Below are 261,934 nucleotides of genomic sequence, written 5' to 3'. Positions count from 1 at the left end.
CAGGCCCCTCTGCCCCTCTGGTTCACTCCCCCCGTGCTTTGGTGTTCTTGTCCACCTCTGTCCTCCCAGACGCTGAAACCCCAACCAATGTGGTCTCAGAATGGTGTCTGGCTCGCTGGGAAGCAGGGCAGCGATGCAGCATGAAATCCCAGGCAAGGCCGCGGTTTGACTAAGCTTCAGCCACAGACGCAGCGCGTAGACGGCATCTCTGCAGCCTGCCGTGGGCCTTTGCTGAGCGCTAGGCGTCTGCCCTGAGCACTCTGTGCAGCTGTCCAGGAATAACAGGCAAGGCCCCATACCGCGGATTATCCTTCCCTGTAAGAGTCCAAACAGCCCAGAAATCCAGGAGCTTTCCTTGAGTCCATACTTACAGCTTCTTCTCCCAGAAAACAAGCTGACAGGTCCCCACCCGCGTGGGCTCTTTCTTTGATTGGTGGAGAGATAGGAACGCATTTAGAGTCTTTGATCTCTGATCATCGCACACAATGACCACTTGCATTCAAATGCGCAAGAATTAGCACTTCCCTGCTGAAGTTCTTCATTTGCATTCCACAAGGCTTCTTGCTCGTTTGATGGGTTATTTAGTTACTGGGGTACACATGTCAATGTTTATTACATCGTAACAGGATACGGATAAGTGAAAATGCATGTAACAGCCCATTCGTTTTCATGAAGCTTAAACACCAAATACACTCTGATACAATTAACAACTGCTTTAATCTACACTAATACACACATGAATTGGCCGGGGGCTTTGGCACGAGCTGGCACCTGGTCTGCCAGCATCACAATGATCATTATTTCCATTGCACACATGGAGAAACTGAGGTCCAGAAGAGAAGTGACTCTCCCAAGGCCCTAGAGGATGTCACTAGAAGAGAACAGAGACCACATCTTGACTCCCAGGGCAGTGCCTTGGCACCAGGACTATGCAACCTCAGAGGTCAATAATCTTGCGCCATCCATGATGAGTTTTGAGCTCTAAGGTGTTAAGGTTACAAGTGTGTGCAACTATGCCTATGTGGGCCACAACTGAGGATGCCAAATTCAGGACAAACTGCTGAGAAATAGGGCAGATACACCGCAAAACAGTTAGCTAATCCCACATAGGATATACCAAACCAGCAACAAAAGTAAACTTCTGTTTCACCACACTGGCAACAAGAAGTCATAAAAGCAGTTTCCTTAGGCATTCCAGTTCTTTTATCACCACCAAAAACACTGGATTTAAAGGAGAGTAGTTTTTTACAACCACTCTCATCAAATAGAAGGTTCTCCTGATCCCAAAGGACCAGCCACACACCCAGGTCAATATATAACTTAGATCTTACCCACAAATCACGCTGATGCCAATCCTTTAGTATCTAAAATCTAAAGGTTTAAGCAGAAAAAAAAGGTGAGAGTTAAAATTGGTTAAAGGAATCAGTTACATCGAGTAATGGCAAAGTTCTTGGTTCAGGCTTGTAGCAGTGATGGAATAAACTGCTGGCTTAAGTCAAGGCTCTGGCTGCTTCCAAATCATTGGAAGGTCCTCAGTCCATTGGTTAGAATGCTCCCATTAGCATAGTCCAGAGGTTTGGGTAGGAAAGAGGCAAAATGGAGATGTTTCCAGCGCCTTTTGTAGCTTCTGCCATGTGGAGAGAATCCCATTGTCCTTACTGTGGAAAAGTACAGTAACAAGATGGTGGTTGGATCACATGGACAAGTCACATGTCCATGCATTTTGCCTAGTCACGGCAGGAAATTCCATTAAGTGTAATAGGCATCACCCATGGTTCATTGTCAGTTAAATGGTCTTTTGATGGGCCACTCAGTTTGAATAGTCCCTCCAAGATGTGCTGGCCAACTACCTTGTGGGTGTTACCCCAGGAGCAAACATTTGAAATCCAGTTATGGAGCCAATATTCATAATTTCAAATACAAAAATGATTACATGCATACAGATAGAAAAATCATAACCTTTTCATAGACATCTTACATGCCAGATTTTGTAAATATATAACAGTGGTTGCAACAATTATCTATATGGTCATATTTTAATCAGATAACGTCACAGTGTGTTTCAGTGGAGTTCAGCAAACACCCGCACACTGGCTTTCACCTTTACAACAGTTATACATCCTGAAGTGCTAAGGAGACTGGGAAGGATTCCAGGCCAAATGCAAATGACGCCTTCATCACTCACCCTTGTCCTTCCAGCTCACTGCTTTCCCACCTTAATTCTGACTCTTACAATTTGCAAAAATACACACGGATGTCAAAATACATTCTTAGGAAATGATCAGCTCCGCTTCTTCCTAGAGATCAGATAATGCATGCATCGTACGGCTGGAAAAACAGATCTGGGCCAGAAACCTGGAGAGTACGAGGGGGCCTTGTGGGGACACCTTAAATAAACATTAACCAGCAACTTTCCTCCTCACTGATAGATCAGATCACCAAATAAAGTCCTGGCCACAGCTGTGGCAAGATTTCAAATAAACAGAGCACTCAGGCAGGCAGGAAGCTCTGATGGGGACCAGACCAGACGCTCAGAAGCAAGAGCCTGTTCTCTGAAAGTGCACAGGAAAAAATATTACAGGGCTCAGCAATCTGGCATCCTTCCTACTGCAGCTCTCACTGCACAAGCACAAAGAAGGGGACCTAGGACAGGCCTGCTGCTCTGAGCACAGCTCCAAGGAGCCTGTGAGGGCGAGCCCCACATAGGGGGCGACAGACGGAGCTCTGAGTTGGCTGGAGAAAATCTCAGTGGAGGTTCTGGTCCAGCTCCGCATAGGGACTTTGGTGTCCAAATCCTGGGTGGTGGCTGCGAGCCACACAGCCCCCACTTGGTTGCTCAGAGCATGCCTGCCAAATCCAGCCAGAGGAGGAGGAGAATAAATAAATAACCATTGGAGCAGGGGACTGGACGCTGGGTCCGCTGTCTCCTAGGTGGGTGTCCCAACCACTAGCCCTAGTGGTGTTCTTACACTGTCGGCGGTATCTCCCATCGGCTGGCATAGGCAGCTCCCCACCAAGTGTACTGGCTGTGTGGATCCCATTCATAGGTGCCCGTCTCTCTCCATGCATTGTATAGGGAACCTGGGTGTCTCTAGCAGGGTCCTGGCCCTTTAAGGGAGGGTGAGAGCCCAGTTCCAGGGGTTGGGAAGAACTGAAGCAGGCACTGGGAGAGAGAAAGATGGTCCGGGGGAGCAGTCCGTGCCTGGGAAAAGGAAGGCACGGGGCCATCCCAGGCCGCTGTTCCTTTAAGGGCCAGGACTTGGTGCCTTGTAGGGATAGGAGGGGGGGTGGAAGGCTTGGTTCGGCTCTGCTCTGCTCTCAGCTAGTGCACACAGTGGGTTGGGGTTATTAGACCCACCTGGGGAGGATCAAGTACGTGGTTAGGTGGCTGACTCAAAAGGAGACTCCAAAGCTAGTGATTATAGTTGCTGGGATAAAGAAATCCCCCAGCACACAGACTCAGCAGGAGGGCTGTGAAACTCTGGCTTTGAGGGGTGAGTTACAGGTGTGGGACCCCAGAAATTAGAGCCATTGTCCCTGGAAGGAGGGCTGTGAAACTCTGAATTTAAGGGGAAAGGGCAAAGAGGCTCTTCTGGGAGCCAGGTGGTGTTTAAAAAAACCAGATCCCAAGAGAGGGGGAATATTACTTTAAAGACATTTTGCTGTAAGTTATTTCTGGGAACTCAGAGAGAAACTGAGGCAGGGTGTGTGTAGGGCACGAAGGGATGCCCTGGGATGGCACCAGTGTACAGTGCCTAACTCAGGCTTTGTGGATCCCAGTGATTTTCAAGGTGCCTAAAGTTGGCATTGTGATGCTCCGTGCTGCCTGGTATGGCTCACAACCAAGACTGTTGACCTCAGATGGTGTGTTCTAGCATTAGATTTCACCAAGCCAGCAATAAATGTGAATTCCTTAAGGGTTAATACTTACTAACATATGCACCCCGTTGCTATTGTTGACTAATCATAGCAACACCTGCCTGTCACTCAGGCCCATAACATGGGTGTCATCTTTGGCTTAGGCCTCTCTCTAGGTGCTCCCATCCAGGCTACAGCTAAGTCATGCAGATTCTCTCTGCACAAACGTCTCTAAGATACGGCCTTTGCTGGCCATCCACACAGCAAAAGCTCTCATTCAGGCAACACCCTTTTCTTAGGCCTTAACAAATGCAGTCTACCTCAGGAACATGTTATGTATGTTAAACACACCTTAGCACCGAGTGGCGACAGCAATACATAATGTTTAAATATGTGACTAACTGTCCGTCTTAGGCTGCCCAGGATTAGGTAACCTGTTCTAAATACTGCAGTCATTGGTCACAGAGGGTCAAATGGGGTTTCACATCATACTTGTCATTCGTATTACTTACCAAGATTTTGTGCACACCTTTTCTAACAGGATAAGTTTTTCCAGTGTAGACATGGCCTAAGGTGACATAGTTTACTCCTAAATGACATCAGAACCATTTAGATCTACTTCCTGGGTCACTCCCCTCTTACATATCATCCCTGCATTTGTCCCGGGAGCGCTCAAATCTTTATGATCCTTTATAATACAGTAACACCTAGAGACCCCACCAGAGATCAAGGCCCCATTGTGATCAGGGCTGTTACAGACAACCAAGTCAGCGTCAACACAGGTTAATAGATTCCAAGGCCAGAAGGGACCACTGTGATCACCTACTCATTTGAACTTGAGCAGAGCTTTTAGAAAAACTTCCAATCTTGATTTTAAAATGGCCAGTGATGGAGAATCCACTGTGACCCTTGGTAAATTGTTCCAGTGGTTAATTACTCTCCCCGTTAAAGTGAATCTTATTTCTCATCTATATTTGTCTGGCTTCAACTTCCAGCAATTGGACTGTTAGACCTTTCTCTACTAGATTTAGAGCCTGTTACCAAATACTTGTTCCCGTATAGGTACTTACAGATTGAGCTTCTTGAGTCTAACAAAAAGAAGTCTATAGGGTGACTTGATCACAATCTAATGTAATTTATCACCAGAAGGCATGTTTTTTACTCCTTTAATCAATCTCATGGCTCTTCTCTGAACCTCTCTCCAGTTTATCAACACTCTTCTTGAATTTCAGAGTAGCAGCTGTGTTAGTCTGAATCCGCAAAAAGAACAGGAGTACTTGTGGCACCTTAGAGACTAACAAATTTATAGGAGCATAAGCTTTCATGGGCTACAGCCCACTTCATCGGATGCATTAAATGGAATTGTGGGCACCAGAACTGGACACACTATTCCAGCAGCAGTCTCACCAGTGCCAAATACAGAGGCAATATAATCTCTTTACTCCTATTTGTTATTCCCATTTATGCATCCAAGGTTTGGCCACAGAGTTTCACGGGGAGTCCATGTTCGGCTGATTATTTGCTGTGACCCTCAAATCTTTTTCTGAGTCGCTGCTTCCCAGAAGAGAGTCCCCCATCCTGTAAGTATCGCTGACGTTCTTTGTTCCTAGATATATACACTAACTGTTAGCCATATTAAAATGCATATTGTTTGCTTGCGCCCAGCGTACTAAGACATCCAGATTGCTCCATATGATTGACCTGTCCTTGTCATCATTTCACTCCCCCAATCTTTATATCATTTGCAAACTCTATCAGTGATGAGCTTGTTTTCTTCCAGGCCATTGACAAAAAAGTTAACATAGGATAGGGCCAAGAACAGGGCTCTATGAGACCTCACAAGAAACATACCCACCTGATTCCCCATTTAGAGTTATATTTTGAGACCGAGCAGTTAGACAGTCTTTAACCCACTTAATGTGTGTCATGTTGATTCTGTATTACTTATTTTTTTAAATTAAAATGTCTTACCATCCAAGTCAAATGCTTTACAGAAGTCTAAGCACATTACATCAATACTATTACCTTTATCAACCAAACTTGTAATCTCATCAAAAAGTTAGTTTGACAGCATCTATTTTTCATAAACCCATATTGATTGGCATTATATTAGCCTCCTTTAATTCTTTATTTATTGATTCTTGTATCAGCCACTCCATTATATTGCCCAGGATCTATGTCAGAGTGACAGACCTATAGTTACCCAGGTCATCCTGTTTACAATTTTTTAAATATTGGCCCAACTTTAGTTCTCCTCCAGTTTTCTAGAACTTCTTTAGTGTTCCAAAAGTTATTAAAATCAACCTTAATAATCCAGCAAGCTCCTTGGCTAGCTCTTTTAAAACTCATATGGAAATTATCGGGACCTGACAAGACAAACTCGGGCTGGGGAAAAACAGAGGCACAGAGAAGCAAAGTGATTTGCCCAAGCAGAGCTAGGAATAGACCCCGTCTCCAGACTTGCCCTGTACATTACTGCTCAGGGCTATTTGCTGTCAGAGTTCATTGGGGAGGAAAATAGGTGGAGATAAGCAAAGCTAGATCATCATTCCACTTACTCTCATCACCCAATTCCTAAGACAGGTAGAATAGATTGGCCTGAGGAGAAAGGTCAGTGCATTAATCCCCATACACCATTCAACCCCATGGCACAAAGGACTCCTCTTTGAAAATTGTTCCTAAACCAGATGGAAAAATGCCACTGCCTTTTGAACACAGTGCATGCCATAGTAAGAGTTTTGTCAAATTCTGCAGAGCACTGGGCAATTTCATTAAAGTACAGCATTCTGCACAGTAAGGCCCTTCTGGGCTTCCAGTATCCCATGCACACATGCCCCAATTCAGCAGTATCATCTGCCAAAGCAGCTGAGCAGTAAGCCGCACAGAGCAGTGAGCTGGAAAGGGGTGGGTGACACTGGCTTGCTGGAAAGTTTTTATTGCAGAGCTGTGGACTTTCTTTTTTGAAAAGAACCATTAACACTAGGCTCCACAGAACAGGCAATTATATATTTATGAACAGCAGTAATTAGAAAAGAGAATTTAATCTTTTTGGCTACTTAGAGAATTACAAAAAAGACAATAGCGTCATTTTATGGCTCAGGAGCTCTGACCCGTAGCTATTTCGGACTCCCCTAGTGCTGGGAGAGAAATAACAGAACTAATTTCAGTTGCATAGATTACAGGACAGTTGTGAAGTAGATTGAGAAATGCTGTTCAGCTCTGCAGGAAAAAGCACAGAAAAAAAGGAAATGAGGGATTGGAGCCTTTGGAATGGACCCTGAGAACAGAGTGCAGGAGTGTGGACTAAAGACCTAGATCCTTGAAGGCATTTAGGGGCCTAACCTCCACTGAAATCAATGGGAATTGGGCCTCTAAATACCTTTTGAGGATCTGGACCTAAATTAGCAAAGTCAAATGCTATTCTCCTATTCAAAGCCCAGGTTAATGGGCCATGTGCAAGGGACCTCCCAACGCTGGGCATCAGAATCCTCCCCTGAGGCCTGGCAATGACAGGGAAGGACATCCGTGCTACATCTCCTGTGGTAACGTCTGGCCAGTGGAACAATGCAGTATGTAGACCCCCAACCCTGCTGTGGAGAGGGGCACTGAGGAGCAGAGTGGTATTAGTGAAGCCCGCACTGCAGGTGTTGTGCTAGTCTGTAATCAATTCAGCATTCAGCGCCCTGCGCTGTGTATCCCACAGAGTGGGTACCCATGTGGCACCAGGGCTGACATCGCACTTGGAAGAACATATGTTTATATTAAGTCAGCCCCTCACTCCATTGGGTGGCATCCCTGGCACAATGTAGAAGAACACAACTGCTGCCTTGAGCTCTGTGTTAGAGGAGACGAAGAGCCTCAGCTTTTTTCCAGCCAGACAATTAGAGTGAGTTGCAGCACTTGGTTTTAAAGCAGGATTCTCTGCTCCAACCCTGAGAACGGATCAAAGCAGCTCAGCACTATAAAGATGTAATAGGTGCATGCGATATTTGCAACAACAGGGTTAGCTATTTATATAGTCAAGTTAATAGGGCAGAGCTGAAGCTGCCTGGATCCTCTCCCCTTCACAGGTGCAGAGTGAGGTTAGTATGTGTGATGCTTAACAGAATCACTTTGATCACCTCTATTCCAAGTACCCTTAATAGCACCAGACATGATTTGACAGACTCCATCTAATAGGGACAGCATTTTATTTAGCATTTAACAGTTCTGTACACTTTTAAGAAGTTCAGTCTTGTCAGTAAAGAACAATTCCACCCTCCTATCTAAGCAGATCTCCCAGCAAACATCCCCAGCTTGTTTCTGTCTCAATTGCTACCACCTGGGCTATCTTTCTCTGCACTAGTTGTAAATTTTTCTTAGCTGCTTTGAAGACTGAAGGAGTGAGTGGTGATGGAAAGCAGAGAAATTTCAGCATACAGGAGAGAGTCATTTACCACCCGGAATCTTGAATTTAGGCTCAGTTGCAACAAGATAATATTTGGAGTTACCCCTTTGACTGGGTAAGAAGCTGCTGACTAAGAAATGGTTGGAGTTGAAAATAAACTAACACTTTGACACTGAGCTTCAAAAACTGCACCAAAAATTTAAGAGTTAGTGATTCTTTTTAGCACGTCTGTTCAGAAGTCTGTTTTTGTGAAACCTCATCTTTATTGGCAGAAGTTGCCTTCAAGAGTGGGAGGAGACAGAAAGCATGGCATAAACGCTTGCTGCGATACTACACTCCCAGAGAGGCAGAGGAAAGGAACTATAGGGCTTTGCCCAAGCATTACTCTGATTAAAGCCACTCTTGGAACAAACCTAATAGCAATGGTATTTGTAGCTGCTGGGCAGGTCTCTCCTCCACTCCATTTCATCAGCACAAGCAGAGTTATCTTTCTCCTCCCTTCTTCACCGGTTGCTTTACCCCCGCTCACCTTTGTTTTCTGACTCCCTTGTGAGTCCTAGGGGAGCACCGAGTTAGACTGCATGGATTCAGCTATGTGAGTTATGAGCATAATAGAACCTGTCGTGTGGGATGAAAGCATGCTGCAAGATTTGCTTGGCAGCTCCCAACACAGGCCTGGCATGCACAGCCAAGGGGGATGTCATGTGTTGCAAGAGTTAGTTTCTTCCTATGGTCAGTACTGCCCGCTCCCAGTCCACCCCAGGTAAAGTGCGCAGGCTATAGAGAGGATTTTACTGTCGCCTGAAGTGCGTGTGGGCAGAACTGGTGCTGCCAGTCTGGTTCCATTTCTGTGAGCCCAGAAAGTGGCTGCTTTGGAGAATTCTGCAATGGGCACTATCGCTCTTCCAGAAGCTCCTTCTTCTGTAAGGCTTGGAGTCTCTTCCCCACTGTTTGGTGGATGATTTCCAGGCCCTCTGTGTCCAGCTCTTTCATGAGCAGCAGGATAGCGTTGAGGATGTTGTTCTGTCAAGACATGACAGACGTTATTTCTACTATAGATGTACGGACTCTGACCCAGCAAGGTGATGGGTCATTTAGGGGCTGGTTTTCAAAGGTTACTAGATAGTGTTTTTCACCCTTCTAGATTCTCTACTCCTCTGCCTGATTATAGGAAGACAGTGCCCTTCTACTGAGAAGGCCACTCCCTATGGGTGCCGAATCCAAGGCCTGCGGAATAGACACCTGCAGCTCTGTGGACAAGTACCGCAGCTGGCTGCAGGGGGAGAAACAAAATAGACCAAGACTGGTCTAGACCACATTCTGACCTTCCTTTATTTACTGAGGTGATGGCGGTGGGCCCAAGCCACACTCCAAGTCCCATCCAGGCCAGATACACGTTCTGTGAAACTTACTCCCATAGAGTAGCATTGCCACACACTGGCCACAGCTGCTGAGAGGAGAATCAAGACCATATTTTCTATAGGAAAGATGGCTATTAAATTGGTAGTAGAGATTAACCTATGATTATCTGATGGGATCAATCCTGACCCCTTTTCTTATTAAAGGCAATACAGTATCATAGATTCACAGGCTAATCTCCACTGTATGCTCCCCAACACCTAAGGATGGATCTCAGGGACTAACTAGCCACTTAGCTCAACAGTGCTTCTGCCACAAATAAACAGCCTGCAAGACACTTACCCCAAAGGCACGTAACCAGCACCCACTTCCCACCTGGAAAGTTCTATGCAGCTTTGGGTGCACCCAAATCTGGTAGTATAAAGTTGTACATTTTCTGGATCCAGAGATTTATTCTTTAAACTTGCCTGACACATTAGAAGGTAGCAACTTTAGCCTTTAAATACACTCACCCTCTTCTTCCTGCTGCCATCAGTCTCCCTGGGCAAAAAGGAGGAAAATTTATCTCTGGGAACAGGCTTCATGCCAAGTTGCTCTCGAATCTTGCTGTGGGGGGGTGGGGGGGGGAGAAAGGCAGTACACAAAATGAGAGCACCCAACGCCAGAAGGAGCCTGCTCCCAGCACTGTCTGAAATGACAGAATCCAATTCTCAGTGCTGGAACTACAGGAGTGATGCTAACTGGGACCACAGAGCTGAGTCTACATCGCACATTTGGATAACAGGTGGCACATTTAAAAAGGATAAGTGAGAAGAACCATAATTCAATACGAAGATCCCTTCCCTTTCACGCACACACATAGCTGTTGTACTGCAAAATAGGAAGCAACCTATGGAAGGACCTACTCTGTATGCACAAGGCCAGGTTCTCAGCTGGTGTAAAATCAGCATAGCTCCATTGTCTTCAGTGGTGCTATGTGGATTTGATCAGCTGCGGCTGTGGCCCATGGTATGTTGGGGTTGGTTGTCAGGAGTATTTTTGGTAGGATCCCCCCATGTGACATACAAGTTTAGCAAAGGAATCCCAACAATTAATAACCGAGCCCTCACTTTGTCTCCTCCAGGGTGAAATTCAGATGTTCACTCTTTGGCTCCATTGTGCACTCAGTGGTACTCGATTCATTGGCCTCTGGACAGCCGTTCTCCAGATTTCGCTTAGCTGGAGGTGCAGTGATCTCTTCCCCATCTACCAGGGCCTGTGACAATTCTTCTTCTGTCACAGCTTCCAAAAACATACAAACACATGTTAGGAGCCCAGTCTGATGCTCTAGGGAATTCTGTCAACATGGAATACAGACCATCGTTCTAATTTGGAATATATTACTGCAACAAGTAGTGTAACAAACTACAGACGAGACAGCAGGTACAGTCAGCTTGTACGAGAGCAGGGACATAAGGGATACCCCCTAACTATCAGCGGTCCTCATATCCCACTTTGTTCTGCAGCAAAGCCTAAGGGGGAAGTCTCTGGCAGCCCTACCTCCTCCAAATAAAGAGGGATACTAAAGGAGAGGTTTCACAGAGGTCTCTTGGAGCCCTCCTCCTTTTTCCCAGCAGCAGGATCTGCAGATACTGTGGGATACATAAGCTCTTGTTTTGACAGCAGAAAATCCTTTTACCAAACAGAACGACATGTCCTACTTTCTTTGACAGTAGGAGCAGAGCCAGTTACAGCATCTGCGTTTTGCAAGAACAAACGAGAGTCCCGTAACAAACTAACTGGTGGCACAGTATCTGAGATAATGACTGTGAAGATATTGGTCATACATTCCCTGTGTGGTATTGTTAACTACTGCTGTACGGAGAGGGTAAAGGATAGGACAGTTTGAAAACACTGGCTGACAACATAGGCAGATCTACCTGCACCATTCTGCACAGAGCACTGCTGAGTGGGTTACTGTTGTGCTGTCTTAGCCCACACAAGAGCCAAGAGAGAGAGTTTTATTACGTAAAGTATTCAGCTGTTCTAGGGTGTGTACGTTGAATTTCCAACAAACCCAAACAAGACTCCCTAAGGGTCGGGGTAGTTCAGAACCCTGGTTTTTCTGAAGCTTTCTGCCACTGACTCTATTCTCAGATTCCCACCTTGGTTGTCAAGCTTCTGAAGGTTGGGGAGGTTGCGCAGCACAGTCATTCTGTACCGGTGGGGGTCTGGACCACAACAGGGATTCTCAGACAACCACAGGACCCTCAGCCGGGGCAGGTTTTTCAGATGAAAGAGCTCGTTCAGACTCGGGATGCTGTTCTTCCTCAGATAGAGCTCACTCAGGTTCTGGCACTGACTCATTGGCTCCAGGCTGGAGATACTGTTCACACTGGACAGAGATTACACGGACATCAGAAATGAGTCTCTGGCCCTAAAAATTACCAGCTCCACCCTCAATATGACTTTCAGGCAGAAGCAGGACCCCTGCAACACTGCAGCTCTTCAGTCCCAGTTTCTGTATCGTTCCTATAGTGGGAGCCTGAAAGCCTCCTCCAAGATGGTGCAGTGCATTCTGGGTGCCCAGCTGCCAAACACAAATAGGTTGAGATAGCATTTGGTAACAAAAAACACTGACCAGAGAGAGGCCAATTGTGCTACTTTTAGGGCCCTAAAAATACTATCCAGCAGTCAGCTGGCAGAAACAGGTTTACATAAACACAGCCAGCTTGCTTTGCCCTTCTGAATGCTCCACTTCATCACACTGCCTCTGGAACTCCTCCCCTCCTCTCCATCCAGTATTTTTCTTTTAATTTTAGCACTGTCACTCACATCTCTTGGTCTTGAAAAGACATTTTTGCTGAGACAGCACTCCTGGGCATGGAGGCTCAGATGGGCCCCACAGGCTCCTGCTGCCAAGGGACAGCTCAGTGGGAAAGAGAAAAGCAGTTTCCAAGAAGGATCTATATTCATCCTGCTCTTATTTCTCTTTATAACTTCTCCCCTGAGCCATGGCAGCAGGCATCTTCAATGCATGGAATGCTTCAGGACCCAAGCACTAACTGGGGTGGCTATGGAGCTATGCAGACACTCCAAGGCAGTAGTGGGCACCGTGTGGCCCTTCAGGGTAATCCACTGGTGGGCTGTGAGACAGTGTGTTTACACTGACTGTCTACAGGCATGGCCACCCGCAGCTCCCAGTGGCCATGGTTTGCCGTTCCCAGCCAATGGGAGCTGCAGGAAGCAGCATGGGCCACAGGGACATGCTGGCCGCCGCCGCTTCCCGCAGCTCCCATTGGCCGGGAACGGCAAACCATGGCCACTGGGAGCTGCGGGCAGCCGTGCCTGCGGATGGTCAGTGTAAATAAACGGTCTTGCCGCCCACCAGTGAATTACCCTGATGGGCCACGTGCGGCCCATGGGCTACAGGTTGCCCACCACTGCTCCAAGGTATGGCTGAGACCCAAAGGCAGGGGCTAATTTGGCAGGAGCCAGAGACCTGTTTTGCAGGAGAAGGCAGGTATGTCAGTGGGAGAGGGGGAAAGCAACAATAAGCAGCTAATGTTAATGACACACTTTAAATTAAAATGCCAAGAGGTTTTTCTTTTTTAAATAGCGAAAGGGGCTCAGGGTTACAGAGATGAGCAGATTCCTGGCTCTTTGCTAATTCTGTAAACAGCTCTTGCTCACTACAACCATTTATTGGCTGTTATATCCTCTTTCTGCAGATGCTCCTCATAGACACCCAAGAGCAGGTCTTGCATGCTCCACAAACCAAATGGCTTTAAGGTTAAGATTTTAGAAGCTTCACAGATTTTTCAGTATAGTTTGCAAGATCTATATTCCAAGATGCCATAAGAAGCTAAGAAAGAATCCAGAAGAACTTCAACACAAACATTCTCCAACCTGATACAAGTTTCATGACACTGTGTGGGGCCAGCAGACCTACAGAACCCAGTCAGGAACATGGAATAGCATTTATGTATAAGGGAGAATGTGACGTTGCACTCCATATGTTTATGGAAATATCCTTATGAATGTGAATATAACGTAACTGGAATATGCTTTATGCAAAAGGTCTCTTGTAAGGTATCATTACAAAGCTTATAATCTACTGAGTGTGTTCAACCTATTTGTATGAATGTATCATTCCTGTATCTGAAGCTAGAAATATGAAGTATTACTCTGAAGTCCTATTGTAATTATGCAAAGTGTGGGCCATTAATGGTGGCTTGGAATCTTGATGGCTCCCATGGACTAGGACAATTGGTTGTGAATGGCTCTGTTTACTCGCAAACCTTCCTGGGGACTTGCAGGCCAGTCCTGGAAGAATGATGGCTAGGGTCTCACAGGACATGTGACCATGTCACATGCTACTGGATTCCATCTTAAATCTGGTGCTTTTTCATTTAGGAGGGGTGGGGACCCAGAGAGAGACAAAAGATTCCTGCCTTGGGCCAAAGATATAAAACGGGGTGGAACAGAACAAAAGTGGCTGCCAGTCATGAGAAATCCCCTAGTTACCACCAGAGCTGGAAATAACAAGGACTGTACCGGGAAAAGGACTGGGCCCAGACTAGGAAGGAGTCTAGCCTGTGAAAGAAGCTTATTGGAATATCTCTGAAGGTGAGATATTACTTGTATCAGTTTCTTAATGTATTAGGCTTAGACTTGCATGTTTTTGCTTTGTTTTACTTGGTGACTTACTTTGTTCTGTCTGTTATTACTTGAAACCACTTAAATCCTACTTTTTATACTTAATAAAATCATTTTTGTTTATTAATTAACCCAGAGTAAGTGATTAATACCTGGGGGAGCAAACAGCTGGTCATATCTTTCTATCAGTGTTATAGGGGGCGGACAATTTGAGTTTACCCTGTATAAGCTTTATACTGAATAAAACGGATTTATTTGGGGTTTAGAACCCATTGGGAGCTGGGTGTCTGGGTGCTGGAGATAGGTGACTTGCTAAGCAGTTTTTGGTTAAAGTCTCCAGCTTTGGGGCGTGGACCAGACCTGGGTGTGTGTTGCAGAAGGCTAGCGTGTCGGGCTCAACAAGGTAGGGTTCTGAAGTCCCAAGTTGGCAGGGAAAACTGGCTCAAAGGTAATCTCAGCACATCAGGTGACAGTCCAAGGGGGTCTCTGTGACCAAACCCGTCACAGAGAATATGAAGTTTTACACTGCACCTCAGAGTTATTTCTCCCCCAAAATGAACACCCCCCATTCCCCACCAATACAGAATGCAGGTTTACATAATGCCAGGAGAGACTCAGATAGCCTTGGAAATAAATGCACTCTGCATCTCTGTCCCCAAGGGAACACAGCCTGACTCAGTACTGGAGATCAGGCAGACAGAGGCACGGTGACAAGGTCAGTAAGGAGTAAAGTACCAAAAGCATAGTGCTAGATTGTAGTCATCTGCCCGACACAGGATTTCCTCTGTTCTATCAGCTGCTGCTCTCAGGCTGCTAGTTTGACACCCACCTGAATGTGATCACTTCAATGTTTGGTAGTTCACGGCATATTGAAATCTAGACAGAGAAAGATGCAATAAAGAACTGTACTTTTTCTAAAGATATCTGTCTATAATCAGGTGCTTATTCAGATAAACCCATTAGAATATCAAATCAACTAGCACGTTAGTGGGGCTAAGTCAATGTCAGTCTAACCTGACTGTACACAGGGGGAGTTTCCTGGACCCAGCCACTCCCCTTTTTCAGTCCCCAAGCACAGTGTAGCCAGTATCTATTCCATTTTCTTCCACCATGCCCAGAAACACAGATAATCAGACACTCATTGTGCATGGAAAATAAGACCTGGTTCTGTTCCTCTCCTCCAAATGCTCAGAACATGTGACAAGTGCTCACTGTACTGGTACACTTTTGGTGCTGTAAGATCCCCAACCAATACACATACAAAGGGCTCAGCTCTCCTCACACATGACCTTCCCAACTAAGAAGAGGATCTGTACTCTCAGAGTATGTCAGGTGGGAGGTTCTCCTGTAGACAGACACGCACTAGCTCTGCTCAAGCTAGCATGCTAAAAATAGCAATGTGGCTCTGCTGGCCTGGGCTAGCCACCCAAAGGCAACCCAGCACATTGGATGGGTTTGTACTCGGGCTGCTAGCTTGAGTCACTGTGGCCACACTGCTATTTTTAGTGAGCTAGCTCAAGCAGAGCTAACACATGTGTGTCTACCCATGCTAGGAAGCATGCTCCCAGCTGCAGTGTAGATGTACCCTAAATCAGTCCCCAAGATCTCACAGCCGCAGAGAGGTGTAAGACTAGCGAGCTTTCTTACTCCCAAGCACTCCAAAGGGATACTTGGCTCCCTCTATTCCCAAGTGAGGCAGCAATTTGCTATGCACTGTATCAATGGCCAGTGCTCTACCGTTGGGACTAACTGCCAACAAAAGGGGCCTAGATCTCAAGGAACGTGTCTTAATCATACCTGGCTTTAGGGAAACGTTAGATATTTGTTTGGGAAAGGGGTCCTGGAAAAGGCTGATTTTAAGAATTGCAAGAATAGTACTTACATCTGTGAGGCAGCTGCCCCTGCAAGAGAAAAATAAACCACTTTGAATAGTGACAAGAAAGCAGAGAATTAATTTAGAAATATTTTAAAAAGAGGACTTACACCGAGTGAAAAGATGCAATGTATGGAAAAAGCCATGGCTGAGGTCAATAGTGTGTTTTTAAAAATCTACGTTATCTTAAAGAACTGGATTCTCAGAAGTGTCTTTTCATTTTTTTGAGCGACAGGGGTTGCCAGGTATCAGAGCATGTCCTGTCCCTCCTCCCAACTCTGACCCTTAAGGAACCTTTGCCACCCCAACTGCCCTTCAACCACATAGGATGTAAGCTCAAATGGTGCTTTCTTCCATAAGGCACTAATTAAAGATTCTGCAACAGCCCAAATGGGGCATGACAGTTTTATGCAGCTGAGACTACAGGGGAAAGTGGAAGCAATAAAACTATGATTTCCCACACTCAGTAGATACTCCATCTCCTTATGAGCATACCACGTGGCTGGAAGGTAAATGCACTCCTTCTCAACTGCTAAGACAATTCAGAACCATCTGTCATGTCAGCAAGTGTGAACCCTGCCTGCTCTGACCATACAGCCATGTTTAAACTGTTTTCTGTAGATCATTTTGTAATACAGTTTGATCAGCTGATGTGGATAGGACCAAGCTGCATTCATCATGATTTGGTCCTATCCTCAGCAGCTGGCCAGAGTTCAGTGGGGACTGTGTTTAATTACTGTTAGGAGATCAATGTAGGAGGCACTTTTCCCCTCCTCCCCCACATACAATAACAACTGGGCAGCATGCATTGAACCGAGTATGAGTTTCATTTCATGTGTGGGATAATTGCACCAGCTAAGGCAACACTAAATACAGACATAGAAACCCAAGAATTCTAAATGCAAAACTCCATGTTTAACTCTTAATCTTTAAAAATTGTATTAAATACCCAAAGTCAGGAAAATTTAAAGTTAAGGTTTAATTCTCTCAGCAATGTTGATTCAGCCACATTGTCAGCCAAAGGTAGCATTTCTTGATTACTCACTGTGCTGTTATGCTGGGAATTTAATACATTTAAAAAACCTCAAAGGCAATTTGTCCAAGGAAAATCTGGGTCTCAGATTTGAGAGTCTGACAAACTATGATTGTCCCAAATAAGACCTGCCCTCATATGTAATTCTGCACTTTCAGGAGAACACATGCACTCTCTCCACAGTACAGAATAGGATGCAATTGGTCTAGTAGAGCCAGAGGAGAATTTTCACTGCCCTGCTCACATTTTGCTAAAGATTAATTTTTCTGTCATTGGTTGAATTTAAACAAAAATAAGCAACACACACCTCATCCTCTGTTTTAACTTACCAGGCGGTCAATGCACCCAGGATTATCTAATTACAGAACAGCAGTTAGTTTCAGTGACAGTAAATCCTTTCATTTCACATATTTGATTTGAGCTTTTGCTCATCCGGCACTGGTAAGCAACAGTTTCCCTAGACTGACCATTGTGTGTCTCTTTAGACAGCATGGGAACATGGCTAACATTGCTATGGAATTTTTTTTAATTCACATCTTCCTAATTCCAAGGCCAGAAGTGACCAGTGTGATCCGCTACTCTGACCTCCTGTATAACACAGGTCACTGAACTTCACCCCAAAAATTCCTAAACCACAATTCTTTTACTCGCAAGCAATGACATACTCAAGCTTAAGACTGAATATATATAATCTATGGTGACAGAAGAGTATGATGCATTTATTGAACTATTCTATTGAAGATAAATAAGAATGCCAGTGTGAGCGAACGAAATGTGTATATCCTCCTGGGTCTGTACCCTATGAGGAAATAAATGCCAAACTGGGCTCAGTAACTACTGGTAGCCAGCCAAGCAAGCATGATCATTCCCATAATACCGATTGTATTACACATGTTTATCTTCAACATGTTTTACAAACATTGCCGGGTAAATGTTAGCCTCTTGGGTGCAAGGTCGCCCTGGGGAGAGAGGCTGGCTGGTGCATGGGAGGGGTTTGACAGCACTGGCAAGCGCGGGTTCTGAATGAGACCCCATTTGGTCAGGACACCGAATCACCCGCACCCCGGCAGAGAGCGCGCGTGGGGGGCTGGGGTTGCTGCGGGGCCTCTCCAATGCCCCACAGTAACCAGCCAGAGACACCCAGCTAATGGAGTCCGCTGGCTTCAGGGTCAGCCAACACACCACGAGGGGCAACGAACGGCCCTCGGGCCCGGGCCCGGGCCCTCCCGCAGCCTGGTACCCCACCCCCCGCTCAGTCTATTGTCCCCATCCCATGGGCCCCTTCCCGAGTTACCCCGCTCCCCACAGCGGGGCCGAGCCGCCCGGCCCCTCACCAGCAGTTGAGCTTGCGGACGTTGTCCAGCTCGGCGGCCTTGGCGCGGGCCAGCACCGCCTTGCGCGTCAGCTTCATGGCCCCGGCCCGGCCGCGCCGCGTCTCCAGGGGCGGGGGCAACGCGGCGGACGCGTCTCCAGGGGCGGGGCCCGGCGCGGCCGCCATCCCAACACCTCCCCGCTTCCGGCTCCAGGACGAGCGGCCGCCGTGCGGCCTGTGGTGCCCCGCCCCTGACGGGGGCCGCAGAGGATCATACGGAACGCGGGCCAGAACCAGCGTCTCCAGGGGCGGGGCCAACGCTGCTAATCTCTAGGGGCGGGGCTACGGCTGCCTCCAAGGGGGGGCTGCTGCGAGGCAGGGGTAGCAGTGTATGGGGTGCCCCCTCGTATAGCGGGGAGGGGCTGCCCGGTGCAGGGGGTGTTGGGGTGCCCCCTGTGAAGTTCCCCTGGTGTTATGAGTGATCTGCTAGGTCTCTCCAGTCCTCCACTCTGGGAGCCAGCCTTACCCTGCTGTGCTGTGAGAGCCCCCACTCCCGGGCTGCTCACGCACAGCCTCTGGCATGTAAGCTGCTCCCAGGTATGTGGATGAGCACTTTTGGCCAGCCGCTGCTTGGATCGTGCAACTGAATGACACTAGCCAATATCTCTGGTACCAGACTCAACCCTAGGAACCTCCATCTTGCCATGGTCAGTGATCCCCTCTGGATGCTGCAAGCTTATATGAGTTCGTCAATTTAACAAAGAAATTGATACGTTCTAGGCTTGTTATCCCAAGGGGAGTCTCTGACACACTTCAAACCAAACACACTGCTTCAGGTAGAATAAACAGACAGATTTATTAACTCCAAAAGATAGATTTTAAGTCAAAACACAAGTCTGATTTGGTCAAATGAAATAAAAGCAAAACGCATTCTAAGCTGATCTTAATACTTTTAGTGCCCTTACAAATTTAGATGCTTCTCACCACAGGCTGGCTGGTTGCCCTTCAGCCAGGCTCTCCCCTTAGATCAGCGCTTCAGTTGCTTGGTGGTGGTGTCTGTAGATGCAGGTGGAAGAGAGAGAGCATGGAAAACGTCTCTCCCTTTTATCATGTTCTTTCTTCCCTCTTTGCTTTGCCCCCTAACCCTTTCTGAGTCATGTGAGCATTACCTCATTGTAGTCCTAAACTGACCAAGGGAAGGGGGGTGACTCACTTGAGAGTCCAACAGATCCTTTGTTGCTACCTTGGCCTTTGTTCCTGTGAGGCTGAGCTGGGTTTCATAGAATCATAGAATATCAGGGTTGGAAGAGACCTCTGGAGGTCATCTCGTCCAACCCCCTGCTCAAAGCAGGACCAATCCCCAGTTTTTGCCCCAGATCCCTAAATGGCCCCCTCAAGGATTGAACTCACAACCCTGGGTTTAGCAGGCCAATGCTCAAACCACTGAGCTATCCCTCCCCCCACACATACATGCCCTGATGAGATGTGAACTGCCCCTCTGCTTCTGGAGAGTTTTGCCTGTGCTTGTTTTAAGCCATGAGGAGGCAGTTTCAGCCTCATACCTATATACATGAAATTACAACCTATAACATTACTATAACAGCAATGCTCAGTGCACCATGAGCCTTCCGAAGACATCCAACATGACAAACTTTTGCATGGATACCACAGAACCATTTTATAAAGATGAACAAGGGGGTGCAGGGTGTTTCCCCGAGGTACAGAATGTCACACTCCCATTATGGGGGGAGGGATTGCCTGGTGCAGGGGATGGAGGTGTTGGGGTGCCCCCATTATAGGGGAAAGGGGTGGCCCCAGTGCAGGGGATGGGGGTGTTTGGGTGCCCCTAGTACAGCGGGGAGGGGCTGCCCAGTGCAAAGGTGGTGGTGTATGGGATGCCCCCAGTACAGTGTGGAGGGGCTGCCTGGTTCAGGGTATGGAGGACCCCCACTATGTCCCTCCCCCCACTGTAGGGGGTGCTCCCCAGAAGCCTCGAGTTTGGAAAAATGAAGGTCACTGCTCAGTTCTGTATGAGAGTTTAGCAAAAGCAATTGTCAAACATCAGTGCAATTCTCACTGCTGTCAGCTGGCGTAAACAATGTTTACTGCAGGGCCTCACATCATATCTAAGCACTTAGCTAACTTCTATTCTGCTTCGTTTAACAGGGTGCAAGTGGACATCACAATTAACTGTAGCAGCAGTAGATGAATCTAATTATCTGGGATCATATATCTCCAGCCAAGGAGGCTGTTTGAAGGAAATCAGAAGACTAGGGATTGCTCACTCAGCTGTGACCTTCCTTAACAAATGTGGGGAAACTGTGGCATCTTATAATATGTGAAGGTGTGACTGATGCAAAGCCTAGTTTTTTCCATAGCTATTTATGGATGTGAATCACCAGAAGTTAGTGCTGCTGGCAAAAAGAAAATTGAAGCTTTTGAAATATGGTGCTGGTGAAGACTCTTGCATATTTCCTGGATGGAAGAAAAGACCAATGCCTATGTTGGAAATATTACTGGAGAGAAGCAGCTCCTGATGTCAGAAATCAAAAGATGCAAACTTACATACTTTAGTCATATTAGGCATAAAGCTGGAAATAATTTTAAGAAAGTTATTATTGAAGGAATGGTGAAGCAACATAGTAGAGGACAACCGGCAAGGAGATGATGGATGGTGTGCAGCAAGGTCATTGCAAAGTTAGCTGTTGAGCGTTTGAAGTTAGCGATGGCTTGCAAAGGCTTCAGAAAATTGTGTTATGGTGTCACTGATATTCAGCCATGAATAAATGGATTTCACTTTGTTTCTCCCTGCTTGCCTAGTATATGATGTGTAAACTATAAAATAGCTATATTTCTCATATCTTAACTGCAATTCTTATTTTAGTGTCCCGTGCAAATGTAATAATTTGTACATATTGTATTTGTTTATAAAGCATTGATCAATATAATTTAAAATACCACTCCCAGCAGAGAGCGCCAAGACACTCCACTCGCTAGCTGCCATGAATAGCACCTACCCTAATTCTAACCCTCTTCTTTCTACCTACGAGCCCTTTTATTTGTCCAGGTTTTTAAGGTCAGGCTTGACAAAGCCCTGGCTGGGATGATTTAGTTGAGGATTGGTCCTGCTTTGAGCAGGGGATTGGACTAGATGACCTCCTGAGGTCCCTTCCAACCCTGATATTCTATGATTCTATTATCTCAATTTACTACCTAAAACATGTTGAGGGAGTTTGTCGTAACTCCATGAAGCTGTAAGCTTCACACAGAATGGGGGGGCTGGCTTGACAGCCCTGTAGGCTGAAGTTTTCTGTTGATCTATAGAACAACGACAGCACAAGCAGCAGCAGTGTTGCAAGCTTCGCACAGAATGGGAAGGGAAAGCTGATCAGAGGAAAGTCCTGCTGGTAGCAGCGTACAGAGAGTTCTGATGGGTGGGAGAGGGTTTCTTTGGGAGCACAGGAAAAGCCAGCAAATTCAATTCCACTTTTCCCTTCAAAAAATGCAAGAACTTTTGAAATCTGCATATTCCTGTTTATTGAAGCAGTGCAGTCGCATGACCTTACAGCTCAGCCTGGAGGAGATGACTAGACCAGACACTCACTGCTAGCCCTGATAAAAGAAGATAATTAATATAAGACTCAGGCAGAAATAAGATTTGCCAAAGTGATCGTTTTCCAAATGCACTCTACAGATTCTGAGCTGAGCTGAGGGCTGTTCCTCCCAACTTTGTGCTTGATACCAAACTCTTCGTGTTGCTTTCTTTCGTTAGGACCCTGGATAACGCCCTTTCGGTTCTGGTATCTCTCATAATAGCCAACAGAGGCAGATTACTGATCACTTTGACCTTGGCTTTGCGTGACTTGGGTGTTTAGGAATAATGTACTTTCCATTTTTTCTAAAGTATGTTAAAAATAATTACACTTACATTTTCCTGTCCCTGAGCTGTAACGACTTCTCAAAACAATCTTATTGATGTTCACGTAGGGTCTGACCCAAAGTTAATTAAAGTCAGTGGAAAAACTCCTATGGGTATCAGTGATGTTTGGCTCAAACCTGTGGTGTTTCTGTTGTAGCTATTTTCTACATTTGAGGAGTGTGTTGATAACATGAGCAGACAAGTTCCTAGTTGTTCCTATTCTCTGCTAGTTTTTTCTTCAGGAACATATCAGGACTTCACTTCCCTAGGGTGAAGGAGACCTGTAGGCTAGTTTAGGACTGGGTTGCCTCTTGTCAGAGCGCGCGAGATTTTGGTGGGAGAGTTTGGGCTGAGCACTCTCAGACTCAGTTGTTCCCTTTAGATTAGGTCTGTGGTTTTAATGGGCACCCTTGTAAGGTCTGCCCAGCTTGCATGTGGCTGTTAATTGCACTGTTCTTCTGTTACTGTTAATCTTATAAAATATTTACATGATGCAATATACCAGAACTTCAGTCAGAGACGACTCCCATGCCATCAGTGACCACACAGAACAGAGTGCTGCCAGGGAAGGGCCTTTAAATGGAAGAATGCGAAGGAGCGCTGTGGGGGACAGAGTCCATTCTAAGCATATTGAAATCTTTCAAGAAATTAAATCCTAGCCTGTAGCTCTCAGCCACTGAGAAGAATGGAAAAACACAGAAAAGAATGGAAAGCTTTCTATCCTGTGGGAAAGTATGACAGAGTCTACAAGTGGGTAGGGTCTGCTCTCCCTCTGATACTGGACTCCTACTGTCACAAACCAGGGAGTGGGCGGTCAGGCCTGGAGTCAGGTTCCCTCCCCACTCTGAACTCTAGGGTACAGATGTGGGGACCCGCATGAAAGACCCCCTAAGCTTATTTTTACCAGCTTAGGTTAAAAACTTTCCCAAGGTACAAAATTTCGCCTTGTCCAGGAACAGTATGCTACCATCACCAAGCGATTTAGACAAAGAACAGGGAAAGGACCACTTGGAGTTCCTATTTCCCCAAAATATCCCCCCAAGCCCTTACTCCCCCTTTCCTGGGGAGGCTTGAGAATAAACAAGATGAGCAAAAACCAGCCTTGGATTTTTAAGACCCAAAAAATCCAATCAGATTCTTAAAAAAACAGAACTTTATTAGAAGAACAAAAAAAGATAAGAGAACAACTCTGTAAAATCAGAATGGAAGATAATCTTACGGGCAGTCAGATTAAAAAAATAGAGAATCCCTGTAGGCAAAACCTTAAGTTACAAAAAGACACAGAACCAGGAATACACATTTCCTCCAGCACAGCAACTTTCACAAGCCAAAACGAAGAAACCTAACACATTTTCTAGCTAGATTACTTACTAACTTTCCAGGAGTTGGAGGGCTTGCATCCTTGATCTGTTCCCGGCAAAGGTATCACACAGACAGACAAAAGCCTTTCCCCCCCTCCAGATTTGAAAGTATCTTGTCCCCTCATTGGTCATTTTGGGTCAGGTGCCAGCCAGGTTACCTGAGTTTCTTCACCCTTTACAGGTAAAAGGACTTTGCCTCTGGCCATGAGGGATTTTACAGCACTATATACAGAAAGGTGGTTACCCTTCCCTTTATATTTATGACACCTGGTGACTGGGACAGGAGGAAGTCAAAGCCAGAGTCAGGAACCAGGAGTCAGGCCAAGGATCAGGCAAGGGAACAGGACAGGAACAAGGAAGGTACAGGAGCAATCACAGCTAGGGGAAATAAGCATTGAACAGCCACTGACCTAGTGCTGAGGCTGGGTTTAAAAGCACATGAGGTGATGCCTCTCAGTCAGTCAGGGAGTCTGGTTGATCAGGGTGTTGAGCTGCAGCTCACCGAGCAGGTCCCAGGATCACCTGCAGGCCCTGATTCCACCCTGGCTTCCAGCTCCTCAGAAGCCATACTAAACATGCTGCACAGTGTGGTGTAATGACAGCTGTGTAAAAATTGTGATCTATCTCGTTAAATTCAATGGGGATTTCCTCGTCCTGCTAGTAGGCAGGGGACTTAGCAGGGACCTGTGAAACTGGAGTCAGTTTGCAGCCAGCCTAGGGTAAGCTGGGGAGAGTTGTGCCTCTGTTTTAGGGAGCAGCCTTTGTTTCTATTTTTGGGTCTTTTGTGTTATCTGAATTCAATGTAACAAAATAGTGTTATGGTGCAACCTTCCAGCGAGAGTATTTATGTTTCTATCTAACTTCTCCGTGTGTGTGCTGTGAACATAGCACAGTGCTCTCCTCTCACTCTACTCTGAACTCATATGTGTCCTCACACCTCTCCCCAGGCTTCCTTTGAATTAGTTTATTGACACAGGAATAAGAACAGCCACACTGGGTCAGACCTGTGGTCCATCTAGCCCAGTATCTTGTCTTCTGACAATGGCCAGTGCAAATGCTTCAGAGAGAATGAACAGAATAGGGCAATTATTGAGTGATCCATCCCTGCCATCCAGTCCCAGCTTCTGGCATTTCGAAGTTCAGGAACACTAGAGCATGGGTTTTCATCCCTTGACCATCTTAGCTGACAGCCATTGATATCCACCATGAACTTATCTAACTCTTTTTTGAACTCAGTTATACTTTTGGCCATCACAACATGCCCTGGCAACGAGTTGCAAAGGTTAATCGTTGCATTGTATGAAAAATATTTCCTTTTGTTTTTATTAAACCTGCTGCCTATTAATTTCATTGGGTGACCCCTGGTTCTTGTATTGTGGGAAAAGGTAAATAACACTTTTTTTCTACACCATTCATGATTTTACAGATCTTTAGCATATCCCTCTTAATCATCTCTTTTCTAAGCTCAACAGCCCTAATCTTTTTAGTCTCTCCTTGTATGGAAGCCATTCCATCCCCTTGATCATGTTTGTTGCCCTTCTCTGAACCTTTTTGAGATGGGGCAATTAGACCCGTATGAAGTATTCCAGATGTGGGCGTGTCATGGATTTATATAGTGGCATTATGATATTTTCTGTCTTATTATCTATCACTTTTCTAACGGTTCCTAACATTCTGTTAGCTTTTTTGACTGCCGCTGCGCATTGAGCTGAAGTTTTCAGAGAACTATTAATGGTGACTCCAAGATCTCTTCCTTGAGTGGTAACAGCTAATTTAAACCCCATCATTTTGTATGTATTATTTAGTGAGATCTCTTTGTAACTCTTCATGGTCAGCTTTGGATTTAACTATCTTGAATAATTTTGTATCATCTGCAGACTTTGTCACTTCAATATTCACCTGCTTTTCCAGGTCATTAATGAACAGCACAGGTCCCAGTTCAGATTTTTGGAGGACCCCATTGTTTACCTCTCTCCATTGTGAAAACTAACCATTTATTCCTACTCTTTGTTTCCTATCTTTTAATCCATTACTGATCCATGAGAATTCAACCACTCTATATCATCTGAAACACCCTTGTCCACATGCTTGTCGACCCTCTGAAAGAAATTGACTAGACTGGTGAGGCATGACTTCCTTTTATAAAAGCTGTGCTGATGCTTCCCCAACAATAGGTTCATCTATGTGTCTGATCATTCTGTTCTTTTCTATAATTTCAACCGATTTGCCAGGTACTGAATTTAGGGTCATTGGTCTATAATTGCCAGGATCATATCTAGAGCCCTTTTTAAAAATCGGTGTTACATTAGCTATCCTCCAGTCATCTGGTACAGAGTATAGTTTCAGTAATAGCTTACATACAACACGTAGTAGTTTTGCAATTTCATATCTGAATTCCTTCAGAACTCTTGAGTGAATATCATCTGGTCCTGGTGACTTATTACTGTTTAATTTATCAATTTGTTCTAAAACCTCCTCTATTGGCACATCAATGTAGGAAAATACTTGGGATTTGTCACCGGAAGAGAATAGCTTTGATGTGGGGACCTCCCCCACATCCTCTGCAGTGAAGACTGATGCAAATAATTAATTTAGTTTCTCAGCAATGGCCTTCCCTTCCCTAAGTGCTCCTTTAGCACCTTTGTTGTCTAGTGCCCCCACTGTCTGTCTGGCAGGCTTCCTGCTTCTGATGTACTTAAAAAATTCTTACAGTTAGTTTTTGCATCTTTAGCAAGTTGCTTCTTAAATTCTTTCTTATTGTTATTTCTTATTCTTCCTTATTTCACTTTAACACTTCACCTGCCAGAGTTTGTGCTCCTTGCTATTAGCCTTACTAGGTTTTGAATTCCAGTTTCTTTCTGGTAATGATTATTATTGATATTATTGTTTTATTAAGTCAGGGGTCTCACATTTCATAGCTTGTGTAGCTGAGCCCATTGCATATACCAGGGCTCCTTGTATCCCCGCCCCGCAACTCCCCCCAACATTCCTCTTGCCTGGGGATCTAGGGTTGCCAACTTTCTAATTTCTGAAAACTGGACACTGCAGCACGAGTGCTGGAACCTCCCCCTTCCCAGCCTCTTCCCCTGAGGCCCTGCCCCCAGCTCGGTCCTCTCCACCCCTCCCCTGACACTTGCTGCTCTCCCCTCTCCTCCTTCTTTGTTGCTCCCTGTCTCCACCTCTCTCCCACCACCAGCTGGCCTCCCTCTGCTCTGGGGCTGGGATGGGAACTGCAGCCACTGACATGGAGCCTCCCTGCCCATGAGATGCAGGTAGGAGGTGGTCCCGGCTGAGCAGGGGCTGGTGCGGGTTGATGACTCACATCTTCTCCTCCCCACACACACAACAGTAACCAGACTTTTGGTGTCCGGTCAGTACATCTGTACAGGTTCCTGTTTGACTGGACTTTCTGGTCAAAAACTGGACACCTGGCAATCCTAGTCTGTGTGTCTCCTCATTCCCTCCTCTCCCGCCCACACTGAGGTCCTTCATTCTCCCTCCCTGCCTAGGCCAGGGGCTGTGTGCATTCACCCTTTGCTCCCCAACCTGGGTGATAAATCATTCAGAGTATTAATGTAATAAATGCTACTAGGAGGATGAAACTCTATTCGGAATATTGTTATGCTGGAAGGTGTCAATTGGTGCCATTAGTTTATCTATAGACAATTGCAGAGGTGTTTGTAGCTGTGACTATGCTAATCAGATGGCAGGGGCCCCATTTCCCCCCCCTTTTGTTTTTCTGATTTCCCCCCAGATCAGTTGGATTCTGCCCAGTTATGCCTAGAACATTCTCTGAAATTTTGGCATTGATTGGATGTGGTGTTCCAAAGTTACCACATTATAGATGGACGCCCAGATAGAGAAATGCCGTCAAGTTGTGAGTAAGGCCTTCACCAGATCGGCCAGAGAGATGCACAGAACCATGATAACAATAAACTCTCAGTTCTTATGCTTCATGAGAGCTAAGAAAGGAACCGAATATTCCCAATGCAATTGCACCAGAACCGTTTACAGCCGGAGCCAATGTTTATTGGACTCAGTGGAAAGATTCCTCATAGAAGAACTATTACTCCCCTGCTCTATGATGTGACGCTTCTCCACAGACACAGCTCTTAACTATTGGCTGTACATACTGTATTGCCAACACATGGCCATTTTGTTGTCCACTGCTATCCATGGCCCAACTTGATGATCACTTTAGATAAGCTATTACCAGCAGGACAGTGGGGTGGGAGGAGGTATTGTTTCATATTCTCTGTGTGTATATAAAGTCTGCTGCAGTTTCCACGGTATGCATCTGATGAAGTGAGCTGTAGCTCACGAAAGCTCATGCTCAAATAAATTGGTTAGTCTCTAAGGTGCCACAAGTACTCCTTTTCTTTTTGCCATCCATTGGTCTCCTTTAGCAGTACTGGCTCAGCTTTCTCCCTTGTGGTGAGTAGCTGTGTTTTGGAGTTTGCAGGTGTCCAAGATGAATTGCTCTGCATTATGTCTCTGCTCTCTCTGGTCAGGAGGAGGAATGGGCAGGCTGGGGAGGGGCCATGATGCCAGGGCCAGCGTAGAGGCAAAGGTGGTTCTAACTTCCAAGGGAACCTCCAGGTTTGGGCCAAGGCCTTGTGGCCAAGTCCATGCTAGGGCGACGGGTGAGAAACCTCACCCATGGACAAAATAATCCATTGCTGGTGGAGGCTGTCAATACCTCCCGCCAGAGGAGGGGAGCAGCTGTCCTAAGGAACTGCTGGGATCCACTGCCTAAGAACCACCTCCGTGCTGATGAAGCTGATCTCCTTGCCCTGCTGCTCCCTGTCCTGGCACACTGCCATGGGTTGCGGTATCGTGGGATAGGGAGGGAGGCAGTACATTTGATACGTCTGAACCACACTCTGGCACCCCAAGCCCTAACCCTGCTCTGCCCCAAATGCCCCTGAAAGGAGGCAGACTCTGAAACCTGCCAGGAAGGGTAGCTATCGAGGGGGCTATGATGGGCCAAGGGAAACGAGTTCTGGGGTCACAGATGCAGGTATGACTCTGCCTCAATAACTCTTTCCCACAACCCACACGTCCCCCCATTCCTCTAGAGTGAGGGCCATAAACCACTCGCTTGCACCAATGCCCCAGCTTTGTACCGTCCCTGGCTAATTACTGCCCCAGCACTGGCTGGGTCTGACATGAGCAGGATGTCACGATGCTGAGGACCCTGCAGCCTGCGACTCGGCACTAGCTCTCAAAGCCATAGATTCCCATGAAATAGGAAGGGTGAAGGCAGAGATCTCTGCAGGATTCCCCAAGAGGGCCCCAGGGTAGGAGAGCAACTGCTTCAAACTCCCCTTTGCTACGAAGGATTGGACACACTTATGAGTAGTTCAGTGTCCCCTGCTAATGATGACTGAACTCCTGCCCACAAAACTCTGTGCTAACTGTGTTGGATGCAGCTGATGAATCTAAAAAAAAACCAGCATGGATGCTTTGTGGGAGAAAATCGGGCCAGCAAGACCAGCACAGTGTCTGCCCCGCGCCCATGTTTACAGCCTCGCTGACAGGCTGAAGGAAATCCATGTCTGAGGTTACAAAGGTGACAGAGGAGCTGCCAGATGATCTTGTCTGCCTTGTTGAGGGGTACCTTCACCACGGCGGAACCCCTTAGAACGAACAAGATGCGGGGGATCAGGAAGGTGTTCAAGGCATTTATCTTCTGCCACGGTGCTAGCAGGGAGGCGTTGATCTTGGCGGCATCCTGCAAGATCTCCTGGATGGTGTCCTCGGGTGTCTGCCGGACATGGAAACCCGTCGGTGTGCCGAGGTGCCGGTACGCCTGCCCCTCTGCCAGGGGGATGATGAGCTCGCCCTGGATCTGGAACCCTGTCGTCTACACCGAGTCCCTTTTGCTGCCTTCGATGTGGAGAGATGCGCACTTCTTTGCATTGAAGCGGAGCCCCATCCAATCGGAAGCTCGACTGGTGGCATCTAGCATACATTGGAGGTTCTCTGGGTCATCCGCAGTCAGGCCCAGGTCATCCGCGTAAGCCAGGACGCTCACCCTCTTACTGTGGAGGTTGAAGCCATCTGATCGCTCGCAGCAACGGCTCCATGGCGAGGTTAAAGATGATGGGGTTGAGGGGACAGCCCTGCTTAACTCCGCTCTGGATTGGGATCTCGGCGGTCTCCCCTTCGACCGAGCGAATGGTGGTGCTGCATCCCTCGTACACCTCTCAGATCACACAGAGGAAGTTCTCTGGCATCCCAAACTCTTGGAGCATGGCAAAGATGTGGTGGTGGGGCATGGACCCAAAGGTGTTAGCCAGGTCGAGCCATGCTACCGTGCACTGCCTCCATGCCCTTCTGGCCGTTTCGATGATGGTTTGGAGGACAAAGTTGTGTTCATAGTAGCCCTCGCAGGACATGAAGCCTTATCGGTCAGCAGCACCGAATGTCTTTTAGGGCTAACCTAGTTTGACCGTGGAAATCTCTGCTTTCTGTTTTCTAGCTCTAGCCCTGAGAGTCTGAACAGCAAAAGAGATGAACAATTTTCTTGTCAACTATTTTTATATCTGTCTTTCAGAATTCAAGCTGATGGGTCGAGCCCGTTTGCACACAGCCTCTTCCTGGGTGTGAAGGAGCAATTAACAAAGTCTTTGTATTGTGATGTCCCACAATGGCCCATTTAGTTTTGATAACTGTCCTGATGAGGAGCAGACAATCCCTCCTGACAGGTTCATGGTTCCAGACCAAACATTTGTTACAGTTGCAAAGCAAAAACTTAACTATAAAGATATTATAAGTGAGATTAATGCTTGCAGCAATTTAGAAGCATTTTGTAAAGGCGAAACCCATTGTTATACGTCCAATACCCATCTTAGCCATACTGCAGAGGTGAGCTGGTCCGGTTTCCAGCAATGAATTTCTCAGTGCTCAGCTGAGGCCTAAAGCTTTGGCAAGAGCTGGCCCCTTGTTTGCCAGCATCATGCATGGGAGTACTGGGGGGGTTTAGGGAGGGGAGTGGTGAGAAAAGAACAGGTTGGGCTGCTACATTATGCATGAGAGGACTTGTCTACACTACCAAGTTTTGTTGACAAAACTTACGTCGACACCCAAAAGGCGACAAAACAAAAATCGCCAAAGGGTGTTCACACTTGCTCCCTCTGTTGACAGATGACGTCCACATTGGGGACACCATCATCGACAGGCTGAGCAATGCACAGTGGGTATGTATCCCACAGTGCAATGTTGTGGGAAGGAAGAGCTGATTGCTGCACATAGAATCATAGAATATAGGGTTGGAAGGGACCTCAGGAGGTCATCTAGTCCAACCCCCTGCTCAAAGCAGGACCAATCCCCAAATTTTGCCCCTAAGTGGCCCCCTTAAGGATTGAACTCACAACACTGGGTTTATCAGGCCAAAGCTCAAACCACTGAGCTAGCCCTCCCCCCCCCCAACATCTTGGGATTCTCTCCGAGTTCTCCCACAGCCCCCTCAGCTGCCGAGCGCAACATCATGAGTAGCTCTGTGAGCTCTCCCTGCTGGGGAACTGCTGTGTTCCTAGTGCAGGGCAGAACAGGAGCATTCCAATGATTTGCTCTTTGTTTGTTCCCCAATACTTCCCGGAGTTGTTCACAGATACTTCCGGGGAGCTTTGGAAGGGGAGGGGCGCATGCCTGCAGGGCAGCATATCTATGAATCTATGAATCTATGAATCACCGAGCAGAGCAATCAGGGCAGGCATTGTGGGATACTGGCAGAAGCCAGTGCTGTCGACAAAACAATCAGCAGCGTCTATACTGGCTCTTTGCCCACAATCAAGGGAGGGGAAAAGACAAAAGTCTCTCATAGGGGTGGAAGTTTTTTGTTGCCAAAAGTGGGCGTTTTTCGCGACAAAAGTCACATTGTAGTGTGTACGCTCTTGCTGTTTTGTTGCCAAAAGGCTGTTTTTGGTGACAAAACTTGCCAGTGTAGACAAGCCCGGAGGGTGGGGAAGAAGGGACAGCAGGCTCTAAGCTGTGGGTCTCTTTGCGTTGGGGGGCTCCACTCCCTGCTCCCTGCTGTAGAACATGGACTGGCCCAGCCCCAGGATCTACCCACTGCCCATGTGTTAATGTGCTCCCTCCCTCTCCCCCTGGCGTGGGAGAGAAGTGCTATTGCATCCATGGTACAGAGGTGCAGAGGGCCTGATCCTCCACTGAGGGCCTATCCCCAACAGCAAGGTAAACGGTCGCTCTGCAACGAGATGTTTCTCTTCCCAGCTCTGTTCTGTAGGGACACATGAGCTTTCACCAGCCACCTTCGCTAGGGTTGCCAGGTGTCCGGTTTTCGACTGAAAAGCCCGGTCGAAAAGGGACCCTGGCGGCTCCGGTCAGTACTGCTGACTGGGCCGCTAAAAGTCCAGGTGGCGGTGCTGCAGGGCTAAGGCGGGCTAGTCCCTACCTGGCCTGGCACCGCGCTGCACCCCAGAAGTCGCCAGCAGGTCGGACTCCAAGGGGGGTGTCACGGGGCTCCGCGTGCTGCCCCTGCCCCACGCACTGGCTCTGCACTCCCATGGGAGCTGGGGGGGGCGGTGCCCGTGGGCGAGAGCAGCGTGTGGAGCCTCCTTGCCCCCCCGACTAGGAGCCGGACCTGCCGGATGCTTCTGGGGCGCAATGCTGTGCCAGGCCAGCCAGGGAGCCTGCCTTAGACCAGCAGCACTGCCAACCGGGAGCCGCCCAAGGTAAGCCTGCACCCCAACCATGAGCCCCAACCCTCTGCGCCAGCCCTAAGGCCCCCCAAACCCGGACCCCCTCCTACACCCCAAACCCCTCATCCTCAGCCTCACCCCAGAGCCCACAACCCTAGCCCAGAGCCCTCACCCCTCTTCACCCCAAATCCCAGCCCAGAGCCCCCTCCCACACCCTGAACCCCTCGTCCCCACCCCCCAGCCTGGAGCCCCCTCCTGCACTCCAAACCCCTCATCCCTGGCTGCACCCCAGAGCCCTCACCCCCAGCCCAGAGCCCATACCCTCTCCTGCACCCCAATCCCCTGCCTCAACCTGCAGCCCCCTCCCGCACTCTAAATCCCTCAGCCCCACCCCCCAGACTGGAGTCCCCTCCTGCACCTCAACTGCATAATAGGAGAGAGAATGTATGTGAAATGTGACTTTATTTCCATGAACAGTAATTTAAGGTTTAGAGTGTTTACTGCATATAATGCTAAGTATAGTGAGATTTGTTATCTACTCTGGACTTGACAGGCTTGGAAATAAATGGACCCAAGTTTCCATCTAAGCAGTGGATATGCTATTCTTTTCAGCAAGTATTCTTGCAAATGGGGCCCTCATGCATAACAAAGCAGCCACTGATTAAGAGTTGTGAAGAGTGGTTCAGATTTTGGACTATCATTTGCATTGTTAAGATGAAGCTACTCAGGAGAAAGAAAGTGCCTTGTCAGGCTGTGGAATGGAAAGGGTTCCTCTGCAGTTTACAAAGGGTATGTGACTCACCAAGGTCTAGCAAACTCTGGATTGTCCTTATGCCTAAAGCTCCCTAGCAGGTCTAGGGACTGCTTCTGCAGTCTGATTTGCTGGAAGGCTGCCAGCAGCAGCCCCGTCTCCTCCTCCTAACTGCAGTCAGTCAGTTCAGAGATGCCTCAGCTGATTCTTCTCTCATCACCTGGGTCTCAGCTAGTCAACTGACCTGCCTGGAGGGGGAGTCGAAGGGACATTCCCCATGTCTGGCACCGAACGTCTGAGCAGGAGATGCAGGAGGAGGCTGCACAGCAGGTGCAGGCAGGTACATTGTTTGGAATGTACAGTTTCTGTGTCGGGTCTTAGCAGATTTTCAGGAACTTCAGTCAGGGCCTGGAAGCTGCAAAGCCTGGGAATGGCTGTCCCAGACAATGTCAGTAGCAACCAGTGCCCTGCAGAAGGACAGAATCTGACAGAAATGCCCCTGAGGGCTGTCCAAAATTGCTCAGGAATCAGGCTATCTGCAACTATGCTGTAGGGCAGGGCTGCAAGAACCCTTTAATCCATTTAAAACCACTTTGGGGTCCTCACCACGCCATGCACATGTATGCATGTGACATGTGAGAGCTCCTGTGTGCATGTGCTCCCTGTAAGATAGGCTGTGTGCGTGTCCACCTTGGAAGATGTGCGTGTGTCCCCCTTGTGGAATCCTTTGTGCCTCTGCTTTCTCTTAGAGGGTTCCTGTGTATGCAGTGCCCAGCGGAGGGCCCTGTGTGAACGCCCGTCAGCGAGCGCTGTGCGTGCTAGGCACTGCTGGCTAGTTTAGAGTGTACCACAGGCCTGAGTTTTATCCTGGTCTCTATATAAGCAGATACCAGAGAGGGTGAGATGGGATTGCCTTCTGCAGTTTGATGGAGGTATTGAGCAAAATACAATATTAAATAACTGTGATTTTGTTCAGCCATCTCTAGTGCATGTTGAGGATTTCTTTGGTGTAGGCCAAGGCCCTCTTTAGCCAAGATACTGTTTTTCCCCCCAAAAAAAGTCCCTGCCTCATTCCATGCAGAGGGTGGCTACATGGGCACCAGGTTTGTATAATTTTTGGTGGTGCCCAGAATGGGTCCAAGCAGAGCCATCCCATCCATAGGACAGACCAGGGCAACCGCCCCCCAGCCCTGCACTTTGGAGGGCCCTGTGCTTCAGGGGGACACGGGATCCAGGGCAGCCTGGAGGGGTTAGCAGTGGGCCTGGTGCCAGCAGCAGCAAGTGATGCCGCCCCAGCCCTCTCTGCTCTGCCCCGCTGGCTCCTGGCGACGCTCATGGGGAAGCTGGAAAGAGGCAGGTGGGGACTGGGGCTTGGGGTGGAATGGGGGCAGGGAGGGGGCAGAGCAGGGGCGGGAAGAGGCAGGATGGGGGCTTGGAGGAAGGGGTGGAGTGTGGGCAGAGTGGGAAGAGGAGGTGTGGGGTGGAGCGGAGCAGAGGGGGCTGGGGCCGGGTCGCTCACGGCTGCCAAGTCAGGCCCCTTGCTAACCCCCCAGGCCACCGTGGACCCCATGTCCCCCTGAAGCGCAGGACCTCCCAAAGCATGGGGCCTGGGGCAATTGCCCCGGTCCATCCCATGGACAGGACAGCTCTGAAAATATAAGCCCAAATATTGGTGGAGCCGGGCCCCAGTTCTTGAATATTGGTGGAGCATGGGCACCCCAGGCCCATATAACTCGCTGCCTATGGGTGGCTAGTACTCTGGGAACGTGGAAGCTTCTCAGTATTTCTCTCTCTCCACTCATCATTCAGTGTGTAACCCCCCGAGGCCTTATTTACTGCAAACCATCCCAAATAGCCACTAAAATACAGAATTATCAGACTCTGGGCTTGCTTATCACTATGAGGCACTTGCTCATCATGAGTGCCTCATTCCCAAATATTAGTGATTTTGTCTTTATGACTCCCTTGTGAGATAGCAGTTTTTGAAAATTTTACCCATGGGGGCCCAGCTTGAGACACCAATCAGTGAGGTCCCCAAAAGGTAGTGTACATTTTTTCCAGCTTTTGATCTTGGCAGCCCCCTTGGACACATGGAGATAATAATATGCAGCTAAATGATTTAGGAGCCTTTGTTCCATTTTCTAAAGAATGCTAGCAGGGCCGTCCTTAGGATTTATGGGGCCCTACGCAGTATTATTAAACTGGTGCCCCTATGCCCGACGGCAGCCCAGCAAGGGGGCGAGGGGGAAGGGATGAGGAAGCAAAGGATAGCGAGACGCCTGGCCCACCTCACGGCAGTGGAGAGTCACAGTTCCCCACAGACACCCCCGTATGCGCTCCCTCACCGCAGAATGGGCATGCAGAAGGTACCTAATTAAAAGCTCTAAGCTTGGGAATAAAAAAAAATGTCAGTCACAGGTTTTTTGAGCTGCCCTGAAGTTTGTCAGACATTTATTTGCAAAAACTTCGTAGTAAGGGCAAGTCAGCTGTCTTGCTGAATACAACATTAAATATTATCGGATGCATCATCACAAAAGCTTATGCTCAAATAAATTGGTTAGTCGCTAAGGTGCCACAAGTACTCCTTTTCTTTTTGCGAATACAGACTAACACGGCTGCTACTCTGAAACCTGTCATTAAATATTATGGAATACACGATGCAGCTCTTCTCTGTTTTACATTTTCTTAATTGGCATTTCTAAGCTGATTTTATATTTTAAATGTACTCTTAAGCCTTCATAAAAGTAATAAGAACATAAGAATGACCCTACTGGGTCAGACCAAAGGTCCATCTAGCCCAGTATCCTGTCTTCTGACAGTGGCCAGTGCCAGGTGCCCCAGAGGGAACGAACAGAACAGGTAATCATCAAGTGATCCATCCCCTGTCGCTCATTCCCAGCTTCTGGCAAACAGAGGCTAGGGACACCATCCCTGCCCACCCAGGCTAATAGCCATTGATGGACCTACGCTCCATGAATTTATCTAGTTCTTTTTTGAACCCTCTTATGGTCTTGGCCTTCACAACATTCTCTGGCAAGGAGTTCCACAGGTTGACTGTGCACAGTGTGAAGAAATACTTCCTTTTATTTGTTTTAAACCTGCTGCCTATTAATTTCATTTGGTGACCCCTAGTTCTTGTGTTATGAGAAGTAGTAAACAACACTTCATCTACTTTCTCTACAGCAGTCATGATTTTATAGACTTCAAATGATATCTCCCCTTAGCCGTCTCTTTTCCAAGCTGAAAAGTCTCAGTCTTATCAATCTCTCCTCATACGGAAGCCATTCCATACCTCTATGAAAAGAGAGATTAATAAGACTGAGACTTTTCATCTTGGAAAAGAGATGGGTAGGGGGAGACATGATTCCTGATCAATCATTCCAGATTACTACATATTTAACTCAGTGAAACAAAGACATTATTTTAAATTAATCAGTCACAGAGGTTTAGTGTGTTCATAACATGTTCATTGCTTTTAGAAAAAGGGAACACTAATTTACTTTGTGTGATCTCCATAACAATAAATATGTTGAACAATAGGCAATGAAATTTGTTATCTCCATAACAGACAATGACATTTCACCAACTTTAAAAAAAAAAAAATGTTTCCAAAGATTTTAGGCACAACAAAGGATTTTATATTTTACTAAGGTACTGATTTTGCTGGAGGGTTCTCTTAAAACTAGTTCATCAGATAGTCAGAAGAAAAGAAAGGGAAACTCTTTGTCCAGCTATCTGGAAGGAAAGGGGTGTTTTCCCTTTAAGGGCTCTCTTTGGGATGGGGGTGAGGGGGTTGTGTGTGTGAAAGGAGAAAGGGATGGACAGAAAGGACAGGAAGACTTTGGAAGCAAGGTTTTTTTTTTTACTATAGTAATTAAAATGTGTATTTTAGATAAGGGTGGTCTTTTGAAGGAGTTATTTAAAAAACTATGTCTGAAGATCCAAGCATTTAAGGCTAAAGATCATTGTACATCTAAAAATCTATGCAAGGATTTTTTAGAGATGTGATTTTATAATCTTCAACTGACTAATGAAATATTTTTAAAGCAAATTTTAAACTAAGGTCCTGTAGACTAACATGTTCTGAGTAAATATTACAGTGATACACAATGTTTTTGTCAGTAAATTCAGAAACTGACAGTATAATACCTGGGGCTTGGCAAATGACTGTTAAATGGAATCATTACCACTTGAATGGCTCTAACAGTTTCAATGTTGTGCTAATAGGTCTGGCAGGCTAGAAGCTTTTTCACTTTTAACTATTCAATCCCCTCCCGAGGAAGACTCACCAGGCTGCAGCAGCCAGCTGTGGGAGTCTGCAGGAAGTGTCAGAACAGGGATAGGAAGAGCCGGGAGGGTGGACACTAACACCCACTGGTGCCCCAAATTTTCAGGGGCCCTACGCAGCCCTGTTGTCTGCGTATGACAAAGGACGGCAATGAATGCTAGGCACACAGGGCTAAGATGCTCAAAGGCACTTAGGTACCTAGCTCCCATTGACATCCACGGGAGCAATGGGAGTTAGGTACCTAAAAGCCTTTGAGGCTCTGGGCCGAAGAAGCCCATGTCTCCCTGCAAGTCAATGGGATTTCAGCTCCTGCATGCCCCTGAGTCACTTTTGAAAGTGGGATGTAAGTTGCTAAATTATTTCAATGGTTTTGAAATTTTTCATAGGGGCCGAGCACCCACACAACCTATTGACTTCAGTCCCATGTGTGGATATTCAGCCCTTAAATGAGGTATCTCAAGTTAGACTCACAGAAAATGAGAAGTACAGAACTGGAGGCCACCTGTGGAAACATTTGGTGTGATGATCTAGCCAACATCTGCATGTAGGAGAGCAAAGGCCAGAACCTAGGTCTCCTTGGTTGCAGTCAGCTGCCTTAACCACATGCCCATTCTTGTTCCTCCTGTAGTTTTCTGCCTCATTCCTGACACACTTTCCAACCTTTGCAGTGAAAAAGCTAGGGATTCTACCAACAGTAGCTTCATTTCCTGTTTAACTCCAATGCATTCAGGGAGCACCATCCAGCCTGTGCACTGAATGAGGCAGTGGTTCTGTTGGGTGGGGAGATACAGTGTGTGATCGTTAAATTAAAGACAGCATCATAATGCATGAGAGAGCTGAAGTAAGGTTGCATAGGTTTGTCTTCATTTTGGTGTTTCCTAACTTTTCAGTGCTTGACTTTGCAAGCTGATTAAAAGAATGTTAATCTAGTTTATTGTATGTAATTTCCCAGGTTATTTTAAAAGAAAGATACACAATCTATCCATTTCAACAGTGAGATAACCAACCAGGCATCAACAGGGCCATCAGTCCATGGTCTTCACCCCCATAGCACAGCCCTCCACCATTTGAGCAAAGGGCTAACTCCATTAGCTACCAGTGGCAGAAGGGTGTGAGCTCTTCTGTAGACCAGCCACTAAAGGGGGATGCAAGACATATGTGCCTAGATCCTAAATACCTTTTAAAATCTGGGCTATAGAAACTGTGGGCAACCTATGCAGGAGTAGCCCCATTTCACAGGCACATAGCTAAGTACATAGAGTAGTTCCCTTTCCCTTCCTTCTTCCGCCTGAGAAGTGTGGGGCTAAGCAGCTGAGAACTGGGGGTAAGATAATGGAGACTTGGATTCTATTCCCAGCTGTGACAGAAATGACTGAACTCTTCCCAAAGATCATTCAGCCTGAGGCAGAGAGCAAACATAGACAATTGCAGCCTGAACAACTGGCAAAGCAATTCAACCTGGGGTTATAATTAGCCATGCTGGGCAAGCTTAGTCGTAGGAGTTGCTACTATCAAGGTAGAATACCATCAAGGATTAGCGGTCTTTGCCTCTCGATGTCCAGCCTGTTTCCTTTGAGATCATCAGACACATAACCACAGAGGACACACTTCTCCCGGGGTGAATTGCAGCTACCTCTGGGATGGAATACTGCACCTGTACAACTGTTCATAGCAAGGCTATGCACCACTTTAGGATACAAGGTGCAGTTTGAAAATGCATGGGGAGCGTAAGTACAATAGGCAGAATGCAGTGTGATCAGGACTCTGAGGTTAATAAGGTAGCTACTTCTACTCAAAGACTGGGGGAGTGGTAAATAGAGAGGGCAGGTCCCTGGTACAGAGCAACCTAGGCACAAGCGAACATGCATTTTAATACGATCAAATACAAAGCCATACATTTAGGTCCAAAGAATGGAGAACATGCAGGATGAGGGACTATCCTGGGAAGCAGTGAGTCTGAGAAAGACTAGGCAGTCATGGTATATAGTCAGCTGAATCCAAGCTCCCAGTGCAACTCTCTGACCGAAAGGGCTAAAGCAACCCTTCATGAACAGGGGAATCCCGAGTGGGAGTTGAGAAGTTATTTTACTTCTGTATTTGGCACTGGTGCAACTGTTACCAGAACATGTCCAGTTCTGGTGCCCACAATTCAAGAAGGATGTTGTTAAGTTGGAGAGGGTTCAATGAAGAACCACGAGAATGATTAAAGGATTAAAAAACCTGCCTTATAGTGATAGGCTGTCAGGATCCTATCCAGGGTAGTCAGGACCAAAGGTCAGAGCTGGGTCAAACCTGAGGCTGAGAGCAGCAGAGGAGTCTATAGTCAGGTTCCAGGCTAGGGTCAATACCAAAGGTCAGGAGGTAAGGTCCAAATCAAGCCCAGTAATAGTAGCTACTGGAGATCCACACTGTTGCCTGGAGACTTCCTGGAGTACCCCTGGGGTTTATATATGGCAGGGAGCCAATCAGGAGCCATGAGGTTGCTGCCTGTCTGTCCCCTTGAGGCGGGACTTCCTAGGGGCTGTGTCCACAGCTGGTTGTAGGTAGTGGAGCTGGAGCTGGTTACAGCTGCTGCTTGGTGGTAGCATGGTGCTGTTTGCTGCCTAGCAGCTCTGCAGGGCTAGGTTTAAGACCCACTGGGCTTTACATAGACTTAAGGAACTCAATATGTTTAGCTTAACCAAGAGAAGGTTGTGGGGCAACTTTTCAAGTGCCTCCATGAGGAACAGAAATTGGAAGCTCTTGAGTCTAGCAGACAAAGGTGTAACAAGCTTCCAAGGGCTGGAAGCTAGGTAAATTCAGGCTAGAAATAAGGTGTGCATTTGTAACCGTGAAAGTAAGTAACCATTAGCACAATTTCCCCACAGCTGTGGTAGATGCTCCATCACTGGCCATTTTAAAATCAAGATTGGATGGTTGGTTGTTTTTCTAGAAGATCCGCTCTAGTTCAAACAGGAGTTAATTCAGGGCTGTCCTATGGCTTGTGTTACACAGGAGGGCAGACTAGATGATCACAGTGGTCCCTTCTGGTCTGAAATCTATGGAAAGTGCCAGAGAGGATGGCAATGAGCAAAAGAGGACAGGAACTTATTTTTACAAAAATATTTTTATGTGAAATGTGGCATTTGCAGCATGGTTACACCAGCTAGTGCCATACTGGGGCATTGGTCTCATACTGTGCAACCTACTGAATTAGCCGTAGCATCTCAGGGACCTTAATGGGGGAGACAAAAAAATTAGCACTTCCAAGAAAACAACTGTACATCAAGACTACAACATTTCATCCTATCCCATTGCTGGAAAACTGGCTTATTTGCTCATGACCCAGCCAGACTGTGATGTGGTGGAGGCTGAATCGTTCTGCAGGTGTATGAATAAATAATAATCATAACACATTGCCTTTTTATAGCACGTTCCAGCTGAAGATCTTAAAGTGCTCCGCAGACATAAATGAAATTTAGCCTCATGACACTGAGGGCGCAGTTGTGGCTTTAGACCACAGCTACAGGTAGAGTCTGTCAGTCCAGCAGGGCTCCCACAGGCAGTGTGCCTAGACCTCACCCTGGGGATCTGGGAGTGAGGGTGAGCTTGGAGGGTGCTACACCCTTTGAAAGGAGGGAGCATGCACTCTGGCTGCCTGACATTCTAAAGACAGGGCAAGTAACATACTAGCTGGGTGTGGTGCAGGGGGTAGCTGAGGGTTTGATCTGTATGCACAGAGCAACCTGGATGAAGGTGGATAGCTGGTGTTTAGCCAGAAGGTCCTTGACTCACCCTAGCAGGGTGAATAGGGAAGACACATGGGATTTCTAATCTATAGAGAGAGGGTGGATTGGATAGATTGGGTATTTTCCCATTTGGTGGAATAATGGCTTCGGGTGGGCAAGGTATCATTTCTGGGCTGTGTGTGGGAGACGTGATGTGTTGAGCTGAGTGAGGAGTTGAATCTCTGCTCTGTGTATGGAGGGTAACAGAAGATGGCGGTGTCTATGGTTATTAATGAGTGGCTGATTTGGAGAATGGTCTGTGGTTGTGTCTCTGGGTCATATGCCATGGGTTATAGACAAAAAATTAACAACTCAGCTGTCGGTGATATAGATATGAGCCTACAACTAGTCATACATATTAATATGAACACATAAATATAGATGCAGTGTATGTTACTATTTAGTTTTATTTTTTTAGTTAAAATCTTCCCTATTTCATCATTTAATTGGTTTAATTTGCAGCAAGGGAGATTTAGGTTAGATATTAGGAAGAACTTTCTAATTATAAGAATAGTGAAACACTGAACCAAGTTGCTGAAAGAGGTTGTGGAATCCCCCTCATTGGAGGTTTTAAAGAACAGGTTGGACAAACACCTCTCAAGGATGGTCTAGGTTTACTTGGTCCTGCCTCCATGCAGGTGGATGGGCTAGATGACGGCTCGAGGTCCTGTCCAGCCTTACATTTCTACGATTCTGTGATCATTCATTCGGGGCCTGTTGTAGGAAAACAGCAGATTAATTTAGAAGTCTGTGCTGTCTAGCTCATAGCATAACTGGTCTAGCTCACATCTGAAACAAACCCCAAAGAATGTTGGGATTGGAGGGAGAGGATTCATGGTGAGGGGTGTTCTCCTAGCAGCAAGCACCAGCTAGAGTTTCCTTGTGTTTCTGATGCATGTTTACTATTTTCTGTTTCATTGCATTTCAGGACTTCTCAGTGTAACAAATTCGAGAGGCTGTGTTGAGGGTGACGAGAGACCTGCCCCGTAGCTGGGAGTGGCCGGCAAGCCAGAATGCTACCCCTAGAGCTGAATGGAGTCTGCCCTGATGAGGGAGACAGCTACGTTGTGCATCCCAAGATCTGCGACCTCAAAATGGTTCCCAACCTCAGACGCAGCAATAGTGGCTTCTGTAAGAGCAAGAGGAAGGCTCACTTTGCCACTGGCAATAATGAAAAGGCAAGTTTAGACAATGCCAAGGTTAGGGGGAGGCCAGCAAATACACTGACCATGTGTAAGAGTCAGGGGCATAACCAGGAGATGCTCCAAGCCCAGGGGTGGGTTGGTGGGAGTAGGCTGAAAGGGGCTCTCAGTCCAGGGACAGAGTATCATTTGGAGGAGGTAGTAGTTAGGGTCATTATATGCTTTTCTCCAATAGCCAGGGAGACAGACAAAGTGCCCTGGGAGAAGTGGACACATGGAAGAGAACCGTTCTGACAATCCCATTCACACAAGGTGAAAACAAACCCACTAACAGCATCACCCTCAGTCCCAGAGCTGTTCTGATGCTTGTGGAGTGAGAGCGGGCAGGGCATTCACATACCTTAATCCTTGTCTGCAGGGGCCAGTGGCGCACCTGAGCCCCTCTGGCCAATCCCCTGCTCAGGTGATGCCCCCTTCCCTCTGCCCACTTTCCAACCCTAAGGAGGGGGGATTCCTTAAAGGAGCCACAACTCCTTTCTTCCTGTGTGACCAGACAAAGCCCCCACCAATTTAACATGAAATAACTCAAGTTAACCTGTAACAAATTCAAAGTGTGAATAAGCTGTTAGACTCAGCCCTCGCTGCTCCTTCATGTCTTGTCATCCTCAGCTTTGGGCACACGTCTATCTCTCTGGTACACAGTGTGCTGGCAGAGTCCTCACTCTGCTAGCTGTCTAACTGAAAGTGTCAAATTCCCCTGGGGTTTCTTGCAGTTGTGACCTTTGTTTCTCTATGTACTGGCTGAGAGCCCTTGCACACTGCATCTGTGATGTGCCCCTTTTTCTGTGGATCAGTTGTAGGAACCTATGTAATCTGGTCTTTGTCTGAAACTGTGTAGGCCTACTGTTCCCCTTATTCTCTCCCCCACCATAGGAGAATCTCAGCGCGTGGATTTCTGAAAACATCAGGAAGAAGGAGTGTGTGTACTTTGTTGAAAGTTCCCAAATGTCAGATACTGGGTAAGCCAAATGCATGGATGTTTTCCCCCTTCCGTCTGCTTCTTACTTTCCACCCACATTGCAGGAAAGTAGAATCAACATCCAGTGTTAAGCCCATTTCTGCTACGAGGAGAGGAGTGCAGTAATGGTCTGGGAGCCGCAGAAAGAGAATACAGGAAAAGATTTCCTGGAGAAGAAATGTTGTGTTTCTTCAGCTGATTCCACAATGCTAAGCACAGCTGGTTGAAAAATGTTGTTCTTATTCCTGTGGAAAACTTTGATGGAAACAAAACCAAAAAAATGTAGTTTTTGTTTAAATTTTCTACAGAAAATTTGGATTTTTTTGGTGGAAATTTGAAAATGGATATATTTTGATTTGCAAATGCAGCCATGATACCTCATGGGAGTTGTAGTTCTGGTGCCACATGCTCCCATCAGGCAGGCCATTCAGCTGGGTGCAAGGTCACACTGGTGGGGGTGGAGTGGCATGCTCTTCCAAATGGTGTCCTCCAAGTGGTGTGACCTTACACTTACTATGAGTGCAGGGTCATGCCAGTGGGGGTGGGTCCATGCCATTCCCAGAAGTACCACATTTTCTGGGAATGCATGAGTGGCCACCCTCGCTCCTTTTCTTTATACTGACAATGTATACTTACATAATAATGTATACTTATGACAGTTACCACCCTTTGAAAAGTGCTTTGAGATCTTCTGATGGCAAGCACTGTATAAACAGCTAAGCATTATAGGAATTATTATTTATAGGCTGAGCTGTCTGCTTGGATATTTCCCCTGATGCATCACAGTCTCCTCTCTTGGAGAGGGAAGGTGGTGCAGCATGAGAGTCCCTGGTGACGGTGCATCATGGGAGGGGTAGTCCAGCTGGGGAGCCCTGCCCATAGAAGTGAATGGAGATATAAAGAAACTGAACTACAATTTCCATGAGGCTCTGCAGCAGTATTTCCAGATGGAAATATTTGGGGTTTTGGCCAAAACATTTCAGTTTTTTGTGTGTTCTGTTTTTGAACAGAAAACTGAATTTTTTTGCAGAAGGCAGATGCTTTCACAAAAACATTATTTTAGTCAAAAATCCAACAAAATTGTTGATCAGCTCTAATGTAATGTCAGGATCAAAATCTGGGGAACTACTCTCCCAGGCAAAGTTGCAAACATGGGTAATCCTCATAAAATCTCCAGTGTTGTCACTGCACGTTGCTGATGACTGTAGTGAGGTTGCATTTACTTCAGGAAAATATATTACAGTAATGTATTACTATTGCAGCATTTAGAGTCCCCACTGAGATCAAGGGTCCATTGTGCTAGGCAGTGCACACAGTAGGAGACAGCCCCTTCCCCAAAGAGCTGACAAACCAATAGACAGATGCCGGAAGAACCGTTATCCTCTTTTAGCAGTTGGAGAGCTGAGATCCACAGAGTTGAGGCCTGAGCTCACACAGGGAATCGGTCCAATGCTTAACTACAAGTCTTGGCTTGTTACATTGTTATGAAGTACTGTCATCTATAATAATAGGAAACACGCTTGCCAGACTAAGAGAACTGGGTTCCTTCTGCAATGCAGGTGCCTTGATGTGGCTCCTGATTGCTTGTTCACCTACTGACTAGTTCACAGCACTGAGCAGTGTGCATCAGGTCTCCTGGACACTGGTGCAGATTAGTGAGCTTCTACCACACTTAACAGGTCAGTGGTGCAAAGCACTCTGCCCTACAGCTGGTTGGGAATTTTCAATCAAAACGACTTGTTGATGGAAAATGCAGTTTCTGCAAAGTTAAAATTTTCTATTTTGCCTAAATTTTTGAATATTCCAATGGAAAAATATTTCATGAACTATTTCATTTTGGGTCCATTCACCATTGGATTGTTTTTCCCTTTGGTGGTGCATTGCCTCATGGGAGTTGTAGTTCCAGGTGATTCTCCCCCATGGGCTGAGCTCCAGGGCTGGACTACATGTCCCATGGTGCAGCATGTGGTGTCCCTTCAGACTGACCTGTGTGGTGCATCATGGGAGCTGACTATAGTGCATCACAGGAGATGTAGTCTTGCCATGGAGACCTGCCATTGGGGGCATTAGGACATGAAGCACCCAGAACTACACCTCCCAAGAGACAATGCAAGGCACTACTGGGATGTGTAACTTAACATTGAACTGACTCAGAACAAAATGATTTTCCATTTCTGAATCAATATTTTCCAGAACTTTTTGTTCCACAATTTTTAAAATTTATTTTGGCTTAATTTGGGGTGAAAACAATGTCCAGATATCGGAATGTCCTGCAGAATGGAAATGCTGATTTTTGCTGCGTTCTACCATGCACAGTGATCTCTTCCTCACAGTGATTTCTCCTCCATAGCCAATAGCTGATGGGCAAGCTGGGCAGGAGATATAAGCTCCCTAGGGGCTGGTGTCGGGAATTTTCAAAGTAAGCCATTGCCACTGCTTCCAGTCTCATACTCATAGACTCAACAGACTCATAGAATCATAGAATATCAGGGTTGGAAGGGACCCTCAGGACGTCATCTAGTCCAACCCCCTGCTCAAAGCAGGACCAATGCCCAACTAAATCATCCCAGCCAGGGCTTTGTCAAGCCTGACCTTAAAAACTTCTAAGGAAGGAGATTCCACCACCTCCCTAGGTAACGCATTCCAGTGTTTCACCACCCTCCTAGTGAAAAAGTTTTTCCTAATATCCACTCATCCGCCTGTAACTGCCAGAGACTCCCCTTTTGAGTTCAGGGAGTTGCTGATGCTGTTTTCTTGCAGGAGGGTCATGTGTGAGTGTGGTTACCCCAGGGAACAGCACCTGGAAGAGGCTACAAAGCCATCTGTTTTCCTGGGGAAAGAATGGGACCCCAAGAGGCACATCCAAGAAATGCCGACGGACGCATTTGGTGATATCAGCTTTGTAGGTCTGGGACCAAAGGTGGGAAAGGTGGGTCAGTCCCTAGTGTCTAGGGGACAGGGATCCCATACTGAAACCCTGCTGCTCGGCACTTGCAGCTGATAGAATGGGCCTATTTGCCTGCTTTTGATGGTAGATGAGGAGAGGCTCCAAAGGCAGCCCTGGTCCCAGCAGAGAAAGGGAGGGGGCAGGTGGGGTCACCTCCTTCACCCTGCCAACCGCCGGAGCAGGTCTGGGGAGAGGGAAGGAGGCCCAGGGCCAGGACAAGTAAATCTAAGGTCTCCTCTTAAGCCATTTGGTGGGCCAAGATTCAGTGTGCGACCTCCTCCACTCCTCCTGCCTTAGACTCCTTGGGGTCTGAATCCCATGGAGGTGGGAGGGAACAGGTACAGCATCCAGCTCTGAGTCAACCTCACACTCCCCAGGGCCTGGCACTAGAACAGCAGCAGCATCCGTCACTCTGTCATCTCAGCCTCTCCTTAGAGGGGGGAATCTGTCACCTCGGGGGTGCTGTGCAGTGACAGATCCAGCTGCCAGCCTGGACTGGCCCTGAGGTGATGCATGGGGCAGTGGAGGGAGATGTTCCTCTCCACGCAGCCCTGGTCCTTTACAGGAAGGTGAGGAACTGAGGTGGGGAGAGAAGGGAGCTGCCTGGACTTGATTGCCTAGAGGAAAGGAGTTTGATTCTTGCTGTGTTGGCTAGGATGAGTTCCTGGCTGGCTTTGCTCTCTGGGTAGGTGCAGTGGGTTTTACTCCGTCCCTTCCCTGTGTTTTGCACACCCCCCCCCCCACCCTCAGTATGTGCGCGTCTCGGCGGACACCCCTCCATGCATCATCTACCAGCTGATGACTCAGCACTGGGGCCTCGACTTGCCCAACCTGCTCATCTCTGTGACCGGGGGAGCTAAGAATTTCAACATGATGCCGAGGCTGAAGAACATCTTCCGACGGGGGCTGGTCAAGGTGGCCCAGACAACAGGTAACACCTGCTGGTGGTACATAGTCCCTGAGGGCGGGCAGAGCATTCCTGGGGCTGCGCTAGAGGAGAGCCCTGTTTGCGTCCCTGGGGGAAAGCGCTAGGGGGTTCCCAATGGGGGATAATGTGCTAGGGAAGGAGCTCAGCTAATACGGTGGTGAGGGTGGTGTCAGAATGGGAATAGAATAGAAGGTGTCAAATCCTTGTGGAACAGCATCCCTGGCCTACGAGTTCATCAGTGCTGGAATGACGGGCAGTGACGTTGGCCCACAGCTCTCCAGACAGCAGTCCGATAGATCAGCCTCTGCAGGGGCTCTGGAGACAGGCAAGTTCAGACAGTTACCAGAGCTCTGCAGAGTCAGTGAGCAGCTTTGGTAAGTGACCTTCCATGAGTCCTTGGACTCCTGATCCCTTGGGGCCAGCGTTTTCCTCCGCCTGACTCACACCTGCCTGCCCTCTGCTTATACCATGTGCTCCAGGGGAAAAGCCTTTAGCTTTCCTGCAGGATCTGCTGTATGGTCTCATAGTGATTGGGGTGGGGTACAGGGGCCCAGAGTGCCTATCTCTGGGTGTGGCCCACAGATCTGAAATGTTGCTTTCAGACCGAGAAACCTCTTGCACTGTCATCTCAGCTCACTGCAGCCCTGTGAATATTTCTCACTTCTACCAGCCTCTCCTACCCACCACCCGCACACTGGTCTCTCATATACATTCCACAGGGCACTAACCCCTTCCTGCGTTCCAGCCCCAGCATTGCCCCGTATCTCACCAGGACCCTTGCACCAGCCTTTCCTCGTAAACGCTTCCATTGCTGAGCAGCCGCCAGTCACTCGCTGTCCTCTTTCAGTAATGCTGGCACCGCAAGCCTCTCATTAGCATGCTGCCTGGCTCGGCATCTCTGAGAATACAGTGTCAGTTGCACACCAGCAGAGATGCCTCAGACAGAAAATTAATGCAATCCCAGGAATCACCTAGTGAGTGATAGAGTCCAATGCTAAGACCAGAAGGGGCCATTACGATCCTCTAATGCAGGCCAGCATGACTCCTGTATGGAGCCCGTTCTGCCTCTTTGAGCAACAGTGCATCATTTACGAAGACATCCAGTCCTGATGTACTGACTTCAAGGGGTGAAGAATCTACTGTCTTGCTCAGTAAGCTCTCACTGTTAAAAATGGGCACTTTGTTTCTAGTCTGAATTTATCTAGCTTCAGCTTCAGCCATTGGATCTTGGTTTAGATTAGAGTCTAGTTTATAGACCCCTGTGCCATCAGAAGTCTTCTTGCTAGGTACTTATAGACTCTGATCAAATCACCTCTTAGCCTTCTCTGAATCATGAACAGAAATATCCTGAGCCAAATTCTGCCCTTACTGATATTACCAAGGGGTCCTCATGGGAAATAACACTGTGCTGGGATCTGGGCATGGTCCTTGCTTGGGGTAGCTCATACTCTGTGAGCCTGGTGTTCTCCCACATGGTGGGGAAAGGCCAGCCCAAATGTCGACTGGTGCAGGAGACCACGGGATCTGTGTTGGGATTCTGCTGCAAGAAGTGACAAATAAAAGCTTCAGCAGAGGCTATCCATACAGCCATTTCAATGAACTACAGAGAAAGTAGCCAATTCGTCAGTTCTTATTTCAAAGAGCTACTGCTGGGAAAGGAACAGCCAGAGTAAATATGGAGCAAAGAATCCGCATTCTGAACATTTGAATGAGGTGGGAGTAGAGCTGGGAGAACTAGTGATATTTTTTCAGGTTGTTTGCAGTTCCAGGGAAAAAAAATTAAAAATAGTTTCAGGTTGACCCAAAGCAAAATTTTCAGGGAATCAAAAAGTAGTAAAAAAAACCAAAATTGTTTTCAGTTGGATGCAATGTTGAGTTTGACCCAAAACAAAATGTTTCAATTTTGAACTAAAAAAAAAAAAAAATTAATGAAGCTGCAGGAAATTTCTAAATGACATTTTGTCTTGAATCAAAAAATTGAAACGTTCTGGTTGGAAAATGTTGTTACAAAACAATTAGATGTTTCCAGAGTTTTGTTTTTTTGTTTTTTTTTTCCCAATGGAAACAATTTGGTGAATTCATAAAATGTTTCTGTCGACCCAAATGTGCTTTTTTTGGCGACACAGAGTTTTGGCCAAAAAATTTCACCCACCTCTAGATGGGAATGAATCCAGACCTCATGCCAGAATTCCTCAGACTTTGAAAAAATTCAGATCAGGATCCAAACTTGGTGTTTCGGGCCCATCTTGGACAAGCAGAAAGAAGACAATCCAGACAAACCCATTGGCCCTTGGGAACTCTTCAGGTCTCACATGACTCTTAGGCACTGGGACTGATTCCTCACTGCCTTGCCCCTGGTGCAGTTATTATTGTCTGTATTAGGGAAGATTCTAGAGACCTCAACCACCCTCAGGGCTCCGTTCTACTTGGTGCTGTACACACACACAGGCCTTGTCTAGACTAGGATTTAAGATGTAATGTTAGAGCAAATTAGCTGACGTGGTAACTAACACATTATGAAAACCGGGCTAAGAACTGGAAATCATTGCAGAGGAAAAAAAGCTGTTAGGATCAAGCAGATTATGCAATGTATGGTCACCACCTTAGGCATTTGAATAACTAGACAGACAATGGGAGGAGATTGACCAAACACAAACAAGCCTTCTAAAGCTGACAAATACAGGAGAATAAGCAGACGTGGGGCAGGGCAAATGATTCCCTATTGATCAGCTGGTTTGATTGTCATGGACCCACAGGATTGGTGTTACACCCCCAGTTTTGGAACAGTCTCCAGGAGGCGCCCCTTCAATGTGCCAGACCCCCACAGGGTCTCACTCTTCCTCCAGGGTAAGCCATGCTACCTCACTGCCTCCTTGACTGAACCTCTGGGGCTCCAGCACTCCTACTTCACACCATGAGATCTGCTCAGAGAGTCCAACTGAGCTAGACTCTTGGTAGAGACTTGTCCCCTCTTCAGAGATTAATGCACCCCAGCATACACAGTGACACTCCCACAGCACTGTCAAAACAGTTGGGGTTATTAGTCATAGAATCATAGAAGATTAGGGTTGGAAGAGACCTCAGGTGGTCATCTAGTCCAATCCCCTGCTCAAAGCAGGACCAACACCAACTAAATCATCCCAGCCAGGGCTTTTTCAAGCCAGGCCTTAAAAACCTCTAAGGATGGAGGTTCCACCACCTCCCTAGGTAACCCATTCCAGTGCTTCACCACCCTCCTAGTGAAATAGTTTTTCCTAATATCCAACCTAGACCTCCCCCACTGCAACTTGAGACCATTGCTTCTTGTTCTGTCATTTGCCACCACTGAGAACAGCCGAGCTCCATCCTCTTTGGAACCCCCCTTCAGGTAGTTGAAGGCTGCTGTCAAATCCCCTCTCACTCTTCTCTTCTGCAGACTAAATAACCCCAGGTCCGTCAGCCTCTCCTGTGTTAACTTGACACAGTATAGGAAGTCCTTAGATTAGCACAGAGAAATGAAAATTAGCCCAGAGACCCTGCTGGTTAGCCCAGAGCCCAGCCAAGCTGTAGTGAACCCCCATGTTTAGGCTCTGTCTGGGGTCTTAGTCTGACCTCCTTGGTCGCTTCCCAGGTCAGAGCCCTGACTCCTTCCAGCAGCCATCACTTATCCTGCACCACACACCTCCCCAGTCCTTTGTTCTCAAGCTGGGGGATTGTGCTCAGCTTCCCTGCTGAGAGTGGGCGGAAATCCATCTCCCTCTGGGTTGCTGTCAATGTCCTAGCAATTGACTTTGCCTTTGTCTTCTTGGCTCCTCCATTGATATGGGGTTGGCCTTGGTCAGTCCTTTTTTGTGACCCATCCAGGCTCAGACAGCTGGGCAACATTCATACCTATGTCTCCCAGCCTGCCCTAAGAGCAAACAGTCCTCCTCTCACCTCATCTGGGTAGCCATGCAAATTATAGGGGAAACTGAGGCACAAATAGGCTTCATAAAAATACTGCAGAAAATTGCCACTTTCTCTCCAAGGAAAAGCAATAGAAGAAGAGGGAAAATGGCTGGAGGTTGGAAAAACTTTTGGTGAACACGTGCTGCGGCTATAGAGTAGACCTTCTAAACAAGTATTGGTTTGTTACTATTCTGAAACCCTTTTGATTCTTTGCAGATTAAATAGGGTGGCATCAGGAGGTGATATATGTGGCTATTTGTAAAATTGGAAGGATGAGATTTCATATACATTAATAATGTTGATGGGTTTTTTTAAAAGGTCTCCAGACAAGTGTGTGCCTTTTAAGCTTTAACCGGGACCTTTACCATGTGCTAAAGGCAGAATGCCTTGCCTAGACTAGACCTTTAAAAGGTGTTTGTTATCACGTTAGCCTCATGCTTTTAAATCTTCGACTGTGTCTTCACTGCCAAAACAGGTGTGTGTTTACAGCAAAAGAATGAGTGCAAATTAGCGCTCTCGCTGCAAAATCCTAGTGTAGACAAGGCGCAGGTAGTTTTTAGCTAAGACAGGTCTGCCCTATACCCCACACCTGTGGTTAACTTCACCTACCTCCAGCAAAAGCTACAGAGCCTTGTCTTCACTAGGATTTTACAAAGAGGTGGTTAATGCCTGATAGTTATCCCACTGTAAAACACACCTTTTTGGCAGTGAAGACCTGGCCATTAAGGCCATGGTGAGAGACAGTCCCCTGCCCTGAAGAGTTCAGTCTGAACAGCCCAACAGAGGAAGAAGAAGGGTTATTAGTTGGGGATTGGTCCTGCTTTGAGCAGGGGGTTGGACTAGGTGACCTCCTGAGGTCCCTTCCAACCCTGATGTTCTATGATTCTATGATTATCCCCACCTTATAGAAACACACAGGTCCACAAGGTCAGAGAGGAAGTCTGCGGGAGAGCAGGGAACCAAATCCAGATCTTCTACATCCCAGTCCTGACCCACAAGACAATCTGTCTGCCCCTGCACAAAGCACGGTCCACTTGCAATAGTGGCATTCTCCTCACCTAGGGCCTGCACAAAGTGCAGGGCAAGGAGGCATGAAGCCCAGCGAGGTCCCAGACCTGTGTGTCAAAGAGGGTGGGCTCAGTGCACGGAGGGCTTTGACACCCCAAGGTACTGATGGGGCAGAATGCAGGATGGGTACTCCACAGGCCTCAGAGTCTCCAAAACCTGGGTGGAAGGGGGACTTCTGTAGGTCTCTGATAGGCTAGGATATCAGCCACTGTACGTGGCGCATTCACCTTGCCAACCCCTGCTCTGTCTGCCAGGTGCCTGGATCATAACGGGTGGGTCCCACGCCGGTGTGATGAAGCAGGTGGGAGAAGCTGTGAGAGACTTCAGCATGAGCAGCAGCTGCAAAGAGGGCAAAATTGTTACCATCGGCATAGCCACCTGGGGGACCGTGTACAACCGAGGCAGCCTCATCTGCCCCATGGTGAGTGTCCAGCCTCTGTGGGGTATGGGGGCTGTGTGTTTGATTGCTGCGGGGTGAGGGTGGGGGGCTTTGTGTTTGTAGACATGTCCTGAATCTCACACACTCTCAGCGGATTAGAAACATAAAGGCCAACACTTATCCCCCAACCTCTTTGAAAACCTTGCATCAGAAAGGAAAAAGGAGAAGGAATTCATGATTGCTTGTTAATACCATGTATTTAAAATACCAAGCATGCAAATGGAACTCCTGACCTTGCCCGTTTCATGTTAGATATTTTCACACAATCTCAGCAGCGATAAGAGAAAAATAGACAGCCGAGAAAGACAGAAGGGGCCATATTATGACAAGGGTGAGGAAAATATGTCCTCCCCCTTGCAAACACATTTTAGGGCACTTTTGGTTCTAAAATAATGTAGATTCCCTACCCCCCCCCCCCACTCCCAACCTCTCAGAAGTTAACCAAATCTGTGACACATTTGCTTTTGTTTCAGGGAAATATACTGGAGAATGCCTGCCATATCTGCAGAACTCCAGCTTGAGTCTGTAGTTACAGTGATAGGCCCCTCAGGAATACTTAAGGCAGACAGATTCGAGTCTAATGAGCCAGTGTGACGTTATTAGGTGCCTAAATAAGTAGTCTGCCTTTCAGAAGGGCTGAGCATCCACAACTCCCATTGATTTCACTGAGAGCTGCTGAGAACTTGACGCTTTGGACAATCAGATCATTTATTTTGGAACTTGGGAGCCTAACTCCAGGCACCCCTACCCCTGTTTCAGACTCTTGGCCTCTATGCTGTGCAGTGTCCACCTTCGAATCACTGAGCTAACTGAGCTGGTAGCAATTTCAAATCCCTCCTTTGTGTATTTCTGAGCGGAAGATTCTCCCCTCTCGATTCCGTAAAGCATCAGGAGGGGCCCGGAAAGAGGGGGCCCCAGGCAGGTGGTGCAGGGAGCACTGCACAAGCTGCTGAGCTGAGAGGATTAAGTAACAGTCACTGTGAGAAACCGCTTGGGAGGGGCCGGGATGGCTATTTGTCAAAGATTGCTGCCCAGTCCTGATCCCGCCCTCTTCTGCTTTCTGGCTTTGCCTCTGTCACTACACTGGGCCATCTTGTCCATCATTCATTGATCCAAGTCAGGACTGTCCCCGTCTCTCCTCTCCCACCCCCCTGTGCAGACTCCCTCTCACACACCTGCTGTTTTCACCACACCTGCTGGCCACCACCCTGCGCTCTTGTCTGCTTCCCTGGGGCCGTTCCTACGGGGTTCAGCCAGGGGACCCCCTCCTGCTCTGCTAATAGAGCTCTCCAAGCGAGAAGGGCCCAGCGAAATACCCCTTTTGGTCTGTCTCTCTTTCCTCTGGCCGTTTGCAGGGCGGCTTCCCGGCTGAATACGTGCTGGATGAGGAGAGCCAGGGGAACCTCTCCTGCCTGGACAGCAACCACTCCCACTTCATCCTGGTGGATGACGGGACCCATGGCAGATACGGTGTGGAGATCTCCCTGAGGACCAGACTGGAGAAGTTCATTTCCGAGCAGACTAAGGTGAAAGAAGGTAATGGCAGCACAGGTCAGCCCTGCTCCGGAGCGGAGGGAGTGAAAGACGTGAGATCCGACAGACATTGGCACCAGGGCATGGGCAAGCCCCTAGATCTCTCTGGCGTCTGGCAAGGAGGAGGTCACGTGTTAGCATCAGTGCATTCACTGTTGGCGGGTGGTGTCAGAGAGTCCAGGGAGCAGAGGCTTTGGAGAAGGAGCTCTGTTAGTGGATAACGTCTTTCCTGCCAGGCTTTGTCAGTGGCATGGGAGGTGAATATCATAGGCTGGGGGAGGATGTGCCTCCTCAAACAGCCAGGCATGGCCCCTCCCATGCTCTGCCCCCAGGCCCACCCCACCTCCAGCTTCCTGCTCTGCGGATCCCCCTATGCAATTCTCTGGGGCTGGGGAGGCTGGAGCCGTGCCATCCACCCTCCCAGGGCTGGGGGCGCTAGCCTGGGGTGGGGGCTGGTGGTTGCGGTGGGGGGCTCTGGGCTGGAAGGAAGGGGCGGTGCTGGGTTCTAGCCTCCTGCAGCCGGCAGATCACATGCCACCCATGGTCAGTGGCGCAAGTCGAGGCAGTATTTCTGCTGGTGAAGTGACTACAAACCATCCCTGCCCTTCTGGCCAGTGCCTCCTGCTAGCTGATCTCTGGGAGCAGCTCTGCAAGCTGGCATGGGTTGGAAATACCTGTGGCTTGTCTTTTACTTGTAGCTATTTGAGGGAGATCCATGCTGGCCTGTCTTAGCAGGGCGGCTGATCTGTGAGAGGTCTGCGTCCAAATGGAGCTGACTTGAGTCCCTGCTTCCTTGCAGGAGTCGCCATCAAGATCCCAATTGTCTGCGTAGTGCTAGAGGGGGGACCTGGGACGCTCAATGTAAGTACACGGGAGAGAAGGGGACAAACGCAGCTTCCTCCTCCCAGACAGGTCAGACAGGAAGTCAGAACTGCTGGGCCTGGAAAAGCTAAAACCATGACTGCACCCAATGACTTCCAAATAACAAAGGAGCAAACACTGTGGGGATGGCTCCCCCTGGAAATCCCCAGTGCAGAGACAAGCTGAGAGAGCCATGTGTTAGGGAGCCTTCACTTAGCCTGAGTGGAGGAGGACTGTGGGGGGGGGGGGGGGGGCGGGGCGAAGCCCATCAGTGGTGACAGATGCAGAGACACCACCAATGGGGGACTGTGTGTAAGCTGTGGGTGCCTCGGGCCTGATGCAAAGCTCACTGGAGTTAACGAGAAGGCTCCCCTTGATTCAAGTGGATTTGGGTCAGCCCTTCTAGCTCTGCATCTCTGTGTTGCAGACAATCTACAATGCGATCACCAATGGCACCCCATGCGTGATAGTGGAGGGGTCCGGGCGTGTAGCTGATGTCATTGCACAGGTGGCCAATCGGCCTCTCCCAGAGATAACCATCTCCCTGATTCAGAAGGAACTGAGCATCCTCTTCCGGGACACCTATGAGCTCTTCACTGAGGGCAAGATCGTGGAGTGGACCAAAAAGGTGAGATGCTCACACCCCATCTGCTACTCTGGCTGACATCCCCCCGAGCACTCGGATAACAGGGGAGGGCAATGCGTCACCCCTCCTGGGATCTGCAGTTACCACACAAGCCACTGAGGAATGGGACCCCATGTGTGATGCTGGGGAAGTGTTCCAGACCTTAGCTATGCACCCCACTGTTGGGAGGGAGGGAGCCTGTGTCCTGTACTCACCGCTCACCCTGGATGCACCTACAAACCCCATCATTTGTGTGTGCAAGCGGACATCTGTGTGAGCAAAGTGACTATGTGCACTGTGCAAATTGTCCAGAGGATGAAAGGTGAGTGTGCCTAGAGAGGGCAGGAGCGTTTCTGGGGACAAGAACACACGGGGTGAAATCCTGGTCCCACTGCAGCCAGGGGAAGTTTTGCCATCAACTCCAATGGGGCCACGATTTAACCTGCAGTCTTCTAGCAAGCAGCGGGCTATCTGTGCATTCCAAGGACAGGGACTCGGTCTGCAGTTTGGTGGCTGGGACAGAAGTCATAGAATTAACCTCCAATGGGCTGGGAGGGGTAACAGGTGTCCAGGGCAGATGGGGATTTAACGTCAAATGGGCCATAAGGGGCCACAGATCGCAAGGCAGGAGCAGGGTATTAACTGAACTGGGTGGTCCAGCCAGGATCTTCAGGAAGAGCATTAACCTCACGTGAGCTGGGTGGCACGGCAAGGGATGCTGCTGCTGCAGGACATCTGATCCTCTGCCATTCCTTGCAGATCCAAGACATAGTGCGGAGCAGGCAGCTCCTGACCATCTTCCAGGAGGGCAAAGATGGCCAGCAAGATGTGGACGTGGCCATTCTTCAGGCACTGCTCAAAGGTGAGGGGCGGGGAAGGTGTTACCTGGCTCTGCTCTGGAGACTGGTGGGCATGTGCCTGCCACCAGGCGTCAGGATGCTGCCAGTTCACACCAGAGCTGGCCATGGGCTCACCAGTGCTTGAGCTGCTCCTTAGTGGCCGCGGTACTGAGTGCACCGGTTGTCACTCCCTGGTGCAGTGTCTCTGGGCTGTGTGGGGGAGAGTGAGGTATATGCAGAGGAAAGGGATGTGTGGACAGATGTTGGCTGCGTGTGTGTTCTCCCTGCGTGCAGTCCCAGCTCTGCGCAGAAAGCTGGCACAGCAGAACTCGAGCCAACCGCCCAATGACCACAAAATCCATTAAGGTACGAAGGCACCAGGCCAAGTTTATTATCAACAAGCACAGTACTAGTATCCCGCAGACTCTACTGGACCACTAATACATGTATGCCTGTAACAATGGACCAGCTCAGTGAACAGCGGGACTTTCCATTCCTCCCTGGGCTAAACAAAAACATTCCCTCTAAAATACATCTTTATATCCTAATACAAACAAGTTAGTACTGCCCCCTAATGTGGCTAGTTATTACCCATCACCTTTTACATGTTGCTTCAATAAAAACATCTCTATTACGTGCTATCATCCTGACCGTATCTTTTAAAAGGGGACAGTGTGTTCCTGTTTTCCTTGGGGAACGTTTTTGTACCATCCTTAATATTGGGATGTTCTGGTACCACCCTTCTGGAATGTGTCTGAGTGAGTGCTCTGTGCCTAGCACCTCTTAGGAATGTGTGTTTTTGTAATATCAGCCTTGTTCTTGCCAAATTCTGTGAGCAGGGCCGGCTTCTAGCTCACAGTCTAATTTTTGCTTTATATCAGCAAAGTTTTGACTGCTACTATAGCCCAGGCCTCATACCAGGCCTCTAATACAAGAGATTGTGTCTCAGGCTCTCTTCCTACTACAGGATGGAGCAGGGATGTTGTCAATTAATTTCCCAAGTGTTTTCACTGAGCATGACCAAAGAGCATCTGTCCCTGTGGGGTGCTGCTGCGTCTTGCCCCATATGAGGCGCTGTTTCACCATTTCACCAGAGGAAGGCTGTGAGGTGCTTTGAGATGCTTTGGCACTGTCTGAATGGAAGACATTTGCCTGGTAGTTATCTAGTGCCATGCACAGATCATCCAGCCCTCGCTCTCTGCCTTTTGCTCACTCAGACCCAGGGGAACGTGTGACCCTGCTTTTGGAGGGATCACTGTTAAAACAACCACTGATCTATCACGAGACAATCGACACTCTTTCATGCTCTTCTGCTGGTCAGAAGAGTCCCCCCTGTGTATCCCACATGAGGGCAGAGTCAACCAATGTCCTTGCCCTTTCCCTTTTGGCTCATCATCGTTGGTTACTTCACTGGCAGGGGGACATCCTGCTCCAGTGTCTGTGGGGATCCAAGCAGCTCCTTCTCAGGCCAGTTCCCATAATGCTCTTCCAGTTGGTCTCTACTGTTTCTTAAGCTGGTAGCTCTTCAGGGCAGGGATAAGGAGAGAGCTCCTGGCACATTGTCACAGGCCATAGTGCTCTACCAGTCCCCGCCGCTCAGAACAAAGCAACTGTGCTGTTTCTGCTCTGCACGTGCACTGGATTCCCATCCAGAAATCCCACACCCATAGGATGTGTGGGGCAGGCAAAGAGACGTAGCGGCTTGGCGAATGGCTCACAACAGACCAAGAGGGCAGGAGCCCAGGAGCTGTGGTAATGGAAGGGCCAATATGGGATGTCTTCTGGTGTCTTTCTCCCAGGGTTCATTGGCCTCCCTTGCCCCTGGCCCATTGTGCTCACTGGGGTGTGCTATGGGCAGGCTGCTCTGCTCAGTTGGCTGGTTCTCCATCAAGGGGCCTGGCTCTGGATATTGCTTTTCTGGGGGTGGTAAGAATGATGTGGCCATCCCGGCCCAGCCTTGGAGTTCACTCTGTTGTATGTGCCTTTGGCTGCAGCCTCCCGAAACCGCGATCACTTTGGCCACGAGAACTGGGACCACCAGCTGAAGCTGGCAGTGGCCTGGAACAGGGTGGACATTGCTCGCAGTGAAATCTTCACAGATGACCATGAATGGAAGGTGAGACGCACTTGGCCGTGCCTGTCCTTCAGCAGCAAGTGGGGAGCGGAGGGTCTGATTTTCAGGTACTCTCCTAGACTTTAAGGCCAGAAGGGATCATCATGACCATCTAGTGTGACCTCCTGCACATCGCAGGCCACACGATCTCTCCCTCCCACTCCTATAGTAGGCCCGAAACCTCTGGCTGAGTTACTGACGTCCTTAAATCTTGATTTAAAGGCTTCAAGTTACAGAGACTCCCACATTTACACTAGTTCAAACCAGCAAGTGACCTATACCCCAGGCTGCAGAAGGCAAAAAGCCCCCAAGGTCTCTGCCCTGGTGCAGGGATGGAGGGGTGGGATCTAAGGGGGGCTTTATGTCACCTTTGCCTCCCTCCTGTTCTGGAGCCAAGGCCGGTCAGGATGCTGGTGCAGGGCTGCCTGCTCTAATGTACGCTCTGCTTTTCCTATCTCCTGACTGCTCTGAAGCGCAGAGACTAGCCCTACTGCAATACGTGCCAGCCACACCTCCAGAGCAGGGCTACTACAGGGCCTTGTATGCTGGCCAAGGAGCCCCCTGCATAGGGAGCATTCTCAGGGGGTCAATTTCTACCTGCTTTAAGGCCTTCTTATGTTGTCAGAAGCAGCTACTCTGTTTAAACCTTGTAGATGTGAGTCTGAACTACAGATGGGGAACCCAGGATTCAGTACTTGGTAATGCCCTGTTTTTCCATAGATAAGCCCCTTCGTTTTCAGTTTAAACCGATTTTTACAGAAAAAAATCCTGGGTTTTACAAAAAGTATTATTTGTTTTTTCCAATTTGCACCCTACTTTTGTATCATTCAAATATATAAAAAATAACTTGTTTTATTAGGAAAATACCAGTACATTGCATGAGATATATGTATTACAAGAATACATTATTCTGTGTGTATATGCAAAGCTGCCCATTGAAGTAAGTCTATGTGTTGGTCTACAAGATACACACAATAAACAGTCACGCACACAAGCTCTGAAGTACGCGTGCGCGCATCTGAACGTACGGATGAAACACACGCCCACCACAAACACATGTCAAGCTGTTAGTAGACAACGGTTTAAAGATCTGATACACAACAACGGGAAGAAAATGAAAATCTGTATCAGACTACGTTTCGGAACACAAGGAAGGATTCGAACGTTTTAAAAAAACAAAAACAGGAGAAAAGGATGAAGTTGAGTGTATGCGCTGCAAATGGTTTGGCCCAATTATTAAATGTAAGTCTTTATAGGCTAATAGTTCTAAGTCTACAATAGTAAACTGTTTACCCAAATGAAAAGTTTTATTTGGGGATTATAGGTAAGGCTAAGAAAAATTCACAGAAGCCCGTGACCTGTCTCTGACTTTTACTAAAAATTTCCATGATAAAATGGAAAGGGTCTGGGCAGCTGTGGGGTGGCTGGGAGCTCTCCCCCTTGCCCCTCCACCACTGGTGGGGGCTCAGAGCTCCAGGGTCCCCCTGCCACCAGCGGTGGAGGGAAGCTGCAGCGTCCTCCTGCCCCCTCCCCAGGGAGCTGTGGGAATCCCCCTGCCCTGCCATGGCGGCCAGGGAGCAGCCGGGGTCCTCCTGCCCTGTGGCGGTGACGGGGTGCTGCGGGGGTCCCTTTGCCTCATGGCGATGGCTGGGAGCTGCAGGGTACCCCCCTGCCTGCAGTGGCAGTTGGGAGCTGCAGGGTACCCCCTCTGTCCATGGCTGAGAGCTTGGGGGCCCTGCCGCCTCAGGCAGTGGGGGTACCTCACAGCTTCCTGCCGCTGTGGGAAGCGGCAGTACCCTGCAGCTCCCAGCCGCCAGGGCTGAAGTCACGGAGGTCTGTGGAAGTCATGGATTCCATGAATTCCACGACCTCCGGGACAAAACCGTAGCCTTAATTAGAGATATATTGTTTTCTTAAACTCAGAGGTGGCATTGTGTTTTGAGTTCTGTTTTAGTTCTGCAGCAAACCACATTGAATTCCATTCGTCAAAGCATTAATCTATGGATTATTTTTCTCCCCGTCCTTCCGCCCACCAAAATAAACCCCAGTATTTACCCAGAAAAAGTATCAATAGTTTTTTCCACCGATTTTCACCTGTTTTTGTTGTTGTAGTAATAAACACTGATAAATTCCCAGGAAAAAGAAAACGAAGGGCCCTATCCATAGATCTAATAGCAACCTGCTCAGGCCAAAAATTTGACCGGCCTTTAAATGCTGACTGGGCAGGGAATGTATTCTAGAGTCTGAATAGCTGTCTTTTAGAAATAAGTTACCACTCCACTGCCAAGAAATCTGTTGCAGATGCTGCTGTCCTTTTGCGCACTCAGTTATTATGTGCATCACAAGCCTGCTGGATGCATGGCTCCGCTCCCTGAGCTGTGCATTTTCCCGCTGACGTACTCAGCAGTGTCACAACATTCATGTGGAGAGAAGTGGGGCCGGAAAAGCAAAGCCAGCTCCACTCTCACGCACCTGTTTTTCAATCTGATTGCACAGAAGCTAAGGGTGGGAAAAATTGCATCTTCCCTTTAATTTATCTGACTCCACTGGAACTTTGAAGTAGTTTACAGAAGTTGACGTGTTGGCAAATATTTTGTCGGAAGGCTTCAGCTGCCCGGTGGGACCCAAGAGATGGGAGCAGGGCTGGCCAGGAATTCAGAATTCCGTTCTGCAAAAATGTTGAGGTTTTGAAATCTGTTTTCATTCCGCATTGGAACAAACCCAAGACCTTTTGACATTTTTCATGAAAAAACATGAGACAGAGAGCGACCAAGTGCCCAGAATAGTTAAGACATGGGATATTGGAGATCCAGATTCAAGTCCCTGCTCTGAATAAGGCAGAGAAGGGACTTAAATTTGGATCTCCTACATCCCAGATGAGTGCCCTACTCACCAGGTTTTCTGGGTTGAACCAGAAATTCCATCCTAGCTGTGAGGAACCTCCCTTACGCAAGTTCCGTCGAAACCCATACGTTCCTGCAAAAAAATTTGATTTTGATGCTTTGGCATTTCCTGATGAGAAACCCATCAAACAGAAATTCCTGACCAGCTGTAGGTGTACGTACCACTCCACGTGGTCTGGAGACAAGCAGTGGTTAAACAGAGGACACACACACACATACCTGAAAACAAAACGTGAGGGTGGCATGAGTTTCTCCATGGAAACATCCAAAGTTGCATGACAAGACGCATCAGAGAATTACAGGGACTCCCATCTCAGCCACTGAAGAACCAAAAGCCAGGAAAGCAGAGTTCCAGAGTGCCAAACCTTCTGACCACAGAAGCATGGCCACTTGTAGGTCTAATGTCCTGCCAGGGTGGATGGCCACTACAGAGCCCCTATAGCTAGAGGATGCCATGCTCTACCAAAAGCACCACAGCCTGCAACCCCTGTGCACGCTACCTCACAGCACGTACTGACCTGAGGAGTCCCATTGAATTTGGTGGGTTTGCACATGGGAGGGGTATTACTTGGCGTGAGTAAGGCTGAAAGGATCTGGTCCCGAGGAGGGGAAATACCTGGCCAGGTGTAATACCCAGTACAGATGGGATCAGGGCTGGGTCACACAGGCAGCTGATCCTGCCAGGGCCCCAGGTCGGGAAAGACGGGCAGAAAGAAAGTACTCCTCTCCTAGGGGGAGGGGAGGAAGACCGGAGGGAGCTGGTCAGCCCCACACCACTGGATTCTGGGCAGGGAAGGGGATGAGAGCGCTGCCTAGCTGCTGTCCGAGTGGGGCAGAGCAGCCGCAGAGCCACGGCTCCTCTGAGAGGAGGGGAGAGGAGCAGGTGGCCAGTGACCCAGGGCAGAGGAGGAGCAGAGCTCTGCCCAAGGGGGCAAAACTACTTTGCTTTACTGCGGGCAGTGGAGACGTGAGCTGTGCATGGCTTGTGTCGGCCTGTCCATGCCCTCCCCTGTCTTGCTGCCTCCCCTGCTGGCTGCTTCCTCTGCTCCAGCGACCCCTGCCCAGGCTTGCTGTGGTGCCCCATGCCCGCTGCCGGCTTTGGCACCCTGCCCTTCCCCTGGGACTAATCGGCAGAGCGGCGTCACTCAATGACAGCGCTGTCTCTGGCCTGCCAGCCTGCAGATCTGCACCCCGTGATGGCCGCCGCCCTGATCGCCAACAAGCCAGACTTCGTGAAGCTGTTCCTGGAGCAGGGCGTGCACCTGAAGGAGTTCGTCACCTGGGACACCCTGATCTACCTCTACGAGAACATGGCGCCCTCCAGCCTCTTCCACAGCAAGCTGCAGAAGGTGCTGGTGGAGGAAAAGGAGCGCTCGGCCTTCTCCAAGGTGCCAAAGATCCAACTGCACCACGTGTCCCAGGTGCTGAGGGAGCTGCTGGGCAACTCCACGCAGCCGCTGTACCCGAAGCCCAAGCATGCTGAGCGGCACCGGCTCTCCATCGCCGTCCCACATATCAAGCTCAACGTACGAGTCTCCCTGCGCTGGGGCAGGGAGCGAGGGGAGGGGGAGCTGAGGCGGGTATACCTGCTGGGAGAGGACACCAGCTGGCGAGGCCAGAACTGCGGCCAGGTTTCAAACCGGGCACCTGAGCAATCCCTGCACTGGCCAGCATCTGAGAAACCCCAGCTGTGGGACATCCAACTGAAGGCTCAGGGAGATCTGCACTGGTGGGAGTGTATCAATGTGCCTCCAACCAGGGCTGACCCCTAATGCCACACTGGTGCAAAGGAGGGCTTGTGATGGCACAGCTCTCCGATCCATTATCAGGTTGGCATGGTATAACTATGCCTACCTGGACCCGGGGCCATGTATGGCCCACAGGAGCTGGCCCTGGGATAGGTACATTGGTGTAGCTCCACTGGTGTAAACTGCCCTGCTCTAGACAAGCCCTTGTATTTGTTTGGTTGTTCCTCTCCAGGTAAACGCAGGTTTAAATTCCTGTAAAAGTCCAACCCCTCCTCAGCTCAAGTGGGTTCCTCTGAGTCCCCACCGGAATCACCTGAAAGCCAAACATGGCCGTTGTAGGCAGATCATTGACAGGCCCTTTCCTGGGGCCTGATTCCCATGGCTTTCCTCCTTGCACAGCGGGTTAATCATGACACACCCTTCTGTAGCAGTAGCATGTCCCACCCACATGGCACTGCTGTCCCCGTCCCAACAAGGGGCAGGGCAGGGGAGACCCTCTAAGTCAGGTGTTCCTGGCTCCACGCACTTGGGAAACCCCAGGTGTTTACAGGACAAGTACGGGCTGGGGAGGGGAGACCCTGGTAGCTACGGAGGAAACTTGCCAGCAGATTTCCTCACGTCGTTTCCCCGGATGCCTGGCTCCCCTGCTTCTACATGTATTAGTGCAGGGCCTCACGGTGTGAGCTGGGAGTTGCACAGAGCAGCTGCCACAAACTGAGAGAGCAAGTTAGCTAGCTGCCCCTGCAGTGACACCAGATCACTGGTCCCTGTCACCAGGTCTCTCCTTTCTCCATGGCCTGCAGCCTTACTGCCCCCTTACCAGGGCTCTGGTTTGCTGTTCCAGTGGGGTGCTCCTGAGCGAGCGTCAGTTCTTTGCAAAGTCTTGGTCTAACTCTGCCGTCCTCCCCAGGTGCAGGGCGTGAGTCTCCGCTCCCTCTACAAGCGCTCAGCTGGCCGGGTCACCTTCACCATGGACCCGGTCAGGGACCTCCTCATTTGGGCTATTGTCCAGAGTCGCAAGGAGCTGGCTGAAATCATCTGGGCCCAGGTACGAGGTCCCTTCCCAACAACTCCCCGAGGTCACTGTTAACAACAATAGAGTTGAACCCAGGTCCTTCAGTGCTGACCACCTGTGTCTGCCACATCACCCCTTGGACTCCCAGCTCCAGCAACACCGCTTCCCTCCTGTGCAAGTTTGGGGCCCATTGCTACTCATCCCACACTGTCGTCACCACCCCATGCTTGTGACCTAGTGCAGAAGGGCCGGGGTCTGTAGGGGAGGGCAGAATCAGCTGGGCTCATGCCTCCTTCTTGTAAGAGCAAGGGCAAAAGGCTGTCTCTGAACCCACCACCATCTGCAGCTTTGGCAGAGGCATGCCAGGATCACGTTGCCTCCATCAAACCAAGTAGCTGTCGGTCCCCGTTAGGACGAGGGGGACCCGTATCTTCCGGCGCTGGGTGGTTACAGCTCATCAGCTTGGGTCTGGCCAGGAAATTAATGTCCTGGGCCTAGACCTTTTCCACCCACAGTCCACAGGAGGGACAGCCAGGTTGTCCCACGATGCCCCATGAAAGCGAGCACAGAGCCGCACAGTGAGTTGGGGTGCTAGGACCCATAGGATATGTGCCCAGATGTCTCTCCAGTGGGCCCAGCGCCAGTGCAGGGAGTAATGGCAGCATGCGGCCGTGCCTGCTGCTCGGCACTGTGCCCAGGCTCTCTTGAGCTAGGCCAAGCACAAGATAGCTTAGCTCGAGAACCCACAGCAGTGGAGGCCCTTACCTGAGAGCTGTAGCAAGGGCAAGTCTCGTACCCGGAGCAGCCACTAGAAGGGGACAGCGCCCCCCTCTCCCAGCCTGGGTTGTGTTACTAGTGCAGCAGCTGCATGTAGAACTGGCCAAGGCCATCGGGAACAGCGAGCTGTAGGCCTTAGGGAGAGATCCCTTCCCAGCAGGCAGCGTGGGTGGTTGTGCCATGTCCTGGGCCAGCTCAGGGTGCTCCCAGTTCCCTGGGCAGGAAGGGAGGAGGTTCTGGGATGCTCTCGGACAGGGCAAGGGGTGTGTGGAGGGTTTCCTGTGCTGAAGAAGCTCTGGCCAGGAAAGAGCATCCCTTTAAACGACAAACCACTGCAGCATTCCCCAGCAATGGTCCAAAGACCTGGGCAGCTCTAGGGCATGGCAGCACCTGGCCCCAGTGTGGGGGGTACACTGCAGCCTGGGCAGGGGCTGGAATTACCTGTCTAGCCAGGAGCCCCATTTGCCATCACTTCCAGCCCTGCTTTGTAATGCTGGCCTTTCTCTGTGGCGCTCAGCCTGGGACTGCCCACTCCTCTCCCTCCAGCAGACACATGGGGCTCTACTGGCTTCCAGGATGGGAGTTCCCTGTTCTTGCTAATCTGTCCCCTGCTTTCTCAGAGCCAGGACTGCATTGCGGGGGCTCTGGCCTGCAGCAAGATCCTGAAGGAGCTGTCCAAGGAGGAGGACGACACGGACAGCATGGAGGAAATGCTGACCCTGGCAGAGGAGTATGAGCACCGAGCCATTGGTGAGCGTTGTTACCATATGCCATGCCTGCTCCATGCGGTGATCTGTTCCCCGCTAGTGGGGGGTCCTTTAGCTCAGGCAGCTGCAGCTCATGTATCTAGATCCAGAGATCCCAGGGTCAATCTCTGCTCCCAACAACTCACCAGCAACAACAACGTCGCACTATCGGCCCCTCCTTCTGTCTGGAGCCACTGCTCTTTTTCCTGAGTCCGTTCCTGGTCCCTCCCTGGTTCCGACTGGCGTCAGGCACCGCCCCTCCCTCTGGCTGGGGACAATGGCTGGTGATTTCCGACGACAAATGTCGCTCCACAGTCCAGATGCCAGGCAGGGCAAGGTGGGATCTGGTGGGCCTTGACTATTCCAGTGCCGTGTACTGGTGCCAGATACCCCCTGGCTAGGAGCGTCGGTACACAGAGGTGGATAGTTATTTCCTGGGCGTCTGCGAGACAAAGCCATGCTTGGCTGGCTGGCCTTAGGGACATGGTGGGTGCTGTACCTGGACCAGGGTGTTTGGTACACACATATGGGGCTCGGGCCATTTGTTTGGAAAGTTGTTGCTTGGGGGCTGGGAAATGTGTCTGGTGCTGGGTAGGAGAGGCTGGAGCGGAGGCCACAATGCAACATAATGGCTGGGCCTGTGAAGAGTGCTGGGCTCAGAGGTCAGCAGGAATCTGGTCAGAGCACAGCTGGACATGCCATGACAGAGTAGACTAACTCCAGAGATGGATCTCCAGCCTAGCAGGTGCACAAAGCCTGCATCTGAAGCTTGGGCCAACGCAGGGCCCTGAAAAGGACAGGAAGCTCTGGGGCCGGGCTGAATGGCGCTGCCTCTGGCCCCATCCCCAGGAACGGCCTGTCTCCTCCGCGGCGCAGGGCTCGATCCACGCTGGGCACTAGCCTCTCTTTGGCCCATTGCCCACGTGTGGCTCTGCTCTCTGCCCTGCTAGGCGTGTTCACAGAGTGTTACCGCAAGGACGAGGAGAGAGCCCAGAAGCTCCTTATCCGAGTCTCGGAAGCCTGGGGCAAAGCCACCTGCTTACAGCTGGCGCTGGAAGCCAAGAACATGAATTTTGTGTCCCACGGAGGCATCCAGGTGTGTTTCCAGGCTGGGAGGAGGCACCCACCTCTTCCCTGTCCCATGCTAGGGCCCAGTATCCTACTTCCTAGGTGTGGGGCTCAAAGGAGGGCACGCCACTGCCAGGGCTTTGTGTTGGCTCCCCCAGCACTGTCTCCCGCTGCCTGAGCTTGGCCAGGGGAGCATGTCTGGCAGCTCAGGCTCCACCAGATGTCCTGTTCCCATGGCACCCTGTTGCTCTGAGAGTGCCTGCACCCATTGTCTGCATCGATCCTGTGCCATGCTGCCTGGAAAGGGCAGAGCCCATGAACCTGTTCTCGAAGAGAGAGGGGACGTGCTGTGGCATATGGGCTCCCTGCACACCAGTGCTTCCCCACAGGAGCTCGCACACGCTCTCGGATTGCCCTGAATGCCCCGCCCCGGCACTCACTGGCTGCCCACATTGTTTCATTGCCCGCAGTCCATTTCCTCTGCTCTTTGGTGGCCACTCACTGATCCTCGGCCACACGGGGTCCCTGTGCACCATCCAGACTAGTGAACTACTCAGCAAACCAACCTCTGCCAGCTTCCATCTGGCACAGCTGTGGGCAGGCCCTGGGTTGTTCACTGAGCCCTCTATGTGAGGGGTGTGGATCTGGCCAGGGGTGGGACGGGACATGGCAACATTTCTGTTTGGGATCAGCAAGGCTGGAGCTAGGGGTGAAGGGGGGCGCTCTGGGCTCCATATGAGCTTGATTTCCTTCCTCTGCCGCACCCAGGCCTTTCTGACCAAAGTCTGGTGGGGGAAGCTGTGCGTGGACAACGGGCTCTGGAGGGTGATCCTGTGCATGGTGTTCTTCCCCCTCATCTACACCAGCTTCATCACCTTCAGGTACCACCAGGGCTCCCAGGATGGAGCTGGCACGTGGCCCTGGCCCTAGGTGCCGTGTGCTGCTGTGAGTCGGACTGTAGGACTCGCATTCCCTGACTGCAGAGTGCTTGCCTCCCTCCTTTGCCTCTCCCCTGTGCCACTGCAGCATCCTCGGGCTGGCCACTGGTGTAAATAGTTCTCCCACTGCCATGGGTGGCGCGTGAACTGCCCATTCAGGGAGGCTAGCCCTGGCCCTGCCCCTTCTGCCTGCGGTCCCGCCCTCCACCACACCCTTCCCCTGCGAGAGCCCCCCACCATGGCCACTGCCCCCCCCTCCCCCCGCTGCAGCTCAAGGCTGCCTGAGCACCCCCAGCCCCAGAGTTCCGGGCAGGCTGGCTCAGCACCCACAGCCCCAGCATGCCAGGCAGGCTGCCCCAGTGCCAGGCAGCCCGAGCACTGGCCCCAGCTGCCTTGAGTCCTGGGCCACAGGCCGGCCCACCCTAGCCCCAGCCCAGGCCAGGGGGAAGAGCGGGAAGCAGGAGGGGGTCTCAGGGTGGAGCGAGGGCAGGGCCACACCTGGCTTTTTGGGGAGGCTCAGCCTCCTGTGGCCTGCGATACCCACCACCCATGCCCGCTGCCATCCCACACTGCACTGCTCGTGCCCCGGCAGCCTGGCTGATCTACTCCGTGGGAGAAATGGCCCAGCCCTTGGAGCTCACCGAGCGCTGTTGTGCCAGCTAGCAGGAGCAATCCTGTCCTGCTGTCAGCTTCAGCCAGCTTACCCGGGAACGTGATCCCAGCCGGCCAGCACAGGCCTGTGGGCACTGGTGAGCCTTGGGGGCAGCCAGGACACTCTGTCAGAGCTGGGCTCTTTCCTCGCAGCAGCTGCCCCAACATCTTCCTGGGCATGGCATTGCTTGGCCTAGCAAGCTGCGATGGGAGAATATGAGGGGTCTTAAAGCACAGTATAATGAAAGTAATAGCAGTCCTGGGCCAGGCAAACCTTCCCGTCCCCGAGGGACTGGGGAGAGTCCCAGGGTTCCCTAGCTGCACTATAACTGCTCAGAGCAAGGCCTCTCCCGGTTGGTCCTACTCAGCTGCGTCCAGCTCCCCTCTAACAGCTGAGTCAGCTGTTCCTTCCTGCTTCCTTCCCCCATGCAGGGAGAAGAGGCTGCAGCCCATGAGCTGCCTGACACGCACCCACGCCTTCTTCACGGCCCCCGTCGTCATCTTCCACCTGAACATCCTCTCCTACTTCAGCTTCCTCTGGCTCTTCGCCTACATCCTGATGATCGACTTCCAGGCGACGCCGTCTTGGCGGGAGTACATCATCTATTTTTGGCTCTTTTCCCTGGTGTGCGAGGAGACCCGCCAGGTACGGGGTGGGCTCAGCAAAGGCGTGGGGGGGCAGGGGATATGGTGGTGATGCTGCAATCCAGGCTCTGCTGGGCCTCTCTCCCAGTCAGCGAGGGCTGCCCACCCAAGGGTCTCTCGGAAGGGCAGCAGGCAGCAGCTGTTCCTGTTTTTTCACTGCTGTGTGTGCTCCCACAACAGTCCCATCACCTATGCCAGCCAAATGGTGCTGTCACACCTGTCAGTTGGCCACACACTCACTCGCGCGCTCTCACATGCCACGCTCACAGGGTTCACGCCAGATGGGCCCTTCGGACCATCTAGTCTGGCAGGGCCGGCCTTAGGGAAATTGTCACCCTGGGTGAACTTGTATTTTGGCACCTCTGACCCCTGTGGATGCAGTGCCCTCCATCCCCTCTGGCTCCTGTGGGTGCCCCCCCGCCATTGCCCCTGGCCTCCACGTGCTCTCCAGACTCCCCAGTCCCCTGCGCCCCAACCCCTGCGCCCACATGGGGAAAGTGACCTGGATGCACAGAGCGGCTGGCATTGATGCTCGCTCCCCCCTTGAACGCTGCTTCTCCGCGCACCCCTCGGGGGCTGTGAGTGGGGAGTGACGTCAGGGGTTGTTCCCCACCTGGGCTGTGTAAAGGGAGGGCAGGAGAGCAGCAGCTCCTGATGCCTCACAGCACAGCCTGGGTGGGGAAAGTGACTTGGATGCAGGGAGCCCTGCCGTTGCTCCTCGCTCCCCGCCTTGCAGCCCCCTGGAACATGGGGAGGGCGAGCAGCATGTGTGTCACTGCTGTCCCCCCCCACGTTCCTCTGATGGGAGGAAGCAGGGAGACATCTGGGCACCTCCCCTGAGCCGTGTTCCCCTGCCAGCCAGGAGCAGTTTCTGACACTACACTGGCAGCGCACATCTCTGCACTCCCGCACGGCGCCCTCTGCACCATGGCGCCCCTGGGCAGTCACCCGGGTGGCCCACCCCTAAGGCTGGCCCTGTAGTCTGGCCTACTGTACGTCATATACCAGAGAATTTCACCCAGCCACACCAGTGTCAAGCTCAGTCACTTGGGTCTGCACGCCTTTCGGGAAGATGTGCTTTAGTCAATCCGAGACAGCGAATTCACCACTTCCCATGGTAGTTTGTTCCCGCTTGGCCCTCTGGTGTTCTTCAGACATCATTCTGCCCTGGCGACTAATCTTCATTTAAAGTTACAGAGGTGCTCGGTGTTGGCAACACTTGGCTGTTTTATGTCCCGGCTGAAACCTCTGAAGAAGGTGGCAGAGCAGAAATATCAGCAGTACGGTCCGGTGCTTAGATGTCTTGGGCTAGCAAGCTGCGATGGGAAAAGATGAAGGGCCTGAAAGCACCATATAATGAGAGGCAAGAGCATCAGAAGCTCCCTAAAAGTGGCGGGGTCACCAGCACCCGAACCGTGGCCCTGCCTCCTGCACCCGCCCCTTCCCCCTGAGGCCCTGCCCCTTCTCCCCCGTCCTCACATCACACCTTGCCCCAAGATCCCGCTCCTGCGCTGCCTCTTCCCCCGATACCTCTCCACCCCCTCACCCCCATCCCTCACCCTTTTGGCCAGTGTAAAGTGATGGGGCCATGGCCCCCTAGTCCCCCTCCCCCGATAAGAGTAACAGCAGCCCTAAACCAGAAAAAGCTGCCCCTCCTCAAGGGGCTGGGGAGAGTTTCCAGGGTTGGCACTGCAGCCCTAGCAGTGGCCACAGGCCTGTGCTGGCGGGCTGGGATCACATACCCAGGTAAGCTGGCTGAAGGTGGCATGGGTTCACCCTCCCTGTTCAAAACATGGGCCTTAGTTCCAATATGAATCAGTCTGGCTTCTGCTTCCAGCCATTGGTTCTTGTTCTGCCTTTTCCCCAAGATTAAAGAGCTCTTTAGCACCAAATATTTTCTCCCATGCTTACTAGAAAGCATTGAGGGCATAGGCCTAATCCAAGTTGGGGGAGAAAATTTTGGTATCTCCGGCGTTTCGTAGTCTGCCTCCACCTGTCGGCCCTATTTACCCTTCCAAATCCATGACATAGCGTGAGGGACTAACAGGGGTCCTTTGGCGATTTGTAGCGATTACAGAGAGAGTCACTGATATTCTGGGCTGATTGAACTGGACGGATAGTTCAGGAGACCCCAGTACCCACAGAGAAAGTTGGTGGCATTCCCAAGGTTTTGTTTGAACTGCTCTTGTAGATACTTTTGGGCTGAGTCAGGGGAAGGAGGAGAAGTGCCCAAGATACTGAGACCTTCTTAAATGAAGGCACTAAGGCTCAGTACTGAAATAAGGAACTGGCAGCTTTATGGACCCAGGGGTATCTCCCAACAGCCTGTCCCACTGTGCTTTGAGTCCCCTGTAAAACCAAGCATGGATATATTGGGGTGGTTCCAAGAGACCTGATCAGGAGCCTGGAGGGGATCTTCTCAGCACATGTGTGGATGGAATATTGCATCTTCCCGCAGAAACTGTCCCATAACTGTAGCATAGATGAGAAGATGGGAAGACAGGGATTGTTTCTGTGGGAAGAGCTGTCCTTGTGTGTTTGTCCCAGAGCTAAGGTGAACCCAAGATCTGTTCTGTAACCCCGTGGGACGACAAAGAGCCATCGTCACCAGCAAGGATTCATAACTCACTGAGATGGAATCACAGAAAATGCTAGGTCTTTAGCTGGTGTCGATAGCACAAGTGCCCCTGACTTCTAGAGAGGTGGTCTATGTGACTTGAGTGGAGCTATGAGCCAGCTGAGAATCTGGCCCACTTCTCACAGCTAAGCAGTCAAGCCATGTTAGAAAGTGGGTTAGCAGAGCTCCAAAGTGCTCCAAGATGTGATACTGGAGATTCATTGCCCTTTCGTTCCTCAGATCACTGAGAAATGATCTCAGGGTTTGGCCAAAAGGAAAACAGTAAGAATGAATCAGCCATGGGGGTGTATGCAAGGATGGTGTGGATTGCACTCTCAGCAAATTTGCGGATGATACTAAACTGGGAGGAGTGGTAGATACGCTGGAGGGGAGGGATAGGATACAGAAGGACCTAGACAAATTGGAGGATTGGGCCAAAAGAAATCTGATGAGGTTCAATAAGGATAAGTGCAGGGTCCTGCACTTAGGAGGGAAGAACCCAATGCACAGCTACAGACTAGGGACCGAATGGCTAGGCAGCAGTTCTGTGGAAAAGGACCTAGGGGTGACAGTGGATGAGAAGCTGGATATGAGTCAGCAGTGTGCCCTTGTTGCCAAGAAGGCCAATGGCATTTTGGGATGTATAAGTAGGGGCATAGCGAGCAGATCGAGGGATGTGATCGTTCCCCTCTATTCAACATTGGTGAGGCCTCATCTGGAGTACTGTGTCCAGTTTTGGGCCCCACACTTCAAGAAGGATGTGGATAAATTGGAGAGAGTCCAGCGAAGGGCAACAAAAATGATTAGGGGACTGGAACACATGAGTTATGAGGAGAGGCTGAGGGAGCTGGGATTGTTTAGCCTGCAGAAGAGAAGAATGAGGGGGGATTTGATAGCTGCTTTCAACTACCTGAAAGGGGGTTCCAAAGAGGATGGCTCTAGACTGTTCTCAATGGCAGCAGATGACAGAACGAGGAGTAATGGTCTCAAGTTGCAGTGGGGGAGGTTTAGATTGGATATTAGGAAAAACTTTTTCACTAAGAGGGTGGTGAAACACTGGAATGCGTTACCTAGGGAGGTGGTAGAATCTCCTTCCTTAGAGGTTTTTAAGGTCAGGCTTGACAAAGCCCTGGCTGGGATGATTTAACTGGGAATTGGTCCTGCTTTGAGCAGGGGGTTGGACTAGATGACCTTCTGGGGTCCCTTCCAACCCTGATATTCTATGATTCTATGATCCTACCGGTCCCTTTGGAAATAACCGCAGTCAGATTCCCAGCCTCACTCCATTATACAAAAGAAGAGTTCTAGGTCAGCCTCTCAAATGCACTCGCAAATATTTTACAGGACATCTAAGAACAGAACCTGCCACCTTCTTCAGAGGTTTAGGCCGGAACATAAAACAGCTAAGTGCTGCCAACACCAAGCACCTCAGTAACTTTAAATGAAGTTTGGTCACCGGGGTAGAATGATGTCTGAAGAACACCAGAGGGCCCAGTCTCAGGGATTGTTGAGTATTCTCCTGGTGCCAAAATCACCATGGCAGGGAAATTCATTATCAATTGAAGCCCACTCCCCCATTTCCTCCCACCCCCTTGAAATCCAGCTCAGATTCCTGTTGGGGACCCAGCGCCACAATTGCTGTCTCAAGTGCATAGAAGCAGCCTATGTTCTGTTTATTGACATACCGAAACCACTTCTTTTCCTAACAGCTGTTCTATGACCCCGATGGCTTTGGGTTACTGAAAATGGCTTCCTTGTACTTCAGTGATTTCTGGAATAAACTGGATGTTTGCGCCATCTTGATCTTTATAACAGGGCTGACCTGCCGGTGAGTACGTGGGATTCTGTAGGACGGTATAAAACTGCTTCTTTGCTGGAGCTGCTGGAAAACCAGGGAGGGGAATTTGCAAAAGAGGTGGTTGGAATTTTTTCAATGTAACATCTACATTCAAAATTGGGATGAAACTTTTCATGGAAACAGGGATCATTTTGCCCAGCTCCGCGCTGTCCCCAGGTGCTGTGTCACTCTGTCGGATAGGTTTTGAGCTGTATCTCTCTCTCAAGTGGGACTCTCGGGGTAGACTTATTTGTTCCCCAGGAAAGCAGGCTGTGAATTTTTCTGTTATAAAAAGGCAGTAACATTGGTTAAGCCAATGCACTGATATGTCTTCCTTTCCCCTGTCTGTGTCAGATGGATCCCATCCACTTTATATCCAGGACGGATCATATTGTCTCTGGCTTTTATTATTTTCTGCTTGCGGCTGATGCATATTTTCACAGTCAGTAAAACTCTGGGGCCCAAGATCATCATAGTGAAGAGAATGGTAAGAGCTACTCCCCCCTGCAGATGGCATGATGTCAGTAGGAGCAGAGTGGGGCCTACATGTGATCCGGGTATCGGAGCTGTGCATGCCTTCGTTCTGGGAGAGGGTGTAATTCTCTGCACCTGATCTGTGGAGAGGAACCTTTTCACTCCTGCGTTGTCTCATGACTTTGCAGATGAAGGACGTCTTCTTCTTCCTCTTCCTCTTGGCTGTCTGGGTTGTGTCCTTTGGCGTAGCCAAGCAAGCTATCCTGATCCATAACGAGGAGCGTGTGGACTGGATCTTCCGGGGCGTCGTCTACCATTCCTACCTGACCATTTTTGGGCAGATCCCTTCCTACATCGATGGTACGGAACCTAGGGTTTCTCGCAGGCTCCTGGCTGGGCCATGAGATTTCCAAAGCCTTTGTTACAGTGCAGAGACACCCCTGTGCTGTTCTCGTATGGCTGAAACAGCTAGTCTCGTCCTGCCAGTGCGCAGGGGCTCCACGCAGCTCCGCGGCTTCCCAGCAGGAGTCCAGTAGCAGCTCGGCTCTGAGATTTTGATCCAGAACAGCAGGAAATGAGGCTCAGAGTGAAAGAATGAAATTGAAATAAAACATGAAAGACAGAGAGAGCGAGAAGGGCAGAGAGGAGTGAATCTGGGGCTGTGCCCAGAGCTGGTTTGCTGTGTCCTTTACCATGCACACCCTAGTTCAGACCAGCGTCACAGAAGGACATGAGCCCCTTCCCTACTTTCACACCACTCTGAGGAAGGAATTTTGTAGAAATAAACACAACGGGCCAGCGCATCCCTTCCGGGACACCTGCTTGATGCAGAGGCAACTCCCTCAAAGTCAATGGGCCAGATCGCGAGCTGGTATCAATTGGTCTAGACCCACTGAAGCCAGTGGATCATTACACCCATCAAACTGATGTCATGGAGTGGAGACTTGGGCTCAGTGCTTGTGTCGAAGAGGGTGGCATGAGGGGTCACCAGAGACAGGAGAAACTAAAACTAAAGTGACCCTAAGAGCCTGATCCTGTGAGATGCTGAGCTCTCTCAGCTCTTGTTGCTGTCAGAGCATTGAGGGTGCTCAGCATCTTTAAGGATCAGGACCAACAGCAGCAGGGACCCTTGCCTGACTGTCTCTCTCCCAGCATTCTCCACGTCCTTCACAAATGCATCCCAAATAGTGTCTCCACCCACAGCTCTGCTGGCATGGGTGTGGTGGTGCCATTCATTAGTCATGCAGTCACATGACCATCACTGGTTTCCATGGAAATATTTGCGACTCCTGAAGGGGTTGCACATTTGCAGGGGAAGTGCCGGGTTTGCTATTAGTCATGTCTCTCCTCTTAAAGAGTTACTCTGACCCAGTCAGGCAGCAGAAACAACACAATGTGGCCAATCGCATGCTGTAAATGACAGCTAGAATAAAGCAGTGGGAGCCAGTCTGAGGATGGGAACTATGATTCCAAACGTACATGCACATGCAAAGGACAGTCTCCGGAATCGGGAATCGGTGTGAATGACTCACCATTCTGAGAGAGGCCTGAATTCCGCTCATTGCCGGGTCAGCTCAGCGCTGTTCTCCCAAGTCTAGTGGGTAACTCATCACTGGTGAGTGACTGCACCTGGCAACCTTGGGAGCGGAGCAGAGAAAAAAGCTCCAGCCGCTTTCCTACCCATGAGTAGCTGCTAAGAAACAACCAGTCAGTTACAAGCGTCTCTTGCTCCAGCGTCCTAGAGGCAGCTGGGTGCAGCTGCGCCATGCAGGGACTGAGTTTGAGTTCCCTACGGAACTCCCTGGCCTGGACGGGCAGGAACAAACTAGTGTTTGCTATTAAGATGGCTGCTATTAAGCCAGTCTGTTTAAGATGGGCTGCTGGGTCCATGCAGAGCTGCCCAGAACAGCAGCAATGAAACACACAGCTGGGACAATGACAGAGCCTGCCAATGTGAAACTCTGGTCTCTTCTCTCGCAGGGGTGAACTTCAATCTGGATCAGTGCAGCCCGAATGGAACAGACCCTTACAAGCCCAAGTGCCCCGAGAGCAATAAGGATAAGCGGCCTGTCTTCCCCGAATGGCTGACAGTCATCTTGCTCTGCCTGTATCTGCTCTTCACAAACATCCTCCTCCTCAACCTGCTCATCGCCATGTTCAAGTGAGTCCGACCCAGCACCGCCACCCCCTGCTCACTGCACCTCTGGGGGGCCATCGGGCGAAGAAAGGGTGAATTAATGCTATAGTAAATGGGGGGGGGGTTGCTCAGTGCTGGAATAAGTGGGTGTGAGGGGGACAGCATGCCAGGCATACCACTGCTCGGGGGCAAGCAATATAGGGGCTTCAGCAGCGAGGCATTGCAGGCGCTAGCCCGGGTGGGTCCCAGGAACTGCTCAGACACACGGCTCAAGGCACTTGTCTATGTGGAGGGGGGTGGATTGGGGCCCCAAGTGCCCTGACCTGCCTGGGGGGTGGATGGACGGTCCCAGCTGCACTGGCGTTCCTGGGGAGGTGGATTGGGGATTCCCAGGTGCCCTGACCTGTCTGGGGGTGGATTGGGGGCGCCAGGTGACCTGACCTGCCTGGGGGTGTGTGGATTGGGGGTCGTGGGTGCCCTGACCAGCTTGAGAGGTGAATGTGGGGTCCCAGCTGCACTGGCCAGCACGCAGGCTAGCTCCCAGGCACACTGGCTCAGATGTCAGGTGACCTGCTCTAGATGCAAGCCTGAGGTACCAGCCAAAAGCCTGAGGAACCTGGTGCTGGTGAACTGGTTGGGTGCTGTGGTGCAGACACATTGGCAGGCCCCCAGGCAAGGGTCCACCTGCCCCTCCTTTGGGAGCCCGTCCACCCCTCTGTGCTGGGGCCAACCCCTGTGCTCTGCAGAGCAGCAGGAAGGGAGGCCAGGAATGAAAGGAAAATCAAGGCTGGAAGCCAGCGAGAAGGGCAAAGCGCTGTGCCTGGGGCGGTGCCCAGTGCCGGCTTGCAGAGCCCCTGCCTGGCACTAGCTGGTATGAGCGTAGCTAACCCCTCGCCCCCTGGGCCCTCCTCCCAGCTACACGTTCCAGCAAGTGCAGGAGCACACCGACCAGATCTGGAAGTTCCAGCGGCACGACCTGATTGAGGAATATCATGGCCGGCCTGCTGCTCCCCCGCCCTTCATCCTCTTCAACCACCTGCAGCTCTTCATCAAGAGGGTCCTGCTCCGGCAGCCAGCGAAGCGGCACAAACAGCTCAGTAAGGAGCTCCTTCCCAGGCCAGGCCAGGCCGGGCGTGACACGGTGGGGCCTCGCTTCTGCTAGGCTGGGCCAGGGCGACGGTGCATCGCGGGCCACAGGGGTTTGCAGCATTGCAATGCCATGGCTCAAAGGGCCATGGGGAAGTGATGACGTTCTCCAGGCCCTACTGGGATCTGGAGGAGACATAGTACCACTGGGGTCTGAGTGGCCTGGAGTAGGGCCTGGGTCTGAGGGACCTGGGGGTTCTCCTCTGGTGCTCAGCTCTTCGGTTTCTCCTGCAGAAGAAAAGCTGGAGAAGAACGAGGAAGTGGCCCTTCTTTCCTGGGAGACGTACCTGAAGGAGAACTACCTGCAGCACCAGCAGAGCCAGGAGAAGCAGAACATGGAGCAAAATATCCGAGACGTCGTGCAGAGGTACCGGCCCATCTCGCCCACGTTCCCCTAGGAAAGACCCGTGGGTGTCAGTGCTCTCTGCCGTCACGAAGGGAGCTCTGAGTGGGGAGCCTTGGGCGGCTATCCCCAGGGCCCCCTTCCTAGTCCCCCTGAAGCCGGTGAGAAAAACAACCACGTCTACATGCATATCTCTCCTACTTAAAGCCCCGGCATCCCAGGCAGGCCTGGCTTCTTCACACGACCCAGCAGGGGCTGTCTCAGTCTGGCGCCCCCAAACAGCTACTCCCCTCTCTTGAGAGAGAGGCCCCCTTTTTAGACCCCACTATAGTTCTTTGGCTCTCCAGTGTTCCTGGGCCTTCCCCGTCCTGGCGTTGTCCCTTAACAGCCCTTAAGTGTTTGTGAAGAAGTGGCTTATCCTTTTCTGCTTGTTTCTCCTGACAGCCCCCATTAAACTAAACTCAAGCAGTTTTCACGGTAACATGCCAACAACCAGGTTGACACAGAGTATTCGTGCATTATTACCAACCCATCACACCCTGCCCCCAGCGCATGGAGCTGTGATAGCCCTGGGGCATTCCCATCCAGTGCTTCCGGCTCAGGTGTGACAGAATCTGTGCGGGGACTCATCGCACTGCTGGGACGATAGATCAGCAATACTTTGTTTCCCTTTCGCAGCCTCTTTCCTTATAACCCAGCTGTTTCGCTCCCATTCCCATTGCCCCCAGCACGCTAACAGGCTGCTGGAGCTCCCTCCAGAACCTGTCTCCTCAGTCGGGGGGCCACTGCAGAGTGAGACATGCTTCTCTCTTCCCTTGGGGGCTGCGTGGGTGGCTCTGCAGTGCTCCAAGCACTAGACCAAGGGATCGATGACTAGTGGTTTTGGGGCTTATAGTGCAAACTCAGCCCAATGTAAGCCAAGCACTTGGTGTATCTACCCGGAAAGAGCCACTGGAATGGCCATTGAGCCCTGCCGAGGGTGCATTGCAATGCACTTGGCTTCTCTCCCTGGGACCCTGGCTGGCACTGGCTGGGGATGCTGCAGGGGCAGTGCACTCAGTGGTTTGGGAAAGCGAGCATCCCTCTGCAGTGACTCCTTCTGTCGACCCGATGGGCTCAAGTGAAGTCCGGAGCGGAGGGATAGGTCAGTGGAGAAGAGCAGTCGGATTATTAGGGCTCAAGTGCACTGGAGACAAGGAAAGAATCACTGTTAGTTAGTTCTCTGGCCCCAGCGACAGGGGGCCCGCCGAGGCCAATGGAAGCCCCTATCCCGCAGCCAGCGGAGATATAGGGCATATGTGTGGGAGTGATTTGGAGCCCTTGCATGTCCAGAGGGTACGTTTGGAGTGTCAAGGAGCAGCTTGGACCTGGAGGCTCCATGAAGAGCCCTGTTCACTCTATCAGTTACTTCTGGCATAATGGCTCCTGGACAGTCCTGGGCTGGCACAGGTGTCAATGAGAGCAGGATGTGGCCCATTCTCTGCAGGGCTATAGGCATAGGCGCCAACTTCTCCTGGTGCCGGTGGGTGCTTGACCCCACCCAGCCCCTGGCCCCTCCCCAACTCCACCCCTGCCCCGTCCCCATTCCAACCCCTTCCCAAAAGTCCCTGCCCCAACTTTGCCCCCTCCCTGCCCCTATTGAACTCATTCCCCAAATCCCCGCCCCGGCCCTGCCTTTTCCCCGCCTCCTCCCCTGAGCGCGCCGCGTTCCTGCTTCTCCCCGCTCCCTCCCAGAGCTCATTATGTCGCGAAACAGCTGTTTTGTGGCAGCAAGAGCTGGGAGAAGTGGGGAAGCGGCGTGCTCGGGGAGGAGGCAGAGGTGAGGTGAGGTGAGCTGGAGTGGGGGGCCGGGGCGGGGAGCTTGGCTGCCGGTGGGTGCAGAGCACCCACCAATTTTTCCCTGTGGGTGTTCCAGCCCTGGAGCGCCCACAGAGTCAGCGCCTATGGCTGTAGGGCCATGCTAAGCCTGCTGTCTGCTGTGGCAGAGCCACTGGCAGGGGAGATGGTGGTTGTGGGTGAGACACGCAATGCAGCTTGTGAGGAGATTTAGTGCACACGAAAGTTGCCTGGTGGCATTGGGCAGAGCCAAGTAGAAGGCAGGTAGGTGTGTGCCAGCCCTTGCCCAGGCCACATCGCACCTCGGGGTGAGCTTGCAGGACACTGTGGCCTCCACTGTCTATGTGATCTGCAGAAATGGGACTCAGGGGCAAACCAAAGGCTACAGCTCTAGCCAGATGCAGCAGCGAGCGAGCAGGGCCTGAGCAGCAGTTATGCATGGCTAGTGGTGTGTCATTCACGTGTGCTGAACCTCTCACTTAGTATGGGCCAGACTGGCCCTGCTGCCAACGCAGAGAGGGCAAGGAGCTGGCCCACCTCCATGCACTCTGCACCAGCCTGTGCACATGGGCAGGGAGGAGCAGCCCCCAGCATGGCCGCTGAGGAGCGGGCCTCTCTGCCTTGCCAAGGGATGTGCCACGTGCACACTCAGCTGTGCTCCAGGGAGCGGGGGACACTGAGGCACAACCCTCCGCAGAGCTGCCCAGGGGCAGTTCCATCCTGCCTCCTCTCAGGGCTGGGTCTGACCAGCATCCACCAGGGACGATGAACAGTGAGGGGCGCTGGGAATGCAAAGGCGGGAATTCGGCACTTTGAGCTGGCAGGCTGCGTGAGGGGCAGGAGGTCTGTGGGCAGCGCTGTGTGAAGGCACGCAGGCTGCCCTGACCCCGGAGCAGTGTCTCGCTGGCTGTATGTCGCTGCGTGGGACGCCTGCTCAGCGCCTCGTTCCCCAAGGCCCCTGTCTCCTCTCACCCGCTCGCAGGGTGGCTGTGTTGGCGGAGTTGCTGGATTTGGATCAGGTGAAGAGGACCGGACTGGTGGAGCAGAGGCTGACTGGTCTGGAAGATCAGGTGAGACAGAGCTCGAGGCGCGTGGAGAGGACAGATGTTGTCACAGATGGCCTTGCGTGGAGTGGGTGACATTTGGGATTGGGAGGGGGGACTGGGCTGGGGCCTGGGCAGCCAGCCATGTTCAGGATCGGGAGGTCATGGGGGAGGGAGGCCCAGGGAGTGGGTCAGAGGCTGGGGAGTGGGTTGTACTCAGGATCAGGCAGCCAAGACATCTCATCCAAGCTACTCTGGGAAAACTTGCGCTATTTGAGGGGCAATATAGTCCCATCCCACCGCTGGGCCTCTGCTCCTCTTCCATTTGAGTCCCTTCAGCAGAGGAAGCCCAGCAGAACTGGGCACTGATTTCAGTCCCAAGGTCAGAGGAATTACACGGAGGGTTACGCCCCCTGAGACCGTCTCCTGCGAGGGGCGCTCCAACCACTGTCCTGACAAAGCGGGGCCACGCCCCTTCTGGCTCTCACAATCACAGTAAAATTGAACTAAACCGAAACCCAACCACATCCCTGAGCCTGGAAATGGGGCATCCACACCCGCCCCTCTCTCCCCACCTCCCCCGCCCATGTCCGAGCTGGGCCCTGGGTGGGAGCTCTGGGAGGTGGCTTTCCCTGACGGTCTGCTCTGCTCTGGATAGATGTCCCAGACCGCCAAGACCCTGGCCTGGATCGTGCGGGCCCTGCGTGGGAATGGATTTGGTTCAGAGGAGGACGCACCCACCGTGGGTAAGTCCAGCCAGTCTCTGACTGACAGCATGTGAGAGGAAAGACCAGCCTTTGTCTTCTAGGACCCATTTCTCCTCTCGCTTCTCCAGGGTTCCCACCAGCGTCACTCCGCTGGCTCCAGCGCAGGCCTGATTGGCGCCACTGCAGCTGCCAGGCCTGAGAGCAGGACAGGGCAAGGGGCTCCTAGGTGAGCTGGGTAGCAGGCCCTGCCCCACTGCAGAAGGAGCACAGAGAGTCGTGGATGCCCTGAGCTGGGGGAAGGGAGGAGGGGTTGCGCCTGTTCCCATGGCAGGCAGGGGGCATTGTGCCCAGGCTGGGAGGCTCGCTGCCAGCTTCCGCATACCCCGTGTGGGTTGTGCCGTGGCGGCTGGATGCTACACAGCGCAGCAGGCTCCTACTAATTCCCCTCCCTGCCTCCAGCCCCACTGTATTGGAGATCGTCCTTCCCACCCCTTCCCCAGCAGCTTCCCACCTCCACTTGCCCCACAGCTCTCTCCCATGCTGGATTCCTTCTCCGGGCCCTCGGGGTCCATGCAGGGAGAGCAGGGCTGTGGGACGGGAAGGTGGCAGGGGCATATGTGTAACTGTGCTGGGGAAGAGAGGGGAGGCAGACTCACTTCTATGGGGGCAATGCAACAAATAGCAAGTTCTAGGCCGAAATCTTCAATAGTCAGTGTCCTGTGCAGACAATGCCCGCCACTTGGGGGCGGCCAGGGGCACAGGGCCTGAAGCCTACTGGACCCAGCAGGAGACTGTCCAGTGATCCCAGTGGGCTTTGGGTCAGGCCCAGAGAGTGGTGAAGGAAAGCCGTTCTTATGGGGAAACCCAGCTAACCCTGGCTGCAGGCAGCAGGAACTCCATTGCTTTCACCCTAACCCTTCTCAGAGGTCACGTTCCTCTGCTCCATGGGGGTCTCAGCTCTTTTGTGTTTGTCTCCCAGTCCCCAGCAAAGCCCCAGAGCTGAAGGAATATGGCTTGGAGGAGAAGCCCAAGGAGACGACGGCTCTGTACCATGTGAGCGCCCGCAACCTCCTCTATCCCAGCTCCTCCACAGTCCGTTTCCCAGTGCCGGACGAGAAGGTGCCCTGGGAGGTAGGAGAGCGCCACTGTAGAGAGCAGGGCCTGTGGCTGGGAGATCTGCCCGGAGCAGAGGGGCCGTAGCCTGTGATGCTTGGGGCATGTTGATGGAGGCAGGCAGGGCCAGTGGGCAGAGCACTGAGCCAGGAGCCAGGAACCCCTGCCCCCCGGCTCTGACGCTGCCTCACTCAGTGACCCTAGGCCCAAGATGTCAAGCGTGGGGGCCTCCAGCCATGGTTCGACCTGGAGCCACGTGGCCTGGGGAGGGGAGGGAGCTCAGCAGCTCAGTGCAGCAGGCCGAGGGGAGTACGGACCTACCTGCGGAATTAAACGCTGCACCTTGGGCACTTCCCACTGAGGATGCTGGGCCTCCCCTTGTTGTGCCTGTGCTGACCTGAGTCCCGTTTCCAGCAGAGAGTTGGGTACTCATTGCAGGTCAGTGGGAAGTGTATCCCTCGGAGGGTAGTTCCTCTGGGCCACCTTGGGGTCCACCAGCTCTCTGGAGGGGGCTATGCCGTCCTGGAGCCGCTGGCGGAAGGGCTGTGCCTCTGGGCCGGAGGGATGCGTGTGAAGTGGTTTGTGTGCTCTGCAGGTGGAGTTCCAGATCTATGACCCTCCCTTCTACGTGGCAGACAGGAAGGAGATTGCTGCGTGCGATCCTCTCAGAGAGTGAGTGTGGGATCAGGTAGTCTCTCTCTCTCTCTCATATTCTGTCAACCCCCGACCTCTCTTCCAGCCCCCGGCTTTTGTGTATCCATCTCCTCCACTGGCTGGCTATCTGCCAGCAGCGCTCTCCTGCCCTCTGCCCAGCCCTGGCTCTCTCCAGCCGGCTGGCTCCGCCGGTGTTTGTGGCTGCTGGCCAGCACTGTGCATGCTGAAGAGGACAGGGGCTCTGTTCTGTCTTCCAGCTCCCTGGAGGCTCTTTCGAAGATAAACTACAATGCGATGGATGGACTGATCAACCGGCAGAGCTTCCACGGCACGTATACCATCCAGAACAGGCTGCCGCTGTGAGTGAGCCGGGCGGGGGGTTTCTCACACAAACACTGCCCAAGCAAACTGGCTCTGTTGCCTTGGCGCTTTGGCTCCGGCTCAGTGGTACCATGTCTCCCAGGGGCGGGAAGGAAGAGGGCAGCCCAACGTCAGGCCAGTCACAAGCCCGATGTGCTCCCTGCGGTCTCACAGTGCAGTGCAGTGACTCAGATCTCATGGGCAGTGTGTGGACACCCCCTTTGGGGAGCCTAGCCCCCAGCCCTGCCCCTTCTGCCCAAGGCCCCGCCCCCTCACCCACAGGAGCCCTGAGCTCCCCTCCCCCTCACGGCCAGAGGAGCCCCAGCCGAACCACTCAGACCCCCAGGCTGCGGCTGGCCCGAGCACCAGCCCAACCCCTGGGCCGCCAGCCAGCCCGAGCCACCCTGGCCACTGGCCAGCCTAAGTTTTCCCTGGCCACCAGCTGGCCCAGTCTGCCAGCTGGCCCAAGCCGCCGGCTGGCTGAGCCCTGGCTCCAGACTGCTGCCCAAGCTGAGGCCCTGCCGGCTTCGGGGGGAGGGGAAGCGAGGGCGGGGCTTCTGAGCGGAGCGTGGGCGGGGCCACGGCCTAGGTTTGGGGAGAGCTGGCGTATTATACCTGCCGCCCATGTCTGATCTTAACGCAGAAGGAGGCCTGGTGCAGCAGTGGGTTGCTCACTTGTGATCAGAGTGGTTAGTTCTCCACTCGCACTGTCTGGGATCACTCCTAAATCCAGGGGAGTTGTTCCTGACATACACCCACAGGTGGGAGGCGGAATCAGGTCCCTAATCTCCATCCGCATCTCCCTCAGATTAGCAGCAAGAGGGGCTGCTACCTGCTCCATGTTATGTGAACCTGAGCAGTGCTTGGAAAACACAAGGAAGCTCAGGAGGTGCCCAGCTCCACTCACCAGGTCTTGGGTTTCCTGAAACAGCCTGAAATGTTGCAGCTGCCCTGCCTGACTCCCCCACTCCTTTCCAATCTGCCCAGCAGTTTCAAGGGAAGAGGCAAGCTGTTCACTTGGAGGGTGGGGAAAGGGAAAGAAACCCTAACGTGTCAAAGCAAGTTCTACAGGGGCAAACATTTCTACCCAACTTCACTCTGCAAACTTCTCTCCATGGACGGGGACCAGGCTGTGTGTCTGATGGTGCCTCTGGCACTGTGGAAAATAGTGCCCTTGATCCTAAACCAACCAAAGCTCCATGCAATTGTCACCTAGAAGCCTCATGACATAGCAAAATGGCAATGGCTGATGGCTCCCGGATGGTGAACAAGAACCAAGAGACATGGCCCTTTCTACCCTGGTGGAAGCATTCCCACCTTCCAATGCACCCCCCACTGCTCTGGGTAACCCCACTGTGCACTCGTAACTAGAAGCCACCATAACGTCTCCCGTCCTGGTGAAGACATCTGGAATGTTTGTTTACGTTCATTTCCTGAAATTGGGTTGAGCAATTATCCTTTGATGATTGGAATTTTCCAAAGCTCTAAAAAGCGAAAATGGGAGTGGAAATGTGTATTCCTCCAGTGCTGTGCTGAAACATTTCCAGTGCCTTTGTTGTTTGAACAAACACAGCGTCACCCCATGGCATTGGCTGTTGAGTTCCATGAGCGACGGCGTGATTGAACAAGCCAGTAATCCTGGCGAAGGGATACCAACGCCTCTCTGGCTCTTTCTGTGCTAGGAATCCTATGGGCAGGACGGGGTTACGAGGCCGAGGAAGCCTACGCTGCTTTGGACCGAACCATGCACTGCATCCCATAGTGACGCGGTGAGTACAGCAAGTAAGATCTTGGCTTGCACGTCTGGACACCGTTCTACTGGCATGTGGCAGTTCCTTGACTAGAGCAGCACCCTCGACTGGCTGAGCTAGGAACATTACATCTGTAACACACGGGGCAGAGGCCTCTGTCGTACAGAAGGAAATGTATTGCTAAAACGATTCCCGTTCTTTGTTTTAAATAAAGAACAGCCTGTTCTTATTTCATAGACCATGGTGCTATTGTGTAGCAATTGGATCTTTGATAATCTTCTGTTATTGCTTAGCACTTACAGTAAACACCACTTAACTCTTTCAAAGCACTTTACAGTCATTAGCTAACTGATGCTCACTGCACTCATATAGGTAAGTATTAGATCCCCCCAGTAGGTAAATGACTAGCCCAAGGCCACGTGATGAATTGGGAGCAGAGAAAGGATTAGACTTCAAATGTCCCTGGTGTCTGTCTGGCTCCACAACCACGCTTAACCTCTTATCTCAGGAGCCATGCTTTCCTCTTGTTATCCTGCAAACAGGGCTGGGGGATCTTGGGAAACTGGCTTGTTTTCTAACAGATGTAAAAGCTAACAGCGTGTAATCTCTTTGATGATGTTCGTGAGAGCTCGGGGTCTCCAGCAAAGTCCATCACCGCCCTCCCTGAGCACTGAAACTGATCTTCACTGCCACGCCACAGGGAGGGACGGGAGGAGCCAGCTCCCCGGGCAGCATGACACATTTCTCTTTTGTAGCTGGAGAAGGAATATGGATGGATCCATTTATAGAAAGAGCCTAAAGAAAATGCTGGAGGTCTTAGTTGTCAAGTCTCCTGTGTCAGATCACTGGGCTCTGCCAGGGGTAAGTGCTAAGGAGCCCATCGACCTGACCTAGCTTTGAAAGGCTCAGAAAACGTAGGCAGATCAGTCAGTGCAGAGAGACGTTATTGGCATCACAAGCTACACCCATGTTACCAAAACATAAAACATAGGCCCTGTGGGTCTCTGCAGGAGGGAGATACAATCTGCCCCCAGCTGGGATTCAGGGCATCTTATCCCCCATGCCCAGAGGTCTCATAATTCTGCCAGAACAGCCCAGTTGTCCATCTGGCTGTAGCCTGTCCAGTGCAGGATGCACCTTATAACGCAATACAGTACTACAAGTGGCATTTCATTGTCCCCTGGCCCAGCAGGTGATTAATAGTCCGTATCATTTTCCTCCTTGCTAGTTTAACAGTCAGTTCTGACTCAGGAGTGTCTGCTCAAAGCCTGGCCTCAGAATCACCATGTGGCAGTAAGTTCCAGAGGTGAATTAAGTTATGTGCAAAACCATATTTCCATGCACACCTGAGGAGTTTCTGCCATGGGCATCCCTTCACTCCTTGCCCAGAGCAGACAGTGGGATGCTCCATGCTTGTCCCCCCATCTGGGGCAGTGCATGGTTTGGGAACTCCTGCTTCCTTAGTAGCAAGCATTGGGCCTGCTCTCTTTGTTGTAGTCAGGGAGGAGTCCCAGCTGTCTGTTCAGACAGTGCCCTGTTGTGATGGTCTGGTTCTGTGCAGGGGTCACTGGAGCCAGGGGAATCGCTGCCATTGAAGCTGAAGAGGGTCCTGAGGAGGGAGTTCTGGCCACAGTTCCAGAACCTGCTGAACCAAGGTGCAGAGGTATGCTGGGCACGCCGCATGGCACCATGCTGAGGAAGCAGGACAAGAATCAGACACCCATTCCCATGATGATAACATGCCAATTCCTTCCATGCAGGACAGAGTGGCCCCCAGAATGAGTCTGGGCTGCAGATCTGTGTACATGACCCTGGTGTGGTCTGCGGAAGTGAGGACGGAGGAATGGTAGAACAGGCCAGGATTGTCCTGCAGGGCACAACAACCACTGCATGGGACTTGCTGTGGTTAAGCAGAGCTCCCAGGCAATGTGCCAGAGTTCCCTTGGGACACCTCTGGCTGCAGGACCGTCCCATGAGAGGGATGCTGTATGTGAAAGCAGGACTTTCCCACAGCCCACACTCTGTCACAGTTCCTTACAAGTGGGCGGGGCAACCAGTACCCAAACCCTGTCCCTGTCCCCCTGCTGCCCCTTCTCCCAGAAGCCCCGCCCCTGCACCACCCCTACTCCTAGAGGCCCCACCCTCGCACCACCCCTTCCCTGAGGCCCCACCCCCATGCCTTCTCTTCCCCCCAACAGCCCGCCTCCCACTCACTCCTCTCCACGCCCTCCCCTTCTCGCTCGCCCTTACGGCAGGTAAAAAGTGGGGGGGGCATGGCCCCCCCGTTCCAGCACTCCTGAGCCAGGTCACAGCTGACCTTCTGCTAGCACACTGAAACCCAAGGGGAACCCTTCCCAGCTGCCTCCTCTGTCCCTCAGGTATACAAAGGCTACGTCGATGACCCCAGGAACATGGACAATGCCTGGATCGAGACAGTGGCCATCAACGTGCACTTTGAAGATAAGAACGACGTGCAGATGAAGCAGCTGAACTCGGTAAATGCCTTTTGCCTTCTGTCTCACAAAGCACTAGCTTCTGCACAGAAAGGCCTCGCCCCCAGGACAGGGCTGAGCAGACGTTCACTGAAGTCAATGAAGAGCCTCATGCCAACTTGGGTGGGTGTGGGATCAAGCCGCAGAGCTCGGGGAATGGCCCAGATCTCAGCAGCGCGGTGGTGGTGTGCCCACAAGTCTTGTGGTCCCATTCCATCCTGCTTCTCTGCCTGCAGGTGGGAGGGACCCAGCCTGGACAATGCAGAGAAGGAGCAGGTGAGAGAGGGCTCCTGGATAGCAATGGGAGTGGTGGAGAAATGGAGCCAGGCATGGGGGAGAAGGAGTAAAAGGGTCTGCAAGAGGAGAACAATAGGCGGGAGGGAGGAGAGACCACGGTAGGGTTGCTAACCCTCCCGATTTGGCCGGGAGTTTCCTGGAATCAGGCTCAATCTCCTGGAGACTACTGAAGTCAATCCAGGAGATTTTAGGCTGCAAAAATTCCAGTGGCTCAGAGGGACTAAGGCAGGCTCCCTACCTGCCCTGGCTCTGCACCACTCCCAGAAGCAGCGACATGTCTGGCAGCAGCTCCTAGGAGGAGGCGCAGCAAGGGGGGGGTCTCTGCGTGCTGCCCCTGTCCTAAGCATCAACTCTGCAGCTCCCATTGGCCAGGAATGGGGAACTGCAGCCAATAGGAGCTGCAGGGGTGGTGCTTGCAGGCAGGGACAGCATGCAGAGCCGCCTGGCCACCTGTGAGCACAGGAGCCGTTGCCAGACATGCCGCCACTTCCGAGGTAAGCACTGCCCAGCCGGAGCCTGCACCCTGAACCCCTACCGCACCACAACCCTCTGCCTCAGTCCCCTTCCACACCCAAACTCCCTCCCAAAGCCCACACCCCGAACCTCCTGACGCACCCCAATCCTCTGCCCCAGCCCTGAGCCCCCTCCCGCACCCAAACTCCATCCCAGAGCCCGCACCCCAAACCCTCTCCTGCATATCAGCCCCCTGCCCCAGGCTCAGCTTGGAGCCCCCTCCCATACTCTGAACCCCTCAGCCCCACCCCCTAGCCCAGAGCCTGCACCCCATCCCCCTGCTCCAGCCTGGTGAAAGCAAGTGAGGGTGGGGGAGAGCGAGCGATGGAGGCAGGGGGGCTGGAGTGAGCGGGGGAAAGGGGCCTCGGAGAAGGGGTGGGGCAGGCGTGGGGCCTTGGGAAAGGGGCGGGGCTAGGGTGTTTGGGTTTGTGCCATTAGACAGTTGGCAACCCTAGACCAGGGAGAAGCGCAGTGGTGGAGCAGGGCATGCTGTTAAGTTTGTTGTGTAAGGACCGTACATGCAGCAGCAGGCACCATGAGACCAGATCCCAGGAAAGTTAGATGACTTCCTTCATTCAAAATCTATTACCTGCCTGACTCTCGCCTTCGTTCAGCATTGAGGGAGGGCAGCCGGGCCATTGCTGTGTCCTGGGGGAAGGAACGGCATCTCATTGGTGGCGAGGACATAGCCCCAGGAACTGGCTTTTATCCAACACTGTTGGCGTTCCCTTGTTAAAACACCAATGGTCCGTGCTTATGCTAGTCCTGGGTAATCAAGGCTTGGGAAAAACAGCTCGTCCACACCTGAGCCATCCCGTCTCAGGCTTTGCTGTGCCAGCCACGTGCCGAGTGCAGCTGGAAATATGCATTCTGTGGCAATGTGAGCCTGCGTGTAACGTCTTTGATTTCCTCTCCCAGTTTCTCCAGGGCAGCGACCCAGAGGCGTGCGTCCGGTGGCAGCTGGTGGACAAGAGAATTCCACTGTACACAAACCACAAGGAACTGCTGCAGAAGGTGACTGCTCTTTTGGGGGCCTATTACTGATGTTACGGCCGCCACCTGGGATGGATTTTTCCGAAGCTGGGAGAAGTGTCATGGAGATCTGCCTGCCTGGTCCCCTTGTCTCCTGTTGCTCTAGACTGGGGCTTTGGGTGTGTAGCTTGGCTTAACCCTCCAGGATCAGTGGGACTGTGGGTAACATGCCATGCTGCATGACTCTCCTTCTCACTCTCTTGTATCATTACTTGCGAGTGAATGCAGCACTCTCGTGAGACACAGATGGCAGCAGCTTGTGCCAGGCTGTCGTCCTTGCAGGAGTTGCCCCACACAGCTCTGCCAATGCACTACAAATTTAGCTGGCAACTTCCCCTGTTGTTGTGGTCTTGGCTTTCTCCTGGGCGGAGCCTGACGCTTTGGCTAAGTTAGCAGTGGGTTTGGGATGTGCACATGTGGGACCTGGAAAGAGACTTAACTCATGGGCCAGTTTTCCCACCCATATCTCTAGAGGTGAAAGGCTTCTGATGTGTGGTTCCACCTAGTACCGGGCCAGGACACCTGCGTTCAGTTCCTAGCTCTGCCACAGACTCCCTGGGGGAGCTTGGGCCCGTCACTTGGGGAGGGACTCACAAAAGTTCTAAGTCCCATGGGCAGAGGAGTCCCGCTCTTGTGTATCAGCACCTCCCCTTGGCTGGCTTAGGCAGTCCCACCTAGCATGCTGGCTTTGTGGGCACATTCTCAGGTGCAAGTCTCTCCCCATGCATTTTATAGGGACCCTAGGCACTGAACGCAGCTTTATGGATCCCAGTGTGAGCCTGTGATTTGGTAGGCTCCGCAACGCCCAACGTCACATCGCCTAAGTCCCTTTGTAACTCTGGGCCCGAGTTTCTTTAGGCCTCAGTTCCCTGTCTGTACCATGGCTCCTCTGGCTCACCTGTGGAGATTGTAGGCTCTGCACAGCAGGGGCTGTCTCTCCCTGTGTTATGTACAGCGCCTGGCACAATGAGTGCCTCGTCCTTGCTGGGGCCCCCAGTCCCTACTGTCATGGTGTATGCTAACACTAATGGGGACGGGCAGCAGATCCCACGGCCTGCCCTCACTCTGCTGCTGACGCACCTGGGCTACCGTACATCCTCTTTCTAAGGGACATTGCTCCATCCACCACACTCGCCCCACTCCTAGGGGCACCTGAGCATGGATTTAGGCCAGCACCTCCCTCCTAGGCCAGTCCATATGGGGTCTTCCCACTGCCCCCTCCCTTTCATTCCAGGTACCCTCTGTTTTTTTCTTGATGCCTACTCTGAACCTTGGCTGCTCCTGTGTATGTCAGCCATGGTCATGCTCTCCTGGGGCTTGGAGAACAGCAGGGATCTTTGTCTAGGCTGGCACTGGTACTGCTTCACGGAATACAAAGCAGGTGTCTCCCTTCCCCCCCATCAGCCAGTTGCTATGTCTCACTCGTAGCCCTGAGCTCAGACATCCTGGAAGGCACGTGCTTGGAAGACACTCCGGAGCCCAGGGTTTCACAGAGCTCATGTCACTTCTCTACCTCTGTCAGAGGCACCGTCCTGGATATCAGACCTCTCCCTTGCACCTGATCACACTCACATCACTCACCTTGGACCCGGAGGATGCTGAATGTTGTGGCTCCTCTACAGACTTATTTGTAAAGTGCTTTGGGATCTCTTGGCCTGGAAGTGTCTCTATTGTGTGTAAAAAGAAAAGGAGGACTTGTGGCACCTTAGAGACTAACCAATTTATTTGAGCATAAGCTTTCGTGAGCTACAGCTCACTTCATCGGATGCATTCAGTGGAAAATACAGTGAGGAGATTTATAGACACACAGAACATGAAAAAATGGGTGTTTATCATGCACACTGTAAGGAGAGTGATCACTTAAGATGAGCTATTACCAGCAGGAGAGTGGGGTGGGGGGGGGGGAGAGAAAACCTTTTGTAGTGATAATCAAGGTGGGCCATTTCCAGCAGTTAACAAGAACGTCTGAGGAACTGGGGGGGAGGGGGGAATAAACAAGGGGAAATAGTTTTACTTTGTGTAATGACTCAACCACTTCCAATCTCTATTCAAGCCTAAGTTAATTGTATCCAATTTGCAAATTAATTCCAATTCAGCAGTCTCTCGTTGGAGTCTGTTTCTGAAGTCTTTTTGTTGAAGAATTGCCACTTTTAGGTCAGAAATCGAGTGACCAGAGAGGTTGAAGTGTTCTCCGACTGGTTTATGGATGTTATAAATCTTGACATCTGATTTGTGTCCATTTATTCTTTTATGTGGAGACTGTCCAGTTTGACCAGTGTACATGGCAGAGGGACATTGCTGGCACATGATGGCATATATCACATTGGTAGATGTGCAGGTGAACGAGCCTCTGATAGTGTGGCTGATGTGATTAGGCCCTATGATGGTGTCCCCTGAATAGATATGTGGACACAGTTGGCAATGGGCTTTGTTGCAAGGCTAGGTTCCTGGGTTAGTGGTTCTGTTGTGTGGTGTGTGGTTGCTGGTGAGTATTCGCTTCAGGTTGGGGGGCTGTCTGTAGGCAAGGACTGGCCTGTCTCCCAAGATTTGGGAGAGCGATGGGTCGTCCTTCAGGATAGGTTGTAGATCCTTGATGATGCGTTGGAGAGGTTTTAGTTGGGGGCTGAAGGTGATGGCTAGTGGCGTTCTGTTATTTTCTTTGTTGGGCCTGTCCTGTAGTAGGTGACTTCTGGGAACTCTTCTGGCTCTGTCAATCTGTTTCTTCACTTCAGCAGGTGGGTATTGTAGTTCTAAGAATGCTTGATAGAGATCTTGTAGATCATGGTAGAATTCCTCAAGGGCTTCTTTTCCATGGGTCTAGATGATGAAGATGTCATAAATATAGCGCATATAGACATCTTCATCATCTGGACCCATGGAAAAGAAGCCCTTGAGGAATTCCACCATGATTTCAACAATTTCCATCCCACTATCAACCTCAGCCTGGGCCAGTTCACATAAGAGATCCACTTCCTGGACACTACGGTGCTAATAAGTGATGGTCACATAACCACCACCCTATACCGGAAACCTACTGACCGCTATTCCTACCTACATGCCTCCAGCTTTCACCCAGACCACACCACACGATCCATTGTCTACAGCCAAGCTCTACAATACAACCGCATTTGCTCCAGCCCCTCAGACAGAGACAAACGCCTACAAATCAGATGTCAAGATTTATAACATTCATAAACCAGTCGGAGAACACTTCAATCTCTCTGGTCACTCGATTTCTGACCTAAAAGTGGGAATTCTTCAACAAAAAGACTTCAAAAACAGACTCCAACGAGAGACTGCTGAATTGGAATTAATTTGCAAATTGGATATAGTTAACTTAGGCTTGAATAGAGACTGGGAGTGGTTGAGACATTACACAAAGTAAAACTATTTCCCCTTGTTTATTCCCCCCCTCCCCCCCGCACTGTTCCTCAGATGTTCTTGTTAACTGCTGGAAATGGCTCACCTTGATTATCACTACAAAAGGTTTTCTCCCTCCCCCCTCTGCTGGTAATAGCTCATCTTAAGTGATCACTCTCCTTACAGTGTGCATGATAAACACCCATTTTTTCATGTTCTGTGTGTCTATAAATCTCCTCACTGTATTTTCCACTGAATGCATCCAATAAAGTGAGCTGTAGCTCACGAAAGCTTATGCTCAAATAAATTGGTTAGTCTCTAAGGTGCCACAAGTACTCCTTTTCTTTTTGCGAATACAGACTAACACGGCTGCTATTCTGAAACCTGTCTGTGCGAGCTACTCGGTCTTGTTGTCATCTCACTGGTTTTGACACAAAATGTTGACTCCCAAGTGGGGTTATGGGGCAGCACGTTATAAAGGAATTAACCCCAATCTAGGTTGAGCAGCTACTGCTATTATTTCTTGCTCTGTTCCTTAGGTTGGGGTCCCTGGCACCCCTGTTAAAGCCCAGCATCCTCATATTTGGCCCTGAACATGCTTGGAACTGCATTGTATCTGAGTTTATTCCTTGAACCAGCTCTAGTCGCCTTCCTTAGATGCTAGCATGCCAGCAGCCAGGGCAGAAAGCATCCAGCAGTCAGGGCCTAAATTGTGCCCCCAGCCGTTGACATCCCCCCGCAGTGCCGGAGCAGTCAAACGTGGCTGGCGAGTGGTTCTAGAGGACAAGGGGGGGTTGACTCGGGAAAGCCAGGTTATGGAGACAAGGTGGGTGAGGGTGCATATTTGGGTTTGAATTTGAAATAGCTGCTGTTAAAGTGTCTGTGTCGTAAATAGGCACACGTATGGACCAGGCATTTTGAGGGCAGTAGCACCATGGGAGATAGACTGCAGTCCCATTATTCTTCCTTTGGATTCCTGTGCAGCCCCCAAACATCCACTTCGAGATTCCCATTCCTTATGAAGTCGCTGGACACTGATCTTTGATTTCCCACCCTGCCACAATTCATCGCTAGAAATGAATGATGTGGTCACATCCTTTCGCCAGCCAGTCACATGTAACTCCCAGGCTAGCCGACCAGGATCTCCAGATCAAAACTAGTTCAAAACAGGCTGTGAAAGCGTTTGCATATAAACCTGCTTAGCAAGAACATCTGTCAAGCCCTCTCAGCCCATTAGCTAGCAGTGGATCAGGAAGAGGTCCGGAGTGTAGCACTTTGGCCTCGGTTCACAAAGGGATTTAGGCATCTAAGTTGCATGTGGGGCTGAATCCGTTAGGTGCGCCCTGAGCATGCTTACTGGATCGGGCTCCACATGTGAGCTCACACAAAACAGCTGAGGGAGGAGGACGGGGAGGAGGAGCTCCCTCCTATGTTTTAGTCCAGTGATTTGGAGACTCATCTGGGAGACCACCATACGTGTCCACCCTCCACCCAATGAAAAGAAGGGATGTGAACAGGGATCTAGTGGAGTGCTCTAACCACTGGGCTATTCTGCAGTGGCCTTCTTCCCTCAGTCTCTCCAGTTGAAGCTGTTGAATTGTGGATAAATAATTAGTGTCACTGGAGCAGGGGGACTGGCGCCTGGGAGTCCCAGCTCCTGGATAAGTGCTCTAACCAGCAGGCTGTACAGTCATTCTCATGCTCTCTTTCCTTACATCTCCGCCGTAGGACAGCTTTAACCAGAGAGGCTGAGGGAACCCCACAGCCCTGCACCTGTGAGGTGACAGATCGCTGTTCAGAACCCTCCTCCTCCTCTGGCATAGGGGAAACATGACACAAGGGCCCTCCCCATCCCCGATGAGTGCTGTAACAATCAGTGGCCCAGCGCCTAAGGCCCTTTGTGCAGCTAGACCTTGATGACCGTAGCTGGTCTTGATGGGATTTTTTGCTGTCATTTAGTCAGTCTTTGCTCAATCAAACTATTCCTTCCACAACGATATACTGAGCAGTGTATGCAGAACAACAGCATCTCGCCTGCAATGATGCACCAAAGTAGGCTTCAGCGTTTGCATAAGGGGACAGAATGATGTTTTATTTAATGCTTCTCTTAACTCAATAAATCTAACAATTAAGATCAATTGCATATGATGTCCTTTTAGTAAATGGTCACTACTGAACTTAACTCCCTCTGTGCATGGAGCTACTGTGTGTAATTCGCCACTCAAAATGTTGGAATTCATTGATTTAGACAGCCACACCGAATAAAAATACAATGTGAGAGTGCTGGATTCTAATGGGATTGGAGATGAAGGGCTGCAGCTTCCAAAATAAACAGCTTTGCTTCGCTTCCGCGTCTGCATGGCAGTGACTAGGCTAGCATTAATGGCATTACTTGCATTAGGGCCAGTCACATTGTCTCTGTATAGTTGTTATGCTAGGAGCTGATTTTCCACTATAAGCCTAATTTAGTCATAAACAGAAGTTCCCCAATACCCAAACAATTTGTGTACAAATTCCTAGGCCATAGCTTACTCCAGTACAGAGATGGTTGGGCAAGTTTGCAGCAGATCTGAGTCCTTATTTAGACAAGATTAGCATTGCCAGACTGCTGCATTTCCCATTTTTAGTATTTAGCTTGCTACCTTTCTGGAATGGCTTTCCCTACAAATGCCATTTGATCTTATTTCTTCCCTTCTGCCTGGAGCGGGGCCTTTCCACATCGGGCTGGGATTTCATGGCATTTGAGGAGATACCAGCACACTTAACAAGGACATAGAGAATTAATTCAGTAAGTGTCCTCTCATGCCATTGATACATTTGTGATAAATACCTGTGTCCGGGAGGGGAAATTAGTCCTTAGTAGCCACCAGGCCACTGAGAGCTCAAGGGATGGCTTTACCCATGCAATATGCTTTAGGCTAGATCCTCAGCTGGTAGAAATTGGCATAGCCAGTGGTCATTTCTGCCAGTTCAGGATCTGGCCCGTTATCTGCCATGTGTACAGAGGGGACTGATTCTGCTTGCACATACACAGGTTTTGCACAGGTGTAATTCCATGGCTCTCCATGGAGCTACTCCTGATTTACATCATTATAAATGAGAGGGAACTCACCCCCAGCCTCCCTGGCATGAATTCATGCTCTGAAACATAGGCCTTGCTCCTCTGCTGGCCCGTCTCCTTCTCTGTGTCTGGGCTGACGGCCTGCAGGCCATGTGGGGAGGTACACTGTCTGTACAGCATTCCCCCTAGAAGTGGTGCCACCATCCTCTGCTTGACCTTTGGACTCCTCTGCCTGCATGTGGGGTGTTGACTGGGAAATAATGTCCAGCTTAGGCTAAAAAGACAGAAATGTGGGTCTGAGCCTATAGCAGAGGTGTCCCAGAGCCAGCCCAGCTGAGGCATTTGAATGGATCCCAAGAATCTCAGCTTTTGTGTGAAACAAACAAGTCCGTTTCTAGCACTGGCACTTGTAAAGAAAAACATCTGAACATGGATCGAGTATAAACCACTGCAGTGCTGTCTGCCTGAGTCTGCAGAGAGCCTAAAACAACAGCTCTGAGCTGTGAACTGTCCAACCTGCTAGTCATCTAATTGGAGTGAGATCCCTACAGCCCAGTGATGACATTTCCCCTGTCATTAACTACTTCATCACTGTATCTGAGGGGGTGTTGCTGGAGGGGAGGAACAGCAGATGGAGGAAGAGAGAGGAACAGACAGGGAAGGGAGAGAGAACAGAGGCAGAAATAGTGCTGTAAACCTTACGAGCATATCTCCCCCTGAATGTGATGTGAAGGTACTGAACAACTAAGGGATAATAACTAGATGTTTAGTTGCTACGTAACTGCCACATTCCACCCTTGATCTTTGGGGGTTCTGCAGGTTGAGGGGAGTGTTTAGTCCTAAATTAATAACTGGAATTAGCCCTCTGGCCATCCCAGGGCTAGCGCATTCCTATGTCGAAGCTGTTAATGTTCCCATGAGTGTCAGCAGCTCCCAGTGAAGTAACTGTATTCTCTGTATCTGCCCATAACCCAGCCACCCTGCCAGCCTGAAGCTCCTGAGACAGGGCCATGGCATTGGGACTGGGGCAGGTAGGATCACAGATGCTAAGCCTGTACTGTCCCCACAGGGAAGCTGAATGGCTGGGGGTGTCCTTGAAGGCACATGGGTTTGTGGGGGGGGGTGCAGTCACACGGCTCGCTGGGCACATCAGCAATGCAGTTATTAATCCCCCGAACGTGCCCTGGAGAGATCGTACAATGCCATGGGGACAGCAGTTGGCCAGTCCCTGCGCTGGTCCCAAACACTTGCCAAGATTTCAGTGCCAGGAGCCTCCGAGCAGTTGTGACGGGGACCAGCGCAAACCCGATGGGTTTGACTCTCCACATCCCCTCAGAGGGAGTCGATGGTGCAGCTTTAAACTGATGAGCATGACGGGTCCTATGCGAAAGCCACGGAGCTGCTGGCAGGCCGGGGCCCCTGCTTGCAGGGGACAATTTGGCTGTGCATCCCTGAGACCTGGCCTCCTCCACTGCATGCTCTTCTGGCAGGGCTCGTGCTGGGGGGGCTGAGTTTGCCCCAAGTGAGCGTGGCCTCAGCAGGGAGAGCACAAGGGCTTTGGCATGTGCTGGGTTAATGAGGCAGTGCCGTGCAATGGCCAGCCGGGAGCCTGTCAGTACCAGGGCAGAGCCCATCCGCTTCGCCATGGCTCCTGAGTAGCTGGGTGACAGCTCCAGGGCCGGCCCCAGTGTGACCACAACCCTTCCTGGGCCATGCTTCCCTTGGCGAAGGCTGCTCCGCTGGCACAGGTGCAACGTGGCCAGCCTGGGCAGGAAGAGGCAGGGCAGAGGCAGCATGGATCACCCTGCTGTCGACAGAATGGTTTCCCTCGTGCAATCTGCTGGACTATTTGGGGCAAAGATGTCACCCTGGCCCCTGCTCCCTGAGTGGCTGCTAGTGGGTCAGGGCTGATAGGAGGCCCAGAAAACAATGTGATTATCCAGTAGGGAAGCACCTTGAGGCTCCACCCAAGATCAGAGCCCCTGAGAGACAGCCCCTGCCCCACAGAGCCTGGAACTGGTCGCTCAGGAGCAGGGGAATGGGGAGACACCCTGTATGCAGCCACAGGACAGGAGCAGTCACAGCATAGGTTTCCCCAGGGAAGCACTCTAGGCAAGCTGAGGGCTCAATCTGCAGGGCACATTAGAGGGGGCGCCCAGGGTCAGATGCAAGCAGTGCCAATGTCCTGTGGAGGAGAGAGCTAACCTCGCCCAGCCAGCATGGCACTTGGGGAGCTCTCCCTTTGTGGGGGACAAGGAGAGGTAGGGAAGGGTGTTCCACCCAAAGAGAGTCCATGACTCACCCCCGCAGGTGACGGTGGAGCTGAGACTAGACCCCAGATCTCCTGAGTGCCAGCCAGGGCCAGCCCACCCCAACCCTGCCCCAACTCTCACCGTACACCGTACGCCCTTCTGTGAGGCTGCTGGATTCATTTCAGTGCCAGACTCGCCCTCTCACCCCTCAGGGACAGAACCCAAAGCAGCCAGCCACTGAGACTCCAGCAGGAAGGGGTGGCCCATCCCTGGGACAAGGGGAGCCACAGCCAATGCCAGTGGCAGGTAAGATCCAGTCTCTTGGGAGCAGTTTAAAACCCTCCTGTCAATAGAAGAAGACACTGCACTGAAGACAGAAATTTGGAGGGAATTTGAAAGCACTCGTGAGAGAGCTACGACTCTACCTCTTCCCATCTATTGCCTGGTAATCATGCCCAGAACCTACTGCGATGTACACACCTGCCAGCATGACACAGGGACGTGTGGGGAAGAGATTGAGGTTGTTTATGTGGTTGAGTTATTACTAGGCTGTCCCTTTAAAAAATCCAAGGATGCGCAGCGAGGATGTCAGTGACAGGCAGATGCTGTCCAATTACAGCCCATCTGCATGGTGTGTGGCTTGTGTGTATGCCGAGGCAAAGGAAAGCACCACAGAGATGGAGACATGAGGACTGAACAGACAGCAACAAGTGGTGGACGGGGTTTAAACTCTGCTAGCCCTGCTGGATCTCACCCAGACTCAGGCATACCGGGCTGGAGGGACAGCACTGGCTACATGCTTGGCAGCTGAAGGAGGAGAATGACAAAACCTGAACGGCAGCCAAATGGTTTTACCTCAACTCAGGTAAGGTGCCTTTTCATTGCGGATTTAGCAAACGAGAAGTGCCATTAGCAGGTCAGGTTCCTAGTGATCTCCCACCCTACGGAAGCAGCAGGATTGTATTCAGGGAGAGGAGAGCGGGCTCTTAGGAAATATGTCCTTTCGCTAGTTATTAGCTACAAAGTACCCCTGCCCAGCCTAGGTGACTGAGCATATTGTAGATGGGTCCGATTGGAAGCTGTACCACACTGGCATTCGCTGTAACGAAAGAACCCTCTTGCCAAACCTTGCCAGGCAGCCGAGGAAGATGCAGACAGGCTGGTAGTAAAATTGTGCTTCCCAGTGAAATGAAGCTGGGCGTACTCATTGTTCTCTGTCGCCTGGCATGGACACGACCCCTCTGGATAATCAAACTTTCAGCTCAGTGCCTAGCTTCAGCTTTTGAAAGCCAGTTTAATATGGATTTATCAGGCTAAATTCTGCACCGATCTTACACCTGTGCAACCCCATTCATAGATATGGCTTCTGGATTGAATTGAAGGAGTTGGCTTTGACCTATAAAGCTGGAAGACCTTGATTCAGCATAATGCTTTAACTTCAAGCATGTGCTTAATCCATCCCTATTTAGGAGAGTATTTAAGCACATGCTTAAGTGCTTGGCTGAACTGGGACCTCAATGCTTTGGGACCTTCTGAGTGGAGACCCTGCCTCTCTTGCCATGCCGGGATGGCCAGATCTGGGTTCAACAGAGGAATTCCATGAGGGTCTTACAGTGCTGGAACAAGCTCCTCCGCAGGTCTGCACACGCTGCATTATGTGTGGGGGCTGCTGCAGAAAGTGTGGGGTTAGATCTGGCTGGCCAGGGCAGACTGGAGAGTGGCTGGGGTTGAGCTCTGCTAGATCTGGGGGGAAGCTGTTGTTTGTTCTTGTCATTTGTGGCAGGGGTGCCCATAGCCTGGGGCAGGTAACCCTTCTAATTACTGTATTAATCCAACTCACTTAAAGCCCCTGCGCTGAGGCAGGACCACGTAAACTTAGACCAGCCCTGGCGGGTGTTTGTCCAACCTGTTCTTAGCAACCTCCAGTGATGGGGATTCCACAGCCTTTGTTTGGAAGCCTGTTCCGGAGTTAACTCCCCTGAGAGTTAGACAACATTTCCTAATCTCTAACCGAAACCTCCCTTGCTGCAGTTAAACCCAGTACTTCCTGTTCGACCCTCAATGGACACGGAGAACCATTGATCACAGTCATAGGTGGCACGTGAGTCTTCTCTTTCGGGCGGCTCACACACATGTGCCAGAAGCTCCCTAGAAGTTGGGGGGGACCCACCTGCACCTGGACCGTGGCCCTGCCACCGAGGCCCCGTGCCCAGTCATTCTCTCCCCCAAAAAGAAAAGGAGTACTTGTGGCACCTTAGAGACTAGGAGACTCCTTTTCTTTTTGCGAATACAGACTAACACGGCTGTTACTCTGAAACCATTCTCTCCCCCGAGGCCCTGCCCTCGCACTGGCTCTTACCGCCCCCTACTGCGAGGCTCTGCCCGCCCGCTGCTCACTCCTCTCTGCCTCTTCCCCCGAGACCCCCCCTCCGGCCCCTTGCTCCCCTCTGATTCTTCCCCCGAGACTCCCCTCACCAGCTGCTTGCTCCTCTCCACCCCTTTCACTGAAGGGCGGGCCACCAAGGGGGCTATGGGGCCATGCCCCCATCACTTTTTTCTGCCTTAGGTGAGCAGAGGGTGGGGGGTCCTCAGGGAAGGAGGAGGAGCAGGGACAGGAAGGGGGCGGGGCCTCAGGGGAAAAGGCCAAACGGAGTTGGTAAGAGGCAGAGTGAGAGCCGGGAATCGGGGGAAGAGATGGAGCAGAGCGTGGGCGGTGCTCCCCAATTCTATGGGGCTTTGCTTCTGGTGCCCAAAGGTGGCAGCGGGCCGGTGCGCCGCTGGAGGGGTGACCCGTGCCACGTCTGCCGCATTTCTCCCCCCTGCATCACTGGCCCTTTTGGGGGAGGCTCAGCCTCCCCTGGCCTCTTATACCTGACACCCATGATCACCGTCCTCTCTGTAACAGCCCTTCACAGATTTGAAGATGGTTCTCAGGTCCCCCCACCAGTCTCCTTTTCTCAAGACTAACCATGCCCTGTTTTTTTGTCTTTCCACACAGGGCAGGTTTTCTAAACCATTTATCATTTTTGTTGCTCTCCTCAGGACTCTCTCCAGTTTGTCCTCATCTTTCCTAATATTAGGCTTTATTTTGTTTTCAAATTAGTGTACCTCCCACCCCCAAGCTCCCATACTGATGAAATCACCATTTGTTTGGAGAACAGGCATGTAAATGTACATGTGTGTGTGTGTGTTAATTTCAGTGTTGCCATCTCTCTCCATTCTATGTGATATTTAGTGTTTTTTCTTAAAGCTCCAGCTCCTGGAGTCATGTTATCCCATCATAATCTCAGTGTTCTTTTGTTTTAAAATAACTTCCTAATTGTCTTGGTTGCAAAGAAAAGCTTGAAATAGTGACCTCTAAAGGTTTACACACTAGAGGACAATAAAACAACCCTGCTTTGATTATTTGTTACAATCTCATAATTTGTAAGCCAATCTTACAAATTTGGATGGTCTGGTTCAGGTGTTTTTTTAACACTTGAGGTTGGCAAGACTGTCCCAGCAACAGATTATAAGAACCTTGTGCAATATCAACTCTGTGTTGGGGCTCCGCCCATCCCATTCACTACTCAACGGCAACACCCTTGCACCTGTGCACCTGGTCCCCAGGGCTGGGAAGTCTCCACAGCTGTGCATGGAGTTGGGAATTACTTCCCAGTGCCAGGGTGTATCCGTGTCACACCATGGCCCTCAATAACTGACCCTTTCATTTAAAAATCTGAAAAATGCAGAGAAATAACTTTCATCTGAATGGAGCCTATCTGAGATGATGGTAGATGACCTTGTTAGGGATGGGGCACAGGTTTAGCAGATTAACCCAGCGCTTGCTTTGCTAATGTAGATCAGACACCGAGAGATCTAAGTGTTTCATAGTGTCAAGAAAAATAATGTCAATTTCCCCTCCCTCTTTTTGCTGTCAGAAACAAAAGAGCCCACTTTGAAAGACAAGAAAAGAGAGTATGTGAATGCCTCCAGCTAGTCCCTTTGCACACCTGGAGAGGTTAGCTGGCAAAGACTAACATTTCCCAAGCAGCCATGCAGAAGTGTGCCCCGTTGAGACGATGATCAGAATGTTCCTGGCACACCCGGCATCCTCACTGGCACAGCTGTCCTCTGCACGCGTCTTCTTCTGCCTCCTCCTGTGCTTCCCTCCTGTGTGGACCTCCTGCCCCCAGCCCTGCCAGTGCACAGATCACTCGGGAGCCATGGCTGTGCTGTGCAGCTCAAAGCATTTGGACGCAATCCCAAAGGACATTCCCCAAGATGCTGTGTTTGTGAAGCTCGATGCAAATAAAATCACCCAGATCCCCAACAACGCGTTCAAACACCTGAACCACTTGGAAGAGCTGGATCTCTCCAGAAATGCCATTGAGAAGATAGACATGGCAGCTTTCAGAGGGGTGGCAGATGGGCTGCGGACGCTGGATCTTTCCAATAACCTTATTCAGAGTATTCCCAAGGAAGCCTTGGTCAAATTGAATGCTAAGATCCGCTTGTCCAATAACCCGTGGCACTGCGAGTGCGCTTTGCAGGAGGTGCTCTGGGAAGTGAAGCTAGATCCCGAGTCGGTGAACGAGATCACCTGCCAAACCTCTGTGAGGGAAGAATATGTCGGGAAACCTTTGATCCAGGTCCTGGACTCTGGCGTCAATTTCTGTAACATCCATCAAAAGACCACGGATGTTGCTATGTTCATCACCATGTTCGGCTGGTTCACCATGGTCATCACCTACGTGGTGTATTATGTTCGACACAACCAGGAAGATGCTAGGAAGCACCTGGAGTACCTTAAATCACTGCCTAGCACCCAGGTCCCTAAAGAGACCATCAGCACAGTCCTGTAATGCCAAGCACAGAGCACTGTGTCAAGAAATGCCTCGGGGGAAGCAATCTGCTTCTGACCTGCTTGCACAAGGTTTTCTATGAGGGTTTTATGTGACACTTGATAGAAACATGAAAACGTATTTTGTTATTAACCGAACTGTGGCCACAAGCTTGTAGGGGAACAGCAGTGCCCCTGTTTACGTCACATCCCTTGCCATGGCAGGTTACTCATTGCTAACTAAGACACCACAGGATACGTCCTGGCCTCTACAGAAGGTTAGAGAGCAGAACCCCATAGTCCTGCCTGCCTCTGTCACTCCAGAGCGTGGTGTTCCGGACAGCAGAATGTGCAGCCAGATATCAACGGTCTCCAGCATCTGGAGGGAGTGCGGGGATCCTAAGTTGTGCCGCTAAGCAGTCAGGATCTGCTCACCACCATCAGCATGAGACCAACACACAGGGCCTGTGCCTGCAACTGACACAGCCGTGTGATCCTGGAGCCTAAGAAACCAATAACTGCCCCAAGCTGCATTTCCCCGGCCCCACCCCAAGTTCCCTGCTAGGGGGAGCCCTCCGCACTGATAGAGGGGTCAGCCACCATTACAGCACCGGCCCCTCCTCGCCCCACATGGGCGAGAACGGCTTCGGGGGCAGGCCAGGGATCTGCCTGCTCATGCTATGTACTGGTTGGGCTCTGCACACGAGCATGCTGGCAGCTCTGTGTGGAAGGCCCTGCTCTGGGTCCCTGCGCGGGGAGCATCCACAGCCAGGTAGCTAGATGGGCACACAAGCCAAACCAGCGCGTGTTGGTACCTTCAGCCGGGGAGAACGCCCCAGAAGTGGGAGATTAGTGGGTCACCGTCAGCTTCTGTCATGCCAGAGAGACTCACGCTCAGCCCTGGGGCCTCCTACCTGGGTCGCCGTTCAATGGGGTCGACTCACCCTCTCCTGCCCCCTTCTGGGTCCTGGGCAACGTTCCCTGATGAGAGGAGAAAAATGAGCTGTTTGCCCAGGCCCTCCCCAGTACCGCCCACCCCAGTCATGTGTCAGACCCCACCAATCATGAGATCGGCCCCCAAATCAGGAGGGTTTTGGTTTAAAGAGTGCAAGGATGGGTTTGGGCTAGTTTTGGATTTTTGAAAAAAAAAATTGTGACAATCAGTGCTGCCAGCTCTTCCCCGTGTGTGTGTGATAGTTGCCATGCTGCCAGCTCTCCCCAGCAGACAGAGTCGGGGACTCTGTCCCCTGCAGAGGCTCTCACTGCTGCTCCGTGGGGCAGCACTTCCAGCTTCTCCCCAAACCCCAACATTCTAACTCATTAATTCTGAGTCCTGCCCCCCAGCCCACATCTGCACCCCCCGCCCCCAGGCAATAATTAACTATACGACCTCAGCCCCCACATCAGTGCTGATCCCCCATTGGCCCTTTCCCCAGCCCTGCATCTGCTCCTCCTGCAGGGGGTGTGTGTGTGTGTGCAGGGGGAGGCAGCCCCTTCCCTACCACAAGACTCCTCCGGCTCCTAAGGGGATGGGGGCAGAGCCCTGCCTGCCTCCTGCAGCAGCTCTCAGCACTGCGCCCCACCTCCTGCCCCGGGGCCGCTGCAGCCAGGGGATGCTACCAGGAATGGGGCCAGACTCCATGCAACGGCACAGCAACACCGGCAGACCCTGGGAATCTGCTGAGTCTGAGGGCGGGGCCTGTAAAGGAGAAAGCCCCGCCCCAACGGGCAATGGGAGGAGCTCCATGACAGGAGCCTTGTGAGAGTCCTTCTCCTAGAGCCCCCTCTTGGGGCACTGGTCATGGGAGGGGATGAGCCAGCACTGCTGGGCGATTAGCTAGGTACTGGCTGGGCGGGTTAGCTAGTTACTGACTGTCTGTCTGCTGGGATAGCAAGTTACTGACCAGCTCTCTGTCTGGGCAGTTTAGCTAGTTACTGCCTGCCTGTCTTGGGGGAGGGTAGCTAGTTACTGTCTGTCTGTCGGGGTGGGTTAGCTAGTTACTGTCTGTCTGTCTGGGGGTGGGGGGTTAGCTAATTTCTGTCTGTCTGGGAGTGTTAGCTAGTTTCTGTCTGGGTGGGTTAGCTAGTTTCTTTCTGTCTGTCTGTGTGTTGGGGGGGCAGTTAGCTAGTTAATGTCTATCTGGGAGTGTTAGCTAGTTACTGTCTGTCTGTCTGGGGGATGGGGGTTAGCTAGTTTCTGTCTGTCTGGGAGTGTAAGCTAGTTTCTGTCTGTCTGGGTGGGTTAGCTAGTTTCTGTCTGTCTGTCTGGGAGTGTTAGCTAGTTACTGTCTGTCTGTCTGTCTGGGGGTGGTGGTTAGCTAGTTAGTGTCTTTCTGGGAGTGTTAGCTAGTTTCTGTCTCTCTGGGTGGGTTAGCTAGTTTCTGTCTGTCTGGGAGTGTTAGCTAGTTACTGTCTGTCTGTCTGCGGGGATAGCAAGTTACTGACCAGCTGTCTGTCTGGGCAGTTTAGCTAGTTTCTGTCTGTCTGGGTGGGTTAGCTAGTTTCTGTCTGTCTGTTTGGGAGTGATAGCTAGTTACTGTTTGTCTGTCTGTCTGGGGGTGGTGGTTAGCTAGTTAATGTCTTTCTGGGAGTGTTAGCTAGTTTCTGTCTCTCTGGGTGGGTTAGCTAGTTTCTGTCTGTCTGGGAGTGTTAGCTAGTTACTGTCTGTCTGTCTATCTGGGGGTGGTGGTTAGCTAGTTAATGTCTTTCTGGGCGTGTTAGCTAGTTTCTGTCCATCTGTCTAGGGGGTTAGCTAGTTACTGTCTGTCTTGGGGTGGGGGGTTAGCTAGTTACTGTCTGTACAGGCTTTCTGGATGTAAAGTACCATAGGGGACCTGTATCGTTGTTGTTTGGTTTCACTCTGGGTGTGCATGTTCCTTTTTCCACACGTGCAGTTTTCTTCTGCCCCCAGCAGTGCTGTGTGTGGGGAGCCAGTGCAGGAGGCCGGCTCATACCCTCCCATGGACACTGTCCCTGAAGAGGTCTGAGAGAAGGACTCTCCCCATGGGCACTGTGGATAATGAGAGATGGTTGGGCTACAAAGGGAGTAGCCGGCCCTCACGCCTGCCTACAGCTTTACTAGCTTCTCAGTTATGTCCCCAGTGAAGTAACGATGGAAGGAACTAACAATGGGCGTGCGTGCTGCAGAAATAGGGCGTGACCCTGATCCTCTTCCATTGCCTTTGCTGAGGGAAAGGTGGCTGTTCTGACGGTGTTCATGCTCCACTACAGCGGCGGATGGCTTTGGTTAGCGAGCGGACCAGGCGGAAAAGGGGCTGTTCTCCCACTTTCCCACCCAAGTGCCTCCTCTGCTCTGCATACGGCACCTCAGGTTGGCACCAAAATGCTGCTGCTTTTCTAACCTTCCCTTTCTCAATAAAGTCACACAGAATTGCCAAGCTGCTCGGGTCTTGTCGTGTCACGTCCTGTGTAGGAATGAGGATGGGCCGTGTGGGACCTGGAAGGGACAGGGGCACAGTGGCCAAGAGCAGAGTAAAAGCAAAAAAGCCTGACGTTTGCTGTGCCGTGTCTTTTAAAGTGTTCCAGACACTGGGCTGTAGTTGGCTCAATGCAGCAGAGGCAAAAGAGTGCAATTTCTTCAGTCTAAGACACATGCTCGTCCTGGAAATGATCCCTGGGAAAGGGAACCACGAAGTGCTCATGAAGGAGTTTTTCTGTAGAATGGTGTGCATTTGTAATCTAGGCAACGGCTGCTTGTAGCAATATTTAGCACCAGGTTAGCATGCACAGAGAGCTTTCGGCATCAGGCAGCTGGCGTTCAGGTGCCGTGGTTTCAAATATAAATGACGATGGTGTTTGTTAAATTTTATGAAGCCACGCGGTGAGAGAGTCTCTTGTTTCAACAAGGGTGACCAGGAAAGGCGCGTAAAGATAGAGCTGGCCTTGCCAGCCAACACGCCCGGTTGAGAGAGAGGAAAGAAGAGCTGGTGATGCAAGAGAAAGGAATAAAAGCAAGAGGAAGCGAGAATAAGAAAAAAGTTAGAAAGAAAAGAATGCAAAGAAAAATGGAAGGTAAAATAAAGTCCTTTAATAATGGGGATTAGCCACGCAAAGCATTAGAACTTCACTAGTTTGTATGCACACCTAAGACCCCCTTACTTATTTGTAAATATTATTACTGTAGGAGACCCTAGTGGCCCCAGCCTGGGTCAAGACCCCATCGTGCCAGGCACTGTACAAACACATAGAAGAGACACTCCCAGCTTCAGTGAGCTTACTGTCTAAATGAGTAAAGAAACACACATAGCTAATGACTGCTGCCTCGCGCCCTAGGCTTCATTCATTCCCCAGCTGGCGTTTAGTTGCACTGAGAGCACTTCCGTGCCTCCATTGTGTGTGAATAGCACTACCAGAAAAAACTAGCACCAAATCATCAGCAGCTGAGCAGAGCAGCATGTTGTTCAGACTTTATTTTGCTACTGTGATTAAGACTTTGTAATCTCAGATCTCCTTATGGGGCTGATCCAAAACTCATTGGCGTCTTTCCATTCACCTCAGTGGGCTTTGGATCTGGAGCTAAAAATCAGATGGCTATTAAATGCTTTGTGCTGAGCAGCTGGCTGGATACTGATTATGGGACAGGCCAGTACTGAAGCATGAAAAAAGAAGGTTCTGTGGAAGTGGAAGCAGCACTGCCAATTTTTAAGGTTGCCTGATACTTCCCATTACAAGACCCTGTTTTCACTTCTTTATGATGTAAGCAGAGTCAGGGTGAGCTCTACCCTGACATCTGGTGGCGAGTCATGGTGAGTTGTGGAAAAGAACTTCAGGGGCTGATCTCATTTGCATAGGCACACCCACCCTGCCTAAATGGTCACTTTGGCTGCAGTAGGAGCCCCAGTTTCACTGTTATTGGAGCAGGAATAAACTGTTATTATCCTGATTATGTGAATCAAGGACACTGTACTCAACCTTTTGTTAGGATGGAGGTACTCACCATCAACTAAGCAGCACTCGCTAGGCAAGGGTCATGGGTTCCAAAACCCAGTGAAGGGAGCCAGGCTGGGGGTAGGCATTAATACTTGGTAGTATGGGCCCCCTGGTGAGGGTCTTACATGCTAATTGCATTTCCTTATCTCTTCACTGTGGAATATCAAAACTAATTTTGATTCTATTAGGAGTCTAGTTATAGGCTGCTGAGCTGAATTCACTTTGGGCTAATGGTGCATCAGTACTGAGGCTCCCCTACTACAAGCTGAAATCACGAAAGAGCTAAACTTTCTAAGTGAAATCACTGGGTGTTGTGTTAAGTAGTGGGGGAGCCTGAAGATATATGGCAGAGCAGTTTGCAGGATGGTGAGCAGGGCGGCTGGTGGAGCAGAGCAGTTTGTCAGATGTCTGGAGCAGCTCATGGGGGCTGCTGGCAGAGCGCAGCCCCATGGAGAGGTGGGGCAATCAGCTTTAGACCAGGTAAGGTGCCCCTTAACCCCCCCCCCCACACACACCTCCACCCAGGTTGGGAGGTAAAACTCTGCAGATAAACTTTCAAACTCTGGGGCTGCCCTGACCAGGGATGGAGACTTTTGGGTCGTGGGACTTTTGGGACTTTGGGTGATTCGGAGTTGCTGGACTCAAGAACCAAAGGGAAAGGACACACCCCAATTTGCTTGGGGTGGGTTTTTTGCTCATGGGTTGTGTTATGAATCCTGTTGGTGGTGTTTTCCCAACATAATGCCACATTGTTTTTCTCTGTTATTGAAAGGATTTTTGCTACACTCAGACTCTGTTCTTGCGAGAGGGGAAGTATTGCCTCTTGGAGGCGCCCAGTGTGGGTGGTATATATTTGTCCCAGGTCACTGGGTGGAGGCTCGAGCCGGTTTTGCATTGTGTTATTGGAATGGAACCCCTAGATACTGAACCCGGCCCTTGTTGCTGCCAACTCTGACGGGCAGAAGGGTTACAAAAACTTTTCCAAACTTCAGCTGTGAGGCCTGAAATCTTCCTTGCCAAGGAAATTTGGAAAATTTCAGCCAAAACAGTTCAGCCATTCCCAAGAAGGAGCTTTGGGGAAAAAATGTGTTGTTTTGCCCATATTAAAAGCAATCAGGTGATCTTTTCTTGGAACTGCTAGAGCATTTCCAAGTGCTGACCACACACTGTGTGCACCAGCCTCACAGAGTGACTGAGCATGCTTCAGCCCACAGCTACAGGGCCGATAGGCCTTTTCCTGTAATTGCTGCTTCCAGCTGCGGCAGGATGGGGCCAGGCATAGGAACTGAGGGCAGGGAGCCTCTCAGTGAACCCCCCGCCCCCCAGGCAATGTGGAGGAAGCCATCTGATTCGAATGCAGAAAGGACAAAAGCCAGATCAGGGGCAGGGAGAAGAGTAGCTTGGGACAAGAAGTCTGGTGAGACTGGGACTGATTGCACAAGGAGACTGGGAGTTTGACTATTAACACCCAGTCACAGCTGCTTTCCTTATTCTTACTGTACAGTAGGTATAAAGGGGTCAGGGCCTTGAATATGGGGTCACCAAGAGGAGACATTTGAGACACCCAGAGCTAGGGGCTAGGGCACTGGACAGGTCTACTGCTGGCCCAGCCAGTTCTGGGCATTGCTTTATAGCTCCAGACACATTCCCTTGCCTCTCCCCGATCCCAGCAAGCCGTGGCTCAGTGCAGCACCCCTGGCTGGGAATACACAAAGCAGGCCAACCACCAACCCCGCCCCCCCGCTCTCCCCACATGTCAGCAAGCCACTAACCCCTCAATCGGACTATTTCTCTGGCAGCTCGGTGTTGCTAGGCAATGCTTTAGCCCCTCCTTCTTCTTCTGGTTTGGGCCAGTGATCATCTTGGCTCACCTCTTATACTATCTAGCTGCGTAGGTCCTGCTATGGCCCCTCTCTGAAGTGTGTGAGCATCTCATACGCATTGAGGGATTCATCAGCACAAACCCCCTTCTCATTTCACTGCAAGATTCAAAGGCTTGTTGAGAGGCTAGCAGGATCCTGCCTTCAGAAGGCCATTAACCCAGGCTATGTGGGGGGGGCACGGCGCTCTAGAGGGAATTTTCAAGATAGCAAGGTCAGGGGAGAAGGAGCGGAATATGTTAGACTAACAGCAGCACGAGTACTGAGCAGGACGCAAATGTAGTTGATTAATCAGTTTATTAACTATAGTTCCATTACATTGCAGCTTCTGCAGTCTTCTGTCCATCCCTCCAGCCGAGATTTTAGTGCCCAGCTTACCACGGGGAATAACCAATACATCCTGGATCGGGCACAGTTTTCTCTGCGAGTCAAACCGTATTTCCCTATCTCACAGCACAGGCCGTTACCCAGCAGTTGTCTGGTTTCCTTATCTTGCCTTTCCGTCTACTTGGGGCCGATTTAGGGCTGTTGTTCTTGGCGCGTAGTAATGGAGAGAAGATCAAATTGTCTGTTTCCACCAAGAGCAGGAAATTAAATGGAGGAATCAGTGAACTCCTGCCGCTGAACCCACTTTACACACCAGCTATGGCTTTGCTAAGGTAATTTGTTCTCCAACAAATTGCATGAAGTAAGCAAACTCTGTCCCGGTAAGACAGCGTCAAGAGCTGCAGCCCCGTACGAAACAGAGGCGAAGATACATTGTTTCTGCCAGTGAGGTGGAAATGTTTTGTATTTCTAACAGCGAGGGAACTGGTGTTTTCATGGATTTCCAAAAGGTCCCCCGCACAGACGGTTATCACTGCGGCAGTACCTTCCCGGGGGCTGGAAGTTTTGTAAGACTCCAGCTTCATTCAGAAGTTGTGCGAAATAGGCTTGCTGGAGGAGTTGTTTTCCTTACAGCAGTGCCTAGGTTCATTATACTTTTCATTACATCCGTGCCTTGGCTAAGATCCAGTTCCCATTGTACTAAGGGTGGCATGGATACCTAGTGAGAGATGGTCCCTGCAGAGAGGCAGGACGTGCTTGGCCCAAGGTCCACACAGCAGATCAGCAGCTGCAGCTGTAGACTTCCCCGGTACCCTGACTACCAGGTCAGTGCCATATGCCCTAGGACAGGGGTGGGCAAACTTTTTGACGCAAGGGCCACATCGGGGTTGCGAAACTATATGGAGGGCCAGATAGGGAAGCCTGTGCCTCTGCAAACAGCCTGGCCCCCACCCCCTATCTGCCCCCTCCCACTTCCCATCCCCCTAAGACCCATCCAACTGCCCCCCCACTCCTTGTCCCCTGATCACCCCCTCCTGGGACCCCCCCGTCCCTAATGTCCCCCTCATGGGACCCTACCCCCATCCAACCCCCCCCCCCCCCGCTCCCTGTCCCCTGACTGCCCCGACCCCTATCCACACCCCTGCCCCCTGACAGGTCCCCTGGGACTCCCATGCCCTATCCAACTGCCCCCTGTTCCCAGTCCCCTGACCACCCCCCCCCAGAACCTCTGCTCCCTGTCCCCTGACTGCCCCCCAGGATCCCCTGTCCCTTATCCAACCCCTCCCCCCGCTCCCTTACCATGCTGCTCAGAGCAGCAGGAGCTCGCAGCCACTCCGCTGCACTGCCCGGCAGGAGCAGTGGACCAGAGCACTGGCTGCAGGGGAGGGGGCCGTGGGCTAGCATCCCCTGCCGGGAGCTCAGGGGCCTGGTAGGACGGTCTCGTGGGCCGTAGTTTGCCCACCTCTGCCCTAGGATCTAGACCATGCTGTGTGTGTCAAGTATGTACATAACCCTCAGTCCAGCAGAGGACTCTGGGTGTGCGAGTACTCCTAGGCCTGGAAAGGAAGAACCAGTTCCCCCATGGGGGAAGGGATGGTGTCCTATGTGGGCGTGGTGATGGGGACACTAAGCTGTTTTGCTGAGCAGTGTTCAGTGAGAGCCCTCTCACAGATCACCCAGCAGCTGCAGGAAATACAGCACAGGATGGAGACAAAAGATGGCCGGCTTCCCTAGGCTTCTCTCAGACTCTGCTTGGGAGAGACAGATCAGGGTACTGTGAAGGGGGGTCAGAGCCATTTGAGGGTCATTCCCTGGGATGTGCTGAGAACTGTTCCACTGGAGAGTTGCCAATTCTGAGCAATGAGCTAAGCCTGGCCCCGCAGTTGAGACAGCAAGGGTGGAGCAGCTATCTCTGGGCTCCCACCCACTACAGAGGTGCCAGGAACCCTTATGTCACCACAGCATCCGACTGAAGGGTGAAACTGGCAGAACTGTGCAATGACACCCCCTGGCACGCATCCTGTGTTCGGAAGGACCGTGGGACCTCCAGGTCTAAGCCTAGACTGCCTGAGCCAAAGGTCAGTTAGTTTACTCAGAAACCTCTCTATGCAGCCACACCCCTAGAGTGGGCCAGAAATTCATGCCATGTTATACACTCAAGGCAGCTTGTCCTGAGCATCGGAGACCCACAGCAGTTCAACTCCCTGTCCAGGCCACTACTCATAAGGACAGCCCTGGGGGGCCACCTGCAGGGATTGAACCTCTGGCCTCAGCATCTCAACCCACTGCTGCTCAAGGGGGCGGGGGGTGCCTCTGAAACAGGGTGCTCACGGGGCCTGTTACCACCCTGTATCAGCTCTCCCTGGTGGACGCTCACCAGACTGGTGGACGCTCACCAGACTGGTGGACGCTCACCAGACTGGTGGACGCTCACCAGACTGGTGGACGCTCACCAGACTGGTGGACGCTCACCAGACTGCTGATCCCACATGTTCTGGGTTGCAGGGTCAGGCAAACCAAGAGCCTTGCTTATTTCCTCCAAATTGAGGAGCCCCCATGCAGCTCGTAACTCATGCACCTCTCCCGCTTTGGGCACGCATGTGAGCCCTGGCAGCTACGAGCCCTGACTAATAAAATGGAACAAGTGCTGCTGATGCGTCTAACAAAAATTGTGAGCAAGAGATTCCACCACTTTCCACCTCACATGAATGAAGCATAGTTGGACGCTCAGCTAAATAGTAGACCAGTCGCCCTGCCTCCTGGGGCCGTAATCTGCACTCAGGGCCCTATTGCACCAGGTGCAGGACAGTCTCTGCTCCAGACAGCTGCCGATCGACCTAAACAAGAGAGCCAAAGGATAGATGGATTGTTGCTCCCCACTGTGCGGCTGGGGAACTGATGCCAAAGGGACAGGTGAGTAGCCCCAGGCCCCACGGGCAGACTGGGGCAGCCTTGCCGAAGAGATAATGGCAGGGCTTAGGCACCAGTTGGGCTGGCAGGAACTGGGTGGGGTGAAGGCGTGGCGGGACAGTGCTGGGTCACCCTGCGCCACTATGGCATGGCTTTCGTCTTCGGCAACCGGGAATCCCCGCTCGGCCTGAAGATTGTTCCCACATTAAAACCAGCCGCGTTCCCACGGCTGAGTGACAGGCGCTGAGAGTTCCCGGCCTCTCCTGGGTCTGGAGGTGAGGGGGCTGTGGTGTGGAGGGGGCTCAGGGCTGGGGGTGGGGGGTGTGGGCTCAGGGCTGGGGGGTGGGGGGTGAGGGCTCTGGCTGGGACTGGGAATAAGGTGTTTGGGGTGTTGGAGGGGCTAAGAGCTAGGGTAGAGGGTGTGTGGGGGGGTGAAAGCTCTGGCTGGGGCGTGTGGGCTCAGGGCTGGGGCAGAGGGGTGGGGGCTCTGGCTGGGACTGGGGATAAGGTGTTTGGGGTGTTGGAGGAGCTAAGAGCTAGGGTAGAGGGTGTGGGGGGGGGGTGAAAGCTCTGGCTGGGGGGTGTGGGCTCTGGGGTGGGGCAGGGCTGGGGATAAGGAGTTTGGGGTGCAGGCAGGCTGCTCCGGGACAGGGGCCAGAGAGGAGAACTCCCCCCAGCCCTTTCCCTACCAGCAGCAGCGAGCTCTGGGGGAGGAGCCCCCCTTTCCTGCCCCCCGAGCAGCCCACTCACCCCCCGCCGCTGTCACTGCATGTGCTCCGTGGGCCCCTCTAAGGTCCAGGAATCTCCCTCACCTCTCCCACGGTGGGTGCCGGGGGGTGCTACGTGCGCCTCCTCCCCTCCTGCTGCCCCTCACTGTAGCCAGCATGGGGCAGGAGTGGTGACTGCAGGTGGGGGGGGGGCCCTGTGCTGTTGGCGGGTCCTGCCGGGAAAGGGAAGGCTCTGAGGTGGAAGGGCAGGCTCAGTCAGTTTGCCCTGGCAGTGGAGATGGGGGGCACTAGGGAGGCAGCATGGAGCTACTCGGAAGAGGCAGCCAGGCATGCTCTGCTCTGGGGCCGGGGAGGCGTGGGGGTGGGGGCAGCAAGAGGGGGCTGGGGGATGTCGGGGGGACACCCGGCCCCAAATATTGGTGGAGCTGGGCCCCTGAGCTCTGAATATTGCTGGTGCCAAGGCACCACGTGGAAATATAACTCGCCGCCCCTGCACACCTCGGGTCCGGGCCCCTTTGGCCTGCCTAGCTGGCTGGGGTCCACAAGCACCACGGGCTCCTGGACGCACAGCCGCTCTGCGTGGCACTGAAATAGTTACACTGGTTTGTAATACCCACGGTGCTCCACAGCTGCTCAGTCTCCTTCGTCCAAGCAGCCATCCCCAGGGTCTGTGTAAGAAGCTTGCATTGAGGCAGTCGGCGCCGGCGGCCACTGGGGCACGTCCCTCGAGCAGCCGGGCTGTGATACTCACACGGGCTCTGTCACAGAGCGGCGGGCACCTGGGATGCAGCCAAACCTGTCTCCTCATTAGTAAAGCAGCTGTTTTAGAGACGCATGCTGCAGCCAGGGGCTCCAGGCTGCTCACTGGTCCGTACCAAACACGCCAGGTTTCTGCTCAGAACAGGACCAGGAACTTCACCACACTCAGTCCTGGCAGCCAAGCCTTGGCCACCCACTGGTCATTGGCTTGTTTCCGCTCAGGAGTGAGGATGGTAATGAGCGCACCAGGCACCATTCTGTGCCATTCACACTTGCCATTCACAGCCCCAGGGGAGGTGCTAGCCCAATAACTCCCTTTGGCTGCGGGCTGGAGGCAGCCTTGCACATGCTCTGTTAGCAGAGGCCTCCATCTGCCAGCTGAGTGAACCATGTAGGCAGCCTGCCTCTTAAAGCAACTCTTTCCCCAGTGCCCAGGCAGCTCCCACAGCTCATCTCTGGCCTCTTGTACTTGAAGTCCCTGACATTTCTGCTCGTCTCTCACCCTAGCTGGTGCCACTTGTCTTCTGAGAGCTTGATCGTACGTGGGCCCAGCATGTTCCCTGCACCTGCATTGCCACCTGCTGGGCACGGTGCAGAATATGCCCAGTTGATGCCTGGGCGGGAACATGTGGCAGCTCATTGGAGGGTACCCTGAACTGCACTGAGCTCCATACACCCATACCATATGACCCCGCCGGCCAAGCAAAACAGGAAAAAAGAAAACCTCCGCCAGCCAATCATCAGCAGAGCTCAAACAGCCAGCCAATCAGAGAGAGCCGAGGAAAAACGTGGACCAGTTGAGTGCCCCCTGCAAGTTGGCAGGCACCCAGGGTAAGCGCCTTGCTTGCCCACCCCTGGCTAGGGCCCTGCGCACCGGGGGCTTTGCTGGGGAGGACCACAGTCAGAGTGCATCAGGGGATGGGTGTGTGTGTGTCTGGCTAGTCTGGTTTGACACACGTGGAACCCAGCCCCCCAATCCAGAGCGCTCTCCGGTCTGCTCCTCACCAGCATGGAGGAGGGTTTGCCCACCTGGCCACTGGCTAGGACTTAATAGCATTGTCCCATCACACTCACAGGGCAGAACACGCCAGAGCCAGGCACATAAGACTTGCAAATCAGCTTAGGCTGAGGGCCCCCTAGACCAGTGTCCCATCTGTGCTGGTGGCCAGCACCAGTTACGTTTGAGGAAGGCACAAGAACCACTTTAACAGGCAGCTGGGGACTAACCTAAGCAGTGAACAAGCGTCTTGCTGAACTCAGGCAGCGCGGGGCTGGTTTCTGGCCTGGTCCCAGGCCTGGATTAATCAAGGGGCACTCACTGCCCGTGCTCAGGGCTCCGATCTGAGGTCCCCGGACTGCTGGGGAAAAACAGTAACCTGAGTGGTGCTGCTACCCCAGTGCCTCACTCTCTCCGATTTGGCCCAGACGCCCATGAGTGGTGCGGGGCTCTGTGGGTGCAGAGCCGTGGGCGTGTGGGACAGGCTGTGGGCGCTAGTGGAGCTGCTGGGGGGCCAGGACTGGGAGGAGCAGCCCCAGTCTGGGACAGAAGCAGAGAGCTAAGGCGGGGCAGGGGCGGTGGTGAGTGGCCAGGAGTGGGGGGGGTGAATGGGGGATACTGGGGGGCTGTAGCATGAGCGGTTGGAGGAGTAATGGGGTGGGGGACATTGGGGAGCTGTGGAGTGGTGGGGTTGGAGGTGTGAGGGGGTGATGGAGTGGTGGGGGAGAGTGGGGGATGTTGGGAGGCTGTGGAGGGATAGGGTGAGGGATGTTGGGGGGCTGTGGAGTGGGGATTTGGGGGAGCTGTGGAGTGGGGTTGAGGGTGCAAGAGGGCTGGTGGAGTGGTGGGGTGGGGGACCTTGGGGGGCTGTGGAGTGTGGGGTTGAGGTGTGAGAAGGGTGATGGGGTGAGTTCTGGGGGCTGTGGGGAGAATTGGGATGTTGGAGCAGGTGGGGGGCTGTGGGAGCAATGGAAGAGGTTGTTGGGGGCTGGGGGACTGAGGAGTGGGGCTGCAGGGTTGTGTTGGGGGGCTGTCAGGGCAAATGGGGCTGAGGGAAGTTGTGGGGATATATGGGCTGAAGGGGCATGCAGAAGTGTGAGAGAGGGGTGGCCGGGCCAAACCTGAGTGGTGCTGTGCCTTGGTGCTTGCCCTCTCCCCCACCCCGCCCTGCTCCACTTCGACCATACCCACTAATCATCCAAAGGTCTACGCTGGCTGGTAGGGGGCTGGCACAGGCATCCCAATGACATTCTGCCTAGACATTCCCTGTGGGGCCCCCAATTTTCATAGCACACAGGGTCCCACATTTCTTTACCCTGGGCCTGCCTGCAGCAGGAGGGGTTCTCGCTCTTATACATTCAGCCCTAGCAACGTAACTGTGCTGGCTCTCGGTCTACGTGGACATGGCCCCCCCTGCGTGCTACGCTCTAGGCCAAATCCTCCCAGGTGGCACTGAGATGGCAGGAACAGCTGGTCGCAGCTACATGCCAAAACCACCCTGGGGAGAGGCAGTCTGGCCTAGTGCTGAGGGCACAGGATGGAGCCTGGAGGGCTGTGCTCTAATCTGAGCTGTGCCGCTCCCCTGGGGCAGATCACCCACCTGTCCATCTCGCTGCATTTGCCACCCTGGGGACAGCTCGACCGTCAGCTCCTGGGGCTGGAGGGCATTCATGAGGGACAGCTGCAGTTCAGGGGAGGGCTTGAGGTTCTGGGGAAGGATAGCTCAGTGGTTTGAGCATTGGCCTGCTAAACCCAGGGTTGTGAGTTCAATCCTTGAGGGGGCCATTTAGGGATCTGGGGCAAAAATTGGGGATGGGTCCTGCTTTGAGCAGGAGGTTGGACTAGATGACCTCCTGAGGTCCCTTCCAACCCTGATATTCTATGAGTCTATCCCACATCATCCCATATAGATTCTGGACAGGGGTGCGACCAGAAGGCTCCTGCAGAGCGGGCCCAGGACTCTCCCTCCCCTGCCATGGCCCAGCTCTTGCCCCACTCTCTCCCCCAGACCCTTGCCTCACCCCCTGCTGTCCTCGCACCCTGACCGGGACTCTCCCCCTGCCCTCAGAGCCAAAACCACTCCCCTCCTGCTGCCCCACACCCAGCTCTGAGCTCCACCCTGCATCCAGACCTGTGCCATGCCCAGACCTGAGTGCAAGGGAGGCGGTCTGCCTGAAGAGTGCCACCCCCAACAGCAGCCAGGCAGTTCTGGGAGCCAGGCACCTTCCGCACCTCTGCTTCCCCAGGAAGCACCAAAAGCTGGACCTACCGCTCCCGGGGCTGGGGGGTCCTGAGGCCCCCTGCCCCTCTTCTCCCCAGGCCCTGGGCAAGGCCACAGGTGCCAGGACTGCAAAGAGGGGTGTGGGAATCAGATATGAGGGGGGTTGCCATGCCACTCAATTTTGGTCCAGCTGCCCCGAGTGGCTGGCCAAATTTCCAGCTCTGGTCAGGGGCCAAGGAGGGGACCTCAGCCCTCTACCCCACCTCCCACCTTGTTATACCCCTGCCTCGATAACAATTTAGCTAGTGCACATTCTGGGCAACCCATCTTCAGGACCCACAGCGTCTAATTGCAATAGACATCTAAAACCTGGAGTCAGACAAATTGCTAGTTGCAGACATAGCCATTTATCACAGTCGTAGTTTACATGTAGCAATGAAATAGCCCCATGCGGTGCTACGACCCAGGAGGTGGGAAAATAACCAATGGAAAACTAAGGAAAAACATGTCTGAGCTTTTTTTTACTGTCTGAGCAAGGCAAAAATGTCAGGCTTTTCTGGTGAGCCGAACCCAAACCGTTCCCTTGGATTCGATTTGCATCTGCTAATTTAATTGTCTCGTCCCCGTGGCAGGATTGTAAAATACAGTCTGCCCATTTATCAGGGTTGGGAAGGGAAGATGAAATATAACCAGGGCACTGAGCTTTGGCGCCAGTTGAAATGGCTGCACGAGTTGTTCTCGGATGGTAATTGGAGGTGGGGGAAGGACGCATGGGGAGTGTGCTGTGGAGAGCAGCGGGCGATGGGCACAGTGAACAGCACGTTTTTTAGGACAGGCCTTTCTCAGCTGGAGCATTCGAAATGTTCTCCTCTTCAGCTGGCTGGAAAACACTGCTCTAAACCAGACATTACTGCTTAGGAAAGCCTGACTCAGCCACTCGGTGACACAGCCTGTGGCAGCCAGCCTCTCCCAATGTCCTGGACTCCACCCTGGCCATCTCTGCTCTCCTCCCTTTCCCAGGCGATACGGACATAGTTGAGGGAGGGACACAGCTCAGGAACTGAACCGGAGCAATCCCTCTCCTCACGTGGTAACCCTTAGGAGACTGGAGTTTCCAGGCAGAGAAGAATTCAAAGGCGCAGACTGGGGAGATATCCCAGCTCTGTCAGTGGCTGTCCGACCCCTGGGAAGAGGACAGGGTAGGATTATAGTCTAAGGCCATGTCTACACTAGAGCCTCTCAGCACAGCTATGGTGCTGCAGCTGTGCTGTTATAGCACCCTAGACTTGTCCTATCCCCAGCCATGCAGTTACTCCACCTCTCCGGGACGCGGTAACTAGGTCAATGGAAGAATCCTTCCGTCAACTGAGCTGTGTCTACACCAGCGGCTAGGTCACCGTAACTACCGCACACCACGTTTCACTGCCCTGAGTGCTGTGGCTTATTTCTAAGCGTAGCCCAGGTCTAGGCAGGAGAGGGGGAAACCAGCCGCTGGCTGGGTTGGGGGCGTATGAAGGGGAAATGGAAAGGGATTGGGGTGGGACCTGTTTTAGTGGACGTGGAATCACGTGGCAGCGCGTGAAGGCAATGTAGACATTTGGCAGTGGGGCCCTAGCGAAGATGGGCATGGTTTCCCGGCTCTAGCAGAGCAACCAGCAGCAGTGGTCCTATCACTTGTTTTACACACTCCGCACTCTGGGTGGGATGGGTATTACAGCTGTTCTGGAGCGGGCCAGGCAGCTGGGACAGGAGAGGTCTGGAGCCGAGAGCTGGTCTAGTCAAAGTTCATTCGCTCAGTGCCATTTCCCACAGTCATGATCGGCTGCGTGCTAAAGGCCGAGTGCTGCAGGCAGGACGAGGAGTTGTGAGACTGTCGGGCCACGTGCAGGCAGCTGCTGCGCTGGCTGCCCAGACGTAACCCTGCCAAGAGCCCCCCAGCCTCAGCCAGCTGAAATAGCCCTGCAGTCTGGGGGTGCTGGGTGCTGGCTGGGGCCCCAGGAGAAGTGTTTGTACTTGTGATGTGAGCGAGGCCAGGGCAGGGTCTCTGAGCTGAAAGCCACGTTCACCTCCCCACTGTGCCCCAACAGTGTGAAATACATGCTCCAGTTTAGATTCCAAAGCGGGCAGCTAAGGGGAAGGCTGGGTTTGGCTGTGAAGCACAAATGGGTTTTTCCTCAGTCTTTGTCTGTTGCCTTCTGCCTGTGCACTGGAGACCCAGGAGCTGGCTCAGCCCCTTCTGCTCATGCACTAGGGGCCCTGGGGCCAGCACAGCCCCTTCTGCCCGTGCACTAGCGGTCTGGGGGGGCCCTTCTTATTTAATCTTGCCCCATCTTTTCTGCAGTATTTGTCCCCTCGTCAGGACTCCTTCATCAGAATCTCTGTAGTTGGTGCTCCCATCTCTCTAGGGGAATCCCCCCGGAGCATGCTGGGGCTCCCCCAGAAGCACTCTCCAATGTGGGGGAGTACATTGATCTTATGTTCATACAGGGCTTCTTCCCAAATCATCCCCAAGTGGTTCCATGCAGCCCCCCTGGAGGAAACGGGCCGGCTGTTTCAGAGCACCTAGTGCCAATGCCCGGGGGTGGCTCATTGGAGTGCAGCTTCTTTCCCCTCTAGCTCACACCCCAATTGTCTCCCCATGCTCCCCTCACATGCCCCTGCCACCCGCATGTCCCCTTTCCCAGTGCTCAGCCTCCCAGAGCTGCTGGTTGGTGCACGCGGGGAGCCAGGGTGGGCAGGCTGGGGCTGTGATTAATAATGGCGATAACTCCGTGCATGCTCAGCGTTCAAAGGGGGCTCTGTCTCTGAGCCTATGGATTGGTAGACCTCTGGTTGGTTAAGTCCGGGAGGTCCCAGACGATTGGTAAAAGGTAAATATAGTGCCCATATTTTAAAAAGGTAAGAAAGAGAACCCGGGGAACTACAGACCTGTCAGCCTCACTTCAGTCCCCGGCAAAATCATGGAGCAGGACCTCAAGGAATCCATTTTGAAGCACTTGAAGGAGAGGAAGGTGATCAGGAACAGTCAACATGGATTCACCAAAGGCAAGTCATGCCTGACCAACCTGATTACCTTCTATGATAAGATAACGGGCTCTGTGGATATGGGGAAAGCAGTGGACATGATATATCTTGACTTTAGCAAACCTTTTGATATGGTCTCCCATAGTATTCTTGCCAGCAAGTTAAAAAAGTATGGATTGGATGAATGGACTATAAGGTGGATAGAAAGCTGGCTAGATTGTCTGGCTCAATGGATAATGATCAACAGCTCGATGTCTAGTTGGCAGCCGGTATCAAGCAGAGTGTCCCAGGGGTTGATCCTGGGACCGGTTTGGTTAAACATCTTTATTAATGATCTGGATGATGGGATTAATTGCATCCGCAGCAAATTCGCAGATGACACTAAGCTGGGGGGAGAGGTAGATATGCTGGAGAGTAGGGATAGCGTCCAGCATGACCTAGACAAATTGGAGGATTGGGCCAAAAGAAATCTGATGAGGTTCAACAAGGACAAGTGCAGAGTCCTGCACTTAGGAAGAAAGAATCCCATGCATCACTACAGGCTGGGGACCGACTGGCTAAGCAGCAGTTCTGCAGAAAAGGACCTGGGGATTACGAGAAGCTGGATATGAGTCAGCAGTTGTTGGCAAGGAGGCCAAGGGCATATTGGGCTGTATTAGTAGGAGCGTTGGCAGCAGATTGAGGGAAGTGATTATTCCCCTCTATTTGGCACTGGTGAGGCCACACCTGGAGTACTGTGCCCAGTTTTGGTCCCCCCACTACAGAAGGGATGTGGACAAATTGGAGAGAGTCCAGCGGAGGGCAACGAAAATGATTAGGGGGCTGGGGCACATGTCTTATGAGGAGAGGCTGAGGGAACTGGGGTTATTTAGTCTGCAGAAGAGAAGAGTGAGGGGGGATTTGATAGCAGCCTTCAACTACCTGAAGGGGAGTTCCAAAGAGGATGGAGCTAGGCTGTTCTCAGTGGTGGCAGATGACAGAACAAGGAGCAATGGTCTCAAGTTGCAGTGGGGGAGGTTTAGGTTGGATATTAGGAGCCACTATTTCACTAGAAGGGTGGTGAAGCACTGGAATGGGTTACCTAGGGAGGTGGTGGAATCTCCCTCCTTAGAGGTTTTTAAGGCGCAGCTTGACAAAGCCTTGGCTGGGATGATTTAATTGGGGATTGGTCCTGCTTTGAGCAGGGGGTTGGACTAGATGACCTCCTGAGGTCTCTTCCAACCCTAATCTTCTATGATTCTAAGCAGAGGACCTCAAAGAAGGATGAGCGAAACAGGACAAAATTGCAACTGGAGCATTTTGCAACATTCCCTCTGTGACTGACTGAATCTCTTACTAAAACAATTAAACAGACACTTCCATGGGAAAATGACTTTGCCAGATTGGGGGGTGAGGGCCCAATGGCGTGAGAGTGATTTCCACCATCTGAGGATCTGACCTGCTACTCTAATGACTAAAATCCCTCTAAGTGCAAATCGCAGTGCAGCCGTAACTGTGGAACTGTCACCGCTGCCTCTATCATTATAGGTGATAAATCATCACATCTCCATCTACTCAGCGTGGTTGTAAAATATACCTATTGATTTCTGCAAGATGAACCCGTCACGTACAGGGAATAACTGGAAACAACTATAGTAATGGGAGGAGGTTAGACAGACACTGCACGCCTCCTCAGCATTACAGGCAGGTGGGCATGGAAACAAGAATCAATACACCTTGGAGGACATGGGCAGCGTTATTGGAGGACATAACCATGCAAGGCTCGTGCATCAGACCAATCCAATGGAGGCTGGACACTCCTCAGAGCTGGTGTTCTCACCCGCTGGGGTCTACTGCAGAGTGAGCTAGAGGATGGCTGCCTAGGATGGGTTTGAATGTAGGACTAGACTGTGCCCTCGGACCATCTCCCCTGCTGCATGTTATCCGTGGAGCTCAGAATAGCACCAGCCTGACGGCCGCCATCTAGCTCAAGCCATAGCTGGGCTCGCATGGTGCCCCGGCCAGCTCCTGGATGAAGGAATGGGATAGGTGCCATAGAACCACTTTCCCCGATCTGTCCAGGTCCTGCGCAGAGCACAGCTCAACCAACCCCAGGGATTTGGCACTGAGGCTTCAGACTTTCCCAGCATTCCTGAGTTGGCGTATTTCCTGCAGGGGGATAATTCTAGCCTGGGCAGAGCCGGACAAGTCACCTCTTTGCCTGGGTTTGTCCCGCTCCTGGCAGTAAACAGACATCACTGAATATCTGATCAGATGGTTTTCAGCTTCAGCACCTTGGAGAGTGGTTCCCTGGCACTGGAGTAGATGAGGTAGGAGCCCGCTGTTGTGTGAAACGCTTCCCAGTCTCGACAGCCAAACGTCGGAAGACGATGAACCGCTACGAAGCCTTCATACCCTTGCCACCTGCAGCGCAGAGGATAGCGTTAATACCCATAGCATGGGCTTGCATCTCCACTGGGCACCTCCCCACGCTAGTGACTCTGAAGGGCTGTCTACGCTGCAGTCAGCGGTGGGACTGCAGCAGGTGTAGAAGCACCCAAGCGAGCTCTGACCTAGCTAGCTCCAATAACAGCAGCAGTGAAGCTGCTGCAGCATGGGCCGAGCTAGCTAGACCAAAGCTAGCTCAGGTATGTCCGAGCGTGCTGCAGTCACACCTCTGAGTGCAGCGTAGACAGACCCTTGCTAGTTCAAACTGACAGAAACGCTGTCCCACAAAGATGCATTGGCCCCTCCCAGCCCCCATTACTCCATTGCATGCTTCCTTATCTGGAAGGGCTGTGACTGGAACAGAACTAGAGGAAGATCCTGCTGCTCGAGGCTTGGTGCTGTGTTAGACCTCTCCTGTCAGGGATGTTTTGTGCAGAAGCAGACACCGGATTCATTCCCAGTCTGAACAGCTTCATACCTCTGCCCCCCTCCAGACGATGAGGCACTGGTGACTGGTCATGAAATACTGAACCTTTTCCCTCTAGGCTGATGGTTGAAAAATTGCCCAGTAGTGGCCTAGAATGGTCACCTGATGGCTGGGTGGGGTGGCCTACATGAAATGGATTTGGTGGCCTCAGTCCAGGCCCTAGTGACCAGGGTCAGCACCACCCCACAGGTCACTGAGAGCAGGTGGGCAGGCTCAGCAAAGGTCAACCGGCAGCCCAGCCATGGAGACTCTCACCCTGGTGGTAGCACCTCCCAGTCAGGATTGCAGGGGGGCAGCACGCAGAGCTCGCGGGGCTACTGCCCACACAGCACTGGTCCCCAGCCCGACAGAGGCCTGCAGGACGCTCGCTCGGGTGCATGTTACCAGCTCTGCATCCAGCAGGAAAAGCCTGAGGGGAAAGGCCTCTGCATGGTCCCCCCTCTAGTCACTGCCTGTGGGCACTGAACCCAACACATCCATTGGCCACCAGAGAGCAGTGGAAGGCGCAGTCTCACTCCTTCTCTCCCTGACTCCTCCTTCAGGCCCACTGCCTTCTTTTGCTGCTTTTGGCTGAAATGGCCCAGTTCTGCATGGGTTAGAAAGACGCTCGCTTTGCACTAGGGCCCATTCAGAGGTATGGATCTGCAATCAGGTAGCAAGAGTAGAAGAAGAGGGTGGAATAACCTCCCCTGTACATTTCTTGCTTGCTCTGCTTCTGGGCCACCTGGCCCCATGCAGAGCAGCCCAGATCCTGAGGAGGCAGAGCAGGGTGAAGGGACGAAGTGAATCACTCGAGCCTTCTGAGCTGTCTCTGTCTGCATTTCCTCTGGCCCTTGACTGCAGACAATTGACGGTGCCTCTCCAACTGCCTGTGGCTCTAAGATGGGGTAGCACCATTCGGGCATAGTTACCTGTATATAATACTGTTCACAGAGAAGGTGAATCCGTCAAAGGAGTTTGCTACCACCAGAAAATAATCTTCTCCCACTGAAAAGAACTCCCAGTCCAGAGCACTGTGATAGGGAGCAAGCACACAGATGGGTCATTAGAACCATCCCTAGAGAGGCTCACCAGGTCCCTTCGGGGCACCAGCCGCCATCCGGCCCAGGGCAGCACAGAGACACAAAGCTGTTACCGTCTGCTGGCCATTCCCTGGGCTTTGTGATGAGTTGGTGGCTCCAGTCCAGATCCTAGTGTCCCCAGGAGATAGGCCATGACCGCAGCTGGCATGGAGTGGACATGGCAGCAGGAAGGGATGATGGGTATAAAGTACCCTCCTCCCAACAGGTATGGTCTCCCCAGGTCAGGGTGGAGGCACATTGGTGGGACAGTTTGCTGGGCCACTGCCCACAAGGCACTTGTTTTGTAGATAAACAGTTGCTAATTCAGCCCTTTCCACAAGCACTTCAGTCATAGCAAGCCTGGCCTCTGGTAACAGTGGCTGGTCCATATGTGGGTGTGAGGTATACATGCCACAGAGTCATGTCAGCTCTGGCCAGGTGAAGGCCAGCATACCAAGCCTTGCAAACACAGACAGTGTGGGTCATTGCTGTGGCTGTACTGTGACATCTCGCACCACAAGAGGTTAGGAGTTAAATGGGTGACAACATCTTACCTCCTTTCAGCATGGTCAAATTGCAGTGTGGTGTCCAGACCCAGAGGCACTGATACAGGGAATGATTAGGGATCACAGCCAAGCTTTCCATTTGAGATATGCTTGCTGCTAAATTCAGAGCCACACATGACTGGGCTGGGCACTGAGGAGGACAGAACTGGGCCTGTATGCTGTATACAGAAGAGGCAAGATCACTCCTCCCTTAAAAGTGACTTACAAAAACTATGTCAGTCTGAGGGGAATGCAGCTATTTCCACGTAGAGGCAGGTTTTCCCCAAGCTGCCTTCAGTTATAATACATTTTGAAAAGAATCTTTTCAACAATTGATCCTCACGGATTTTAGTTCCTGACTATCATGTTCCAGAATGAGCTACCATTCAGCAAATTCCCAGTGTGGGTCAGTGGAGAGGGAATGGGGTAGTCAGTTATTTTTTGTCAAGCTCCACATTTCTCGGCCAAGGTCCAGACTCCAGAGAAACATTTTTCACACCGCAGTAACAATACTATGTAAATAACAAGATTTCGGGGTCCGTTCAAAAGCGGCTGGCGGCCTGGATTTGGCCTGCGGGCCGCCTATTGATTAACCCCGGGACAGGGCATGGGTGGGACACGGCGGGTATGGCTGGTGCTTGCTTTCAGGCCTGATTTGAAGAAGTGCTGAGAAGCCCTGACGATGTGAAGCGACTAAGCTTGATGCCTCCATTTCCTTCCCTGTAAAGCGGGCTGAAGTCCTAAGCTGAGTGGCTTGAATCTGGTGGCTGAGAACAGCCAGACTGGCACTATTTGTTATTGCCACTCTTGAAGCTCCACCCGCAGTGGGATTGGCTGGCAGAGATTTCATGGGGCACCTCTCCGCATGTCCTGCAGACAGCTCCAAAGAAGATGACCTGAGTGCTTTGCTCTGGGGAAAGGAGAAGGCCACTGCTCGCACACAGGCCAAAGCACCAAGGACTCACCCACTTGCTTTTTCCGGAACGGCTGCTGGTTGTGAGAAGGAGCGAGAAACAGCCAGCTACGGCAGGGGGCCTGAAACACACGTCCTTGCTTCAGTCTCAGCCAAAAGAGGCACGCTGCCCTTTGAGCAGCTGAGGTCATGTTGGGCTAGAACCCCATCTGAGCGGGCTGACAAACGATGGCCAAGTAGCTCACCTATGCCATGGTGCTGGTGCCACGGAAAGGCTGATTTCCCACAGGAGGAGGAGTTCAGTTAAAGACCTGCCAAGGTGCAGGTTGCTCGCGGGTGTTACGCCAATGCACAGGGCTGGCAGCACTCATGAGGGAGGGCTTGTCTGGGCTCAGTTTATTGTGGAGACTCTGACATGGAAGCAGCTGGCTGAAGGAAGAGCAATCCTGCCTAGCCCAGGGCTCTTACATTGCCAATCAGGCTTTACGATGTATCCATCCCCCTAGGGTCTGCACTCAGATCGAATGGGGAGAAGCCTCCTTTCTGCTGAGCTACAAACGGCCTCTCAGTGCTCCCTTCTGTCCCCGGTCTCAGCAAACACAAAGCTCCAGCGCCAGGCCTTGAGGCCACATGATCCACAGCTTCCATTGGGATCGGCACTCTGAAATCTACCCACACCCTGCCAGCAGAAGGACCTGGGCCTCCCCACTAGCCTGGCCAGGAAGATCCACCTCAGTGCAGAGGAATGTGTGGAGCAGAGTGAAGTGCTTGTATCTGGATGGGCCCTGGGTAATCTGGATGGGCCCTGGGTATGGTGGGTCCCCACTGGGCACAGAGGGCCAGGGAAATGGACAGAGACAATGAAGGGTTTTTTTCCTTTTGTTCTTGTCTGGCTTTGCTGGTGATACAGACTTTGTAACTGAGCTCTGCATAGGACACTGGGCCTGGTTCTCCTCTGCCTTGCACCTTGGGCAGCCTGTTATATGGTGCAAAGGGGACATATAATGCAGCCACTGAAATCCAGTGTGGGGAGGGAAAAACTGGGTCCAAAGTGGGGGGTTCCTCTAACCACCTTCTCCCAGTTCTACGCTAGTAGACCTGAGAGAGTAACTATCTAGATAGTTGTTCAACCTACGCTCTCAACTGCTAAACATCAGATAACCCCTGTGGCCAGCTGTGTCCTCCTCTTACAGAATGTGGTTCATTGAAACAGGATGGGAACAGACGCGTTGGTGGAACCTTCATTGACAAACACGGGACTCTCCTTCTTCTGAGCACCCCAGCCACCCCCAGTCATCAGTCATGTGCCACACTCTCCCTCCTTTGCTTAAATGGGAACATGCCTCAATTTCCAAATCGGGGGCCTGATCCTTAGCTGGTGTAAATCAGCACAGCTATTGAAGTTCATGGAAGTCAGCTGATTTAAGCTAGGTCAGGGTATGGGCCCTGGTGTTCCTACGTAGTGACTCCCTCTCGTCATGTTTCCCGGGGGGAGGGGAAGCATAATCATAGGTGTAATTTGGGGGGTCTCTGGGGCATGGTCCTCTCAAACAGGGGAGGCATGGAGGGGTCACATGCCATTCCTTCCCCCCTATTTCTGTGAGTGCTCAGCTGCCCTGCAGGGCTTGTTCTGCTCAGCCTGGGGGCCAGGGAGAGAAGGGGACTTTGTCATTGCCATCATTTCGGCTCTGGGAAACGGATGGAGCAGGACTGAGTGAGCAGCTTTTCCTGGGTCCTAGTGCCCACCTGTTTTCTCTACAGCCATGAGTGCCCCTTGGGGCGGGGCGAGGGAACAGAGTAAGGGGGGTGTGGTGAGGAGAAGAGACAGTGGGGAAGGGAAGTTGGCTGGGGCAGGGGGAAGAGAAGGGGAGAGGAAGAGGGAGCGGATGGGGAAGAAAAGGGGATACAGGAATGGACGGGGGAAGCAGGAGCCCAGCATGGGGCGTTCCCTGGGCAGCAGCAGCCCCAGCAGGGAGGCAATTGCAGCAGCAGTAGAGCAAGGACATCACTGCAGCAGCCGGTGCCGGAGTGGCTGCCAGCAGCAGCTGGGGCTCCCCCGTTATGCCCTTCTGTCCCCCCCAGCACCAGCAGCCCAGGTACAACTGTAGGCGGGGGGAGAGAGCCAGTGACCAAGGGGACCGGCTTCAGCATGCACGTGTGGGTGCTTGCATGTGCATGGGTGCGCTTCCCTCCCACCCCCAGTATAGCAGTCAAACTATGCCTATGAGTGCAATCCCTGGCAGATGCCGGTATTATGTGAATCCCTGGGTTAAATTCTCTGCCCTGTGCTATGCAGGAGGTCACGGTCCCTTCTGGTCTGAAAAATCTACAAATGTCTGACTCTGTGATCACTGGAAAGGAGGTTAAATTGGGAGCTCTCCGGGACCCAGTGCAGATGTTTTTGCACTGAAAAGAGAGTTGGTACCTGTAGGTGAGAAGATCCTGAAACTTGACAAACATCTGTGCCGTGATGTTTAGCTCATAGATGGAGGAGTTGATGGCATAGTAGTTGTTCAGTACTACCGTTGCACTGTCATAACTATGACTGTTAGCCACCGCGAGGAAGATTCTGTCTCCAATGGGGAAGGCCTCCCAGTCGGCAGCACCAAAAGTCTAGAATGAACCGAAAAAGCGAACCTGGGTAACATATCTTTAGATTTTAGTCAGGTTCTTCACACCGTCCTACATGACGTTCTCATAAACAAACCAGGGAAATGGGGTCTAGATGAAACGACCTTAACATGGATGCCCAACTAGTTGAAAGACCATATTCGGGGGTAGTTTTCAATGGTTTGCTGTGGAGGGTGTGTGGAAGTATAACATTGTATAAGTATAACGTTGTATAAGGGGACATGCTGGATACATTGTATATGAGAGGGCATGCCAAAACATGTAACAAAGTATCTGAGGGAGCACACGTAGGGACAGTTAGCTTTTGAATGGAGAAGCAATTAAGATAGAGCCAGCACGTCTAAGAAGCAGGCATCAGAATGGAAGGTGTGAAGGGCAATTAGTTAAGTTAACTGGAAACTGTAAAAGGAGATTGTTAAGGGTGGCAGGTAATTGAAGATACGTGACTGGTCTCAGGGATCTTGAAGGGTGGTGACTAAAATCTTTTTCTTCTTTTGTCTGTAACTTCTCTGTAACTTGTTCTCCAAAAAACTGTATAAATTAAAAGACACAAGCCCCACTCGGGGGCTCACTTCTAAATGTATTAGCAGAGCAGCTTTGCTAATAAAACAGAGTGGTCTGATAAATTGTGAGTCTGAGTCAAACTTTGACAGCTGTGCCTAGTGGGGTCCTGCAGGGGCCAATCCTGCATCCAGTATTAGTCAATATTTTCATTAATGTCTCGGATAAGCAGCTTTTCCTGGGTCCTAGTGCCCATAATGGACTGGAGAGTGTGCTTATAAAATCTGCAGATGACACTGAGCTGGGAGGGGTAGCAAGCACTCTAGGACAGAATTCAAATTCAAAATGACCTTGCCAAATCGGAGAATTGGTCTGAAATCAGCAAAATGGAATTCAATAAAGACAAGTGCATAAATTCAATAAAGACTTTGCTTAGGAAGGAAAGATCAAATGCACAACTACAAAATGGGGAGTAACTGGCCAGGTGGCAGTATTACTGAAAAGGACTTGGGGGTGATAGTGGATCACAAATGGAATATGAGTCAACAATGGATGTTGCAAAAAAGACTAATATCGTTCTGGGGTGTATTAGCACAAGTGTCATATGTAGGATCCAGGAGATAATTGTCCTGCGCTACTTGTCACTGGTGAGGCCCCAGCTGGATACTGTGTCCTGTTCTGGGTGCCACACTTAAGGAAAGATGTGGACAATTGGAGAGAGTCCAGAGGAGTGCAACAAAAATGATAAAAAGTTTAGAAAACCTGACTACGAAGAATGGCTATAAAAAAGAGGGCATGTTTAGTCTTAAGAAAAGACAGCTCAGGGGGAACCGGATAAAAGTCTTCAGATATGTTAAGGGTTGTTATAAAGAGGAAGGCAATCAATTGTTCTCTGTGGTCACTGAAGGTAGGACACGGAGTAATGGGCTTAATCTTCAGCAAGAGATTTAGATTAGATATTAGGAAAAACTTTCTAATTATAAGGGTAGTTAAGCTCTGGAATAGGCTTCCAAAGGAGAATGTGGAATCTCCATCCTTGGAGGTTTTTAAGAACAGGTTGGACAAACACCTGTGAGGGCTGGTCTAAGTTTACTTGGTCCTGCGACAATAAAAGGGACTGGACTTGGTGACTTCTTGAGGTCCCTTCCAGCCTGACATTTCCATGATTCAATGAATAAATTTTTGATGGAGGTCTCAAACCTATTACACAGGTGTGTGTAGGCCTGTTTTAGGCCACATTTCAGCAGAGAATTTAAGCACATGCTTTACTTCAAGCATGCGTTAAGTCCCTTTACAGTGCATACAGAACTTAAAGGGTACTTGGTTGAAGAGGGATGGTTTACTGAATCAAGGCCTGAGAAGGCTGTTGTATGGAAGGACCAAAGCATTGTACAGTGCATCACCTCTCATCCCCAGCAGCTTCACACTGTGATGCTATTATACATGTATCAGGAACAGATGTCGTACACGCTGTTTCAGAGTTGGTGATCCAGAGGCTACAATTGTCACAAAATAATCTGAGCAAAGCTGTGAAAGAGAAGAGATTCTGGCAGCTCCAGGACAGGCTTTTGGGACACAGGTTCTCCTCCCCAACACTAGCAGAGTCTCTAGGTGACAACCTCCCCACAAAGTGAAACAGAGAGATAGGAAGCCCTACGTGTTAGAGTGACACGCTTTGGAAGATCAATGTCCAGGCAATTTGATGTTGAGGGCATAGCTTGCTTAGCTTTAGTTCTGAACTTTCTGTTCCTTTTATTAGCTCCTGCTGCTTTAGGGAGGCTAGGGATTTTCACAAATCTTAAGGGTAAATTTTAAAATCAAATTGGGAGTTTGCAATTTCCCATTAAAAAGAAATCAAGCTCTCCAGACATGGAGCAGCATCCAAGAAATGGGACTGAAATGCATCTCCGCCTTGTGAGAATGTAGCTGCCACATTTCACTGGTTGCAATTTGGAGCTTGTTAAATACTCCTCTGTGAAAGAGAGAACATACCCCAAGAGAGCAATCATGCCCTGCCAAAAACAACATCCACACAGGAACTGGCTGTTACGGCCTGAAGCAAGTCCTGCTGCTGGTAACTGGCGGAGAGCAGCAGCTTTCCGAATCCTCCAGTGGCTCTCTCTCATAGCGAAGTGTTTCAGTAAACCCAGAATTCCTCTCACAACACTCCTTGCCCCGGTCCTCCAGGGACTGAAATCTCAGCACCCTCATCATGGATTTAAAAATCACATGGAAGGGAGGGAAGGTGAAATTGTATAAATAATGAACCTTCCAAGAAGCCTTGTACAAGGGTGTGGCAATGCCACCAGGCGAGCGATTTGCTGATTTCAGCCAGTTGTTTTCTCAGAAGGATACTGCAGGTGACCTCAGTGATTCTCTTACTTTTCTGGACCCTGGCTCTGACTAATTAGGAACACAGGCTATTATTCAGTAGGCAGAACTTTTACTCTAGATCCAGCGAGACCCCAGTAGCTGCTGCCCTGGATGTCACCCTCAGAGAGCACAGACTGCAGCTCTAAGGGCTGGGCAAGGAGACCAGCCAAGCACGGGTACTTGCTTTTAAAACGAGGACAGTTTGGCAGATTAACACCCAGGAGCTGGGTGAAACCTACACTGTGTTCTTGCTCTTGCTGTGAAGGCAGCTCCTGGAGATAGAAAGAAACTCCCAGCACTCAGCAGAGACTGCTCCAGTCAACGGGATGAGGGTGAAATTTAAGTCAATGGCAAAACTCCCATAGACCTCAGAGGGCTAGAGTTTCACCATCAGTGTCGGATGCTGCTTGGCTAATGGGCTGGGGAACACAGGGCCTGAGAGGGCAGAGGTGTATGAAGAGAAGGGCAGAGAGACGGAGCCTAACAGTTCTGTAGGGATGTAGACAGCACTACGCTGCTGTCTCAGCCAGGGCTGCTCTCTCCATCAGCCCACTGAGCCCCGCTGCTCTGCTGATTTGGAGAGCGGCCCGCAAAGTGACTTGGGAGATCCCCGCCCACCCAGCAATGTTTTCCCCCAGCAAGATAACACAGCAGGGGCTGTATAAGTCACTTTTTCTACATCTAGAGTGATCAGAAATAGCTGTGGCGAGTTTGGGCTTGTTTGATGTTCACATGGTTTCTGCTTCATGTTTGAGTCAGCCCATGGCAGGATGCACTAGGAGCTGCTGTAAAGCTGTGAGGAAAGGCAGGCAGCATTCAAGGAGCTGCCCCCAGCTCTTCTCCTCAGCTTGTATGTTCGGGTCTCGGCCTGTGGGGGCATGGACATTGTCTTCTCAGCAGTCTCTAAAGTGCCTGGCACACGACTGGAACTGTACAGACAGCAAACACTAATATGTGCATTGATGAAAGCAGGTGTGTAATGGGGTTGGGGTCGACGCCGAGGTCATGTAGCCCCCCCGCCCCACACTCTACTGTTCCTCTCCTCTGCTGCCCCAAACCAGTTTGGCACCTTACCCAAGGGGGTACCTCCCAGCCACTGATGTCAGCTAGCAACACTGCCACTGCATACAAAAAAAACCTGAACTCGGCAAGTCTTTAGGAAAGAAAACCCCAGCAGTACCCCATGGGACTAGAGAACACTTCTCTCTACACTTATTATCTAGCATTGTCTTGAATCCCTGGAAGGCAGGAGACAGACTTTGGGCTATTACACTCAAGTAGCAAAAGACAAGAGAACAAAGCTGGGGAAGGGTGTATGTTTTGTGAGAAGGAAGAAGCTTGATTAATTTTCTATATTGATTTTTGTCTTCAGTGGGCACAAAATAGGCTTCCACGAGTTCCGTGATCAAAGGAGACGCTCTCAGCAGCTTTTGCTTTTTTCACCAATTCACGCACAAAGAGAGAGGCTGTCGGTCTGTCCCCAGACGATAAGCCATGGACCTCCTCCTACAGCCAGATCCCACTGGCCCCAGGAGCCGCACCTCCTCCTACAGCCAGATCCCACTGGCCCCAGGAGCCGCACCACCTCCTACAGCCAGATCCCACTGGCCCCAGGAGCCGCACCACCTCCTACAGCCAGATCCCACTGGCCCCAGGAGCCGCACCTCCTCCTACAGCCAGATCCCACTGGCCCCAGGAGCCGCACCTCCTCCTACAGCCAGATCCCACTGGCCCCGGGAGCCGCACCACCTCCTACAGCCAGATCCCACTGGCCCCAGGAGCCGCACCTCCTCCTACAGCCAGATCCCACTGGCCTGCATGAGCCGCACCTCCTCCTACAGCCAGATCCCACTGGCCCCAGGAGCCGCACCTCCTCCTACAGCCAGATCCCACTGGCCTGCATGAGCCGCACCTCCTCCTACAGCCAGATCCCACTGGTCCCAGGAGCCGCACCTCCTCCTACAGCCAGATCCCACTGGCCCCAGGAGCCGCACCTCCTCCTACAGCCAGATCCCACTGGCCCCGGGAGCCGCACCTCCTCCTACAGCCAGATCCCACTGGCCCCAGGAGCCGCACCTCCTCCTACAGCCAGATCCCACTGGCCCCAGGAGCCGCACCTCCTCCTACAGCCAGATCCCACTGGCCCCGGGAGCCGCACCACCTCCTACAGCCAGATCCCACTGGCCCCAGGAGCCGCACCTCCTCCTACAGCCAGATCCCACTGGCCCCAGGAGCCGCACCTCCTCCTACAGCCAGATCCCACTGGCCCCAGGAGCCGCACCTCCTCCTACAGCCAGATCCCACTGGCCTGCATGAGCCGCACCTCCTCCTACAGCCAGATCCCACTGGCCCCAGGAGCCGCACCTCCTCCTACAGCCAGATCCCACTGGTCCCAGGAGCCGCACCTCCTCCTACAGCCAGATCCCACTGGCCCCAGGAGCCGCACCTCCTCCTACAGCCAGATCCCACTGGCCCCGGGAGCCGCACCTCCTCCTACAGCCAGATCCCACTGGTCCCAGGAGCCGCACCTCCTCCTACAGCCAGATCCCACTGGCCCCAGGAGCCGCACCTCCTCCTACAGCCAGATCCCACTGGCCCCAGGAGCCACACCTCCTCCTACAGCCAGATCCCACTGGCCCCAGGAGCCACACCTCCTCCTACAGCCAGATCCCACTGGCCCCGGGAGCCGCACCTCCTCCTACAGCCAGATCCCACTGGTCCCAGGAGCCGCACCTCCTCCTACAGCCAGATCCCACTGGCCCCAGGAGCCGCACCTCCTCCTACAGCCAGATCCCACTGGCCCCGGGAGCCGCACCTCCTCCTACAGCCAGATCCCACTGGCCCCGGGAGCCGCACCTCCTCCTACAGCCAGATCCCACTGGCCCCGGGAGCCGCACCTCCTCCTACAGCCAGATCCCACTGGCCTGCATGAGCCGCACCTCCTCCTACAGCCAGATCCCACTGGCCCCAGGAGCCGCACCACCTCCTACAGCCAGATCCCACTGGCCCCAGGAGCCGCACCTCCTCCTACAGCCAGATCCCACTGGCCCCAGGAGCCGCACCTCCTCCTACAGCCAGATCCCACTGGCCCCGGGAGCCGCACCTCCTCCTACAGCCAGATCCCACTGGTCCCAGGAGCCGCACCTCCTCCTACAGCCAGATCCCACTGGCCCCGGGAGCCGCACCTCCTCCTACAGCCAGATCCCACTGGTCCCAGGAGCCGCACCTCCTCCTACAGCCAGATCCCACTGGCCCCGGGAGCCGCACCTCCTCCTACAGCCAGATCCCACTGGCCTGCATGAGCCGCACCTCCTCCTACAGCCAGATCCCACTGGCCCCAGGAGCCGCACCTCCTCCTACAGCCAGATCCCACTGGCCCCGGGAGCCGCACCTCCTCCTACAGCCAGATCCCACTGGCCCCGGGAGCCGCACCTCCTCCTACAGCCAGATCCCACTGGTCCCAGGAGCCGCACCTCCTCCTACAGCCAGATCCCACTGGCCCCAGGAGCCACACCTCCTCCTACAGCCAGATCCCACTGGCCCCGGGAGCCGCACCTCCTCCTACAGCCAGATCCCACTGGCCCCGGGAGCCGCACCACCTCCTACAGCCAGATCCCACTGGCCCCGGGAGCCGCACCTCCTCCTACAGCCAGATCCCACTGGCCTGCATGAGCCGCACCTCCTCCTACAGCCAGATCCCACTGGCCCCAGGAGCCGCACCTCCTCCTACAGCCAGATCCCACTGGCCCCGGGAGCCGCACCTCCTCCTACAGCCAGATCCCACTGGCCCCGGGAGCCGCACCTCCTCCTACAGCCAGATCCCACTGGTCCCAGGAGCCGCACCTCCTCCTACAGCCAGATCCCACTGGCCCCAGGAGCCACACCTCCTCCTACAGCCAGATCCCACTGGCCCCGGGAGCCGCACCTCCTCCTACAGCCAGATCCCACTGGCCCCGGGAGCCGCACCACCTCCTACAGCCAGATCCCACTGGCCCCAGGAGCCGCACCTCCTCCTACAGCCAGATCCCACTGGCCCCGGGAGCCGCACCTCCTCCTACAGCCAGATCCCACTGGCCCCGGGAGCCGCACCTCCTCCTACAGCCAGATCCCACTGGTCCCGGGAGCCGCACCTCCTCCTACAGCCAGATCCCACTGGCCCCAGGAGCCACACCTCCTCCTACAGCCAGATCCCACTGGCCCCGGGAGCCGCACCTCCTCCTACAGCCAGATCCCACTGGCCCCGGGAGCCGCACCTCCTCCTACAGCCAGATCCCACTGGCCCCGGGAGCCGCACCTCCTCCTACAGCCAGATCCCACTGGCCTGCATGAGCCGCACCTCCTCCTACAGCCAGATCCCACTGGCCCCAGGAGCCGCACCTCCTCCTACAGCCAGATCCCACTGGCCCCGGGAGCCGCACCTCCTCCTACAGCCAGATCCCACTGGCCCCGGGAGCCGCACCTCCTCCTACAGCCAGATCCCACTGGTCCCAGGAGCCGCACCTCCTCCTACAGCCAGATCCCACTGGCCCCAGGAGCCACACCTCCTCCTACAGCCAGATCCCACTGGCCCCGGGAGCCGCACCTCCTCCTACAGCCAGATCCCACTGGCCCCGGGAGCCGCACCACCTCCTACAGCCAGATCCCACTGGCCCCAGGAGCCGCACCTCCTCCTACAGCCAGATCCCACTGGCCCCAGGAGCCGCACCTCCTCCTACAGCCAGATCCCACTGGCCCCGGGAGCCGCACCACCTCCTACAGCCAGATCCCACTGGCCCCAGGAGCCGCACCTCCTCCTACAGCCAGATCCCACTGGCCCCAGGAGCCGCACCTCCTCCTACAGCCAGATCCCACTGGCCCCAGGAGCCGCACCTCCTCCTACAGCCAGATCCCACTGGCCTGCATGAGCCGCACCTCCTCCTACAGCCAGATCCCACTGGCCCCAGGAGCCGCACCTCCTCCTACAGCCAGATCCCACTGGCCTGCATGAGCCGCACCTCCTCCTACAGCCAGATCCCACTGGTCCCAGGAGCCGCACCTCCTCCTACAGCCAGATCCCACTGGCCCCAGGAGCCGCACCTCCTCCTACAGCCAGATCCCACTGGCCCCGGGAGCCGCACCTCCTCCTACAGCCAGATCCCACTGGTCTCAGGAGCCGCACCTCCTCCTACAGCCAGATCCCACTGGCCCCAGGAGCCGCACCTCCTCCTACAGCCAGATCCCACTGGCCCCAGGAGCCACACCTCCTCCTACAGCCAGATCCCACTGGCCCCAGGAGCCACACCTCCTCCTACAGCCAGATCCCACTGGCCCCGGGAGCCGCACCTCCTCCTACAGCCAGATCCCACTGGTCCCAGGAGCCGCACCTCCTCCTACAGCCAGATCCCACTGGCCCCAGGAGCCGCACCTCCTCCTACAGCCAGATCCCACTGGCCCCGGGAGCCGCACCTCCTCCTACAGCCAGATCCCACTGGCCCCGGGAGCCGCACCTCCTCCTACAGCCAGATCCCACTGGCCCCGGGAGCCGCACCTCCTCCTACAGCCAGATCCCACTGGCCTGCATGAGCCGCACCTCCTCCTACAGCCAGATCCCACTGGCCCCAGGAGCCGCACCACCTCCTACAGCCAGATCCCACTGGCCCCAGGAGCCGCACCTCCTCCTACAGCCAGATCCCACTGGCCCCAGGAGCCGCACCTCCTCCTACAGCCAGATCCCACTGGCCCCGGGAGCCGCACCTCCTCCTACAGCCAGATCCCACTGGTCCCAGGAGCCGCACCTCCTCCTACAGCCAGATCCCACTGGCCCCGGGAGCCGCACCTCCTCCTACAGCCAGATCCCACTGGTCCCAGGAGCCGCACCTCCTCCTACAGCCAGATCCCACTGGCCCCGGGAGCCGCACCTCCTCCTACAGCCAGATCCCACTGGCCTGCATGAGCCGCACCTCCTCCTACAGCCAGATCCCACTGGCCCCAGGAGCCGCACCTCCTCCTACAGCCAGATCCCACTGGCCCCGGGAGCCGCACCTCCTCCTACAGCCAGATCCCACTGGCCCCGGGAGCCGCACCTCCTCCTACAGCCAGATCCCACTGGTCCCAGGAGCCGCACCTCCTCCTACAGCCAGATCCCACTGGCCCCAGGAGCCACACCTCCTCCTACAGCCAGATCCCACTGGCCCCGGGAGCCGCACCTCCTCCTACAGCCAGATCCCACTGGCCCCGGGAGCCGCACCTCCTCCTACAGCCAGATCCCACTGGCCTGCATGAGCCGCACCTCCTCCTACAGCCAGATCCCACTGGCCCCAGGAGCCGCACCTCCTCCTACAGCCAGATCCCACTGGCCTGCATGAGCCGCACCTCCTCCTACAGCCAGATCCCACTGGCCCCAGGAGCCGCACCTCCTCCTACAGCCAGATCCCACTGGCCCCGGGAGCCGCACCTCCTCCTACAGCCAGATCCCACTGGCCCCGGGAGCCGCACCACCTCCTACAGCCAGATCCCACTGGCCCCGGGAGCCGCACCTCCTCCTACAGCCAGATCCCACTGGCCCCGGGAGCCGCACCTCCTCCTACAGCCAGATCCCACTGGCCTGCATGAGCCGCACCTCCTCCTACAGCCAGATCCCACTGGCCTGCATGAGCCATGCACCTCCTCCTACAGCCAGATCCCACTGGCCTGCATGAGCCGCACCTCCTCCTACAGCCAGATCCCACTGGCCCCGGGAGCCGCACCTCCTCCTACAGCCAGATCCCACTGGCCCCGGGAGCCGCACCTCCTCCTACAGCCAGATCCCACTGGCCTGCATGAGCCGCACCTCCTCCTACAGCCAGATCCCACTGGCCTGCATGAGCCATGCACCTCCTCATACAGCCAGATCCAGCTGGCCTCACTTAGCTGGGAAGTCCCATTAAACTCACTGGAACTACTCAGTGCGAAAGGGAAGTCAAATCTGACTACTAGCAACTTCTTACCAGGATTGACTGGAAGAGCTGAAAGGAGCCACCGAGCCAGATGTAGATGTGGGAGTCGATCTTTGTAGATGTGCCATTAAATGTGTTGGCCACGACTAGGAAAGAGTAAGGTCCAACAGTAAAAAATTCCCAGTCGTAGGCTCCAGAGGTAGGAATTGTCTGGTTGGCCTCGAAAAGCCCAGTCCTGGGGTTCCACCGATATATGACACTATTGATGTTGTGATTATCCCCTGGGAATGACAGAAAAAGAAGAGGGCGTTAGCAAACAGAATGCAGTTCGGTGATCAAAAGAAATGAGACAGTAACTTGACAGAGACTAGCGAAGGATCAGAAGAAATATACGAAAGGGGGGAAAGTAGTTAAGCTGTCTGTCCCTTAGGGACTCATTTCTTCCCAAGAAGCAAAGGAGCAGACGCTACCAATTCAGTTCCTCTCTCAGCTAATGACAGCGTTAACCCAGCAAGGACAATGAGGAGTAAGTAATACCTAAGTGGAAACTTCTCCTGGATATGTGGGGGCAATTCTAACAGTGCCTTGCAGCCCTCTGCCACTCAGTAGGGGTGCAGCTACTGAGTTTGGTGCTTGGGCACCACTGAAATGTTGCACTTCAAAGGGAATGTCCCAGCTACACCAGGCAGCTGGGGATGTGCCATTCACCCTGGAAAACTGCTGGGTGAGACTGGACCAGTCTTGCTTCCGAGAGACCTGAGGAAATATTGCACAGGAGGGATCAACAGAAGGGACAATCAGTTCCTCTCTGTGCATGTACAGATATAGACACTACAGCGTGGTCCTGCCTGTTCGCGCACACACCCTGACTGGGCTCTACCAGCTCTTACATCTAGGGGTGAGGCTACGCTTTGGGTTGGGGTGTGATGGCCAGCTCGCAGAGACGTACTGTGTTAGTGCTCCCTGAGCTAGTGCACTGAAAATAGAACGCAGCCCTGGCAGCATGAGCTGTGGGAAGGACTAATCACCCCACCTGTGTGCCCATCTGAGTCCCTAGGCATGTACTTGGGGCAGCTAGACCGTCCTGCAGCTCATGCCAGGCTATCCCTATGCCATGGCGCTCCCTAACTGCCTGAATAACTCCTTAGGGCTGAGGGCAGCCAGACATAACACAGAGCAGTCCTGAGTCTGCTCTGAGTCATGCAAGGGGCTAGACAAGCCCCATCCGCCTGATGCAAAGTTTGCTTAAAGTGACCTTTGGACTCAACTGTGCTGAGTACCTCTGGGCGGCAGCCGTGGCGCTAGCCCGGTGCGAAGGCAAGAGAACTTCATTCCCAAATACCAAACCTGGTTCCAAAGCCCACCGTGCAGGAGAAAAAGTGATTGGTGCTAGCACTGTGACCAGGCACAGGGGGTGACACACAGAGAATGCTGTTTGGCCCAACTGGCTGGCTGCATTGCCAGCTTTCCCTTTCCCAGCAAAACACTTGAGAATAGAGCTCTCTACCCTCCCTTCCATCCTCCTCACCATGCAAAGTAACCTCCTGGGCGGCCTGATTTGGGGGCTTCCATTTCATCTCTCCTCGGTGGAGTTACCCAGCACCTTTCAGCTCCCACCCCCAGGCTCTCCTGGACCATAGTGCTGCCCGAACGTGAGAGTCACTCCAGCCTGCCTTTAGCACACAGCCTAATGCATACTAATGCATGCGCAAGGACTAGAGCTGGTCTGAAAAATTACAGCCCAACAGTGTTCCATCGGCACATGCAGTTCCATCAAAATCTAAACGCGTCACAAAATCATGGCAATTTCACCAACAGTTCAGCGACAAAGAGAGAAAATAGTTCCAGCAATCCCAGTGTTCCGTCTCGGCATTTTCACAATGAAACATTTTCAGTTTTTCCTTTTGAAATGACTTTTTGTTGCAACATTTTTCTGTTGTATTATATGATCTATTATAATAGAAAATAAAAGGTGAGCCTTTTGATTTTCATACTGTCATTGAGCTAAAACAAGTCTCTTTCCTGAATTTTCTTTTCCTACAAGTATGTGTGTAATGGTGGGCCCCTAAAAATGCAGGGCTGATAGTTTTCATAGGCCACTGATTACATACTGTCAATATCTCCGATTCCTTCCTCTTGTGGTTCTATGCCTAATTATTGCACAGCTGGTCACGCGGGATGGCTGGCTGTTTGCTTGATTTACAGTGAGAAGGCTGAAATAAATCTTTCCACTTTATATTTGCAGCAGTGCAGAGATTCAGTCCTTCTCAGGCACACCAGTTTAAACCTGTATTTTTTATCGAATTTTTAATCGCTCATTTTTTTAACTGCAGAGAAGTGGAGTGGTTGTTTGTACCGTTTATTTACTACAGAAGGATAAAATGAGAAGGTGACAGATATAGAAGAAAAATAGATATCAAGGAGGTTTCAGTTATGGGCATGATCATTTCTCAGGGGGAAATCAGTCTTTAAACCAAGATTGAAGTCTTTCTAATAATATGCTCTAGCTCAACCACGAATATGGGCTGGATGCAGAAATCACTAAGAGCAAGTCTCTGGTCTCTGGTGAACAGGAGGTCAGACTACTTGGTCTAGCAGTTCCTTCTGGCCTTCCAACCTATGCATTTATTAACCACCCTAACCCTTTAACAAACCTTGCTCTTTTCTTTGTGCTTGTACCACTAATAGTAGAGCAAAGTGCTTTTCAGACAGATTCAGCTATTTTCATGAATCTGATTAAACCACTGGCTAGTCACTCGTTTTACCGTCGCCAGAGCTCTGAGCGGTACTTGCGGCCCTTTTGTGTTAAATAATTTGAAGGCCTCGTGGTTTTATACTAACATTCCCCTCTGGGTGGCAGCACGCTGCAACTTCATGGCTAGCCTCAGTGTGTGGAATGAGTCCAAACTCCTGCATCCTGTTAGTATGGACACAAGCTAGCGCTCAGTGGGAGCTGAAGACCACCAGTGCTCAATCCTGCGAGGTGCTGAGGGTTTGGGACTCAGTCCAGGGGGCTTGGCGTTTGCGAGGCGTGCCACTGAAACCAAGCCCCAGGCCCAATCCCATTGAAGTTTAAAGGTAAGCATGTGTTTAAATGCTTGGCTAGTGGTCAGCACCTCACAGGATCAAACATGCCCAGCGCTTGAGAAAACTAGCCCTTAGCTGATGATGTTTGGAGATGCAGCTGACACACGGGGAAAAATACGCTGCTCTTAGAGGCCAACGGAGAGGAGATGATGTGACAGCAACATGAACACTTTGGGGAAATAATGGGGAAATAATGATGTTCACCCCATGCAAGGCCAGCACAAGGTCTGGGCACACGTAAGTCCTATGTAACCCCCATGCTGATGAGTGAAGGGGTGCACAGGCATTACACCTAGAGACGTTCCCCGGGGGAGGAGAATGATTGACAGCTGGAGTCTATCTATGGTAATTATCTGCTCCTGTTACCACAGCACCTGAGCACCTCCTAGTGGGTAACATATGTAGGGCAGGGCTGTTATGCCCACCTTACAGATGCGGAAACCGAGGCCCAGAGAGGCTAAGTGACTCACCCAAAGTCGCACAGGCAGGTTGTGACAGCAGGGAACTGACCCCACATTTCCCACACCCCAGTCTAGGACTCTAACCACTAGACCCTGCACCTCCCTCGCATCATGGCCATGATGTGAGGCTTTGAGGATTCCAGCTGCAAAGCAGAGGTTTCCCCTGGAAACGAAATGGCTCCCAAGGTCTCCTCCCACTCCTTGCTGATGCCCCCAATTCCCCATTACAAACACAGGATTCATCGCTCAGATTCACCAGCCCATATTTGCTAGTTCTAGGTTTTCCGTAGGCAACTGTTGTCTTTACTCCTGCGGCCGACAGAGCCTGTAGACTCCAGGGTTGTGGGGCTCTCTCCCCCCTGGCAGGTGTCTCTTACTGGCCTTGCCTGGCGGTCAGATACAGCGTTTAGAACTGTGGCTACAGCACTCAGTGGAAGACCTGACTTCTATTCCTGGCTCTGCCAAGACGACCAGGCAAGGAACATCATTTCTCTGGGCCTTGGTTTCCCCACCCTTAAAATGGGAAGAATGATACCGACTTCCTTTGTAAAGCACTTTGGGACCTACTGATGAAAAGTGCTGTATAAAGCCTAGCGAGTTATTGCGGGAGATGCAGACTGTGTAAGAGGAAAGGTACTTTCAGAGATTATTTTAACCCATTGGGAAACCAAGTGTGTTTTCACTGCTCCCCAGTAGAAGTACTATCTCTTTAAAACTCTTCTGACGAGCCTTTAGGAATGATGCCACGTAATTCAATCCTTGAGAGGGCCATTTAGGGATCTGGTGAAAAAATTGGGGATTGATCCTGCTTTGAGCAGGGGGTTGGACTAGATGACCTCCTGAGGTCCCTTCCAACCATGAGATTCTATGAATGCAGCCCATCCATTGAAACCATTGCAATATCCCTCCTGGCAGAACAAACCTCAGATGGGGGTGGTAGGTGAGCTATTAGGGAAGATATCACAATGCCCAGCCAGCTTGTATGGGGGTATCCAAATCCCCATCACTAGATCATCACAGCTGATGGTACACAAACGCCGGTGTGAACACATGGAATGAAATCAGGCCAGCATGGTATGCTCATGGTTACTCCATAGAGGATGGGGTTGGGGGCGGGGCAGATGCAAACACACTCTAATGAAGAAATGGCTCATGACTCTCAGTCCAAGCAGTCAATACAAGCAACAGTTAGTCAACTACCCTAGAGTATGTAGCAAGAACATATATGTACTCTGGAGAATGTTACAAGGTAGCCTCTGTGCTCCCGATGGTTGCCCTAACTTGAGAGTTCAAGGGACACTTTTCTCTCAGGATGAGATGTGGCCAGGCTGACAGTGCCCTTTTGATGCAGATACTTCACAGTCATTAACGTCTGACAGATCAGCAGAAGGAGCATCTTTAAAGGGCTGGTGTTTGTAAGGGTCTTCTGGGTGCAGCGAAACACGATTTGGCTAACTCAACAGGAGAAAGACGCTGGTTTCTTCGCCGGCCTGGTGTTTCAAAGACCCACTTGTACACTATCCGCTTTCTCCAGCGTGAAGCAGGAACGCATGTCAAGGACCGCAGTGAGGCAACTGGGATTGTGCCTCAGTATGGAACTGTGACAAACAGGAGGATTAGCGAGAAGCAACAACTGCTGGGTCATTAGCGAGGAGTTTTGTCAGAGTCCCTCTGAAGTGGAATCCTTCACTTTAATGGTGAGAAGGGAAATTGTAACTCAGATGTATCATTTCATATCTACAGCCACACCGGGGTAAGAGGGAGAGGGATCTCTACAAGGCAGAGACGCTGTTCCAGTGATGGGCTAGAAGTGGGCTGTGATGGAAGAGGTCACCTATGAATGACAGGGGATTGGGATCTCTTTGACCTAACAACCAGGGGAGCTCTGTGTGTGGATGGCCGGCGGGATTGGAAATTTCCCACGGGGTAAAATGGATCATTGTACACCCTTCCTCCCAGCAATGACCACATTTCTTCCCATCACCACAGTTTGTTTGCTAACCGAAAATCGCACCACCTTCTAGGAGATGTTAGGGAGACTCATGGTTAGTGGTTAAAGCACTGGAGCTGGGAGATCTGGTGTCTATTTCTAAGCAACTTGCTTGTTGTGCGATTGTGGGCAAGACTCTTAATCATGCTGTGCCTCAGTTTCCCCACCTCAGTAAGATGCAGACAATATTTTTCTCTCTCTGAGTGGTTTAATAATTTCTGCAGAGTACTTTGCTATCTGTAGGTAGAAGGGGTAAGAAGGTTCTGCAGGTAAAAGAGAGGATGTCCAATGCCCTTCATTTACATTAGCGGGGTCATTACATTAGCCATCCATGACAAGGATCAGTCTCTGCTGATTCCAGTAGCTACGGTTACATCTTCTTCCGTACCCTTTCTCCTGACAAACAAATGGAAATGAATCAAATATCCAGTCAAAACAGTGCCCCCAAAGCAGGGCTAGCTCCTGCCTTTGCTACAGACAGCACGCTGAGAATGCAAAAGGCTACTGTTTAAAACTTTACTAAGCATCAGCCTTACCAGATACAACAGCGTTTTCCCAGGGTTTGCATTTTATGGGTGATATCCTTGCACTACTGAGGCCACTGGCAGAACTCCCATTGACGGCACTGGGGCCAGGATCCCACCCCATGTTCCTGCTGTGGAGGTGCCTGCACAATAACGGGGCGCTTAACGACACCATGAGGTCGGTCCAGAACATCCCCACTCTGAAACGGGGTGTTACAGGCAGGATGGGTCCCCGAGTCCTCCTTCAACAGGTCCCAGATGGCTGTATCCCACTAAACCTCCTGCACTCAGCACCTACCGACCGAGCACTGCCAGGAAGAATAAGGGCAAGGTACCTTCTCGGTGGTTGGCAACCGCGAGGAAGGCCTCTCCCTCAATGTCAAAGGCCTCCCAGTCCCTAGCGCTGTGCGTGGCGATCCGCTGGTACGGGAAGAATTTCTCTGTTCTGTGGCTCCACTTGTAAATTACAGAGAACTCCTGACCCCTTTCATTCTGCTCAAAATTAGCCACTGCTAGGAAGATCTGAAAAATAACAAGCCAGGACATCTCAGTTTCTCCCCTCACAGGGAATGATCAAGCGCAGGTGCAGTGAAAATGGGGCACGCTTTGGAACAGAGTGCTGGGAGCGGCACATGGGCACGTCCCACTGGGTCACGGCAGGGCCAGGCAGCAGGGCTGCTACTGCTCTCTGGAAGGGCTGAAGGACAGTGCAGCTAAAGTGCACCCCTGCTGGCCACACAGAGCAGCTCTCTCTTCCCCTCCCCGTCCCTGCATCAGAGGGGAGGGAGAGGGAGGAGAGGCATGGAGGGAAAGGGCGGAAGAGAACGGACAGAGGGGAAAGGGCATTTGGGCCCTTTTAAAGACTCTACCAAGGCTGCTTTGTGCCCCAACGGGGCTCTGTGGCACCAGCTGGAGGCATTCTGAGTCGGCCTAGTCTCTGTCTGCCCACCTTTCCTTCCAGGTCCGTGAGCCAGGGCTCAGACTGGCCCTTGTCAATGATATCTTTGATGTCTATTGCGTCCACGGGGGAAGAGGGGAAGTGAGTTCTCCTGGTTAACAGTTACCACCGTATCGCTCTGAAGGACACCCCAAATTCCTTGCAAGGTGAGGCTGCTCTGCAGAGCTCTACTGGGTAACAGAAGAGCCCCCTCCACCTGGACCCCAAATTCAAAGAAAGTTTTTTTCTGAGGTTCAGAAAAGCAATGTTAACTGGTTTCCCCCACCTCTGAATCTGCAGCTTCTAGCTTGACCAATTAGACCCACGGCATCTGGTGCTAGCTCAGATAAGCATCCCTTCATTTTGGCACTTCCCTTAGCTAATATCCAACTCCAAGCTGTCTGAGGTTAGCTTTACAAAACCAGGCAAACCCATGGAGCTCGTGCAAACGCTCAGCATTGCCACCAGCATCCTGGCCTGCATAGCACAGCTCCGATGCTTGCACATGCATCCACACTCAATACATGAGTGTTTGTGTGAATCACCCGCAGTGGGGTGCCTATGAATATGTCTGCCACAACACCCACAGTCAGAGGAAGCTTGTACCGCACTGGCTTTATGTAAAGGATTTTCTGTGGTGCTCACAGAGCACCCCATACACGTTACTGAATTTATGCTCACAGCACCTGGGCAAAGAGCAGTGAGGGCACATAATAAACTCATTCTGTTTTATTCCAGACCTCAGGGACTAACCACTGACTGTCCCCAGGACGAGAATGCACCCCCCACAGGAAAGTGATATTATTCCCATCGGAAAATGAGGCATAAAGGAACGTCACACAAGGTGTCTTGGGGTAGAGCCGGGCACCTAATGTATATCTCCTGAGTACATCTTTGGTGGTCACCACCTCAGCCATAACACAGCTAGTTAACAATCCCACAAAAGCATTACAGAAACTCTGCTCCGCCGGTTCTTGATTGCTCAGAAAACACTCTGCCATGACAGCTATTTGCCTAGCTAGCTACAGACCTCGCTATATTTCCTAGGATGGAGAAGACCAGCTTTCTAGTAAGGCTGGGCAAACTTTTTCCATTGAAACCTTTTTCCCCTCCAAGGGAAAATTGGATTTTTCATTCAATAAATTTTTTCTACAGAAAGTGTGTGTTTTTCCAGGACATTTTCGACTTTTGGTCAGAAAACTGAAAAATTGTCAGCCAAAAACCATATGTCTTTCCAGTTTTTGGCCTAATATTTTCCCATTTTCAGCAGTATTCGGCCAACATTTGTGGTTTTACAATTAAAAGTATTAAAGGTAGAGCTGGGTAGAAACAGTTTTCCTGCCCCACAAATATTTTTGACATTTCAAAACATTTCTTGGTCAACGCTGAGAAGAACCCGAGACCTTTTGAAAATTTTTGCATGAAACTATAGGGAGGATTTCTAGTTAACATTCTCAGACTCTCCTGTTGGGAGTTCTTCCACTTCATACAAACAATTAAATGTACTTTGGGCTAGAGAGACTGACTCTGTAGCCTGGTGGTTAGGGTCTGGGGATATGTGACACCTAGGATCAAGCTCCTGCTCTACTGAATACTTAATTATTTATACAACGCCGAACAACTCTTCCAGAAGAGCTTGTGAGCAATCTGCCTCACAACAGCCAGATGGACAGGGCACTCACCAGAGATGTGGGAGACCTGGGTCCAAGTTCTTTCTCCAAATGAGGCTGAGCAGCGATCTGACCCTTGGGGGTAGCTATGCTGAAATCCTCTCTCCCGCTACCTCCTCAGATGGTCCTTCTGGGTCACTTTAGATTTAGTCCTGGGCCCCAGCTAGATCCTGTACACTTGGTTTATTTGGGTGAGCACTGTGTACGGTCGCTGCCAAGGTTCACTCAGCTTAGGGCTCCTACCCTTCTTTCCTCTGGGATTGTCAAACCAGTTTCCCTATACGACCCTTACATCCTATAGCCCTTTCACTCTGGTAAAGGAGATCTTCACATTTTCCCTAGCAAAGGGGGGAACTTTTTCAGTTTTGCATTGTAGGGTTTCTACATGCTCCAAATGGTTGAAATCCCTTTGTTCCTCTCCAGGGAAGAGCTTTGCTGAGGTTCTCAGCTCCTGCCCAAACGCGAGGAGTACTGGGGCACACTGTGCACTCTCATTGACAACCATTCTATAAGCTATCAAAAGGAATTAAATGTGCTGGTCCAAAGTCCCTTTGGTGCTGTTCCACACAGGGAACCAGCTGAACACCCCCCCCCCCCGCCAAGTCCTACTGACCCTTTCCACCATCCCGTCAGACTGGGGCTGAGCTGGGGTTTGGTGGAATCCCAGAATCTCGCAAGCCTGTTGAAACATATTGGATTCAAAGCCTTGATCTGTGTATAATTCAGCTGGGACCCCAAATCTGGTGAAACATACGTTCACTGAGGCCCATGTCACAGCTTCTTGAGCCCATATTAGATAAGCCTCAGGCCATAGCTAACAGCAAATGTTGATTGCCAGACTCTGGCTCAGGCAAGAGCCCAAGAACATCAATAGCAAAGTGCTTCACTGGTGCCCCCACACGAGACTGCTGTAAAGTGGCTCTCCTAGTCATAGGAGGCCCCTTCTCTGCAATGCAAGCAACACATTCCTGCACCAGCTTTCTATATCTGTTTTCAATGTATCTGGCACAACCAGCTGGCACCTGTACCTATCACTCACTGGCTTCCCCCATCTCCGACCTATAGGATACTCAATCTTTGAACTCCAAGCTTCCCCACTGTGACCAGAAAGCTTTTACTGTGGCCTTGTCAGGGGACACTACATCCAGGGGTTTTTTTTGGTTTTCCAATCACACACTATCCTGACATCAGGATCCTCTGTGGGAAGTTTGTAGTTGCTCTGGGGTCCATTCCTGAAACCCCACCCCCACTGTTCCCCTGAATGAACCAGGACCATGGGGACTTCTGCGAATTAGAGGAAGAGAGGAGTATCCATTCCCTTGAGCAGCCAATTCCTTGCTCTCCTGCTTGGGGCAGGGTTTGCAATTAGCTTCCCAACAAGACCATCCAAACAAGGCATCACAGTTACCATGGCCTGTGTGTCACTGTGAAATCACAGCACTGTAGTTTCTCCAACCCCCTGGCAAGCTACCCCTCAGGATTTCTGAATCGAAAGAGCCATTGCAGGGAAGCATGGTCTGTCTTGACCATAAAGAACTCCCGTCACAGATAGGGATGAAAATGTTCTGTAGATCTAACCACTGCCAGGAGTTCCTTTTGAGTGCTACAATAATTTCTTTCCAGAGAGCTTAGATGTTTGCTGTAATAAGCCATTACCCGCTCACGTCCCTTGTGTTCTTGTGTCAATACTGGCCCCAAACCATAAGCACCAGCATCTGTGTCCAATTTGAAAGAGGTTTTGAAACATGGACAGGCCAAGACAGGATTAGTCACCAGAGCCTTTTTCAACTCAAAAAATGATACATCACACTCTGCTGATCACGGAAATGGTTTCCCCCGTCTCACCTGGTCTATGCAGTGGGCTTGCAATATTGGCAAACCCACAAATAAACCCAGTGGAACAGGAGCAGAGCCCTGCAAATCTGTGCAAACGTGTGTTCAGGGAGTTGGCCAGATCTGTACAGCCTCAGATTTCTTTTCGTCAAGGGAATTCCCCCTCCCTGGTTGTGTGCCCAGGGCAGATTACCTCTATGAGCAAAAACTCACATTTCCTGGGGTTCATTTTCAGACTGGCAGTCATCAGTTTAGCACAGCCCAGCTGTAGATGTATGAGTTCCCACTGGAATGCTTTAGCATGCATAATTATATCATTTAGGTATAACAGACAGGCTGAGAGGGGTATGCCATGTAACACCTTCTCCATGGGCCTCTCAAATGCATCTGGTTTATTGCACAGGCTGCAAGCCACCACTCTGAGGCCTTGTCCTGCTGTGAAAGCAGTCTTTTCCCTATCCTTTGGGGTCACTTGCCAATACCCACTTTTCAGGTCCACTGTGAAATCCAGACTGAACCTGCTACAGCATCCAGAGCATCATCCAATCATGGTAATGGAGAAGAATCCCTTAAAGTGACTTCATTTCATTTTCTATAATCCACACAGATTCTGGTGCTTCCACCATTTTTCTTAACCAGCACCACAGGTGAGGCCCTAGGGCTGGCTGAAGGCTCACTTGTGTCTCCCTGATACATTTCAGGGACGGCCTGTAGTGCCTCTTCCCTTTTTTGCTGCCGGTGACCGGTGAAGTGGATGGTTAACGGGTTAGTTTCCCACAGCATCAGTCTTGGGCCGGACCAGTGCAGTACAGCCTGTATCTCTGTTGGGACAGGAGAGAAGCGTCCTGATTCCTGACCTGAATGTCTCCTGCACTCTTCTGCTTTTCTTCATTTAAATGTACAGCATTGTGCAGCAGCAAGTCCAATAGAAACTCGGGGAGCTCACCTTTCCCTACTTCCCTCTTATAGTTTTCCTCTGTACTGATATTTACCAGATCCACTGATTCACATTTTACAACCATAGTTCCCTTTGTAATATTTGCTGCTTATCAGAGACATTCAGCAAACAGGGATCCTTTCCTGATTCGAAGCCATAAAAAGCTTTAGCAGCTAAGATTCCCCTGGGACCCTGGGTCTCAGAACAGTTTCAGTCACTCCCCATTGTTCCCTTGCTGGAAAGCTATCACAGCACATAGCGTCTGTCCCCAGGGGCAGAAGAACACATTCACTGCACACAAGTGCCTACAAACCATTGGTCTCACCTGGGCTACATATTTAAAAGGAATTTCCACAGACTGAAGTTGGAGGACACATTTCCTGGCACTGATTACACAGTTATTAGTCAAAATGACAAGCAAATTATTGTCTCATCCACCATTTCAGCCTCCCAGACTTCTTGTTTGAATTCCAGAGGACCAATATTCAAACCCAATTTTCCCAAATTTTGGATGGGTGTCACTGTATCCATTTGGAACCAATTAGGTGCTTCTATTTTGGATCCCCTATCTCCTAGCCTTTTTCGCACAGCTGGTCAAATAACTAAGGGCTTGTCTACACTTTAAACCGTGCAGCTGCACTGCTGTAGCACTTCAGTGTAGACACTCCTGACAGCATCAGTGGGAATACTCCCATCAGTGTAGGTAATCCACTTCCCCACAAGGCCACAGCTAGGTTGATGGAAGAATTCTCCAGTTGCCCTAGCACTGTCTACCGAGCATTAGATTGGCTTAACTATGGGCATGGCTACACTTGCAGATGTAGAGCACTTTGAGTTAAACCCGCCTTTGTAGAGCGCAACAGGGAAAGCACCGCAGTTTGTCCACACTGACAACTTCAAGCGCGCTGGCGTGGCCACATGTGCGGCACTTGCAGTGGTGCATTATGGGCAGCTATCCCAGCATGCAAGTGGCTGCAATGTGCTTTTCAAATGGGGGGGAGGGTGGAGTGCGACAGGGAGTGTGTTGTGTGTATGTGGGGGGGAAGAAAGTGGGTTTTTGGGGGGCTGAGAGCATGTCAGCATGATGTCTTGTAAGCTCAGACAGCAGCAGATCCCCCTCGCCCTCACACCCCTCTCTCTCTCACAGCATTCCACACTAATGGTTGCTTTGTCCCGGAGCAGATAAGCAGCCGGCTGTCAGAAACGGAGCTTTCAAAGGGCATTTCCACATTCCTACAGCCGATTCCAAACAATGACAAGAGTGGCCACTTGACTTAAGGGGATTAGGGGACGTTTCCGGAGGCGGATCAGAGTGCAGTAAAGAAACACCTCGTTCACACTGGTGCCGCGGCACTCCAGCAGGGGCACAGCAAACGCTATTCCATTCACCGAGGTGGAGTACCAGCAGCGCTGTAGCCGCAGAGTCAGAGCACTCTACGTGCCTTGCCAGTGTGGATGGGTAGTGAGCTAGTGCACCCGGGGCTCCTTTATTGCACTGTAACTCGTAAGTGTAGCCAAGCCCTATGTCGCTCACGGGTGTGGCTTTTTCACACCCCTAAGCAACGTAGCTGTGTCGACCTAACTTTTGAGTGAAGGCCAGGCCTGAGACACAAGGTGGGTGAGGTAATATCTTTTATTGGACCAACTTGTGTTAGTGAAAGAGACAAACTTTCCAGCTTACACAGAGTTCTTCATCAGGTCTAACAACTGTTATGTTTGAGCCTGTGTCAACTATTCCAATACACAGGATACATCCTATTACACATTCAATAGCTAAACCCCCAATATTGCGCTTTAGCTGCCCAGATCTGTGGGTCTGATCCTTGTACCTCCCCCAAACTTTGCCCCTTCAGCTTGGTGTTCCCCATTTCCCAAACTAGGAAAGAGGTTTCATTAGACACCTGTGACAGTTGGTCTTGGCCTGCCTTAAATTTATTACAATCTTTTTGTGGCCAGTTTTGTCACAGTATCAGCATTTAACTAAACTGTTTCCTTTAGTTTGTGCATTATTGCCAATTTCCTTTGTTTTACAAGCCAAATGTATCATTTTTTCTAATCATTCAAAAGTGTCATGAGCCAGATTAGCATCCCCTCTTTTATCACTCATATTAGACACAGCTGCACTTACCAGGCTCAGAGAGACAACTTCCAACTTCCTCACGCCTGGCTGCTTTTTCTTCTGATGCATTGCTGAAAAAAAAAAGAGTCTAGCTTGGTGGCAAATTCCACAGCCTCTTGGAGCGTTTGTGCCTCCTTCCACCGATCTTGATCTGCAGATCCAACTCTAGCTGAGCACTTATACATTGTTTATCCTGGAAGGCCACATTGGTATCTGGGTATGCCAGGAACACAAGTCTGTGCAGATCCTCTGCTGGTTCTGGTGAAGTTTCTTCTTTCCCTTTTCTCCGAGCTCTTAGCTGTGCCCCGGCTAGCGCAGGCTATATCTACACTTCAACTAGAGTGCCTCTGTAGTGCTTCAGTGTAGATCAGTGGCTTTCCACCTATTTACCATTGTGGGCCGCAGCTGCAGCCCACAATGTGTCATCTACCTGTTTGGGCCTGAGGATGTCACATGGGCCGCAGCTCTGTGCTGAATGGGACGCAAGTTGACAACCGCTGGTGTAGATACTATGTATGCTGATGGGAGGGGTTCTCCCATTGCTGTAGGTATCCACCTCCCTGAGAGGATGGAAAAATTTTTCATCAGTCCAGGTCTGTCTACACCAGGTGTTTTGGTCAGCACATCTGTGTCCCTCTGGGGTGTGGATTTTTCACCCCTCTGAGAGATGTAGCTATGCCGATGTAAGTTCCCAGTTTAGCCAAGGCCTAAGTTACATGGGTAGCTCCAAACCACATTTCAAAGGTTTGTCCTGGGTCTGGATAACTTAATCTCTTTTCTGGGGGTAAGTTATGCAGCACCATCAGAGCTGGACCACCCAAGATGGCTGCTAATCGTCGCCCTCCTTCTGTCCCTCTTCCCAGCCATTCATTTGAGCTACAGTGTCGAATTGAGCCAAATAAACCTCCAAGAGTTTTTTAAAAAAAGGAGTACTTGTGGCATGTTAGAGACTAACAAATTTATTTGAGCATAAGCTTTCATGAGCTACAGCCCACTTCATTGGATGTTTGAGCTGGGACAAAGTTACTTGAGCTGGGACAGCCTGACCGCTCCCCTCTGGCCCTCTGCGCGTTACAAACAGGGTAGCAAACTGTTGTAAATGTCCCCTGGCTGGCCCAATTCATCATTTAGGCAACTGCCTTCTGCTATGGTCAATGCCCCTTTGATTTCCTTCGGGGGGGCTGAACTGCTGCAACTCATCAGAGTAAGCAAGTTCCAGATAGGCCAAAGCTTGTCTAGGTCTACATTATCTCCTGGCAGAATCTCTGGTCTGTGGCAGTCAGGTTGTTGGTCAACCCCATTCCAGCCTGGGTGTCGCAGCTGGGTTTCCCAATCCGTCTGAGCACTTGGTAGTTGCTGATCCAGAAGGGATCTCCTCTCAGCATGCACGTCACCTCTGTGCCCTTTCCGGGTAACCTCCAGCTCTCGCTTTAGATCCTGCTTTAGGTCTTGTTTTAATTCGTGCTGGGAATTTTTGTTTTCTGGAATTAACTCCATTATTTGTTCCATCTTGGTTCAACAGGAACAGCAGCTCACAATCTTTCTAGTCTCCTTGGAAACTTGGTCTCACTCCTGCACATGTGCTGCCCCTCTTTGATCCAAGCAGTTAGTCAAAGCTGGAAGGATACATTGATAGAGGCTGCTATTTTCTTTGCTGACATCTTGTTTAGTTGTAAGGAACATACAAAGTCCAGCTCCTCCAAATACAGAAGGACCAAGAACAAAGGGAGAAGTTTCTTAGCTCACAGGCACAAACCTCTTTAATCAACAGACCCACAAGGCCTCTCTAGCTTTGCCAGTGAATTTAGACTCCCTGAAGGGAGAACCATGCCAGCGTTGCTTCCCACGGGGCCCTGCGCTGGGATATGTGGAGACGGAAGGAACAGGTCCCCCTCACACGGCCACTTAAGGGCTGTTGCCCAGATGCAGGTGGAGAGCCAAAGATTCCAGATTAGGGTCAGCGACCAGCCCCTCTACTGCCCTAACAGAGAGCAAGGGGATGGAAATTGAGTGTGCTACCAGCTAGGCTGCCTGGCTCTCCAAGCACCCTATCACAAAGCCCACAAATGACAGGCATCTGATCTGGCAGGTCATAAAGCTTAAAGGGACTGCAATTTTATTTTTAACTGAACTTTGCTACAGAGTGAAGAAAAAAATAGTTTCCAGCAAAACTCACAAATGCATCAAGTGCATGGGCCTCTCACAGCAGTGTTGTTTAGAGTGAGCAGCCACTCAAAGGCACGCAACAGGGGATTCTGTTTCATCCTGCAGCAAGGATGGATTTAGGAAGAGAAAAATAATTGCTTGTTTGCAATCTGTACGCGAACACATCCCTGATGAGATTGCTGTTGGAGTAGGTAAATGCCGGGGACCAGCAACCTTGGCTGTTTTCTTTTAACAAAAGCTGTTATTTCTACTGTTAGAATACCTCCCATTGCAAAGACGACTTACAAGGAGAGGCTGAGGGAACTGGGGTTATTTAGTCTGCAGAAGAGAAGAGTGAGGGGGGATTTGATAGCAGCCTTCAACTACCTGAAGGGGGGGTCCACAGAGGATGGAGCTCAGCTGTTCTCAGTGGTGGCAAATGACAGAACAAGAAGCAATGGTCTCAAGTTGCAGTGGGGGAGGTGAAGGTTGGATATTAGGAAACACTATTTCACTAGGAGGGTGGTGAAGCACTGGAATGGGTTACCTAGGGAGGTGATGGAATCTCCATCCTTAGAGGTTTTTAAGGCCCGGCTTGACAAAGCCCTGGCTGGGATGATTTAGTTGGTGTTGGTCCTGCTTTGAGCAGGGGATTGGACTAGATGACCTCCTGAGGTCTCTTCCAACCCTAATCTTCTACGAAAGATTTCCCCAGATACCAGGGAGAAGACAGAAAGTGCCCATGTAATCACAATGTTAATTTCCATCCAATACTTTACCTTCTCCATTAGCTTTCCTCCAATAGCTTCTCCAATAGCTTTCCTCTCACAGGTTGTGTAGCTGTAACATACCCTGTTAAGAACCCTTGAATCAGTTATGTGGTAACTGACCCCTAATTGATTAGGATGCTCATATTGTTGGATTGTAATTTGCAGATGTGACAGAACCTCATGTGGGAAACAGCAGACATTTGATGAACAATGTCAAACTAATGATGTCTTTTTTTTGGTGACATTACAAAGTTCAGTTGATAAAGGCAGTGGTGCTGATACAATACACTTGACCTCTGTAAGGCATCTGACTTGGTGCCACGTGACATTTTGATTAAAAAACTAGGACAATAGAAAATCAACATGGAACACATTAAATAGGTTAAAAACCGGCTAATAGATCTCAAAATATAGTTGTACATAGAGAATTGTCATTGAACAGGTGTGTTTCTAGAGGAGTTCCACAGGAATTGGTTCTTGGCAGGGGTGCTGGAATGGGGGGCTGGGGGCTATGGCCCCTCCACTTTTAAAAGAGGGAGGGCTATGCCCTTCCACCTTTTATCAGCCCTAAGGATGAGCGATGCGGGGAGGGGATGGTGTCTTGGGAGGGAAGAGGCTGTGTGGGAGCAGGGCCTCCAGGGAAGGGGTGGTGTGAGGGCAGGGGAGAAGGGGTGGCACAGGGGCAGGGGGAAGGGATGGCATGGGGGCAAGGACTCGGGGAGAAGGAACGGTGCAGGGGTGGGGCCTTAGGGGGAAAGGGCAGTGTGGAAGGTGGAGCCTCGGGTGAAGGGGTGGCATGGGGGCAGGGCATCAGGGAAAGGGGTGCCTCAAGGGCAGGGGCTCAGGGGAAGGGGCTGTATGGGGGGGTTGGGCCATGGTCTGGGCACAAGTGGCCCCCCACTGTTCAGAAGCTTCCACCGCTCCTGGTTCTTGACTCTATGCTGTTTAACATTTTTATCAGTGACCTGGAAGAAAACATAAAATCATCACTGATAAAGTTTGCAGATGACACAAAAATGGAGGGAGTGGTAAATAATGAGGAGGAGAGGTCACTGATACGCAGCGATCTGGACTGCTTGGTAAACTGGGTGCAAGCAAACAATGTGTGTTTTAATTTGGCTCAATGTAAATGTATCTGTATAGGAACAAAGAATGCAGGCCATACTTACAGGACGGGGGACTCTATCCTGGGAAGCAGTGACTCTGAAAAAGATTTGGGGGTCATGGTGGAGAATCAGCTGAACATGAGCCCCCAGTGTGATGCTTTGGCCAAAAGAACTAATGTGATGCCTGGGATGCAAAAACAAGGGAATCTATATTTGGCACTGCTGAGAGCACTGCTGACATCCTGAATCCAGGTCTGGTGCCCACAATTCAAGAAGGATGTTGAATTGTGAATGATTAATGGATTAGAAACATGCCTTATGGTGATAAACTAAATAGCTTGAGCTCTTTTAGTCTAACAAAGAGAAGGTTAAGGGGTAACTTGATTGCAGCCTATAAGCACCTACATGGGGAACAGATATTTATGATGGGCTCTTGAATCTAGCAGAGAAATGTGTAAAAAATCCAATGGCTGAAAGTTGAAGCCAGACAATTTCAGACTGGAAAAAAGGCTTAAATTTTTAATAGTGATGGTAATTAAACCCTGGAACCAAAGATTTTGGCAGAGTCTTCATCACTGGACATTTTTAAAGGAAGACAGACTTTTTCTAAAAGCTCTCCTCTAGGAATTATTTTAGGAACGTTCCCTGCCCTGTGTTATGCAGGAGGTCAGACTAGATGATCACAGTGGTCCCTTCTGGCTTTGGAACTGCTGAAAGGCCTTCTCAGTCTGCAGATGTGGGCAGGGCTGGATGATAGCCAGAAGACATGGCCCCTCTATTAATATCTACCTAACAATGCAAAATATAGCGAGAAGCACTCTGATAGAAAGGATCTTAATGACAAGAGGTGGGAAAGTGAGAATCACTCGGGGTGAATATTGAATTATTTCTATTCAATGCATTGTCTGCGGCTGAGGGACGGTTTACTGAAAGTAAAAAACAAAATCCAACCCCCCACACTTTACTCGCAAGATAATTTACCTTCCAGTCCATGTGATGCTCTGAAGAACAGCATCTGTGGAGTTCTATCCAGGTGGGGAAATACCTGGCTTCACATGATAATGTCCAATCCCTTCTGGCTCTTTCTTCTTGCTCATGTGGGCAGAAGGCACTGTCAGATAGGGGTTTGATCCTAAGCTCAGTGGAGTCACTGCAAAGCTTCCTCTCTCTTGACTCCCTTGGGCACTGGGTCTGATGCTAGGACCACAACACCAGGTCCTTACAACCAGGCTAGCAGCGATCAGATTAGGAACATTAACCTCAGAAATCCCCCTCAAACCATCTTGTTCAAGTGCACCAGATTTGCTCTCACCTCTCCCATTCTGCGTCATTCCCTCCACTTTGGCTGAGGAGGTTGTGAATGATGGGGCAGAGAGGCAGGGAGCTGGGTGCTAGGTTCTGTACAGCACAGATGGGAGAAGTGATGAACAGATAAATGAATACACCCTTTACTCAGAGGTCAGATTGTCCCATGAGCTGGTAAGATAGGCTGTTGTCAGGGAGGCCTAGTCAAAATATTTATCTGGCCTCTTGTAGGTACTAGGCTACAGGCAAACTTAAAAAATCAGAGTTCACTTCCAAGGTGCGTACTTCAGAAACTACGGTGAAAACCAGGAGAGGACTCAGAAGAACTACAAGAATGATTCAAGGTCATAAGAATATAAGAATGGCCATACTGGGTCAGATCAGTGGTCCATCTAGTCCTCTATCCTGTGTTCCTACAGTGGCCAGTGCCAGATGCTTCAGAGGGAATGAACAGTACAGGGCAATTATCAAGTGATCCACCCCGTCTTCCAGTCCCAGCATCCGGGAAGCACACCTTCCTGAAGGCCGTTAAAAACTGAAGCAGCTCAATCTCAATAGCTTATTGAAGAGAAGGTTCAGAGGCAACTTGATCATGGTCTACAAACACTTACAAGATGAGGAGCTTTCTGAGACCAGCAGGCTTTGTAATCTAGCTCTCACCAGCAGAACAAGATCCACAGGCTAGATGTGGAAGTTAGAAAAATTCAAACTTGAAAAAATGCAATTTCTTAACAATGAAGATAAAGAACCATCGGAGCATCTTACTGAGCAAAGTGGTACACTTATCACTTGAGAGCTTTGAATTGAGCTTGCGTAGCTTTTGAAAAGACAGCACTAGCATAATCACAATTCATCAGTGTGGCAGGTTTTGTACCTCGTCAACCCTTTGAGTCAGTGGGGTGAGTGGTAACCTGCCTCTCTACGCCTATGTCTGTTTCCACACACACACACACACCCCGGTAGTCAGTACAGTGTGGCCCAGTGGCCAGGGTCCGTATACTACCTCTCCCCGAGTGGGGTAATGCGGCCTAGCGGCCGGAGTCCATACAATGTGCCCCTAGGACAGTGCGGCCCAATGACCAGAGTCCGCCTAATTCCCCCTCCCTTAGCGCAGCCTAGCAGCCGGAGTCCAAGCTGCCCACTTTGGAGACAAAACAAGGATCAGGTAACTGGGGCCGTTGCAAGGGGGTGGTGACCCCTGGTAGGGGGGCCCGGACCCACCCAACTCCACCAGGCCCCGAGCCAGGGCCCTGCCAGTGGCACAGCGGTCCACCACAGGATCAGCAGGGAATCCTACTGAAACACGCTGACCTCATTATGGTGGAAGGTGCCACTCCCTTACCTTCCCTGGGTCACTTCCTACCAGTTCTCCAGCAGCAGTAGTCCATATGGCATCAGGGTCTCCAGGTTCCCCAGCACCAGATGCTCCCTGGGGTTCTGATAGCTGCAAGCCTCTGGTCCAGGTTTCTGGCTCTTCAGCTTCGAGATCTCCAGGTTCCTCAGCACCCGGCACTCCCTGGGCTTCTGATAGCTTCAGGCCTCTGGCCCAAGTTTCTGGGTCTTCAGCTCTCGTAGGTAAGGACTGTAGCAGCTCCTGGGCTGGAGCCTCTGCCAAGCGTCCTTCCTCCTCAGCAGCCAGCCCTGACTGAGCAGCTCTGCAGGCTTTTATACCTGACTTCCAGTTGGAACCCTTTCGGTAGCAGTGCGGGGCTGATCCACCCCATCACAATCAGACTTAAAACTGTCACAGAGCTGGGTGAAAATGTTATCAGTGAATAGTGAATTTGCCAAAAAATACTTTTTTCGGGGCACTGAAACTATTCACAAATTTAACATAAGAACATAACAGCCATACTGGGTCATACCAATGGTCCATATAGCCCAGTATCCTGTATTCTGACAGTGGCCAATCATAGAAGATTAGGGTTGAAAGAGACTTCAGGAGGTCATCTAGTCCAACCCCCTGCTCAAAGCAGGACCAACCCCAACTAAACCACCAATGCCAGGTGCTTCAGAGGGAATGAACAGAACAGGTAATCATCAAGTGATCTATCCCATCGCCCATTCCCAGCTTCTGGCAAACAGAGGCTAGGGACACTTCAGAATATGGTTTTGCATCCCTGCCCATCCTCGCTAATAGCCATTGCTGGACCTATCCTCCTTGAACTTATCTAGTTCTTTTTTAAACCCTTTTATAGTCTTGGGCTTCACAACATCCTCTGGCAAAGAGTTCCACAGGTTGACTGCATGTTCTGTGAAGAAATACTTCCTTTTGTTTGTTTTAAACCTGCTGCCTACTAATTTCATTTGGTGACCCCTGGTTCTTGCATTATGAGAAGTAAATAACACTTCCTTATTTACTTTCTCCACACCAGTCATGATTTTATAGACTTGTATCATATCCTCCCTTAGTCTTCTCTTTTCCAAGCTGAAAAGTCCCAGTCTCATAATCTCTCCTCATATGGAAGCTGTTCTATACCCTCAATCATTTTTGTTGTCCTTTTCTGAACCTTTTCCAAGTCCAATACATCTTTTTTGAGATGGGGTGACCACATATGCATGCAGTATTCAAGATGTGGGAGTTCCATGGATTTATATAGAAACAATATGATATTTTCTGTCTTATTATCTATCCCTTTCCTAATGGTTCTCAACATAGCTTTTTTGACTGCTGCTGCACATTGAGTGGCCATTTTCAGAGAACTATCCACAATGACTTCAAGATCTCTTTCTTGAGTGGTAACAGTTAATTTAGACCCATCATTTCATATGTATAGTTGGGATTATGTATTCCAATGTGCATTATTTTGCATTTATCAACATTGAATTTCATCTGCCATTTTGTTGCCCAGTCACCCAGTTTTGTGAGATCCCTTTGTAACTCTTCGCAGTCTGTTTTGGATTTAACTGTTTGGAATAATTTAGAGAAAATTCGGCAAATAGTTTCAGGCAAAAAAAACCCTGATTTTGTTTCAGAAAGGCCAACTTGTTTTGTTTTGACATTTTTTAAGCAAACCCCTTTGACATTTCATTTTGAAAAGACATTTTCAAACCAAAATGTTGATTCGAAGCAACATTCAAAACATTGCATTTGACCCATGCAAAAAAAGTTCATTTTTTTAGCAAGAAAAAACAAACAAAAAAGAAATCAGTTTTGGTTTGAAATGCACTGGGTGGTTTTTTTTCTAATTTATTGGCTCAGCTACCGAACCAAAAATTCCATTGCTCACTCTAGTTTCCAAAATAAGGAAAAATAATTCCTTCTACTGCAAATGTTATCTTTGGTATATACCTTTGGTATAGCTCCTTGTATAGTCAGTATTTCCCAACGTCCCTTACAAGCAATAAGTTAACTACTGGTACTCGTTCCAGAATAAGTGTGTCCACGCAGAATGTTATTCATAGAATATAAGGCCAGATGGGTCCATTAAAGCATCTAGTCTGACCTCCTGTACAGCACAGGCCAGAGAATTTCACCCAGGTTTTCCTGAATGTGATTAAACCTGTGTCTGACTAAAGCACACCTTTCAGAAAGGCAGCCAGGCTGGATTTGAAGACAAAAGATGGAGAATCCACCACTTCCCTTGGTAGTTCATGCCAGTGGTTAACCACCCTCATTGTCAGCATTGTGTGCCTTGCTTCTCACAGAAACTTTGTCTGGCTTCAGCTTCCAGCCATTAGTCCTTGCTATGCCATTTCCTGCTAGATTAAAGAGCCCCATGAAGGTCGTCAGACACAGTCGTCTTCTGCTTGAGAAATTGAACAGATTGAGCTCTCTGGGAATGTCCATACTGCAACCTCCCCCTGGCCTATTGCAGAAAGCCTCAGGGCCAGGTCAGCTGGGCTTGTGGGGTTCACACTACAGGGCTCGATATAGCAGTGTAGACGTTCCAGCCCAGGCTTGGAGACCCTCCCCGCTTGCTGGGCTTCAGAGCCTGGCACCTGAATCTACACTATTTTCTCCAGCCCTTGAATCATTTTTGTGGCTCTTTTCTGCACCCTCCGCAATTTTTGAACATCCTTTTGAAAACATGGACACCAGAACTGGATGCAATATTCCTATATCGGTCTCCCCGATGCCAGAGACCAGTGTTTACCAGATGGTGGGTCACGACACGCCAGTGGGTTGCAGGAAGGGTCTAGGTGGGTTGCATGTGCTCTCGCCCCGCAGCCCAGGCTCTCACTTCCCCTGGGCAGCAGGCGGCAGCATGGGGAGTGAGATCGCAGCAGCAGAGGATAGGAAGCAGCTGGAGCCAGCAAAGAGACAGTCAGTGGCCTGGTAGTGACTATGGCCCAGCCACCGGGAGAGAGGAGCTGGCTGGAGCTGGGGCTGTGGGAAGGGACAGGGCTGGGAAAGCTACTGCAAGGGAGTTGTGGGGGGAGGAGCTCAGCAGGGGGCTTGGACTGAGCAGCAGAGTGGAGATGGGGGAGCAGGGAGCTGAGAAGGGGCAGAGGGTGCAGGAGTAATGGTGGGCCCCCCTAAAATGGTGGGTTGCATTAGTAAAATGTTGGGAGCCACAACCATATACAGAGGGGAAATAACCTCCCTACTACTCCTCTGTTTCTACATCCAAGGACCTCATCAGCCCTTTTACCACAGCTTCACACTGGGAGTTCAGGTTAAGCTGTGCACCCGCTACAACCCCTAGATCCTTTCAGGGTCCCTGCTTGCCAGGATACAGTCCCCCGTTCTGTCGATGTGGCCTGCGTTCCTTGTCCTTAGATGTATAACTTTGCACTGGCTGTATAAAAATGTATTTTGCTTGAAATGGCTCACCTCATCAAGTGAGCCAGATCCCCCTGTAGAACTGCCCCGTCCTCATTATTATTTACCAACCTTTGTGTCATCTACAAATTTTATCAGCAGTGATTTTATATTTATTTCCAGATCACTGATGAACATGTTGAATAGTGTTGGGCCTAGAACGGATCCCTATGGATCCTCACTAAACACTCCACATTTGATGATGATTCCCCATTGACAACTACTTTTTGAGATCTCCCAGGTAACGAGTTCATTTAATGTATGCTTTACTGATATCACATAGTACTAATTTTTTAATCATGTGGTACTAAGTCAAATGCCCTACAAAACACTAAGTCTATAACATCGCCGCAGTTACCTTTATCAGCCGAACTTGTAATCTCCTCTAAGAATAAAATCAGGTTTGTTTGACAAGACCTGTTTTCCATAAAACCATATTGACTATCATTAATTGTATTCCTATTCTTTAGTAATTGAATCTCCTATCAGCTTTTCCATTATTTTGCCCAGGACTTATGTGCAGCTAACTGTCCTATAGTTACCCAAGTTATCCCACTTGTCCTTTTTGAATACTCACACAACAGTAGCACTGTTTGAGTCTCTGGAATTTCATTGGTATTTTGAGATTTATTAAAAATTAACATCAATGAGCTGTCAGTTCTTTTAGGACTCTTGGGTGCAAGTTATCCAGGGCTACTGATTTTAAAATGTTTATCCTGAGTAGATGTATAACATCCACCTTACTTAATAAGGGAGGGACTGGAAAGTACTTTGCCATCCTCATGCAATACAAGCACATCATCATGTTTTTTTCTAGATACAGAACAGAAATATTTACTGAATACTCTTGATTTTTCTGGATTATTAACAACAATTTTACCATCTCTATCTAGTAATGGGCCTATATAATTGCTATTATTTATTTTGTTCCTAATATACTTTAAAATCTCCTTCTGACTGTCCTTAGCACTTCTAGTCATGGATATTTCCCTTATGTCTTTAGCTTCCCTTATCAATTTTCTACACTTCATAATTTCTCATTTATATCAATTACTATCTATCTGCCCTTGTTTTCCATTTTTTATACTTTGCCATTTTATTTCTAGTTACTGCCTTCACTAAACCAAGATGGGTTTTAGTTAAAGTTGTCCTCTTTTATTATGGAATCGTGGCTTTTTTTCCATCTAATAAACTCTTCCTAAAGAACTCCCAATTTTCATTCAAATTTTTCTGGCTAAATGTTTCCTCCCAGTCAATTTCACTTACAATTTTCCTCAGCTTTGGGAAAGTAGCCCCTTTGATGTCCCAAGTGCATATATCAATGATTGGGACTATCCTGATTATATTCAACATAGGGAAACAGAGATCACATTGACTGGTCCTTAAGCAACCACCAATTTCCAGTCTAGTGATTAATTCATCTTTAGCCATCACAAGGAGTCCAAAATAGAATTACCTTATGTTGGGTGTTATACCTTTTGTGTCAGAAGATCACTTGTGATAGCTACTTCAGTAAATTTCCAAGTGCAGACAAGCTCTATGTTTCCAGCCCTTGTGGTTGCAGAGAAATGCTTGAACATGGAACTGGAATGTACCCTAGCCTCAGAAACCCGACAGCAAATAAAAAGAACTCAATATTTATTTTAAAAATCTCTCATGCTTTTTGGGGCCTGATTCATGATTTTTGAACACTTGGGGTTGGCAGTACTGCATAAAGTTATGACATTTCTTCAGTTTGTTTGCCGTCAGTTTATAAGCCGCCAGGGGCATGCAAATCCTTTTGGGCTGGGCACTAAGCAAGCTGGAAATGATTCTGTACTTTAAGAAAACCAAGGCAATCCATGGATTCCAAGGCCAGGAGGGACACCTGTGATCATCCACTCTAACCTCCTCTATAACACAGGCCAGAAAATGGCCCCAAGTAATTCCTGTTTGAACTAGGTCTTTATTTTTATTTTTAATCCAGTTGATTTTAAAATTGCAAGTGATGGAGAATCCACTATGGTCCCTGGTAAACTGGTCCAGTGCTTAATTACCCTCACTGTTAAAAATATGCTCCTTATTTCTAATCTGAAATTGTCCAGCTTCAACTTCCAGCCATTCAACCTTATATCCCTTTCTCTGCTAGACTGAAGAGTTCATTATTAAAAATTTGTTCCCCATACAGGTACTTACAGACTGTGATCAAGTCACCCCTTAACCTTCTCTTGGTTAAACTAAATAGATGGAACTCCTTGAGTCTATCACTATAAGGCAGGTTTTCTAATCTTTTAATCATTCTTGTGACTCTTCTCTGACCCCTCTCCAACTGATCAACAAAACCATATCCTGAAAGCAACAATACATATCCCTTGACAAGTGATGACACCAGATGCCTTTCAATGCATGTTCACTTTAAGAAAAATGGGATCACTGTGTCTTCTAAGCAGATTAAAGCTTCTTGCAATCCACATGCAAAACTGGATGAGCTGCTGGCAAGAGAGCAGAGAATACAAACAACAGAAAAGCTTGCATCAGCTCAGACATGTGCTTTCAGCAGCAACCTAAAGGACTCTTCACTGACTTCCTCCTGTAATTTATATTTTACTATATTTGGATCTCCTTTTGGAAGGTTGATACGCTGTGCTTGGTAAGGCCGGTAGAGTATTTCCAACACACCTCTGACCAACATACTAACTAAGGTAGAATCCTTCCTACCAACACTACAAAAAGAAGGATTCTGCGTGGACTACTCCTGAAGGTCGAAACAAGAGACTGGACTTCTACATAGAGTGCTTCCATCGACGTACCCGGGCTGAAATTGTGGAAAAGCAGCATCACTTGCCCCATAACCTCAGCCGTGCTGAACACAACGCCATCAACAGCTTCAGGAACAACTCTGACATCATAATCAAAAAGGCTGCAAAGCAGGTGCTGTTGTCATCATGAATAGGTCAGAATATGAACAAGAGGCTGCTAGGCAGCTCTCCAACACCACATTCTACAGGCCATTATCCTCTGATCCCACTGAGGATTACCAAAAGAAACTACACCATCTGCTCAAGAAACTCCCTGAAAAAGCACAGGAACAGATCTGTGCAGACACATGCCTAGATGCCCGACCTGGGGTATTCTATCTGCTACCCAAGATCCATAAACCTGGAAATCCTGGACATCCCATCATCTCAGGCATTAGCACCCTGACAACAGGATTGTCTGGCTATGTGGACTCTCTCCTCAGACTCTACACTACCAGCACTCCCAGCTATCTTCGAGACACCACTGACTTCCTGAGAAAACTACAATCTATCGGTGATCTTCCAGAAAACACCATCCTGGCCACTATGGATGTAGAAGCCCTCTACACCAACATTCCACACAAAGATGGTCTACAAGCCGTCAGGAACAGTATCCCCGATAATGTCACGGCAAACCTGGTGGCTGACCTTTGTGACTTTGTCCTCACCCACAACTATTTCACATTTGGGGACAATGTATACCTTCAAATCAGCAGCACTGCTATGGGTATCTGCATGGCCCCACAGTATGCCAACATTTTTATGGCTGACTTAGAACAACGCTTCCTTAGCTCTCGTCCCTTAACGCCCCCTACTCTACTTGCACTACATTGATGACATCTTCGTCATCTGGACCCTAGGAAAGGAAGCCCTTGAGGAATTCCGCCATTATTTCAACAATTTCCATCCCACCATCAACCTCAGCCTAGACCAATCCACACAAGCGGTCCATTTCCTGGACACTACTGTGCTAATAAGCGATGGTCACATAAACACCACCCTATACCAGAAACCTACTGACCACTATACTTACCTACATGCCTCCAGCTTCCATCCACGAAACACCACACGATCCATTGTCTACAGCCAAGCTCTAAGATACAACCGCATTTGCTCCAACCCCTCAGACAGAGACAAACACCTACAAGATCTCTATCAAGCATTCTTAAAACTACAATACCCACCTGCTGAAGTGAAAAAACAGATTGACAGAGCCAGAAGAGTACCCAGAAGTCACCCACTACAGGACAGGCCCAACAAAGAAAATAACAGAACGCCATTAGCCATCACCTTCAGCCCCCAACTAAAACCTCTCCAGTGCATCATCACAGATTTACAACCTATCCTGAAGGATGATCCCTCACTCTCACAGATCTTGGGAGACAGACCAGTCCTCTCTTACAGACAGCCCCCCAACCTGAAGCAAATACTCTCCAGCAACCACACACCACACAACAAAAATATTAACCCGGGAACCTATCCTTGCAACAAAGCCCGATGCCAACTCTGTCCACATATTTATTCAAGTGACACCATCATAGGACCTAATCACATAAGCCATGCCATCAGAGGCCCATTCACCTGCACATCTACCAATGTGATATATGCCATCATGTGCCAGCAATGCCCCTCTGCCATGCACATTGGCCAAACCAGACAGTCTCTACGCAAAAGAATAAATGGACACAAATCTGACATCAGGAATCATAACATTCAAAAACCGGTAGGAGAACACTTCAACCTTTCTGGCCACTCAGTAACAGACTTAAAGGTGGCAATTTTGCAACAGAAAAGCTTCAAAAACAGACTCCAATGAGAAACTGCTGAGCTTGAATTAATATGCAAACTAGATACCATTAACTTGCGTTTGAATAGAGACTGGGAGTGGCTGGGTCATTACACATATTGAATCTATTTCCCTAAGTTAAGTATCCTCAGACCTTCTTGTCAACTGTCTAAATGGGCCATCTTCATTATCACTACAAAAGTTTTTTTCTCCAGCTGATAATAGCTCATCTCAACTAATTAGCCTCTCACAGTTTGTATGGCAACTTCCAACTTATCAGTATGTATCTATATATCTTCTTACTATATGTTCCATTCTATGCATCCGATGAAGTGGGCTGTAGCCCACGAAAGCTTATGCTCTAATAAATTGGTTAGTCTCTAAGGTGCCACAAGTACTCTTGTTGTTTTTGCGGATACAGATGAACACGGCTGCTACTCTGAAACAAGTAGAAATACAGGTTTTCTCTAGGAAGGGCCCCAGAAATACAGCAAAAGCTAATAGCTTCATAATTTTTAAAAGGACTTTTTCAGAACCTATCCCAACTTTTCTTTCAGTAAGGTGCTATTACATTTTCTGGACAGCTAGATCAACTATTTATTTTATTATTCCTATCACTAAGGCTTCCACAACTGAGACATCCAGGGTAGCCAGCATGAACTGAAGAGTACATCCAGGATCCTTAAGAAAAGGGGGCCAGTTCTTTCCCTTGCCACAACAGAAATTGGACAGGAGCACGAACATGTTGCAGGTGCTGCTGCAGTAGCTGTTTACAATGGAAGGAGAGTGGCAGAGAGGAAGAGGAGGAGAGGCAGGTGCTGGCAGGCCACCCTGACTGCCTTCCTTACCCTGGCATGGTGAATTCTGGCTCCGCAGAGTTCTATGCTTCAGCTGCACAAGGAGCTGGGATGTGATTGTTGGGGGGTTGAATTGGGAGGATTTGTGTATGGACAGAGATGTACAGAGGTTGGGGAGGTCGTAAGCAGTGCATGTACATAGTTGGGGGGGCCTTTGTTTTCAACATGTGTTTCAATCACAGCAGTATATCCATGACTGTGAAAAGACATTCCTCAAGTGTTTGCAGACAGCAGGCCGGCTCTCCCATGAGCTGTGGGCCCAGCTCCCTACCTCTGCCTGCAGGTACCAGAACAGAAGCCAGAGAGCAACCACCAGCAGCGGGATTCGAAGGGCCAGCTTTGCAAAAGATCCCAGGACCAAATTTTCAAGGTCTCCGCACTCCCAACTGGGGCCAGATTTTCAAAAAAGCTCAGCCCCCAGCAGGCTCCAGGGAGGGCCACAGGAGCTGCTGAGAACTTTTGAAGATTCTGTGGCTGAGCAGCCTGCCCCTTCAGACAGGAAGCACAAAGCGAGCAAGAGAACAAACACCCACCACAGCATCACCTGCACAGAGCCGCCAGCTCTCAGCCAAGAGCAGCCCCACTAACATTCCTTGGAGGACGCTTCCCTGGCTGAGTCTGTGGTCTCTGAACCCTGGGGCCCAGCTGTAATGGTGGGCTTTGGAGCTGGTGAATGCCCGATGTGGTTCTCCTGCTCTCTCAATCTGCTAGGAAAGTGCTGCCGTTCTTCTACCAACACCTCCCTCTCCAGACCAACATACATTTTCCTGAATGCGGGTATTCATGAGCATCATCCAAATGTCAGAAACTTCAGAGCCAAACATAATCTAAATCCAAATACAAGCCTCTTTGCCCATCCCCAACAGACAACATGTGCATACGGCAGAGCACGTAATGTATGCACACCGCCTGCACAGAAAGCTCCCATGCGACGAGGAGCAAGGTGCTGAGCAGCGTGCAGAGCAAGAGGTCAGTGTGCAGGAGGTGGGGCTGAGATGTAATAACATAGGAATACTGCTACTACAGATCTGTGTTCATTCACGAAGCTTGTATGTGACCGAGTCACGGGCAACGTGAACTTTAGGACTATATTGACTAGCAGAGGTAGCAGAAAGGGAACACAAATAGATAAGAAACCTCCAAGTAAACCCTTGCAAGGGGCCTGGGCTGGTGAGCTTGGTTACACAGCTGTTTTGCCCGGGTTGGCACAGCCGGGTTGAAAGGACTGAAACAGATCAAAAGTGACTGCGGAGGAGGCAGTTGTCAGGACCCGTTTGTGGAGAAACGGACTGATACAGAGGCAGGCCCTGTGGGATGGGTCTGTAGCAGCTGGTCCCTCTTGAGGGCCAGGCCTGGTCCGACCGACCAGTGTAAAGGCCTTCACTGTTTGAAATCCTCTCTCTCGTGCTGCGCTGTTTCCCTGCTGCTAAGGGGAAACAATCATTTGTTTTCAGAAGGCTGTTTGGTCACGCCCTGTGCTACCACCTGCTAAGCAGTCACAGGGCACTGCAGCCCCCAGCCCAGTCTAAGACTAGGAGAGTCATGGGATTACCTGCAGGGCAGGTGAAGGCACGAGGTCTGATGCCGGGAGTTGGGTGCACTTGGGGAGATAAGAGCTGGGCCATGGGGGCAGCTGGCCCTGAACCATGACAGTCACACACATAACATAAGGTGTGATTCCATTTACGAGTACATCAGAAAAGGGAAAGCAAACTACAGCAGAAGCAATGTGCAATTTACTGATTCTCCACTCCACCACCCACCACTTTTATGCTGGAAATAGACTGGACAATCCATGGAGTCACAACAGCATAAAACTAGGACAATGGAGAAGAGAATCTGGCTCCAGATCTCGTAAATGGAAGCATGTCCCGGCTAAGATTTTAGAAGGTTCATGTTACAGACATGGAGTTCTGCCCAGGTTTGGAAATCGAATTTATTTTCTGGACAATGGGAACTTTACATAGTTTTATGGAATCAAAGGGGGCATGTGTCACACAGCCCAGTTCTCTGGAAAGCCAGTTATTAGACTGGGAAATGCATACCCATTAGACTTATTAAAATCCATCCATGATACAATTCTGCTGGATACATGACCTGCATGGGAACAGGACATTGCAACATTCACAGATATGATTTTAATAGAAACCTATTAATGTCTGAGCTGAGAGCAGACAGAGTCCACCAGAAATCAGCAGCAACAAATTGTTGTTTTAGAGAATCTTGAACAGAAAATCACAGGCTGGGAGGCTTCATATAGACCTACATGCTGTGGAGAATAGTAATTCAAGAAGGACTGACTGATGAGCTTTGAATGCTATGGAGAGACAAACAAGTATCTATTTCCTATGGCGTGTCAGTAACTGATATCAGCTTAGCTAGGATTTTTGCTGCTTTGTACAATAGTAAAATAAAAAAAAAGCAACATTTCCTTCCCAATCATCTATGTACGGTTGCAGATTAGCCATGGGGACAGCCCCATTATACCAGCACAACTCTGTTGAAATTAACTGAGCTACACCAGTTTACACCAGCTAAGGATCTGGCCCTAAACCATTAACCCTGACAAGACTCAAAGTTGGGCCAGCCCTTCTGAGAAGAAGCTGTCATCTCGCGTTTGCAATTTGACACAGCACCAAAGGAACCCTAAAAGCGGAATTACCTTTTTTCCTATGGTGAAATAGCACCAGGATTGAGCTTGGTAGGTGGGGATGTTTTGGTAAGACAGGAATTTTCCATCAGTCCATTTGTAGATAGCTGACCCAGGCGGAGTGTACCGATTTGCTGTGGCCGCAAAAAACCCCACCTTTGGAATGACGAAGATCTCGATGCCCATGGTTTCAGAGTTGGTCATCAAGTTCTGATATTCTTCTACATAGTCCAGCCTCTCTTTGACTAGGAAATAACAAAAAAGGATGGAAATGAAAAATAGATGCCTCCTTAATTCAACTGTGTTCCAAAGTTCAATGGAGGGCTATATTTTTGGTTATTTTGTATGCATGGCACTGAGTAGCCAAATTAAAAGTCCTGTGCTAAAGGGCTTAACCATCAAAGGGCAAGTTAATTTACTGTTGGGCTCTGCCTGCACAGTCCAGCCCTCAGCAAAGTGACCTGACAAGTGATGGCCACAGACAATGGACAGCATGGACCAGGAAGACAAGGGTTCCGTAAACACGGCGCTGTGAGTGGAAGGATGTTACATGTATTGCAGAGGCCACTCTGCTTAAGGATGCAAAACAGTTGCCTTTGTACCTCCCTGTGCATAAGACATACTGATCATTTTCCAACACATTCGCCTCCAGAGCTGCATTCTGTAGGTCCGGTCTCTGCCAGCCCATGAATGCTTCTAGAAAGTTGGAGCAAAATCCCTTCAGTCAGGCATTTTCCCACTATGAGAGGGTTAAAAAAAAATCACCTTTTTTTAGTTTAAAAAGGGGTGGGGAAGGTCCCTGAACTTTGAATCTAATTGAGGAGACCATTGGAAGGAGCCACCTGGAGGAAAGAAAAGCAGTTACAGCAGGTACACCCTCTAGGGGAGAGCTGAGATCAGCTGGAGTTAAACCCTCTCCCCAGCACCCCAGACCCAGAACTGTGCAAAGGATTCCCCTTTCAGGGACACAAGATCTCCCACTTTCCTATCAGCTACAGGTGGAAGACACTACTGGGAGGAGACAGCCAGAAACTCAGCCAGCCAGAGCTGAGCCTGGCAAAAAAAAAAAAAATTGTGGTACTATCATGCCACAAACACGTCACTATCATATTGTTCACTCTGCTTGTATGTTATACTCCTTCCCCTTACCCTCCTCTCTCTTGTCTATCTAGATTGTAAGCTCCCCAAGGCAGTGTCCAGTTCTGGTGTCCCCCATTCAAGAAGGATGTTGATAAATTGGAGAGAGTTTCAGATAAAGCCATGAGAATGATGAAAGAATTAGAATACATGCCCTAGAGCGATAGCCTCAAGGAGCTCAATCTATTTAGCTTCGCAAAGAGAAGGTTAAGGCGTAATGTGATTACAGTCTATAAGTATCTATATGGGGAACAAATATCTAATAATGGGCTCTTCAGTCTAGTGAAGAAAGGTCTAACACAATCAATGGCTGGAAGTTGAAGTGAGACAAATTCAGATTGGAAATAAGATGTAAATTTTTAAGAGTGAGAGTAATTAACCACTGGAACAATTTACCCAGGGTCATGGTGGATTCTCCATCACTGACAATTTTTAAATCAAGACTGGGTGTTTTTCTAAAGGATCTGCTCTAGGGATTATTTTGGAGGAGTTCCCTGGCCTGTGCTATACAGGAGATCAGATTATCACAATGGTTCTTTCTAGCCTTATAATCTGTAAATCTAATGCAGGGAGTGTCTCTTACACTATGTATAATGCCTAGCAAAATGGGGTGTGATTTGGTTGAGGTCTTGGCTGCTACTGCAATACAGATAAATAATAATCAACCGAAAAGTACATCCACAAGGAGTAGGAAGTGCATGATTTAGGAACCTGCAAAAACTGGAAGATAAAATGGAGAAGTTATGAAGGTTTGAAAATATTCCACAGCCCATGCTCAGTAGAAAAGAGCTTTTAGACTGCAGGGCAGTAACCCAGTAATCCTCCTTTGTCCTAGGCCTGTAGAGGTGTTATCTACCCACTTCACCTTGCGTGATCTCTTGCAACATTTATTAACTCCTTCTCTGTTCCACACTTGTATGTAGCTGTGACACTCTCAGTTCCTTTCCCAGACCTGAAGAAGAGCTCTGTATAACTTGAAGGCTTGTCTCTCTCACCAATAGAAGTTCGTCCAGTAAAAGATATTACCTCACCCATCATCTCTGTCATTAGCTTTTACACAGCCATTTCAAACATGGGTGTAGTAAGCATGCACATACAGCTATTTAACTACCCACTGAAACGCCTGCTGCACCAAGAGGATTCAAAACATGCAAGCTGTGACAAAGCTTTGTCCTTGCCTCCATGGGTCCCACGTTTCCTGGTGGATTTCGCTAGCCTCAGAGGCTCACTGTGACCCTCCATGTAACCCTTCTCTCTCTAGAGACAAGGGTCACAGTCTACTGAGCCATTTTCATCATAAGCCAGCAAGGGAGGTGAGGAGAAGTTATCCTTCCTTGCACAGTCTCCGTTGTCTCCCAGTCTCAGTGATTAATCAGGGGGCAAAGGTGGGGGGGGGGACCCACCCTCTACTCCAGGCTCCAGCCCAGGGACCCTAATAGTATCAGCTATGGTAGCTGACCTTTTAGAAACATGACATGTACAATTCCCTGGGCTACTTCCCCCACAGCAGCCCTCAATTCCTCAAGCTCCACTTCACCCTTACCTCAGGGCCTCCTTCCTCGTGCCTGATATGGTGTGTACTGCTCAGCCTCTCCAACAGCGCAACTTCCTTCCACAGCTCCTGACATGCACGCCCACCTGACTAACTGGGAGGCTTTTAACTAGTTTCAGCCAGCCCCTGATTGGCTTCAGGTGTCCCAATCAACCTAGCCTTCTCCCTGCCTTCTGAAAAGTTCTTAATTGGCCCTAGGTGTCTTAATTGACCTGGAGCAGCTGCCATTTCATTTATCCTGGTACCAGGGATTTGTTTAGCCTGGAGCTAATCTATCTATCTCCCACTAATTTTCCATAGCCACCTGGCCTTGCCCTGTCACAAAGCATAGGCACTGACTAGAGCAATGTTTTTCAAACGCAGTCACTGGGGCCGCATGCGGCCACCAGGGGTTTTTCATGCAGCCACAACAGTCTCCAGGGGTGCAGGGGCAAAGCATCGGCCCCTCCCTCCTTGTTGCTTCTGGATGCACCACCCTGCACGGCCTCTGGAGAGAAGTGGGGCACAACGCTGCAGGAGCAAGGTGAGTTCTTGACTCTCCTTGGGGGAGGGGGTCTGGGCAGCAGGCTCCAGAAGCGGGGACTTCAGGAACCTGGCTGTGCAGCCACAGGCTCCAACTGACCAGGCTCCAAATGACCATCCCCCCCTCCCCCTCCCCCGGCTCTAGCCACATGGCCGTGGCCTCCAGCTGCAGGGTTTCAGCCTCCAGCCCCGGAGTTCAGCTGTATGGCAACAGGCACTGGCTCTCGGCTCCAGTCCTGAGCTCCAACCGCACAGTGGCAGGTGCTGGCCACAGGCACCAACCCCCAGCCCCAGCCCCAGGGGAGTGGGCTCCAACCATAGGGCTTTGGGCGCCAACCCCCAGCTCTGGCAGCAGAGCTTCAGACTGCCTCTGGCCCCCAGTTCCAGCCGTTCGGTGGTGGGCACTGGCCCCAGGCTCCAGCCACGTGGCCCTAGCCCCTGGTGCTGATCCTCTGCCCCAGTTGCATGGCAGCAGGCACCAAATCACGGTTCTGTTCCTGGGCTCCTGCCACTTAGTGGTGGGAGCTGGCCCCAGGTGCCAACCCCTGGCCCTGGCCACACAGCAGCAAGTGCTGGCTCCAGCCACTCAATGGCGGGTGCTGACTCCTGGCTGCAGCCACAAACCCCTGGGCTCCAGCACCCACCTCCGAGCTCTGGCCATGCAGCGGCAGGCAATAGCCCTGGGCGCTGACCCACAGCTCCAGCTGCATGGCAGTGGGCTCCAATCCCTGGCTCCAGCCATGCAGTTCCTGTCCCCAGCTCCGGGTTCGGGCACTGAGCCTTGGACGCATGGCAGCAGACACCAGGCCCTGCCTCTGGCCATGCAACAGTGGGGCTCATCACCGACCCCCATCACCCCGGCGCCTGCTGCCTCCCACAGCCCTGTATCCATTCCCACCCATTGCCCCTGGACCCTGCTGCCTTTCTGGCCTCACATCCACCCCTACCCCCATTACCATGGGCCCCCACTGCCTCCCACAGCCCCACATCCATCCTCCCCACACCCAGGACCCTTCAGCCTCCCCCAGCCCTGCATCCATCCCCGCATCGCCTCTGGCCCCTGTTGCCTCCCCACTTTGCCCTCCCCCTCCCCATCCAGGGCTTAATGGGTCCTGGGGCTTGCTGAGAAAAGTGATATTAACAAACGTGCAAGTATCACTTTTCACAGCAGACTTACTAGCTATCTATGAAAAGTGATACCTGTATGTTTGTTAATATCACTTATCACTTTTCATAGCCTCCCAGGTAGCTACTAAGTGTGCTGTGATATTAACAAATATACAAATATCTCTGTTCACAGCAAGCCCCAAGACCCATGAAGCCCTGCATGGGGCGAGGGAGGGGAGGGGAAGTGAAGTGAAGGGGGAGGCAGCATGATTTTTGTTATTGAGTCTGCCAAGAAACCCTACAAATACTCGTTACAATTATTTGGAAGTTGAATCTGTGCCTATGTAATTGTTTTTCCGAAAGTTAATTAAGTATTTTAGGGGGAAAGTGTCAGTGCGGCCACCAGTGGCCACCCAAACATTTGTTGTGAGAATCTCTGGACTATAGGCTGGAGCACACAAGGGGAAAAAATAGTGGGTGCTCAGCACCCACCAGCCACAGTTGCTCGGCAGCTGGGGGAGGCACTTGCAGGAGGGCGGAGAGCAGCAAGCGGCAGGCGGGCTGGGCCTTGGGGGGGGGGGGTTTGGAGTGGGCCAGGAAGAGACAGAGAGGGCAGAGCCTTGGGGAGGAGGGGGAGCAGGGGTGGGAAGAGGCAGAGCCGGTGGGGCTTGGAGCAGGGCAGGGGGGAGCACCCCCGGAAGAAAAAGAAAACTTAGCACCTATGCATGCAAGGAATGTTAAAAGCAGCTTTCTCTCCAACCACAAGACTTCATTGAAATCACACGGCTTAAAAGGAGTGCACAGAGAGGTTTTGAGTCTGCAGCTGAAGTTCCAGTCCCACCCCTATCACTGACCCTCTTTAATAATACTTTGTACAAAGCATTTTGCAAGCATTATTTTTCAGTTGCTCCTTAAAGCTCTTAACTGTGCAGACCCCAGCTATATGTAAAATCTCTTTCATAATAGAGCCATTTAATACTTAATGCATAGCATTGTTCAGTCCTAGCTCTCAACATGCATTATAAAGGCAGGTGAGTTTCGTTACAATGATTGAATTCGCCTTCACTCAGTAAGTTCTTCACACACAAACAGCTAGTCAAGCTAGTTCTCCTGCAGGAGTGGAAGGCAGGCAGTAGATAAATGTTGTTGCCATTTCTAAATATTGAGAGGTGCTTATGCTACAGTGATGGGGTGAAATCCATGTCCAGTTTACAGATGGGTACACAGAATTGAAATTATTTCCCCAAGGCCATTTCATAACAGAGCTGGGAATAGAAACCAGGCACTCTGAACCTTAGTCTAGTACCCTATGCAGTGCAGTCCTAGAGATGAATTTTCCTAGTACTAAGCAATCAAGCAGTTTTCAACCAGATGCTAAATAGGTGAGAAAGCCTGACCTTTGGTCTTCTAATACGTACATCCATACTGTGACATTGCACTCCATATGTTTTATGGAAATATGCTTATGAGTGTGAATATGATGTAATTGGAATATGCTTTATGCAAAAGGTCTCTTGTAAGGTATCATAAAAAAGGTTATAACCAACTGAAAATATTCCTCCTATTTGTATGCATGTATCATTCTTGTATCTGAAGCTAGAAATATGAAGTATAACTCTGAGGTCCTATTGTAAATATGTAAAGTGTGGGCCAGTAATGGTGGTTTAGAATCCCATAGACTAGGACAATTGGTTGTAAATGGTTTATTTACCTGAAAGCCTTCTTGTGCATGTGTGGGCCAATCCAGGAAAAATGGAGACTTGGGATCTTACAGTGACATGTGACCATGTCATTTGATACTGGAATCCATCTTAATCCTTGTACTTTTTCATTGATGAGGTGAGGGTGGGGACAAGCACAGACAAAAGATTCCCGAGTGCCAAAGCTATAAAAGGGGGTGGAGCAGGACAAAAGGGGCCAGTCATGAGAAAATCCCTGCTTACCACCTGAGATGTCTGCTGGAACTAACAAGGACTGTACCAGGGGAAAGGATTGGGCCCAGACTAGGAAGGAGTCTAGTCTGTGAAAGAAGCTTGTTGGACTATCTTTGAGGGTGAGATATTACCTGTAATCAGTTTCTTAATGTATTAGGCTTAGATTTGCATGGTTTTGCTTTATTTTGCTTGGTGACTTACTTTGTTCTGTCTGTTATTACTTGAAACCATTTAAATCCTACTTTTTATACTTAATAAAATCACTTGAGTTTATTAATAAACCCAGAGTAAGTGATTAATACCTGGTGGAGCAAACAGCTGTGCATATCTCTCTATCAGTGTTATAGAGGGTGGACAATTTATGAATTTACTCTGTATAAGCTTTATACAGAGTAAAACAGATTTATCTGGAGTTCAGGCTCCCAGAAAGGCTGAACACTGGGCAAGTCCCTGTCAACTGAGAAGCTCCTTGGCTGAGTGAATCTGTTTCAGTGAACTGCAGAGAGATGTTGTCCAACCTTTGGGTCTGTGCTGGAGTGTCTAACTCAGCAAGACAGGAGTGGAGGGGCACCTGTTCTGGCAGGAGGGTTGTTCTCAGTGGTATCCCAGCTCACTGAGTGACACTCTTGAGGGGAGTCTCTGTGAAAGAACCCATCACACAAAGAATGAAAAATGAGGGCAGGAGAGCAGTGAAAAAAATCTTTCTGTACCTCTGCTGAGCTCTCACACACTCACTAGCAAAGAACAACCTTGCACAAGAGACAAAGAGAGAAAACACCTCAACTTGCCATACTTACACCTTTTGTTAATCATCATCATTATTATTATTCATATAGCACCAAATATATGCTAGGTGCTGTCATGTTTCAGGGCAACTGCACCTGTGTTTTCCCTCAGTGGTACAGCAAGGGCCCCTAGCTCCCCTGCCATCGCCTCTCTTGGGTGGAGACCTGCGTTTCTTTTCTTCCTGAACAGGGTGTCTACAGGCTGAACAATTCCCAGCCATCACTGTGTTATTCCCAGGAAAAGACAATCTGTCTAAGCACACTTGCTTGCTTTCTCTCCAGGGACTAATAGTGTTTGCTGGCCACAATTAAGCTACCACACAGCTCTTCCTAAGCAAGCACATTTATTCTTTGGGTAAAAGCACTCCAGAGAAAACATATTAAAAACGAGAAGAGAACCTATGTACACACAGACAAGTTTACCAGAGGTCACCCCAACTCTACCATGGGCTATGGCAGGAGAAGTTCTTCCATACCCCACAAAGCGGTCTCTGCTATGGTCAGAAGCCTCAGCTCAGAACCAGCACCCAGTCCTATGGGGCCTCAGATGGTCAAATCCTTCCAACCCTAAAGATTGGGGCCCTCTGTCGCCCAGAGGTCCTGCCCATTTGTTGGATCAGGGAGAAGGTCCTGAGTCATCTTTCTGTGAAGTCCTTTCTGTGTCTGTAGGTCCCTGGAGAATCCAGATTGTGTCTCTGAACTGCCCGCATGTAACAGGTCATCAATAGACAACAGGTGCCCCCACAAGGCGAAGTTTCAAAGACTGAGTGTGTAGGTGGGGAGTTGCAATGCCCTCACCTCATGTATTTCCTAGGAGCTCCACTTCACACTTCTTGTCCCCAAAAAGTCCTCGGAAGTTCCTAATCCGTCCCAGATATTGTACTAGTCAGTCTCCTGTAGATGCTCCACAATAACACATCCACACTTGCATTTTTAATACAATAGACCCCAAGATATTAAACTTAATTCAATAACATTTATCTTAATTCCATAAGATGTGTCCAGGGGAGTGTCAGACCAATCACATGTGCTCCCAGATGAGAAGACTGAGTCTGAGCTCCACAGAGCTCACAATCTAAATCTCTACCACTGGAAGCAACAAAGTGAGCCATAGTAGCAGAGCTGTCTACCAGTCACAGATCTCTTACCTTCTAGCATGGCGATCCATGCACTCCCATCACATAGATAGAGCCCTTTCTGAGAAGCGTTAAACCAGAACTGGGCCTTTTCATTCTTCGTGCAGGGAGGTCGGGATCCTAGAGTCACTTTCATGTCAGCCTCTGAACACAAAACAAAAGCAAACAGGTCCCTTTAATGCCCTCAATACAATGAAAGATTAAATTGGACTATTAAAAATGGAGACCACTGCCCTGCCAGAGCATATAGCATAGGGTGGCCTGGATTGGGTAGAGACTCCTACAGATCACAGTGGGTTACATGGCTTAGGACCCACACCCTGCAAAGCACCTAAGCACACACTTAGCTTTAAGTAGATCAGCGTACCCCACTCATGTCAATTAGAGTACCGCTGCGCTTAACGTCAAGCATGTGCTTTAGTGTTGTGCTGAATGGGGCCTTCACTCACGAGAAAGAGACTGTATGTCCACTTTGCAGGAGCAATTAGCAAGGGCACTGTTCCAAGACAAAGCCAGACTCAGCAGATATGCTGCAGAGCTCTGAGGGCTTAATCTAGTCCATATCTGTTAAGGCCCAAGGTCCAGAAATCTGGAGATATCATACAAAATGTACAAGAGCTTAATTTGCATATTGATCACTATGCAGTGCCTCAATTCCATATGTTTTAAAAGTGGAAAAAACTTTTCTTTTTTTAATTTTCTCCCCCTACTCCGAGCTCTCCCCCTGGTATCTCAATTCAGCTGCTAGTTCAGTTTCTCTGAACCACCTACTGCAGAACTCTACAGAGCCCAGCGTCACCTGATTTGGGCTGGTGGGGCGGAACTGCTCTCTCTCTCTCTCCTGGCTTACATCACCCCCTGCCACAACCACCTTACCAGCCACAGAGTGCGCTCTCGGATCCCCCTGCTCTCAGTGCCTGGCTCTCCTTTGCTCTGCAGCGACTCCCGAAACTTGGGCCTGATTCTCCTCGCTCTTACACCAGTGCAAATCAGGGGTAACTTCACTGACATCTGAGGAATCACACTGGTGTGGGCCACTGGAAACTCAGGCATGGAGATGTATTAATGGATTCCTCCCAGAATTCCAGAGTGAGCTCCCTGCTCTATTCCCTTCGGGGACACAAAGACCTGGACCACACCATCCTTCCAGGAGCTACAAGCCCTGGAAGATGCTGCACTATGCTTAGAATGATAGTAAATAGCCTGGAGGGGAAACAGAACCACAGCAGTGCTTAGAATAACAGCATAGGGAATAACACTGGGATGTTTTCTGAGCAAGAGAGACCAGCCCAGACCTGTTTCCACAGAGCTCCACACAGCAGTGCTCTAATGAGAATATTACTGTGCACTACAGGCATTACATCCCCAGGACAGCTCTCACAGGCTGATCTGCAATTCTGCTGGCAGGGCCTTGTTCCCTAGCAATTCTCAGAAGTGGCGTTTGCAAACTGACACGTACCGCAAAGATCAAACTCAGAAACGCAGCTTCTCTTGCTATTTCCAAGGGATAAAACCAGCTTCCTTATTGACAGGGCTCTGCAGAATTTGCCACCCAATCCACCCCTTGCCAGAACTGGATGCTAGCCTAAGCTTTCATGTTAAAAAAAAAAATTAAGTTTGTAGCTTTTATGGGACTGACAAACACCTTCCAAACAGGAACAGAATGCACAACACAATAGTGCTACCTGCCTGAGTCTGCAGACAGCCAGACACAATGAATATGAATGGCCTGAATTGTCCCCATGCGATTTAATAAGGTCTTCACGCTGAAGTCTAATGAAGACTGAATGGCGGATTTATTTCAGGAGTGGGTCTCTGGACTGCTGTATGGGCCAACTCTCCTCCCTGCATCATCCCGTTGGGCCCTCTCTCCATACGCCCCATCCTAAGACTATTCATTAGCGTCAACTCTTACCCAGACCAATAGATTAGACCAAATCAGTCATTTCTGGGCCAAGCCATTCTGGAGTTATGACAAGCCAAAACAAACCTTCAGAAGGGGAGAAAACCTTCCTTTTTTAACCCTCGTCTCTCTCAAAACCCTCGTCTCTCTCTCTCTCTCAACAAGCCATTCGCTTTTCAGAAAGATACCCACCCTAAAATCATCCATGAAGCTTATAGCAGAACAAGAAGCTGGGTCTGCTGCTGCCCAGGCCCCTCACCGTAGTCACTTTACTATCCTTCTTCTAAATATACTACTGTTTTAAGATTCTTCCTATACTGTACTTACAGGAAATTGCTTAGGGAAATACATTATCTTGCATATTGCTGTTAACTAAGTGTTGTTCTGGGAAAGGAGATGAGCTACTGCTATTCCTTCCAAGCTTGGCCCAGGCACCTGATGGGAAATACCCATAAGATTGCTCTGTTCCATGACTGATTCTGCAAGTTTCCAAGAAAAGGAATAGGATAAAATCAATGGAAGACAAAAATTCCTTCCCCTGAGATGCTAAACGCCTTGCAACTCTTGCCTGCTTGCTATGCAGTCCACTCACCGTGGTTGGCTTTCCCATCAGACTAGTATCAGGCTCCGTGCAGTTAGAAAGCAGCACTAAGGTTCTGCTCTAACGTTCTGCTAATACGCGATGGTGAGGCACCTCATGAACTATCTGCTGCATGTTACTGACCGTCAGGGTATTTCAGCACCTCGTTGCTCGCTGGCTTCACTGGGAGATCCTGCAGTACTGGGGGGATGGAGAGCACTGCTAGCTTAAAGTTCATGTTAGTGCACATCCTTGAGGTAGCATCAGATCCTGGCAACAGGACTAGCTGTCTTAACAAGCCCTGAAAAGAGAGGAAGAAAAACTAGGGAGATCAAGTTTCAGAGTAACAGCCATGTTAGCCTGTATTCGCAAAAAGAAAAGGAGGACTTGTGGCACCTTAGAGACTAACCAATTTATTTGAGCATAAGCTTTCGTGAGCTACAGCTCACTTCATTGGATGCATACTGTGGAAAATACAGAAGATGTTTTTATATACACAAACCATGAAAAAATGGGCGTTTATCACTACAAAAGGTTTTCTCTCCCCCCACCCTACTCTCCTTCTGGTAACAGCTTATCTAAAGTGATCACTCTCCTTACAATGTGTATGATAATCAAGGTGGGCCATTTCCAGCACAAATCCAGGTTTTCTCCCCCCCAACGCACCCCCCAAAAAAACCCCACTCTCCTGTTGGTAATAGCTTATCTAAAGTGATCATTCTCCTTACAATGTGTATGATAATCAAGGTGGGCCATTTCCAGCACAAATCAAGGTTTTCTCCCCACCCCCCCAACAAACCCACTCTCTTGTTGGTAATAGCTTATCTGAAGAGATCACTCTCCTTACAATGTGTATGATAATCAAGGTGGGCCATTTCCAGCACAAATCAAGGTTTTCTCCCCACCCCCGCAACAAACCCACTCTCTTGTTGGTAATAGCTTATCTAAAGAGATCACTCTCCTTACAATGTGTATGATAATCAAGGTGGGCCATTTCCAGCACAAATCCAGGGTTTAACAAGAACGTCTGAGGGACAGTGGGCGGGGAGGGGGGAACAAACATGGGGAAATAGGTTACTTTTTATAATGACTCAACCATTCCCAGTCTCAATTCAAGCCTAAGTTAATTGTATCCAATTTCCAAATTAATTCCAATTCAGCAGTCTCTCGTTGGAGTCTGTTTTCGAAGTTTTTTTGTTGAAGGATAGTCACTTTGAGATCAGAAATCAAGTGACCAGAGAGATTGAAGTGTTCTCCGACTGGTTTTTGAATGTTATAATTCTTGACTTCAATTTGTGTCCATTCATTCTTTTACGTAGAGACTGTCCAGTTTGCCCAATGTACATGGCAGAGGGGCATTGCTGGCACATGATGGCATATATCACATTGGTGGATGTGCAGGTGAACGAGCCTTTGATAGTGTGGCTGATGTGATTAGGCCCTGTGATGGTGTCCCCTGAATAGATATGTGGGCACAGTTGGCAACAGGCTTTGTTGCAAGGATAGGTTCCTGGGTTAGTGGTTCTGTTGTATGGTATGTGGTTGCTGGTGAGTATTCGCTTCAGGTTGGGGGGCTGTCTGTAGGCAAGGACTAGCCTGTCTCCCAAGATTTGTGAGAGTCTTGGGTCATCCTTCAGGATAGGTTGTAAATCCTTGATAATGCGTTGGAGGGGTTTTAGTTGGGGGCTGAAGGTGACGGCTAGTGGCGTTCTGTTATTTTCTTTGTTAGGCCTGTCCTATAGTAGGTGACTTCTGGGAACTCTCTGGCTCTGTCAATCTGTTTCTTCACTTCCGCAGGTGAGTATTGTAGTTGTAAGAATGCTTGATAGAGATCTTGTAGGTGTTTGTCTCTGTCTGAGGGGTTGTAGTAAATGCAGTTGTATCGCAGAGCTTGGCTGTAGACAATGGATCGTGTGGTGTGGTCAGGGTGAAAGCTGGAGGCATGTAGGTAGGAATAATCCATCAAGACTGCAGGGCATGGGCAATGATAGGTGGTGATCTGTGGTTTGAATTTCCCTTAAACTCCTACAGTCTGAGTGGGTGTGATTCATGAACGAGGGTCAGAGTTTAATGACACCATCTTAGCTTTCCAAGATGTCCATCCACAGCAGTTCTAGAGCCATCATCATATTAATGTCAATGATGAGACAATTAGCTTTAAAAAGACCTCGCTGCCAAATTAGAGACCAAGAATGACCACAGGCAACTGTCCCCTTGCCTTTACAAAATCACTGACATTTCAAAAACCACATCAGTCCCATAGATAAGGGACAGTCAATATTTTTTCACACCTCTAAGATATTTGTTAAAATGTCAAAAGTTTTTAAGCAAACTGCCTGAGTCACTTTCTATGTGTCATGCAAGTCTGGGAAAATGCCAGGAAATGTTGGGTCAGATTCCAGTGCGTGTGGCTAGCCTTCCTCTTGCAGGTGCTTCAGCAATTTCACACACGGCACTTCACTCCCTATCAACCCGCAGCATAGCCTGCTATGAGTGGAGCATATGGCAGGCGTAGCTGACAAACTGACATTGGATTTCTGCGTATTGCGCTTTTACATTTCCCATGCTCAGAGCCGGATCCACAGCCCATTGAAATCAATGGGAGTTGCTTTGGGTTAGGGAAGTAGGGGTGGATTTTTCAAAGGTGTTTAGGGATCTAAAGATGAACACAGCCATCTCGTGGTATTTTCAAAACACACCTATACATCTAGTGGTATTTTCAAACTCTCCAAAGATACCTAATTTATGGGTTTCAATGGGAATTGGATGCCTAACTTGCTTAGGCACATTGGAAAATCTCACTAGGCCTCTGTCTGCATCTTTAGGCACCTAAATAATCTGGCTCTCAGTGCATAGATACGGCAGTGCTCAGCTTTGCGTAAAACACCTAAACTACACAGGTAGATTCATGTAGAGTTCATTGGCCATTTTGTTCTCAGAGCTGTCTCTAGTCTGGAACAGAGGAAACGCACACACTGTGCTCGCTTTTGGAGACTTTACTTTTGCTCTTACCTGCTGATTTCCTTGATCTAAAAGGCCAGTTATTTGAGACTGCAGGGGCGTGCCTTGTTCTTGCCTGTGGATACATAACAGCCAGCAGGGCTTGTTCTGTCTAGGGGTGGGCTTCAGATACATGACTGACATTCACCGTGCCCACTTCTCTCAGAAAAAACATGGGTTAACCTGGTGTTTGTGCCAACGGCTTGGCAAAGGAAAAGCAGCTTGAAACACAGGCCTGACCATGCTATGCAGAGGAAGGATTATGTCCTTGCTGCACCACCATATGAGCTCAGGTCCGTCCCTTTGCTCACAGGGGATGGTAATTTACTGCTGCCATGTCTCAACAACAAATTGCTTCCCCGACTCTCTGCACTGGCCAGAAAAGGGGGAGTGGAGCCAATGCTCTGCCCATTCCCAGCCCAGCCCCACCCATCTGCCCCACTCACTCCTGCGCCTGGCCTCAGGGCCTGGACTCCTGTGTGGGGTAAAAGGCTGGCATTCATCCCCACAGGGGTGCCCAGGCCAAGCCACTGCCCTGCCCTTCGAGGGCTGCTCTTAAACCATGTCACCCTCAAGGTGAGCTGGGGGCAGAGCCCCGGTGTGGGGATGGCGCTGTACCTCCCCAAGGCCCTCCTCCTGGGAGCTACGCTAGCAGCACTCCGAGCCCAACCCAGCTCCTGAATGGCCTCTGTCCTCGGGGGCGTGACTCTGTCAGCAAAGATGGGGGGAGGCGGGCCCTGAAGTGCCACCAGCTCCTTGCACAAGCAGAAGGCCCAGCACAGCGAGGCCCCTTCACCCCTCCTGCAGCCTCACCCTTACAGCCGAAGCCCCCTCACGCCCAAGTTTCCCCCCTCAGTCCTCCCAAACTGCCAGCCTCTCCTCCCCCCAAACCCCTTATCCTCCCTTCTCCCTCTTCCCCAGCCCCCCCATCCTTCCCTCCCCTTCCCACCAACCCCCAAATACTCACATCCCCAAACCCCTTCATCCTCCCCTCTTCCCCAGCCCCCCCCATCCTCTCCTCCCCTTCCTACCAACTCCCAAATCTTCCCTCCCTCAAACCCCCAAATCCTCCCTATCCCCTCTCACCAAGCCCCCAAATCCTCCCTTCCCGCAACACCCTCATCCTCCCTTCCCCCCACCAACACCCTCATTTGCTGGAGGGGCCTATTTCCTGGAGCTCTGACAGCCCATCCAGAGGAAAGAACTTGGCATGTCCTGCAGGTGATTCAGCAATGGCACCCAACATGGTGACTCCCACTGGCTGGATTGTGCGTCCTAGAGCAGCAAGAAACTACTGCATTAGCAATCCTTTTCCTCCATGGCGTGCTCCACATCTGAGCCCCCTCCACAACCTCCTTTGCAAGGTCGCTCACCAAGTTCTCCACCTGTGCAGCCAGTAGTGGCAACTCAGTGGGCTCTGGCTGATGGTTCTGACCCTGTGATCACAGGGGTGGCTGTAGGCCATTCTCTCGCTTTCAAGTTATCCATTATGTCGCAAGCACGCTTTATTTCATATTTGTAGCCTGTGGATGTGGGCTTGCGGGAGGGAAGGTCTCCAGGGATAGATCACTGGGGCGGACAGTGTTGTATTTGCTGTTTCAGTGAAGGATGAGGCTGGTTTCAGGACAACCCATTTATCTAACTAGCAACTAGAGATGAGAGACAGGGGAAACAAATTACTGCCTAATGTTTTAACAACTCACCTGGCTGCATAGCTGCCTCTGGAAAAGAGCTGTGAGATATTTCATCTCCTAACTGTCAGGGTGGTTAAGCACCGGAACAAATTGCCCAGGGACATTGTGGAATCTCCATCATTGGAGATTTTTAAGAGCAGGTTAGACAAACACCTGTCAGGGATGGTCTAGAGAATACTTAGTTCTGCCATGAGTGCAGAGGACTGGAGTAGATGACATCTTGAAGTCTCTTCCAGTTCTAAGATTCTATAATATGATCATTCATTTTCCAACAATATTCGCTCCCACATTTAAATGAACTCTCTTTGGCCACGTTTGCTGCCCTATGTGCTTGCTTTCCGCAAACACCCAACCAATTGAGATTTACTCACATCAATGTTCAGAGAAACGCAATTTCAAAGTCATGTGTTTGAGTGTTTGTGGGAAACTAACTTTAAATCCCCACCCACAAGTATTTGGAGGTCCTTGCAATCTCATCCAGCCACAATACTATGTGACTTTCTGGCTACCACAGCTCAGATTTTAATTCTGAAATTCTCAGAGAGAGACCCGCCCTCAGTCAATTCAGAAAGTAAAAAACTAATTCAATGCAACATTTGCTGAATAAATGTGGATAACTAATACATTCAAGGAAAATCACCAGGGGTCACAGATATTCACCAAGCAGCAGAGAGGCTAAATCTGGATGCATTTGTTGTGAATTATTTGCTCTGCTGTCCCAAGGAACTCACTGTCAAGATCCTGAGAGAGGGTGAAGCTGAGATGCAGAAGTGTAGCAGTTTTTAACATGGTGAAATAAACCCCCTCCCTAGTAGTCTAGGCCATGCGTGTAGTGCCCAGCTGCTAGACAGAATCCATCCCGCCACACTTAGCTCTTACACCCGTATGTACAAAGAGCTCTCCAAACGTCACACGCTCCTAGGCTTTCACAGCTGAATGAAAATTAGGTTTTCCCCCAGCAGCGATTAGATCGGGGTAGGCAAACTTTTTGGCCTGAGGGCCACATTGGGGTGTGAAACTGTATGGAGGGCCGGGTAGGGAAGGCTGTGCCCCCCAAAGAGCCTGGACCCCACCCCCTATTCGCCCCCTCCACTTCCTGCCCCCTGACTGTCCCCCTCAGAACCCCCAACCCATCCAACCCCCCTGCTCCTTGTCCCCTGACCGCCCCCTCCCGGGACCCCCCGCCCCTAACTGCCCCCCTGGGATCCCACCCCCTTTCCAACCCCCCCTGTTCCCTGACTGTCCTTAACCCTATCCACACACCCACCCCCTGACAGACCTCCCAGGATTCCCATGCCCTATCCAACCCCCCCGTTCCCTGACCCCTGACTGCCCCAGAACCTCCGCCCCATCCAACCGGCCCCTGCTCCCTGTCCCCTGACTGCCCCCTGGGACCTCCCCCACCTCAACTGTCCCCTGTTTCCTGTCCCATGACTGCCCCCCAGGACCCCCTACCCAACCCCACCGCCACCCCCTTACCATGCTGCTCAGAGCGGAAGAAGCTTGCAGCCCCGCTGCCCGCGTGGTGGCATAACTACAGGGGAGGGGGACCAGGGAGAGGGGCCGAGGACTGGCCTCCCAGGCCAGGAGCTCAGGGGCCAGGCAGGACAGTCCCGCGGGCTGGATGTGGCCTGTGGGCCATAGTTTGCCCATCTCTGGATTAGATGCTTATATAGCAAGCCCAGGCACATTGGATCATTTCTCTGCACAGCTCTGCCAATGCACCTGAATCTGGCCCTGCAGCCCACCCCCTTATTCCAGCCTTGATGCTCTCAGTGGTTGAGGCTGTCAGTTATGCTGGACTGTGTGGTGGTGAAGCTAATTGAATTCTTTTTATTGGTCTTCACTGCAGAGGATGTGCGGGGGATTCCCACACTTGAGCCCTTCTTTTTAGGTGGCAAATCTGAGGAACTGTCCCAGACGGATGAACAGCAATTATCACAAGACTAGCAATAAAATCACGAGAACTGGCACCATTGCATATGTTTGGGTTTAAACTTGTCACAAAGGGTTTGTAACTTAAACAGGACCTGTGCAGGAAAGCCCCAGCATGAAACTGACTAGCTGCTTTTCCCAACCCAAGCTGCGAGAAATGTAAAGACTGAACAAACAGCATAAATGGGGAAAGATCAATTAGCATCAGATTAAAGGAATTCTAAACACCTATTGTGCCATGTCCTGGGTGTGCTTTGGTGCAGCAGAAAGCCAGTCAAAGTCAAGTAGGGGATTGGTACCTACACTCAACCCCACCCCCTGCTCAGGGGCATGGTCCATGACGACTCTCTCCCCTGGCAATGGGAGAGGGCATCAGGATGGCAGTACCCATGCACAGTGTTTCCCCAGCTTTTTAGGGGAGCGCTTTCCTCTGTGGTTCTCAGTCAGCTGAGAACATTCATGGGCTGTGCAGCCTTAGACAGGGGTGCTCAATAGCTGCAGCTGTAGGGCAGGAATGGGGGGTGGTACCCAGGAGGGCCCTCCTCTGTGGTAATCAGGATGGGCACAATCTCTACCCCCACACCTGTGACCGGCCCCCTGAATCCCCTGAACTCCAGGACAGTCCTTATCATTTGACTTGAGGATTCATTGCTCTCTGTGTTTTGAGCACAGATGCAGCAGGGCCAAAACACGCGCAGGTCTGGGTGAGTTGCTGCAGAGCCAACTAGCTTTCCCTGCTCCTGCCTGCCAAGTGATATGAGCTTGGGACTTCTCTCCTCCTGCTTTGCTACTAGTCCAAGCAAGGAAATGGTCTTTAAAAAGCAACAACGTTCTTACTCACCCATCATTTACTCAACCCGAAAACATAAAACCCTTTTGAAAAAAAGAAACAAAAGCTAAAACAGACACATGGATCAGTCTCCAATATAAGACCCATGCACCTGTCATTTCACTATAAATCAAGGCTGTTATACTCTTCGCCTATTAAACTACACAGAAAACATTCTCAAAAAGAAAAGGAGTACCTGTGGCACCTTAAAGACTAACAAATTTATTTGAGCATAAGCTTTCATTAGCTACAGCTCAATTCATCGGATGCATTCAGTGGAAAATACAGTGGGAAGATTTATATACATAGAGAACATGAAACAATGGGTGTTACCATACACACTGTAACCGGAGTGATCACTTAAGGTGAGCTATTACCAGCAGGAGAGCGGAGGCTGGCGGGGGAGGGGGGGGGAGGAGGGGACTTTTATAGTGATAATCAAGGTGGGCCAATTCCAGCAGTTGACAAGAACGTCTCAGGAACAGTGTGGCAGGGGGGATAAACATGGGGAAATAGTTTTACTTTGTGTAATGACCCATCCACTCCCGGTCTCTATTCAAGCCTAAGTTAATTGTATCCAGTTTGCAAATTAATTCCAAAAAGAAACGACAGCATTTGCTCAAGAAACTCCCTGAAAAAGCACAGGAACAGATCTGTGCAGACACATGCCTAGACGCCTGACCTGGGGTATTCTATCTGCTACCCAAGATCCATAAACCTGGAAATCCTGGACATCCCATCATCTCAGGCATTAGCACCCTGACAGCAGGTCTGGCTATGTAGACTCCCTCCTCAGTCCCTACGCTACCAGCACTCCCAGCTATCTTTGAGACACCACTGACTTCCTGAGGAAACTACAATCCATCGGTGATCTTCCAGAAAACACCATCCTGGCCACTATGGATGTAGAAGCCCTCTACACCAACATTCCACACAAAGATGGACTACAAGCCGTCAGGAACAGTATCCCCGATAATGTCACGGCAAACCTGGTGGCTGACCTTTGTGACTTTGTCCTCACCCACAACTATTTCACATTTGGGGACAACGTATACCTTCAAATCAGCGGCACTGCTATGGGTATCTGCATGGCCCCACAGTATGCCAACATTTTTATGGCTGACTTAGAACAACGCTTCCTTAGCTCTCGTCCCCTAACGCCCCCTACTCTACTTGCGCTACATTGATGACATCTTCGTCATCTGGACCCATGGAAAAGAAGCCCTTGAGGAATTCCACCATTATTTCAACAATTTCCATCCCACCATCAACCTCAGCCTAGACCAATCCACACAAGCGGTCCATTTCCTGGACACTACTGTGCTAATAAGCGATGGTCACATAAACACCACCTATACCAGAAACCTACTGACCACTATACTTACCTACATGCCTCCAGCTTCCATCCACGAAACACCACACGATCCATTGTCCACAGCCAAGCTCTAAGATACAACCGCATTTGCTCCAACCCCTCAGAAAGAGACAAACACCTACAAGATCTCTATCAAGCATTCTTACACCTACAATACCCACCTGCTGAAGTGAAGAAACAGATTGACAGAGCCAGAAGAGTACCCAGAAGTCACCCACTACAGGACAGGCCCAACAAAGAAAATAACAGAATGCCACTAGCCATCCCCTTCAGCCCCCAACTAAAACCTCTCCAACGCATCATCAAGGATCTACAACCTATCTTGAAGGACGACCCATCATTCTCACAGATCTTGGGAGACAGACCAGTCCTCTCTTACAGACAGCTCCTCAACCTGAAGCAAATACTCACCAGCAACCACACACCACACAACAGAACCACTAACCCAGGAACCTAGCCTTGCAACAAAGCCCGTTGCCAACTGTGTTCACATATCTATTCAGGGGACAACATCATAGGGCCTAATCACATCAGCCACACTATCAGAGGTTCGTTCACCTGCACATCTACCAATGTGATATATGCCATCATGTGCCAGCAATGCCCCTCTGCCATGTACATTGGCCAAACTGGACAGTCTCTACGTAAAAGAATAAATGGACACAAATCAGACGTCAAGAATTATAACATTCAAAAACCAGTCAGAGAACACTTCAATCTCTTTGGTCGCTCAATTACAGACCTAAAAGTGGCAATACTTCAACAAAAAAACTTCAAAAACAGACTCCAACGAGAGACTGCTGAATTGGAATTAATTTGCAAACTGGATACAATTAACTTAGGCTTGAATAAAGACTGGGAGTGGATGGGTCATTACACAAAGTAAAACTATTTCCCCATGTTTATCCCCCCCACACCCAACTGTTCCTCAGACGTTCTTGTCAACTGCTGGAAATGGGCCACCTTGATTATCACTACAAAAGGTTCCCGCCCCCGCTCTCCTGCTGGTAATAGCTCACCTTAAGCGACCACTCTAGTTACAGTGTATATGGTAACAACCATTGTTTCATGTTCTCTGTGTATATAAATCTCCCCACTGTATTTTCCACTGAATGCATCCGATGAAGTGAGCTGTAGCTCATGAATGCTTATGCTCAAATAAATTTGTTAGTCTCTAAGGTGCCACAAGTACTCCTTTTCTTTTTGAGAATTCAGACTAACACAGATGCTACTCTGAAGCCTGTCATTATTCTCAAAGGAATTATAAAGTAATTTGACAAAATAAAATTTGGTGGCCAGTTAATAAATACATTTAATGGACATTACTTCCCTGTTTGCCAACATCTTTTAAATGAAAATTATTTAGAGACCAAAACAAAGACAACAAAACCCCATCAAACCATTGGCCAGAGTGAAAGCTATTCTCTTGTGATGAAATTGGTCTCATATTCTATAAGAATTATGCTGTTGTTGATTACATGGGCAGTGGAAGGTTTATTATTATAATTATTGGTATTATCGACAGAGATTTATATTGTGGTAACACACAAAGGTCCCATTCCTAATTGGGGCCTCTTGGTGCAAAGCATGTAAGTAATAAATATGCATCCGTGCTCCATTGTACTGGGTGCTGTATAAACATAGAGTAAAAGGTCAGTCTAAGTACAAGATGAGAGACAAAAGGCAGATACAGATAGATTCCGCATCTAGTCACTTCATTGATCTTAAGTGCTTGCATTTGGTAACTAACATGACCGCTGACATACTCTATTTTCATTCAGCAACGTAACCAGCTGTGAAACAAAGTAACAGGCAACTGAATAATGCTTGAATTTTTGTTGGCCTTGCTGTTCCAAAAATAAAGGTAATCTGGAGTCTGCCATTGTCTTTGAGGGAGAAGATGAGCACACCATCCAAAAATACCTAAAAGGAATAAGGCCCCAGTCTTGCAGAAAGAACCACATGGGTAAATCCATGTGCCCAGTGCTCATAATGGTGCCACTGGAACCCCACACTGGCACAGCAATCCACTCGCATGCTATCAGTTGCAGGACCGGGGTCTATCCTATTAAGAAGTGACCCCAGATTTTCCAGGTTTGTTCTGTCACATTGGTCATGCTGTCTCGCAGCTGAATTCTGTACTGGGGGCAAAGACTGCATGAGAAGAAGCACATGGTCTCGGCTCAGAAATGTGCTTGCGTTTGCAATCATAAATCAGCAGGGAACAGAAGCAGCCATGTTAATCTCTATCAGAATTCTCTAACTGCCAGAATAGTGAATGGAGAAGCCACAACAGTGCAGATCAGCACTGTCCATCCTGGCTCCAATCCTGCAGAGTTTGCTCACATTAGCAGAGCCATCCAGAGAATTAGGGATAAGGCCTTGCACCCTCAGAGGAATCCAAAGAACTCTGCAAAGTATTAAGGGGTGTCCCAGCACTGGCCGCTCTGCAGCAATCCCGGCATCTCTGTACTGTCTATGGTGCAAGCAGGGGCTGTGGTTACCCGACGGAAGCCTGGGCTCATGAATAAAGAGCTGGAATGAAACCCAGTGTAGATACTATCAGGACAGTGACCGAAGGCCAGTGTGGCTGGGAGCCAATATGTGTTCAGGAACTGCCTTAGCCATTAGATGCTGTTTAATGGAGGGAGACAATAGAGGCCAGCATACCAGGGAGCTCCTAAGCCTTTTTCAGATGGTGGAGTTTTAAACTGGGGTCCCCTCCCACTGCCTTTGGGAGCTCGGCTGAGAAATGTGCAGGCATCTTTCCCAAAGGCCAGCCCAGCATTCTGTGCTACCTGGGCCCAGTCTTCCTGAGAGGAGTGTGTCTCAAACCGATGATGCTTCTGGCCCAGAGATGGGGGCAACTCTGCACTGCCACTGCTAACATATCTCACCGGAGCCCACATGAGCCAGAGCCCGCCCTGTGTCTGATAATCATGTTCTCAGAGCACACCGAGCCAATCCCATGTCACTAGTGACACTTACCGTGAATAGCCCTTTCCTTCTCCTCCTGCTCCCAACATAAAACCTGGATCCCTTCACAGCCAAGGATGCGGGGAACGGTGTATCCACCACCCTGGAGGGATTACAATAAGAGGCACATGAGCACAGAGCAGCTAACTTCATGGCATCCACTGGTGACTGGAAAGACCAAACCTGGGCCTGATGGCCTAAGGAGATTCCTGTAATTACAGCGCTCAGTTGCTAGGAAGACAAATGTAAACACAGGCCTTGCCAGACTAGTTCATCTAGCCTGGGATCCTTGCCAGACTAGTTCATCTAGCCTGGGATCCTGCCTCAGACAGTGGCTAGGATGGCTATTCATATTTGGACTCCTACTAAAAGACTTTTGCCTCAGTGATGATTTCATGTGGCAGAGAGTTCCACAAGGTAATTCTGTGATGGGCACTAAAGTCTTTCCTTTTCTCTGGATTTTAGGGAAGAACCGGGTCTCACAGGCTGTTTTGACTCTGATCTGGACAGAACATTCGGCAACTTTTCAGATGACAAGTCCCCTACGCAGGATTTCAGTGAGATTACTTAAGCTGACACTCTCTCTGCTCCCCTTCACATCTGCCTACCAAATCCTCCCTCCCCATTTGTAACACTGCAGATGCCCCAGATTATCCCCTTCCCTCCAGGGAAGGCACCCGCTCCCCCAGACCTTCCACCAGGGGTCAGTACTTTCCTCCTGAGCCAGCCAAGCTACAGCTGAGGCCCCCCCTCCCCCCAAAGGGGGAGCCAGTGGTGGACCCTTCTCACACTAAAGTCACCAGACAGCAGAGCCAATCAGCCTATGGACTGCCTGCAGCCAGTTTGGTGATTGTTATGTAGTATTTATACTGCAATAGCACCCAAAGGCCCTTCTCCCAAACTGATCCATCTTGCCCTGGAGCTGGGCAACACACATTTTGTAGGGGTTGCAAAAATTTTGGAAAGAAAATGAACAGTTTTTGTTTTGTCCAATGTTTCACTCGGTTTTGGGTTTTCATTGTTCTATGAAAAATTGCAAAGTGAAAATGGAAATTTTTCATTTTATTTAGAAAAAATTCATTTTGATTCCAAAAATGTTTCAGTTTTAGGAGGGCTCCCCCCTTTCCCACACTTTTACTCCCCCTCCCTTTTTTTCGGTGGGGGGAACTAAGAGCAAGAGGGAATTTCCCCAGTATTTCCAAATGAACATTTAGAATTTTTTTTTCAAAATCTCCTTGAAAACAGGCATTTCAGCTAAAAAAAAAAAAAAAAAAGAGTCATTTTTCAATGAAACCCTGTTTTTAACTGGCTTTTTGGTGACATTTTTCCAGCCAGCCCCAACACAGCTCAGAGCACCAGATCCCTGGCCTGAAACACAGGCTAAAGAGATGAGACAAACACAACACAGAAGTGGAGCATTTGGGGGGGATGAGATGAAAGCAAGAAGACACCTTCCTCTTTCCATTCCCTACCTCCCCATTCCCAAAACATCTCCCCCACCCCCACCCAGCTTACCCTGCCAGTGCTGCCTCAGCACCCTCCTGCTGCCCTGCCCGCCTCATGGCACCTCTCCAGGGTGACTGACAGCCTCTAGCCCAGCATGATCGGACTCCAGCCAGCTCTGTTCTTCGTAACTCCATGGCAGAATGGCACAGAAAAGGGGAGACCGTGAATCTGGATTGGCTCAGTGCTCCCACCCCAGAGGAGACGCTTGTGGAACTCCTCTTGGGGCAGGCATGTCACCCCCAGTACCAAGGAGCCTGGCTCCAAACTTGGGGAAGAGAGCAGAGTCCTCCAAAAAATTGCTGACATTGCTGGGTACCCTCTGAGAATGCCAGGCTGGTGAGAGCTGGAGCAAGACTCTGCTTTCCAGGACTCCCTGCCTGAGGGACAGGGACAGGGACAGGACATAGAGTTCTGTCCTTTGTGCAGCATTGGTAAGCATCCAGGTTCTCTGCTTTGTTATGTGTGCAAGGATGAGATGGCAGGAGTAGACAGAGCAACAGCAAACCCTGCAGAGCACCCACATCTGAAAAGCTTTCACCACCCCACAGCCAGCCCTACACCCAGGAGGTCCCCCTGAATTGCACTTACTATACATACACGTCAATGGGGATACTGCAGTCCACAGTTAGGGAGAAGAATGGCCCAGACACGGCCAAGACAAGTGTGTGCCACTGGTTGTCAGTTAAGGAGATGCCCTGGAAGATGACCTGGGTCTGCCAGCCGTTGGAGAACTCTCTGCTCCAGAAGAAGAAGTAGAGTTTGTTCAGCGAGTACCTGAGCCCAACAAGCACCGTGTTGCTCTCCTCCTTCATCACAGTGAAGATATACTCGTTTTTCTGAAAGAGCAGGGAAAGGGCTAGTTCTGAGGCCAGCATTTGGGGCGTGGAGGCTGCCCATAGACGACTATACATGCAAACCTTTTTGCTCATTGATTGCACTGGAGAACTGAGAGCTCATAGGCAGGAAGGATGAGTTTGTGGTTGAGACACTGGAGTGCAACTCAGGTCTGCATATGGGCTTGGGTCCTAACCATTCACCAAAGGGGAGGGGCATCCACACCCAGGGCCCTGGTGCAGGCGCGGTTGGTGTTTACCTTTGGTGGGACGCTGAGGACCCTCAGGGTGATGATGATGGAGAATTCCTCTGGGAAGAGGTCACAGTAGAGGAAAATCTGGGAAGCCGGGAAGCTCAGGGCATGGCGTGCTGATGCAGAGAACTGAAACCCACGTGCCCCCTGCACTTGGAGCATCCGAATCCCACTTCTCACACCACTAGTCGGAACCACTTCCGAGAGAATATCCAGGGGGCGCAAGTCTGTGTCAGAGAAATCACAGAGCCACATCGCTAAGGTTGCTCACGACCCTTGCCAATGGCATGAAGATCATCAGTAGGGCTGAGCTAAGAATGGATTTTTCCATTTGGGTACCAAACCAGAAAAAAAATCTGGTTAATTCAAAACCATTTTTTTAAAAAAAATTCTAATAAAAAATTTGTTCTGAATCAACTGAAATATTTTGGGTTGATTCAAAATGATTTTTGAGTTTTTCATTTCAAATTGGCTTTTTTCAGGTGTTTTTCACCCTTTGTGTGTGTGGGGGAGAGAGTTTTAATTGGCCAAATTTGAATTCAAAACACCTGTTTCAAAATGAAAAGCCCAAACAAGTTGTTTCTAAATGGCCAAAGTGAAATGTGTCGACTTTTTCAAAAAGAAAGTTCATTTTTTTCCCTCAGCCAAAAACCATTTGTTGAATTTGACCCAAATTCACAAATAGTTTGGGAGCACTGAAAAATGCTTTTTGTGACCAGAAAATCAATTCAGCTAAATAAGTAACTAAAACCACCCAGCTGGAATCATCAACAAATGTGGGGGGAAGATGATGGATCAGATGTGGGGAGAGGGGGGTAACAAACAAAACCCCCAAAAGCACAGCTGCCATGCCATGTGCACATGCCTTACCAGAGTCATGGCCTGGACTGACCACTGTCAGCTCCGCCCACCTGCTTCCCCTCCCCCTGGTCTATTTCTAACCCTCAATATGCCGTGTCATTTTGGATGCAGGCTGTGTGCTCCTCTGGGCAGATGTGCCTGTGGTTGCTTTTGGGAGGTGCCTCCCACAAAAGAATCCTGGACAAGCACTCATCACGACACGTGCAGATGGCTCACGCACACCCCACCCTGCTGCATGGAGTCAGCGCTGTAGCATCACTGGTTTGAGATGGCTGGATTCCTCATGAGCGGTGACACCCACTCACTTCTACAGCCCTGGACAGGAATTTGATGCCCTGTATTCTGCAGAGAGTCACAGAGTTCAAGGCCAGAAGGGGCCACCCGATCATAATCTGACCTGTACAGCACAAGCCCCCATGGCCACCCAGCCACAGCGCTTGAAGTGGGGAGAGGGCACAAGGGATTGCAGACCTGGCCAAATACTACTACTACTGATTTCAATTGAGCTAGGGGATTGAGGGGACACTTCAAGCACCATCTTACCACAGCTGCTGCTCCCAGATTCTGAGAGGAGCCCCCAAAGGGTTTTCAGACCACCCTGGGCACTGTTCAGCCACCTGCACGCCAAGCCCAACAACCTGAATTAACACAAAATATTACAGTCCACAGGACACTAGACTATTGTGTGCCAAAGGCAGAGAATGGAGAGACTGTGATGCACCAATGCTTGAGACCCCTGCATTGGCAGGAATGATTCAGTGAGAAATATCCAGATAATCCTGACAAGTGACCCGCACCCACGCACTGCAAAGAAAGGTGAAACGCCCTGAGGTCACTGCCAATCTGACGTGGTGGAAAATTCCTTCCCGACCCCACATGGCAATCAGACATGTGAGCAAGATGCAGCCAGCAAAGCACCAGAGAGAGAATGTCCCGTGCCAGCTCAGAGCCCTGGCCCGCCCTGTCTAGTGTCCCATCTCCAGCCATGGCCATCCCTGATGCTTAGAAGACAACCTCTCCCCTCAAAAAATACATTGGGGGCGGGAGTTTCCTACCTGACCACAAAGGATTAAGAATGCTTTTTAACTCATGGGACTGGTCAATGAAGCAGCGCCAGTTCACTCCGCATTGTAAACAATATCTGTATCCCTCTGCCTGTAAAGCCATCCCGGTTTGGAACCCGGAGTTCAGCTGTGCTTGGAGGGAGAGGAAAAATCACTGCTAATACGTTTCAGATAATGCAACAGATTATCTCCCCCAATGCACTGGGGCCCAGATCAGCCCAGGATCCACTTCAGTCTCTGCTGGCACAGATGTCCGTCCCGATGATAGAGGAGGGGTGTTGATGGAAAGTGGCTTCTCCCTTCCCTCCACTGTGGGACCTGGATGAGAGTCGCCAGGGAAGCTCTGATCTAGCATGTCCTTTCCCATGGATCCCTGGCCATAAATTAATGCTGACCACACCATGCAGAATCCCCAAGAGGGAATGCCGGGCTCAGCTCCACCGCCGAAAAAGGATTGGTGATATCCACGTACAACAGAGCATGGATGGCTGACAAACTGTTTTTGTCATGCACCTTTGAGCACTGCCCCTGCACTCCTCCCACCTTCCATGGGACTCACTCCAACACCCCAAACCTGTGAGATGCTTCCGACAACTGCTTAAAAAAACATTTCTTTCCTTCTTCAGCCCCCTACTCCCGTCCTTCGGATATGGATTTCCTTCCCCTCCCCACCCCAGGGAAACAATGACCCTGCTCTGAGTTGCAGGGCAGTCGCTGCTCAGTCCTGTGCCAGGGACAGGTTAAAGAGCCGGTAGCTCTCAGTCCATCAGGCCAGCTTCCCGCTGAGACATAGCACTTGTTTGCCAGCCCTGCTATGGCCCAGGAGATTGGCCCCTGCAACCCTGGCATTATAACAGCTACTGTAGGGATTTCTCAGTGGTGTTGCATTGGATCTGTGTGCTGCAGACAACATGCTCAATGACTAGGCTAATCAATGACTAGGCCAATCAAGCATGCGGGGATGGGGGAAGCCGGATTTAGAATAGAATCCTGGCCCTTCTCTTCCAAAACTACTGGTCATTGTCATGTGAGCTAAAAGCCGTCTCCCTTCAATGGGGCTCATATCCTCTCTGCCACTAGGGGGCAACACACACACATCTGACGAAGTGAGCTGTAGCTCATGAAAGTTTATGCTTAAATAAATTGGTTAGTCTCTAAGGTGCCACAAGTCCTCCTTTTCTTTCTAGTATAACACAGTCTTTCAAGTACAGTATGGTACTGAGGTGCCTGGCTTTACATGCCCCCGGGACACAAATAACAGTGTCAGCACAGCTTTCTAAAGACTCCTGGAAGCACAGAACACCCTGGGGAGGAATGCGGCCAGCCCAAACTCCTGCTGGTAAACGCTTTGTACAGCACCACCCCACCCACTGTGTGTCTGGCAGGCAGAGAGATGGGCAGAGGCGATGGGGTGCGGATCCTGATGTAGTTTTAGGCTAGAAATCATCTTTAACCAGAGCCTGCATCTGCATTTGCGGAAGTTCAGGTCTGGATTTACACTATGATTCAGGCTGGAGGCTCAAGCAGCTTTGGGGTTTGGGTGCAGAATCAAGGTCATCAAAGCTTCGGGAGCTGTTCCCACACAAATTCAGTCAAAATGGGGGAAAGTCCTGGGAGCTGCGCCGCTCTCATGAAGTTTCAGAGACCCAGAATCCCACAAAGGGCTCTGAACGTTTCTGCATCTGAACTGAGACCAAAGTCGTAGGGGCAGGTTTAGATCTGGGGCTCAGAATCCAGATGGCCCAGGAATTTGAAACAACTTGCTTTGGAAGTTCCAGGTTTTTTGGCTCATCCCTAATTATGCACCACCCACCTGCCCGCACACAGAGCCATAGGACATCGCTGTTAAAGAACTAACATCTACTCAGAGAAGAAAGCAACGCACAGGTGGCCTCAGGGTATCCCCCGGACTGAAAAACTCAGTGAGGAGACAGCCTTTGATTGGGCACAGCTGGGAAGTGCAGACATCAGCCTGGCAGACCTAGGCCACCCACAACCTGTCTGCAGCGCTTCAAACCCATGCCAGCAATGCTGAATTATAACCAGTTAAGAGAACCCACCGTTTGATCTCTTCGCAAATACCGTGCTGTGGAGCAACTGCAAAGGAGAAAACTTTGCCCGGGTGCTTCACCTATTAACTGGCATCAGCGTCACGTCAGTCCAATTTTTCTTAATTGCTGTCGGCGTCCCTGACAACATTCTTTGTTTAACAAAAATAGACCAGACCAGAGTGTTTGCACTGGTTGTGCACTTGAGCAAAGATCTGTCTGTTGCACAGAATCTGGTGCACTGATGTTCCTCCCACCCTCAGCTACACTGATGCTTTTAAGGTGAAGATACCTTTCAGCAGAACTGTGCTAGACAGCGAGCTTACCTGGCTTTGGTATCTACTGGCTCCTGCTTGTAGGAGAAGATATTATTTGTATTACTGTAATGCCTAGAAGCCCTCATCATGGCCAAGACCCCTATTGTGCTAGGTGCTGTACAAACTCAGAACAAAGAGACCATCCCGCCCCAAAGAGCTTCGGGAACTCCCAGAATTCAATGAGAGATTCTGCAGGTGTCTGTAGCCAGTGAATATTTTCTACCCGCAATGGGCCAGATTCTGATCCCCTTACTCCTGGGAAGTAGCACCTTGGTCAGAAAGCAGGCTCACTGAACACAACAGAGTATGACGCTACTCCGTGTGAGTAAGGGGATCAGAATTTGGCCCACAGTTTGTATGAGACAAACGACATCCCCTCAGAGGACAGAGGAAATGAAACCCGGCCTGTCGTGTCCCAGAAGCTATGGCAGGGCATTGGGTTTCACCCAGACGATCCCATTGTCCATTTCTGCATCTCCAAGCATTTCCAATGGGCCAGCACCATGGGATCAGAGTGAAATAAAACTCACCAGGCACTCAGAAAACCTAAACCTCATCTGTGGAGCAGCTGGACTGGCTGGCTGGCAGCACTCTGTGGCACCAAGGAGATGACCTTGGTTACCATTCCAGATTCAATTTCTCATCATTCTGGACGCAGCCATTCTTGTTGCTTTGGGGTTTGTTGGCTCCGTGCTATAACCTCTCTTTGAATTGGTTACATTTTAGGGAATGAAATTAACACATTTTTCATACAAATTTGTCCTGGTTTCCATCATTCGGTTAAACAGAGAAATTCCCAGGTCCCTAGTGGAGCACTCAATATTTAGTTGGGTTATGAGTGAACACACTATTTGTTGAATTTCACCTCTTCTTCTGCTTGTAAAAGGTTAGCAAACAAATCACAAAATTTTTGACTGCGTGCATTACACCAAACTCCTTGCTCATTTCTTCCTTGCTGTTTTCCTTATATGAAGAGCTTGTGAACACTCGGTTGGAAATGATCCACATTTGAACTTGGAAAATGGCTGCACGATGGTTAATAACACAAGTCACAGGCTATTATTTCTGCCTCCTAATTTATGTAACGAACCACCAAATGTACAATTCAAACAAATTATAATTCAAAATTTCCTTTTAGCCAAATGGATGCTTTCAAGCTTAGCATTTGCTTTTAGCCGCTATTTATGCTAAGCCTTGACTGCTTAGATGTTCATGGCAAGCCAGCTGCAAAGGGTCATGAACAAGGCTGAAACTGAATTTGTGTTTGAATTCAAATCAATGATCGTGGGAAAGTCCTCCCCCCAATTTACTCAGCTCTACCTTGCTACCATCAAATTCCAGCCCTCCCCCACAGCCTCTGGTCTGAGGGGGTCACCAGTTAGGAAGACCACCTGGTACACTTTTCTTCCAGAGAACAATGGCTGTCTCTCTACAGGTAGGCCTGTGTTGCAGTCACATGGTATGATGCAGCTGGAGTAGACCTACCTGAGCGAGCTCACATCTGGCTAGCAGCGCTGTGAGCTAGCCCCAGGTGGTTAGCCTGCACTGAAGCCCAGAGCTAGCTAGCTGTTTATGCCGGCTGCAGTCACACCTCTGGCAGCAGGGCAGGTACACCCTCAGAAATACATTCCAGCTCAACCAACATTGTGGGCTCCATGCAATAATCACTGGGTGACACTCTGTGGCCTGTGTTACACAGGCAGCCAGACTACATGAGCAGATGGTCCCTTCTGACCTTAACGTCTGTGTAACTATGAATCGGTGCTAAGGGCTGGATCCTCCACTGCCTTGCAGCTTGTTTAGTCATTGAGACTCGGACAAGTAAAACACTGTCCGATCAGAATTTTCTACCACCCTGGAGGTAGCATTTTGTGACCCATGCACTGACGATGGGTAGCTTACATCACTACTGAACATGACCCAGAGACTTCAGCGGGACCTGTAGCCTCTTACAACAGATCTGGATTTGCTCCGTTTCCTTGGGGAACCCATGTACCTTTGCAGAACAAGTAGGAAAGAGGCGCCATGTGAAATGACTCTGCAGTAGGGTTGCCAACTTTGCAATATTTAGAGACCGTAACACTCCAGCAGGAGTGCCGGAACCTCCCCCACCTGCCTCTTCCCCGCAAGGCCCTGCCCCACCTCTTCCCGAGGCCCCGCTTCTGCCTCCAAGGCCCCACCCCCATTCACTTCTCTTTCCCATCACTCACTGCTCTTGCCCCACTTCCCCCCCCCCACCTACACAGGTTGGGAGGGACTTGCCTGTGGACAGGGCCATCCCTAGCTATTCTGGAGCCCTACGCAGCCCCTCCTCGGTGGGTGGGTGGGGAATGGGACAGGCCTTCGCAGGGGGTTAGCGGGGCTGGGCCCTGCAATGACCTAACTCAGGGGTTCTCAAACTTCATTGCACCACAACCCCCTTCTGACAACAAAAATTACTGCATGACCCCAGGACGGGGGACAGAGACTTGAGCCCACCCGATTCCTGGCATCCCGGGGGGAGGCGCGGGGGGATGTCAAAGCCCAGGGGTTTCAGCACCAGCCAGGGGGCCTGTAGTTTCACCAGACAGTGGGGCTCGGGCTAAGTCAGCCCTGGCAACCCCATTAAAATGGGGTCAGGACCCACTTTGGGGTCCTGACCCACAGTTTGAGAACCGCTGACCTAACTTAACTCCTGTTGAAGTCAATAGTAAGACGCCTACTGACTTCAATAGGAGCAGAGCTAGGCCAATACTGAAGATCCCAGCCGAATGCATGCACCAACTCTGTACACGTATCTGAGGTATGACAGGCCTGCCGACCGGGGGGGAGGGGAGGAGCAGGGGCAATTGCCCAGGGGCCCATGTGATTTAAAAGGGCCTGGGGGCCCCCGGCCACCACCAGCAGCGTAGCTGGGTGAAGGCAGGCTTCCTGCCAGCCCTCGCTCGGCGCCACTTCCGGAAGTGGCCAGCACGTCCCTGAAGCCCCTGGGGAGGGGGTCTCCGTGCACTGCCCCCACCCTGAGTGCCAACTCCGTAGCTCCTGTTGGCCGGGAACTGCAGCCAATGGGAGCTGTGGGGGTGGTGCCTGTGGGCAGCGGCGCGCAGAGAGTCCCTGGGCCCCCCACCTGGGAGCCACTGCCAGAGGGATGTGCGAGTTGCTTTCGGGAGCCACCCAAGGTAAGCGCTGACCCCCTGCCCCTCTCCTGCACCCCAACCCTCTGCCCCATCCCAGAGCCTGCACCCCGCACCCAAACTCCCTCCCAGAGCCAGACCCCTCACCCCCTCCCACACCCAAATTCCCTCCTAGAGCCTGCACCCCACTCCCCAACCCCCTGCCCCAGCCCGGTGAAAGTGAGTGAGGGTGGGGGAGAGTGAGCAACAGAGGGAGGGGGGATGGAGTGAGCAGGGGGCGTGGTCTCAGGGAAGGGGTGGGACAAGGGTCTCCGGGTTTTTGCAATTAGACAGTTGGTAACCCTACCGGGCGGGCATGCAGAAACCCTGGCCGGGCCGGAAGAGCGCACCCGGCAGCTCGCTGGGCACCAGCCAGCACAGGCGCAGCACTGCCCAAATGTCAGGTGGACTGCGTCCACGCAGACGCAGCTTGTGCAGGTGTGGGGGCCCATTGACTATCCTGCCCTGGGGCCCGGACTTGCTGTTGGAGGCAGCCATGGGCTGTAATGTTCTCCTGTGGCTGGCAACTCTCAGCAGAGGTTGATCTTATTTGGCTCATGTGGGAGACATCTATACCTCTGAAACTGAAGAACTAGAGGCCTAGGACTGGGTTTTCAGCTCTGTATGGATTTACAGAGCCATTGGCTGTTAGCAGCCCATGGATTCTTTCCCTAATCACAGCTGTCTTGTGCAGATGAATCATCCAAAATTCATTTCCCACAGGGCTACGCATCTGGAATGAGGAGTTTCATAAGTTGTATTAATGGGAGCTGTTCTTGCACCCAAGCTCTCCATAGCTTGCAGTCAGATTTTAATACAATGGAGAGCCACCATCCCTCCAAGTTGATCTTCAGTTAAAACCAAAGACAAGGATTTGTGTTTTGGTTCAGCTCCCACATTACAGGCACTGTTAATGATTAAAACACAGCTGGTGATTACACACAACCTCATTAATGATTAGAGCAGCAGCTGGGGTGGTTAGAGCAGTTTGGCCAGCTTATAGATCTTGAAATCTGGCTGCTTTCATGTCTTGGAATCTGGTGAGCTACCTCTTACCTTTGGCAAAAAGGAACGCTATTCTTGGGTGGAAGCACTGCACAGACAAGAAAAAAAAGTCTGAATGCTCTTACAAGAAAATAGGTGCATTTCAATGCGTAAGAGATTGGCTGAATGTGTTATTGCATTTAGAGCCAGGCTTGCCAGTGCAGACAGCAAATATTGCCTGCACTCAAACCAGTCTGGTCATTTTTGTGAGACAAGGTGGGTGAACTAATGTCTTTTACTGGACATTTTTGTCTTTCTCACCAGCAGAAGTTTGGTCCAATAAAAGATATGACCTCACCCACCTTGTCTCTCTACGATGTCTGACACAGCTACCCCTACACTGCATACAGCCATGGTCATTTCTGTGACTAGAACAGAACTACAAGTCACTGAAAGAGGCTGCCTTATTTGTATTACAGTGACCCCTCGTTGCCTCAGTCCTGGCTCAGGGCCCCATTGTGCTAGGCACTGCACAAAACACCTAACAGCGAGATTGTCCCTACCCTAAAGAGCTGACAATCGAAGTACCAATTTATTTGAGCATAAGTTTTCGTGATGAAGTGAGCTGTAGCTCACGAAAGCTTATGCTCAAATAAATTGGTTAGTCTCTAAGGTGCCACAAGTACTCCTTTTCTTTTTGCGAATACAGACTAACACGGCTGTTACTCTGAAACCTGACAATCGAAGTGTTAGAGTTGCCCAGAAAACAGAATTTCTGTCCCAGGGGAAATTCAGAAATTCCCAAAATGGTTTTTGGTCCAAATCAGGAAGAAAAGTTGAAATTTAGAAATTTTCCCGAATGGAAATCCCAAAACATGTTTATCTGGAAAAATTAAAATGACCTTATTGAAAGGTTTCATTTTTATAATATTAAATATTTTACACACAAAATAATTGCATGAAAAGAATATTTGTAAGGTTGCAAAGTCAAGTACTCAACAGTTAGGAAATGCCAGAATTAATGTTGTCTGTGCAACCTAAATGTACCTCCCTTGTGTGTGTGCGCATTATGATATGGTCTTTAATGACATGATCACATAGTATTTTTTTCCACAGGACACCTGCCTCATTCAGTGCACGGGATGGATGGTGCTCACTTAATGAGCAGCCCTGGAATATTTTGTATTCTCCTCATTCAGGGTGTGACCCCAGAATTTATTTATTGCGAACTATTCAAACCGTTCTCTAAAGGCAGAATTATTAATCTCCCCCGGTCTTTTCCATGGCCCTCATCACTATAGTATCCAAGTGCTTCATAGCTTATTATAACAACAGCCCTGTGAAATGATGGGTGTGGTATTATCCCCAGTTTACAGCTGAGAAACTGAGGCACAGAGTGCTGAAAGTCAAGAGTTTCCACTAATTTTGGGGGCTCAATTTGAGACACCTAGGATATCTGTGGCAGAGGCCGGGATAGAATCCAGTTCTCCAGGGCAGCATTCAACTGCCTGAACCATGAGACCCTCCTTTCTCTACCTGCAAACCCCTCCTCGTTCTTTAATCACCTTTCAACCTCTGCAACAAATGAGACAGGGCCTACAGACAAAAGCCTCATTCACTACACAGGTTTCAGAGTAGCAGCTGTGTTAGTCTGTATCCGCAAAAAGAACAGGAGTACTTGTGGCACCTTAGAGACTAACAAATGTATTCATCTCCAGAGCAACTTCGTCCTGTGCCCTGAATGAGGTAGGGGTCCTGTGGGAAAAATAGAAGGTGATCATGTATTTAAAAACTGTCTCATAATGCATACACCAAATTCCATCTTGTGGCATTGTATTGACACCCACATGATTAATCAGCAGGGTTGGAACTGTTAGATCCACTGCACAGAGCTCTGCCGCTCAAGCTAACAGAGTACCTGAGAGATGTAGTAGGTTGTTATCCTCTGTGTGGACCAGCACTAAAGGGGAACAAAACATGCACTTTGCCATCTGGATGCCAGTAGGTTTCATAGCCAGTCTGAGTTCATAGGCATCTGAGGTTCCATTTCATGCTCTAGAGGGGAGTGTGCTCTAGTAGTCACAGACTCTTCTGCCCATTTTCCCCTTCTGCCCTGGCCCAATCCAGCTCTTCCCCACCACTGGCTCCTTCTTTCAGTCCCATTCTCCTTGCTTACCCAGGACCAGTCCCCACTCTCAGGCTTCACATCCCAATCCCATTCCCCTTGCCCTGCCAATCCCAGTTCCCTGCTCACAACTTTTGGCCTGATCAGTCTTTCCCCTCCCCCACCACTGGCTCCCAGTCCCAGACTCCCTCCTTGGGCTCCTCATCCAATCTCAGCCTCCCGACACCATCCCTTCCCTGGCTTTTGGCCCAGCCAGTCCCATTCCTCTCCCGCCCCCACCCCCACCTCCTTTGTCAAATGCCAATTTGCCAGAACAATCTTTTGGCAGGAATGCACCAGTCTCAGTCTGGACTAAATTTGCGTCAGGTCCAGGGAGGAATGTATGGCCAGAGAAAGCCAGTCACTGTCCCTAGACCAGCCAGCATCCAGGGGACTAGGTCGGGCACCTGGGATATGAAGGAGCAAGGTTCAAGGGCCTGGTCGGAATCAGGCAGCGCTGGCTCTTGTACCTGGGTCCCGCACAGCCTGAATCACAGGAAGCTCTGCTCGCACGTCCATCCTGACAAAGAACAAGGCAAGACCCGAAACCGCAGGAACGTTCACGGGCCAGGAAGCCCAGTTCCCAGCCTGCCTTGAGCACCCCAGAGCTGCCTCAAACCACCATGAGACAGACCAAGAGGAGAGCCGGCTACGCGTTTCTGATGGTATATCTAGGAAACCCCATTTCCTTTGCGCACCAATTCACCCTTTATGCTCTGTCCCTTCTCTCCCTTCCCCCAGTCGGGGCATTTCAGACCAAAAACACAACACAAGCTGGGTGCAGAACCGGCCTCCCAGAAGGGCACCACCAGCACCAAGCCCAGCCCTTGGGGTGCCAGCTCCCAGCCCTGCTCCTGCCTCTGCAAGCAGTGTCCCGTGCCTCCCACAGGCATCATTCCAGCTCACTGCTCTGAGCGCCACCCCACAGTGCTCCCATGCCCTTCCCTTGGCCTGGGCACTGGCCCCAGCTGCAGGGCAGGTCCTGCAGGCAGGGGTACCACCCTGTGCTGGGGTTCTCCGCTCACTGGTCACAGCGCTAAGGTGTGTGGGCATGGCTAGACCTCCTCCCCTGGTTGAGATGCACATCTGCCTCCATGGGCCATCAAACCCCCTGAGAGCCGAGTGACGTAACATTGGCCTAAAAATGGTCTCCTCCCAGCCTCCTCCCCATCTCTGCCCCTCCCGCCCATCAGGGTCTCCTCCCCATATGCAGAAGTAGAGCTGTGGAGAAGGTTCTGTGAATGGGATCCCCCAGCAGCTCTCCCCGCATCCTAGGGGCAGCACTAGAATGGCACCCAGCGCACAGCAAGCTCACAAGATGGCGCTCCAAATCGCAGCTGTGCCAGCCTGCCCCAGCACCGCAACCTCTTCAGCTGGAAACATCCACCCTGCAATTTTGCAATACAAATTAGGTCGTGTTACCCATTCCCTGCAAGGACGCTGGTGCTGTCTGGGCAAGGCCTGGGTATTGAGGGCTGCTTTCCTTACCCTTCCATTCTTAGTGTTTTCATTTAGGCCTTGTGTTAAGCATGTCATGAATCCGCTCAGATAGTGCACTGTGAATGCAGCCGCCACTCCTTGCTTTAGCTGCCGGAGCAGCAGGGACAGAACTGACTCCAATTCCAAGATGATCATGAAGCGAGAGCATGCGCCCAGCCCTGAGCAGCAGGAATGGAGCCTAACCCTGGCTCTGACACTGATTTCTCTGTGACCTTGGGCAAAACACGTAATCTCTGCCTCAATATCCCCAGCTGTGAAGTGAGGATAATAGCACCTACTTAGGAACCTCCCGGAGCTGTTGGAAGGGGTGTTCGGTGCCTGCAAAGCACTTAAAGATAATAAACGCTCTGCACTGTTATTACACACAGCAGGCTCAGACTTGTGGGCTCACCATGAGCCCTGACTCTCCCCTGGCAGAGATGACTAACTCCAGCAGTGCCACAGCAAAGGATTCCAGGGACAGCCTGTCCAGAAAGGGATTCAAACCTCTTCCCGGTGTGTGGACCTGAACCAGCGCATATGGGCTCAATGGCATGGACCTGCCATGGGCACACAGCCCAGGCCCTGCTTCATACAGGACCTATACAATGCACGGCAGATCAGGATCTACTCTGGCATTTACAAGGGGTGTTGCCACTAAACCTTTGGGCTCAGCAGTGTCTTGCAGGTCTGTACACAGTCTGAAGAGTGAGCGCTATCTGCCAGGGCTACTCTCACCTAACGTAACCGCAAGACACAATCTGGTGCTGCCCCTCCCTCCAGACCCCCAGCACCCCAATGTCAGTCTTGCTGCACCCGACACTGTAAACACAGCACGCACGTGAAGCAAGGAGGCAATGGGGTTTCGGGCTGAGGAGCTGGCAGACCCCGGCTGTGGGACAGGGACAGGCAGACATCATCACCTGCACCTGCCCTGCTGCCCTACACCCAGCTTGGGGGCACTGCTGGGGCCTGGCTGGATGGGGACACATCACTAAGCGGCCCCACTAGTTAATCAGCTGTGGCTGCCGTGCAGCAGAAATGCTCAGCCTTCCCTTTCCCACTGGCTCCCCATGGCAGGTCTCCTGCCAGAGGGGCTAGGGACCACCCTGAGCACACAGCACTGTCAGTCCTGCTCCCACCCCACTTCCATCCTCCATCATCATGGCCAATCCCCATCACCCACTGGCCTCCTTGTGCCCCCGTTCCACTCAGCAATCTTCCCTTTCCCCAGCTCCCAGCCATAGGCCCCGTCTCTGCTCCATCACCGTGCTGGTTCAGATCCCACTCCCCACACTCCATCCCTCTGCCCCCCAGCAGCATCCAGCCAGAGTCCCCATCCCACCCTGCACCCCCCTCCACACACTCCTCACAACCTGCCCGAGTCCTGATTCCCCCCGAGCTGTATTTCCCTGCAGCTCTCCTCCCACACATGGGCAGCCCCTTGCCCCTTGTCCCTGCCACACTGTATTCACGGGTTTCTGCAAGCAGAGGATACCACTGGAAGCAGGAGAACAACGTGGCAGCCCCATAAGGGCCACTCCTCCTCCTCCTCTAACATGTGCTATATATTGCCCACTCTTCCCCCCTTCCATGCCCCCATCCAGCCTGCCCACTCCCAGCTGCCACAGCCCTACCAGGAACTCCATCTTTGTCAGCTATCACCTTGCAGCACGGGACTCCGGAGTCCCTGGGGAGATTTGCTGATGGGAGGAACTGGAACTAGCCCCTACTGGAAAGATGGGCAAAGGGCTAGAGCCTAGGGAGACCCAGCTTTCATTCTCGCCTCAGCCACGGACTTCCCGGGTGACCTTGCCAAGTGATATCATCCGCCCTGTGTTGTGGTTCCCTGCCTACTAAATGAGGACCAAACACCCCACACACATACCCTCCCAGGAGGCAGGGTCTGCAAGGATCAAGTCCCATTAATGATGGCGATGCTCAGAGGCCAGATGAGCACCCAGGTCAGTTGCTATGATGACAGTTCAGGATGGAGGACATTTGGGCTGGGTTCTGAAATGGCTCTAGCTGGCCCAAACAAAGCCCTAGTCACCATCAATAGCCCTACTCTCCTTTTACACCAGCAAATCCAGGAGGCTGGCAGTTGCCTCAGTCCTTTGCTTACAACCCTCACACACTCTCCTACAGCAATATAGGCCATGGCGATAACAGCCTATCCTGGCAGATTAAATCCGTGTAATTATTGGCCACATCTTCTGCAGCCCCCAGCCAACGGCAGCTGTAATACTCCAGGCCTGGATTGCCTGATTTCCTCCCTTATTTTTAGCTGAGGTCATTGGATGAATGGCAGGGCACATGCTATTCATCACAATACTTGGTATGGTGCCAAAGCCAGCTCGTTAGCAGATAAATCAGGTCATCTTTAATAAATTGCAGAGCCAAAAGCCCACAAGCAGACCCAGCAGTTCACTTAGCTCTGGCTCAGTCAGATGCCCCACCAGCTTTTACAAATTTCCACCCACAGGTTACAGCATGGGGATTTGTTTCTGCAAAAACTGCAAGAGCCATTGACTTGAGGTTCCGATCGTTGTGACTGGAAGCCAAACTAAAGCAGAGCAAACCGTCCAGAGAAGGCAGCACAAGATCCTCGAGGGAGAAGGAAACAAACACAGCTGTGCTTCTGAGCGCGGATTAGGACACTTCGCTGGATCAAGTTTCCGGGCAAACAGGACTCATGGCAGACCCAAAATATCCGGCATGTCCGCCAGCTTCATTCGGCCCTAAGTCAGAGTCAGCACTGAAGGGTGAGCGCCGGAGGATATTGTCAATGGCAGAGCCATGCTGGGTGTAGTTCCACATCAGGGTCCCTGGACTGCAGCTGTGGCTCTTCCAGAGGAGGGATGTTTGACACGTTTGTGATGATCTCCCAGATTTGGAAGGGCAGCGTTGAGCGCAGAGGTTGGATTGCAAGCTCCTCCACACCCAGCTCCCCACCCCCACCAGCAAGATGGCCAATGATTGCTTATCAAACAACTTGTACTAACTCCCAAGACAAGCTGCTCCTACCTGTGCAATGTCGCCATGACGTCCCTCCGCTGGCCAGGTAGCTGGTGAACCCCGAGTGCAGGAGCACAGCCCAGACCACCAGCAAAGCAGACATCAGGGGGCCTTCTTCACTGGCTCCATGCACAAGAACACTCCTGCCCTCCTGTCTTCAGACCCCGGGCAGGTGGTACTCTGCTCAGGAATCCACTCGGATTTCTCATAGCCAGCTCACATGACAACCACTTCTGGAGACCTCCTCATCCTGGATGTAATCACCCTCCCTCCTTTCCCCCACCCCCGTCCCCCTGAGCACTTCCAGGAGCAGGACTCTGCCAAGGCTTTCACTGTAGGAGCCTCACAGCTTCAACTGCTTCTCTGAGAGCTGGCCACGCAGCCTGCCCTTCCGCTTTGCTTCTCCTCCCGGCCACACGTGCCGGCTGATCCCTGTCTCCGCCTGGCCTCTTAGCTGGCATTAGGTAGAGGAAAGGTTTCCAGAAGGAAGCACAAAAATCAGCACAGAGGTGGGAGGCTCAGAAAAGAGGAAGCGTAGGAACTGCCTGTGTCAGCTGGCACATGTGGCCGGTGAGCCTCTGAGAGGCCAGTGCCCTAGCCCGAAGGAGACTTTCCCCCAGCAGCCACAAAAGCAACTCTAGCTGGAGCCTGCCTTTGCAGACATTTAAAGGAGAAGTCAGTTGTCAAGAGGAGGAGTCCCACCGCCTTGGAGAGCTTTGTATCTTTTGCCCAGCCCTCTTGAGATTGTTTCTTTTTGTTTGTTTTCAGCTGGGGGTGGTAGGAATCTTCGGTAGAGGAATTTCCCTCTCCAGAGGGATCAGAGAGGGAATCAAATGGGAACAAGGCAAAGACACGGCTTTGTGCACCTGAGTGCTTTAGTGTCTACGCTGCCGCTAGCTTGCAGTTAGCACACAAGGGGGTGGGTGGGGTGGGTGTGAGCCCATCTATTTAATTACACCCCTCTTTTGTGCAGAAAGGTTTTGTTTTAATGATTCCTGGCAAGGCGGTGCTGCACAGCTGCTGCTGGGATCCCCTTTGAATATTATTATGGCTCAAGGAAATAACTGCCTGCCTAAATGCCAGACAGCAAAACCTGATCTGCTAGAAGGGAAGCACTTGAAGAAAGAACTGCTCAAGAGTGTCGCTTTAGAAACCCTGGAGGTAAAAATATTCAAACAGACTGAGCAATGGAAAATCTCCCCCAATGCAGCAAGCTTCATTTGGTGTCTATAGCCACACAAAAAAAGAAAAAGAAAAAGAAAAAAGGGACTCCTATTCTTAGGACAATGCAATTAGCATCCTCCCAGTTCCCCTACAAGACAAGTTACAAAATGGAAAACTGCTGTCCAGGAAGAACTGCCAAGAAGTTTCAGTTAAAACTTGGGTTTGATTTGTTTTTTAAAGAACTCAAGATGACAACTTAACGATGGGCTTCTTTGTGGGGCCTAATCTGGCCAAGCGCTGTGCGTGAGGGGACAGACCCCCCAATGGGGCACTCAGGCAGAGTCGGGCCCACAGAGGGACTTAATGCTGATTTTAATGCAACTCAGCTGACACTTCCTCCTTTTTCTTTGTTCTTGCCATTTAAAGTTCTTTGTATCATTCAACTCGCATTTGTCTTTTTAATTACATGAACATAAAAGATTAAATATAGACCCTGGCATAGTGCTTGGCAGCAGGAAATCTCAAAGTGCTTTACAAAGGAGGTCAGCAGTGTTAGCTACATTTTACAGGTGGGGAAACTGAGGCACATAAGGGGAAGTGACTTGCCCAAGGTCACCCAGCAGGCCAGTGGCAGAGCCAGATCTAAAACCCAAGTCTCCTGAGTCCCCATTAAGCGTTCTGTCCACTAGACCATACTGCCGCAAGCCAATAGCATCAAAGACAGGTACCTAAAGTTAGGTGTCACAAACACACACAGGCACTCTCATTCGGCCTTATTCCTATTTACACTAAGGCTGCTCACTGAGTGTAAGTGTAATTTACTCATTTTAAGGCCCTTTCCTACTGCCAGCAAGGGGCCTTAGTATAAATGAGAATCTGGCCAAGTGAGTTCAGTGGGGCTACTCATGTGTGTGAAGTTAAGCATGTATGTGTTTGTAGGATCAGGGCCTTAATCCTTCGGTAGCTCTTACATGGACTGATTTTCAGGCGTGTCAGCATGTAGTATCTTCCACTGAAGCCACAGGCTGATTTAGGCTGTTGCTGATGATTTTCCATACAGACATAGATCAGCCAAATCTACATATTTGTCTACCTGAAGCCTGTGCCAGCCGCTTGGGTCACTTAACACCTGCATTCAAATACAATCAACGACAAATGAACAGTGACATTATCCTTGTTAGTCCGACAGTGAGATTGGAGGAAGCAAGTTCTCAGAGGCTGGATCAGAGCTGGGCTCCTGTCTCGGACCGTGATTAGCACTTCAGAGGAAGTGGCAAGAACCCCCACTGACCAATTATGGCGTGACCAGTCCTCCTTCCCCCCTTCTGCAGATCTTGGTGTATCCTGGCCTCATTTTTTTAAAACCCTGTCTAATGTAACTATAGACATCCCCTCATCCATATAAACGGATGATTCTTTTTCTTGAGTCCTGCTTAGCTCTTCAGATCTTGTGGCAATTAGTTCCCCAGGCTTCTTATGTGGGGAAAAGTATTTCCTTTTATCTACCATGCAGTTTGACCGAGCGTTTCTTTCTCCAGGCATCTCTGCAAAGGCCTGGAGAGATTGGGGGAGTTCGGCCACGTGTAATTGCCAGACTGACCCAATTTATACCAGCTGGATAAGAGCACTCAAAGGTGGATCCTTCTGTGTATAAAATAGGCTAGGAAGTATGTTTCCTCATTCATATTTAAGGCTGATGGCAGTCCATGGCACAGGAAATTCAACCTAGCCCACACAATGCTTGCATTTTTCTGAGAAAACAGCTGATATTTGTCAAGGCTGCTGAAATCTCTGAATTTGCCTCAGACAGCTCTAAGGTAACAAACTATGCAAGGCCCTCATACCATGTTCATGCATTTGCAAGGCTTGTGACAGGAGGCAGCTCTGCAACCAGTGGTAAATTATTAATCCCTTTGGCATTCTGGATACCCCACGATTAGTCAGGAGGAAATGCTTTACATGTATCAGTGTGGCTTGGGATTACAAACCCTGGCCTTCAGAGACAGGGGCATAGTACAGGAGCAGAAGGGCTCAGGTACACTTGAGTTTCGTTCCACTAAGTTGCAAAGTTGGTCACTGTGGTATGGGAGAGACTCTCCAAATTCCCTTTAGGTGAGGTGACCATGCACTAAGCTGGGAAGGTTCCAGCCTCACCTCTCAGCTGTTTATATTTCAGTTTTCAGAGTAGCAGCCGTGTTAGTCTGTATCCGTAAAAAGAAAAGGAGGACTTGTGGCACCTTAGAGACTAACCAATTTATTTGAGCATGAGCTTTCGTGAGCTACAGCTCACTTCATCGGATGCATACAGTGGAAAATATAGTGGGGAGATTTTATATACACAGAGAACATGAAACAATGGGTGTTACCATTCAGACTGTAACAAGAGTGATCAGGTAAGGTGAGCTATTACCAGCAAGGGGGGGGGGGGGAGCACCTTTTGTAGTGATAATCAAGGTGGCCCATTTCCAGCAGTTGACAAGAACAGTAGGAGGGGAAATAAACAAGGGGAAATAGCTTTACTTTGTGTAATGACCCATCCACTCCCAGTCTCTATTCAAGCCTAAGTTAATTGTATCCAGTTTGCAAATTAATTCCAATTCAGCAATCTCTTCTTGGAGTCAGTTTTTTTGTTGAAGAATTGCCACTTTTAGGTCTGTAATCGAGCTACCAAAGAGATTGAAGTGTTCTCTGACTGGTTTTTGAATGTTATAATTCTTGACGTCTGATTTGTATCCATTTATTCTTTTACGTAGAGACTGTCCAGTTTGGCCAATGTACATGGCAGAGGGGCATTTCTGGCACATGATGGCATACATCACATTGGTAGATGTGCAGGTGAACGAGCCTCTGATGGTGTGGCTGATGTGATTAGGCTCTATGACAGTGTCCCCTGAATAGATATGTGGACACAGTTGGCAACAGGCTTTGTTGCCAGGATAACACAGGACAACTGGGTTAGTGTTTTTGTTGTGTGGTGTGTGGTTGCTGGTGAGTATTTGCTTCAGGTTGGGGGGCTGTCTGTAAGCAAGGACTGGCCTGTCTCCCAAGATCTGTGAGAGTGATGGGTTGTCCTTCAGGATAGGTTGTAGATCCTTGTTGATGCGTTGGAGAGGTTTTAGTTGGGGACTTCACCTTCAGACAGCTGTAGCTCACGAAAGCTTATGCTCTAATATATTTGTTAGTCTCTAAGGTGCCACAAGTACTCCTTTTCTTTATATTTCAGTGCAATTCCTAGCCCAGATCATTGGTCAAGGCTTCAGACACCTACCCTCCAAGGCAGTCTAACCACAGCTTCCGTTTTATAAATAAGGTAAGAGCAACTGCACGACCTCAGCTGATGCAGAGGTGAAAACAGAACCTGCAACAGGAAAAGCGTAAGTCTCATGCACACCATGCTGAGCATCTGAAATGCCATGTGTCCTGAGCTGCCCTGCCTGCACAGCACATTCCCCTTCAGAGCCAGGATGAAAATGCTGGTCCCCCAACTCCTATTGTTATCTAACAAATAGCTCACAACACTGGCAAAGTGTGTGCCGCTTCCCTCCCTCGCAGCTGGCCCATGTGGATTCTAACACTGGCTGTTTAGCTTGGGTCAATGCTCAGGGATTGGGAAAGGTGGGCCTGGGGAAGGCTGGCTCCTGGGATGCGTCCCTTGGACAGGGATGGAGGAGCAGCAGGCAGGCTGCTCTCCCTGCAAAAAGCCCACCTCAGACACCTGTACATCCAGCCCTGTCCCCAAACCAGCAACTCACCCCTCCACGCAGTCTCCACATGCACCTGTGCCCTTGCCTGGAACCCCAGAGCCCAGCATCACGTGGCCCTGATTGCCGTCAGCACTGGCCACGGGCTAGTGCCAGGGCCCTGGAGACTGCCCGTCTTTGTCCAACTGCTGCAGGTTGGTTATTCCACAATTACAGCCAGCTTCTCTGAGTCTCCATCCATCCCGCCAGCTGGGGCTGCTTGACTTATGCTATCCCCTAGTGACCACCCAGGTGTGGTACTGCTGGGATCCTGCAGGCAAGCCCCTCTTCTGCAGGGAACCTCATACCAGGCAAGTCCTGCATGCAGACCATGGCCACCTGAGCAGGCCAATGCTGACAGCTGAGCAGGTCTCTGCTTGAGTGTCCAGCTTCATTTCCTCTCCCTCCCAGATCCAGACTGGCTCCTAGGCCTGGCTGCACAGCCCCCGGCAGCACAAAGCCTCCCACAGAGCGGGGCAGGGGTGCAAGGCAAATGCAGCCTCCCCACCCCCTGAGGGTACAAGAAGGGTGTGGGGTCTAGAGCATGTGTGCATTTAGGGCACCTACAGGGGAAGCTTCCCTGGAAAGGCACCCAGGAAGCCCCAGCTGCTCCCTGAAGTAGAACCTCGGGGGAAGGGGGGGGGTCAGTCTGAGCACTGCCTACACTGCCGTGGGGGATCCATGCTCAGAGATACCAGCCCCCACTGGAGCAGTGATGTGCCATGTGCACCAGCCACATCTGTGTGTATGAAGGGAGCCCTCAGGCCCTGGACTATGATGGGTGTTTTAATGCTCTGATACAGCAACTCATTACCACTGCAAGTACTGCGGCAGTATCTGACAGCCCCAGGTGGGTTCCATCACGCCAGGCGCTGTACGTACCGCGAAGAGCTCACACTCTAAACAGACAAGACAGAACGAGTGCTGTGGGGCGAGGATCGTACACGCAAGCAGAGTGAAGAAGGTGATGGCCTGCCAGTGTCACGTAAGTGGCAGGGTTTTTTATGGGGTGGGTAGTAAAAATGTTTCTGCGCTGAGGCAAAGTTCAGGATCTGTCAAGCCTATGTTGCTGGATGGTGGTGATGCAGAAACATGGACCCTCTTACAGCCAGGCTTGGAGCGGTTAGAGGCCTTCCCTAAGCACTGTGCTCAGGATTTGGTGCTGCCAAAGTGCGAAATGTCAATCTCACAGCCATCTGGCCTTCCTTCAGTCACAAATTACAGTCAAAAGCAGCGCTGCAGCTCTTCAGCTGGACAAAACACCCAGCACACCATGCTCCCCAGCTCTCCAGCAACACACAAAGGGGTGCATGCTTCGTGCCGCCACAGAGATTCATGGATTTGAGTAACTGGGAACTTCACGACACAATTCCAGGTGCAACACCATAATCCGTGGCCACGGTGGGTGGAACGGTCCTAGGCAGGCTGCAGGTGTTTGATGCGGCTGTAACTGTCTCCTGCTTCCAGCGGAGGAAAGCAATGGGTATGGGAAATCGCTCGTCCCACATGCCAGCTATGGGGGAGGGGTGGCATGCACCCTCCAGGGGCCAAGGGAGCTGATGACTAGCACAGCAGCAGGCTGAGGAAATGCCAAGCTCTGTTTATCAGCATAGCGGGCAATAAAAGAGGCTGTTAAAGGAGCAGTCTGATCTTTGACAGCTTGTCATTATCAAGGAGTCCTGGCCTGGCCTCTGTCATTAGATGTTCCAGTTTTGTTGCCATTGCTAGAAGACAGGCAAACCAAACTGATCATTAAGGGCTTGGCTACACTTGCGAGTTACAGCGCATTAAAAGGAGCCCCGGGCGCACTAGCTCACTACCCGTCCACACTGGCAAGGCACATGGAGCGCTCTGACTCCGCAGCTGGCCCGCTCCTGGTACTCCACCTCAGCGAGTGGAATAACATTTGGTGCGCCCCGCTGGAGCGCCACGGCACCATTGTGGATGCCCTGGTCTGTTAGTGCGCTCTGATTGGCCTCCAGAGTTGTCCCACAGTGCCTGTTCTAGCCACTCTGGTCATTACTTTGAATTCTCCTGCCCTGCCCTCAGGTGACCAACCGTCAGACCCACCCTTTAAATTCTCTGGGAATTTTGAAAATCCCTTTCCTGTTTGCTCAGCCAGGCGTGGAGTGCTCTCAGCGACTCTTTCCAGGTGACCATGCCTCCACGCGCCAGGTGATCCCCAGCAAGGTGGCAAAGTTTGCAGATGATAATAAACTGCTCAACATAGTTGAGACTAAAGCAGACTGTGAAGACCTTCAAAAAGATCTCACAAAACTAAGTGATTGGGCAACAAAATGGCAAATGAAATGTAATGTGGATAAATGTAAAGTAATGCACATTGGAAAAAATAACCCCAACTATACATACAGTGTGATGGGGGCTAATTTAGCTACAACTAATCAGGAAAAAGATCTTGGAGTCATCATGGATAGTTCTCTGAAGACGTCCATGCAGCGTGCAGCAGTAGTCAAAAAAGCAAACGGGATGTTAGGAATCATTAAAAAAGGGATAGAGAATAAGAGGGAGACTATCTTATTACCCTTATATAAATCCATGGTACGCCCACATCTTGAATACTGCATACAGCTGTGGCCCCCATCTCAAAAAAGATATACTGGCATTAGAAAAGGTTCAGAAAAGGGCAGCTAAAATGATTAGGGGTTTGGAACGGGCCCCATATGAGGCGAGATTAAAGAGGAATGGACTTTTCTGCTTGGAAAAGAGGAGACTAAGGGGGGATATGAGAGAGGTATATAAAATCATGAGTGGTGTGGAGAAAGTGAATAAGGAAAAGTTATTTACTTGTTCCCATAATATAAGAATTAGGGGCCACCAAATGAAATTAATGGGAAGCAGGTTTAAAACAAATAAAAGGAAGTTCTTCACTCAGTACACAGTCAACCTGTGGAACTCCTTGCCTGAGGAGGTTGTGAAGACTAGGACTATAACAAGGTTTAAAAGAGAACTGGATGAATTCATGGAGGTTAAGTCCATTAATGGGTATTAGCCAGGATGGGTAAGGAATGGTGTCCCTAGCCTCTGTTTGTCAGAGGGTGGAGATGGATGGCAGGAGAGAGATCACTAGATCATTACCTGTTAGGTTCACTCCCTCTGGGGCACCTGGCATTGGCCACTGTCAGAAGACAGGATACTGAGCTGGATGGACCTTTGGTCTGACCCAGTATAGCCAATCTTATGTTCTTAATGGCGAGGTGCTGGACCTCATCAGTGTTTGCGGAGAGGAAGCTGTCCAATCTGAGCTGCGCTCCAGCCGTAGGAATTACGATACCTTCGGGCAGATATCAAGGGACATGATGGAAAGGGGCCATGACCTGCACGCACTGCAGTGCAGGGTTAAAGTGGAGGAGCTGCGGAATGCCTACTGCAAAGCCCACGAGGCAAACAGCCACTCCGGTGCTGCCCCTGCGACCTGCCGTTTCTACAGAGAACTGGACGCGATACTTCGGGGGGACCCCACCTCCATTCCGAGTATCACCGTGGACACTTCAGAGCCCAGTGCAACAAGGCAGGAGGAGGAGGAGCAGCAAAGCGGGAGTGAGGGTGCTGAGGCGGAGGAAGACACCCCAGCATCCCTAGATGCATGCAGCCAGGAGCTGTTCTCAAGCCAGGAGGAAGGTAGCCAGTCACGGTGGTTGGTGCTTGGGGAAGGACAAACACCAGAGGAGGTTCCTGGTAAGCGGCTTTTATTTTGGGAAGGAAGATATTCGGTGTGGGCTCTTGGGGCGAGGAGGGTTAGGGCTGCATGCATGCCTAGATGCGGAATAGGGTGTTGGTGCGCTCTCTCTCACATCATGGTAATTGGCCTCAGCGATCTCTTCAAAGGTCTCATCCAGAACTTGGGCAATGCGCTTGCGCAGGTTTCTCAGGAGACCCGCTCTGTTCCTTGTCCCAGTCAGGCTAACGGCCATGCCATTGTGCCATGTGGCGTGGGGGGACCATTGCTGCACACAGGCAAGCTGCATATGGGCCAAGGTGGAAGCCGAATTCTAGTAGAAGACCCTCCCTTGCTTCCCAGGTCACCCTCAGCAGCGAGATATCTTCTAGGACAAACTCCTGTGGAAAATGTAGGGACGGTGTTCAGTATAGGGGCCCCCTGCAGCTGTTGGCTCTCCCCAAGGCGCAGAAACCCAGAGGGCAGTACAGCCGTGAAACAATCAGTCCCCCTTGACCGTGTGCTGACTCAGCATGTTGGGGCTCCTGTGGGTTATGTGCGCTCGCTTTGGGACGGGCAAATTATGCAATTGTGTAGACTGTGCTTGCCCTCCTTAAGTACGGGAGCATCATTGCTCTGTCTGGTGTGAACAATGCTGCCTCTGTTAAGTGTTGCATTTTTCCTTTACAGATGCAACCTTGAGATCTCAGCCGTCCGTGTTATCACCAGCCAAGAGGCTGTAAAGAACCAGGAAGAGGCCACGTAGAAGCAAAGAGGACATGCTGCATGAAGTCATGCAGTAATCCCTTTATGAAAAATCAAAAAGTGCGGGAGTGGTAGGAGAGTGAAAGGAGGGTCCGCCAGCAGATTGCAGATCGCTGGCGCCAAAGCACAGAGCGGCTGATAAGCATCATAGAGCTCCAAGCGGACTCAATCCAGGCGCTCATAGCCATGCAGGCGGAGCGCCACCGCGCGCCCCCCTGCCCCGCAGCCCTTGTCCCAAAACGCTTTCCCTTGTGCCCCCATGCCACCTCCAGCCCACTTTCCCCAACATCCGGGTTCTTACCCCCACCAGCTGCCTCCAACACCTGTAGCTTCACCACCCAGCCCTGAAAACTACGGCCCTTACCCACTGCACTCAACCCCCATCACCATGCAGTATAGCCACCCTGAAGTGCAGCACTTATTGCACAGCACTCCAGACAGGAAGGCTGAGTATGATAACAGGACACATGCAAATCTGTGGTTGCACTGTTCCTCACCTCACCCCCTTGCCCTGTCTGTTTCCCAAGCAGTTGTGTTTCTTTTCAATAAATGCATTTTCTTTTCATTAAATGGATTTTTTTGCTTTGAAAACATTCTTTATTATTGCATAAAGTAAAAGATACCGTAGCGCAGGAAAGAAACAGGCACTGCAAGCCAGTGTATCATACATAGCAAACACAGATTCCTACTAACATTGGAACCACTGCACTTCACTCCCGTTCAGGGCACCAGACATTACTGGTGGCTTTCAGCCTCAAATTGCTCCCTCAAGGCATCCCTAATCCTTGCAGCCCTGCGCTGGGCCCCTCTAATAGCCCGGCTCTCTGGCTGTTCAAATTCAGCCTCCAGGTGTTGAACCTCCGAGTTCCATGCCTGAATGAATCTTTCACCCTTCCCTTCACAACTGTTATGGAGGGTGCAGCACGTGGATATAACCGCAGGGATGCTGTCATCAGCCAGGTCCAGCTTCCCATACAGAGAGCGCCAGTAGCCCTTTAAATGGCCAAAAGCACACTCCACAGTCATTCTGCACCAGCTCAGCCTGTTGAATCGCTCCTTGCTGCTGTCAAGGCTCCCTGTGTAGGGTTTCATGAGCCACGGCATTAACGGGTAAGCGGGGTCTCCAAGGATCACAATGAGTATTTCGACTTCCCCTGTGGTGATCTTCTGGTCTGGGAAAAAAGTCCCAGCTTGCAGCTTTCTGAACAGGCCAGTGTTCCAATAGATGCTTGTGTCATGAACCTTTCCGGGCCAGCCTGCGTTAATGTCAATGAAATGCCCACGGTGATCCGCAAGCACCTGGAAAACCATCGAGAAACACCCCTTCCGATTAACATACTCGGAGGATAGGTGGGCTGGTGCCAGAATTGGAATATGCGTCCCCATCCATCACCCCTCTGAAGTTAGGGAAACCCATTTGGCAAAGCCAGCCACAATGTCATGCATGTTACCCAGAATCACGGTTCTTCTGAGCAGGATGTGATTAATGGCCCTGCAAACTTGCATCAACACGATTCCAACGGTCAGCTTCCCCACTCCAAACTGGTTAGCAACCGATCGGTAGCTGTCTGGAGTTGCCAGCTTCCAGATTGCAATCGCCACCTGCTTCTCCACCGCCAGGGCAGCTCTCAATCTCGTGTCCTTGCGCCGCAGGGTGGGGGCGAGCTCCTCACACAGTCCCATGAAAGTGCCTTTTCTCATCCAAAAGTTCTGCAGCCACTACTCATCATCCCAGACTTGCATGAAGATGTGATCCCACCACTCAGTGTTTGTTTTCCGAGCCCAAAGGCACCGTTCCACGGTGGTGAGCATGTCCATGAAAGCCACAAGCAATCTCATGTCATATGCATTACTCGCGTCGATATCATCGTCTGAGTCCTCGCTGTCACTTTGGATCTTAAGGAATAACTCGACTCCCAAACGTGACGTGCTGGCGACACTCGTCAGCATACTCCTCAGCAGTTTGGGCTCCATTCCTGCAGCCCGAAAGGGAAGACAGCGTGCGTAGTACAAAAAACATTGAAAGATGGCGCCAATTATGAACGGAAGCAGAGGGATTGCTGGGATGTGAACCGAAGCATCACGGGGCATTGGGACAGGACCCAGAACGCCCCGCACCCCCGCCCCCTTCCCACAATCCACAGCGCCAGAATGGGAAGAGGCGCTCTGTGCGATAGCTGCCCACAATGCACCGCTCCCAATGCCGCTGCAAGTACCGCAAATTTGGCCACGCCAGCGCGCTTGCAGCTGTCAGTGTGGACAGACTGCAGTGCTTTCCCTGCTGCGCTCTCCGAAGGCGGGTTTAACTTGAAGCGCTCTACATCTGCAAGTGTAGCCATGCCCTAAGAAAGGGTGGGACTTTCAAAGGTGGCTTGGGAAGTTCAGTGAGACACTAATGGGAATCGTGTCTTCAAATCCCTTGGGAAATCCTGGCCTGGTACTGTTAGCACTCCTGACATGGAGGAGTTTGCTTGTACTTGTTGCTCCAATCTCAATGGCATTGTTCATATGGTTGGGGAGCTAGACTATGGTGTTCAGTAAAAAACTGGGATCCATATTTTTGCATGATGTCGAAGCAATAAGATGCTATGTACAATACAGTTCTGGGGGAGGCCTTGGATGGTGGCTTCTGACCAGGACCAGGAATGCACTGGCGTTTTCAGTCAGGACAATGCGTTTCTCCTGCCAATGATTCTTTGCTATTTGTCACGTCTCAAGGCATCCTTCTGCCCTGTCCATTTTCAGCCTTGACTTGATTGCTGATAATGGAAAGTTCTTTCGTCATGAAGCATATCACTTAGCTAACTCCTAGCTGCACTGCCCTACCACAGCCTCTCTCTCAGTCATGGCTCTGTCAGGGGACACATGGGGGCAAATCCTGCAGTCCCTTGCTCTCTGTGAGGACTTCAACAGTGTGGGCTGAGGTGCGCGGCTAAATCTGGGCCACAGAAGTTCTAGCCCAGCCCCCCAGCTAGAACCACAGCAATCTATTTACTCCAATGGGAGTGTTGACTCTCATGGAGTAATCACACGAGCTCCTAGACTCTGCCTCACAGCAGCCCAGTGAGGTAGGGAAGGATAACTAGCCCTATTTTACCTACTGGGAACCAAACCCCAGAGAGAATTAGTGACCAGCCCAAGGTCCCACAGCAGGTCAGAAGCAAAGCTGGGAATAGAAGCCAGCTCTCCCGCGGCTGAGTCCAGGCTGTTCTGGTGTGGAAATCTGCGACCTGGTGAGTTAGCAGATCCTGCCAGGTGTCTGTGCCATCCAGCCCTGGGGTTGGCTGCATCCTGGCCCTGTCTGCCTCCATGTTCTCAGAACAGCCTGAGGAGCTGGGAAAGCCCAGGAACAAGAAGAGGGCACGTCTGAGCACGGCCAGGCCTGTTCTCCCTCAGCTGACTGAGCCTTTGCTGTCCCAAAGTGCAGACACTTTACACTGGCAGGGCTGTCAAAGCGCCACAGGATGAGGTGGTGATAAAGCCAGGCCTGCAGGACTTTCCATGGGACAATCCCCCAGACAGGGGGTGCTGCCTGCTCCTCCCCTACGGGTGACTCGCAGAAGGGACCCTACACAGGTTTAGAGGTGGGGAACGATAGACTGAGCAGTAATTGCACCCTGGTGCATCAATCGCCAGCATACCAGGCCAAGTTCCAGGTTGGCCTCTAGGTGGTTGGGAGCGAACAGAATTTTGATCTGTATTAACTCCATCGGGGAATCCTTCCATCACCCATTGAGTAGCTGCAGCAGGAGCCAGCAAATGGCTGAGTGGCTCCCATAGGAGTCCCAGAAAAGAGCCATGCAGAGTGGTAGCCAATGCTGTCTATACAGCCTGGGCCTCTGCATCCTCTCTTGCAATGCTGCACCCAAGAGAACTTCCCTAAATGCGCCAGGCCCTCCATATTGCAGGGGGAAGTCAGCTAGAAAAGGCCACAAGCAATCGCTCAGCCTGCCAGCACTGGAGATGGACATGCCTGGGAATTGCAAACCAGCTGTAAACTGCCCCTGCAAGACTGCATGAGCTGTTCCACACTGCTTGACAGTGGGGCGGGGGGGGGGGGGGGGGAAAGGGGGGTAGCCAGCCAAGCGCCGACGCTTGCTGTGCAGGTGTCATTTTCAAAGCAAACGCGGGGCAGCTTCCGCACCAGCTGGGAAACATCAGGTGGAGAAAGACGCCTTGACAAAGCAAGGTGCATTTTCATTCACTTGTATAAATTACAGCAAGAAAGGCTCCAAATCATTCCTTGTAGCTGCTAGCATGGCTCCAGGGAGGGGATTGGAACAAAGATCCTTAGAAGACTCAGGAGGCAAGAGCCCAAACAGAGGAAGATGACAAATAACAGGTGCTTCCTACTTCAGACCGCACAGATGATGACGACATTTTAGATAAATAAACTCTGGGAACCTGATTTTCAGTCACACTAAGACCCTGCTACATCGCTCCAGGCGTGCAACGGGCTGTAACGGGGGAGCGAATGGCAATTCCAACAAGCATGGTGCAAAGGGGCTGGAGTGAAACAATTAAATCATGCCCCTTATCTCTAACCCACTCAGCGCAGGTGTTAGACAGTTTTGTTCAAAAGGACTGTGTTTCCCTCACGCTGCGTGGGAGGCCATGTGTGCAAAGCTCATTAAAAATACCAGAGCCTGCAGTCAGATGTATCAAAATAGCCCCCAGGGCCTGAGTCTCTCCTCACATTGGTCTAAATCAGGCGAAACTCCACTCAAGTCACAGTGACTCTGTGGTCAGAGAGAGAAGCAGCTAGGGGAGGGATTAAAATGCCCTTCCACAGGGCCGAGATCTGCCCTAGGATTCTTGTAGGTCATGAATTAATTACTCTGATGAAACAAGCCAAACTAAGGGAATCACTAGCTGGTGCGATCGACTTGCATTGCACCTCTGCCTGTTCATGAGCTTTCCTGAAGTCATACATAGCTCATTAGTGCTTGATTGATAGATCAGAGCCCAGCCCGGATCCCTATAAGTCAGGCAATAAGGTCAACATTTGCACCAGAAATAGCCTTCCCATAGCAGCTCTCCAGCAGGGCTAGTTTGATCAACAAACATAAAACAATAAGTGTGTCTTATTCTGTAATATCTGTAATCTGTGCCTGTTCTCCTGTTGGCCTGCATGGGCGATTGTGGGAAGAACAGCCTTGCGATCCAGTCTGCTGAGGTCAGAATTACATATTCTATGCTCAGTCATTCCTCTACCCCAGACCCCTTTCACTGTCCTCAGCCCCAGAGGGATCCATGCTGGGGCGGCAGCCAGAGAGGTAGGGCCAGGGAAGGCACCATCTCAGGCTATAACACTGTGCTGGAGCCCCTATGCACCGGGAAAGCTGGGGTAGCTCTGGGAGAGCAGTAGAGGGCACAGGACCTAGCCCAGAGGCCTCCTGAGCAGCAGCTCTCTCGGGATTGTGTGGGTCCCAGGGATGGGGATGGTTTGAAGGGCTTGGCCCCCCAAGCTGCTTCAGTGGGGCGCAAACCCAGCTCCCTCAATCCAATGGGCTAAAGGGAATCTTATGGAGATTTCTCCTCATAGGCACTGTCCTGTGCTTGGCCCCCTTTGGGGGCAACCAGCCCTGCTGTTCCCATTTCACAGTAGACCACGCTGCCTCCTAAGTACTAACTTTAGCCCTATTGATCTCTGAACACCCCCGCTTTCTCCCCCACCATCCAGCCCACCCCATCCCACACGCCGCACCGGCCTCGGCCCAGGCAATCAGCTCCTGAGCATGTGCAGCCTGTGCTGCGGCCAAGAGTCACATCCACTCCCATGCCTTTGTTCTCAGCAGCTGCCATTTAACCCCGTTCCCCTAGTACAAGGCACGCCTGCACCGTACAACCCAGCCTCTGGATGCTTTCAATACCTTCCATGCCCCTTCTTTAGAAAGAACAGGTGAGATCCTGGCCCCACTGAAGTTAGCGAGAAACCACCCAAGAGTTCCCAAAACAGATTTCTGCTTCCTAGTCTTTTTGCCTAGCCCTGTCCTAGCTGAAATGGTCTTGAACCTGCAGAGCAGAGTGCTGCACTTCACTACAGCATGTCCAGCTTTCCCTAGCAGTTCTGTAGGAGGCAGTTGGCTAAAGGCTCAGCCCTGCAAGGTGCTGAGTGCTCTGTGTGCCTATTGAACATCCTAGGATCAAGGGTCCTCCGTACCTGCCTGGATTGGACCTTTATCCCTTTTGCTTTCACCATTGGATCAGATTTCTGCCCCTTGTTCTCGCCAGTTGAAGAAGTGGCTGCAAAGTTCAGGCATTGTTGGACCAAATGCCCAGGCAAAAACGGCTGTTTGGCCACACAAGTGGTTGAATGACTAACCTCCACCCTGCAGAGTGCAAAGCAGCTTGGCATCTTCATTTTCTTTTATTCCTAGTCCACGATGCCCAAAGCAGTGTTAAGCACAGATCCACTTGCCAAACGTAACGTCTGGGATAAGAGACCGTACCCAATGAGACATGAATGCAGTTTATCTTGGGAATGTCCGTTTCTTTTTATTATTATTTACCATTTATACTGCAGTGGCACCTATCCGCCAACCAGGTTGGAGCCCTATGGTGCCAGGCGCTGTACAAACATGTGGAACATTAGAGTCCCTGTCTCCGAGACATTGCAGTCTAAAAGAGGAGATATCATGGGTGAGGAGACAGACAGGAAGATCAGAGCATGGAGCGGGTGAGAGAGGGTAACAAAAACAAGAGGCTAGGCACCCTTCTTAGCCAGTTCTTAGACTGGCTTAAAGGCAAAACCGCACCCAACTGGTTAGTGCAATTCCTGAGCTCCGTGCCTCGGCCACGGGCATAGTTAGGAGTGGACCCTGGATGGGAAAATTTTGCACCAACAAACATGTGAATGGGGGGGGAAACTAATTGTTTTTTTTTTAACCTGGTATCTTTTTTGCAAGGTTTATTGCCATAAGGAAAAAAAAATATGGAAAAGTTTGTGACAATATTGAAAAGACCAGGAATGGGGAGGGGAGAAACACCCTACCAGAGCAGGTAAAATCTTCACACTGCAAACGTTTCCACCAGAGTCACAAGCAGTGAAGCATTTACAGGTAGCTGGATAGGGTCACATCTTCCACCCCAGCTTTGGGTCAACTATCAATTTCCTATTGGCCAGCAGTAAGGGAAGCATGACGGCCAGCAGCATACTGACAGGAAGCGGAAAAATGACACCTCTGACAAGATGTAAACCCCTGAAGTCTCCTTCTCCTATGTATCTAACAACAGCATTTGCCTAGGCTCTTTTCCGACTCCTATCATCAGGGCATCTGTGGTCCTCCCCAAAGAAGCAGTAATTATAGGTTCTCAATACGCTCAATTTAACAGGTGTGAGACCATGATCTGCACTGCCTGTGTGTGGATAACAAGCACATGCTACAGCCACATACATGTCAGACACATACTGATCCAAAGCCCTACGGCGTCACTGAAAAAACCCCCATTTGGCAGAAGGCTTTGGATCAGAGCCACAGGGTGTGTCAGAGACACGTGAGCCAGGAGTAGAGATCCTGCCCATCTGCAAAGCTCCTTCTTGGACCAGACTGAGATGTCCAGGTTCTGTTATTTCCAAGCTGTGTGTTGTAGAAGGCTGCAGGGTAACACAGTGCCCTTTGAAAAGATATATTATTTGCTTTTGACCTCAGTTAAAAAAAAACAGAAACAAAAACTGTCTTGTAAAAGCAATAAACTGAGCTCCCGAGGCCAAGCACAAGAATGCTGAGGCTTGGTTCCCTGTTTCTCACTTGCTGCATGAAAAGCACTGCCCACACATGTTCCTGGCCCTTCTCCTGCACGCTGACTCGCTAATGATTTATAAAACACAGCCTTTGCACAGTGTGGGGAGAGGTTGTGGGCTGACAGAGAACATGGTGCAATCGGTGTTGAGAGACAGGGAAGAATTACAGATGTGTAAACCTTCCCTCTGTCAGGAGCTACAATTAGAATTAATATGCAAACCAGGACCTGATTAATCTTTTCTGGGCCCGGCCCCAAACATATCTGTGGGCCCTCATGGGGGCAATGGAACATGGCATGAGGAGGTCAGTCCCCGAAGCGAGGGGCCGGCCAGGGGCAATGGGGCATGGTATGGCCTGGCATGGCAGCGGTGGACCCGCTCCGCTCAGTGCGAGGGCACTGTTTACAAACTGGCAGTCGCCAGATGCACACTAGCCCACCCTGCCCTATGCTGCCAGCATGCCCCTTCCCCTTGGAGGCAGGACCATACCACGCCACGCCACACAGCCCCCCAGCACTCCCCGGACCCGCTATACCCAGCACCCCCAAGCACAAATGCACAATGCCCTGCACACCACCACCCCTACCCTTAGCCCCACCACACAGCCCAGCACCCCACAGAGAACCCCCACTCCCGCACGCATCTCCCCCACCCCCTATTGCCCATTGTCCTTCCCCACAGCACCTCAGACCCCACAACTGACCACCACCCCAACGTGCACAGATCTCCCCCACCGCCCAGTATGCTTCCCCACAACCACACAGCACCCCTCCCCGACCTCCACTGCCCAACACCCCAAAACACACAACCCCACCCCCACTGCCTGAGCGTACCACCCCCTCACAGCCCAGCATCTGCCCCACAGACCCTGCTGAGCCAATGCAACAGGGACCCCCCCCCGCACAGCTGAAGCTTGGGAGCACAGAGCAGTCCCATTTCCCCAGGGCTCACCCAGCCCTACCCGCCTGGTGCTAGTGGTGGTCATGGCAGAGAAGCCGTTTCCTTGCATGGGGTGGCGGGGGAGGCAGCCGCCAACTCCCCGAGCCCGCCGCTTCCACAGAGCAGCGGGGGGAGGCGGGCCCTGCTCCTAGGTAGGCAGAAGTGGATGGTCATCAGCCCGGAGTGGCAGCTGCTGAAGGCTCCTCTCTGCCCCTGTCTCCATCGGCGGCTGCCGGCCGGTGACAGGGACAGAGAGAAACCCTGGGCTGGCTGAGATGAGCGAGCTGGGGGCGGGCAGGAGCCAGCTGCTCCGGGTGCAATGCAAGTGGAGTGGGCTGGGCCATGGCCCCTTTTGAGCGTGGGCCCCGCACCATGGCGCCATTGTAAACCCAGTACTGATGCAAGCCTAAGGGTTCCCTGTATTGAAATCTAATCAAAAAAGGGCTGGGTGAATGGCCACTGAAGGAGTGCTGTACACGGCTAAGCGGGTGATCTTGGGATAAAACCTGGCTTTGAGGTTTTGTTGGCTCCTGACTTGAGCACTGAGGGTTAGTGCTCTCAGTAAGGAAGACTAGTCTCTGTCTACAAAGCCAGGGAGATCCCCCTCTGAAAGGTTTGCAATGCACAGCTTGCTTGGAAGCTTACCATTTAGTACTTGATCTGGGCAGCCCCTGACTGCCAGGGGTGGCCTCTTGTACTAAAAGGGGTAGTATTAAATACTAACACAAAGTCCTGAAGGCTAACATAGGGGAAAGGCAGCCTGAGTTGTGTTTTTCCTGACCTCAGTCACTAGCCCTGCACTGAAGTAAGTGAAAGGTGGACTACTACAAACCTAGGTGTGGACACAGTACAGCCAACCCCTGGGGGTCAGTCATGAAATGCAAAAAGGGCCTAGATTCTGGGGTGTATTAACAGGAGTGTCATATGTAAGACACGGGCGGTAATTGTTCCACTCTACTAGGCACCAGGGAGGCTTCCGTGGGCATAGTTTCCAATTCCGGGCACCACAGTTTAGGAAAGATGTGGACAATTCGAGAGAGTCCTAAACAAAGCAACAAATGACCAAAGGTTTAGAAAAACCTGACCTCTGAGGAAAGGTTAAAAAAAAACAACAACAACCAAAACTGGGCATGTTTAGTCTTCAGAAAAGAAGACAGATAAGAGTCCCTGATAACAGTGTTCTAATATGTGAAGGGCTGTTCAAGAGAGAATGGGGATCAATTGTTCTCCACCTCCACTGAAGGCAAGAAAAGAAGTAATGGGCTTAATTTGCAGCAAAGGGAGGTTTAGGTTAGAGATTAGGAAAAGCTTTCTAAGGGCTTGTCTACACTAGCGCTTTATAGCGCTCTAACTTGCTGGCTCAGGGGTGTGAAAAATCACTAATGTAGACAGGCTCCCAGTGCTGGGAGCCTATCCCCTCATGGAGGTGGATTACCAGAAGCGCTGGGAGACCTCTCTCCCAGCGCTTGACCACACTCGCACTTCAAATCGCTGCTGTGGGAACGCTCCCGAGGCAGTGCTTTGAAGTTTCCAATGTAGACATAACTACCCTGAGAGTTAGGGTAGTTAGCTCTGGAACAGGCTTCCAAGGGGGGTTGTGGAATCCCCGTCACTGGAGGTTTAAGAACAAACACCAAACTAGATTGTCTATGTTTACTTGGTCCTGCCTTAGCACAGGGGGCTGGGCCTACATTTCTCATTCTATGACATGGTCCATAGATGTGTGATTTTTAAGGTCACAAAGGTTTGTTCTTTCCCTTTACTCTCTAGTCTCTGAGCCTTCAGGTTGCACTCAGGTCATGGTTTTAAGCTTTTCTGAGCAACCACGAGAGCCAGATGCTTCCTTTGTCTTTGCAATGGAAGCTGCGATTCTCCTACATTGACAGCAGCTTTAAAGGGAAAAACGCACACAAGCTATCACAAGCCTTGTGACCAAAAAAACTCCCACAAGTTAGCAAGACTGCAGCCATTCACACAGCCAATGGACTTCAGCATTTGAATACTGAAGTACACCTTTTACTGCTACAGGCCTTTACTGCTTCCCTGGCCTTTATTACTGGGTTTATTTAATAAACTCCACATTGTTTGCACCAGAATAAGTAACGAATTGGCTGTCAGGTCAAATCAAATAACTGACAGTGTGTCTCCTCACTGAACCTTCTGGGTACCAGCCTTCAAGAGAGCCTCTCTCTTATCTCATCACCAGCATCTAGGCAGCTGTGGACCGCCAAGAGAATAGGTTTTCAGGCATTTTGGAAGTGGCAGAGGAGATCTTCTCTCACAATAAGTGAAGCATGGTAGTTAGTTAATTTCCACCATTAATTTTTAAGATCACCTAGGCAACTGCTGAATATTGGTTATATTACAGAAGCCCATGGTGTCCCCAGTGAAGTTCAGTGCTCTCTCGCAAAGAGCATGGGCACAACGTACAGCTGCTACTGTTACAATCTGAGTAGACAAGACTGATAAATGGTGGTAGGAGGAATTGAGGCCTGGGGAACAGAAGTGATTTGGCTCAAGGTCACAGAACAAGACAGTGGTGGTGCTGGGAACACAACCCAGCTTTTCTGACTCTCAGCACAGTGCTCTACCCACTAGGCAACCCTCTCCAGCAGAAATATGCTACATTTAAACAAACACCAGCCACAGACATGGCTTTCTGCAGTGTGGAAATCCTGCTGTTAAAGTTAAACCTGGGAAAAGATCGAGTAAGAGAAACCTCCTCTTCCTTCTACCTCTAGCACCAGAATGAGTTCCCAGATTGCAGAGACCTTTGCCCTGCTAATAGGCTAATTTTCTTTTGCTCAGAAGGGACAGTTAGTTAAAGGCTGGCTGGGTCATACTATCTAGGAGGCCTTGATGACAGGGCATCCTCTTGTCTGAAGCTACAGCAAAGCCCAGAAGTTACAATTCCCTTTGTCTTATTACTAGACACATACTGAGCCCCATTCAGACCTGGTATAAGTCACTGCCATTCTAGTAAAGTCAAGTGAGCTTCCCCACTGCCAGCAAGCCAGATTTGGCCCCCAGATTCCCAGTTACAATGGATTTTCTATGATAATTCATTGCCTTAAAAGGTGCTGTCCCATTTTCCACAAGCGGGGCTTTGCCCTAAGGTTGTGGTACACAAAAAAGATGCTGCCTGGGCTTCTCACACAGTGAGCTGTAGCTCACGAAAGCTTATGCTCAAATAAATTGGTTAGTCTCTAAGGTGCCACAAGTACTCCTTCTCTTTTTGCGAATACAGACGAACACGGCTGTTACTCTGAAACGTGTCATAGGATTCTCTGTGACACTCTCAACTCTGAATGCATCCGATGAAGTGAGCTGTAGCCCACGAAAGCTTATGCTCAAATAAATTTTGTTATTCTCTAAGGTGCCACAAGTACCCCTTTTCTTTTCTCAACTCTTGCTAACCTCTCTCCATACAAAACTGAGAGGATTTATCTCATCTCCTAGGCAAACAGGAACCTGTTTTCAGTGACTCTCTTTGACCAGAGGGCATTTAACACCTTCCAAGAAATAGCTGCATTTACATGCAAATGAACAATTCCCTCAGATACTGGCAGGTTGCAGGTGCACTGAGGAGTACAATGTGAAAGAGACTAATATTTCTAATTAGACGCAATACCTCATGTAAATACAGATAAGCCTTCTTGTCACAAATACATGAAACCGCTTCAGTGGGTTTGTTTTGTCCATGACATTGACTCTGCCCTGGCTATTGTATCTGTCACGGGGCTCATTTCATTGTGCTGCTCTGGTCCCAAGTGATAAATGCAAAGAACACAGGTTTCAGAGTATGCATCCGATGAAGTGAGCTGTAGCTCACGAAAGCTTATGCTCAAATAAATTGGTTAGTCTCTAAGGTGCCACAAGTACTCCTTTTCTTTTTGCAAAGAACACAGTGAGCTCAGGTAGGTAGACGAGGAAGCTACATGGCTCCCATCATCAGAGCGTCAGACAATCTAACCTACTCCACCTCACACCACCCAGGGAGCAGGACAGGGCACGGCTGTTATCCCCATTGTACACAAGAGGAACTGAGGCACAGAAAGGCTAAGTGCCAAGGGCAAGAGCAGGCTGTGGCAAAGAACAGAATTGAACCTGGATCTCACAAGTCCTAGGCTAATGCCCTAATTACCGGGCCATCCTTCCTCTGCAGCCTGCCTGACTGGCAGGGGATCTCATTTACACGAAGGCCCCTTTACACCACCCTGGCAGAATAAGAGGGCTGTAGCATGGGCTTATATTACATTGTTGCACCTCTCTGGCAGTGCAGCGGATCAGGGTCTGTAGCTCCCAGTGACTAAGCTAGTAACAGAGTTGAGCTCATCCGGCTGCATCCAGAGGTGAAAGTAAGCCAGTGTGCCCCGGTTTGGAGTACCGGCAAGAGCCGGTGCACCATACTGGGGCAGCCCAGCTTCCCCAGGGGCAATTTATAGGGCCTGGGGCTCCCAGCAGTGGCTGGAGCCCCAGGCCCTTTAAATTGCCTCCAGAGCCCCACTGCTGGAGCCCTGGGGTAGCGGCTGCAGGGCTCCGGCAGCTATTTAAAGGGCCTGGGGCTCCCCTGCTTCTACCGCCTGGGCCCTTTAAATAGCCACTGGAGTCCTGCTGCCACTATTCCAGGGCTCCGGCGGCTATTTAAAGGGCCAGGGCGGTAGAAGCAGGGGAGCAGCGGGCCCTTTAAATAGCCCCCTGAGCCCCGGGCTGCTGCTGCTACCCCAGTGGAGGGGGGACACTTACCTTACAGGGTGGGCTGGGGCTGGCTCTGACCCCCTCAAATCCACCCCTTCTGCCCTAGCCCCGCCCCTTCTGGGGCCAGAGCTGGCCCCAGAGTACTGGTAAGTCACTCGACTTACTTTCACCCCTGGCTGCATCCTAGATCTGTTGTGAAAAGCAGCAACTAGCAGAGAGAGTAACAGTTGGTCATCCCTTGGCGACATTCTGCCTCCTGGTTCAGGTGAAGGGGAGTGAGGCAAAGGATCCTTGTGCCTCATGCAAGTCCTGGCTGTGGAAACCTGGTGAGATTTCTTAAAGGGGTTCAGCAAGCCATGCACCATCCACTGCTTTTCACCAAGAAACAGGATGTTGTCACAAGTGGGGATGGCAAAGGGACTCATTTGAATGCTGTATTCCTTTCCCAGAGGCTTATTTTTAAACTGGTTCCAGTGTTTGTATATACATATATATATATATATATATATATATATATATATATATATATATATATATATATATATATATATATATATACATATATATATATACACACACACACACACAACCCACCAGATTACCACTTCCATTCTGCTACAATGCACTTGCAGATGCAGTGAAAGTTTGTTCTTTTCCTCACTAGCTGATTCCTGATCATTTAGGACCTGATGCTTATTCCTCTTCATCTGGGGCCTGTCATGTCACTTACTCCTTTGAGTAACCTTCACTCCAGCAGGTAGTACATCCATGACACTACTCCCACGAGTAACGCTTTGGAGGATCAGGCTTTTGCAATGACTGCTGTGTCTGTTTCTCTTTTGGTTTGATAAAACGAAGCGCTGCTTTAACAGGTCTGTTTCTGGGGAAATCGGTCAGTTGCTAAGTGGAACCCACAGGGCTTGGAAGCGTATCCATTTACAGAGAGAGAATGCGCAGAGTCACAGGGGAAGTGGAATGCTGGAATAACTCACTCTATGTTTGCTTCTGTATCAGTGCCTAGCTGAAATGGGCGAGAACAGGCACCAACTCCTTGTATATATTGGGCCAGTTAACAGTGAGAGATGGGCCGTTCCCAGGGCCTGGACCGTGGCTACAGAGCTCACTCTTGTCAGAGACAAGAATGGCCACGGGACTAACCACGTTCAGAACTAAACAAATGCACCTCTGTGACTAAATCTTGCCTCAGGAGCTCTATACATACACACCAAAGCTACAAACCCTCTGTATAATAATCCAGCTATTTCTCTTCCTACATTAGAGCCTATGTTATAATCAAATACTCGTGGCAATGAGAGCCATAGAAGCCTAGATAAAATAAGCTCAAGAGTTGTGGGAAAAGGATCATAGTTATAGGCAATGCCTTGTTCTTTCCTGCTTGTTCCACTGAAAGCCCCATTGAAAGACCTGGGCTCCTAAATCACTTGGTGATTATGAAACTCACCCCCTTAGGGAATATCATGGAATGAAATAAGATCTGCCAGTCATTTGGATGCTTGAGAAAATTTGTTCATGATACCAAAGACCGATGAGCAGCACCTCTATGCATTGGCCTTAGCGGTCCCAATGGTTTCATTTTTGCCCCCACCTTGATCAACAGGAAAAGGCCCACCTGCTCGGATACGGTATGCGGCTCAGTCCAGGCCAGAATCAATCAGTCCTTCAGCAAATGAGGAGAAACATCAACTGGGATTTTCAGCTCATTGCTACTGTTTAGTGGAAAACACTACCTGAGATTCAGGAATCAGATTCTTTGCTGGGAGGTGGGAAGGAGCGGTAGGAAGACTCATTGCTGGAGGACATTCCATGCCTGCCAATCGTCCCAGGGATACACCAGATCTGTTTTCTCACAATGACAGAGGGGGAAATAGATTATTGTTGTTTGCACAACAAGGAAACAGGGACATTCCCACTATTTATTGCTTAGTGCCTCATTTTTACATATGGCTGTCATGATTATCAAACGCCAGTATCCCCAAGAAACTGACATCACAAATATAGTATGCCAGTTTTCTGGAGATATCAAAGAGGTCATAAATATTGGGCAATGATCGATCGCTGTGCCAATTCAGCACAGATATTAAATAGCTGTCTGTGGAGCTATTAGTTTAAGATGCCAAAGTCCAATCAATGCATAAAAGGGAGAACATTTGTTAAGGCTCCACAACAGGCAGGGGTGAAAGTAACTTAAGGGACTTACCGTTACGCAGGGCTGGGATCCTGAGCAAGGGGGGCAGGGCCTTTAAATCCCCAGGCCCTTTAAATCGCTGCTGCTACCCCATGTCTCCGGCGGGGATTTAAAGGGCCCGGGGCTCTGGCTGTGGTAGCAGCGGCCAGGAGCCCCGGGCCCTTTAAATCACTGCCAGAGCCCCATGGTAGTGGTAGCTGTGGTGGCAGCTGGGAACCCTGGGGCTCTGGCGGTGATTTAAAGGGCCAGGGGCTTCGGCCGCTGCCGGTAGCCCAGGGCCCTTTTAAATTGCTGGCCTGGAGAAGCTGCCCCCTGCCAGTACGGTCAGCTCTTGCCGGTATGCAGTACTGGACCGGCTTGGCTTACTTTCACTTCTGACAAGAGGAAAAAAAATAAATCACTCTCCAACATCCATTCGTGAATTTGGCCCCTTACCTTGTGACAGGGATTGCAGGAGACTTGGGGTTACTCTTTCACTGGGGGAGATGCAAGGCTACATTTGCTCTGCCTGAAAGGAGACGGAGAGCTCAGAAACGTCTTTCTCCAGTTTCTCTTTGCATGTGGCACAGCCTGATTCTGGCACAAAAGGGGATGAGCAAAACCACCTGGAGTACCAGAGAGCACGTGAAGGAGAAGAAAAGAACAGGTTATTCGAGGTGAAGCTGGCATTTTTCCTCCCTTTTATAGATTGCATTTAATTCACATCAAACAGAATGTAGCCTTTGTTCCTAATAGAGCCCCGCGTCTGTAAATAGAGGCTTTGCCTCACAGAGAGCAGGAGATAAATAGACAGGGGGACTGTGTGTGAGGATGATGAGCAATCCCTTGATCACACCCTGAGCTCAACTCTAATTATAACCCTTCCTCCAGGAGATGCAGCAATGCAGCAAAAGGAAGCCTCCTTCCCCCTTTTAAAGCCTTTGAAGTCAGGCCTTTCAGAAATACCTGGGAGGCTGCTCAGGCCTCTTTGCGCTGTTAATTGCGGTGTGCGTTGCAGGAGGGAGAAGGGGCTCGAGACCGTCCTTTTTTGCCTCTGGAGCGAGTGGTGCTGTAAATTACAATGCAGATCTCCATCAGATAGAACACCTGTACTTCTGCTCGACTGCCATGAACATATGCTAATGTCACCAGAATTTGAGCAATGCACTCTGGCTGCAAGGCTGTGCTAATGGCAGGTAAAGTGCCTTCCACCCCAGGAGGGTTAACCATTTACCTGAAGTGGACTGGTTGCCTTACAGTGACCTCTTCCATCGCTGCACCTGGGCTCATTGGCACATTCCTTTTTCCCCATTCCCATAGGCCAAATTATGCCACTGAAGTCAGTGGGGGTGTTCTGCTTAAGAGGAAATGGCCCTTTGCAGCCCCAAGAAGCCTCCTGCTGTTTTCAGACGTGTGTATCCTTTACATGCTCACAGCGAAATCCTGTGAGTCCCTCTGGAAATCATCACTACAGCCCTTCTCAAGGCTTCACCTTGCTGCCTTTTCTGCCTCTCATTTTCCTTTGAGTTTCTAAGTGGCTCTTTTTCATTACAGCACTTTTGCAAAGGCAGATTTGTGACACAAGATAGGGATCATGTGTGGGCTGGGGGTGCACCCCATCAACACGAGCTATGCTTGACCCAGGAAGCATACGTACCACAGGCAGCAAGGCAGAACCAAACAGCAATTCACACCCCATCATGGAGGCAGAAGAATGGAGGATGGGAGGAACCCTAGGGTGACCATATGTCCCATTTTGGCCAGGACAGTCCTTTTTTTAAGCCCTGTCCTGATTTTTTTAGCAAAACTAGACAAATACACAAATACAAGAAGCCTGGGAAACAAGCAGGCAGAACTGGAAGTCCTGGCACAGTCAAGGAATTATGATGGGATTGGAATCACAGAGACTTGGTAGGATAACTCACATGACTGGAGTACTGTCATGGACGGATATAAACAGTTCAGGAAGGACAGGCAGGGCAGAAAAGGTGGGGGAGTTGCATTGTATGTAAGAGAGCAGTATGACTGCAGATAGCTCCAGTATGAAACTGCAGAAAAACCTGAGAGTCTCTGGATTAAGTTTAGAAGTGTGAGCAATAAGGGCAATGTCATGGTGGGAGACTGCTATAGACCACCAGACCAGGGGGATGAGGCTTTCTTCCGGCAACTAATGGAAGTTACTAGATCGCAGGCCCTGGTTCTCATGGGAGACTTCAATCACCCTGATATCTGCTGGGAGAGCAATACAGCAGTGCACAGACAATCCAGGAAGTTTTTGGAAAGAGTAGGGGACAATTTCCTGGTGCAAGTGCTGGAGGAACCAACTGGGGCAGAGCTCCTCTTGGGAGGAACCTTGGAAGGGAAGGGAACCTTGGAAGCTGTGACCATGAGACGGTCAAGTTCAGGATCCTGACACAAGGAGAGCAGCAGAATATGGACCCTGGACTTCAAAAAAGCAGACTTTGACTCCCTCAGGGAACTGAGGGGCAGGATCACCTGGGAGAACAACATGAGGGGGAAAGGAGTCCAGGAGAGCTGGCTGTATTTTAAAGAATCCTTATTGTGGTGGCAGGAACAAACTATCCCAATGTGTAGAAAGAATACTAAATATGGCAGGCGACCAGCTTGGCTTAACAGTGAAATCCTTGCTGATCTTAAACACAAAAAGCAGCTTACAGGAAGTGGAAGATTGGACAAATGACCAGGGAGGAGTATAAAAATATTGCTCAGGCATACAGGAGTGAAATCAGGAAGGCCAAATCACACTTGGAGTTGCAGCTAGCGAGAGATGTTAAGAGTAACAAGAAGGGTTTCTTCAGGTATGTTAGCAACAAGAAGAAAGCCAAGGAAAGTGCGGGCCCCTTACTGAATGAGGGAGGCAACCTCGTGACAGACGATGTAGAAAAAGCTAAGGTACTCAATGCTTTTTTTGCCTCTGTCTTCACAAACCAGGTTAGCTCCCAGACTACTGCACTGGGTAGCACAGCATGGGGAGGAGGTGACCAGCCCTCCATGGAGAAAGAAGTGGTTTGGGAGTATTTAGAAAAGCTGGATAAGCACAAGTCCATGGGGCCGGATGCGCTGCATCTGAGAGTGCTAAAAGGAGTTGGCAGATGTGATTGCAGAAAACTCATGGCGATCGGGGGAGGTCCCGGACGACTGGAAAAAGGCTAATGTGGTGCCCATCTTTAAAAAAGGGAAGGAGGAGGATACGGGGAACTACAGGCCAGTCAGCCTCACCTCAGTCCCTGGAAAAATCATGGAGCAGGTCCTCAAGGAATCAATTCTGAAGCACTTAGAGGAGAGGAAAGTGATCAGGAACAGTCAGCATGGATTCACAAAGGGCAAGTCATGCCTGACTAATCTAATTGCCTTCTATGACGAGATAACTGGCTCTGTGGATGAGGGGAAAGCAGTGGACGTGTTATTCCTTGACTTTAGCAAAGCTTTTGACATGGTCTCCCACAGTATTCTTGCCAGCAAGTTAAAGAAGTATTGGCTGGATGAATGGACTATAAGGTGTATAGGAAGCTGGCTAGATCGTCAGGCTCAATGGGTAGTGATCAATGGCTCCATATCTAGCTGGCAGGCGGTATCAAGTGGAGTGCCCCAAGGGTTGGTCCTGGGGCCAGTTTTGTTCAATATCTTCATTAATGATCTGGAGGATGGCTTGGACTGCACCCTCAGAAAGTTTGCAGATGACACTAAACTGGGAGGAGAGGTAGAAACGCTGGAGGGTAGGGATAGGATACAGAGGGACCTGGACAAATTACAGGATTGGGCCAAAAGAAATCTGATGAGGTTCAACAAGGACAAGAGCAGAGTCCTGCACTTAGGATGGAAGAATCCCATACACCGCTACAGACTAGGGACCAAATGGCTTGGCAGCAGTTCTGCAGAAAAGGACCTAGGGGTTACAGTGGATGAGAAGCTGGATGAGAGTCAACAGTGTGCCCTTGTAGCCAAGAAGGCTAACGGCATTTTGGGCTGTATAAGTAGGGGCATTGCCAGCAGATCGAGGGACGTGATTGTTCCCCTCTATTTGACATTGGTGAGGCCTCATCTGGAGTACTGTGTCCAGTTTTGGGCCCCACACTACAAGAAGGATGTGGAAAAATTGGAAAGCATCCAGCGGAGGGCAACAAAAATTATTAGGGGACTGGAACACATGACTTATGAGGAGAGGCTGAGGGAACTGGGATTGTTTAGTCTGCAGAAGATGGGGGTTTGATAGCTGCTTTCAACTACCTGAAAGGGGGGTTCCAAAGAGGATGGATCTAGACTGTTCTCAGTGGTAGCAGATGACAGAACAAGGAGTAATGGTCTCAAGTTGCAGTGGGGGAGGTTTAGGTTGGATATTCGGAAAAACTTTTTCACTAGGAGGATGGTGAAACACAGGAATGTGTTACCTAGGGAGGTGGTGGAATCTCCTTCCTTTGAGGTTTTTAAGGCCTGGCTTGACAAAGCCCTGGCTGGGATGATTTAGTTGGGAATTGGTCCTGCTTTGAGCAGGGGGTTGAACTAGATGACCTCCAGAGGTCCCTTCCAACCCTGATATTCTATAATTCTATTAAATGCCCAGTTATGCCAAAAAAGTGGCATGTGACCCCTAGAGGGGCACGGAGAAACTTGTGGGGGGAGGCGACAACACCAGACCTGTGTGGGAAGGGAGGAGGGAACACCACGGGCTGGCCCTGTACAATGTCCCATTTTCCCTTTGGGAAAATATGGTCACCCTAAGCAACACCCAAAGTTCACACTGAGCAGCAGAGAAACAGGACCAGGTTTTGTGATGGTTGAGGACAAAGGGAAAGTTTCCCAATCTTCATCCTGAGTGGAATGCTGCACCCTGGCATTGGCCCCATCCATGCGAACACAGCCAGTGGCTAGGACTCCTTCCTGAATATGTGACCTCCAGGGTTCCCCTTTAGATATTATCACAACACCGCAAACAGCACCAAAGTTAGAGCTAGCAAGAATGCAAGCACGGATCTGACTAGGGCAGGGTTGGTGCCAGCCAGGACACCCTGCTGTTCAAAACCAAAGACTTCTGGGGTTCGGAGCTATCTTTCCTATTAGTCTGCGGTACAACCTCACGGAGCTCTAGAAACATTTATCAGTGTCTGCATCTTAAAGTCCTTGGTATGGAAGCAGTGCTTGTGGTACAGAAAGGGCAGAGGAATAAATACATTTGTTCCAGAACATACCCTACTGGCATCTCTTTTGGGAATATATTTGCCCAAGAAAACCCTGCTCAGAATAATCACACTGGAAACAGGAAGGTTTCTTCTTTTTACCCAGCTGCAGTACAAGGAGGAGTTGACCTAAATGCCCTGGCACATACTGGACAGGTCTACCTGTGACATTTTAGTTGTGTTTAAATGTGTTAATTATCACCATTGCAAATTCTAGTGTAATGAAATGCTGTAACACTGCTGTAATAGAATGCTAAAAGCAGATTATACCATTCAGCCACTAGGTAGCCCAATGTGTAAGATACCTTATTTAAACAAACTTCAGCCATACCTGGCAGAGCATTAAAGGATCTTGTGAGGAACACATCTGGGGTATATGAACAAGCTCTGTGACCAATCCATATCTGGTACAGAAGAATACAATATGGTGTCAGAAGTAAACCAGAAACAGAAGAAAAACCAGCAACAAAAGTTGCAGACAGAAGGAATAGTAACAAAGGTTGCAGGATCTCATCAACATGACATTCTTCAATGCCCCAGAGAACTTCAGCTTTGACAAACCTTCAGAATGGAGAGATTGGAAGCAGTAGTTTGCAATATTTCAAATTGCAAACAAGCTCCACAAAGAAACTGGGAGATATACAGGTATCTTCTTTCATTTATACTCTTGGGAAGCAAGAGGAACATATCTTTAAATCCTTTGACTTTACTGAAGACAGTAACAAAGGTGATCATAAAAGGGTTCTGGCTACGTTTGATGCATACTTTATACATCAGAGAAGTGAAGTGTTTTATGAAAGGGCATGTGTTCATCTGCGAATTCAAGAACCAGGGGGAAATGTTGAATGTGTGATAAAAGTGCTGCATACATTGTCTGAAAACTTATTCTGGGAATGCAAAACATGAATATCAGAGACAGGCTGGTTATTGGGTTAATAGATAAGTACCTTTCACAGCAGCTACTACTGAAGAAAGTTTTAACCCTAACCAGAGCTACACAGAGAGCAAAGCAAAAACAGTCAGAATTAGTCAAACAGAACAAAAGACAGAGGCATCTTGAAAAATCTGAAGCTAGCTTAGAAATTATAAACAGATGTTTGAGTGATAAAAGTCGTCATCACAAAACCCCTAAGGCAAGGAGAAAGAACTTCCAGGCTAAGAGAGACTAATTCCAGCCTACATGTTCAAGGTGTGGAAAAAATCATATCCCGAGATGATGCATGTCTAGCCAGAGGCTCATTGTGTAATATTTTGCAGCTGTTTGCCACACCAAAGCAGTCAGGGAGTTGACTCATATTACAGACCATCAAGAGCCATTGTTTCTGGGATCTATCACATCTGAAGACACAGCCTGACTGGAGAGTGAAACCAAAATGTTCAAGGCAAGACTATTGACTTTAAAATTGACTCAGAAGCTGATGTCATAGTCATCTCAGAAGAGACTTACAATCACCTTGAATCCCTCCCAGAGCTGAAGTCACCTGACACAGCTCTGACTAGCCCTGGATGTATTCTGAACTCCATGGACCAGTTCACCACAGAAAACTTCCAGAGACAAAAAACTTTGCATTCAGAATGCATGCTATCAAAAAGATCAAAGAACAATAACCTTCTGAGCTGCAGAATGGCAGCCATGATGGGCCTAGTGAGAAAGGTGGAAGAACTCTGACGATTTGATGATATTGGACATTTGAAAGGAGATCTTGTACAAAAGTCAACTTAAGAGACAATGCTGAACCATACAGTGTACAAAAACCTCTATCAGAGGGACCTTGGAAGTAACTAGCTGCAGATTTATGTGACTTCAGAGCACACCATTAATTGGTTGTTATGGACTATTTTTCCAGGAATATAGAAATAGTGTACTTGAAAGACATAACGTGTCAGTGTTAGAGAAACTGAAGTGCGCTTTTGCTCACTTTGGTATTTCAGAACTAATGATGGACAACAATTCACAGTGGCAGAATTTAAGTCACTGTGAATGAAATATGATTTTGATCATATTACTAGCAGCCCGTGTTACCCACAAGCAAATGGAGAGTCTGAGAGAGCTGCACAGACAGTGAAGAAAATCCTACAGCAGGAAGATCCATTCCTTGCTCTTTTGAATTACAGATCAGCACCAACAGCAGCTTTTGGATATAGTCCATCACAACTCCTGATGGGAAGACAATTGAGAATTACTGTTCCAACTTGGGAAAAGAACCTGTTTCCAAAGTGGCCAGCTATGCAGAGAGTAGCCAGAAGAGATAAAAAAGGCTAAAACAGCTTAGGAATACTTTTACAGTAGACATCACTCAATTAGAGAGCTGCCAGGAGTAGAATGTGACTCTTCACCTTGAATTGGATGGAGAAAAAGGATGACAACTCCAGCCGTTATAAAGAAAAAGGCTTCATCACCCAGATTGAGTGATCGAGACCAATCACAGAGAGTTAGAAACACCTACAGTTTTTTCCTCAGAAAGAACAAACTGAGCACACTCCACAGATGGCAGATGCAGAACAAGATGACAACAACTTCTCAAGGATTCAAAACCAACCACAGTCAGTTGCTGCAATTACTGGACAGCCAGATGACCAAAGTGCTATGTGTCCAGATCATGTAATTAGAAAACCAGTACGATTCAGAGACACTTAGCAGACTGATCCATACTGAACTTCAAAGACAGCATGATAGTGTAAATATTGTAAACAGGAGGAATATAGACCATAAAGGGAGGAGATGTAATGGAATGCTAATCTGTAGTTTTCTGTTCAGCCACTAGGGTGGTGCAGCGTGTGAAATACCTGATTTAAACGAACCTCAGCCATCCCTGGCAGAGCATTAAAGGATTTTACGGTGAAGACAGCTGGAATGTATAAGCCAGAACACAACAATGGGGACAGAAGTGGAGCTGCTTTGTAATAATTTGTGAACACTCTGGATCAGTGGTTCCCAAACTGGGGTTTGTGAAATGTTACAGGGGTTCTTGGGAAAAAATTCCCTAATGGCAGACAGAGCTGTCCCTAGGAATCCTGGGCAGCACGGGGCCAGCAGCCTGGAGCCCCTGGACTTCCAAGAGCGAAGCAAATCAAAGCAAGCATATCTATCACACTGAAGAAATTTAAACTTCAAGACTCCTTATAAGAAATAGAAAGGGAGGTGGATATTTTTTGCTGTTTTTAAAATTAAATAGGCAGCAAAATAGTATTGTTTTAAAAATTATTATGAAGAACAAGTTTAAGCTTTGCTGTAACGTGCATTGTTTGCTGGGACTGCTCAAGATCTGAATGCTTGTGTAGGAGGAACTCTTTGAGTTGGCTTCTTACATACCTTCATGCTGTTGCACATCTGATACTCCTTGATGAAACATATGCGCCTTGTCTTATAACAGGCTTATTCAAAGTGATACAAGCTACGAAAGTGAGATCTTGGGAGAGTGTTGCCATTTTCAAAATGTAATAAAAATACTGTAATGATAAATAATAATTAATAGTAAATAGTGTGTAATAAGCATATCATAAAAACAAATTTTATATTTCCAAGATCAATGCTTTTATAATTTATACTCAGGTAAAGGAGAAAATCCCTGGAGATATTCATTTTTAGGAGGGGGTTCATGAGACCTGACATTTTAGTGAAAGGGGTTCACAGGTTGTTAAAGTTTGGGAACCACATTGACATGGTTGCTGGGATGTTACTGTCTGAATATATTGCTTTAGATTAATAGATATTTAAACTAAACCAATATTTTGACCCAAACAACAAGTTTTTACTTTTCAATTCACCAAAAGTTTTGAAAATTTGTGTTTTGGATTTAACTTAAAACAGGTGTTGTTGGGGTTTGAGGGCAGGGGGAGAATTCGCAGAGAACCCAAAAAACCCATCACTCACCGGATCTGTGCACAGCTCCAGTTTTCTCCCTGCCACGTGGTGGGGAGGACAACTATTCCCTTCAGGTATCTGAAAAGCTTTGGAGAAAGGTGACCTGATGACAGTGTATCAGCACCCTCTCAGGGAGAAAATACCAGGTACTTAAGGGCTCTTTAATCTCGTAGAGAATGGGAGAACAAGAACCAACGTCTGGAACTTAAAACCAGACACATTCAAATTAGAAATGAAAGGCATACACATTTTTAACAGATGGCGATTAGCCATTGGAACTGGTGGATTCTCCATCTCTTGGAGTCTTCAGATCCAGACCTTTCCAGGCCTTTCTGGAAGAGGCTTTAGCCAAAAATAAGTTATTGGGCTCCACAAGGGGTAACAGGTCAATGTCCTGCTCTGATATGCAGAAGGTCAGACGAGGTGGTCTAATGATCCCTTCTGCCCTTAAACGCAAAGAATTTTAAAATCTGAGAACCTAAAATGTATCGTTTTCAGGAAGCTTGGGTACACCTTTTCTGATTTCTCTTTATTGCTCTGCATCAGGAACTACAAAGGAGGGGCAACTGGGTGGTTTACCACAGAACACCGTCTGATTTGTTGACTTTTGGAATAGGGTGTATGGCCCATCCGTTTACCCAAGCACTTGGCAAAGTGGAGTTAGTTAAGAGGCAGATGTGTGTTTGTGAACGAGTCCCACTGGTTAATAACAGACAGCAGCTTAGGACTCTGTACTGCTCCCTATCTCTGTAGCATCAGACTACCTCCTACAACATCTAGGCTGGCACCAGTGAAATCCATAGTGGACTTCGTGGAGACTCTGGTTCATAGGGTTCTTCTCCTTGGAGGTGGTCAGAGGAGTTGATGTGAACATCATTCGGTTTATGGCAGAAAAGCGGTAGCAGAGGAAGGTTCAGCTATGTTTCCTAGAGGTGAAAAGACTCTGGATTCATTTCATCTCCTCCCGAAGCTCATGCCACAGCTGGCTCCTCCCAGCTTAGAATGCTGTGTCTGCAGGCTCACATGCTGTTCTGGGCTTGCAATAGCTAGCCTGTACCTAGCTGACTGTGGCTGGGTGTTAATTTTGTGAGTGTGCTGCCCAGAACCCTTGCTGCCAGAACATTTGATAAATGAATCAAAGTAAGTGAGCCAGTAACTCACGGAGGGACCCACTGTGCCAGCAGAACCTGGCCCACAAATAAGATGGAGAGAGTGCTGACAAAAGCATGGCAAGCCTGCAGTCGCACAGCCACTGGATCCACGGCCTTTCCCATCACTGCCTCTAATTCCCCTCTTCTGTCTAACCAGCACCCGGGGTGAAAGTAAGTCGAGTGACTTACCGGTACTCTGAGGCCAGCTCTGGCCCCCGGAAGGGGTGGGGCCTAGGGCAGAAGGAGCGGGGTTGAGGGGGTCAGAGCCAGCCCCAACCCACCCTGTAAGGTAAGTGCCCCCTCCACCCCCCACTGGAGTAGCAGCAGCAGCCCGGGGCTCCGGGGGCTATTTAAAGGGCCTGGGGCTCCCCTGCTTCTACCGCCCTGGCCCTTTAAATAGCTGCCAGAGCCCCTGCTACCCCAGGGCTCCAGGGGCTATTTAAAGGGCCCACGGCGCCTCTGCTTCTACCGCCCTGGCCCTTTAAATAGCCGCCGGAGCCCTGGAGTAGCAGCGGTGCAGCTCCAGGGGCTATTTAAAGGGCCCGGGCAGTAGAAGCAGGGGAGCCCCAGGCCCTTTAAATAGCTGCCGGGGCCCTGCAGCCGCTACCCCAGGGCTCCAGCAGCGGGGCTCTGGAGGCAATTTAAAGGGCCTGGGGCTCCAGCCACTACTGGGAGCCCCAGGCCCTTTAAATTGCCCCCCTGGGGAAGCCGGGCTGCCCCAGTACGGTGCACCGGCTCTTGCCAGTGCTGGGGCGTACCAGCTTACTTTCACCTCTGCCAGCACCCCACACCAAGACCCCCAGCCAGCACCCTAGGCCAGCACATGCCAGGAGAAGGGAGTTGCCTTTCCCCAGCTATCCCAGAGGATGTGGCAGGGAGGGTGGCAAGGGCAGGTACATGCACCACAAGCGCTATCCCTCCCAAGTGGTGCCCAGCCACAGGAACAGCCAGACAAACACCACCACACCCCTCTGAGCCCCCCTCAGCAGGACAGCAGGCCAGGAGCAAGGACCCTGTACTTTTCCCTCCTGGCTACTCCGAGCTGCTGAGCTGGCAGCAAAGACTTCCTCCTTCCCCACTGGGCCTCTCCCCAAGTAGGGCAGGCAGGGAGGCATCTCTTCCTTCAGCGGTTCAGTGTCCCTCTTCACAGCTCCAGGCACCATCCCTTAGGGCGGACACCAGCACTCCAAAGGTGGCAGCAGGAGAGGTGGTGGGACCAAGCCACAGCACAAGCAGTGGCGAGTGCCCAGTGGTGCACAATGGAGTGGGTCAGGTCTGCCAGGGAGGAACCTGGAGGCTCAGAGTGAACGTTAGCCAGTTAGCAATATCCCCCAGACAGCTGAAGTCACTAAATGGTAATCTTTGCCTATCTCACCAACAGAAGCTACTTCTTCCTCTACATGCTGAGCCAGAGATTCAGGCACAATGTAATCGGCTCCACGCACCCCAAAGATTGACATGTTTATTGCAGACATAGTCAAACCACCCCAGATTCACAGGAAGTTTCTGAAGTCATAAAATGATGTAAAGCAAGCTTAACTCTGCAGAGATCTAGAAAGATGAACACCATGTCAGCTCAGGACTTTACGCTCTTTATAAATTAAAGCACCCCCAAATCCTCAAATCACTGCACAAAATACAAGGCTCAGCATGCATAAATACACGAGCAATGCCCAAGGGCACAGAGAGCAGCTTATGGATTAGTGGCTGAGTCTAATGATTAAAAATCATAGGCTAATTACAGGTTAAAGTCAATTGCAGGTTTGACTGACCTGTGCTAGAGGGAAAAACAAGGATCATCTCTAAGTGACTGCCAAATGTCAGCAGCTGAGATTCAAGATCCCCGTAAGTCCCACTTCCATGAGAAGAGCTTCACCAGACATGTCTAGGTGGGTGTGTTTGTGGTCTCACCACGCTGCAGGCTGAGCATACCCTGGGCACACATCCGTGGCTGCTCTGGGCCCAACTTGACGCACAGCATGCTTTGGGGGGTCTAAAAGACACACTGAAGGCAGAGATCCTCCTTCACAATGTAAGATGCATCATTGCTGGAGGGAAGGACAGGACACTTGTGCCACATCCCAGTTATTCGCAGAAAAAAGGACAGCTTGTCTGACCTCAGTGAATAAACCAAAGCAGAACGTACCTGAGGCCAGAGGCTGACATTGTCTCAGTCAGAAGGAAGAGACATATTAGTCCCAATTCCTGAACATGGGGGCTTCTCATCAGCCTGACAGCCTGAGAACCCAGAGGCTGAATGGGAGTGGGGGCTGGGTTTCTAAATGAGCTCCTACCCACACCCTTTCCTATCCCTTCACTTGGATCCCAGCAGATGGACCTTCCTCAGAAGCAAATGAAATCACCCTCTTTAGGTTTCAGAGTTAAAACCCATTGACTTCAATGATGTATTTCACATTTCTCAAGGCTGTGTAGTGAGGATGGGTGGGTACAACAAGATGGGTCCTCGAGGATGGACCCAGAAGGAGGTGGAGAAAATTTTTATGGACTTTTACAGTGTTATTGTTTTAGCAAGTGGATTCTAGGTCTTTATGATCCACAAGATGAGTGTATTAAAGTGCTTTGATTGCTTTAAAAAAAAATCCCGCTACATTCATTCTGCTCAATGATCAGAGTTTCATACTGGAGGAAGCCTCTCAAGTTGGCACCAGTGGTGAAATCCCAGCCCTGATGAAGGGGGTGGCAAAACATAAGAACGGCCATACTGGGTCAGACCAGAGGTCTACCTAGCCCAGTAGCCTGTGGCCAGCAGTGGCCAGTGCCACAACAGTGGCCAGTGCCAGGTGCCCCAGAGGGAATGAACAGAACAGGTAATCATCAAGTGATCCATCCCCTGTCGCTCATTCCCAGCTTCTGGCAAAAAGAGGCTAGGGACACCATCCCTGCCCATCCTGGCTAACAGCCATTGATGGATCTATCTTCCATGAACTTATCTAGTTCTTTTTTGAACCCAGTTATAGTCTTGGCCTTCACAACACCCTTTGGCAAGGAGTTCCACAGGTTGACTGTGCGTTGTGTGAAGAAATACTTCCTTGTTTGTTTTAAGCCTGCTGCCTATTAATTTCATTTGGTGACCCCTAGTTCTTGTGTTATGAGAAGGAGTAAATAACACTTCCTTATTTACTTTCTCCACACCAGTCATGATTTTATAGACCTCTGTCATATCCCCCCTTAGGCGTCTCTTTTCCAAGCTGAAGAGTCCCAGTCTTATTAATGTCGCCTCATATGGAAGCCATTCCTTACCCCTAATCATTTTTGTTGTCCTTTTCTGAACCTTTTCCAATATACCTTTTTTGAGATGGGGTGACCACATCTGCACACAGTATTCAAGATGTGGATGTACCACGGATTTATATAGAGGCAATATGATATTTTCTGTCTTCTAATCTATCCCTTTCTTAAGGATTCCCAACATTCTGTTCACTTTTTTGACTGCCAATGCACACGGAGTGGATGTTTTCAGAGAACTATCAGAGTGCAAGAGTTCACCCTTAGTAACAACTAACTGTGCACCATCTGATGCTATTTAGGATGGGATAAGAGGTCTGCCACCCCTACTCATCTAGCCAGAGCCAGTCTTCCTGCTTGGGCAGCAGTAGCTCAAAGTGTCACTATGGTATGGGACTCTCCAGGTACAGACAGAACCCCACTCCCACCACAGAGTGCTGACTGAGGCAATGCTCCACTGCCTTGGCAGGGAGTGTCAGAACTTTAGCTATCTCCGTTCAAGGAGCTCGCCCCAAGGAAACTGGTGACAACTGGCCTAACAGGTTCATGGGCAAGTTAACCTATCTAAACTCAGCCCTAACGCCCCACAAGGAAGTGCTCCACTCAGGATGCTCCTAGACAATGGAATGGAATGGTCTGGGGACGACTGGCGAGAGAAAAAGCTTTGGGGAGTTAAAAGCAGTTGTTGTAGGAGCACCAGGATAGAAATAGGATAGGAAAGTGCCAATGCAAACTCGGATGGGCTGGGAGCAGCAATTTGGCAACTGCTTTTCTTTGTCGAGAAGGGCTGGAAAGTCCTTTCCATGAGCTGGAAAGTCCTCAGGAGGATGAAGAGACACCAAGAACTGCGCTAAGCAGCAACGCTGGATAGGGTGTGACTGAGGGCAGAATCTGAACAGTTTTCTTCTCTGCCTTTACTTTCTATTTGCTTTTCGCATTGTTGCCCCCATCTTTTCATATTACCAGTGATATCTGTCCTTAGGCTTTTCAATCCTTTTAAAAAAAAACAGGTCTATTCTGCAAAGCAAGATTTCTCCATGGACTAATTTATGTCACTCACCGCTGCTCAGGCCAGTTTTGCTAACAGCTCATGGAGAGAAATTGATTTATTGGCTGAACCAACAAATAAAGTGAGAACAGAGACACCTGGTGCAGCAGCAAGAAAGGAAAGCATCCTGCCTGATCCCAGCCATGAAAGACATTTTCAGACACTCAGAAAATGAATTAGCCACTAGATAGACACATTCTTGAAGCAGCCAAATAGCTGTCCCTGTCTGTAATTACCCGCTGGGGGTGCTGAACCATATATCACTGGTCTCTAATTGACTTGTCTCAGATCAGTTAGATAATCCTTGTTTACACCAGCGAATTTCTACAGCATCCCTGGCTTCCCCAGGCTTGACTGCCTTGCAGAACTCACAAGCTGTAAGGATCTCTTGCCCTGCAGAGCTCTACAACTGCCCCTGGCAGCCAGCTGCCCTGCCCTGGAGCGCTCAGCCACCATCCACAGCATTCTGATTTACTCTCCATGTCTCCTTGCAAAGCAGCTACGGTAAAGGCAAGAATCAGGCCCGCTGAGGAAGGTTACAAAAAAAGGATGCTTCTGACGCAATGACACCTGAATTATTTTTACAACTGATTTTCATCTTAATTTCAAAGATATTCCTCAAGTACCTGGAAAATCAGCACACAAATCTGAACCAGCCCTGAAAGCAGGCACACAAGTCTAGAATACCCTGAAAGGAAGTATACCGGCATCTTTTTCTGTGCAGTGTCACAAGGACTCCTGGCTGCAACTCGAACACCTTGACCAGTTTTCTATCTCCTGTTCTAGTGCACGGTGGGAGAAACCACATTAAAGCGGATAGGCCGGAGGGCCGCACTCCTTAAGGATAAATACAAGAAGCAGTTAAGCTCCTTTTTAGGGTAAGAAAGCTGGGCCAATGTCAGCCACCACTCAGATTGCAGGTCACATGCAAGGCCAGTCAGAAACTGAGCTATGTGGGCAGAGAGGTGTGCAGGGTATTGTTTGAGGAAGTCTGTATCTGGGAGCAGAAGCAGCCAGAGAGCAGGACGAGAAAACAAGCCAGAAAACTGAGCAGATAGCAAGTGAGGCACTGGAAACAGAGCCCTGAGAAAAGGTGAAGAGAGGGAGCTTTCAGGGCAGGATGTTGGCTGGAAAAAGGGTTGGAGCTATGAGCAAACAAAGCTGCTTCCTGTTTAGTTCCTACTGTGTTCAGAGAAACATCTTTGTAAATAAACAGAATTGCACAAAAGAAATACCTGATTCCTGCATCAATTTCTCCTCCTAACATAAACAACCCACAAGACACCGAATACTAGCTAACCACTCAGGTCAAGAGGAGTGACAATACTGTGCAGATTTCTATCATGCAGATTTAGGAAGGAAGTGAGAGGCCACAGCCTGAGATTTTAGGGTATCCATAATCATAGGCGCCAGGTTCCTCCGGGCCCAGGAGGTACTCAACCCCCAGCTCCATCCCAGGGGTGAAGGCTCTGGCTGGGGGTACGGGCTCTGGTGTGGGGCTGGGGATGAGGGGTTCGGAATGCAGGAGGAGGGGCAGGCTCTGGGAGAGAGTTGGGATGCAGGAGGGGGCTCAGGGCTGGGGTAGGGGCACAGGAAGGGGTTAAGGGTGTGGGCTCCAGCTGGACGGCACTTACCTTGGACAGCTCCTGGGCAGCAGCCGGCATGTCCGGCCCCTAGGCATAGGGGCAGCCAGGCAGCTCTGCACACTGCCTGCACCCGCAAGCTCTGCCCCTGCAGCTCCCATTGGCTGAGATTCCTGGCTAATGGGAACTGCTGAGCCAGCGCTTGGGATGAGGGCAGTGCGTGGAGCCTCCCTGACCACCCCTACGCCGAGGGGCCGGACGTGCTGGCCACTTCCGGGAACCACACGGAGCCACGGCAGGCAGGGAGCCTGCCTCAACCCTGCTGCGCCACCAACTGGCCATTAAACAGGCATTCCGGCTGAAAGCCAGATGCCTAGCAACCCTAGTCAGCCACCTCCTGGTCACCAGGGGTGCGTGTCTGCGGCACGCTGCTAACAATTCCTCCTCCTGCAGCTCCCTCTCCCGCTTCTCACCCCAGACAGCCCCCAGGCCCTTCTGGGTTAATTCCCAGCTCTTCTTCCTAGTACAGCAAATCAAAACTGAGAACAACGTAAGTTATCTGCTGATTGTAGGCTCTGTCCTCCAGGGTCTCTGCCAAGGGTCACTGCCAGGCTGCCTGCCTCTGTGAGTTATTGGGACTGCCTACCAGTCCCCACAGAGCATTGCCCCATCCTGCTGCTCTTATAGTGGAACCACCACCTGATCCAACCCAGGTGTGGCTCCTTGGTCATCAGGGTTGGCTAGGCCTAGGCCCTCCTGCTCTTCCGTGCAAGCTCCCCTGTTGTGCCTCCCCTGAAAAACCATGCCCACCCCAGGACAAGTCCTACCCAAGGAGAACCTCGCCCCCTTAGCAACAGCCCTTCTCGGGTCTGGTTTTATTACTAGATTCCAAATAAACAAAGAGCCCCAGGTGAGCCTCAGCTGGGACACTTCCCCCCTCCCTGGAGTACAGTCTCCCTCTGGACTGCTGGAGAAGACACGGGGCCTGGTTTCCTTTGCCTTCTCCCAACAAGGGAAACGAGTTCCAGCTGGGTGTTTCTACCCCTCCCCAAAGCCTTGCCCATGCCCAAGCCAAGCTTCATTTTTAACTCCACCCTTTAGCAGTCTCTCTCTGACTGCAAAGCCCCCACCCTCCACCCCTTGATCTCAGCAATTGCTCTCTCCCCTGGAGAGCCCTCTGCATCACTAACGGTCCTCCTTTAAGGGAGCAGGCTACTGCATCCTGCTGACTACACTACTTACAATAGGGGTTACCCAGCCACCCCCTCATGGTTAGGACTGCCTCTGCAGCACCTTTCTAACAATTCCTCCCACTTGCATCACACCAAACAGTTTCCAGGCCCTTTTCCCCACGCAGCAAACCAAAACTGAAAACAACAGCGGAACAGTTAACCTTGCAGATCACAGGCACCATCCTCAGGGGTCTCTTTCCCAGCTCACTGCCGGACCCCCTGCCTCTGGCAGTCCCAGCAGCTCTCCCACAAGCCCTGCGCTGCCCCATCCTGCTGCTCTTATAGCTAGGGCCCTACCAAATTCAGGGTCCATTTTGGTCAATTTCATGGTCATAGATTTTAAAAATCACAAATTTCATGATTTCATCTATTTAAATCTGAAATTTCATGGTGTTCTAATTGTAGGGGTCCTGACCCAAAAGGGGATGGGGGGGTCACAAGGTTATTGTAGGGGGGGGTCACGGTATTGCCACCCTTACTTCTGCACTGCCGGCAGAGGTGCTGCTTTCAGAGCTGGGTGGCTGGAGAGCAGCGGCTGCTGGCCAGGAACCCAGCTCTGGAGGCAGAGCCACGGCCAGCAGAGGCGCTGAAGTAAGGATGGCACGGCATGGTATTGCTACCTTACTTCTGTGCTGGTGCCTGCAGAGCTGGACCCTTGGCCAGCAGCCGCCACTCTCCGGCCACCCAGCTCTGAAGGCAGCAGTGCAGAGGTAAGGGTGGCAATACCACGACCCCCCTACAATAACCTTGCAACCCCCCACAATTGCCCTTTTGAGTCAGTCCCGCAGTTTGTGAAATGCTGGTCTCCTCCATGAAATCTGTACAGTATAGGGTAAAAGCATACAGAAGACCAGATTTCACCATCTGTGACATGTTTTTCACAGCTGTGAATTTGCTAGGACCCTACTTATAGTGGAACTACCTGATCCAACCCAGGTGTGACTCCCTGGTTATCAGGGTTGGCTGGGCCTAGGCCCTCCTGCCCTTCAGGGCAAACAGGTCTATTACACTCCTTTAACTGTGCTAGATGCTGCCTAGAAAATACATACCCAGCCCTAGAGGGGTTACAATATAAAGCCCTGATCCTGCAACTGGATCTGCATGGGGGCAGCCTGACATCTGCACAGAATCCCATTAAAGTCAATGGGGAACCACCTGCCTGCACGGGTTCACCCACACAGATCTAATAGCAGGATCAGGCCCCAAGTAATCCCAAGGGCTGCTCTACCGAGGGACCATTATCTCCTTGTTGTGCTGTGTGGACCTCAGCTGTTACACGCTGGTTTGCACACGTCGGAGGGCTAGTGCACTGGATTGCTGTAACAGTAGGGAGCTCTCTGCATTACAAACCTTACTATCTGTGGAGGAACTCATCAGTCGCTTCCTAGGCTGCAAGGCAACAAGTCTGGAGGTCGGCTTCTCTGCAAACATTGTCTAATCTCGACTGACCAGAGACACAGGGTCCTTACCGCATGACGTTGTCCTCAGCAGAGAGCAGAGGTTCCTTCGGCTGGGGTGGTATTTCTCCACTGTTATTCTTTTGCAGCACTTACCGAGTACGTATAAAACGGTGTCACCGGCAGCTCCTGGATCAGTGAGCTCGTGGTGTGGGCCCCAAGCGCCAGGCCTTAGAGAACACTGCGCACCTCCTGCTAGGCTCCAGGCGCTTAGTTCCCTTCCACTGCCCTTGAGGAGGCAGGAATTCACCTTAGAAATGGTCGTTGCACTCAGGTAGGACCCAGCACCGCCATCAGGTCAGCAGAGACAACCCCTTGATTAGTACAAGGGCCCAGCAGGGTCTGGGGGAGTCCCACAGACCCTCCCCCCCACAATAGCATACGTGCCAAACCCTATGGAGGGATGCTCTCTAACCTGAGCAGCCCCGACTTCCTCCCTCCCCCAGGCTCCTCATCCCAAAGGAAAGCCCCTGGCAGTATGAGCTGGGAGTGTGAGTTCCAGGCTCTGTTGCATTATCTACTGGCCATCGCCATGCTGGGCAGGGCTCCCTGCTGTGCCAGAATCACTCTCACAGCTTAGCTGCAGTGTGCCCCAGCCCAGGGCTGGATTAACCCCTCACTGGCCTTAAGCCAAACCCCCTCGTGTCTGCCCCCAGGGCTCTCAGCTGCCCCTTCCCTGCGTGGGCCCTCAACAGCTCCTTGGACTTGTAGAAGCTGTGGAAGGTGTCGCTGAGCGAATCCTGCAGCCACAGCAGAGGAGACCCAAGCTGCTGGAAGCAAGTGAGGCCAGGCCGATCCCCAGGGGGAGCCCCAGTGCCGGAGCCAGTCTCACGGTAGCAGGGAGAAGGAGCAGCTTTGGCCACCCCGCTGCCCCCTCAGGTTTTCCCTGCTGCACCTCCACCACAATGGGGGCAGGAGGCCAAATCTGAGGGAATATAGGCAACCAGCTGGAGACAACCAGTCCATAAGGAGTGGTGCCACTCAGAAGAGGCACATGGACAACAGCCAGGTATAATTATCCCTACTGTTTCTGTAGGGGCCTTGACTTGACCCTGCGATTTGTTCAGAAAAAGCAAAGCTGAAAAATCTCCTGCCATCAATACTATAACGTGACCCTTGACAGATAAACGGCTCATAAAAGCTTTGTTCCTATGCTATATTGTGCGTAACACCCAATTCCCCTGCTTTATATTGTTACGCTGCCATATCCTTCAGCACTGCAATTATTGACATTTACATTCTATTTCTTGAGGGGTTTTTACAAAGGACACCTGCCAAGTTCCTCCCTTATATAGGACTGCTACTGGGTGTTCCCTGATTTTAATTGCTGTTGTAGCAAAGGCTGGGGATATAGAGAATATTCAGTTTTAGGGAATTAATTTCAACATGACACAACTCTGTTTTCTTCCAGCTGTGCTTGCAAGAGGCCCCTAGAAGCCCACCACCTCCCAGTGTGACAAAGCAGGGATTTTTTGGAATATTTGTACGAAGCTTGTGTGTGCCTCAGTTCCCCCTATGTGCCTTAGTGTTATCTTGGGAGTAGGAAGGATTGCTTGCTCCCTGCAGAGAGTCAGAGATTAAGATATGTATGGCTGCTAGCTGTCTAGAACTTATCAATGGAGCTTTTGAGAAGACAGTGGCAACTCCAATCACCGGGACTTGGATACCTAGCAACTAATGACCATGGATGGCCACCTCTCTGCAGGGAACCACGCACTGTTTGTCCCGCTGGAGAACAAAGAGCTGGGGAGGTGCCGGGGGTGGTTAAAAGGTTGGCTACTGAGGTTCTGGGCACACACCTGAACTGGGACACACAGAGGTCAGCGGGACAGAGCTTGGGGCTCTGTGCTGACCACCATGGACTCTGCTGTAACTTTCTTTTCTCCATGCTAACCCAGGGCTTCCAAGCTGTGTTCCTGTCGACTAATAAACTCTCCTGTTGTACAGCATTGGCAGAGTGGCACAGCAGATGCTGACAGCAGAGGTGTGCTGCTCCCTAAGATTGTACAAGTCTTCCTCAGGGGTCTGTCTCAGTGGGACTCAGAACACAGCTCACCATGTGAAGCTCCAGCCAAAGGAGGAGGTAAAGCCATGTGGCTTACCCTGGAGGAAGAGTGAGACCCCTAGGGAGTCTGGCACACTGAAAGGGTTCCTCCCAGAGGCTGTTCCAAAGCTGGGGCCACAGCACCAATCCTGTGGATCCATGACACCAGCTACTGGGCCGATTCCCCACTAGCCTGCCCTGATGCAGCCATGAACGCTGCTTGTGGAAAGCGAATGCCAATGCCAACGAATTAGGAGTGCCCACTTGGCACAGGTGTTAATGACGACATGAGCTGCAGGGCTGTGGGGAATGAGACCCACTGGATCACTTTGCATGCGAGCAGAGATACTGGGAAATTACCCATGATGGGCATAAGCGTCAGAGGTTCAGGTTTGTATCTGTGCTTAGGAGGATCAAGGTGGGCTGGACAGCTTGTGAGCACAGACTACCGATCTAGACTCTGACTGTGGGCCCCTCACTATGTTATCTGAGCACCTTGCAGGCAGGAATGGATTGATTCAGCCACCAACACTCCTATCCAGCTGGTGAGTGTCACAGCGAGTTCCCAGGCAGGAAGCCAAGGCACAGCAAAATGAAATCACCTTGCCCAAGGCCACGCAGTAAGCCTGCAGCAGAGCCAGGAGCTGAACGCAGACCTCCTGAGTCCCAGCTCAATGCTTTACCCACAAGCCCCTCCTTCTTACCCACCCGGTACAATTTCTAGCACTTCCCTGGTGACACTGGAAATGCTTCTTGTGTGATATCTCAGCACCTCTGCACTAGGTCTGGGCGTGGGGCTGGGTGATCAGTATTGCCTCTGAACCCATTCACACATCCTTTAAAATGATACGACCCAACATTCCCGGGGGGATACACAGGGAGCTGTCTCTTCTGGTAGTGCTTTGCAGCAGTATACACATGCACTGCGAACAGAAGCACACACCCTGGAATGATACACATCATTAATAGCAATATTATATGAGCATACCCTCTAATCTTAGCTTCCTTTTCAGTCACATCACATGGGGCGGAATCCACATTAAAAAGTCACATGAGCCGTTTCCGTTGCCTCTTAAATCATCTGCTACTCAAGATGGAGACAACTAACATGGCAGGATCCCAAGTGGGTCTGATGTGTGGAGCAGAGCAACAGTTGCAAGGGCTCTGAATGCCCTCAAGGCCTCTACCATGATTTTAGCAAGGAGGGAAATTTGCCACGAGAGCAAAAAGTGACTCTCTGCTGAAACTCCAGCTTGAAGAAACGGGCTGTTTGCCAACAGAGTCTCATGGGAAGGAGTCAATCTTTGAGCAGGCCTGAGCTAATTAGACCTTTCAAGAACATCTCACTTTTTTAACCACAATATTTTAAATTCTTTCAGCAGCTCAGGACTCAGTTTTCTCTTCCTAATGCCAGTCTTTTGTGCCTACTTACAAATGTGGCACTGAATCTCTCTCATTTATAGAGATTTGAATGCACCTGCCTCGATTAATGGCACGGAATGCAGCTGATATAACTGCAGCTTATAATGCCATTCTTGATAGAATGAATTTTTTAAAAATTGGAACCTTGAGAAAACTCTGGGAAACACATTGGGACTCCCTTAATAGTGGAAGAACAGGAGAAATTTTGGGCACGGCACCAAATATTGCAATCTTTACAGTACAGCATTCTTTTTCCTTTCATGAATTATACTGGAGTTTAATTTTACTGGAGCAGATTAGACAAACACCAGTCAGGGATGGTCTAGTTAATATTTAGTCCTGCCATGAGTGCAGAGGATTGGACTAGATGACCTCTCGAGGTCCCTTCTAGTTCTATGATTCTATAAATCAAAGAGATATAAATGAGGGAGACGTAATGCAGAAACCCCTGACTTAAAATATAGTCAGTGGAATAGTGCAAAGACACAGAAATATTGGAAACAACATAGAATCATAGAATATCAGGGTTGAAAGGGACCTCAGGAGATCATCTAGCCCAATCCCCTGCTCAACGCAGGACCAATCCCCAATTTTTTTTGCCCCAGATCCCTAAATGGCCCCCTCAAGGATTGAACTCACAACCCTGGGTTTAGCAGGCCAATGCTCAAACCACCTCCCCTCTATTATTATTCAACAAATAATGAATAAACCATTGACACAGAATGAAAATCCTCAACTGGCCAGATAGCCAGTTCTCTAGATTCTGGAGACAATTCTACTTCTAACAGACAGACATTTCTACATAGTTTTTTGTCCTGTGCAATGTTCTGTAGGCCCAGGCAATTGAGATCAGAAAGGCCCAGCCAAGAGAGGAATGGGTTTCAGAGATCTCACATTTTGTCACTGGTTTGGGAACTGAAGAATAATGACCAGATTTAAAATAAAAGGTGGGTGAGGGGTGTAAAAGATATTCCTTTCCCTGTAAAGGATGAATCCTGCAAGTATATATATTTACTAGCACTTCCTGTCATCTGTCCGTAGAAGCATACACAGGCACCTGCAGGGCTGGGTTTGGAAGACAGAGCCCTGCCACTCGAATTAAAGGAACCTCTTGCTTTGGTATCTCATACAGAAGGTGCCCTATGTCCACTGTAAGCTGTAGCCAGGCAGTAGAAAGCGACATACACAGACACATTGCCCAGTCCTGCTCCCACTGGAGTAAATGGCAAAAACTCCCACGGATGTCAACAGGAGCAGGATGGAGCCTGTGATTCCCATTGATATCAGATTCTGACCTGGGTGACAGGAGTGTAAATCTGGAGTGACTTCCGGGGCTGCAGTGGGGTTACTCCAGATTTACACTGGTGTCTGAGATCAGAATCTGAGCTGGTCAGAACAGGATTAGCCTCCAACAAAAAATCATTCAGAGTGTTGCTTAATGACTGTGGTAGACATTGCAACCCATGCAATATCTTTTCGGCATTGTATTAACTCTAGGAGGGGTTTATACGTGAGTGTGTTCTCCTCCATGGGGGAGAGTTACCCCCAGCTCCTCCAGGAACTAGAATCAATGAAGAGGACTAAGGTGAGTTGCTGAGCTTAAAGAACCCCAGAGGTGCCACCTCCATTGTGGTGTGCATACAATGGGTCATTCTGGGTTTTCCAGAGACCAAGAGCCAAAGGAAGAACTTGGGATATAGAAAGGCTGAATTTAAACACACTGAGGGCATTCCTTTTGACTCAACAAGCTGACAGGGCCATGAGGAGTAGGGGAGACCCCCAACTCTTGCTGAGCCCTGTGCTGGAGCTGAGGGCTCTGAGTAAGCATGAGGGAATGGCTATTGTTTTGCTTATGTTTTCCTCTATAATGCTTTTACCTTAAGACTGAACAGTCTCTGTGTGGTCACTTGTCACTGCTGGCACCCATTGGGCTGAGCCCTTGGAGGGAACCAACCATCGCAACCAAACGAGTGCAACTGTGTGAGAGAGAAACTCTGCCATTCTGACCTGCCAATGTTTTCTAGCCAAACATGGTGCATCAGTTAACCTGGGATTTGCTAAGACAACAGCAGGAAGATGATGGTGGGTCCCCTGGAGCGCTTTGGCATTCTATGTTACCAACAGCCAAACCTCAAGCTAAGCACTGTGTTTTCCTGGAGGCAATCGGGTCTAGCCTGGGGCTGCTTTTGACACATGCTGCAGAGAGCAGCTCCCTTTCAGACCACGCTGCCAATGTCTACACTACGAAATTAGGTCGAATTTATAGAAGTCGGTTTTTTAGAAATCGGTTTTATATATTCGAGTGTGTGTGTCCCCACAGAAAATGCTCTAAGTGCATTAAGTGCATTAACTCGGCGGAGCGCTTCCACAGTACCGAGGCAAGCGTCGACTTCCGGAGCGTTGCACTGTGGGTAGCTATCCCACAGTTCCCGCAGTCTCCGCTGCCCATTGGAATTCTGGGTTGAGATCCCAATGCCTGATGGGGCTAAAACATTGTCGCGGGTGGTTCTGGGTACATATCGTCAGGCCCCCGTTCCCTCCCTCCCCCCGTGAAAGCAAGGGCAGACAATCATTTCGCGCCTTTTTTCCTGAGTTACCTGTGCAGACGCCATACCACGGCAAGCATGGAGCCCGCTCAGGTAACCGTCACCCTGTGTCTCCTGGGTGCTGGCAGACGCGGTACGGCATTGCTACACAGTAGCAGCAACCCCTTGCCTTGTGGCAGCAGACGGTACAGTACGACTGGTAGCCGTCATCGTCATGTCTGAGGTGCTCCTGGTCGCCTCTGTGAGGTCGATCAGGAGCGCCTGGGCAGACATGGGCGCAGGGACTAAATTTGGAGTGACTTGAGCAGGTCATTCTCTTTAGTCCTGCAGTCCTATTGAACCGTCTTATGGTGAGCGGGCAGGCGATACGGACTGCTAGCAGTCGTACTGTACCATCTTCTGCCAGGCAGGCAAGAGATGAGGATTGCTAGCAGTCGTATTGTACCATCTTATGCCAGGCAGGCAAGAGATGAGGATGGCTAGCAGTCGTATTGTACCATCTTATGCCAGGCAGGCAAGAGATGAGGATGGCTAGCAGTCGTACTGTACCATCTTCTGCCGAGCAGCCATGAGATGTGGATGGCATGCAGTCCTTCTGCACTGTCTGCTGCCAGCCAAAGATGTAAAAGATAGATGGAGTGGGTCAGAACAAGAAATAGACCAGATTTGTTTTGTACTCATTTGCCTCCTCCCCTGTCTAGATCACACTGCAGTCACTCACAGAGAAGGTGCAGCGAGGTAAATCTAGCCATGTATCAATCAGAGGCCAGGCTAACCTCCTTGTTCCAATAACAACGATAACTTAGGTGCACCATTTCTTATTGGAACCCTCCGTGCAGTCCTGCCTCAAATACTCCTTGATGTACAGGCACACCCTTTGTTGATTTTAGCTCCCTGAAGCCAACCCTGTAAGCCGTGTCGTCAGTCGCCCCTCCCTCCGTCAGAGCAACGGCAGACAATCGTTCCGCGCCTTTTTTCTGTGCGGACGCCATACCAAGGCAAGCATGGAGGCCGCTCAGCTCACTTTGGCAATTAGGAGCACACTAACCACCACACGCATTATCCAGCAGTATATGCAGCACCAGAACATGGCAACACGATACCGGGCGAGGAGGCGACGTCAGCGCGGTCCCGTGAGTGATCAGGACATGGACACAGATTTCTCTGAAAGCATGGGCCCTGCCAATGCATGCATCATGGTGCTAATGGGGCAGGTTCATGCTGTGGAATGCCGATTCTGGGCTCGGGAAACAAGCACAGACTGGTGGGACAGCAAAGTGTTGCAGGTCTGGGACAATTCCCAGTGGCTGCGAAACTTTCGCATGCGTAGGGGCACTTTCATGGAACTTTGTGACTTGCTTTCCCCTGCCCTGAAGCACATGAATACCAAGATGAGAGCAGCCCTCACAGTTGAGAAGCGAGTGGCGATAGTCCTGTGGAAGCTTGCAACGCCAGACAGCTACCGGTCAGTTGGGAATCAATTTGGAGTGGGCAAATCTACTAAGGGGGCTGCTGTGATGCAAGTAGCTCACGCAATCAAAGATCTGCTGATATCAAGGGTAGTGACCCTGGGAAATGTGCAGGTCATAGTGGATGGCTTTGCTGCAATGGGATTCCCTAACTGTGGTGGGGCTATAGACGGAACCCATATCCCTATCTTGGCACCGGAGCACCAAGCCGCCGAGTACATAAACCGCAAGGGGTACTTTTCGATAGTGCTGCAAGCTCTGGT

The 261,934-nt window shown here is 50.5% G+C and overlaps 4 protein-coding genes and 1 long non-coding RNA gene across 11 annotated transcripts; 3 read left to right on the top strand and 2 right to left on the bottom strand.

The window, feature by feature from the left end:
* Positions 1-8,031: 8,031 nt before the first annotated feature.
* On the bottom strand, positions 8,032-18,707 carry CFAP410 (cilia and flagella associated protein 410). Of its 3 annotated transcripts, none has more exons than XM_073360334.2 (7): positions 18,483-18,707; positions 16,125-16,143; positions 15,072-15,118; positions 11,749-11,978; positions 10,714-10,885; positions 10,117-10,210; positions 8,032-9,268 (listed from the first exon to the last, which is right to left on the bottom strand). In XM_073360334.2, exons 1-7 carry the CDS (start codon positions 18,644-18,646, stop codon positions 9,140-9,142), a joined length of 855 nt encoding a protein of 284 aa, XP_073216435.1. In that variant the 5' UTR covers positions 18,647-18,707; the 3' UTR covers positions 8,032-9,139. The 3 variants fall into 3 exon arrangements, with proteins under 3 accessions (XP_073216435.1, XP_073216436.1, XP_073216437.1); XM_073360335.2 differs by having other exon boundaries at positions 10,117-10,144; XM_073360336.2 differs by lacking the exon at positions 18,483-18,707 and adding an exon at positions 17,456-17,503.
* A 23,442-nt stretch (positions 18,708-42,149) lies between these two features.
* On the top strand, positions 42,150-91,156 carry TRPM2 (transient receptor potential cation channel subfamily M member 2). Of its 4 annotated transcripts, XM_078854209.1 has the most exons (32): positions 42,150-42,390; positions 43,291-43,373; positions 46,133-46,301; positions 47,070-47,250; positions 52,497-52,663; positions 54,037-54,217; positions 55,014-55,075; positions 55,503-55,703; positions 56,460-56,562; positions 58,534-58,655; positions 62,731-63,081; positions 64,214-64,351; positions 65,716-65,845; positions 66,792-66,937; positions 67,678-67,790; positions 68,931-69,144; positions 73,470-73,588; positions 73,952-74,084; positions 74,260-74,431; positions 76,052-76,232; positions 77,124-77,305; positions 77,589-77,721; positions 80,516-80,603; positions 81,235-81,322; positions 82,263-82,414; positions 82,992-83,068; positions 83,308-83,409; positions 85,093-85,179; positions 85,917-86,022; positions 86,723-86,824; positions 87,540-87,656; positions 89,382-89,571. In XM_078854209.1, exons 1-32 carry the CDS (start codon positions 42,226-42,228, stop codon positions 89,505-89,507), a joined length of 4,491 nt encoding a protein of 1,496 aa, XP_078710335.1. In that variant the 5' UTR covers positions 42,150-42,225; the 3' UTR covers positions 89,508-89,571. The 4 variants fall into 4 exon arrangements, with proteins under 4 accessions (XP_078710335.1, XP_073216432.2, XP_073216428.2 ...); XM_073360327.2 differs by lacking the exons at positions 42,150-42,390; positions 43,291-43,373 and adding an exon at positions 87,890-87,929 and having other exon boundaries at positions 46,153-46,301; positions 89,382-91,156; XM_073360331.2 differs by lacking the exons at positions 42,150-42,390; positions 46,133-46,301; positions 47,070-47,250 and adding an exon at positions 87,890-87,929 and having other exon boundaries at positions 43,328-43,373; positions 89,382-91,156.
* An 11,073-nt stretch (positions 91,157-102,229) lies between these two features.
* On the top strand, positions 102,230-103,012 carry LRRC3 (leucine rich repeat containing 3). Its single transcript, XM_073358811.1, has one exon. The coding sequence runs from the start codon at positions 102,230-102,232 to the stop codon at positions 103,010-103,012; it is 783 nt and encodes a 260-aa protein (XP_073214912.1).
* A 19,333-nt stretch (positions 103,013-122,345) lies between these two features.
* On the bottom strand, positions 122,346-210,741 carry TSPEAR (thrombospondin type laminin G domain and EAR repeats). Its single transcript, XM_073358810.1, has 12 exons — positions 210,512-210,741; positions 195,422-195,642; positions 194,926-195,164; positions 192,835-192,925; positions 181,158-181,314; positions 178,543-178,674; positions 170,370-170,602; positions 145,036-145,222; positions 138,690-138,919; positions 128,645-128,832; positions 124,612-124,713; positions 122,346-123,189 (listed from the first exon to the last, which is right to left on the bottom strand). Exons 1-12 carry the CDS (start codon positions 210,603-210,605, stop codon positions 123,036-123,038), a joined length of 2,028 nt encoding a protein of 675 aa, XP_073214911.1. The 5' UTR covers positions 210,606-210,741; the 3' UTR covers positions 122,346-123,035.
* Positions 210,742-214,367: 3,626 nt separating this feature from the next.
* Positions 214,368-220,390, top strand: LOC140917446 (uncharacterized). Of its 2 annotated transcripts, none has more exons than XR_013636318.1 (4): positions 214,368-214,501; positions 214,890-214,976; positions 216,210-219,102; positions 219,773-220,390. It is a non-coding gene; the product is annotated as an uncharacterized LOC140917446 (long non-coding RNA). The 2 variants fall into 2 exon arrangements; XR_012160833.2 differs by having other exon boundaries at positions 214,368-214,620.
* Positions 220,391-261,934: the final 41,544 nt, after the last annotated feature.

The sequence above is a fragment of the Lepidochelys kempii genome, chromosome 9 (assembly GCF_965140285.1).
Source record: "Lepidochelys kempii isolate rLepKem1 chromosome 9, rLepKem1.hap1, whole genome shotgun sequence".
Classification (NCBI taxonomy): domain Eukaryota; kingdom Metazoa; phylum Chordata; order Testudines; family Cheloniidae; genus Lepidochelys; species Lepidochelys kempii.
The sequence above is the reverse complement of the archived record's forward strand: the minus strand, read 5'-3'. Positions and strand labels throughout refer to the sequence as shown.

Bases quoted from the DNA above. Each gene is read 5' to 3' on its own strand.
- CFAP410 (XM_073360334.2), bottom strand. From the start codon at position 18,646: ATGGCGGCCGCGCCGGGCCCCGCCCCTGGAGACGCGTCCGCCGCGTTG. The intron at 11,979-15,071 runs GTGGGTGTCAAA...ATCTCTGTCCAG, and splicing joins ATTGAAGTGATCACATTCAG to TGTGAACAGTATCTCCAGCC. The intron at 10,886-11,748 runs GTGGGAATCTGA...TGTTTTTGGAAG, and splicing joins TCAGAAGCTTGACAACCAAG to CTGTGACAGAAGAAGAATTG.
- TRPM2 (XM_078854209.1), top strand. From the start codon at position 42,226: ATGCTACCCCTAGAGCTGAATGGAGTCTGCCCTGATGAGGGAGACAGC. The intron at 55,704-56,459 runs GTGAGATGCTCA...CATTCCTTGCAG, and splicing joins TCGTGGAGTGGACCAAAAAG to ATCCAAGACATAGTGCGGAG. The intron at 85,180-85,916 runs GTGAGTACAGCA...TCTCTTTTGTAG, and splicing joins CTGCATCCCATAGTGACGCG to CTGGAGAAGGAATATGGATG.
- LRRC3 (XM_073358811.1), top strand. From the start codon at position 102,230: ATGATCAGAATGTTCCTGGCACACCCGGCATCCTCACTGGCACAGCTG.
- TSPEAR (XM_073358810.1), bottom strand. From the start codon at position 210,605: ATGTCTGCTTTGCTGGTGGTCTGGGCTGTGCTCCTGCACTCGGGGTTC. The intron at 170,603-178,542 runs GTAAGAGATCTG...GTTATTTCCTAG, and splicing joins ATGGATCGCCATGCTAGAAG to TCAAAGAGAGGCTGGACTAT. The intron at 128,833-138,689 runs GTAAGAAGTTGC...GGTTCATTCTAG, and splicing joins AGCTCTTCCAGTCAATCCTG to ACTTTTGGTGCTGCCGACTG.